This window comes from Thermobia domestica, chromosome 8 (assembly GCF_964235325.1).
Source record: "Thermobia domestica chromosome 8, izTheDome1.hap1.1, whole genome shotgun sequence".
NCBI lineage: Eukaryota > Metazoa > Arthropoda > Insecta > Zygentoma > Lepismatidae > Thermobia > Thermobia domestica.
Genome location: NC_137461.1, coordinates 93,302,844 through 93,507,384, shown reverse-complemented (window position 1 = coordinate 93,507,384; position 204,541 = coordinate 93,302,844). Strand labels below are relative to the sequence as shown.

Genomic DNA, 204,541 nt, shown 5'->3' with positions numbered 1-204,541 from the left:
TCACGAAGAGAAGTTATAAAGTTCACAAATGATTCAAATAAATCATGTACTATTGAGAAATCTATGTTGACACTTCGTAATTTCACAGTGACACTCTGGAATCTCTGTAGTATATCATTCCAAAATGTGATCATGAAAGCTGTTTCCAGTCTGTTTACTTGATTCAAGAGAGATAAGGATCATCGCTTACATGAGTAAGGTTCTGAATTACACTATCCCAGTTTTCATATATACATGTACAAGTCTCCTCTCGTGCTGACCAACGTGTCTGTGATAAAAAGTTTTAGTGTTTTCGTTCCTGGATACATGAAAGAAGCAAGTAAGTTCCAGCGTTTTGTTGAGATGGAAAAAAAAATGTAAATATTTTGAAGCAGAGTGAGAAAAGAACATGCTTCCCTACAACAGCTTGCTGCACTGCTTCCGACCAAATTCAAAGAATGAGCTGCGCAGGCACATAATACGCTTTAGAATTTATTCCTTTAATTCGAGCCTGTAAACCTGTATATGCCCCCGACATATTGCTGGCATTGTCGTACAACTGACCTCTGCAATTAGTAAGGTCAGTAGAATGTCTGGTTAAAATATCTATTACAGCTTCGGCTAGATTTTCAGACTTGTGGCCTAGATTTGACAGAAACGAAAGAAACCTTTCAACAGATTTACCCTCTTCATTCACATATCTTAACACAAAAGCTAACTGATCAGTATGCGAAATATCTGGAGTTGAGTCAACTATTATGGATAAATATTTGCTTTGTTTTATGTTATTAATAATTTCTTTTCTCCTCTGTCAGCAAGGAGTTCAATAACTTCGTCACAAATTGTAGAAGACAAGTAGCCTTTATGACTTTTCACCGGATTTCCATACCATTCAATGTGTTCCGCAAGAAATGGATCAAACTCGGCAATAAGTCCTAAAGACATCGTGTATTGCCTGTTGTGCAGAGAATCGAAATTTTCTTCGTGACCAAGTAAGGGAAGCCTGCGACTTGTCAACTACTTTACGACAGAAAAAGCTCTTCTTAAGACACTGACCCAGTACGTATGTTCTGTCGGAATAAGTGATTGAAAATGGTACTCCAAGGTCCCAACAGATTTCTATCTTGTTAAGAGTGCAAACTCGCAGTTTTTGTGTTCTTCAGAATTTTCGTGTGATGCTAGAATATTTGAAATGTTTTTCCAGTCTGAAATGCCGTAAGTTGCGATCTTGGCCTTGCCTTTGAACAACCTACATGATGCACAATAAACGGCGCCAGTGCTACACTAATATACCAAATATGTAATTCCGCAAAATCGATTCGCCATTTAGAAGTTTACGAAGAATAAAAAGCACTGTTATTTAAAAATCTTGTCTTACCTGCTATGAACCTTCGCGATTTAGAAAAATCGTGTTCAGTATTCTGATTAATTCCACGTCTTAGAAGAATGTCAATTGTAGACTCATTCAGTCACCACTCGGCAGGATCGTCACTAACGAAATCTGCACTCTCACTGTCACAATCACTAACTCCTACGAACTAAGGAGAACCTAAGTGCACTTTCTTCCTCCATTAAACCCACAATATTGTCAACATTTTTCGTTTCACAGAGTACACCCGATGTAACCACTTCCACTTCAGTTACTGAACTGCTTTCGGAAATCACTTGTTCCTTTCGCCTAAAAAATGTATGAACTGTACTAAGCTTTTTCTGTAAGGTTGCTTCTTTTTCACGCTTTTCGTTTGCAAGTTTACGATAAGTCGCCCCACTTATTTTGTTCGCTTCATGCTGCAGGATAAAACAAAAATCGCAAACGCACTAGCAACCTGCTGAATGCACTAGAAAATACAGTAAGACGAAAACTACTAACATCGAACTAGATGTCCGCGTAATTATTTATTGCAAAGCACAAATACTCGTCTGCGTATAAGAGATTAATAACAGGTTCAAAAACAACCACTTTTGCGGCCCATGCGAAAGAAGCACTAACTCACTTAACAGCAGTCTCAAAAATGACCGACTGTATTTTCTTTCGCTCTCTCTCTCTTTTTTAATCTGTTTGTTAAAGACTGACATTGTACGGGCAATGCGACTATGCGATGGTCAAATTCAGTCTTCTTTGTCGCCTGGCCATTGGTTTCGAAAGGATGGTGAGAGATTGACGGCTTATTTACAAAAACAAACCAGCAAGGTTGGGTAGGCGGCTTGCATTATTGTCATTGTACGCGATATAAGTCACAGCAAGGATTAAAGAAAAAAAAGTGATTGACGCCTCAATCCGAATCTGAAGGAGGCAAAGCAGACGAAACATTTCTCGATAACACATAAATACGATACACCAAGGTTTCTTTCTGGAAGCGAATGTGTTGCAAGCCATTAATTTGAAACTTTGGTTTCAAAGGTCTAAATTGTTACTGTGCACTTAAGACTTTTTCTTTTAATATTCTGGACAAATGATTTGCCGTCTCCAAGTGTTGCCCCCTAGGTACGTGCCTAGTTGGCCTATTTGGTAATCCGCCACTGGTGATAGCGAATATCACAAACTAAAACGCGTTGTGTTTTGTGTTGCGAAATGAGGCTCGGATGGGGACCTCATAGTCAATTTCTTTCCAAATTAAAATTTATCTATGATTTTCAATATTTAATTGTAAAATATTTGGTAATAGTATACAACAGTGCCTCATGATCTGTACGCGTGGATACTTCCTACTGTAGCACTACGTATAAAAATGATTTTATTACATTTAGAAGTAGTAAGAAGCATCCACGTGCACGTGACATGCGATATGTGTTTCAAATCCTCCACATATACTCATACACTACGTACAAGGGCACATTATTATTCTTCGCATACCATAAAACACAACGAAACGCAACGCAAACCGACGTACATTTTATTTTATATTACTCAGTAATTAAATGAAAGTCGCATTTTTACCTCATTTTCAAGTTCCTATATCCTCAATGAATAATCCTTAAAAGACTGCACTTCGTGAGTCCTTGCTAAATGATGAGGCACTCTCGTATACTATATCCAAATATTTTAATAGGTGTTTTGAAATCGCTAGTACATAAATGAACTTTTCTAGCGGCATAGTACGAATATGATGTAGAAGAGAAATGTACTGAAATGAGCTTGCTATGAGAACTGTCAATTACGCTTGCGGACATAGTTGCGTCAATTTTCTAGCGATGGAAGAGCCATCTGTTGTTGCTGGTTCTTGCTGTGGGTGTCAGGAAGTTACGTGCTGGTGGGTACTTAGTGAATCTCACGGGTGTTATTTATGTTTTTGTGTTTATTTTTTGAAGTGAATTATCAGTTATCAAAGTGTACTGCCCCAAAGTAACAAGGAATAACCAGACTTATTTGTTGTATACGTAGAGATAAGTTAATTTCCGTATTTTAAATACAAAACAATATCGTAGTGTTAAAGTGTATGACGAATCTTTAAAGGTAAGAACTGGGCGTATATGGTTTAATTGATAATTGCTCTAGTGAAGAAAATGTAAATTTAAGCAAAATAATAATAAGTTGGTGAATACTATTAAGTATATAAATGATGTTTTATATGTTATCGAATAACTGACTGGCCAGAAAGTAGGTTGCTTACTTTCATTCCGGTATAGTTTTAGTACTACGGGCGGTCCTCGTAAGTTTATGGACACTACATTTTGCAAAATATGCAGAAAAAATGTAACACTTTATATAGAAAAACAGTGCAGGTTAAGTTTAAGTAGACGACATTTTGCAAATTTTAGAGATAAAATTGAACACTACGTAGAAAGGCATTTTTACAAGGAACAAATTTTGTATGCAATTGAATTTAAATAGTAAGTAATCCAGCTGTATTTAATGTTTACAAATGTAGGGTTAATAGTGTAAAATCTTACAGGTGCTGTAGAAACTCGTATCACTGTGAAAACCTATATAAAGGTACACACTAGTCTGACATGTTTTACTTATCTATCTTGCCGCATATATTCTAGGATCCGTAACAAGTTGTCCGAAGGAGGAAGGATCTAGTAGTATGAGGAACAATGTGTTTTCACTACATTCGTTTACGTGCATACGCACTGTCGCTAATGTTCGTCGTTCATACGTATGCGTTACCGCGTGGACACACCAGCTTCGTCCTGCACTGACTCTGTTTGATACAATCCATGGTTTTTAGTGGACGTCTAGAACATCTTCATGTTTTTAGCATTGTATTTTTGGCTTAAGTTTAGAGTTGCCCCTCCAGTCTGAAGGTACCCTTGGACTTTGCAACATACAAAAAACAGTGCTTAAAGTATTAAATATTGTTACATTTCACTTAACTTCAGTACTCCGTGGGCTTCACAAAAATTTAAAAAGTTTTCTTCATTATTTTTACGCATTCATTACACCTGTTCGCCATATTTTACAACTACCATGCTGCTGAAACCTTCCGCGAATGCTTCCGCATCCGGCAAATAGTACCAACTTCCACATATCTTTTCTCGTATTAAACATAACTCTCCTGCCGAACTTACATCCCTAAACATCAAATAAAAACTTCAAATTATCATTTCTTACCTCATTTCTCCTGTAAATTTTCCTGATTTTTATAACAAGCGGAGGGGTAACTCTAAACTTAACCCGTATTTTTCATAGCATTATTACTAGTAGCTCCCTTGTACTTCATTTATGCTAAGCATAATATGGTTATGCCTCCCACCGCAAATATTTTGGAGGACAGTAAGGTGAAAATTGGAGAGTTTTCAATAATCTTTCCTTCGAGTGATATACCTAAATATAGTTTGCACGAGAAAAGTATGTTTTAGGCCTATAAGGAGTAACTTTCTGTTGCCGGTTAATTTAAAAAGTAATAAAGTATTAAGTGACATCTAAACATACCTGAAGTCTTCCAGTTAGCTATCATCCATTTCTCTTGTAATATAACAAACAAAGTTGGGATAGAACTCAGTAAAGTATTGCGGAAATCATAACAAATGCGGAACAAAGTGGAATGATTTCGGCGGTAAAGTTGCGATGTTATAAGGTCCGTAGAAATTGAAGAAAATTCGAGTGCGCTGAATGCTGTAGGTGGTGTTATATGTAAAGTTGTTCAAAATCGTGACTAGGAAGAACAGTTAATAACAGAAGAGAAATACAGAATTTTGATGTACATTAAGAGTACGGATCAGTTGTATTATTATGAATTATTACTACTGTATTATTATTTTTGTTTATGTAGGCGAAGAACATGTAAGTGATCTCCGAACCTACATACCATAAGATAATGTACGTTAATTGTGTGCAATTCTAATGCAAAGCTAGGTTAGTGATCTCGTGTTTTCGCATGAGTCTTGCTTCGTGCTCATAGCACTGACAATAGCGCGCGTGTCCCTACGGACGCACCCCATGCTATCACATTGATCCTTCATCTTTGCCGTGCTCGGTACCGAATAGATGCAAGACCTGCTTCTCGGCTGATGTATCCGTGAATTTCGTACTTGTCTGTTTTGCGAGCGTACCGACCTCTGGTGTGGTCTCTCTCACTTTCATCTGTACAAAGTGAGATATTGTCATGTGGCTCACTGCGAATATTTTGCGGAAGCATAAGGAGGTAATTTGTGAAACAGATATTAACTTTTAACGAAACAATTATTTCTTGTTTTTTTTTTTTGTTTTTTTTTCCTTCAATACAAGAGTCTTAGTTTGTGCGCATACCCACCGTCAATAAGGCCGGCTATACACTATAGGATAGATCCTAGGAAATGTCTTACGATTTGTCCTTGAGTCAAAATCTCAACGTGTATGGCATCAGATCGCATATCATTTCCTGTGTTCTGAACGACCCTATGAGATTTCTCTTGTTCAGAGCAGACACTATTTCGGAAAGAAAAATTCATAAGATTTCGATTAAAGCGATGTCAGGTGAGAGAAGGTAAAAACAAAAAAATTGTATATGCACTCACTTAAATAATGTTTCGCAGAAGGGGTCCAGAAGTACGTAAAAAGTACTTAATTTACAGCAGAACGGAAGTAGCAAGTACTTTGACCTAACATAACCTAACCGAATCTAATCTAAATTAAACTAAACTACCTTAAACTAGACTAATTTTAATAGAAATAAACGAAATTTTATGATCTTTTTAAAAAATTATACTGGACCCCTGTACTAATATAATCTAACATAACCGCAACTAACGTAAACTAAACTAAGGTGAACAGATACTATCGAAGCTCTAACATTTCTTAGAAAAAATAGCTAGACCCATTCTGCTAAACATTGTCCCTTACTTTCTTTTATCGTAAATCACGTATAATGATTTTACACTAGTAGCTCTACACTTGTAAACATAACATAGTGGTGTAATACTTTGCCTTTAATTCTGTTGCTTGCAGGTGTTTTTTTTTTTTTTTTTTTTTTTTATTATTATTTATTTTAATTCATAAATATGTCTTTTCATGCATAGTATTGAATTTTGTCAGTAAATATTCTAAAATGTGGTGCGCCAAAAGTACATCAGCACCCTTCTGAATTTTTTTTTTTTTTTTGAGTTATCCAATTTAATTAATAATCTAGCGCCTGGTATCAGTATAATGTACTTAGCATAGGAATTCATAAATTTTTTACTTTTATGAAATAGAACTATTTCATAATATTGGAAAACGCCATTCGGTCAGACAAAAGTAGTGCAAGATGCGATCTTGTCAATTGCATTTTGAATTCTATTCTAACCGGAACGAATCCCCGAGTTACCGCTAATGTATGCGGCTCACGCCAAAAACTACTGATTCTTCAAAGTATTGCATCCAACGAATGCAATTCTAACTGAATTATAATTGGAAACTTTTGAATAAGATGTGTGTATAACTAATTTTCTTTCAGTTCACCCAATTATTTAAATACGAAACTTAAATTACAACACTTGTAACAATTAGAAACCCTAATAAATAATCTTTCGCTTGCTGGTAGATCTTAACTGTCATTGCATCGACAGTAGTGACGCTATGCGACGCAAGTACTTTTGAACGAGTTTGCTGCTGTTCCGATACCAGTCTGTGTACGCTTGAAAAGACGTATAACGAGATGTATAAGTAAGCTAATTTATTATGTATACAAACATCAAATGATCTGTTTTTTAAGTATGTTTATCAAAGTATAGAGTCAAGTGGACTAAATTTAGAATCCGTTATGTACATGCAAAGAAAGTGTAAGTGCACAGAGACAATATAGAGCTTAATCTTGAAATTTTATTAATATAGTGATATTGTAAATGATTCAGAAAATAGCATAGGGCATGATTTACATCTGCAAAAATGTAATCTGAGAGTACTTTATTGCATAAATGAAAATGTAACGATGTAAAATATAATTTGTCATTTTTTTTTATTGAATGAACCTGTTTTTCTTCAAATGCAATGCTTTTCACTAGTATATTTGTAGGAGCAAACATTTGATTGTTTTTCACTTATATGTGTGTTCTTCGATTGCCTTTCTCACAGCGTATTTGACCACACTTTTCGCGTATCTTCAAAATTTTTTGTCAGAATTTTTTCACTTGTGTGAGAAAGAGGTGGAAGGGTTCATTGCCATCCTATCCACGAATTACCCTCTGGTTTTAACCGTATGTAACACCTGATTTCGGGGCATCGGTACCTCAGTGGTATGCGTTCAACTCTGGTGCGTGAAAGGTCCCTGGTTTAATCCCAATCTCGCCATGTGAATTTTGTTGTGGACAAATACCGTGTGTGTGGGGTTTCTCTAGGTTCTCCCGTTCCGTCCCACATCTTTCATAGTACCATTATCATCCGTCGCTCTGAGCCTCGGTGCATATTCGTAGGTCATTAAATTTATATTCATATAATAAGATTTATTGGCTCCTTGAGTGTTCTGTTTTTGCTTTTTTGTTTGGTCTTTTCGTTTGTTTGTTTATATACTTAATAGCATTTTAATACTTCTGTTACGCTTTCAACTTTTTCAGTTTGCATTGGGTAGGCCTATCTATGAAACGATAGTGCTGTGTAATCCTAAATGGGAGAATACTTACAGTTCAAATAATTTATGAAAACATGTTCAGTATTGCCTTAAATTTGAATCTAATGATTGGGTTTTACATTGTCTGAATATATGCATTTTTTTTTTTTTGGTTTATCCTTTGTAAACCGTGTTTTTCATTATATTGGAAATATGTTGGGATTCTTAAAAATTTATGGAATTCCGATAGTATTCGCAGAAGAGTATAATACAGTCATTTCCACCTGGCCCTCATATGACTTAGAATCACACTTTATGATAGAAGGGCCAAAGATAAAAGGTGAAGTAAATGAGGAAGAATGAGCAAGGGATAAAACTAACGTTAGCAGTGTGTGAGCAGTCATGGATCCACGAGTAAACGTACCTCCAAAACCATCGAATATGCTGTCAACGCTAATATTTAATGGTACTATGCGTTTTTTTTTTTTTTTTTTTTTTTTGTTATCATAAGTTATTGCATTTTTCGTTTTCAGGAAGTAATGCATTGTGGAGGCGATGGCTTCCTGTCGAGATGAGGACGTGGAGTTGGACGATGAATCAGACACAAGCAGCGTTCTCCACAATGGCTCCGTCATTTCTACAGTTCCCGATAGATACGGATTCCTCGGAGGAGCTCAGTATACGCCGGAAGAGTAAGTTTTTCATTTCCCTTTGGATATTAACATATGAAAGCTATTATTTTGTGAAAAAGTTAGATATGAAGTTAGTACATTGAAGCAAAACACTATACACACACGAACACAAAAGCTTATCAACTTAATACAGACATGTTACATGTTTGGGTTCGACAACGGTCAGGTGGCGACCGCAGTTCTGAGCTGTTAGTGGTCGTGTGTTAGGGTGAAATCTGTACTACGCGCGGGAGAGTAGAACGGCAATATACAGCGAGCTGAGCAGACGGCAATAGCGTGAAAGGGGCGCCATTTTTGGTTTTCAAAGACGGTAAATTGTTGGCAGTTGATTATCTGTTGCGAAAATGGGAAGTGTGTTGCGAGGGACAGTGTCCAAGGCGATGACGATCTACAAAATTCGCGGCAAAACCACATCTTCAAAGAGGAACAATGGTCAAAAGAAAACAATCAGTAAAGCTCTCACTGAGCATTAAACCGGATTGTCACTCTAAACCGTCATGCGACTGCTGTCCAAGTAAAACCTTCCACAGCCTCTGTCGACAATCACGGTCAGCCGCGTGTTACATGACATGGATATAGGGTATCGGATTTCACGGGCTAAACCACTGATAAGAGACCACACTTGAGCGCTACGCCAATGGCGCTGCCAAGAAGCAATATGTGCCGCAGATGACTGAGAACATATGATATGATCAGATGAGTAATCATTCATCTGGTTTTAAACCACTTCCTGTGTTTGTGTGGCAGACGCCCAAAGGAGCGTAAGATCCACAATGTCTTCGCCCAACAGTGAAACATGGCGTCACCTTTTATGATGTTGTTGGCTGCAATGTCATGGTTTTCAGTGGATCCTGTGCTGACGTTTACCGGTCGCGTCAGTGGCCGTGTTACAGTTGTGTCCGGGCAATGATGTTGTATTCCAGGATGATAATGCACTCACTCACAGAATTAGATTTATATTGGTGTGGTTTGAGAAACATTGGGATGAAGTTGAATACCTCCCCTGGCTCGCCCAGTCTCTGGACCAGAATATATTGGAACATCTGTGGTCTGTTTTGGAGAAATGATTCCAACGCTGATTTACGCCTCCAACCTCTTTTATGGAACTGAATAGTGTAATATTCCACTTGGTACCATTCAAGACCTTTATGACTTAATTTGACATCGCAGTAAGTTGCACTTTTATTAAATTGATAAGTCTTTGTATATATACAGCCGGTTGTTTCAGATGAAACGTGCAGTGCTTATAAATCAGAAGTTATAAAGATAAATGCGTGAAACAGAAAGTAGACCCTTGGGATGTAGGCCCTTATTTATATCTGGGTCTATTTCTGATCTAAAAGCACTGAATTTTTATCTGAAACACTCGATACATAGAAGCTCAGAAAATCTTTAAATCTGGCTAAGAATTTGGTTAAACCGAAAATAATTAAAAATATCTTCGACAAATATAGTGAGGAAAAGATTTAAATTATGGAAACATTTTAATAAGTTTATTCTATTTTAATATTGTAACTGTATTTTCCCGGTTTTGCTGCCCTAAAAATAAACAATGAATGGTTATTTTGTTCCAGTTTTCCCATTCCTTATAAACCGTATGTCAATAGAATAGTTTGATACTCGGATCCTTTTTTCCCTTCATTCCTATCTGTAGTGTATGTCTTTGTCAAAAGACATAATTCCCAAGGCTTAAAGTAGGCACCTGAGTGACAAGTTTGATTTCTGGTGAAAGCCAAATTTTCCTAGATTTCAGTTCAGATGGAGACTTGGTTTCGTCACAACAATTGATGTGCGATTGTGAAAAGCTGGCTCTGAAGTTAGACAGACCATGTGTTGCTTTGGAGGCACTGTTGCGCAAGAGACAGCATCTCTGCCCTACCGACAAACGGCGAACATTTAACGAATACTCTCTTCTCTATATTAATATATATATAAGAGAAAGTGTGTAATCAGATTTTCGCATAGAAAAGTCACCTAAATCCACCAATTTTGTACTCTAATCGCATATGGAGCCATTTTATTTAATTTTCAACTCGATGGACGATTGATGGAGAGAGGCAAAATTTATAGTACGTATATGTACAGTGAACCATAGTGCTTGTGAGGTAAGGCAACCCAAACTTTTTGCAATGTTTCGGGTTCATATATTTCAAATCTAAATTCTTTTGCATTAAACTTATTCTTCCCGTGCGAAGAACGGACACTTCTGGTAGTACCTCTCTACAGGATGATTCGTAACATAAGATTTTTAAATGAAAAAGTAAACATACACTACTAGCAACAGCGCAGTTAATGATATTGGTTGCCTAGGAACAGCGTGAAGGAATGCTGCAGTGATTAATGGAAAGCCATTTCTTCGTTTTGTTTATAGAGCAACGTTAGCTTTCCTTAACGGCAAAACATTGTTATAAAATAAATAAAAAACAAACTTAGACGATCGAACGTTTGCTTGTAGCTTAAAAACACGAATGAAGAAGATGACGTTTATCTATTATAGATAAATAAAAAAGGAGAATGTTAAAAGGAAACGCTCAACAACCAAAATAGTGTAATAAGCTTTCATTAAGAGATAAGTTGTCAGAAGGCTATCGATATCGAAGTATTAAGAAAACTGTTCCTTATATATCGAGGTCTAGGACCTTGACATGAATCTATGACGTAATTACATGATAACAATTCACTACAGTGTGGAAACTTCTTAAAATCAAATGTTTTTTAAGACTTCGTAAGAGGTATTTATAATTTATGCATTAATAATCTGTTTTGTTCTTATGCAATACTACCAGTCTACAACTTACAAAATAAACCATGACTCACACTCAATAAGGAAAATCAAATTTCGAACGGATAAGATGATTTACCAACATTACGAGGTTCCGGATAAGGACTTAGATTTCCCCTGTGGGTGGCGTACAGTATAACCCAGTTATGGTGCGCACAGCACTTCCTCTTAGGGTATTAATTTGATTTCTACAATACGATATAAGGTGCTACACCAGACATAAATATTATTGTTATTTGTTTATTTAAAATATTTATTTTTTCGAATTTAATATCAGAGAAGGAGTAGCGCATCGTTGATTGAAATTTTCCTCGGTTTTTGAATGTTCTTAAAGTTCATTCTAGATGAGCTGATAATCAGTCAAAACAAACTCGCTTTCTCCCACCTTGTTGCTAATCTTAACAGTGAAGGAGACTTTTTTTTTTTTTTTTTTTTTTAAGATACAATATCGTGTAAAATCTAGAGTTTTATCCCAGTTCACGAGCACATGAAGTTGAGATGGCATTGCTTATCCTTTTAGACACTATCAAGCCCTGCTAGAACAATTATACTATTTAAAAGTTTTGTCTTTGAAAAATATATTATTATTTATGTACTAGATGCTTGACTCAATAGTATGTTTAAAATTGAATTTCTAGAAATAATAGCCATTTATTATAAAGTTGATTTTTTACGATTCTTTTATTTAAGAGCCAGAAGAGGTGAGGCATAACATTCTGTTGAAATTTTTCTTTTCTGTTCATTATAAGAACAAGGGGCACGGTAACATGGTGGTAGAGCTCTTATTTTTGGTGAGCGAGGTTTCTGGTTCGATCCCCGTGTAAGTAAGTTTGTGGTGGACAACATCTTGTCCTTGGGTTGTCTCAGGGTACCCCGTTTTTTCCACATTCTCATTCCATTAAATATTCCATCTTCATTCACATGCCTTATTCATTTGTCTTCCTTAACCTAAGGGCCTTAATCACGGGACGTCAAACTGAAAGATTTCAGTGTAAGGACATCTGTTTATAAGAGAATCGGACGAGACACATGTTGTTTCTCTTCATCATTTTAAGTTCTGCCGTTATCATTATAGCGCTCTGATATTCCCATACATCTTGTAGTATGTGCTCTTCTATTGCATATTTACATGGAATTATTGTATAAATATAGTACCCATTCACTTCCCAACCCTAATATCGCTTACAATTCCAGCATTATTTCAGTGGCCTCATGTAGTATGGTCTCTAACACTCTGACCTTTGCTGCGAGTGGTCCTGGGTTCAATTCCCGGTAAGAACCTCGGTCGAGAAAGTGTAGAAGTTTGTTCAGGTTAGCCATCCTGAGTGAGGTTTCCCTGAGATTTCATCATTCATACCAGGCATATGCCGGCATTGTACCTAACATAATGGTCCCAGGACGCTTCTTCTTCCCCATTCCTTTCTTTTCACCAATTTTCCAGGTAGTATGATCGCCGCGAGACGTCATCCTTCGTACGTGATGGGCTAACATAGCCAGAGATGTTGAAAGCCCAGAAATCTAATTCCTAATCCAGATCATTTCACAACCCTGATGACTAAGAAATCGACAACTGTTCATTTAAATTTATCTATGCAGTAAAACTCCTCTAAGTTGGGCGTTTGCGGTTCCCAGCAAGTATGTTCAAGGTCTCGAAGGGTGAGAATTTTCAATGGTAGAAAATCATGTACTTAACACTGTCGTATTTTGTATTCACACACACACACACACACGTATATATATTGATACAGTGTTTTAAAATAGTGTTAGTGTTTTATTCTATACTGTACATCTAAATAGCGTATACTGTAAATATATTTACATGTATTGCGGTGCATAGGAACAGGATCTCATGGAAGCATCACAAGAAAATAACGGTCTCTTCTTCACTGTTCATTTTTCTGAGGGAGTAATTTAACGTCCCACGTTTATATGCCGAGGCTAGGGGAGACGACGATAATGATGATAATGGAATGAAGAGAGGAAACCTAAGAATCCCGAGAAGACCCACTTGGCCCGAGCTGGGATCGAACAGAAACGCTTCGCATTCTTTACCATGCAGTAATAGAGAAGTAGCAATTCAATTTACGCTCGATATTCACACACACACATATAGACTCAAACCAAATGCTAAGAACTGATAGAAATTACACTATACCCACTTGAAATTAGTTTGCGGGGCCGCGGTGGCTCAATGGTAGAGCATTCAGCTCTAGTGCATGGGGTCCCTGATTCGATCCCACCACAATGCGAAGTGGGTATTGTGGTGAACAAACACCATGTGCGTGAGTTTTCCCGAGGTTCTCCCGTTCCTTCCACTTTATTCATTCCACCATTGCATTCATTTCTCATAGTCACTGTCTGCTTTAACCAAGCCGTCATAATCGTGGAACGTAAAACTGAAAGATTTCATTTTTCATTTTTGAAATTAGTTTGCCTTCTGTAGGAACTTCCAGAAAATCAACGACACTAATTAAAAATCAGTAAAGACAGTTTGCTGTTTTCGACTTGTTCTGCGTTCTCACTTTCAACTGCTTTTCTAATATCGAACTAAGTTTCAACTAGTTCCGGTACACGATTAGAGAAAACATATTGTTCAGATTCTTCTAAACATTCCACAGCTTTTTCATGGGTGACTAGTTTTTGTGTAACGACTTCAGGATTGTTCTCTTCAGGTTCTTCTTCGTCTTAAGAGAAATATTCATTTGAAGTTGACAGCATCTTTTTTACTAAATCGTTTGCTGTATTAGTTCATGTTTCTGCAGCGATTATAATTTTTTCACATCGCTTTTACTTTTTCCACTGCTTTCCATCTCGACAAGGAAAAAAAGGGGGAAAGAAAGCTGTCCACACTTTTTAGATATGGGCGTCCAGTGTCCAAGATAACGAGGTTCAGGCATTTAAATAAATAAATAAATAAGGAGTTTCTCCGGTTTCGAGGAAAGAATCCAAATAGAAGGATGTCCAAATTGAAAGGCAATACTCTATTATACTGAAAGATCGCTCGTATCTCACTAATACAGATAAATGTAATAAAGTGTTTTAAAAGACACAGAGCTATTATGAAAGCTATAATTAATTCTTTAGATATATATATGTACACTCTTATTTTTAAAAAATGGCCGCCAACCTTTCTTTGAAAAGCGCTGCACTCTTACCGGTAAAATTAAAAGAAAGAAATGTGAATTTGCTTCGAGCAATTGAAATCATTATTTAGAACTTAAGTATTAGAATTTACTAAGTGCGGTTGCTATAATGTGCCTTCTAAAGGAAAATGGATGGCCAGCATTTTTTGAACAAACATTCTATACCTCCGGAGCTTCCTCGTGGCTAAGCGGTTAGCGTTCGCTCCTTCGGCGTGGAAGACTCGAGTTCGATTCACGACGGAAGCTCATGTGTTTCGGATCCCACGGTAAGCTTGAGGTCCACGTCTCATGTAGCCTCGCTGCTGAAAGCGGTACTTAAAATAAAATAAAATCCATACATCTGCAAGCGGAGATTGGTGGTGGATAGAGGAACGCCGAAATTAACTTTTGTCAGATTACGTACGTGAGCGTGGTGGAGAGAAAATTAAAAAAAAAAAAAAAAAATCTCCGGGTTTATCTGGAATGAACCATAGTTACATCAATATCCTATATATTGTAAATTCTGGCCCTAAAAGTTCTTACTTTATCAGAACGAAAGAAGTTGACACTTATATAATGTATTAGTCATATTTAACAACAATTCGAAACTTTCCTCTCCCCTAAAAAGTTTTGACAACTTTCTCTTATGAAAAATATTTAGGAACTATTCATCAACAATGATTGAACAAGAATAAGTTTTTTTTTATTATTATTTTTACTATTTACAGCTTCCTCGTTAAAAATTTTAATATTCTATATTCTCTAGTATTAAACGTGACGTTCGCTGTTTTCATTTTATAAGAAGGCACTTCACTAAAAGATTAAATTGTGTATAGAAGGCACTTTTTTCTTCTAGCGTTTGGGGCGTTTATTGATCTTAACAAACTAGCTTCTCTCATTCTATACTTGATAGTTGTAGCAAGTCCTAATTAGGAAATAAAACATCTGATTTCGGGGTACAGAGAGATTTGTTTCTTGCTAACAGCGTAATAGCTTTAAATTTTAATTGTGTACACGAGGAAAATGTGATTTTTTAAACTTTTTAAATGTATTTTTTTTTTCTTGCATGTTTTTAATACTAAAGCGAAGACGTTTAATCTGAGAGCTGTCCATACTTCGTAGAATTTAGCGTTAAAGTTGTATAAGTTTCGGATATGATTGAAATCAGTCCCAGCTTTTGGACATTTCTTTTTGCCAATATTGGTTGTATCCTAAAAATGGTTTTTATTTTCAGGAAACAGATCATTCCTGCCAGTGTTATTCTGCGGCGAGAGCAGAAATGGCTGCATATGTTGGCAAACTGGGAAAAATTCATGACAAAAAAGTACAAAAAGGTAAGCTTTTAATCCTAAACGTTTGTAATTTTAATATTACAAGGAAGTAAAAGAAGGAAACAAGGAAGTAATTAGTGATCGATTGTATGGAGTTTTTTTTTTTTTTCAAACATAAAATTGTTCTGACCGCGTGTGAACTAGAAGGTGAGTACAATTTTATTTTGAAACATATAAACATTGTTTGAGTAAAGAAACTACAGTTAAACTTTAATACTGTCCAGTTAAATAAGAAAACTAATACTAAGATGAATTTCGTTCGTGTAGGTTGATGAATAACGGGAAGCATAAATACTAACACCATCGTATGGCATTATAACAAAACTATTTTACTCTAACATGTTCATCTAACAAGTTTATGTATATATATTTTTAACAACTTGTAATGGATATTTCACGTATAAAGGGTAAGGAGAAAAAAGAAAAAGAAGGAACGTCACAAAACTGGATTTTCGAGAAAACGGCGTTTCAATATTGAAAACCACGTAAAAAGAATAGGGTTAGTTAAATCTTTCGCTCCTTTTTACATGAAAATTTCTACATCTACGCATGCGTGGCATATACAGTCAAATAGTACCAAGAGTCACCAACAGATAGGACAAAGTATCCGATAAAGCACATACATGGACATTCCCTGTTTTTTCCCCTTACCCTTCATATGATTTTTAATTTTGTAATTAAGAAAAAAAAAACAACAACTTTGAACTAAGTTTTCGTCTGACTGTTCCCCCCCCCCCTTTCCTCCTGAAAGAACCACATAACAACTCAAAATATAAAGTTGATTTTTTGTACGACAGGATAAGCAGCGGAAGTATAGTGAATTACTAACTGGAAGATTATCAGGTTGTTATTACTGTACTTTACAAACGTCGTCCGTATGAGTGATTAGGTACATTTTATTATACTAAAAATGACAATCTTCCTTCGACAAGAAGTGTCTCATAAGATGGTAACTATTTTATAAGCTAATATTATTTGTATTTTACTCTTTGCTAATGATATTTCAGGTGCGTGAGCGATGTCGGAAGGGTATACCTCCGTCGGTCCGTCCGCGTGCATGGCAATATTTGTGTGGTGGAAAACTGCTTCTGGAGCAACACAAGCATTTCTACCTTCAACTTGTCTCGGAGGAAGGCGACCCACGGTATGTTGAGGACATCAAAAAGGACCTCCATAGGCAGTTCCCGTTCCACGAGATGTTTATAGCACAGGGAGGACACGGGTAAGTAGTCTTAATTTATTAAAAATTTTAGTTTCACATGACCTTTATTAATTTATTTATTAAGTTTTCATCATATGTCCTTGAATATGGGGTTTCCAAAGAAATCATCCATGGACCATGTGTATCATTAGTTACTTGTCGAAATTTTAAATTTCAGTAAAATGATACGCTGTCTTGTGTGTTTAAGAATACTAACTGCGATGGTTTGAGGTTATGTACTTATTGAATGTTTGATTAATGTTTATATATATTTTAATTTGTACGTTATACAGGTAGTCGTGATGATGTGATACAAACTCGACAGCACCGGAAATCGGACCCAAGCTGGTATAAGCGCTGTTGTAGTATAAACTAAAATGTGGAATTTTGTTGTCTTTGAATATGATAAAAGGCTGATAATTCAGTCATTTGGGGTGTATGTGTTATATTTACACGATAGCAAATGAAAGGGTACACTAGCCACGGTAATACATGTGGCTCATGTGGTCAGCAAATTTTTTCATAGAAAATGTAAAAACAATGTTACGGCATATGAGGCTGTGTTTAAATTAATTAGGAAAAATACAATGACCTAGTGATTCAGACGACACTGTGTAGATCTATACAAATTATGAAGAAAACAGTAGGTAAAAGAGTTACTTATCATTTTACTGTCCATCAGCCGTATCCACTATGCCGGGGTGCAAGTCCTGAAGCAGTACACATTTTAGTACCAAGAATCGTCTACAAGCTGTTGTTTTGTTATTGGTACCCGAGTCTTTGTGGAATTTCGCTTTATCTGTTTTGACGTCTTCATTGTTGGTGCACAACCCCCCTGTGGAACTTCGTGTTTTGTTTGTAGACGATAAACTGGAAAAAGAGAACTACTGTACGCCACTTATAAAACTCTCAAGCCTCGCTGCTGCCAGCTGTCAGAAAGCCCAAGAGAATATCAGAGAGTATAGAGGATTTTATATCATACTAATACCTCTGAAGTTACGAGTTCAGTGATATACAAAGAGTAAAAAGATGCCCGACTGCACCGAAAATCGGGCCCGAGTCGCCGACTTTCCTTGTCGATGGGTTAGCCACTACAGTACGCAGTCTGCTTCCTGAGCGGTCATACATTCGATGGCCAGCTGCTGAGACCACATGGACTGTGCCACAACTCCTATTGTGCTTCGATAACCCAGTGCCTACATTATAAAAACACATCTGATGGTTGAATTATAAATGATAATTGGAGGAAATAACCGATTTTATATCACACCAATTCCTCTTTAGATGTGAAATCAGTGATACATGAAGAGTGAAAGAATCGGCATGCTGGAGACACGGATTCGGTTACGATTTTTCGAAACCGGTTATATGTATTAATTTGAGAAATATGAATAACTCGATATCAGTACTTTTTTTAAAATTTTATTTTATTTGTTGGAAATTCAATCCAGTATAACATGGATTTAAATATAGAAAGCTGTTAACCAATTGGAGCTTATCATTTACTTTTTAAAGGAACATCAACATGTGGTGTTTCTTACAATAGGTGTTTCTTGTTTTCATACTTTAAGATTGTATGTAAGAGTAAGGGTATAATCTCACTATTAAAGTGGAATCGGAATAAATGTGAGCTCCTTGCAAGGTTTGAACATGAGATCACACCCACTTAATATGATCTCTAGTCATTACACTGCGAATGAGTAGCATTCTAAACACTATGTTCTACTGAGCGCATTGTAGCAGGTCGTGCGCCTGATTTTTAAAGAAAAAGAATAGATTTTGAAATTGTATTCCACAGTATTTATTTGTTATATATTTTTGAAATATTATTGCATGGTGTACATCAGTTACATTGTCAGTATATCTTTTGTGTTTCAGCCAGAAGGATCTGTTTCACGTGCTGAAGGCGTATTCCATTTTAAATTCGACGGTGGGTTACTGCCAAGCACAGGCTCCTCTCGCTGCTTTCTTGCTCATGCATATGCCAGCGGAACAGGCGTTTTGGTGCCTTGTCTCAGTCTGTGATAAGTATTTGGCCGGATACTACAGCCAAGGAATGGTAAGCTTCATTATTATTTTATTCTATTGAAATATTTCTTTTTAGTGCTGGATCGATCGATTTTTTTGTATTCCTGATTCGAAAAATTGTATATTTGCTATAGCATATAAGACTGGATTATACAGTAAGATTAGTTATATTTCATACATGCATGTGTTTATTATCTATAGAGATTAGTTTTCTTACCAGTATAAACAATATATTTAAAGATTCCACCGTCCTTCATATAAAAACAGAGCTTCCAGCAGGCAAAAAATAAATTTGCTAAGCTCCTTATTTCATTGCACATAATCTAATGTTTAACGTATTTCTTTTGATGTGTTTATATGAATTTTCCTCATCTCATTTTCGTATTCTATACCATTTCGTAAGATTTAATAGATTCTGCTAATGGTTTCTAACCTTCTTTGACTAACCACGGTTTACTGAGCGTTTACGATGCCGTTACACGTGTGTAGCTTTTTATTAATATTAATATAAATTACATTGGTGTAAGAGCTATAAATTTTTATAAAGTAGTGACTCCTTATAGTATTGCGCAGTATTGCTGCTGCTGGAGGCGTTGACTGAGACAGCCTGTCTCAAAATTGATTTTAAATAAATTATAAAATGTTTCATGTTTTTAAAATTATAAAATTTCGCGACACCAGTTGAGAAACTTAGCTATGTATCTCGTGGACTTGGGATGGAGTGTGATTATGTTTTCCTTTGGATTTGTCGTTTATGCGTATAATAAATAAATAAAATAAAAATAAAAAAGTGTTGATTTGAAATGTGTTGATTTAGACAATTTGTGGCACGTGTCTATTGGCTTAAGCAATAGAAGATCAAGCAGATGTAGACAATGTTCTTTTATCGGCTAAAAAATTTGTAGCATTACTGACTTGAAAACAGCCGTTCAGGTTGTTACTTCTACTAACACTTCAAAACTTTGAGACCTAATTGCAGGCCCTGAACTGAATGAAGATCCCTGTTGCCGAAGACAGTACATTGCCTACAGATCTACTTCTATTTGGCGGGAAACTACACTTTGTTAAAGAAAACCATCTCTTGTACTAAGATTGCACTAACATCTTTTATGCGACATTAACTAAATAGCGGCCTTAGTCGCTGATCACATGTTAAGATTGTAGTTTATGAGAAGACCGGATGTTATCGTGATCATTTTATTTTGTTAGTGCGTTATGTTTCCTTCTGTAATAAATATACAATTTTATTTTCAGGAAACGTTACAAGTAGATGGAGAAATCTTATTCGGACTTCTGAAAAAGGTTGCTCCAAATGTTCATAAGCATCTGGTTAGTAATTTACATATTGAATATTAGTTTAAAGTTAATAACTGTCTGAAAGGAAGAAAAGAAAATGAATCTTTTACATTGAATATATTTCATATAAAAATTCTACTCAAGGAAAGGAAATAATTTTATAAATTGTGTATATTAAGAATTTACCGTAAAGTTAGTAGATTTTTGAATCTATTAGTGAGATACTGAAGTAATTTCAAAGATAATATAGTAAATTAAAAGTATGTGTATTGGATATTTCTGTATATCTGTTGTTGGATATAACAATTCATTTCATATAGAAGCAGTATACTCAGCATAAACTTCCTTTTTAGTAAATTTTCAGCCTTATTTTTGATCCTTAGCTACATTCTTTAACAAGGTTATTTCATAGGAAAGGTGAGGCAGTATTAGTTTGGAGAACAAACCCAGAAGAAATTAGGAAAAAGAAGCCATATGAGACGAAATTATTGAAATAAAGGTTTTAAATTCGGAATGTACGTAACAGTACTGTAGTATAATAGTGAAAGATCACCATCTCATTATTGGGAAAAGAAAATCAAAGAAATAATAAAGAAATTGTGAAGCATTGTTATTAAAAACCCTTTAGTAACGTAACACGGAGAAAGTGTACTGTTGTGAATTTTTTTGAATAGTACGAGATACACACCAAAAGTACGTGCCGTTTTAATTTCCAAGTGCAAGGAAATAAAGGGAACTAACCGTTGTCTGTTTCTCAACAAACTTGCTCTTTATTGATACACAGTTACCATCGCTCCGTCCATTTGTAGCTTGTGGTATAGTCATCTTTCGGGGTATGTTTCAAATACTGAAAAATAGCATTTCCAGGGATGATCTGGGAAAATAGCTTTAACGAAGAAAATCCTTGAGATTGGAGAACTACCAGAAGTCATTCAGGGCTAAATCTAGTAAGTAGGGTGGGTGTGTCAGAAGTTCAATACCATGGTTAGCCAAGAATGAAGTCACAACATGGTATGGTGGTGTCCATGTTGAGGATGAAATTGCCATTCGCGGTCGTTTATCAGTTTTGGGAAAACTTCTGTATTCAAAATGCACGAATAAGTGTAAAGTAATTGTATGATCTTTCGGAACAAGGATGGGACAATATCACTCCCTACAAATCTCAGAAAATAGCGTGCAGCACTGTCTTATTGAATGCGACTGAATGGAATTTTTTTTTTTTTTTTTTTGCGAGTGGTGAATCTGTATTTCCACTGCATTGGTTGCGTTTTTGTTTCTGGATTGAATAATAGAATCTGCGATTCATCAATTGTCAGAACACTTGATCAGATACTTAACTCTTTTTGATCGCCATTAAGCATTCGTGGAACCCATCGAGAAGAAACTTTCCTCAGGCCCAGTTCGTTCTTAATGATTCCTTCTGCGTTTCCCAGTTTCTTGTTATTTTTTATTTTCTTTACCAACTTTAATTTCTTCACATCTAAATAGGGGGCACGCTTCATTAAATTTTTCTAGTTCATGCCGGAACACTTTTCTCTGTATGATATTTGTGAACAAATACTCTGTACGTGTATTTTCTATGAATACTTCTTTTGTTTTGTTTATAATTCAAAACGTCTTTCATCATCGCTGATTGCTTTTAGCGGTGCGTCCTTTTTATAAAATGTCCTGAAATAAATATTAGGATTGAGCTCCTTCGTGGCTGTGTTGTTAGCATTCGCACATTCGGTGTGGGTGACCCAGTGAGAGATCATGTGGTTCGGATCCCACGTGAAGCTGTAAGTATACGTCTCATAAAGCGATGATGGTGAAAGGGGCGCTAAATTTCAATCCAACGAACAAGCAAATTTGAAGATGTTTTCGATGGTCTTTATATATGTCCATTCAAAAAGTCCATAGGATGACACAGAGATGGCGTTACTAGACATTTTTCCATATGATTTTTATTTAGTACTAACCTTCAAACGATACGTGTATACATTTGACAGCAATCTGACTATTGATTCGTGAGTTACAGCTTTTTGTGTGAAGCAACTTGTGTTAGTGCAAAAACAATGGAAAAGTGAATTTCATGTTTTAATAAAGCATTGCTTTTTGATGAAAAAAACTACAGTGGAAACCAAACAATAGCTTGATAAACATTATCCGAACTCTGCTCCATCGAGACAAATGGTAGAGGAGTGGATTGCTGAATTTAAACGTGGTCGTACCAGCACAAATGATGCAGAGCGTAGTGGACGCCCAAATGAGGCTGCTATTCCAGAAAACATTAAAAAAAAAAAAAAAAAAAAAAAAAAAAAAGTTATGAACGATCGCAATTTGAAGGTGCGCGAGCTAGCTGATATTGTAAAGATATCAGATGTAGTGTTTTTACCATTTCACACGAACATTTGGGTATGCGAAAGCTCTATGCAAAGTGGGTGCCGCGAGAGCTCACAGTCGACGAAAGACAACAACGAATCGATGCTTCAGAGGAGTGTTTGGCGCTGTTAAACCGCAATAAAAGGTAATTCTATCGTCGATATGTGACAATGGATGAAACATGGCTTCACTATTACACACCAGAATCCAAAAGATAGTCAGCTGAGTGGACAGCAGTCGATGAACCGAATCCAAAGCGAGCAAAGACGCAACAGTCGGCCAGTAAGGTGATGGCGTCTGTATTTTGGGATGCGAACGGAATAATATTCATCGACTATCTCCAAAAAAGAACCACCATCAACAGCGACTATTACTGTGCACTTTTGGATCGATTGAAGGCTGAAATCGCAAAGAAACGGCCACATTTGCAAAAGAAAAAAGTGTTGTTTCACCAAGACAATGCACCGTGTCACAGATCGATGAAAACGATGGCAAAATTGAGTGAATTGGGCTTCGAATTTCTTACCCATCCACCATATTCTCCAGATTTAGCCCCCAGCGACTTTTTCCTGTTTTCAGATCTCAAGAGAATGCTTGCTGGAAAGAAATTTAAGTCCAATGATGAAGTCATCTCTGAAACTGAGGCCTATTTTGACGAGAAAGAGAAATCGTACTATAAAAGTTGTATCGAAAAGGGAAAATCGCTATATTCGTTGTATCGCCCTCGAAGGCAACTATGTTGAATAATGAAATCGAGTTTTGTCAAAATTTTGTTTTTTTTTTCTTACTTATCCTACGGATTTATTGAATGACCTGTTAAAATAACACTCATTTTATAGCTGCGAAGTATTTTAGTTGTCTAATGTGAAGATCTTTATTAAATGTTACATTATTGCCCACGTACTTGGCAGAAATCAATTTCTAATCTTCACTGTATTTTGATCATTTTCAGAAAAAGCAGAAAATTGAACCAATATTGTACATGACAGAATGGTTTTTGTGTGTCTTCACTCGCACATTACCTTGGTCAACGATTCTCAGGATCTGGGACATGTTCCTGTGTGAGGGTAAGTTGATTAGTATGCAGTTATCGTTATTATACGTTCGGAAAACCAATATACTAATACACACATAACTCACTGGCATTGATTAGTTAAGATTCGTGTAAAACGAAGTAGTTGTTCTGAGTTGTCTTAAACGAAGAATTCACAAAATGCATTGCATCTGCAAGATTTATCGTTATGTATATCTTGTATCATGAAGTTAAATTACTTCTCGTATCTTCAGCACACCTTGTTTAGATTTGAAGGATAAAAAATTAATAGAATACAGAATTCCTAAACAACAGCGCCTTCGCTTGTCAAACTTAGTTTATATCAGTTTCATTGAAGAACTGTGTATGTGTCACTCATTTCTTTAAGTGAAATGAGTTGAAAGTTGTAAATTGGTCGCATTCTTCTTTCAAAAGCTTTTATATTGTCATTTATGGATAGAACTACTTTGTGTCGTGTGGTTTTTGCTTAGAAGCCTCTGTATGAACATACTCATCTCTTTAACTGGTTGCATATATGTTGAATGGGTATTTGAGATAAAGACTGTAATGGTAAATAGCTTAATTTAATTTTTCTTTCGCTTCTTACGTTTGTGTATGGAGAAGAATTAAGTTGCTGTATTTTTTATACTTATAACTTCATGGCTTAAGAAAACCGAATGTTTATCGTCATGGAAAGGAAACGCTTTCCCTAAAGTAATCTTGTCAAACTAATGTAGTCAAAAAATGGTTATTGCCTACTTCCATAAGTCCTTCTTGATTCTTGTCTCACCTTCTTCTTAGCTTACGCAAACTTCTTTCCGTATTTCTCGTGCGAGCCGCGTGTTCTTCCTCTGGTAGATGTCTCAGTTAAGTTATCGACAATATATTCTCTGACGAATAGTACTATGGAGTTCTGCGCTATGTAACCTCCTTCGTTCATTTATTTCTTCGTGTGATTTCAAGTTGTTCTTATGTAAAAGTCTCAGCCCACGTTCATCCCTGATAATGTGCACCCAGCTTTTCACATCCATACACTACAATGCAAAATTGTGCCCCTTATCACTTGTAATTTCGCGATGAAACAAGGTTTTCCACGAAACAGCTTTATTAGTTGTCCGAATTCAATGTACGAAATATCTCCATATTTTACAATTTAATTATACTGTCAACTATGTTAATAGGGGCTATGTTGTAGTTGGCATTAACTAATGAACAAATTCCTCTTTTTACTTCTTGGTTAAGCGCCAACAAACTTTCTAACTTACACTGCAATTGATACTACTTGTTCTTTTTGACAGCTCGCTGCGAGCACGTGGTGCTCAATGCTGTGTTGCTAGCTTTTTTTTGCGTCGGGTATTGAAACACGAAATTATTCACTGCAAGTAAATGTCAGTTTTGTAAATTTAATTTATACAAAATAGAACTAAAAAGAATAATCTCAATAAACAGCAGGTCCACTACTCAAGTTGGCATTTGACTATAAAAATGTGCATTTCTTTATATTAAAATTGTCAGCGTGCGGAGAGGGTGCAATGTTTACTATTGCAGAGCGAGAGAAATGAGCCACTGTAATTGGCTGAACATACTGTTGTCATAGAAACAGTTTTTGCCTGATCGTTATGACCACGTGCAGGAAGAAAGAAAAAAACAGGAAAGCAACTGTCAAAAAGGACAAGTTGTATCAAATGAAGTGTAGAGATACACGCAATTACTAAAATTTAGAAAGAAACTACCTTCTTTTTAAGGAACGCATTATAAGCAGCTGGAAGGATTGGCGTTCTTCAATCTTTTGTTTTCCCTGCTACCTAATGTAATCAATTATATTGAGTCTAAAATACTACAAGTGAAAGAACTAAAACATACGATATGTAAGCGATGCGATCCTAGTTTATAAAATCGAACAATACAGTTGCATTTTTTAAAAAATAATATAAATTCGGAAATAAAATTTGCTGTTGAATTAGGAAATGAAGAAAACTTAAAATATTTAGATTTTAGTGTACATAGTAAGTACCACAAGTTTGTTACCAGAGCATGTGGGAAACCTGTAGTTTTTACATCTACAAAAAGTCATTGCAGTTAAGTTTAACGAATCAAATATTTAAATCATTTCCTTCATTCGAGTATATAGTTTGAAAGAAGATATCAAAAATGAATTTAATTACGTAGTAAATTAGGCATAGAAAATTGGTATAGCATTAACACGTTAAAAAAAGTAGCAAATATTTGTTTTGCAGTCTTTAAAAAAAAGATAAAAACGAATTCAAACATAGAAGGGAAATCGATTGTTATTGCTTTTTTCCCGAGAGCTGCTTCGTAGCTAAGCGCTTAGCATACGCCTCTGTGATGTGGGAGACCTGGGTTCGACCTGGCTGGAGTTCATGTGGTTCGGATTCCACATTACTCAGTAGGTCCCGTCTCATATAGCCTTGCTCCTGAAAGGGACGTTAAACTCAAAATCAATTTATTATTCCTTTGTTCCCGATGTTATCACAAAAATTAATTTTTTTGTTTTTTAAAATTATGATTACAGACCGAGTTTTAAAGCTTCGGTTAATACTGGAAAACCTTTTAACTGATTATAAAGGCGGTTCCGTAAACCAAAGAATGCATTCAAGAGTATGTGAAGTTTCCATTCAGGAGTGTATGAATATGGTAGCTTTTACATTGACGTGACGGAAAAGCGACATCAAACAACAATTGTAGAGCATTTGAGATTCAGAAGGGAAGAATCTTCAATTTCAGGCTTGTCTAAACAGTTATTCCAGCAAAAAGACAATATAAACCGCAAAGAAATTTTACATAAATTATCGTCATATATTGAAAGAAACACTTCAGGAGTCTTTTTCTATTAAAACCAAAAATCCAGATTTGAAGACAGACAGATAATATTTAAATAAACGTTGGGAAACAATAATAACATTTTATTAATAAACAGTAAGAATTCTCGATGCTCATTTTAGCACAATAATTGGTACTTACAACTTACTTTCAATTTTAACATTTGGTAGTTACAATAGTTTACGTCGTGGAAACACTGATAAACGTTGAGTACAGAAAAGGCAAATCATGGTGTAAATAACGGAAGTATTTTGAGTACAAATTTTTGCGAAGATCAGTAAAGTCACATGGTAAGAGCAATTCTCTTTTCTTATTAATTAATCTTTATTATCTAAATTTCTCAAGCTGTCCTTTCTATTTGCTCTGACAAAGCTCCGTGGCTAAGTGGTTAGCGTACGCGCCTTTGGCGCGGGGGACCCGGGTTCGATTCCCGGCGGGAGCTCATGTGGTTCGGATTCCACGTTAATCAGTAGGTCCACGTCTCATATAGCCTCGCTGCTGAACGGAACGTAAAACTCAAAATCAATCAATCAATGCTTTGACAAAGGTGACAGATCTAAGAAGTAACTTAATGTTCCTTTGTTTCAGGTGTGAAGGTAGTTTTTAAAGTAGCTTTGGTGCTCTTGAAGTTCGGTTTGGGGAAAGCTGATACTTTGAAGAAGTGTCCTACAATGTACGAAACGCTGGAAGTTCTTCGTAATTTACCACAACATATAATGGAAGAAGAATTTATTGTATATCAGGTATTTATAATTCCTTAGCAACGTATATTCAATTAACACTAGAATGTATAACAAAATTTAATAGTAATAATAGATAGTAGAGTAGGTAGAACTTTTGAAATGAAGGTAATATCTTTTAATTGGAACCTGGAATTATTTTTAGTTATTTTCAGATTGCTGTAAGAAAATAGCAGTTAGTTGTTTTCAGGCCAGTACCATAGTTCTTTTTTTCTGTCTCTGTTCTTTCGTTACGTATTAGAAAGCCAAATTCCAATTATAATGTAAAGGTATAATAAAAATTAGAACTGATATATGTGGAATTAGAGTAGAAAGGGTGTACCCCTTCATAAAAAAAAAGGTTAATTTATTGATTTTTAATATAGACTTGAAATGTCATTTTAATCTGTGTAAATTGAAACATTTTGGTAGTGATGGTGGTGGCAGTTGTTTTGACCTTTAACATTCTTTCGGTGCTACGGTCTTGCGATAGTCTTCAACTGAAGGTCCAGTAGTATGAATATTTCTATGTTATACTGTAAATAACATGTAGTTGGAAGTGGACAGAAATGCCAAAAATAAACCTTTCTTACAGACTTAATCAGAATTTTCAGCAGTTGATTTTCCCAAGAACTTCGGATAGTACAAAGTTTTCAGAAGCATATGAAGGATTGACAGAAACCCAGCTGTGGGAACGTTAAGTGTTATGTATTCATCTGGAAATAGGTTTGAAGTATTATTCTAGCAAAAGTAATTATGAACAATTTCGCATTTGAAAATAACGTGACCATTGTCTTCAAATCAAGGTACTGCAACAACAAATACTACACTCATCACTTCGGCCTTTTTAATGTAGATCTATGGTCAACCAACACTCGAATAGTTCTTAACTATGAACAGGTGCCTAATTGAATTACTCTAGTCCTCCTCCAACCATTCAATCAACGTTCTGGACCTGGACATCAGACGCGAGAGTAAGCGTCTTGAGACTGGTATACACATCAAACCCACCTACATTATGCAATACCTGGATTTCAGGTGCTTCCATCCTCATGCGCTTTGGCCATTTGGGGAACCCGTGTCTGTTCCAGTACATGATCCCTCAACAACTATTTCAAGCACCTCGCAACTAGTGGTGGGCACAAAAACAGGTTTCTAGATTTTTAGAAATAACGAAACCGATGTTGAAAACTTTAAAAAAATTCAAAATCCTTTCCGTTTTCTTGCCTTTTTTTTGTTTGTTTGTTTGTTTTGTTTCTTCGTTAACTTGTTTGGAAGTGAGTATAACAAGAACAGATACTGGCTTTGGTGAAAATCACACTCGCTTCAGTAAAAACCCAGAGAAAACGGAAAACTTTTCCGGAATGGAAAACGGTTCACTAAAAAACCGAACCGACTTTGGAGAAAACCGAAATGTCGGTTATTCTGCAGACCAGTTTTGTCCGTTCCTACCCACAATCGTATGAGCAAACAATTCAGTTGTGTTTCAAACCTCACCGAAAATAAAGAAAAAACGCACTACAAAACCCTTTGGTCCGAATTTCCTTACTTAATACTATTCCAGCCTTCATTGCTTACAGAAACTAGTGAACATTGCTTATCTTATACTCAGCCTCACCTGAAATCAAAAGCACTTTTCCAACGTGCCCCGAAATCATTTACTAAAGGCTCTCGAACCTCCACATTTCCATTACGAGAACTGGTCTCCTGAAAGACCCCATACCAGAAAACACCCGCTGGATTTTTTTTGTTTGTTTGTTTAACAAGCGAAGTCGCGAATATACACACCTTGTTGCACGTCGCAGACTGAACTCCTTTCGAAAATCCAGGGAGAGGGAAATGCCTCCTCTTACCCCTACTGCGGGTGCTCATGCTCAGTACTTCTACGAAAGAAATATCGGTAAGCCGACATGTAAAACCTGTCCTATATTCAGTACCAGTTTAATCTTCAAACAATTCATTACAAAGCTAACGTTTATTTGCCACCATTCCGCTAATTTTAATTCTTCCAATCAAATTTACATACTTGAATACACTCATTGTACTTCTTTCTATATTGGCGAAACCCTTAACTCCTTTTCAATTCTCGTCAAGAATCACAGATACTCTTACAGCGCTCAGATTACTCATTTACCTGTTCCTGCACGCAATCTATCATAGCAGTACAATTGACTGTGCCTTCTGCATAAATATCCAATGTTAGCTGCTATCCCAGAAATTTCGTTGTTTTTGTGTGCTGCTAATGTAGGAGCTTCAGTCAGCAGTTCTAAATATATTTCCATATGTTATCTGCGAAATTACAATATTTTACGTCTTACAGACAGATTTGCACATACAGATATTTATCAATAGTAGAAACACTTGGTGCTGGAATCCCTTCAGACGTCTGTCTGGGTTGGCAGCGATTAAGCGCTGATCGCAGCGTTGGCCTGTTTTGTAGTGGTATGTTAGGGGAAACTTTGTACTACATGAGAAACAGTATAGCAGCAATGTGCAGTGAGCTGACCGGATGGTAATAGTGCAAAATTGGTTACCCCTCTGATTTCCAAAGAAGAGGAATTGTTGGCGCTTGGTTATGTGGTGGGAGCATGACGAAAGTGGCAAGTGTGTTAGGTGTGTCGCGAGGGACAATGTCCAAGGTGATGTCGGCCCACAAAACAACACATCGGCAAAGAGGAGTAGCGGTCGGAAGAAACCCCTCAAGGTTCAGATTGTCACTCAGAACCGTCATGCGACATCTGTGCAAATGACGGAGGCACTTAAACAACTTCCCATAGCCTATGTTGACAATGATAATCCGCTGCGAGGTACATGACATGAACATACGGGGTCGAGTTGGACGGATTAAACCGCTGATAAACACTTTAGCACGACGCCAATGGTGCCGGTAACTTCCAACATGGACCGCTGATGACTAGAAATGTGTAATATGGACGGATGAGACATCGTTCACTTATTTCAAACCACGGTCCGTGTTTGTGTGGCGGACGCCTAAATAAGCGTATGATCCACTTTGTCTTCGCCTAACCATGAAATATGGCGGCTTTGTGATGCTGTGGCCCTGGTTTTCAGTGGGCCCTAACCGGACGCGTCACTGACCAGACCATGATTATGTCGCCATTTTAAGGGTCCATGTGCATCTTACGATCCAGACGTTGTTTCCAGGCAGTTGTGCTGTATTCCAGGATGATAATGAGCCGATTTGCATAGGTGGAGCGGTTGCAGTGTGGTTTGAGGAACTTTGGAATTAAGTTGAATTAAGTCTCCTGGCCCAACCAATTTCCGGACTTAACCCTTTCGGACCCAGGTGGCCAAAGGGGCACGGGTGTGTCATTTTTTAAATCCGCTCCTGTGTGGACACTAATTAAGATATCGGGATATTTTTTTTTGGTCAAATGTGGTTGAACCATAGTTTATCATATTAGTTTCTTTTTCTTCTGGGTGTCGAATTTCCTTCTCAAATTTCAGCCTAAAGTAAAAAGTGAGAATTTTCTTTTTCTTTTTTCCCTGTAGCTTCCTTCGTTGTAGAGAGATCTCTTAAGACTTGTCAGGTAGATACCTTAAGTGGATACCTAATTCTTGACGTCAATTGGACCTGCCCGCGCGCAGTGTTGCCAACTAGGGAAATGAAAATTTCCCCAAAATTTGGGCAATTCGAAATTTTTGTTTAGAAATCCGTACCCATACGTCCGAGCACAAGTCAACTTACGCCAGTCGAACATTGCTCCTTACTGAATGAAAGTGGGTACAGATCGTTATAATGGGTAATTAGGGGGCGCATAAAAAATTTGTATTTAGGTTCTAAACCTTGATTTTTCTAGTTTTTCTTTTCTGCTTATCGCAATTTTTTTGTAATTAGAAGCTTTGTTTCTTAAATATCGCCATGATGCTTGTGAGTGGTGTACCAATGTTTATTTTAAGATAGTTTGCGTCTGTCTGATAGCAGTCTTGCCAGCTACAGAAAATTTTAATTCCCGATTTTAGGGGTAAATTTTGGAAAAATTTCCGGTTTTGTCTCTATTATTTTCCTCTTGTTAGCTATGTTCGAACAAACTTACCCGATCTCAAAGCCTCCTCTTTGGCCTACACAACGCACCATAAAAAGTTTCACTTGGATTATTAGAAGAAGTACAGTTGAGGTTTACAGTAGACCTTGTTCTGTAAGTGGTAAGAAAATGGTGAATTTTTGTGGTAGAATGAGATATATTTTTTAAAATTTCAAGCTTAGTTTGTTTGATATCGCCATGATACTTATAGGATATATTTTTAGGGTACCAAGGTTTATTTTGAGATAGTTTGCGTGTCTGGTAGCAGTGTTGCCAGCTATAGAAAATTTTAATTCTCGATTTTAGGGGAGAATTTTGGAAGAATTCACTTTTTTGTCTCTATTATTTCCCTCTTGTTGGCTATATTCGAAAGAATGTACCACTTTCTGAAAGCCTCGTCCTTACCCCACACAACGCACCATAAAATGTTTCAGTAGGATAATTAGGCGAAGCACAGTTGAAGTTTATAATAAACCATGTTCTGTAAATGGTAAGAAAATGGTGAATTTTTGAGGTAGAATGAGATATTTTTTAAATTTCAAGTTTAGTTTAGTTTGATACCGTCATGATACGTGTAGTGGGGTACGAAGGTTTATTTTCAGATAGTTTTCGTCTGTCTGGTGGCAGTGTTTCCAGTCAGAAAAAAAAAATAATAATTTCCAATTGTAGGTGAAAAATTCAGAAAATTACCCTTTTTTTCACCCCTATTATTTCCCTCTTGCTGGCTACATTGGAACAAACGTACCACTATCTGAAAGGCTCCTCTTTGGCCTACACAACGTACCATAAAAAGTTTCAATAGGATAATTAGGAGAATTGTAGCCGCGTCATATCTGTTGATTTTTGATTCTGAGGCGTAAAAAAGTGTCAAAATTTCATGTGGATAATGACAGAGATTTTTTTCTTTCTCGCTCATATGGCAGCCAACGACTTTAGGTTTTCACTATACCTTATGAACACACCAAAGATTTTATTTTAGATAACTTGGACTCATGTGGCAACAGTGGTGCCAGCTACAAAAGATCTTGAAATTCAGTGAGGAATTTTCACCCCTACATTTCTCTCAGTAATTTCCCTCCCCTTGGCAACACTGCAATGTAACTTACACCAAAAAATAGCCACATTACTCTTCTAAAAAAAAAACAAGGCCTTAACCATATCAATCGGGTAAATAGTTTTTGAGAATAAGTCACTAACTGAAAATGTAGGAAAACGCTAAAAATGCTCTGGGTCCGAAAGGGTTATACATAATTGAACATCTGCGGTCCGTTTGGGAGACAAGAATCAGGCACAGATTTTCCCTCCATCCTAACTCACGGAACTGGGTGATGCCTGCACGCGGAATTGAATAATATTCCACTTGCTACAATTCGCGACCTCTCTGACTCGATTCCACGTTGCATGAAAGTTGTTCTGAGGTCGAAAGATGGTCCAACACCATATTAATCTGATAAGTTGCATTTTTCAGGTGTTTCTGTTATTTTAATAACCATTTGTAAACACTTCAGTTTGAAGAATTTAATTGTTAACTATCGATCATATAAAACTAGTTCAAAATTGGTATAGGTATACAAATGGCCGTGTGTGGTATGTATGTGTATGTGCAATATGATTACACGTTAACTGCTACAAAACTGTGCCGGAAGACTACAGTCAAAGAAAAATTATGAGAGCAGAAAGAACAGTGTTTTGTTTGATTACATGATAGGCGCCAAAGTATTTGGCGTGGAATGTTGCTTGCTGTGACAACCAAAATAAATAAAGGAAGTAATGTCTGATACAAAGTGATCAATGACAGTACAGAAATATGTGAAAACAAATGCATACGAGCTATTAATCACGTGCAAACAAGCAGGGCAGGATTAAGGGAGGCGCTTAGGGGGACTATAGCCACGGGCCTCCATTCTGATCAAAATCTCAGCTGGCTATCTAAAAAAATAATAATGAAGATACAATCATCATCATAAAACAAAATATGACCAAAAATATAAAACATATTCCCATAACTTTCCTACTGTACTTTCACAGAAATGTATTAGTTGAAGTCAGCAGGGGCCACATATTTTCTCTCCAGATGGGTTAATCCAGCCCTGCAAACAAGTTATTCGTACAAGTAAACATTGCTAATAGTTTTTCTCAACAAATACACTAAAATGTAAGAAAAAACAATTGAATAAAGAATTTTTTTTATCTCTGTGCTCGTTGTGGAAAATAAAATGAAATTATTAAATATCACACAAAATAATGTAAAAAATAATGAGCCACATTAAAATTCGTCACACACAACCGTCCTTCCTTCTGAAGTGAATGCTTTTTGTTCATGTTTGATCGTATGTCCATTTTTCTTCAGTTGAAAAAATCAAGGTAAACATTTTCTCTATGTATAATGTATTAAGGATGCATTCATTCTATTTGTTACATATTTTTCCTTCTTTTGGTTGGATGCAGCCATGCACGCGATGTGACGGATTAAGCGGTTTAGTTTTTCATTTACACTGAGGAAGTCGACAGTGGTTCGACGAAACTATTTGTAGATTTCGACACATTTTTAGAACGCGTAGAGGTAAGTATTTATAATGTGTATCCAGTAGCATCTTTAAGCCAAACCTGTGTATTTATTCGTAATCTAAAAAAGTAAATTTTTGTTTTCTTTTTTTAAATGTAGATCCATCGTCTGAATTTGACAGAGGATGATTTTGAATACGAGCATCAAAAGCAGATTGCTCGAAGAAGAGCGACACAAGAGAATGGACGGAAGGCGTCTAGGTAGTCCCGAGAAATCGTCGTTATCAAACACTGTGTAAAAGTAAAAGATATTTGTATCTAAGTATCAATGACTGATTTCCTGTCACTTGATATTTTCTCTTGTGTACAGATATAATGTATCCTTATCAATTTCTCCACAGCGTGCTACGATCCTTTGTGTGGTTTATAGCCGTCCTGTGGCCCCGGGAGTTGTTAAGCTCTCTGCGTTCTTCCAGATACCTACTATCGTGCTTGATAGTGAAGATGTCCTCTACATTCCTTGATTCTCAGTCGTTTCGTTTGCTTTAGTTTCGCTAAAGCTTTTAGTTGCGTTTTAGGCATGGAAGCATTAGACGTCTGGAAATATTACAGAAAAAAGTTGGTAAGCAGAAATTTAGAGGGTTAAAGGTAACTTTAATTCTTCGTATTCTAGAATTATAAACAATTCAGATCCTGTTAGTATTTTATAAAGAAAATAATCTGCATATTGAATATAATAGAATTTCAAGAACAGCGCCCATATAATTCCATTTTACGTGTAAAAAAGTCATGATCTTTGCATTGTTTTGCAAGAATATATTTACAAATGAAACGTAGGGTGGCTATTGTCTTAAAGGAAAAAAAAATCTCTACTTAAATCCCGTAGTCTGAGTTGAAGCTGGTTGTGTATCACTCATAAAAGAGATACTGGTTTTACCTATTTTATATTGAACCGTTTTGTTAAGAGTTCATAACGTCGATACTGAACACCTGCTGAAATACACTAATTAGCGTAGCAACGAAATAACAACATGGGACGAAGTTAACGAAGAACTCGCGCGGAAATTTCACAATACTACACACTCATGAAATGTTCTCTGTGCAATGTATGAGAGTAAATAAATATCATGGATAGGAGTTGATATTCTGTTTGATAGTGAAATAGACGTAGTTCACGCTCCAACTAAGGCTGCGATAGCGTTATCCTCTATCCTACCTATAATATAGTTGTGTCAGTGATAAAAACGCACAGTACAAACGCCAGCAATAGACGAAAAAGACAAACATTAATGTAAGATAACCAAGCTGGTTTCTAAACCATACATGACTGTAGTATATATAATAAGATAGGTCAAATGTAACTTCATAATTCTGATTACTAACTTTTTTCTGTATTTTCCAAGACGTAAGAATAGTCGTATAAATAAGTTGTATGTAAATCTCCGTTCGTAGTGTACAATTCGTAGGAAGCCAGAATCCTAAAGCGGCACTGTTTTTAAGATGCACTTTTTTGTTTTTGTTGGCAGCTTATATACAGTTTAGATCGTTTTACTTGTACGCTTTATTTTTCAGTAACGGAAGCGAAGTAGAATTTTTCCATTACAGTGCAGTGTTTCCCATCAGGATATTTTGTGTAAATGTCAAGAAAAGCATTATGATGTAGAAGTACCACATTCTCCTGAAACTCAAATTTCAGTTAAGTTGTTTACTTTTTTCGTGAAATATGTCATTGTGTTTTGTTTCTTCACAATTCTAGTACCAAACAAAAGGCTAAATGCACATTAACATTATATAAATAACACACTTGTTAAAAAGGCTAATTGTTTGATACAGCAGCAAAAAAATATTTGCAATGATTTAAATCACAATTCTTTGCAGCATTGTGGTGGTTTACTTTGTTACAATACTACAAAGGTGGATCAAAAAACAATGTGTTTTTTCTTTTGAGGGTGTGCACTGATATGTATATATGTTAACAGTGAAATTGAAAAATGTATACGTAATAGTAAGCCAATATTAGACCTAATCAATGAAAAATCTGTGGTAACACTTCAAATATTTAAAAGTGCGTTTTTTTTTGTGTGTGTGTGAATATATAGATACATTATTAAATGTTATCACAAACGCTGTAGAATCCAGTTTATTTAAATGAAACATATCCGGTATGATACCATATTGTTGGGAAACACTGCTTTTTTTAGATCGAGTATAGAGAAGTTATATATTTTTGTATTGTCTGAGTGGGTTCGATTTTGTGAAGGTTTGGTGGTGATTTTGATATGCGGAACATACGGTAGTTCGAAGTACAAAATAACTTGAGTGATAAGAAGTTTCTTTTTTTCCTCTCTAGGAAGCAATATAATACTGTATGCTATTTTCCTTTCTTAAGTGAAACGTAATACCAGTCTCTATCAAAGACGAGAGTTCGAAGTTCGATTTTGTTATATACATATTTGTAATATATAATATATAAACATGTGTGTGGAGGAGTGTATATGTGTGTGTATAAGGCTAAACACATATTCAGTTTGCTTAGAAAGCATTTTGTTTTTCAAAAGGTCTTTATCAAACAAAGAAAAGCAAAACAAGGCATCGTGGTATGTGTGCTAGTGAGTACTATGTATTTTTGATGTAAACTACCAGCAAATTGATGTAAGATGTTGAGTATGCAACAACAAATTGTTTGCCCGTTCGAAGGATCACATTTGTCTGAACTTTATGTAGAGTGCGGTTCACTTTATATATACACACATGCATTCCTTCACATGAGTAAAGTTTCCTTTTTGCCTTATATATGTATCATATTAGTGTAGAAACATGTGTAAAATATATTTATCGTGCTAAATCTAAACAGTGTTATTTGTTCTCTTTATTTGCAAATTGAGTCTTTCCAGCAATTATTTACGAACTATTTCAAGTGTTATTTCTTATTGTTATATACATATATATATATATTTAATATTCACTTATATATAAGTATTGCTGTATGTGCAACACATCTTAATGTAACAATATTAAATTTAACATAACGAATGCGTAATTAAAAGCGGATCTTAAGTGATACAGATAAATGCGTACATTTATTGTTAAAGGAGTAAATCGTGTATCTGAAATTTTTCAAATAGTAAACAGATTTAGTGAAAAACTTTCTTGTCTAAACGTAGAATTGACTTAAAACTACGAAAGAAAGATTGACGGATCCCATTGGTGAAATAATGAAAACTAGAAGCAGGTAACTAAAGTTTTGAAATAAATGGCATGGTTATTTCACTACGTTTGAAGCTCAACAGTTGTTTAGAAACTTAGCTAAACGATTTTCGTAGTAAAAACTATTTTATAAGTAAAGAAATATTTTATGCGTATATTTACATAGTTACTGACACGAATTTGTGTATGTGCACAACAAATGTTCGAAATAAAGCAAAATCTCGGTTCTGTCCGGGCCCTGTTCATGTTTTTAATAGAAATCTTTCCCGTTTCATTGCCATAATTTCGGTTGTTTGTATCCGTTATTCTGAATACTAACAAACCAGTTCGAACCAGAACGATATTTCAAGCCTTAGAATTTGTTTACAAGTACTGATCATTATGACCATCAGATGATAAAACTTTATGGAGCTTTTTTTCGTTAAAAAATTACAATAATTAAACAATAATCATTCTAGAAAGATGCATTGTGCCAAGATTGATGAAGCATCTGTTGAAATGCGTGTTATGAAAAAAATTACTATTGTTTCTTCTTTAATTCCTAGGTGTAAGCGTTAAATAAAATGAACAATGGCTAAAAAAACAATATCTATGTTAGATGTTAATACACGGAAAAATTGTAATTGTGTTACAATTTATATTTTTCACCTACGTTAATGTTAAGAGGGAAGAAATTAAAAAGACTGATTTTGATATTTGTCATCGCTCATAATATCCGTTGTGAATATGCCTCGAAACTTACTAAGACTGTTTAAAAAAAAAATTCAAAATGCAATTTTTATCATGTGAAATTTCTAAATTGAATTTTGACCGGAACAAAACTGTACAAAGCTTCTTTTCTTTCCAAGTGGAATTTACCAGTTGTTTTATTCGTACAGCTCAAATTATTTTGATTTAAAATGAAGAAAAACAATTAGAGCAATGTTATTGAAAGCACTAAATATTGTCACAGCTTTCAACTTTGGTATTTTGTGTGCTGTGAATACCTAAAATATCATTATCTTGATTACTTGTTTTAAGTAACGAAGTGTGAAAAAAATAATAGAAAAGATTGTTTTGGTTTTGCATTGAAGCTCTTAATATAATTAAAGATCTGTTCTCTCTTGAGGTGTACTCGCCTTAAGAAGTCCAGTTTCTTCGTTGGAAGAATTTGTTTGAGGAGAGACTTACGTATAAGTTTTTTGTACAATTGCTAGCAAAAGTAGGTATTCCAATATACAATTTTTCGCTGCCAGTAACTGGAGAATAAAAGTTTTTCTCCAGGTTACACTATATTAGTTAATTCATGTGAAGTTTTAGAGGAAGAATCTGTATATGGAAATTACTTTTGGTGGCGACTATTCCTATATAGAAAATTATCTGGAAGAAATATTATACATCATTAATAATTACAAAAGTTATTGTATTTTTTAAAGCCGAGCTTAAGTCACCTTCAGAACAGCTGCAAACTTCACATTTTTTTTTTAAAGTAATTTATCGTAACGTGTAGGTAATTGATTATAATTCAAAAAGTGTAAATGATACAATTCTCACAATTATACAATTGTATATAAATATAACAGTGAGGATTACAACAGTTTTAAATGTGATAATGAAAACATTATACTCCTTAAATTATATATTGACAGAATTCAATACTTTTAGGCATATTCTCAGAGGAATATATCATCTAAAAGATATGAAATTTCTGAACTTTACAGCATTGAAAAGTATTAACAATTTTATTGACGGCTATATGAACCAAATTGTAAATATCACATTTTGTTACATAGATTGTTTTTTAGAAGTAGTGAAGATAAAAATGGAAATAAAGGTAGTGCAGTTTTAAATATCTATCGTACTTAACGATTTATTTCCGGAGAAACAGAATTTGTATTTCTTAATTGATATCATCTAGTGTAAATTCAATTTATAGTGCTACAATTGGCAGTTTGACTTTCGGTGTGTGCGTGGAGAGTGTAAAGTAAAAATGTTAAAGCTTTTTTGCTTTAAGATTACAATGAATGCATGTCCGGACGCCAGCAAAAGTTCATACGCCTTCTTTACCTCTCCAACTCGTTCTTCATACTAATAACGAAATGTACCAATTTATGTACGATTTTCTTCGACTTAGAAAGATCCTAATCTACTATAGTCCGCGTCACTCGAATTGGCGTGTGGCATCAGCCAGTAAGCTCGCAGTGCGCTGTTACTAAATCTTCAGGGAGAAATCGAATCATTCATAATTGACTTTGTTAATATTTGTGGACAATTTTGAATGATTAAGATTCCTCCCTTAAGGTTTAGTAACAACGCACTGCGAGCTTATTGGCTAATGCCACACACCGATTCGGGTGACGCGGACTATATACGTTACTAAACACTATTCTCAAAATGGCCATATCCAAGCATTTCATAAGAGAACAAGTATGGGCCTATGTGTACTTTTACTGGTATCTGTATAATCTGAATGGTCAAAAATACTACGTCAGCCGATAATTTTAATTATCTGGAAGCCCTGTACTTAACAATTTTATGAACATTTGTTAGTTAACAGAAGTTTCAAGTACAGTGTTTTTCAAGAAATATGCAGGAAAAAGCGATAGACGTTTATCACCTAAAAAGTTATACAAAAGACATCCCAACATTGTGTCTTCACATTCAATTTCTGTCGATACACATTGATTAAGTATAGTTAGCACGTGTTTATAAAGTAAAATGCAGGTACAATTACAGTTGTAGATCCTAATTATGTGTTATTCAAATTCAGTACCTTTGTCTTGTTATTTCTTGAGTACGTGTTGTTTTGCACCTCTCTATTAAAGTTCATTTCGATCGTGGTTCGTTTCATAATAAAGTCTTATGAGGAAAGTTTTGGTTTAGATATATATTTTTTTACAGATGAGGATATCCAATATGTGCACATCTAGTCTGTATAAATTGCTGGGATGAAGAAAACTGATGTAAGTGCCGTTTGTGGGGAACACTGAAGTTCCCTTCTTAATATATATATATATAATGCTTTCGCATTATAAGTATATGAAACATTTTGGTTTACAGTGACAAAATTTAATTATATTGTTATATGCATATAGTTTGTAGTAATTAAGACTTATGACAGTTGTTACTGGCATATTCTCGTATCAAATATTATACGTATATCAGCATTTCTTTTTGCAAATATAAAATGTACATATATATAAACTTAATAGTGCCCTGAAAAGATTGACATTATAATATAATAATGTGTATATTCCAGCAAAATGTGTTGTTTTGTTTAGAATATGTTAGTTTTGTTGTAAAAAAACAAAAGGAGAAAAAAAAAAAACATTCCCCCTGAAAAGTGAACCTACCTACCAGTAAAATAAATAGTTATGGCATTTATTGAATATTTTCAGTTTAACTTTCAAGAATTAGTTCGTAAGAACAAGGTGTTTTTTGTTTTAAAACAGCAAATGTTAGGCAAGGTTCGTATAAAAATGTGATTTATATATATATATGCTGAAAAAAAATAGTGCAATAAAATTGTCCTAAAATATTGTATGCTGGTCCAAATACACAGTTTTCTTATTTCAGTACATCTTTTTTTGTTCAGTTCCTACATTATTGTTCTATAAGGCAAATAAAATTGATCATCAACAAAGCTTCTACTTAAGCAGCTGTTATCGCTGGTGTGAAAGGTCGCTTCTATTTATCCTTGCACTCAATAACCAATATACATTAACGTGTAAACCTCCCAATCATCTCCTTCCACCAAGATACATAACATGCTTTGCCAACTGTCACTCAAACTTGGGAGAATTGGAGTGAGAGTTGGTACGCAACGTGGTCGGTCGTGTTCGAGCTATCTGTGTGTAATAATTAACACTATAAGTCCTCTTTTTTACCTTTTGGACTTGGTGCGAGAGAGAGCTCACTGCTCCTGCAAATTATCAGAAGCACGTACCACAACCTACGTCCTCGCGGTACGAAGGATTGTCAGATTCAATGTTAAATGATTACACCGGTAACATATACATTTAAATGATCATATTTCAATCTGAAAATTATCTACATTTCATATTTCTATAACTGCTTTAGTTAAGTAATCTCGCATGCATATCAGAACACAATAAGAAATACATTGACATTTTACAACAGGAACTACTTATACGCCCGTGAAAATATTAAATAAACCCTGTTGTCCTAACTAAAATCATCATCTTTTCTTTACTTAAAGATCGATTAAACCAAAATATGTAAATTAAACTTTCGGCGCAAGTGGCTTATTCACAAAATAATGTGTGTAATGAATTTTACTTTTTGTTTTTCTTAACAGATTCGTAGTAGGCGTGCTAGCTATTTGAATGATCTTAGATTTTAACACAATTGAAGAAACATAGCTCTCGCGAGAGATAATCCACTGAATATTCCTGTCGCTGTCGCAGAACAAAATTGGCACTTTACTTACAGCTTCATCCAGGTAAAATTCCCTAGAATAACGTATCCTGTTGAGATGTAAAATGGTCCTCTGACGATTTGGTATTCTTCCAACAAAAATTCTTTGCACTCTAAGACCACTGACAAGTGTCTTCTACCTGATGACCAAGAGAGAGACTTTTCGTACAATCACAAATAACATATTTAAAACCACAAAATAATGTTCATCTTAATCTGTCGTTCGGCTAAACCACTTAACTTAATCGTCCACTATTCGTTTTTCGGGCTCTACACATCCTCTCCTTGTGGAGGTTTCAATGTTCGTTGCCCCAATCGCTTCGCCCGAGTTTCTTCCGTGACGGAGGTTTCGATGTTCGTCGTCCGACTGATTTGCACCTCTTCTGGTCACCGTGGGTCACGTGATTAGTAATCACTCACCCAATATAACAGTCCACTGTTGGTCAATGACCAAAAATGATCAAATCAAAAATTAGTTTAGATGTCACTTAGGTAATTGGGGTGACACTAATTTTCGTTCTCACGGTAACTGAAGTAGAAAAAGTCTCTCAGCAACTTTTCGAACAAAGAGTTATTGTTCTACGCACACACACATATAAAATTAAAGTTAATTTTGTCGTCTCCAAGTCGGGGTTAACGATAAGATGGATCTCACTGTTTCCAACTAGCGTCCTTTTCACCAAAATTAGTTGGGAAAACTTAATAAAAGAAACGTTTTAACTTTCTTGCTTCGATGAGCACTTTGCTATTGATAGCACAGCACCCATCAGTATCAATGACAATCTAGACCGTGAACGTTTCAATAACGGTTTGTCATAATCTTCGGTAGAAATTGTTCTGTTGCTTGAAGAATTACATTGTCAGTAAATCTCCTTCAACATAGAAACAAAATTACAATGTCCTTCTTCAACTATGTTTGTGCGTCTTTACTATGGAAATAAAATCTTGACGGGTTAACGTAGCATAATTCTAGGTGTCCTTCGTCCTACTTCAATGTTGCTTATTTGTACATTTGATGGTTGCTGGAAAAGTAACTGGCAAATTATGTCAGTGACCAGATACTCAAATCTTACCATGATATTCAATTCCGAATAGTGAATACTCGATTTCACTCCCACTAGTACTTTTTGTAATCAAAGAATATTTATTTGTTATTATTTTGAATGGCTAACAACTTTTGAAATGGATTTATTTGAACACTGAGCACCCAATATATCTTTTGCACTATTCATAAAGGAATACATGAACACCAAATGTGATGCTCATTCATGAGCAATACAAAAGAATTTGAACTGAAGATGATGACTAACCGTCATTGCCATTGTTACCGATGGATACATAAGTAAGTAAAAAAATTTTTAATATTAAATATAGATTCTGTTAATACAATAATGAAGTTTATCAAGAAACAAAACCTCGCCAATGAAGGCAATTTACCTTTCGGGAATAATGCAACCTTTGTCCACGAAGTTCGGTGAATGACGTCATTCTGCTCGCGGTCGTAAGACTGCGCCACAGTCGCATCGCGCGCCAGACAGCCAACGACATATCTGAACAAGTTTCCGAGCGAGGCGCTGCGAGTTGCTTATCGTGTGTTAACAGTACATTGTAGAGTGAAGGTGTAGTGCGCGCGGTGGAAACAAAAAATAGAGCAGCGAAAATATGCTGTTCTGTTTCAAACTTGGAACATCAGCGAATCAAGCGGGTACGCCCCAGACACCAAGCAAGTTGATTGAACCGTGTTTCACGATGATGCTGGGCCACTTACTGCCATTCTGATGCAGCAGTTCTTGGCCAACAGGGTTTTTGTTGTTCACTCAATTCCTCATCCTACTCCCCAGCCTTGTCTCCTCCGGACTGGTTCCTTAAATTGAAATCAGCCATGAATGACCAGAGGTTTTCTGACATCCAACGTATATTATGACCCAGCTGGGGGCCATCCCAAGACGAGTACGCCAGGAGTTCCCAGGACTTGTACTGCCGTTCCCAGAAGTGGATTACCATCAACGGGGATTACTTTGAAATACAACAATTGCTGGTTCAGGTAAAACAATCCGTTCGAAATATACACATTCACCGAACTTTCTGGATATAGGTTACACAAAAATTGTATTTTTTTTTTAATACCCGCGGTGATTGTGCCTTATGGGCTAAATATGATGATTATTAACAAAAGTAACTGAATGGTATCAAGTACATTCCCATGAGAAATTAAGGAAACATTTATTAAAAGTAATTTTTAAAATACAGTATTTAAATAAACAACAGAAAAATGAGGTTGCAGGTTGATGAATGTAAATTTGGAGTGAGTAGATTACAGATAAGAGGCTGTTCGTTATCTTACAAAATAGAAGCAATGATCAGATTCTACGTAGTTTAATAATACTGTAAAGGACAGTGTTTAAATTACACGAGTAAGTGATAAGTCTTGCAATATTTCCATAACCCAAACAGCAAGAGCGTGTACACGCCGTGATCGACCTTAAGTGCAAGTCAAACTGGGCCACGAGGTAGTGTGTCAAGCGGACTATTTAACTCGGAAGCCCCCACTCTGAGTATCTTCAGTCAGTTTTTAGTGGCAGTGACGACGAGTGTTTAACAACGTCTTATACAGGAACGTCTAGTGCATGAATCCGAACTCTTAACAGAACACTGCAGCAGCAAGCCACAACAGTTGTCATGCGAAATGAAGTGCAGTGAAACACTACAACCCGTTGATTTCAGACAACACTTGCAGGTTCTAAAAATGTCGAAGATCAACTCCAGGATTCAGAGGTTATGACATACGCCACTGAGAAAAAAATCACTAGCACACAACGATTGTCAAACAATTCAGCGTGTACTGGTCTACTGTAGTGCGTTATCTTAGTGAACTTGGGAAAACCATCAGGAGATGCCGCATTGTTTTACATGAGTTGTGATCTCAGCTCAGGCCCAGAGGAGAGTGTGTGTGGACCGATAACTGCTGCAAGATATTCGTGATGTGCATGCGACGAAACGTGGGTTTTCCTGAAAGCCGACTTTGTAGAAACAGTGCTTGAGCAAGGGTCAACTTCCAGAACCGGTTATCAAACGGCTGTTTCGAGCATAAAGTCATGCTTTTTGTGTGGTGGTACTGCTAGGTAGTAATCCACTTCGAGTTCGTTCCTAACGTTCGTTTGCTACTATCAATGTCGACCTCTATTACGAACAGATGGAGCAGATGTATGTTGTTTTACAAATATCCTCAACTCACAACTACGCCAAAAATATCCTACAGAGATGAAACGCAAAATCACCTTTGACTCGAAAAACAATAAACAAACAAACAAAAATTATGAACTTTATGGTATCAAACTGATCCACATCCAGCATATATTCCAGACCTTACTCTTACGGATTACTATTTGTTTCAATCCATGCCCAACTTCCTGAAATCACAATGCTTCACCAACCAGCAGAACTCGGAAACAGTGATTGATTTCTTTGCCTCTGAGGACAAGGTGTGTTACCTAGAGATGTACCGACACAACTTTTTCACCGATACCGATACTGAAGAGGTCGATACTGCCAATACCAATACTTTTGGACATACAGGGTGTCCGAGAAGTCCTTCCCTGATTAAAGAAATTGATAACTCAGGCTAGAAATAAGATAGAAATATGAAACTGGTGTTGAATTGTTTACAAACTATAAAAGTTTTGGTCACATCAGTACACTTCCACATGAGCACCCTTGGTAGCACGTAGCACATCTAGGCGATATTCAATTTCCATCCACACATTAGCCAACATCACTGGAGGGATCGATGCAACGACTGTGGTTATTCGTTGCTGCAGGGTTTCAAGATCTGGTACACGTGTTCGGTAGACCTCATCCTTGACATAACCCCATAAAAAGAAGTCTAATGGGGTTATGTCAGGAGAGCGTGGAGGCCAAGCTGTTGGACACGTGTACCAGATCTTGAAACCCTGCAGCAACGAATAACCACAGTCGTTGCATCGATCCCTCCAGTGATGTTGGCTAATGTGTGGATGGAAATTGAATATCGCCTAGATGTGCTACGTGCTACCAAGGGTGCTCATGTGGAAGTGTACTGATGTGACCAAAACTTTTATAGTTTGTAAACAATTCAACACCAGTTTCATATTTCTATCTTATTTCTAGCCTGAGTTATCAAGTTCTGTAATCAGGGAAGGACTTCTCGGACACCCTGTATTTCTTATATATTATCAGGAATTTTCAGAATGAAATGATCAACATTGTAATAGAGTATAGTAGATATAAGGCCAAAATTTGACATACAAAGACAAAAAGCAGAATTTCATATTAGGTTCCACACAAAAAAATATATTTCCTCTAAATTTAACCCAGCTCACATAAAATGAACTAAAAAGCAGCAAATACTTATATAGTGTAAACTTAATTCTAAGAGTCAGTGATTGATATTTAGAGTGATAATGTACTTTGATACATTGTATTTACTAGTCTCTATTACATATATACAGTGGCGGCGTAAGGGCGGGGCGAGCGGTGCCCTCGCCCCGGGCCCCACTTTATAGGGGCCCCCGACGGTAGGTAAAAATAATTACTAAGGAACCTTGTTAGCATGAGCCGTACAAGGGCCGTCAAGGTTTATAATCCACGCCTTCCCTAAATGTAAACGCATTAATTGTCAATCAATATTACACCAAATAACGGATGAAACAACAGAAATATCTGTCTCATAAAGCTAATCAGTGCTGAATTTCCGTATAAGCTAAACATACTATAAGCTTCGGGCCTCACTCTCTTTGGCACACGAAAGAAGTTTAAAGAAAAAACTGAATGTAGATTAAAAATAAATAAAATAAAAGTAACATTATCTTGGAGGCTCCCAAAGAAATTTAAAGAAAAAAGCTCTGAATGTAGGTGAAAAATAAAGTAAATGTTTCATACTCTTGGGGGCCCCCAAAGAATTTTAAAGGAAAACGCTGAATGTAGGCGAAAAAATAAAACAGATGTTTCACTTTCTTGGGCCCCAAGAAAATTTTAGAAAAAGTTGAATGTAGGTGAAAAATAAATAAAATAAAAGTTTTACTCTCTTGGGGCCCCAAAGAAATTTAAAGAAAAAATTATGTGGATTAAAATATGAATAAAATAAAAGTTTCACTCTGTTCAATAGCCTGAGAGAAATTTAAAGGTTTAAAAGGAAAAGCTGAGTGTAGATTAAAATATGATGAAAGTCAAAGTATATTGTGTTATTTACATTCTAAGGTCTTATGATGCAAGTAATGGGGCCTCGTCTACTAGCCTGTTTCCCAAACTATCACTGTTTATTTATTTATTTATTTATTCATTCATATATCAGTTCAAGAGAAGGGTAGAAAGAAGGGATGAACGTATATAATGCTTTATTAGGGTACTAGCATTCTGTTCCTAATGAAAAGCTCTTTGGTGCAGACGCTATAGTCGCTGATTCACTTGTTTTCCTTCTGTCTTTATTCTTTTGTCCTTTACAAGTCGAATTTTCAGTGAGCGAAACCAGGGAGTAATCTACACACCCCCAACACCCCCCTAACACCCCTCCAAATTTCTTTACACACACCCCTGGATGGAAAACGAATACTCCCCCAAATCCAATTGTATCAATCAGTATCATATAGGTTATTGATTACATCAAGTTAAAAAAGGTTTAGCGTTTTGGAAAGAAGGCAATATTCTTATTTATTTATTTCACTTCAAAATATGAAGCGACCTCGTTCTCATGTACGGCTTCGAGAACCACACGACCTCATTGTTTCGGGCGGGGGCGCTGATACCTACCCTCCTGGGCTCCACGGTCGTTTCCGAGAAAAGAGATTGATGGACAGATGAAAATGACTGAAATTGGCTACGTCTTGAGCGGTCATTCACCTACCTCCTCCTCAATAAGGAAAAATGTGACAATATAGTAATAAGCTTCTACTAGATTCAGTTGGTAAGCTACTCTGCAACAGGCTCGCAACCAGAGGGGGGCTAGGAAGGGCCTGACCCTTCCTAAATTTTTCATGTCCCCTCCAGACCTCAATACAAGATGCACAATTTAGATATTTGTCAGAGAGTTTTTAATGCCTTGGCCCCTCCTAACAAATTCATGGCTCCCCAAAGCTCTGTGGCTGGTTTCGAGCCTGCTCTGCAAGTGGTGTATCAACGGACGGACGTTAGAAGGGTGTTGTCAAAACGTTTTTAGAAATGAAGAGATCGGTCGAAGTAAGAATTATATATATTTTAGACTGAGTCTAGTGTTATGCAGGAACGCATTTGGCGCTAGCTTAATTTTTTGTAAAGTATATTTTTATTCACCTAAATTCACTGAGCGGAACAGGGCTCATAGAGAGTCACTTTTTTAACTAAAATTTACTTCTTTTCAAGTTGGTCACTAAAAGTTACTTTTTTCAAATTTGTCAGTAAAAGTTACTCTTTTGAGAGTTAAAGTGATTTTTTCGTGTGATTTACGTGTTGCATTGGCAGTTTTCTAAAAAAAAATATAAAAACAAATGGAAAAAGACAGAAACTTGTTACTCATTACTCTTCTGAAAGCTTCAGTACTTGCTGCCACATATGAAACAGTCAGCTTTATTCTTACTTCAGCTTTTATTCTTTCTATAGCAAAGTGGACGGTTGGTGGATGCTTAAGCTTTCAAGGTGAGATTGAGAACCCTTCTATGTCTATTCTTTCTTCTATCATAATAATATTTTAATTTTCTCTTGTAATAATTAACGCTCCATTCGACGTTGTGTGTGCGTGTTTGTGTGGTTTATCATGTTCGTCTTGTGTTATGCTTCTTGTATGAGAGTAGGTGATGAATTTGAATATTTCACCTGGGATGAAGAAATTCGGAAATAGACCAGAACTGGTTCCACTTACTCAAAAGCTTTTTACATCTGCTAAGTCTGTTTACCGTAACTACAAAGCATACTTTGAAAACCTAAGAAAGGATAAGAAAGGATAAGAAAGGAAAAGCTCAAAAAGAAGTAAAGAAGAAACAAAACAACAAAGAAAGAGAGAGGTGACGGAGAAATTGACAAAGGAAAAAAGGGGCATGATGAGATTTTGGTCACTTTTTCGTGTGCTTTTGGCCATTTTTGGTCACTTTTCAACTATTTACAAGAGACCAGACCACTATGAGCCCTGGGATTATTAAAATTAGGGTATATTAAAGAAGACAAAACAGAAAGATACAAAATATTTGTAAATTGAAAAACTGGATTTCTGGAAAACAACTTAATCAATGAATATTTTTTAATGAAAGATATTCAGAGTGAATAACATAGCCAGGAAGGGGCAGGAACGGAGATTAGAAGATCAAATAATATTACAACAATTAACATTAACAACAGGGTTAGAATATTAAAATAATGAAATTGGAACTATGTACAGTATTAATTACTAAACGAATGTGATTTCAGCATGGGACGAGGGAATTTTAATTAATATTTTGGAAAAAATCACCCACTAGAACTTGCTGGGGGTGAATAAATTGAAATAATAGCAGAATTTTGCAAAATAATTACAATAATTCGTATGTAATCAATTCACATGTAATTATTGGGTAAAATAGTGGAGGTTAATTCCTAATACAGTGAAACCTCTCTTAATTGGCATTTCTCATTAATGGACATCTTCATAAGACGACAAACTTTCTTATTCTTCCATGCCATAAATATGTACGTGTGGTGTTATGAGAGAGAACCCTTTCTTTTAGGGACACCTCTCATTTACGGACAAATAATCGGTTCCACCGACGTCCGTTTTGAGAGGTTTCACTGTATTACTTAGTTTAATAATAATAATAATAATAAATGCTCAAATGTTTGAACTTACTTTATTGAACCTACCACTGCGAAGAGCTTATATTATTATTATTATTATTATTATTATTATTATTATTATTATTAGTAGTAGTAGTAGTAGTAGTAGTAGTAGTATTGCAATAGTTGCGTAACAAAATATAATGTTTTCTTGTTTGAGTTTGTTTAAAAATTATATCACTATACTGAGAGCACCCCTCCTTTTATTTTGAACACCCCCCCAGGTAAAAATTTCTGGCGTACTTACTGAGCGAAACCCTTTTGCTTAGTTGGTTTCCCCATTTCTGCTCTTGTTTTTTGGCGTATGAATTTACATTTCAGCCTACAAATTTAGAGTGAAGAAAATGTTCAATAAGAAAACAAGTGTTCAAATAATCAAAATACTTTAGCATTATATTAAATTCAACTCCTGATTGTTCTCACATGGAACACTTGTCACAAATCATTCGATTTGTTGACATACAACGTGATTCTGTTCAAGTTCGGGAAGCATTTATTGATTTCATCTCTGTCGAAGGAAAGACTGCTGAGAGTATTTCTGCTGAAATACTGAAGAAACTTCAATGTGATAGGCTTGGTATTTAGATTCCAAAGGCCAGTCTTGAGATAATCAGGCAGCAATGGCCGGGCAATATTCTGGAGTTCAAACTTTCATACGGGATATGTCCTTTGGCCATTTTCGTTCCTTGTAACAATAATTAATTGAACCCTGTGGCTTACATGCTGCGCACGTTAACGTTCTGGCGGTGACTTTGTTGGGAGCAATGGAACGTTTGTTTGTATTCTTCTCTAGATCTATTCACTGATGGAATGTGCTGCAAAATCACGTAAAGATTGGTCTGAAAAGTGAAAATGACACTAGATGGAGTTCAAAAACAGAAGCTTTAAAGGCACTTTCTAGTGAATTGGATGAAGTAATTGATCCGTTGAAGATCTGCGTGACACTTCGATTAAAACGCTTGATACTAGAGAAGATGCTGGTCTTCTTCTTGCAAGCATCCAGTCATTTAACTTCATCGCTTTACTATATTTCTGGTCTGCAAATCTCTCATATATTGATCGGATCCAAAAATGCCTTCAATCTCAGGATATGAGTTTCAAACACTTATTCAGTTACAGAGCCTGGTTAACACCATTAATATCTGGAGACTTGAGCTGGACAAGGAAATCATATCCACAGCTGAAAGAAGTTGCAGGGCATGCAACATAACTGTGGGTACACACAGTAGAAGGAGATGCATGCCTGGAGAAGCAAAGAACCTGACTGCACAGGCCGATGTAAAGCGCTCTATCAATGAAATTCTAGATGAGATTAGACAACAAAATGATCATTTTACTCAGATGCATGACCTGAACGACAAATTTAGATTCCTGTTTTCTATGGCCAACTTTGTGTAGCAGCTAGATGATGAGAGCGAGGCTAAAAGCATGTTGCTCTGATTTGGCTTTGTTCTACCCGAATAACCTGGATGGCTTATTATTATTTCAGGATTGTAAGGATTTAATCCGTTCACTAAGGTGTGCTCAGAAAGCTAAAGAACAACTTGACTTTTCACCACAAGGTATCATGAAATATGTATCTTCAATGGGGCTTGAAATTTAGTAAAGTTTGGCAACCGCTCTTCAGATTTTGATAGCACTGTCCGTATCTGTCGCATCATGTGAAAGGTTTTTCACCAAAATGAAATTGATAAAATCATACTTGCGTTCCACAATGAGTCAGGAAAAATTTACAAATCTGGCCATTCTTTCTATCGAAAAGGAAATAGCATCCACTGGATTCTGATAATATAATTGAGACTTTCGCTGCTACCAAAGCAAGAAAGGTATCATTCTGAATGTTGGTGGAACATAGGCTAATATGATAGTGGATCTACTGTCGAAAGTAGTTTCATGTTTCAAGTAAAGGCAATAAAAATACAAAAGTACCAAAAGAAAATGAAATCTTTGTTTTACATCCCACGGTTATGCCGGTTAGGTTAAAGGGGACGGTGATGATGAGAAATGAATGAAAAGGTGGAATGAAGAAAGTGGAAGGAAACGGGAGAACACCGAGAAAACCCACCAACACGGTGTTTGTCCACCACAAAGTCCATACGGCGCGAGCTGGGATCAAACTTTGTGCAACCAGGGACCACAAGCATCGGAGGTGAACGCTCTACCACTGAGCCACCGCGCCCCGAAAAGTACCAAAAGAGTAATAAAAAACTGTCAAGATTTGTCAGTTGACTGGTGATAGGTGGTAATGAAAAGTAGGATGGTATAACCCGTAGTAGAATTCCGTGCTCACATATTTAATCTATAATATTCCCAATTATTCAATATATTCAGGATTTTTTGATAAAAATATTGTAATACTACGCATGTTAGTAAATGGTAATGGAAATAGTCATAAGTGACAGAATATAAACATGACTGAATTATTAAATACAAAATAATATAATCATAAAACAAGTGCGAAATCTGGTAACAATAGTAAAAAAGACAAGCAGGAGAGAAATATTCTAGTGCTTAACTATTCATTGATATTTCAGCAAAAGCAGCGGGACTAAATAGATCGTACATTATCACTGGAGAGAAACCGAAGGTTAAAGTGAATGGGGCTAATTGTAGGAAGAAACATCTAATCAAATAAAACCCATCTAACGCAAATTCAGACAGGTAAGAAACTATGAATAAACTTAACCATATGAGAAATCGCGCAGGAGAAACACCAAAGGCGAGAACCGAGCAAAAATATTCTAGAAAACATAGAGCTTACATTTAAAAATCGCATCGGCTATATTATTATTTGCAATTTTTGCAATATCAGCTCATTGTTACGTTTTGTACGTAAATTTGTCTCTAACTGTATTATTAGGAGCGATACTTCCACTGCTCCATCTAATTACAGTACGCGTTGATACTACGATAGTATAGGTGTAGAATAAATTCTGGATTCTTGATTGTTAACGTTTTGTTTGTTATTTCTGTTGGGGGTTGTAGTTTCCGTTACACTAGTAACCCTAATTCTTTTTCTATCGTGTCCTTTGTTTAAAAATGAATAAAAAAGAAAAAATATGCAATGATAATCGTGGTACAGTTTTATTTGTAGATACCAGCCTGAAGGCTGTTCTAAGCATTTAAAAAATAGACAGGAATGCTGTGATGTCAGCCCTATTTGTTTAATATATACCAGATTATAATGATCTAAACACACACACCAACGGGGAAGGAGCAAACAGAAAGAATGATTATGTAAATGAATGTCAAAAATAGAAGTGTATAAATCACGATTGTTTGAAAAGGGGCCCCAACCTACTTCACCGGCCCCGGGCCCCAGTTTGACTTACGCCGCCACTGCATATATATTATATATATATATATATATATATATATATATATATATATATATATATATATATATATATATATATATATATATATATATATATATATATAATGCAAACGAATATTATCGTTACAAATTGTTATTGTTTACAAAATTATGCGTGCTGAACCAGGTTTTGCTGTGTATACCATAAAAAAATAATAGAGTTATTTAAGCGAAGTCGAAAACGATAAAACTATTTATTAATTGTTTTTAACCAGTAAATAGAAAATAATGGCAAAGTGAGCGTCTTGTAGGTTTCTTCAGCATTTTCTTCTGAATCGAAACCTTTGTCCCGTTTGGGATTCAAATTACGGGTCTGCTATCCTGACCATGAGCGCCCGAAGGGGAAGGCAAGGTGGGACCCTCCCTGGCTCACGAAAATGTATACGTAATATAGCAAACCACGTATATATCAAATCCCAGACTAATATAGCAACCATGGAATGCCCCCTTCCCCTAGAAAATTTTCTTGCGGCACCGATGATCCTGACTGAGGACCTTTAGCTTTTCTTCACCACTATTTTGGCATCGAGGGACTAAAAATATAAGTTGAGTACGAGTAGTGCACATCAAACGCGTACACATGCATAAAGAAATCGATTGTACAATTGATAATAATTTAGATGGAACTTTAATTCTAAAAGAAACCGATGAAATATAAGTGTCACTGTTAATATTACACAAATTGAAAATAGTTTGGAAAATGTATCGGTAAATATCGGTGTCCATTTGCCGATATCACCGATACCGATATATCGGCACATCCCTAGTGTTATCGACGTGAAATCGAGGAGCTGGCAGAAAGGTGGCTACAAACAAACATACATCAGTTACCCCGCTTTCAATAAATACAGGTATGTTGTGCACCAGAATATTGTAAAACTTTTATAGATTGCTGTTCTCTAATTTCGGAGCCGCGGTGGTTCTGTGGTAGAGAGCTGACTTCTGGTGCGTCGGGTCACTTGTTCGATCTCAGCTCGCGCCAAGTGGGTTTTGTGGTGGAAGAACGCTGTGTGTGTGAACTTTCTCCGTGTTATCCTGTTTCTTCACACTATTTTATTCATTATCATAATCACCGCCTCCCTTAGCCTCAATGTATAATAGTGGCACGTTAAACATAAAAGTTCATTTCATTTTCTGAACCATAATTTTTAATTGATTAATTTAACACAATTTCGTTAATACCAGTAATTCCTTTTTTTTTTCCTTGACAGTCTGGATGTTCCACACACAAAAGAAAACATTGGAAAACTATCAGGTACACCAAAACTTTATTTTCATCAATACTAGTATATTTTATATTCTGGGCTATTACTAGTATATTCTGGTAAATCGTCTCTCATATGTCAAAAATCAAGATTTACTCCCTGTAGACTTCTTTCTTAAATAGCTACCTGACAAAGTATCATCACTTTATCTTGAGCAGTTTTTCTAGAATTCTTTTCAATGAAAATTATGGGCTCATATGGGACTAAAATACGAGGTGTACATAAAACAATATCGCAGTTTTAAAGCTATGTAATATTTCTTAACTAATTTACCATAATAATTCCAGGATGTCGATCGGTCACGAAAATCATGAAAGTCAAGGAAAAGTCACAAAATTGTATCACGATTTTTTTTATCTGTACAAATATAAGTACAGATTGAAAATGTTGTTCTATAAAACGTCAAAATTCACCACCAAAAATATCTGTTCAGCTTTAGACGCCACCAAATCTCAAGCAAAGCACGCTTCTATCACATGCAAGAAAATTCGACCAAATTCGCTCTTGAGAATGTTATGAAATTTTATGGTTTGGTAAAGAAAAGGTCACGAAAAAGCCACGAAATTTCATTTTGGAATTTAAACAGACATCCTGAATTCACATAATTGAGTTGATTTCGAGCTCCATTCAGCAGCGAGACTATATGAGACTTGGACCTATTGATTAACGTGGAATCGAACCCGGATCTCCCACGTCACAGACGCGGACGCTAACCGTTTACCCACAAATAATTCACATAAAATAAAAAATAACACTATGGTCAGTATGATGCCTGTAGTGGGTAGGTGGGTTCTTTCCATACTTAATAGAATACAGAAGGCTTTCTGTTCGGGAGTCATTATTTTTTGTTGTTATTGGCGCTTCAAGCGGAAAAAGATTAAGCTCACGGACACCACTAAAACCTCTCATCTTTGGTTTTTGATTCTGCCCGTGAATGAGCACTGTACACCTTCTCTAAGACACAAAAAATTAAAATCCCTATATTTTCATCTACACACTATATTTATTCTCTCTCAACTGCAATAGTCATAGTTTATGCCTCTGACTGTATGGAACAAATATTGAATTTTAAAATGATAATGATACTCTCAAGATATGAGTATTCAGAACTTCCAAGAATTAAAATTTGTAAATAATTCTGATACTTCAGTGAAAATTCAATCCACAGAATTCTCTTTCCGTAATTTACCAGCAGCAGAAAATAATATTCTAATTTCCGTATAACTCCTGCTGTTCAAGAGATTCAACGCTAAATAAACTAAAAGATCATCTGAATCTCCAACTCAAAGATTTGTTAAAATGTGTGTTACCATACTATAATTAAATATAGACCGTATCAGTACAAATTAATGTAAAGTGTTTCTTCGTTGGTATATAGTTAACATAGCCACATTTTAAGGCGGGGATCCGGATTAGATCCCCATTGGGAGCTCATGAAATTTGGGTTTCACGTTAAGCTGTAGGTTCAAGTCTGATATAGCCTTGATACTGAAAAGGCACATAGAAAAATAATATTATAAGGCTAATTTTCATGTCATATGAAAAATAATTTTGTATCATAAATCATTTATTTCTTGCAAGTAACATTTTTTCTATTTAAAATAACTGAATTAAAAGATCCACTGTTTGACAGTCGAAATATTGCTTTACAGATCCACTTTCTTTATAGTTTTCGTTTCTTCTTTTTAAACCTATCAAGTCAGTCTTATTTGATATACATGTATGCACCCAGTACTGCATATCATACAAATTTCAATATATTAAGTAACAAAACTCGTTAATTTCATTTTACATAATTCTCTGTCTTGAAATATTTTGCCGAACTTATCTAAAAATCAGGACGGAAATTTTAAAATTTGAAACAAGCTGTTCAAATAAAATAAGTCCTTACAATATAAAAATTATAATATCGACTTGGTCAATAAACTTATAGTCATGTTAATTCATGTGTGTACTACTATATATACGCAGCAGCCAGTAAAATATATATTTCATTCTATATTCTTTGTTAATTATTTCGGAACCAATGTACTAATTTCAATATAATTTCCTAGAGATAGAATGAATATAATTCTCCCTCAAGTCACTACAAACTGTGCTTAAATTGGCCCATTCGTTCCGAATTATTTATAAAATAGTACCTATAGGATGGGTATGAATCTTTTGTAGTGATTATATCTAACGTATTTTTATAACATAAATATTACATAGAAACATTAGATAAACTATGTATTAGTAATAAAATATACTTTCACAATGAACATACAAATGTATAGTGAGATTGAGTATTATATTTTAGCAATTGAAAACTTTGTTATAACACAGAGAACTTAGAGAAATATATATTTAACATACAGAATTCAGGTATTTTATAGAAATGTTATACAGATTTTGCAACAATGTAATAGTAAATGCAGAATAATGGGTATTGACGGGCAACCAGTTTGGTGCTTATGGACTTAAAAAAAAAAAAAAAAAAAAATCCTCAAAACAAGCTCCCAGAACAGTAAGACCTGATAACTACTGTATTTTAAAAAATAATAAATAAAAACTTCAACAGGCATTATAAAGCAAATTCATGTATTTTACAGATTGTACTGGGAATTTGATTACGTGACTATTGTGAGAGGCCTCCTCTCCCTAGACAGTAATTGGATAACAAGAACCATGTTGTTTTGAAGTGTTCTGCGTTGAAGACCCTAATGTAATGACTTTTCTAAGACGGTATAACGGTGGGATGACCAGCTGCTTTCCCCCCAATCGTAATTGACAAGTTTAAAATTACTGTTTGGAGTGATCACTACATTGCGAATGTTCGAATAGAAAAGTTTGTAATCAAGGAAATTCTGTATAATTAAATAATAAAATAAAATTAATATTGCTGTTTGGAGATGTCAAACAGTGAAGTATATTTGCGGAAAATATACTTACTCCAGGTTTCCTATTAATGTGAGGTCAGTATATGTTATTTCTCACATATAAATAGTAGTTAAAAGAGTTGCAATGGCTAGTAAGCAAACTTTTTTTTTTTTAATACTAGCTGAAATGCCCATTCTTTAAACGGGAGAACAAATGCATGGTAAAGAGTTCAACTCTTCCCCCGTTAGGATACGCATTTCAATGAAAGTGTAACAATCAAAACCCATTAGACACACTATTTTTGTCATGCAGTTTGAATCCCCTTAGAGTACTCTTTGATCAAAATGACATAATTAAACCGCAGCTTGTACTATGTTCCAAAATTCATTTCAAACAGGTCAGCCATTTTGCCATGATAACGAAAACTATTAATTTAACACTTATCTTGTCACTTTGGACATTTTATTTTTAACTTCACAGCATTAGAAGTGTCACTATTCATCTCAGACTCCGAAAACAATGGGTTCGATACTAATATCGGTCGTTTGCGATTATTTTTTACATGTCATTCCCCTTGCCACCTCCATTTCTAGGGGTGTCTTACCTCCACAGTATTTTTCTCCAGTTTGTAAGTCATATTGTATCAAGTTAGGTTAAAATCGTTCCACAGTTATGCTGGCACATACATATTGTACACCTATATATATAGAGAGAGATTGTTACTGATATTTTCTCCACTTAAAAGTATAGCTACAGCTTATTAATGCAAATGTTACTACCAGCAACCCTTTAAGAAATTAAATATGAATTTACAGCTGTCGAAATATGAAATTTAAATTCAATTTCTACATAAAAGATGATGTTAATAAAACCCCATTGTTTAACATTATCCAAACAACAAGATTCACTACACACTAATTGTCTGATGTGGGTATTTGACACAGACAAGAATGCGTAGAGATCAGCATCTTCCTATATGCGCTACTGAAATCCGTTTTCATTGTCTGCACGGTAGAAGAATCAATCAAGGAGATGACGATGCGATTGTTTTCGCAAGTGACGTTATGAATTGTTACTATAATCAGCATCCTACAATTTGCTTCACTTATTTGTAAGTAGACAATTCAGTGCGGAAACAGCCGATAGGAAATTAGTCCTACTGAATATCTGTCTACTATCGCCATCGGTAACTTAAATAAAAGCAACCATGTATTTATTTAATTTTAGTTTCGTGGATTACTGTATCTTTGAAAGCTTTGGACATTAATTTTCCTGCTTATTTCTTGTTTGTGCACATGACAAGTCCACCACTCCTTCATCACATGCCAGTCGACGGTTAGATTCAATTTTTCCCTGCAGCTGAAGTCAGATCCAAAGTTAGTTCCTTTGTCTCAAATAAGAGGCTCTACTATGTATTAGTCACAAGATTTCAAGTTTTTCGTCGAGTTTACTGTCTGCAGTATTTGAAATACGTATATCATTGTCCCTGTTTGTTTGGATTCAACTGGGTCTATTGAGTCACTTTAAAATGTTGGCTAGTACTACATTAGATGCTTTCGACACTCGGCCTCAATACTGGCACCCTACAGATGCGATAACGTGTTACATTATTTGCGTGATGACCGTTTTCTATAGTATTTGGTTCGCCATAGAAATATCGTGAAATGGGCTTTACATTCATTTGACTTGAATGTTTTGGGTATCTCAGACCCTGTTCATAAAATTCAAGATAAATGTTATCAATACAGAACAATAGAAAATAATTGTAACGAAACAGGATCAGACATTCAATCTAATATTCTTAGAAGCATGTTTTCAACAAGAAGACCTAAAATATATTTTGTGATTTTCCTTGTTTTGGAACTTTTCCACCAGCCTGTATATATTTAAAGCAAAGACTATGGTCTCATCGTTATTAAAAATAATCTAAAGAAGCCTAGCTCCCATATGAATGAACTATATTGAATAATAATTCCATTTCAATTTGGAATTATTGGACTGGTTTAAGTAAGCACTATAATTTGCTGTAATTTTATGAAGATGGGTTTAAACAGTTACATGTTTCATTAAAATGGATCTATTCCATTCAAAACTTACTGTCAGATTTTTATCTACATAATCTCTTTGAGCCAAATTTGTTTATTACGTGCGAGGATTATAACAAAAACAACGATGAGCTATGTGTTACCAAAAACAAATAATACAAATAATTTACAAATGCTAGTGGCAGAGTTGTTGGAGTAGTTGTGATTATGGAAATATTCCAATAATAGTGTAAGAAGTATAGCATCGGGGTGATAAATATTATAAAGAATCTGGGCCGTCAAGCAATACTGATGCAAGGAGCTTTTTGCACGCGAATTTAGAAAGGAATCAAGTAAACTTAAAAAGAGGGAGAAAAAATAAAATGAGTTAAGGAACAATTAATTCACTAAACTAAAAAATAAATGAATAAAATAATAAAAATGATGACGTATTATTATTCTATAACTAAATTTACATTTACTCCATCTTCACAACATTTCTACTATACCTATATATCTGAATTTTGCATTTCATAATTCAAATCTCTTTTATTTCTCTGGATCCTTTGCAATTATAGCCTAGCGGGCGACATAAGTTGAGGCCTGGAGTCTATTCATGTGTAGGTTGATCTAACAAAATAAAGAGCATTGTTCGGCAATTCCTCTACAAATACTTCCCTTACACTTACGTTTATATGTATACATGTATGCTTACATGTAAGCAGTTCTATATCAGTCTCACATGCTATCTGTGAACGTTCAATTCTGGTCGCCCAAATTTTGTGAGTCTTACTTTCAACAGATAATTGAAATAAGTATACTAATACCCTTTTCATCCAAGCCGATTACATCTAATTTGTTTCAAAGTACTGTTACATTCGTGATATGCATACATTACTAACTTGAAAATCCTTGCTCTGTGACTTATACCACGTGGAAATCAAGAACACTACGTTAACAAGAAATGCTCTCACATTTCCATCACTTTTCAATAATATTTTATATCTAAATTAGTAAACTTGCATGTGGTTATCCATACTTCTCTAAATAAAGCTTTTTATTCAGGCATAAAGCAATCGATATTGCCTCCATAAAGCAATCGATATTGCCATCAGACACAAATCACACCATGATATAATATTTGCTCAATATACTGTCTTTGCGTACTAGTTTTTACTCATATAATGTATTCGAAATCTTAAAGCAGCTATAAATATATATTTGTACGGAAAAGTATGTTTAAGGCATTTTCAAAAGACGCGCTTGATACTTTTGCTTTGTTCTACATTATATGTCATGTTTCATATTTTAAACAGAATTTATAGATAGCTTGACGCCACCACAGTCTGCTGATGCTATACTTAATCTTTTAAACTGGGGATTTCGCGAGAAGTCTTGAAAATTATCTAGATCTACGATCTAAACTTTTTACCTATATTAAACGCATTTTTGTGCGTGAAATCAGTCAAAAGTAATTCATTACTCATGGAAGGAATAAAAAAAATCACAAGATAGATTACGAAATCATTTCTTTTGTATTTCGTTACCATGGCAGTTTGGTGAAGTCTCATATGCGTCAACTTTCTTTTTTATTGCAACTAGAACAATATAAATACATCTGATGGGGCATAACACTCTAACAAAATTACATAGGTTCTTAAAACTATAATTCTCTTTTTTGATTATGTAGTTGAAGCATGGATTTTGTACAGTGATATTATTACCCTTAATAGCACTGTTAAGATAAGAATAATCTCATACGATCATAATGAAAAGTGGGTACACATAACCAACATTTTATTTATTTTTTTTGTCAAAACTTACGAATATACTGACCGATTAGAATACCATTTTCAGTACTACTACAAAAATATTCCTTCTATATCGAAGGAGTTGAGTTGATTTTAGTTTAGCGTCCCGTTCAGCAGCGAGGCTATATGAGACGTGGAATCCGAACCACATGAGCTCCCGCCGGGAATCGAACCCGGGTCTCCCACGCCAAAGGCGCGTACGCTAACCGCTTAGCCACGAGGAAGCTCTCTATGTCGAAGGAATTTCACTTACAATTAATCAATCGTTCCGAAGTTACTGAAAAAGGACGAATGATTTAGCAGCCCAGTGTTGTCATTCATATAATTTAACAGCCGGTTCTATGATTAGTATTAATATATGACTATATTGTTATGTTGGTGGACAAACATGTGAATGGGTTCTCCTGTTTTCTCCAACTTTTTTCATTTTACCAATTCTGATTATTATCATCATCATCACAGTCTCATTGTGTTACATCAAACTATATATATATATATATATATATATATATATAAATGTATTTGTACATTATTATTACTTATTCCAATGATATTAGTAACAGTAACTAAGACTGTCGCAGCATGGTTATACTGACACTTTACTCGCAAAACACACCAACTGTTGACATAGTCCTAGAATTAGAGAAAGAACCACAAGTGCAGTATATTTAGCATACTCGAGGATCCGTTTGTTTTCAACTCAAATAGATATTTTTTTTCTCGCCTGAGGTATGCCAAAACACAAAAACGTCAGGGGTCTCATTTCGTATTGGTTTGTGTCAGCACAACGCAAATTTTTCGTTTCTGACAGCGAACTAAACACACGTTACAGAAACAAAAATCATCTGCATATCTGCAGAATTACAGTTCAATTCATGAAAAGCTGTACAAGATTAAATTGTCATATCTTAATGGTCCCTTTAAAAACTGGTATATATATATACACAGGATAGTAGGTAACTCCACCGACAAACTTTGGGAGGCGATTCCTCATACGAAATGAAAGAAAAAAGTTCTAATAAAAATGGGCCGAAAAATGCCTCATTTCAGAGTTATGATCCATTGAAAATTCGAAAAATCATTTTTCAAAACTTCCTAACTTAGAAACTATAGGACCTATCCCAAGCGGTTTAAGGAATTACACAGGAACTAGTATGTTCTCTATCTAAATATCCAGGTTTTACCATCTTCCGCTATCGGTGAAAGAAACCGTGAAAAGGAAGTTGAAGTATAAGGATACTCCTTTAAGTACTAATGGTGCGTTCGTTTCGCTGGTACCGGTGAATTCTGAAACATGGGTATTTAGATAGAGCGTATACCAGTTTGTGTAATTCCTTAAACCGCTTGGGACAGGCTCTATAGTTTCTAAGCCAGGATGCTTTGAAACCTGATATTTCAAATTTTCGGTAGTTCAGAACTCTGAAAGGAGACGTTTTTCAACCCATGTTTATTAGAACTTTTTCCTTTCATTTCGTATAAGGAAGCCTCCAAAAGTTTGTCGGTGGAGTTTCCCACCATCCTGTATATATATATATATATATATATATATATATATATATATATATATATATATATATATACAAGATTCTCAAAAATAATACTAGAGAATTCTTTATTTTTTGTACGTACCGGATCTAGAGGTGGAGAGACTTTTTTAACAACCGGTTTTGGAAACTGAGAAATTTTAACAATGGTTTGGGCTAACGGGCTGAATGACACCACTGTGTGTATCCAATTTTGTTGATGAATGTTTATAGAACTTATTCGAATAAATTAATAATTGTTCAAACAACAAATGAAGAGATCATAAGGAAAAAAGTCCAACTGACAAAACTCAACTTTAATGTTGGAAAATACTTCATTAACGCTCATTTTGTTAAAAATTTGAATTTTTATCTAAGGACTCTCGACGTTTTTGAGATCTCTGGCAATAACCGAAAACTCTTAAGTGGTCATGGTGGCTCAGTGGCAGAGCGCTTACCTCTTGTGTGTGGGTTCCGTGGTTCAATCCCCGGTCAAATAAGTTTGTGGTGGACAACATTGTGTCTGTAGATATTCTTGGGGTACTCCCGTTTCCTCCCACACTCTAATTCTAGCATTTCTTCCATTATCATTCACTTTCCTTAATCATTGGCCTCCTTTAGCCTAAAGGGCATAATCAAGGGACGTTACACTGAAAAAATTTAACGTTCTATTATCAATTTGACTCATCAAATATATTCGAATAATGAGACAAAAATCATGGAAACAATTTTATTACCACTAATCTTCAATATTCGTTTGAAAGTTTTCAAATGTAAATCAACAAATAGGGCATTAGGAACAACAACAATAAAATATTACTATGTAACGTTTCACACAGTACACACAATATCTTAACTTGTACGTTTTTTTCTTTACAAATACAGACACTGTATGCTATAAATTAGCATATAAAAATAAGTACAGTATCTTATAAAACTAACGTTTTTTTGGTGAGTTGAAGCTGCCATAATAATATAACATTTTTTATGTATGTTGTATCTGAATTCATCTTCCATTTGAAGAAAATATTAAATCAAACAATAGCACTTAAACGGCAACTATCACATACATATATATACAGAAATATCAAGATATTTACAAGTAGAGGCGGCGACGACGCTAAGGAACCGCCCACAATCATCTGTGTCTGTTTTATTTCAAAATACACACGTATTCTGACTGGTTTACAGTGCAGATATGCGTTAACAATATATAACAACATGAACAAGTAAAAATTGGACATTATACTATATTCTCATATTGTCAAAAGAATGTTTAAAGCACTTAATATTCTGTCATCTAATCTTACTATATATATATATATATATATATTAACTAATTATTTTTCATTTATCCTAAGAACTGCTACCTTCATTTTTTTTTTTTTTTTTTTTTTTTTTTTTTTTTTTTTTTTTTTTAATGAAAGCATCTGTTCTAGTAGGTGTACTTAGTGGCGTACGCATGGAAGTTCGGGTTTAACCTCTCTTCCCTTCTATAAGACATTATATAAAAATAAAAGATTACCATATTAAGATATGAACACAAAAACCGAATGTGTCTTGACATCATATGATTTGGATGCTTGAATTCCAAATCCCTTCTCGGTGCATAGTTCTACGTACGCCCTCGTTGTACCGCAAATTGGCTTGGAGATTATCCACCCTTCACATTTAAATGGAAACTCGCTGCCCCTATTTACAATACGAAGAGCGTTCATTTTATTCTAAGCCTAAGGGAGCGCAACAATAGTGGACTGACGAAACTAGATGAAACTGTTGCATCATCTTTCCGTAGCATAAAAACAAAAATAGAAGGCCCTGGCACGGTTTCAGTAAAGTGCGGAACGATGATAGAGAGCGATGCCTACGAAAGCTGCACGACAATGGTCTTGTGCATAGACCCGCTGTTTGCAAAGCTGCTATTCAACAGTGCACATTCCACCCAGCTGCACTAGGCTTAGAATATAATGAACACCCCTCGTGATAACAATGTAACAATGTAAATAACACTAGCTGAGAGAAAGTCCCACGTAGTTTGTAGGCATTCTATTACATGCACTGACAAAGGAAGACTACCTGCCAAAGTTTAAATTTTATACAGAAAGAACATTTCTTAATTAAGTTCCTATCTATTACAGGGCTTGTCCTAAAAATAATTATTGTTATTATCGTACAATCACGAACTAATCACGGAAAAGGTAAAAAGGTATTGGAGGGAGATGAAAGAGAGAGAAAAAATGTCAAACATGTTGGTACAGTAATTGTCTATAAGATGAACATTATATTCAACAGCACATCATATACAAAAACATGTTAATTGCATAACAATATTTGAGCGTATATGTATTGAGATATAGTTTTCACATTCAGTTCGTAAAAAACAACAACAAAAGATGATCCTGACATTCAATTAATGTGGTGTTTAACAAGTATTAGGCACTAGATGGCAGTGCTTATTCCACATTTTCTATCGTTAATTGTATTAATCGTACACGAAGATTATTTTTCATGAAACTTAATTCTGTTTACATTTCTTAACGGAGCTTAGGAGTCGCTAAAAAATTCTAAAATTTGTTGGAGCTTGTACTACAGTGTGTTATACAGTTTGAAACCAAATGCCAGTTGTTTTCGAATTACATGTTCCCCAAACACTAGATTGAGAAGAGGGATTGGAAAATGAATACAATCATCACGTAACTCAACCTCGTGTAATTATGGCATATGTGAAACTGAAATGTAATATAAAGCCGCCAAAATGTCTGTGTTTTCTAAGTTGAATTGAATTATTACAAAATGTGGTATGGTATTTCGTCAATAGATATCGGAACTCCCATGATTGTAACATCTGTCGTATCATGTATGATAGTGAAACGAAATAGCTGGTGCACGCTTGACAATTAAGGGAAAGGATGTCCACTTCAAAGTGGTATTTGAAATTTCAAAATGTCGTTCAAATTCAACATCAGTGGAAGCGTGAGTTTCAAACACAATCTCCTACACGTTTGACAAGCACACGGCTTTATGACAAGTTCCTGACGCATGGTACCATTTATGATGTTCACGAAAAAAAAAAATTCGAAAGATTTCGTGCAGTTGCAAGTCCTGCTTCTTAGGCTCTGGTTTTAGAAAAGTTCGAAACCACTTTGAGCATTTTTAGGTGCAGGAAACTCGTATTGTGCTTTACTGCAATATGCATAAGACTTGTGACGTATATTTAAATTTAACAGTAACATTCGAAAAACATAAAAAAAACACGCTTAGCATTAGTAAACTGAAGACACTTCCGCTCCTTTCTGACGAAAATTAATCCGGGATTTTTTGAGTCACTTTACACAAATTTTGAACGGAGGTAATGGTTACAATATAAATGACATTCAAGCGATACAAATGGTTTTATAACCAATCACGTCTCAGAGGAATAGTAGTCAGAAAACTGTTCCATATACATAACACTACCAGACTGAATATTCCCGTTACTTCCTGACTAAACTAGACACATAAAGCTTGAACTATATCAAATACACTTGAATGTCATTCATTCTAGCTTTGGAACTTCTTGTATAAAATAACAGACAAATTCTGACCAAAGCATATATTAACTAATAAATAATAGCGTTACAGTTTCGGCAAATTAACTTATATATTAACTGATATAAGCATATATTAACTGATGAAGGCAAAGTTATTTTGCCGAAACTGTAACGCTATTATTTATTAGTTAATATATGCTTTGGTCAGAATTTGTCTGTTATTTTATACAAATACACTTTGCGCGGCGATAGTAATATCAAGGGTTCGCTCTCTCACCTAAATTTTGCATCCCGAATTTAATGTAAGAATTCGAAGAAACAGGGTAGAAAGTTTATCAATGTTTTGAGAACTGTGGGGTCTGGTGTGGCATGCTCCACATTCAGAAACAATATCTTTAAAAAATCTAATTTAACGTCTCACAGTTATGTCCTTTAGGTTAACACGTTTCTGCGTTACGAGTCACCGGTATCTCGTGCGATACTTACGCTTCTGTGCGGTGCCGTTTTATGCATTGTATTACCTGTGCGTTTGTGTATTTTCGTTTTTACAGATTTTTACGATTACTAGCATCCACGTGCTACATGAGTCACCGGTGACGCGTCCTCCTTTGGCGTCATGTAGCTTCATATTCTGTCAACAGATGGCTGAATTGTGAATTTGAAATACCATGTCGTCATCTGTGGAGAGAAGCTCAAAGTAAGATCTGTGCACGAATCACTGCTGACTCGTAACGCACCGACGGACAAACCTTCAACGAGACACACGGTGACTCGTATGGCACTGAGATCCAAACTCAGTTTTACACTACCGCAGTGAACGTGTTAAAGGAGAAAAACTCACGGACAGTATGTTCTTAACCACATATTCACATGACTTGGGAACGAATCGGGGACCTTCATTCCACATTCAGGTATTGGGCTGTTTATCATTTCTTCTACTAACTGCAAATTTTATACCCTCCTGTACATCAAAAGGGACACACGAAACTACTTGACAATTTCAACGACGACTGTGACGATATTACGTTGTTTGGAGTAGATATTTCTTACATTAAGATATTTATATTAGTTTATTTGTTGAACTTGGTCGTTCTTTTTCAGCACCACCATATATTAGACATGAACCTACATTTTAAAGTGGAAATTGAACCACCACAAGAGTTCGACGCCATCACCGGGAGTTGAACCCGGACCACGTATACTAGCCGCTGGACCAGAAGGGATGACTATAAAGACATGTATGTTAGTCTGCATGATATTAGGTAATATCTATGTAACAATTTAAGCTAAAGATTCGGCTAATTGATTTGTTATATAATCAATACTGTGTGTGTGTACAAGAACACGATCATAGTTCTCAGAAATATATGAAATATAAACATGGCCGTTCCATTTGTGATTACATTTGAGAAAATAATAACAATATACTTATTTCTCCCATATTTGAATGATTTCATGCAACTTGCTCGTACGGAAATCTGTAATCATCTATTTGTATTAGTTAAATAAAGAGTTCGTTATCCATTTTGGTGAAATTTCCTTTTGTCAATATTTTTCAATTTCTATGAACTAGTTAAAAAAATTAACAATTTAAATAGCTTATAAGCAATTCCTCTTGACAAATGTCACTTTATTTGCTTTCAAATATTATCTTTTTCAAAACCTTATGTGGGTCGGGATTATTATGATAAAAATTATAGTATTGTGTTGCTTATAACATCGATCAACTGATTTTTTTTTTGTTAGCCAAAAATATTACTATAAGAACTGCTATAAGTTAAAACATTCACGTTATGCTGTAGGTCCATATCTTATATAACCTCGGTGCTGAAAAAGGGTATAAAACTCCAAACCAAACAATCTTATCCTAGCATCTTTGGCTTCATGTGGTTTTTAAATATGTTCATGGAATTGGTCAGTGATAAAAAATAATATACGTCAAACACAAAAGACCAAGTAATATACAACTTTGAAATATATATATATTTCGTCTGCTTTAAAAAATCTTAAGTACTGTCAAGCAGTATCAGAAATCACTTATTTTCAAAACAAACATAATCCCTGAGAATTTGTGCAAGTTGATACAGGAAAAGTCAATAATTGAATGCCGAAATAAGAACTTGAGGGACTTTCTCTATGGTATATTGCTGTCAATATGAACACATTAAGGAAGAAAATAGTTTTAAAAAAATAGTTGTATAACAGTAACACAGAATAAGATACCACTAATGGTGAATAATTACTAGAAATACCAAGGAAATAAAAGGCTGAGATTGTATACGCGTATAAATTATATATTAAATAGTTAAGTGGTTATGCTTCAAAAGTTTGTAAACTGTTTTAAACAGTGAAAATAATTATAAACTCTTGTATTAACTATTTAACATTATCAATTTGATAGTATTGCTATTAATCTATTCTAGTCTTGAATTCTCTTTGGTATAAGATTCTCAGTTAAATCCAAGGTAAAGTAGAAACTGTACTAAAGCTCACAGCTTTGGTTTTAGGGCAATACCAAAGTTCTAACTTTCTAGCAAAGGAAATTTCTTTTCATACCCTCTGTTACAGTTAATTGTCAACAATTTATAAAACTGACTACAACAAATACTACAACATCTTAAACAAAGAATCATCCACCAGGTTTTATGCCCAACCAAAGGCGAATGCTGTGATCCATACCATAATGGACAAGCGAATCGATTGGATGCACAATAAACGGAATACAGCCCAACCCAATCCCTGTAGTGATCCACTTTCTCAATGTAGGCGGATAGTTGGTTGTTTTTTGCAGAAGGAAAAGAGACGCAGCACATACTCTATTAATTGTGAAACCTGGAATAACCACAGATGCCAGAGTCTGCCATATTAATGTATCTACAGCTGCCACCGTCACCTTTTGTCTCCGGGTTTCGGCGTCTGGAAATGGTTTCTGAAAGGAAAAATTGTACTAGCTAAGCATAGTTTGCAGTTACACACAGGGTTTATCTGTAGACAGTTTTAATCATCAAATTAAGATAGAGAATTAGTGTACCGTTTTTATCGGAAAATGATCGTTTAAGAAGTTACAGTTGTAGAAATCAATCATGACAAAAAACTATTGCTTAGCACTATCTATCTATAGTAACTTTACATTTTCAAAGAATTATAGTCAAAATTACTATCCTTGAATGTATGTCTACGGCGATCAAAATTTCTTAATTGACCATATTTCGGGCAAATTTCTCAAATGTCCTTCATCAGGATTGGAAGACAGACTTACGTCTTTTTATGCAATAAGTTGATCACACGCTATGATGTTATAAAAATAATTCTAACATTTCCACTGAAACAGCATCATAGCATGTGATTAATGCATGGGATTATTTAAGTCTGTTTTGCAATCCTGATAAAGGTCAACCAATGAAGCTGTCCGAAATATTGACTAACTGAGAAATTCAGTCGCCTCAGGAATACGTACAAGGTTAGTAATTTTGATTGTACTACGCTCCATTAGCAATGGACATTTCCTTTTTGACCAAAGGTTGTAATTTAAAGACATCATCGTGTAGAACTAGTCTTCAATACACTACATACCAAAAATCTGAGAAAAATATTTCTTCGTTACGGAGATACAAAGTTTCAAACAAAACAAAAATCAGCTGCTTGTCACAACAACACAAATAGGGGTTTTGGCGTGACGTCACAGGTTTGTATCGCTCAGTGAGTCGTATTGGAAGCTTCAGGGAATCTTTTCATATTGCAGTTTCTTACTGCAAACTACAAATAAATTTAGTAGAATAGTGAAAGGAGAAATCTCAAAATAAGTAATACACTTACTGTACATAAACGTAACGTGTTAATAAGACCTATTTCCCTAGCCTGAAATACATTAAAGGTCTTTTGTAATGTTCTATCATTACAAATGTTTTAGATACTTATACACTTAAGCGGGATTACTTTACTATTGTATTACACCAAAAACATTAGAAATCTAAGTACTATATCAGTTCAAATTAAGTCATGCGCAGATTGAGAATATCTAGGGACCATATTACAGCTTTTCTTTATTTTTAAGATTAGTCGTGAATCTCCATGCTATTACACGACGACAATAAATACGCACTTTCTGCGCCAAAAAGCTTTTAATCTCTTTTACAAAATCGTATCCTATTAGTCTTTCATTTTTTCTACCATTTACAGTCCATATTGGGAATTGGTCACCCCACACCATTGCTACAACTATTCTTATCTTAATGTTATAAAAATCGTATTATATAGCGCTTTACTTTTTACTATATTTCTACAAGGGAAATGATTTTGTGGTCAGCACGATGGTCTGAAGCTGAAGACAGCTGTAGCGAATAGAGGCAAACAAATAGTTAGGTTTTCGAAAGAGCATCATAATAAACAAGATAAGTGCTCGAAAAGTTTTCTTGTGTCCTAGGCGCCGGTTCTCAAACCTAGGGACCATAATAATAATAATACAGTTTCATACATGGGCCTACATAATTTTATTTTGGATTTAACTTATTTAGTAGCTGACTCGAATTTCCAATCGCCTTGACTACCTGGTGTCCAGGATTTTTCGAGTCTGAACAAGAGGAATATTGACAGAAATTCATTATGTATTACATATGTTGTTACTCTGAAACTTCTACTTTTTCTTTTCAATAACCCCACACGAAATATTGTACTAAGTATACAAACATAAGTTTATATCCTCTCTCCCCTTCAGCCAGGCCCATATCCACGAGGGGCACGGCGGGCTGGCCCCCCAAATTTTTACTGGTCCTTTAAAATTTTCACGGTATGCTTGCAAATAAACTATAATATGATGATGAACTATAATATGGTTGGATTGCCCCCCCCCCCCCTGCATTTTTGGGCTGGCTACGGGTCTGCCCTCAGCTCTGAGGTGATTAATGTTTGGTATATGGTGATACATTTGCAAAATATTATGTCGTGAAAGTATTGCGTTTTGTATTCCGAAGTCTACAAGTAAAAGAAAAAAAAAACATGAAAGCAAACGATTGAAAAGTTCAGCCTTCTGTTAAGTTTCGTCCGGTAGATTTTCTCTTATATTGTTTCACTCACTGGAACAGAATATGACATATCACAAACGTTCATTATCAACGAACACAGCGCTCACTTCTAGTGTGAGAGTTCGCTGGTTCGAACTCAGGCCATATGAGTTTGTGGTGGACACCCATCATGTCTGTGGTTTTCTTGCGATTCTGTTTCCTCCTACATGACCATTCCACTCATTCTTTTATAATCATTCACTCTCATTAATCACCCGTCTTCCTTTCCCTACAGGAAATATTCGTGGAACATAAAAGTAGAAATTTTATATTATTTTATTCAGTAATAAGCTAACGTAACTAGTTTGTTATCGTTACTGTTAGACCATATCTGTTTATTTATTGGTTTAAATGTTAACTCGTGTTCAAAACATTTCAGTCAATCTGTAAATGTTCACATATATAAACAAATTACGAGTATGTTCCATGGACTAAAGAAAATGACAGTAACCGCGAAGATATTATGGTGGAATAAAATTGCTAATGTGTAAAGTAGTTCGATAATAGCACTATTGAATTCTCAGAATGCTCATGAACATGACTATCATTTTAAGCTTGTGCGTCCCTGTGTTGAACTCAGTAAAGGATTTAGGTATTTTTAATTGGGGAAATGGTTTTTCATGTATTAATTTCCTTGAGCGCATAACTATCGAATCCATGACGAACTTGCATATAAAAAATTAACACTCTACTATCAAATAACTATGCTTTTTATATTGTTGATTTTTTCTTAAGAATGAATAAAATTCGCCTCGTAAATAATAAAGCAAATTAGTACACTACAACTTTGTCCTAAGAAATTCAAGTATACTCATATACTTGGTAATAAATAAATAGACAAATAGCTTTCTTTTCAGAGAAACCTTAAATTCTGCTACTTTTCTTATTCTTTGTGCTATTAGAAATGTCATTCACAATTGAAGAACATGCACGGTATCTTTCGCTAAGCCGTTTCTCTAGTGAGCGTCGCAGACCTTTTGCCCTGTACCGACCTGTGACGTACAAACATGGTGGTCATTATTTTAAGCGCACGAGTAGCAGACCGGAATTCAATTGCAAATTTCAACCAGTTAGAATCATCGCATGTGCGAAAGGAAATGTTCTCCGTAGTCAGCTAGCTCTGAAGTTATTTTAGAGCAATAAAAGAATCAGTGGAAATGTCCATTATATTTATAAAGAAATTGGTTTGGAATTCAGATACATGAGAAATCTAATTTCAGTTTCTCTTGTGATGAACGTAACTGACTTTGCGAAATATCTGGGTAAACAGGATTGCTGACACAACTTTCTTCGGCTGACACTTATGCAAAATGTCACTATATATTGGAGCTCGGCAAAGTTTTTTGTTGTCTGTTGCTTAAATACTCAAACAGAGCTAATAAAAGAACGCAAGTTTTCTTCAAAGTCATGTATAGCAGTAATATTATATTCTTGTGGTTTTCAAACACCTTTTACGTTAATTACGTTAATAACGTAATTACCGCAATTACGTTAATTACATTAACTGCAATTTGTATTTTGGCATGGTGGTGAAACTAATTACTATATATATATATATATATATATATATATATATATATATATATATATATATATATATATATATATATATATATCTTAAAATTACACAGGTCCATATATGCGAGCCCTACGAGGAATGAGGTTAAATAAACATAAATGCAAAAGTATGCCACTAAACGTGAAGCATATTGCTTTCGTGATTATTTACGCTCCTAAAGCCACCCTAACTGAAATTTAAAACCTCACCCCATCCCAGTTTCTGCAAAGAAAGCTCCTTTGAGGTTTATACTGTTAACATTCTCTCTGAGCGTTAACATTAATGCGGAAAACCTGTTCGATTACCGGTGAAAGTTCATATGGCTTGAAATTTGTTTACAATTAGATCCAAGTCCCATATGATCTCGGTGCTGAAAAAGAATGATAAAGATCATGCATCTAAAGGAAAATGTTTTAACGGAAGTTATTTCTAACAAACACAATGGTTATTATCGTTTCTACGTACGCCCTTCTACTGATACGAAACTACCATATAGGGTGCGATGTAATCAGGGACTTCTCATATTAAGAAAAGCATTCTATCAGACTGAGCCATCGTGCCCTCTACTTAGATTTCGAATTTCACTGAATATTATGCAAATATGAGAGGGATTCACAGGATAGTAATTTAAGTGGATTGACCTCTCGACGTTTCTCGTATATTTCGTAAATCATCCTGTACACGGGTAAACGTAAAATTTTATATGTAGTTCAGTTTTATTAACACCCCGGACAAAACATTATTAAGTGTGGACATTCTAGGGGCCTTATGGAAAGTGGCCTGCGTAGCAATATGCTTGTAGATACTCCAAATGTGAGTATTGTGTGTCATTTGTGACAGTTTGCGGCTGGTTAGGTGTGCATGCTGATGCTGTGTCATTTCATCACAGATTGAACCATGGACCGAAGAAGGGATGTGACAAAGGGAGCCACTGTCTTCGAGCGTGAACATAGGTATACCTTGAGGGAAATGGTTCAGTTAAGCTAGTTTTCTTTCTTAGTGTGACCGAAAATAGATATAACCGAACAATTTTCCAAATTCTAATTGTTGATATGATTTCGGATTTTTGTTTACTTTATCTTCGTTGCGCAATATTTGGCAGAATTTACTTTGTCAAGTTTAGTTTTAGTTTGTCTTGGATTTATTTATTTATTTTATTCTTTCTTTCTTTCTTTCTTTCCTAGTAGGGCTATTTCATACTTTTTAGTTTTCGGTGGTGATCAGTTCCGTTTCAACTGAGAGGTGAATATCTTATGCTGGTAGTCTGGTGTTCACAACTTCCTCCATGGAGGGTTACAGATAACAGACTGCAAGCTAAGATGTTGGAGTCTGAGTTGTTATGGATGATATCCTGGAAACTTCCTTGGGCTAAAATTTGAGTTCAGTTCTTCCAGGGACATATGGGTGCAAACTTATGCTGACTAAGATACACGTCTGTTCTAGCCCGGTGGACTGTGCAGAAATCAATCTGTAGTATCTCTGAGCAATTCATGGTCTAAAGGAAACGAACATCATAAGTCCATTATCCGGAAGTTTTACTTATTTATTTAACACATTTTTTTTCTTTTTTTAAAAATAGTTAAAGACTGTACGTTTTACGTTTCTCCAATCCTCGCACAAGTACTGGAAAACAGATGGACGCATCGACCTAACCATGATCCGGGTTTCCATTCAGTGTCATACTATAAACATCTCAAGAGAGACTGCGCTTGACTGAATAGTGATGTGAAGCATACGAGAACCAGTTCTGCTGGTGAGCTTCGGCGGACAATATTCCAAAGAAAATCGAAACCCTAATGATGCCTGAAACTCTTCGAGACATTATGGACAACTACGGTTTTTGATTTTTATTAGATTTATCGTTGTTGGATTCTGTTATTACCAAAAGGTCTCTTGGGTTCCCTAAGAGTATAAAGCATCCTCAGAAGACTCCTGTTCTTCCTCTTCCGAATAATGAACGTCACAGTCAATTTGGAGTCAGCTTGTGGATAAGTGAAGCAGTTTCGTCACTTCCGCTATCAAGCTACATGCAAGATTCCGAAAGGCAGATTTTTAATTCCAGAACAAAATGTTTGCTGGTAAATACACCATATACCAATGTGTTTTTCATTTTATTTCCTTGTAAATATGTTTAATTATTACCTTCTTTACCTTTATTCCGTTTGCTCTTTAAATCATTGTAATATTAATCAGTCAACACAAAATACAACCACTATTTAGGTTCCATTATGTAGTTCATGGCGTTGAAACCCTCCAGAAACGAATGATGCCGCAAGGACTGGCGGAAATATGCCATGACCAACTTATTAATAATGGGAACCTGCTGAAGTTGTAGCCAACTATAATACACTTATCGCAGTGTATGAATTATATTTTGAACTACGTGCTTGTCCGTGAGTCGGCAACACACAAGTCAAGTGTTTTACTGAAATAGGTCTATTCCCAGATTAGCTTTGGAAATTATGATTTATGTCCAGGTTTGGAATAGATTATGATCAATACAGATCATAATGTTATCTAGATTATCACTATTATCATGGCCAACAACAAAGAAAAGAAAGAAAGTAAATCGGGTTTTCTTCAGGGACCTAAATGAAAAATATTCCACCAAAATAGCTGACTTTTGATAACCAGGATCTCCCAACCAAAAGCAGATGATCGTTTGAAACTTTATCGCTTAAAGTATTACTGTCAATTACCGTCTTACCTTGCTCGTTTTCATAGATTTATCGTACGTATCTGCTGTCACGTAGGCCATTGCTACTCCATAGCTAAAACGTACCCAATTGACATGAACTTGAGCTCTAAACGCTTCCCCGACTTCATTGGCGTAGCCTGAAAAAAAGAAAATTATAATAACGTATCGTAACATAGAAAACACTTTGGAATTATTTTAAGGAATCTTAACCTCAAATATAATAATATCTTGTATAATCTTCTAACGGCTTTAGTCGAATCACTTCTGTTCAGTTCTCAAGGAAACACTTCGTTTGTTTGAAACATTTATACATTTGTTGCATACAACGAAAAACCACTATAATTCCCTCTGACGAGTTTATTATTGACAATAATCAACTTCTGTACCTATACTAGGAATTAGCAATAAGTGAAATGTGACATCAACTCATCCATCCTACAGGGGAGCACCGAAGGGGTGATATGTTTTGGGAGATTATGGCGTGTTGCTAAAATAAATCGGCATCTTTCTCTCCTCTACTGCACCATACATTTCCTACATTAGTTACTAAGAAACTGACAAATAAACTGTCAGTTTTCTTGATATGGTCTCACTACGCTCCTTCATATAGTCCAAGATTAAACTTCATTTTCCTTCGTAGCTAAGTAATCACTGTGCACAGATGATTTTCATTATTATTATTATTATTATTATTATTATTATTATTATTATTTTGGTGCAAATTAAGACGAGTCCTTCAAATTAAAAAAAGCATTTTTTTTCTTACTTTAAACGATTCTCTAAAGCGTTCTGGATTGTTATTACCCTGAGGCATGCCCACATAATTGCGTACAGATTGATAGTATATATATGCAAATTGATGTGCTATTCTATTATATGTAATTATTTCATCACGAAATTCACTCGAGGTCTTAGTAATTGCTTCTTACGGTACGAGTTGCATTCATGGATGCAGATCAGGGTTTGCCGAAGTGGGCCTAGCTGGAGCCTAGTTGGACCCACTTGGGTTTTTGAGCTTTTTCTTAGTATATTATTGTTAGAACTAAGATGATCCTATTGAAAGTAATTTTTGTCAGATTTTGGACTTTCCTTGGAGGAATTAGATGCTTTCACGTTAAACTATACAACAACATTCAACATAAGACCTTTATAAAGTTCTGAATGCACTAAATGAATAAACAAAACTTACCTTAGCTTGGGATAATTATAGAACAGATTAATGTATGTATGTTATAGCCTATTTGAAGTAAAATATGCAAGATTAGAAAATACATTCGGTGAATAGTGTGCTCGGCGAATCGGCGACGCTGAGGGACGTTATCCTACATATGTTTGACGGATGAAGTCAGAGTTTGCCCAAGTGGACCCAGCACGAAAAAATGCACTAGGTTTTTAAGCTTTTTGTTAGTATATTATTGGTACAACTAAGGTGATCACATTGTAAGTGATTTTTTTAAAATCAGATTTTGGACTTTCCTTGGGCGAATTAGATGCTTGCATGTTAAAGTATACAACAACATTCAACCTTAGACCTATATAAAGTTTTGAATGAATAAAATAGCTTACCTTAGCTTGAGAGAATTATAGATCAAATTAATATATGGATTGTGTTTATAGCCTACTTGAAGTAAAATATGCAATTTTATATTTAAGGAAATACTTTTTGTGAATAGTGTGCTCGCCAACTCGTCAAATCCCTCATACATTTGACGAGTTTAAGGCCATTGGTACCTGTACCAATAGTAAATATGTAAATACATTAGTAAAACTATCAGTATTATTTCATAAATTTGATGGTAACACAAATATTCTTCCAACAGTAGTTTAGTTCCGCCATTAGTTGCTACTCTTCAAATAAGAATTCTGTAAAATCAACACCAGCAATAGCGTAAAAATTCTTGTCAAATTTAAGAAGCTTAATGCTCGGAATTCCGAAAACTATGTAACGCTAATATTTCAAGTGCTGAATTTAAACTTCCGTACTAGTGGAAATGTCGATGTACAGTAAAGAAAATTGCATTTTCGAAGAAGAAGAAAAAAAAAAAGCCGTCGTGAAAGAAGTGCTCGGGAAATTCCCGCAATTGAACACACAAAGCATCAGAAGTGAATAGGCTACTTCAACAATAAAACTATTTAATTTCAGCTGGAAGATATTTAATTTCATTTAAGACATTTTGAAATATTTACTTTATAAAATACTAGCATATATTATCTGCTACGGTGGGTTGAAATGAAAATTTAAATGCACAACTCCGTATCTCACGCGTTTAGTACCCGTGAAAAATGCTGTTTTCGTTTTTAATGGCATCGATTTAAACAGCATCGGAAAGATCATTGATCATCTCGGCGACCCCGAAAACCATGGATTCGACACTAATATTGATCATTTTAGATCGTTTATATATATATATATATATATATATATATATATTAGTTGAATATACCCATGTTTCGCACGGGCGCTGTATTTGGAAGTTAACGCCTGTGGGAGTATCACCATTGATCTCAGCGACCGCGAAAACTATGGATTTGATACTAATATCGGTCATTTTGGGCTATTTTTTACATGTCTCGGTATCTCCCCCCCCCCCCCCCCCGCTGCTGACTCCCGGCCCGCATACAATTGTAACTGAATTTGCAAGTCATCGCTAATGGAAGTGTCACCATTGATTTCAACGACCGCGAAAACTATGGATTTGACACTAATATCGGTCATTTTGGATTACTTTTATATGTCTCGGTATCTCACTCCCCCCTCCCCCCGGAGACCCCCGGCCCGGAGCCGAATAGCGTGAATTTGAAAGTTAATGCGATCGGAGTTTCACAATTGATTTCAGCGACCGCGAAAACTATGAATTTGACACTAATATCGGTTATTTTCTACTACTTTTACATGTCCCAGTAAACGCCCCCTGGTTCGAATTTTGACAAAAACGTTTAACTCTGGTCTAGAGCCCGGACCAAGGTATTCGTGACTAATATTTGGTAACTCTCGGTCAATTTGTCTGGTTCCCAAGCCGGTTCCGGTAAACGCCCCCCCGGTTGGAAATTTGAAAAAAAAAACAAAAAAAAAAAAACGCTTCGTCTTGATCTGGGGACTGAACCAAGGAACCTCTGGCCAAATTTTCGTAACTCTCGGTCCACTCGTCTGGTCCCCAGGCCGCACACAGACAGACAAACACACAAACAAACTCATTATATATATATATTTCGACCATTTTTAAATCTTTCTTACTCCCCTCTCCCAAGTGGCAGGGCTGATTTTGGATTTAAACCGGATCGGAAATGTCACTGTTCATCTGAATGATCCCGAAAACTATGGATCAGACAGTAATATTGGTCATTTTCGATTATTATTATAGATAGCTCCCCGTACCCCTCCTCCACGCGGCACACGGCACCAGAATTGTCACTGTTAATCTCAGCTACTCCTAAAACTATGGATTCGACACTAATATTTGTCATTTTCGATCATTTTTAAATGTTTATCCCCTCCCTTACGTTGTACCCCCTCCCTAACTATTAGGGCTGAACTTGGATTGAAACAGCATTGAAAGTGTCACTGTTTCTCTTATCGATCCCGAAAACTATGGATTCAACACTAATATTGGTCATTTTTGATCATTTTTAAATTTATCTCCCCCTCTTCTGTGTTGCGACACACGGTATCAGAATTGTCACTGTTAACCATAGCTACTCCTAAAACTATGGATTCGACATTAATAATAGTAATTTTTGATCACTTTTAAATGTTTATCCCCCTCCCCTACGCTGTATCCTCCCTCCCCAACAATCAGGGCTGAACTTGGATTGAAACAGCATCGGAAGTGTCGCTGTTTCTCTCACCGATCCCGTAAACTGTGGATTCAACACTAATATCGGTCATTTTTGATCATTTTAAAATTTTTCTCCCCTACGTTACATCGTCAAAGTGAATAGCCTAAAGTAATCCCTGCTTGTAAACTCATGTATGTTTGAAAATTTGATTGAGATCGCTTGGGTGGTAAGTCACAAAGGCAGTCACTTTTATTTTATTTCTTTTTACATATATATCTCTCCCTGCCCCTCCCCTAGATTGGCTCGTCAAAGTGAAACGATAAAAAACACCCAAGGCCCGACCCTCATATATACTGAAAATTTCATCGATATTGGTTAGGCGATTCAAAAGTTATTAGTTTTTATTTATGCGTCCCCCTCCCCTAGGATCTACCGTTAAAGTGAAATTACAAAAATGTTTTCAGATCCGAACTTCATGTATCTTAAAAATTTGATTGAGATCGGTCGGATAGTTCAAGAGTTATTAAGTTACAAAAACAGTCGGTCGGATAGTTCAAGAGTTATTAAGTTACAAAAACAGTCACTTTCAGTCTTACATAAATTGCTTTTTATATATCTCCACCTCCTTCTTCCCTACGTTGTTCCGTCAAATTTAAATCATAGAAGCAATCCCAGTAATGAACCTCATCTATGTTGAAAATTTGATCAGGATCGGTCGAGTGTTCAGGAGTTATTAAGTTTTATTTATTTTCCCATACCCCTTCCTCCTCCCCCAAACCCTCCGCTCTACCATAAAAAAAAAAAGCCTAAAACCAGCCCAGCCCCGAACTACATCCATGTTACAAATTTGATCGAGATTGGTTGGGCAGTTCAGGAGATTTAGTCACAAACATAGCGATTTTCAATTTTATATATATATAGATTAATTGTCTCTGTTAAATTGTTTTAAATTCTTGTTGATTGTTTTAAATTCATTTTCGGAAAACAACCTCTTGCTAGTGCTAGGGAAATTTTCGTAACTGAACGCGCAAAGTATCGGAATTGAACTTCAACAATAAAACCATTTATTTTACGCTGGAAAATATTTCATATAAGACATTTTGAAACATTTATTTTACAACACATGAATTATATCTTTGTTTTAAATTAATATATTTGGTATTCACATTTGGCGAACGTTACTAAGGCTCCTGGAATGACTCGATCTACATTTGTTCGTTTGTCTGCCTGTACCACACACACATTACAGAGTACAACTTTCGGTCTTTTAAGTTTAAATATTCAGGGTACAAACACAAGACACACTAAATTTCCTGTATAGATTTTGCCGGCATACCAACGTAAAATTTCAAAATGGTAGGTTAAAAAAAAAAAATCCATGCTACAGGGTGCAATTTTCGGACACTTAAGTAGAAATTTTGAGGGTAGAAGCAAGAGACATTCTAAATTTGCTGCATAGATTTTCTCGGCGATCCAATGTAAAATTTCAAAATGGCGTTTTTTTTTTCCAAAACAGTAGTAAACAGAAAATTGCTGCAAGTTGTGACAATGACAATCCTGAAATACAGATCACATTTTAACACTTTTAGCCCAAAGACATTGAAATATTTCGAAGAAAACCAATTAAATCCGAAAAAAACAATTAAACGCGAAAATATCTGAAAAAACCCATATGCGCCCAGGTGGGTTGTTTTTTTTTTTTAAAATACCCAGGGTTTTTCAAACCCTGGTTTAAGACCATACGTGTATGTACTGCCAATGAATATGTAAATACATTAGTATTACTTCTTACTTTCGATGGTAAGACAAGTATTGTTCAGTAAAATTTGTTTTTCTAACAACAGCTTAATTTAATCATTTGTTGCTGCTCTTCAAATAAGCACTCTGTAGAATCAACACCACCAATAGCATAAAATTTCTTGTCAAATTTAAGAAGGTTAATGCTCGGAGTTCCGAAGACTACGTAATGCTTACTATTTCAAGTGCTGAATTCAAACTTCCGAACTAGTGGAAGTTTCGATGTACAGTAAAGAAAGCTGCATTTTGGGAAAATAATCTGTCGTGAAAGAAATGCTCGAAAAAATCCCGCAAATTGAACGCACTAAGCATCGGAAGTGTATCCTTCAACAATAAAACTATTTATTTTACGCTGAAAGATATGTAATTTCATTTAAAACATTTACTTTATAAAATATGAATTACATCATTGTTAATTGTTTTAAGTTAATTTTCGGGAAAGAACCGTCTTGCAACAAGTGTTCGGGAAATTCCCGTACGTAATTGAACGCACAAAGTATCGGAAGTGAACTTCAACAATAGAACCATTTATTTTATAAAACATGAATTATATCTTTGTTTTAAATTAATATATTGGTATTCATATTTGGCAAACGAAACTGAGGCTCCTGGGATAACTCGATATACATTTGTTCGTTTGTCTGCCTGTACCGCACACATACATTACAGGGTACAACTTTCGGTCTTTTAAGTTTAATTTTTCAGGGTACAAGCACGAGACACTCCAAATTTCCTGTATAAATTTTGGCGGAATACCAACGTAAAATTTCAAAAGGTGGGCAATTTTCGATATTTTAAGTTGAAAGTTTCAGAGTAGAAGCACGAGACACTGAATTATGTGTATATATTTTGGCGGCGATCCAACGCAAAAATTTCAAGATGGCGGCCATTTTTCAAAATAGTGAGTATTCATACTACAGAGTGCAATTTTAGAACTTTTAAGTTGAAATTTTGAGTGTAGAAACAGGAGAAATTTTAAATTTGATGTATAGATTTTCTCGGTGATCCAATGTAAAATTTCAAAATGACGGCCATTTTTTAAAATAACGGGTAAACATGTTACAGGGTGCAAGAGTCGAAATTTGCTGTATAGATTTTCTCGGCGATCCAATGTAAAATTTCAAAATGACGGCCATTTTTTAAAATAACGGGTAAACATGTTACAGGGTGCAAGAGTCGAAATTTGCTGTATAGATTTTCTCGGCGATCCAATGTAAAATTTCAAAATGACGGTAATTTTTTCAGAACAGCAGTGAATAGAAAATTGTTGTGACAATGACAATCTTGAAATATAAATCACATTTTAACACTTACTCCAAAGACATTGAAATATTAAAAAATAAATAAATAAATAAAAAGAAAAAAACATATGGTTCCAGGTGGGTTGAATTTTTTCAAACCCTGGTGCAGAATTCCTTTATGCATGTACATATGCGTTCAGGCGTATGCAATAAAAACGACTGTGCAAAACAGCAAAAACAAACTTGTGCTTAGTGCTCACTATATGTAGAAATTCTATACAACCGAGGTGAGTTGATGGAGTTTAACGTCCCGTTTAGCAGCGAGGCTATATGAGACGTGGACCTACTGATTAACGTGGACTCCGAACCACTTGAGCTCTCACCGGGAATCGAACCCGGGTATTCTATCCAACCGAGTCAGGGCAGGAGTGAAGAGGGCGAACCGCGTTGTAGCATGTCCGTAGCACTCAAGCGTGTCAGCGACAGAGTGTATTGCAGAAAACACTTAATATACACATAAAAATAGAATCAGATAAACTATAGTACTTTGATGGTTCCACACTTTGGCTAATGTTTAGCAGAAGGGGTCCAGCAATTGTTTCTAAAAAATGTTGCAATTTCGGTAATTTCTGTTCACATTAAGTTAGTTTAGTGAGTTTAGATTAGTTTATGTTACATTATATTCGTATTGGGATCCAGCATAATTTTCCTAAAAATGGTAGAATTTCACTTATTTCTATTAATATTTAGTTTAGGTTAGTGCATATTAGCTTAAGTGAGAATCAGTCAAGTTAGGTTAGATTTCTTTGTTATGTTAGGACAAAGTACTTGCATTATACATTTCTCCTGTAAATTATGTTTTTGAACCTTCTCTGCTAAACATAGCCCCACTTTTTACTCTATAGTTCTTAACATACTTTTTTAATAATACATCGTCAAGATATACTCCGCGGGTGAAAATTACTATGCTACATATTAGTCTTTGATGTGCACTCATACATTTTAACCTTAGTATAGCTCATGTAATGGTTTTAGACTTCTAAGCATAAAATATTGGTTTCTTATATTGAAAAATCCCTCCGCTAGTCAAACTGAATATCCTAGATAATCCTGATTCATGCACATTCACTGACATTAACCGTCAAATTACTATTTTCTTATGACGGTCTACTCATGAATACAATTTTTGTTTCCCTGATGCTTAAGTGTTGTATTTCTAAAATATCCTGTATTTCTTAAATTTCTGGGAGCTATCTGTGTAATTTAACCAAAATCACTATCCTGACTACCCCGGGATGCCTCAGAGCTCTCCTCCTGTCACATTAACTTCAAATAGCATATCAACGCTCAAACCACATGTGTCTTAACTCATCAAGCTCCGAATAACTTACAAAATAAAACCTTTATATACATAACTGGTAAAAATAACAATATAGTTTTAACGCATTGAGGGGGAAGGTTCTAGAACGCAGGTCTCCCCCTCCATATATGTTAGTAGCTAGATTGTTCTTTTTTTTCTGGTCATTTATTCCGAAGTTGATTGTCCGCCTGGTTTTCGAGTAAAAGCATGATAAAGGCTACGAAAATTTAAGAGTCATCAATTTTTAGGACTGCTTTAAAAGAGTATAATAGAATAGAGCAGGGTAGAGTATAGTAGAGTAAGGTAGGGATAAGTAGGTGAGGATAGGGTAGGGTTAACTTAGAATTAGGAAAGTTTGAACCTGTTTTGTTAGACGAAGTGGCAGCGTAATTTCTCGTTTCTGTACACTGTAGCAATGTTCAAAATACAAATACTCGCTACTTTCCCACAATCTAACCATACTGTAACCTTGCGCGAAGTAGTTCCTTCCGCTTAAGGAGCTATACTTCCCATTTAGGGAAGGACGAGAAACGCCATACTTTCAGGAATTATTCATTGACTATCTAGGATGTTAAAAAGTAGGTAATAGACTGAGTTCTTGCCCTTGTACTTAGGGTGTTTTTCTAGGAATATCTGTTTTTTATATCGTATGGGAATAATAATGTGCGCTTGTACTTAGTGTATGACTATGTGGGGAGGGACTTAAAAATATCGCATGTCCCGTACACGTGGATACTTCTTACCAGAGATGTTCACCCTCGCGAGGGTGGCCCTCTCGAGGGCATCCTCACCCTCAAGTTCCCTCGCCCACAGTGACGCGAGGGCGAAGGTGCGCGAGGGCGAGGACAAGCTTCGATGGCGAGGGTGAGGGTGCGCGAGGGCGAGGACAAGTTTTGGCCGCGAGGGCGAGGGTGCGCGAGGGCGAGGACAAGCTTCAACGGCGAGGGCGAGGACAAGTTTCGACAGCGAGGGTGAGGGCGCGCGAGGGGGTGGATAATTCCATTCGCGAGGGCGAGGGTGAACGAGGGCGAGGACAAGCTTCGATGGCGAGGGTGAGGGTGCGCGAGGGCGAGGAAAAGCTTCGACGAAGAGGGCGAGGGTGCGCAAGGGCGAGGACAAGTTTCGGCAGCGAGGGTGAGGATGCGCGAGGGCGAGGACAAGCTTCGATGGCGGGGGTGAGGGTGCGCGAGGGCGAGGAAAAGCTTCGACGAAGAGGGCGAGGGTGAACGAGGGTGAGGGCCAAGTGTTACTGCGGGAGTTAGGATGCACGATGACTAGAGATAACTTCCTTCAGGAGAACGAGGGCAAGCGAGGGAGGAGGACAAGCTTCCTTAAAAGCAACTGTTTTGGAGTTTGCTGTTTGACCTCTTTTGGAGAGAGGCAAAATTTAAAATATCATCTGCCATGTCCCCTAGATGAAAAGTTAGTGTCATAGCAAGGTTATACATTAATCGTATTTTTCCTTTCAATTAATTGCAGTAGACAATTTCTCGTGTGTAAGTACATAATTATTAAAAATAATAATGCAAATAAGAATAATATTTGATTTTATAATTATTAAAAATAATAATGCAAATAAGAATAATATTTGATTTTTCCCATGAAAGTTTCCGGGTAGAAATAGTGCTACATTAAGAAGTAAGTGTGCCTCATTGTTGCCCTCCCTGTGCTGGAGACCATAGTTGGCGTGGGTCAATGAAAACTTGACCCACGACCCACTGACCCACCACCCACCGTGACCCACTCTGACCCACCACCCACCATGATCCACTGTGACCCACCACCCACCGTGACCCACTGTGACCCACCACCCACGGTGACCCACTCTGACCCACCACCCACCATGAACCACTCTCATTAACTCTGACCTACTCTGATTCACCAAAATCCATCGTCATCAACTCTGAACACGATCCACGGCCTCTTCTGAACTGATTAAAGAGTTTACACTTGTAATAAAACAAGACTGTGAAATTGTCACTAATCGGAGTTTGAATTTCTAGTCAATCTTTCAAGCACCATTCTGTTACAATAACGGTGGGTCTGACCTTTACGATATAAAATGGTAAAGTGTTTGTTAGTGAGGAAATTGAAACAGTTCGAGGTGGGGGGAAATTAGTGTGTGCCTAAAATATACTTGTACTAAGAGAGTATTCTTGCAAGTGTTAAATTCTGAACGCATTCCACAAGAAACTTCTATTCGCAGGAAAATACCCCTGTACAATATGGAAAAAGTTACGGTTTCTCAGTTCACAGTATTTTTCTCACAAAAGACTTGAAAAATCAGTTGTTCATAGGGTATAAAGGTGCTCGGGTACCCTATGTGAGAGCATTTCCATAAAGCATGCTCATAATTGTAATTTGTGTAATCACTAAAACACCACGTTAAATTTAAGTTACAAATATGCATAATTGCAATTATTATCAATATTTATTCAAAGTAGTTTACCTAAAGCAAAGAAGAGACTTACTAAAAATTAGATACAAAGTTGAATAACACAAATAAGCCATTAGTAATACAAGTATACATTTTCCTTAACTCGTAATTTTCCACCTTAAAACAATTCTGAAATCGGATTTATTTCCTGTTGGTAACTTTTTCGCGGTAAATCATCCACAGTGGAATTATGTCCATCCTTCAGCCAAGAAATAACTAGCTCGTCTACTTTGAGCATGTCTAGCGGTGGGCCATTAACATTGATGAACAAGTTAGACAATGTTTGAGCACTTAGTCTATTTCTAATATCAGTCATCTGTAAATTCATAAGGGAAAATCCCCGTTCGCACTCTGTCGTGGAAATTGATAATACTTCTACCCGATTTCTGCAACTTCTCATCGACAATCTACTTGTTAGACTTAAGTCTGATAACGATTTTTCTCGGTCAGGTTTGAAATACTCAGCAAGAAGTATCATCTCTCTATCACCATACAACATCTTTTCCATATCGACCATGTCAGTTGGCAATGTCGACCCATGTTATAACTGAAACTTCATCTACCACGCCTTTGATAGGGAATCTTGTGAATACATTATCAATTAAAGCCTGATAAACCGATGATTTCTTATTTGTTTATAAATTTAATTTTTGTAATTACATACGAAGGTTTGATACCATTACCAAGTTCCCTCCCCCGTCTAGAAAGCGAAAGGGAACGAGGTTCCTGGAAAGTGTTCAGAGGTGAATGGGAATTTCTCTCCTTCTTCCACTTCAATTACCACACTGCTGTTTGCCATGTGCCAAATTACGATGAATTTCAATTAAATTATCATAGTATAATTATTTCCTTGTTGAATTATCAATACTTTTCAGTGGAAAAAAGGATGAAATTTCAAAGTTCCAAACCAAAGTCAGTAGACCAACGTAAAAGGAAAAAAGTGTAAAATTTTCCATACAATTATGCGTACAATCCAAACTTAAAATTTCCGTGTAATTAAGCTTACAGTACAAATTTTATGCCTATTTTTCTCACAACTTTATGGGTTGATTACCCTGTGCTGTAAGCGCTCCATATAGTAAACATAAGCTTCAGCAATTATTATACCAGAAAGCAATGGATATATGAAGCCAAGTACTGCATTTTTTGTTTCTGATTTTTTTTCTTAAATAACATCGATCGTTTTCGATCATTTTTACAAACCAACTCACTACCAATTTTCCGAATAGAAAGTGCCCCCCCCCCCCATATAAAAGAGAATTTTAAAAAATGCTAGGACACATTCTGTTTATTTTCAATAAAGAGTAAATACACTGAATTTCAGCTCCGTAAGTGTAACGGCTTGTGAGATAATCATTTTCCCCCCGCAAAAATTCGGATCCTCACTACCTCCTTAGAATATTATGCATTATAATAAAAGCAATATAACATCCCAATTTGGATTAAGGCCTAACTATATACCGAAGGTAATTTCATTTGACTTTGCAATTTGACCGTGATGATCAGGCACACATAGTTACATTCAATATTTTATATAATAATCTATATATTACAGTGATTGAAAAAAGTATTTTTTTCCAGTGGTTAGCTCTAAAAACTCACAGGTCTTGAAAGCCAAGTTGTAGTGTAAGTTCTATTGCTATTATTACTATTAAAAATATCAATATCCAAAAGTGCCCGAAGTTCTTTTTTCACTTGGTTAGGTATACTCACCTCAGGTAAGTAGACAGAAACAAGGGGAAAAGGAAAGGAAATGAAGTTCTTGAAAGTAAAACGGAGATAAATTTACCAGTCTTCAGAAGATACTGTCCACAATGCTGTGAGCAGAGAGGGTCGGTAGATCATACTAAGTCGGTGGGTCGCAGTGGGTCACGGTGGGTGGTGGCTCACAGTGGGTCATGTTGGGTGGTGGGTCGCAGTGGGTCACGGTGGGTCACATGCTATTGACCCACGACCCACTGACCCACTCTAAAAACTTGACCCACTTGACCCACCGACCCACTGACCCACTCCATCTCTGCTGGAGACTTTTTAGATAAGAAGTGTCTACTACACTGTCATGTTTAAAGAGTGTTGGTAGACAGACAGACAGTCACTCGCGTCATTCAGCAGTAAATGACAAGAGCGCTGATATCTGAACAAACACAATCAATGAGAGAACCATCAGAATGCAGTAGATCAGATGGAAAAAGACTTGATGGAATGACTTTGGTTCATAGATGGCCATTTTGCTCTGGACTCTCTCGGACTCGGGCTCATTTTTTTCAACTGGGCTCTCGCTCATTTATTCCTTTGGGAATCGTGCTCTGGCTCACTTCCCTCAGTTGGACTCGCGCTGACTTATTTCATTGGCGCTCCTGGTAGCGCTTAATTATTGAACCCGAGAACGGTTGAGCGCGAATGCCGAGCTAGCGAGTGTTGGGCTCGTGAGTTTGGATGCCCATGAAATGGGCTGATTAATAGCATATATCCTCCTCCAATGTCCACCACTGATGAAGTTACAATTAATCGGAATTTTTAACTTTTCATAGTTTTGTGACAGCCTAAACTATTATCTGAATCGATATTTGTTAAAATAATGTCAGTCACTATTGTATCGATTTTCATTGTTTCTGCTTTTATAATCTACGTGGGTAGAGCTATCATTTAGTTACAAAATAAATAATATATTTTTTCTTGTCCTTAAATAGAAATATCTGACACGTTAATACTGAAATTTTGTTAAAAGAGCTGCTTTAACAAAATAAATTTAATAAGTTCCACAAGACATAAGTTGTTTATACAGCCGAAATTTGAAACTGTTGACTGATTGCCATTTAGCGTCCTCTTTCGTCGGCGAGGCTATATGAGAAGTGGACCTATAGGTTTAACGCGGAATTCGATCCACTGTCGTTCAATGTTCTCCCACTCGGAATTGTCCCCAGGACCCCATGCACCAAAGATTCGCGTGCAAGCCAGTGAGATAGGGTTTGTATGTTGTGTTGTTCAATGATTTTTATTAGGAATAAAATACGTTACAGGATGTAAATATTATAGTGCAAGTATTGAACGATTGTGTGGTAAAAGGAGAAATGTAAATTTGGACAAATTAAAAAAAAGGGCCTGAAAAAAACTGTAGGATATATGAAACATATAAAACTTAGGAAAAGCCACTTCAGCAAAACGAGCAGGATTTTGTTGTGGGTAAACAGTTTAATCATATTATTATTAATTTCGCACAAATGTGCCACACATCATAGCATGGGCGGCGATTAAGGGGGCAAAGGGGGACAGTAACCCCCCCACTCTTTTGAAATGACCCATTAATGTCGCTATATAGTTTCATTTGGAAATATAAAGTTTTTGTATGTATTAAGGTTCATAGAATGAAAATGGTGCCATAAAATATTTGCCGTTCCGTGAGTACGTATTAGTTGTCTTCCCGTGCAGTTAAGAAAGCTACAGGAGTTGCGTTTTAATTGCCACGAAAAATGGCTCAAAAATTAACCTATCCGAGTGTACTTTCATATTCATTTCTTCTTACAAGGGCTCGATATGTTAGTCAGCCGCTTTGGAACTAATTGAGATAACATTTCGCAGAAAAAGAAGTCCTTCATAAGCAGTGTTTCTTTCAGAAACAATGTTCTGGAGGGGGGGGGGCACACTTAGTATCCCGGGGCGGCACTGCAGGTACTATTCTATTCATTATTATATTATAGACTATTATTTTGGTCTCCTTCGGGGGGAGGCTCTCAGAGCTTCGGGGGGCAATACCCCCCAAAAAACAAGTCTGGAAGAAACACTCTTCACAACTTATTCTGTAATTGCACAAAAATCGAGAGTTCCTGAAATGTCTTTTCTTCTTTCTAATAGTAAGGAATATTTGATTTGATTTTCTTAATATCCCTTCAGCAGTGAGACTATATGAGACGTGAACCTACCGATTAACGTAGAATACGAACCACATGAGCCCCCGCCAGGAATCGAACCCGGGTCTCCCACGTCAAAGTTGCGGCATTGTTTTGCAGTGTAATATATGAGTTCAGAGGTGTACATATACAATTTTGTATATACAATTAAATTTAGTGAATTCAACTTAATTCTAGGTTTTAGGATTATTTGGGATAACTGGAATGTGGAGTGATTCTAAGTATTGTTGAAATGAAATGAAATGAAATCTTTAAGTTTAACGTCCCACGTTTATGCCGGTTAGGGTAAAGGAGACGGTGATAATAAGAAATGAGTGAAATGGTGGAATGAATAAAGTGGGAGGAAACAGGAGAACCTCGAGAAAACCCACGAGCACGGCGTTTGTCCACCACAAAGTCCACACGGCGCGAGCTGGGATCGAACCAGGGACCCCAAGCACCGGAGGTGAATTACTGAACCACCGCGCCCCCTTAAATATTGTTGAGTTTTGATATATTCCAAGAAAGTGAAAACTGCACCTAATGGCAATAAACATGTTTCGGGAAGCTGCAAAAGTATTTCTTTAAATGTCGCAGCATATGCTTGTAGTATTTACTGTCTTTCTAAGAGTAATAACATATAATAGCATGCGTGGAACTAAAAAATATAAATTGTTCATTAATTCCCAGTTTCAATATAACTTTTACAAAACAAGCCTCATTTTTCATTACTATTCGATTAATATTATTCTTTCAGTTTATTTGTTTTGCAAATTTGTTATTAAATAGGCCCCTAATCTGATCATACAAATTTCCAGACAGATTTTTAAGATATTCATGAGCAAGGAATTAAACCTCTTCTTACACCTTCGTTGTTTAAGAGTACAAAGCGCTAGTATCTACTTTGCGTTGCTCTTGTAAATTTACTTAATAAAATATGAAACACGATATATGGTATTTTAACTGGAAAAGACAGTATCCTAATAGTTATACAACATTTCGTCAAGAAAAATGTTAGAAGCAACCAGGAAAACTAACATTGATTTACAAATATTTAGATCATGTCTTGCCCCCTACTTTTAACGTCCAACCGCCGGCACTGCATCATAGCCCAAATACTGAACATATTTACCTCTTCTGGGATGCTTGTCTATCAGCAGACAATTATCCTGGACATAACAGACATCAAACATTACGCATAAATATCTCTTGTTTGTAACTTTTTTTTTTTTTTTTTTTTTTTTTTTTTTTTTTTTTTTTTTTTTTTTTTAGAAGACAGCTTTACATCATGAGATCGAACCTTTGGAGTTATAATTAGACATTTAAGAAGACTTTACAGGTATTCAACATTCATGAAACTACAGAACTTGTAATCACAACTGCTAAAGCTACATGACCAAGCGGGGGATCAAACTTCGGTCTCCCGCACCAGTTAGCCACGAGGGAGGGAGTTAGGCTGTATTTTGTGTAATTTAATATATCCATATTTAAAAACGTTCTGCGTTTAGAAGGAAAAGAATGTAACTAACAGATGAACAGAATATTTTTTTCTCAAAGTGTAAAAAAATATAACTGTTGGGTGTCACACTATTCTTTGTTCGTGGAATTTTCCAATGACTCGTTTGAGTTCAGAGTTACTTGTTTGTGTCGCTTCCCATTTCAGGTAGAAATATCTTAATAGTAGCTAGCAGGGATTTGCAGAGGTTTATGCCTTTGTCGGAAATATTTTTAGCGATCTGATTCACATCTCTGCAATTCATTCTTCAATAGTGAGACTGAGACTACCAAATGTGTCACTTTGAGAATAATTCAATTCCTAGAATTTGCCAAGACCAAAGAATTCTGTGAATACAAGTGCTTCGTTTAAAAGTGCGTCCAAGCGTAAAATCATGTGATGCTTGTTTGAATACAGAAATTTCAACAATTAGATATTCATTTGATAAGAAAGCTCGTTCTTATTTTGTTGGATGGAAACAGATACGTTGATCATAAACCACAAAGCAATGAAGGAAAAGAAGGGTTATATTTAACTATGTGAAGCTGTCATACAGAACAGAGTAAACCCTCTAAGAGGTCTCGCGTTCAATTCTGACTATGATTTTTTTCCTAGTCCTACCAGTTTACCATTGTCTTAGGTACATCCGTCTTTTCAATTTCCATCTCATCCCGTTCTATTCTGACAAGTGCAGCCAATGAGTTATTAATTGGATGGCACCAACAGGGCATACAACGGCAAATTTTACAAACAGGCTGACAGATTGGGTTTACCTATTTAGAAATAGATCTTAATATTAAACCAGTTGAGAATGCTCGAATAGCATTGCCAGAACAAACTTGAATTAATTTTTTCGAAATTTATATGAAATTGTATATTAAATGTATTTGATTAAATTCAATAGATAATACAATATATATAATTATATTAATATAAATTATAATCATAATAAAGTAATTAGAAAAATATCATACAAATTGTAGGCAATTAATTAAATGAAAAATATGAAAAATATGTAGTTATTTAAATTATTTAAAAGTTTAAATTGAAATAACTAATGACGCAATAATTTTTCGATCAATAACTAGTATTGGTATTAAAGTGACGCTAAAAATGGCTCACTTCTTTTAAATATTTTTTGATGCTCCATCGAATGGAGGGCTCAAAATTGAAAAATTCGCAAATAACACACATCCCGTTCTATTCTGAGAAGTGCAGCCAATGAGTTATTAATTGGATGGCACCAACACGGCATATAACGGCAAATTTTACAAACAGGCTGACAGATTGGGTTTACCTATTTAGAAATAGATCTTAATATTAAACCAGTTGAGAATGCTCGAATAGCATTGCCAGAACAAACTTGAATTAATTTTTTCGAAATTTATATGAAATTGTATATTAAATGTATTTGATTAAATTCAATAGAAGTCGGTCCTGGATCCGCCCCTGACACAAACACATACACAGACAGAGAGAAAGACATATAAAATTCAATAACGAACTTTTTAAATGAATGAAAGGTAGACACCGTAAATTGATAACACTTAGTGCAATCAACTTCATCAAAGTCAGTTATTAGTTGATCAATAATTTTAATTGATCTTAAATTGGGATTATCTTATAAATCACTACTGTTAATGGTTTAATTGAATTGTCAATTTTGTAAATAAAATCTCATTCTAAGATAATTACGTTAAGTGTAGATCGCAACTATCCAGGCCAGCCCACAAACTGTTTTTAATTGAAATCCTATCCGTTTTCCAAGTACCCAGTTACAAAACTATTAAGTCAATACTGAAAACTAAAAACGAAAATATTTATTGCAATTAAACGATTAACACGATTGGTATTATTGGACGGGAGCACGTTGGCTCAGTGCTACAGCCAATCTCTGGTTTCAGGGGTCACTCGTTCGATCCCAAGCCAAGTGAGTTCGCGGAAGACGATAGCGTAAACTTGGGTTTTCTCGGGATTTTCCCGTTTCCTAACGTTTTCTCATTCCACCTATTCTTTCATCATCATTCACTTGCAATTCCAACAGTCTCCTTTAGCCATCGATGGCATAAGCGGTGGATGTTAAACTAAAGATTTATTTTATTTTATTTTATTTTATTTATTTTTTTTAAGATTGGAATCTTTGAAAGCCTTTTTAATATAGTGTAAGAATATGCAGCGCACAGTCTTGAAAAGGGAGACTATTTTGGGCGTCCAGTAGGCTTCTTTCTGTGATCTGTTACCCTTCATTATCGACGTTTTTATTATTATTATTTTTTTCGCTAAATAGGATATTAAAATAGAATGTTTTGGTTCTATATCGCAAGTTTTAAAGCTCCCTGACAACTGATATTTAGTCAGCAAAGCATAGGAAAACTTAGAAAGAAATAAAGAAGCAAAACTACCTGAAGTATTCGGCTATGGTTCATCTAATCATGGGGCTTGGGTGGTCGCGTTCCTCCCAGATTTTCGTCACACGTATGTAAGCAAACTAAGAAAATAAAAGCATATATTCAGGGGTGTAGTCGAGAGTATACAAAGGTGTATTGCTCAATCTTAGTCATTTGCGCATACTTTCTGCTTCAAGGCGTGTAGTACTATATTCAAAGCTAGCATATATAACCTGTGAAATTTTTAAGACTAGCGTATACTGTGTGAAAATTTTAAGACTATGGTGTACGCCGTGTGAAATTTTAGGACTTGAGCAGGAAGTTTTTGATAGTCTATTATTGCAACACAGCCCCTGCCCGCTGCAGCCCCTAGTTATTCGCCTCTACTTTCTAAACATTTTCTATATATTTTACATCCCTGGAGTTGGTGGCCCCGCATCGTGGAGGTTGTGGGGACATTATCTAAGCCTTTGGTCAAGTGACCTTACATTTGGACCTGTCAAGTAACCTTACATTTACATAGATTACTATTGAGATAAGTGGGTAAAACTGCATTCAGGTTTACACCTATAATTTCATGATTCTTAGTGTTCATCCTCCCGAAGGGGAACTTTCGAAGATGTCCTCAATTCTAACTATAGAGAAACGTTCTCACACAACAGAATAAACATAATTTCAAACCGTTCATGATCTATATTTAGAAAAAAAAATAGCACTCTACTAACGTAATTTGCTGTTTTGGAAAATATAAGTTTTACTTATGAATATCTGGGAATCAGTCGATCTGTCTGTATTCTGACGTATTAGAGTTAATGTCCCTTTATAATTCATCACCGATGCCGATGCTAAATGGTACGTGAATCTATAGTTTATGGTAGGATCCGAACCACCATAATGCGTTCAAACTTCACTCAAAGGAATCGAACCTGAGACCTGCTGCAAAGCAGACATGCTTGCTAGACACTATACTAACTTCCTTTGTATATTTCAATATCATTAACTTTCAGTAATCACCGGTAATCGACCTATAACCAGAGTCGAAGTCTAAGAGGGAATTATTGAAAATGTTTAATTATCCTAATTTTTATGTAAATATTTCACTTTAGAATATTAGCGTTTAAATACTCCTCTCCCCCATACAACCATTACACACGCTAATACTATGTAACAAGCAGTAACGACTACATATTATCAGGTGCAACATTTAATCAATCAACATATAACATATAAAGCTTATAAAATTTTAATTAGTCAGCTGGATTACGTCTTATGAAAAACGTTGAATAATTTCCACCTTATATGTTAGTTGTTTGACGTAACGTAAGCATGAAGGTAAGCTTAGATCTTTGTTCGAAATTCACATTGAAATGATATTCACAAAGAATCTCCAATGGCCTGAATCTCTTTCGTTCCAGGTTGGCTACAAGACTGCGATAATCGTAGGACGTAAAAATGAAGATTTTATTCCCCAGTCAGAATTTTTAAACTATCCTATTTCTTCAAGTCAATAATTGTCTGTTTTGCATTATTACTTTTCAACCACAGAGCAAAATAATTCAGTCACTCTACTCCTGTTTTAATGATGTATGGCAGCGTGTAACAAATTGTTGCGAGGTCCTGGGCAAGAAAAGTTTGTGATCGCCCTTTCAGTTTTTAATTGCTAATTATAATAAAATTTCTGGAAATCAATTAATCTACACATTTAATTATTTGTGCTAAAGGTTTGTTCTCTTACTTTCCCGTTCCACCATTTCTTTCATCATCATTCACTTGCAATTTCATCCATCTCCTTTAGCAGTTACATAACTCTGGGGCGCTAAACTAAAGATTTCATCTTTTCTTTCATTACTACAATCTTAAAGTTTTCACGTATTAAAGTTTGCACGACATTATTAATTGTTGAATTGGTGGATTTATAAAAGTCAGTGCTAAATCATTTTAGGCTCGATAATCTTTCCAAGGGCCCTGGAGGCGCTAAGCTCTGAGCGTGCCATTTAGGGAGGAACGGTGGTTCAGCGATAGAGAAATTACCTTTGTTAGAAGGGTCGCATGTTCGATTCCCGTCCAAGTAAGTTCGTGGTGGAGGACATCGTGTTCGTGGGTTTTCTGGGGATTCTCCAGTTTCCTACCACATTCTCATTCAACTATTTCTTTCATCATTCACTTCTGTCTCCTTTGCATTTAGCTTGCATAATCGTTGGATCTTAAACTAAAGATTTCATTTTTCATTTGCCTTTACGTATTTGTAGTGTAAGCAGGGATGAATTCAGGGGGTAGCCCGGGGGGAAATATCCCCCCGAAGAAAATGCAATCCCCCCCCCCGGAGAAACTCCCAAAATTTCAGTCACAAAATGTAGAAATTACTTCACCCAATTATTTGTTTTTCTTTTCGTGCACGTGCAGACGAAATCCGATCTCTCAATATACATATAAATGACGCAGACTTATTCTATATAAATATTAAACATGCAACATCTAAGGTAGAATACCAAATAGTCAATAAAACCTGTATTTCTTAACGCTATGACCGAGTTTGGCAGAACATGAAATTGTCAACTGTTGAAGAAATGTTTGTATTTTAGTAGGTACTATACTCTCCCCCTATATTATATATTAGTAGGTAGCACTAGCACAGATTGAGATAAGAAAAAAAAAAAGGGAAGATCTTTCGATCATTCTATGTGATCTCTGATATCAGTAGACTTCATTTCTTGAAAATGTACAGCTCTTGCATTATTTGAAATAGAGCGCCTAAATCCCATTTCTCACATCGGAAGTAACAGACGTAAATGTGTTTTACGATTGTTAAAGTAAACACACCTTTCTTTAAGTAAAAATAAGTCAGTTAAAGGGTGGGATTCAGAGGGTGTCATTTAGAGGGATATTATATATAGGGAAAAAATAACCAAAATAGCTACTGTAAATAGCAGTTAAAGTTTAGTCTAAAAATATATTTGCCAGTCTTTATTTAATGTTTTAGATAAAATTAAAAGATTTTTTAAAAATTATAATCTCACATTGAATAATTATCAGCAATTAGTCTCAATATTAGCTAAGATGTGCATGTGAATGGAATTGTTAAATATGCTGCTTTCTTGCAAAAAATACAGAAAAACAACCCTCCCCCCCGAGGAGTTCACATTCCCCTCCGGGTGAAAATGTCTGAATTCAACACTGAGTGTAAGGAATCTTTGAGACAATGATAGCTGCCAAAAATGAACCAAGACCAAAGTGATAAAGTGCACAAATTGGCTCTTAGGGTAGTTTCTTAAGACAAAGTTTCATATTAATGGCAATTATTGAAAAAAATTAAAAATTTTAACATTAAGGTAGGATAAATGTATCTCTATTAGTGGTGAATATTAACAATATTTGAGCATCGAAATTAACCTTACAAGCACATTAACACATTTCAGTTTATATTTTAAAATACCAATTAACTTAGAATCACATTCAAATCAATGAAGTCATTCGTGTTATAGGTTAGAGTGGGTATACATTTCCGAGTGATAATTCAACAATAGTGTTCTGAAGTATTTTATTTGTTTGCTGACGGAGTTTCAAAATTAAGCTCTTTAGATCTTTCCCTTTGAATTTGTTCAAATTCCTCAGTTACGCTACATACATCAGGGATTGCCAACTTGTCAAATTCTGACAGATAGTTCGCGGCAGTCACTCTACCGCCACTCATCAAACCTTCATTTCACCCTCACCCTCACCCTCATGAGAGCCGCCCTTGTGTGGCTGAATACTTATGCTTGCATCGTAGTTCAAGGAACATTTTGAAGTAAAGGCATTGGATACTGTTGATAAATGATGTAAACGTCACTATCGACCGAGATCTCCATTGTAACAGTTGTTCCATTTTAGGTATTCCACAGTAAGTTATACGATGATATCGTTAGTTTCCTTTCTTTAGGACGTATGTTAAGCAAGGGCGGATCCAGGACGGACTACTGGTGGGGGTGGTGGGTTGTAATACTGCTACTTAGAGCTACTTTTAAGAGCTCCAAACTCTGGGATGCGTTTTATTTGTATATATAAAATAAAGAAGTTTCCTCTTCTGGTGGGCAGCGATCGCCCCCCTGGATCCGCCACTGACGATAAGGAAATAATTCAAAAAATAGGTTGAATAATTGATGCTCTGATTCTCACGAAGGAGGCCCTCTCGAGGCCTCCTCACCCTCAATTACCCTCGCCCTCAATGATATGAGGGCGAGGGCGAGCGAGGATAATGGACAACTCCTACCGCGAGGGCGAGGACAAGCTTCGATGGCGAGGGTGAGGGTGTGCGAGGGCGAGGAAAAACTTCGACGAAAAGGGCGAGGGTGTGGAGAAGCTTCGACGGCGAGGGCGAGGGTGCGCGAGGGCGAGGACAAGTTTCGGCAGCGAGGGCGAGGGTGCGCGAGGACGAGGACAAGCTTCGATGGCGAGGGTGAGGGTGCGCGAGGGCGAGGACAAGTTTTGACAGCGAGGGTGAGGGCGCGCGAGGGCGATGGACAATTCCATTCGCGAGGGCGAGGGCCAACTGCTACTGCGAGGGCGAGGGTGAGTGAGGTCGAAATAAAATGAACATCTATGCTTCTTACTGTTGCACTACGTAGAAAAATGATTCTATTTGGTGTACAAGTAGTAATAGAACACAGAAGAAACGGAGATCACGCTGTATTCTCACTCCATGTTGGAGTGTGAATACAACATGATCTGGGTTTGTTGTGTGTTCTATTATCACTTATACATGATATAGAATCATTTCTGCAGGTAGTGTAACAGTAAGATGTATCCTCGTGCACTGGAGATGAGAAGTAGCTGTTCTTAACTATTACCCCAAATAGTTCCATGTTTATAACCGCTTGAAAATATAGTAAACACAACTTCCGCCTTCCTCACATATTATCTAGCACGCAAACGAGCTAATTATTCATTTATTCCCGGTAAATTTTTAAAATTTTGCTGGAAAAGGACGACCAACCTTAGAACTTAACCCCTTTTCTGTATGTTTAAAATTTAATTCACATGGTTTTGTTGAGCTAGCGTCAGCGAGTGAAGGCGCGTTAGAGTCCTGCAGGGCACTTTTTTTGGTCCATGTTCTGTTAAGGAGGTCCTAAACTCCACTGGACCCCCTTAAGCTAACTTGATCTAATCTAATCTAACCTAACCTAATATAACGTTATATTATGTAATCAAACGAAAATCAATAGAAAGAAGTGCGGTCAAAGACACTGGACCCCCTTAACGGAACACTGACCCTTTTTTTTATTAGAGCTAAATGGGAAGGGGGAACCGGTGTTCTAGAAACGTTTTTCTTAATCTCTCAAGAAAATACATAGGTGAGCTTCGTCAATCGGTACGTATAGCAGGACTTTCCTATTTCTAGTGCACGCACTATTATTACGAAAACATCAGGTTTATAAACGCTACGACATAAACTGATTTTATCTTAAATAAATTCACAGACACTTGTTACTAACCGAGCAATCGTACGGGCGTATCACGATATATATCGACTTCTTTCTTCTCTGTCATTATATAATTTTCAAATACACTTCAACTAGTTATGTTTTGGAAAGGACCTTTTTACTATTTTTATGAGTTACACTTGGCTGCCTAAATTTCAAGACTTGACTCAAGGAAAGAAGCTCTTTTCACACAGTTTCTACTTCCACTTCTGGGGGAGGAGACGCTCCCCCTTCTATGTTCCAGCAGCGACGCCTTGAACATGGGGTGTAGTAAGAAAGGTAAGTGCAAGGGTAAATGACGTAGAAAGTTAGCTTAGTTTAGGAAGTCATGTAGCGTAGGTAAAGATAATGGGGGCTGCTCTCAGTGATTACAGATCAAGCTGATTAAGCAGAATAAGCTGAAGGAGATGATAAATCACTGTGGAATTGTTGATGGATAGAATGGTGCACACCGGCATGGGACCATAACCAAGTAAAGAGTGCAAGGAAGAAAGAAACACTGGTCGGTAGTGCTGGGTGTATGTACAGGCATAGATTAGATGATTCAAGGTACCTAGATCTTCCTGGCAGTAGCAGAGTGGATTATCACGCAGTCCCTGACGATATTTTTGCACTGGAGTCTGTGCGGTGTTGAGTCGAAGTCGGGTGAACAACACATGATGAGCATGAGTCCATTTAGGGTGATAGATAAAAGAACGCGTGGTAGGATTAGGTTCTATTCGCCAGTAGTATTAACCTGGTCCACCTCGAGCCTGATGTTGATAGTTCCGCCATTCGGTCTGCTGTTGTTCTCCAAATGTTGGGATAAATGGTGTAGCCGGTAACTTCACCGTTACAGGCACTAATAACGCTCCTTGTTTACTTAATTGGTCGGCCTCTTCATTACCTGGTATCATTTTATGAGCTGGTACATGTATTAAAGTTACCTGTAGTCCTTTCTTTGTATTTGACATACCTGTTGGAGAATATTGACCAGAATCCAGTTGGAATGAGCTGGTTGGGCTGTGGGAAGAAGACGACGAAGAACACTCTGACTGTCACTACAAATACAGCTAACAGGCGGTTGGAGACATAACACACGTTGCAATGCGGCTCGAATAGCAAACGCTTCGGCCATGTTGATTGATGTGTGGCCAGGCAATGCCTGATGAAAGCGCCAATTGTAATGCCTGATGGAAGCGCCAATTGTAATGCGGTATGAATACGCCAATACCCACCTTCGATTGTCCAGCCTTGATCTGTTTAGAAGCATCCGTATAAATTAGTAAAGCGTCTGCATGGTGTTGGTTAATATAGTCTTCCCATAAATGCGATGTTAGAGAGCGGGGAGCATCATTCAACCAGTGGGGCGAAAGAGATGGAAATTCTACTTGCGTAGGAGTGATGTGCGTGGTGTATGAGGATTGGTAGGATGGGAGTTTAGGCGTGCGGTAGATAAAATTCAGCCAATGTTTTACACGAACATACGCAAAATAGGTCCAAGGCAGCTGTCGATGATAGGGTAGGGTTTTACTTCGGTTAGTAACATATAGGAGTTGTGTTTTGGGAATGATGGGTGACGTTGTAATTGCCATACGGTTCAAGATGGAAAGTTTAGCTACATGAAAAGCTTGGATATTGTATGGAATGATACCTGCTTTTTCCAGGAGTGCCCTGTTGGGTGAGTTTCGAGGTTGCCGAAGTATTGAACGGAGTCCTTGCACTTGTAATCGAATACACAGTTCACTGAGACTCCGAGGTAGTGGAGAAAGAGCTGGACAGCCATATAAAAGCCTTGGTTCCAAACACTGACGAAATATACATAACTCTGATCTAATATCCAATCCCCATCTCTTGGCACTGAGTCCACTGATAAGGTTAAGAACGGGCTGCACTTTGGTGTTAAGTGTCTCGAGATGTGCTTTCCGAAGGAGTCGAGAATCCAATGTCACTCCGAGGTAATGGAGATGAGGAACAGGCGAGAGTTGGGCATCTTGAAGTATTAGTAGCGGAGCGATTGTGCACCTTTTCCGGGTGAAGATAATGTACTGGTTCTTACGCCAGTTTACACTAAGGCCATGCATGATCTCTGCACCAGTGTTGTAGGTCGTCTATGGCTTGACGAAGTTGATTGGCACCATGGATCACTGTGGAGGTGCGAACATATAACAAGAAATCATCGGCGAACTGATTTACTCTGACCAACGCTCGAAGCTGCCTATGAAGCGAGATGGTGAATAGATTAAATAGAAGCGGGCAAAGAGGAGAACCCTGTGGCAGTCCCTGAGATACTATCCTCGGGTCTATAGCGGTGACCAACACGCACTGACACTTGACGGTGTATGAGCCAATTATGGATGAAGCGGAGGTATCCAGCTGGAATCTTAAGTGAAAAATCTGGAGCGTCGTGTGTGCTTGGAGATCGGCGGAACCCATCAAGGGTTGGGGGAAATATATCGTAATATTCTGCTCACCACATAAGACGTTGTAGGAGAATCTTCTCAAAATTTTAGAGATGCACGGCAACAATGTAATCGGTCGGTAGCTGCTAGGGTCCCCAGAGGGCACATTAGGTTTCGGAACTGGCACAACAAGGTGGTATTTCCAGGACTGCGGTACGTGTGAAGTTTGAAGTACACTGTTGTACAGTTGCAGCAGATAGTTGAAACCGTTGGCAGGAAGCAGTTGGAGGTGGTGAAACTTGATACCATCAACACCAGGTGAGGTAGAAGGAGAACTCTGAAGCACTAGTTGAAGCTCTGTAGCTGTAATCGGAAGTAAAGCAGGATCCTTTTCAGAAGGGGCCAGGCAGTGCTGCAGGGTTTGCCGAGCCGGTAATGAAGTGGCCGGAGTGACCATCGCATGAAACGAAGTAAGCCAGTCTTCATTAAGTACCGTTGGTGGAGGCCTCTGAATGTACCCTTTCATTCTGGATCGGATATAGTTCCATAAACGTCGAGGTGTGGTGGAGAGAGTTAGAGTTAGAGTACGGCAAATCTGTATCCAGTGAGCCTTTTTCTTGAAAGCTTGTGCTCTTCGAAAGTTGGCATGAGCTTCCTGATATCTAAGGTAACTTTCTCGGGATCGACTTCGCAGGTACTCCAGTTGACAACTCCGGCGATAGTTACAACTTCGCTGACATTCTATGTCCCACCATGGTGGATTGCTGAGAGGTGAGCGACGAGTGCGAGCTGTAGAAGTAGGCGGATGCGTAGGTGTGGCAGCTTTGCGAGCAGCGAGTACAATGGGTCCTGAAGATGAGTCACTGAACGTTCATCCACTGTAGTACACTCACGGAAGAGATCCTGGAAATGCTGATGAAAGATACTAGGTTGGGATGGGAGAGGGACTTTAGGAATAGAATGAGGGAGCATCCGGTCTGAATCGTATATGGGACGGGTGACCCGTGATGAGTGAAGAGTCAAAAGAATGGGGAAGTGGTCACTTCCGTAAGTATAGCGATGAACTCGCCAGGTATGCTGGATATACAACTCTGGACTAAGAATGGTGATGTCAGGAGCACTGGGTCTGGCCTGAAGAGATGGGAGCCTAGTAGGAGTACCGTCATTTGCTAATAGATAAGTACATTGGCGGAGAGCCGTAAGCAGGTCTGTACCAGCCGTGTTGGTAACTGCATTGCCCCACAGAGGGCTCTTCGTGTTAGGATCTCCGATGACAGTGGAGAGTGGGAATTGGTGAAACAAACGGTTCCAGTAAACGGTAGGAATAGGGTATTCCGGAGGTGAATAAACATTGATGAAATTTATATCTCCTAGACGTATACCTTGTAGTTCCGTATGGGGAGACGATGGAGGTGGTATCCCAGTGAGGAGAGTATATGGAAATCCACGTCGAATCACCAGAGCGATACCGCCGTATTGATCCAGTCGGTCTTCCTGTATTAGGCGATAACCTGGGATGCGTAGTCGAAAATGATGAAACGACCAAACCTCTTGGAGTAGGAGTATGGTTGGTTGATAAATATCACACAGTCGTTGTAAAGCCATTTGCTTGCCCTGTGCTTGATGAATGTTCCACTGTAACATGGTAATTACACTTGTTCCTGCCATCCTAGGATGTGTGAAATTGTGCTAAGCGCAGGTTCCAGGTCACTATCATTAAGAAGATTGGTACTCACTAGTTGTTGAAACAACACAGTTCGAATGGCTTTGTATTGATTTTTGAGAACAGTAGTTGAAGTGTCCTTAAGTGTGCAATCTGGTACAAACTTTTGTAACTGATTTGCTGATGATAGCAAATTTAAATACAAATTTTGCGTCCGATTAACCGAAACTGTTTCAGAATGAGGAATTAAATCAGTATTCTGTGGAGATAATTCTCCTGTAAACTTTGTCTTTTTTTACGTGCTTCTGGACCCCTTCTGGTAAACATAACCCTAAATAAAACCCATTCCAGAGGTTCATATTCATATTCATATTTATTTGCCTGTTCATAGCTTACAAATGAGGACAATCCTCAATTAAGCATTACAGTTGTCAGATATGGTTTACATTCTCTATATATTATCAGTAAGATAAGTTTCCACAGAGTAATAGCTTTTTTCTAACAATAATTCTAACAGAGTATTTCTGAATATCCGTTTTTCGTTAATGTCCTTATACTTTGTTGGTAATTTGTTATATAATTTTATACAATTCATATATACAGTTTTGCTAAAATTTGCGTAGTTCTGTTGGATAATATACATATTACAATTCTGCCTAGTATTGTATGAGTGAATCGTATTAGCTAATGTAAATAAATCCTTGTGTTCGATTACATACATAATTGTGCGATATATATATAAACTAGGTAATGTCAATAATTTATATCTTTTAAAAATATTTTTACATGAGGATCGTTCAGGCATACTAAACATTATTCTAATAATTTTTTTCTGTATCCGGAATGTACTAGCACTTATTCTCGAATTCCCCCAAAATATAACACCATAGTTTATTATTGAAAAAACTTTGCTATAATATAAGGACATGACAGCTTCCTTGCACAAACTACCTTGCAACCTACGGAATGCAAAGCAGAGTGAACTAAGTTTAGTATTAATGTATTCAACATGAGTATTCCATGTTAAATCTTCATTAACATATACTCCTAGAAATTTAATAGATGTTGTTTGACATAATTCTACAGTGTCTACAGTAATTTGTGCAAGTTCATTTCTTTGGCCCGGGAATCGAAATTTGACAATGTTAGTTTTTCCTAAATTCATAGTTAATTTATTTATGTTTAACCAACTAATAATTTTTGTTAGCGTCTTTGTAGTGAGCCTTTCTGCTTCATTTACTGAGTCTCCACTGACAAGAACATTTATGTCATCAGCATACAATGTTGACTTCACACAGCCTAGACTGTTAACCAAATCATTAATATATACAACAAACAAAAGAGGACCCAATATTGATCCTTGTGGTACTCCTTTTGTTACTTTCATTATAGATGATTTAAACATTTTTCTTCTGCCATTTACCTCTTTACAGATGCCAACAGTTTGACTACGTTCAGATAAATACGACTTTATCCAATTGTTTGCCACACCTCTGATGCCATAAGAATACAGTTTTTCTAGCAAAATACCATGGTCTATAGAATCGAACGCCTTAGATAAATCAACAAAAATACCAATTACATGCTTTCCTTTATTTATATCCAGTGCTACATCAGAGATGAAATTAAAGATTGCAGTGTTGGTTGACTTCTGGCTTTGAAACCCGTGTTGACTTGTGGATATTATATTATTTAAAAGAAAAAAGTTATTTAGTCGCGCTCTCATTGCTAACTCAAATATTTTAGAAAAGCACGATAAAACTGAAATAGGACGATAATTATTTAACTCCAATTTACTTCCCTTTTTATACACAGGTGTAACTCTAGCTAACTTAAGTCGAGTAGGAAAAATTCCTGTCAAAAATGAATGATTTATTATATGACAGAGTTGATGTGCAATAAGAAGAGAACTTTCCTTTACAATCGTGGATGGCACTTCATCCCAACCTGGAGAGCTGGAACTTTTTAAGTTTTTTATTATTTGTAAGATTTCCTCTGGTGTGGCTGGTTTCAGGAAAAGCGACTTAGGTATTCCGCTCTGTAGCTTCCAGTTATTTTCTTGATTAGCTATTTTGATTGGGTTAAATGTTTCTAAAGTTAAGAAATATCTATTAAAATGATTTGCAATCTTATCTGGGTTACATACTACTTGAGAGTTTATTTTTATTGCATCAATTCCTGTTGTTTTTACCTTATTCATCTTACCATTGATTAACTTCCACATAGCTTTACTTTTATTTCTCGCTGCTAAGATGTAATTTGTACTGTGTAAAAGTTTTGCCGTTTTTATGACTCTTTTGTATGTCTTTCTATAGTATTTTACATACTCAATAAATTCAGGTGTTACATCTTTACACGTTTTTAGTTTATTTGATAACTCAAATAGTTTGAGTTTAGAAGTCTTAATTCCTATAGTGACCCATGGTTTCCCCATCCCAACCTTACTGTAGTTCTTTCTGGGAAACGCAATATTGAAGTGAAAGAGAAATGTATCTAGAAAACAGTTAAATTTACCATCCGTATCACCAATTTCATATATTTTGTGCCAGGTTTCTTGTGCTAGCAAGTGTAGAAAGTAATTAATATTAGTTTTTGAGAAACATCTTTTTGTTATAACTTTTGATTGAGTAGGCACGAATATTTGAGATGTGTGTATTTGCCCTATTATTGCATCATGGTCAGAAAAGCCTGGCTTAAAGATATTCAAAGAGGTAACTGACTCTGTGTATTGTTTACTTATTATTATTTGATCTAACGCAGATTTCCCTCTAGTTGGTTCTCTGATGAGGGGCTGCAACCCAAACATATCTAATATATTTTGACATTTTGTTTTTTCTCTTGATTGAACCAGCCAGTCAATGTTAGTATCACCACAAATTATTACCGTACTATATTTCTTACACAGAGACTCAAGAGCAGTTTCAAGATTCCTAAAGAATACATTAATATTTCCTGCTGATGACCTATAGATGCAAATTATACACATGTTTTCAATTGAAATAGCAACTATTTCAAAATGCAATTCAACAATAAATTGACTTACATCTATTTCCTTAAAACGTAAATGGTCACCTACAAATATACATACCCCACCATGTTGCCTACTAGCGCGTGAATAGTTTGTAGCTAATTGATAGTTATTTAAGTGTACCATATTCATCTGATTAGCAGATAACCAATGTTCACTAAAGCACATGACATGCATACCTTTAAGATCCTCTTCAACTAATACATCAAAAAAATCAAGTTTACTAGCTAAACCTTGCACGTTCTGGTAATATACATTTATTACATCGCAGTCACTGCTACCTCTATTGGCTAAGTGGTTGGAATTTTTATTGGGACTTGCATTAAAAAACTATTATCATCATACTTTGTAGGAACCTTTCTTGTTCTATTTGATTTTCGCTGAGTTGTACTAGGTGGATCGTTTTGTTCTATACCATTTGTGGATACTTGCTGCGATCTGTTAACATCCGGTCCAGGTTCTTTCGTACCGTGATTTGTATTATGTGGGCCTTGTATTAACGATATACGATCAATTTCTTCACTTTCAGTAGCCAAAAGTACTCCTGGCTCCTTGTCATGGCTTACGTGTGAGTTTCCTGTCAATTTTAACACTTCACCCTCATCCCGATTTGCTCCGCAGTAAGTCGAACTGTGTCTCCTTTGTTCAGACCAAATTTGATCACCTTCACAATCGTTTCCATTTCCGACTATCACCATTGCTGATGTACTTCCACAATTGATAGGTATTAACGTACTATCAGCTCTGCACTGAGGTTTAAACTTATTTGACATAATGATATTGTACAGCGCGTTGCGTAAAAACAATTTCCCTAGACGATTTAAATGGAGGCCGTGATTAGTATGATAGTTTCGGGGCACACAACTTATATCAAGAAGCTGGACATTTTTGAAACTTTTACACAACACATCAATTTTTTTATTTGTTTCTTTTATTTCATTGTTTACACACGATGAGTCATTTAAATCATGGCGATACGGCAAGTTTACTACCACTACATTTGTGCCTGAAAGTTTCTGTAGAGCCATACCTAGTATGTTTAGTGCATTTTCAGCTTCATTACAAGCAACGTCATTTGCACCTCCTATTATTACAACTGTGTCATGTTCATTATAATTTTGATTGTGGATGTAAGGAAACACAACGTCTTTTATCTTAGCACCTGGTTTTACCGACCCAGAAACACCCATGTCACTTATTTTATAGTTTAGCCCAGTGGCAATATCGCGACCATGACTGTCACTAATAATAATAATTTTCCCTTGTACTTCTTGTTTTTTAGTGTTTGTAGTATTCGTGTGGACTTGATTCACAATTTTACATTGTACCGGTAAATTAGTATTTTCCCACGGATTTGTCCTCTTTGGTCTTAAACCAGTAGGGCTAATGCATGAATTTACACTTGCACTGCTTTTGACGTTGGTCGAAGAACGATTTGATTTGTTGCTACCCACTTGAAAAGCACTCCGAGATGATGTGATTACATAATTATTTCCTTCTGGTTCGTCTTCTAGGACTGCAAATCTGTTTTGCGTTGGTATTTCTCGTACACCACTATGTAGTCTGGATTTATTGATGCATTTTTTGTGAAAGTTAATATCCTTGTGTATAAGCGGGGGGACATTCTCTGATTCTTTTTGGTGCTTCATATATGTTTGTTGTTTGCTGTCACTTGTTTTGTCTTTGCCGGGTACTTGCATTTTTAACTGACGGGCATTTGTAGATTGCTGGACATTTGTTTTGTAACTACTTTGCTTTCTTGAGTCTGCTACCACCTCACTCCATAGCGGACTGCACTCCCTTGTACTCCTGAATACATCTCCACATTTTTCTCGATAATATTGCTTCGATGCACATTCGCATTTTTCGTTTGTTAGTAATGATATAATTTTACGTAGAGAATGTATTTCTTCAATTAGCTCACTTATTAGTTTATTTTCAGATGACTCACCCGAACACGGTTGATTGTCATTTGTTTTCCGGTTACAAATTGCTTCTATACAGTACCTACATTTTGTCTGTTGAATATCGTTATCTTTGTTGCTAATATCAGACAGTTTCATATTTGTACCTAAAACACTGCACTTCAACTCACAATCAGGTAAATTACTATTACTAAATTTACCGACTTCAGCCGAACTTTTACAGTTTTCAGGACATTCTCTTGCCCCAGCTACAACAGGCGCCGCCATATTACTAATTTTCGAGCTCTTAAGCGTAGCTCTAGGTAGCAGTATTACAACCCATCGCCCCCAAGGGCGCCGATGCCAGGGGGCGGGGGCCCGCTCCCAAAATAAATATGGGCCCCTGCATTGTATTTATGAATATACTATATTTGACATAATTTGAATGCAATTTCTCTTAAAAATCCTCATATATGCTTTCTGTACCTGAATGGGCCCCCGAAAATTTACAGAGATATCTGCGCTCTTGCCGCCCCCCCAGAAGTCCGTCCTGGATGCGCCACTGCACTTACCTCTATCGTTTGTACAGGACCTCCAAAAATTGTGTACGATGTTTTTTCACCACTATCAACTCATTTCTGTAAATTATCCTGTTTTTCACCAATTTTGGCTCTGGCTCTAAACAATTACCAACAAAAGTATACGCTAAATAACTGAGTCAGATATTTCTGAGGTGGCGTGGATTTTCCACTCACAAGAATTTTGAAGATTTTGTTTTATTAGTAGTATATTACTTTCAATTTTATTATAAACATGTTCTTTCTCAAACACTGGGAGGCAATTGCAACTTTTTCTTCCCAAATAACGCCTGTGATATAAAGATTTACAAAATATAAGTTAAAAAGTATTATTAAAAGTATAAAGAAAAATATTGAATTATAGTTTGTCTTGTATCAATTTTCATGAAACATTCGCATAATGTATGTGAAAAGAGATTCTTCCATTTACAGATTACAGACATCTTCATCGTCCTCCTTCGCCCTTCCCTCTTCGAACGAATCGGTTGTTTGGAGGACGTGAGCTGAAAAGCGTTGCAAAAATTAGGATGTTTTCTCGTGTGTTTAGGACGCAGACCGTATCTGCATTTAGTACTGGACTGAGGAATATATCTACAACATCTCAGGTACATAAAATGCTTTCAACCCCTGTAGTATCAGATATTTTTGCTTTAAAATTGGAGCAGACTTAGAGAAGTATTATCATATGCTGTATTTTTTATGAGCCATTTTCAGTAGAGATTTTATTTGATGGGTAAGTTTTTTTTATTTAAGATATCTTGCATTGGATGTATATATTAAAAATTATGTGCAGTTCTACTATACGGATCCATAGTGTAAGTAGTAGCAGGAGTAGGAGAATCACTAGTGGTAGGAACGTGTTCGAAGACCTGCAGGGTTCTGTTCTCGACAAAAAATGGGCAAATCAAGGACCCCCCAAATTTTCCCGTACATTTTACAGTCTGTGAATCCGTATAGTAAAACTGCACCAAAAATTATACTCGAAGCCTACTGTGAGAGCACAGTGCAAGTGAAATATTGAGATTGTTTACCTATGGACTTTTTAGATACGTTGACTGCAAAGAATTACACAGTGGAAAAAGACGTACCTTTGTGCCGTTTTAGATACGTTGACTGCTAAGAATTACACAGTGGAAAAAGACGTACCTTTGTGCCTTTCCCTTTTTAAAAATTGTGTATGGGAATTCAGATCAAAAACTAACTTGCTTTGCTGGGTATTACTAATTCACACAGGAATGTTGTCATAGGTATTTAAAGGAGAAAAAACACAACTATTGCTCGTACTCTTGTTTTGCCGCTTACTATGTTAGTGCGTTTGGCCCTTGTGCTGCAGAGTGGTCTAACATTTTAAGGCATAGGATAGGGTAGTTTAGTTTCTGTTAAGTTCAATATTCCTGAATCTACTCTGCGGCATATAATTACTGCGTTTAATTACTGTACTACCTACAGTTCAACTAGGCCAGTAACATTTTCATTATTGATGGCGGCTCTTCATATTCCTGGGGGGCGCGGTGGCTCAGTGGTAGAGCGTTCACCTCCGGTGCTTGGGGTCCCTGGTTCGATCCTAGCTCGCTCCGTGTGGACAAACACCGTGCTCGTGTGTTTTCTCGGGTTTCTCCCGTTTCCTCCCACTTTATTCCATCATTTCACTTATCTCATTATCACCGTCTCCTTTAGCCTATCCGGCATACGCGTAGGACGTTAAACTTAGATTTCATTTCTTCATATTCCTGCTCACTTGCTCTTTATAATAACTGACGTAATAGCTACATACAGGATCTTCGGAAACAAACTTGGAAAAGGTGGGAGAGGAGATAAACTTTACAATATACGCTCTAGCTGTGCATCAATAAGGAGGACCCCTTTAAGAGGGTATAGTAAAGTAGGGTACAGTAAAATAAGGTGCTATCCCAGTTTATGAGGGTATAAGTTTGTGAACTCTAAGAAAGAGATATATTACTTGATTTCGTAATAGGATTGTGTAAGTAGTCCGCATATCGGTATTGTATCTCATGTGTAATAAGGCAGAAATACGAAATGCGAAGTATTTTCTTTACAACGTAATGTGCCATAAGAAGGCATTATAAGTGAAGTACTATATGAAGGCAGGGGATTACTGTTGTATCGCTGGACCAATTTCAAAATCGAATAAAAAGTACCAAAATGTACTGCATTCGGTTATAGTTGGTTGGATTACCTTAAGTTACGTTAGATTACGTACACACGGGAAAGAAAGTATTTGACAGTTGACAAATTTTCGGTAATAGTATACATGAGGACCCCCTGATCTGCGATTCTTCTGTGTTCTATCATCACTTCTATATGAAATACCATAAATTTTCAACGTAGTGCAATAGTAAGAAGTATCCATGTGCACAAGACATGCGATATGCGTTAAATCCCCCCCCCCTTCCCACACACAGTCATAGATACTACAAGGGCACACACGCATATAAGTACAAGGGCACTACACATGCAGTTATAAAGTACAGGTACGTTCTTTTTTATTTTCATATCAGTCGATAAGTAAATAAAAGTCGCTTTGTTACTCCATTTGTAAGTTCGTACATACTTAATGAATAATCCCTAAAAGTATGAGCGTCCTGATCCTTCGGGAACTGATGCAGCTTCATGTATACTATATCCAAATTTTCTTTTGCCAATAACTCGGGAATAAATTAATTAATTTGGATCTTTTTGCTGCTATCCTTAGAATGGTTATAACTTGATAACTTGTCAATGTCCGTACTCTAATAGGTTAATTTGTTGTTGAGTTATTAGGACACGAAATCGTGTCAACTGAAGAATACTTGCTTTCGTGACTGTACATTAGGCGTGCAGTTTTACTATACGGATCCATAGTATAAGTAGTAGTAGTAGGAACGGGTTAGAAGCCCCGCAGGGTTTTGGGTTCTGTTCACAACATGAAAGGGGCAAATTAAAGACTTGCCCAAATTTTTCTGTACATTTTACAACCTATGGCACAGTTTTGACATACACGAGCCATTTCGACATAGTCTTTTCGCGCCACTATATCATAACAAGTGCTTCTCCGCGAAATAGTCCATCCACCATTACATAGAGTCCTGCTTACAATATAAAAAAAAAAAAACTAACAAATACAACCACTTTCTTAACCTTTACTACTCCCCTTACTTGACTTGCTCATTCTTCCTTACAAACTTAAATCAATTCTCCGATTGTCCCGTTGAATTTCCTTAAATTGGTCCGGCGATACAGCAGTTAACCCGAATGCAGTGTACAAAGTGATCATGGAAGTGTGGCAACTCATGTGTTTTTACGCCATATGAAGTGTTTTTGGGCTATCCTCGTATATACGTATACCCACCATCGCTAATACACCTGTCCCTCCGAATGCGCTGCCGTGCGAGTTTCCCTGCTGTGCTTCTTCCCCGAGTCGGTTGGATAGCATTTGTGTTTTCTAGTGGCTATCTAGCAAGTTAGGTTTGTTTTTAAGTTGGTTCGTATTTCATACACTACTTTTTATGCTATATGTTCACACGGTGTATTTATATTCAGCCGTCCTAAGTCAACCTGCACATATTAATGCAGCTTTTCCGTTAAAAAGCACTTTCCAGGTCTATAAGAGTACATTTCTTGCTAAGAGAACTTCATATTTCATTAATATGGAAGTATGACCCCATAAAGTGGGATGGCACGTAGAGTAGAATAGGGTTAGGGAAGTTTGGACCAATTCTGTATATTAAAACTAATGGAGTAGAATTTACCGTGTTTGCATGAGGGTACCAACTGAAGCGTGCATACAGTACACCTTTGGGGAATGGTTCTTTACAGGGAAGCATGGATAGTTATATTCCATGTCAAAGGGACCAAATCCATGGATAGTCCCAGCTGAAATTTTATGGGAAGGTTCTGTATTCTCTGTGATGGTTATGTGCCAAAGTTCAGTTGAATACCTCCTTTAGTTGCATTGGGAAGCCTTTCTAAGAGAGAAGCCACGCACCTTCCCTCCGCGAACAAAGGGTGCCCAGCATTTTTGAACGTTGTAGTAAACATGAAGACCTGGTCTTTTGCGCACTTGGATAGCTTTTAATACTGATTCAAAGTATGTTACTAATCAGCTGTTTAAGCACACCTCAGTATAGATAAAACTGTTCAAACTTGGCAAAAGTCTTTGTGCAACTCAGGGAGCACACATTGAACACACCATAACTACGTTGTGAATACACCAATTCAGTTCAAAGTGGAGGCAAGATTTCTATCTATGATATTAATGTGTGGCTTAAATTCAGTTGCCATTATCCATCTAGTTCCAAAGATATGCACTGCAAAGTTGGTCAAAATTTCGAAGGTGCAAATTTTTAAGTATCTTTGGTAGGTAATACCTCAACTATACCCTCTCCAATTATATTTATATATAAAGGCCATAGCGTGGGTTTGCAGTTTCGATTTTCCGGAGCCTTAGTATGCCGATAATTTGTCTGTACGATAGAAATGGGCTATAATTCTGGAACATGTCACATAAAAACATCTAGTGATTAGTTTGAGCCACAGATTTACTAATTTTATCATCATTCATTTGTAGCAAGTGCAGGAATTCTTTGGGGGCTAATATTGTTGCTGTTTCTTGTCCAAATCGATTGGTATATTAATAGATTCTGCAGCTGAAAATAATCACGAGCCTTATCCATCCCATAATCCAACATTTCCTTTTCAAGTTATGAGTGTAGCTACCTGAAAAACATCACAATTACTGATGGCTCATTCCAGATAACCTGATAGATCAAAAGTTTTCAACCCACCACGATCTCGCACGTGATTCAGTGATTCAATAAACATGAATTTTAGTGTAATTTTCCACCATCAACCTTCGCACGCGGAGGTATAGCATACATGTAAAATAGCTATATCGATAGAATTATGGCTCACAAAAACTCTACACATTTTAAAGCAATTTATTACATTTATCTATATTAGTGAGTTAAGTAACAAATCTTTTTAGTATAATAATAAATTTAAATGAACAGTTGTTTTTTCTTAGTAGGCAGAGTTGCAGGGTGACGACAAACCCAGAAGACTTAGAACTGTCAGGGAATTTGAGAAATCAGGGATTGTGCCAAGTCGATCGAATTTTGATTTTTTGAAGAATGAGATTTTAAAGACTTTAAAAAATGTAAATCGTGGACTATTTAAGATTTGTTGAGTACTTGTTTCTTATTTGGCAACTTCTAACTTAGGAACTTGTCGGTGTTTTCCACTAATGATTTATAATGAACTTATGTTCTGCATCTCTTCGCCACTTGTGAGAATTTTTTTTTTTTTTTTTTCGCTGTCCTGATACGGCGTAGATAAACTCATAATAAGAGATGTTTATTATGTCACGTTTAGCTGAGCTCGTAAGGACAACATATCCCAGCATGTAAAATCAACCTTATTCAACATTTAATAGCGATATTAAGGGGAAGAAGGTAATAGAGCAAAACCGTCCTTCGTTAACCTCGCTAACTTTCCACCTATATTAGGAAGTCTTAAGTTATGTAAAGAATCAGCTAGAGATGCATGAAAATCTGCTCGGTCATTTGTAATGCATCGGATTTGCTACTGTTGGTACATTGCCAACGCAGCACAATCGTCAAGGCAAGGAAACAGAATTTTAGTAAAACACATCAAGAATACGTACGCAGTGCGTTCCATAAGGTGACAATGAAATCAAATACAACTATGTGCTTTTACTTTATTACTGTATATACTGAAGCACACAAACAGTTGTCACCTTACCAATAAGTTAAGACAATTATGGCAGTACGATTGTAGTAGTTTAACATTCAATTATCTCTCCAAATTTATGCACATTAACTTCTAAGTTACGTAATAGCATTGTTGTTCTAGATATGACTCATTCACCGTTGCTCATAATTAACATTTATTCAGGATACGTCGTCATATTCTAATACATATTTAATTAATCCTTTAAATCGTAGAGTTTCATCATATATACAGGGTAGGCACAAAGTTGCTTTCCGCAAAACAAATATTTCTTCACAAATAGGAGAAAGCTACTTTGTGTTCAGCATATATATATATATGTCATATTTATACTATTTTTATACTGACTTCGTCGCGTAATAGCAGAAGGACGATCATTTAGTTATAGAATGCAGATTAATTATTTGACATGACAAACATAATAATGTATTAAACGAGTGCGCTATCGTAATTACAGGCATCTGATTTATTATTTATGACGTACTTAGCAAGATATTTTATTCTTCTTGATGTGAATGGTATTGTTCATAAACAGAGAGAAGATAATTCAGTTATGAAATCCGCAAGGATTCTGAATTATTAAAACTAGTACGATATATTCATGTTCTCTCCTTTTGTACAAGGAATATAAGCACAATTAGCTATATAGAATATATTATAAATACCGTAAGATGCTTCAGTAAGCAGAATTGAATTCGAACAATTGGTCGAAAGAGTAATTAATATGAAAATTATACAATGTCGGGACTTTTGGATCGTTAATGTCTAACAGTAAAACAATACTATCAGAAGAAAGAGAACAAATTGTCTTTAATTTCTCAGCCATTAGCGCCAGTGCATCAGTGGCGCAATATATTAAATTAACGATGTTAACTGAATAACTGCATAAATTCAATATTAACAATAACTAATAAACTTTTGTTATTGACGAAGAAAAACAATAAAGACGCATAAAAAAAAAAGAAGAGACAATTATACACTTTAATGGTAACCAAACGGGTCCATTCCAGTCGCCAACATTTATTACTTTCCTTCTGTGGTTTCACATTTATAATCTTATGAAATCACTCCAATAACTTTAGATTTATTAGAAATTGTAATCTCAGATATACACATGCCAAAGAAAGGTAACTAGAATTAAGTCGAGATCTTTACTGAAAAGAAGGGAGCTACAGTGCATTCCTTCAGTACGCACAGCTTAAATTACGATGACCGTAAAAGTGCGAAAGTTTGTCAGACGTCGAAGAAGGTTCATATGTTGAAGAACATTCAATCATTTTACTTCTTTTACTCCTAAAACATAGTAAACTCAATTATTCTTATGTATATACTCGTAATTCGTTGAAAAATTTCATCAAATATCTTCATAATAGCTTCATACAAGATCATCATCTGAATTGATTACATGTAGGAAACAGGTTAGCAGTTTGGCATACATAACAAAAGCTAGAAAACATTATGAAATTTGTTCCCCCTTTCCAAATTATATGTTATAGACTAAGTTATCAGGTTTTACACATTTGGCGAGTCGAAATGAGCTTGGTGATTTAACGAGCAACTTCAATTAGAGACACGGATCAAATCAGTTTACTTGTACATTTCCGTGGTGTTAGCAATCATAGCACAAATATTACTGGATTACGACAGTCGTCCCAAATATTTTCTAAATTCTACTGTAAGGACGAATAATGCTTAGTTAATATTTTCACTATTTTTTTTTTTATCAGGATATTACATATCCTAATCTTAAGGATCCTCTTCTATGACTTTTAGTACATCAAACTTTTTTTTTTTTTTTTATTATTATTAAGAAGAAAATCAGGGGCAAAGCATATTACTTTTCGCCAGCTTGAATATTCACATTAATTTTCAATAGATTATACTAAATGTGAATTCTGAGTAGTGTTTCCTAAATAACAGTATAAAAATGTTACGGAACAATAGTTTAAGACTGTATAGATGTGCTATTCGTGATACATCTGCAAATCAAACAAACAATTCTCTCTGGTACAGATATCCAGTCACAGGGTCAAGCAAAGGAACTATTAAATACTGTAAAAATAAATAAATAAAAGTATTTAGGGCCTTTACATAATAAAATATGATGTGAATTATCCACAAAATGCAGTTGGATCAACGATGCAAAAGCAAATTCATTTTCAACCCATGCATAATTCCAATAATGAAAAGAGGAAAATCGAAGTGCGGATTAAGTGGCTATGTCTTTAGTACTTTATGTAAGAAAAAAAAAAAAAAAAAAAAGATAGATTTGATTCTCTTATGTATGATAATTTCGTTCAGATATTGCGTGCTCAAATATGGAACCTATGATGCAAGTGGGTACGCGTTCGGGGACGAAAGAAATTCACAGATTCTTAGTAAAAGATTGCATTGCAATTAAGCAGAATTACAAGTGCAATGACACGTAGATTAATGCACACTGCTATTGAAAATGTCAAAGTATTCAAACTCATGTTCTCTGTCTGAGATTGCCGGGAAAATACAGCTTCAACGTGACAAAATAGCATACCCTTTAGTTAATGGGTTATCCACCAACCATATTTTAGAAGTGAACTATTCAGAGAGGTGTGATTATGTGGGTTTTGTTCAATCTCTTAATAAAATGTCTCAAAAGAAGCAGATGGACATGAACGTGCGATTCTGGAGTACCGTGAAAGTGTGCACACGTTATTTGATATCAACGTTCCTAGTGTATTTCGCAGTTTGTAATCGTTTTCAAAGAGGCACTTTGACCCTTGAAGTTAAAAAAAGATCATTCAAATTTCAATAGATGACCCCAATATAGAATAAATTTCTGCATATCTTCAATCAAAATTTTTCCAGATGATCCTGTAATACTTGATTTAGGAAGCTTTGTTTTACATACTATGCGTGGAGTATTTAAGGTTGCATTTGTGATAACGAACTGGAGAATCCTCGAATTTCTATTATTTTTGTATAACTTATTTAGTAATGTTTCAGCACGCCGTGCACACTTAGAAAATTTTTCAGTGAAGTTTTGTTGCAGGGTTTGCCCAAGTGGGCCCAGCCCGAAAAAACCCACCGGTTTTTTTCGGGTTGGACCCACCTGAAAAAACCCATCTTAAAACCCACCTGGGTTTTTGACTTTTTTGTTAGTGTATTATTGGTACAACTAAGGTGATTACATTGAAAGTTATTTTTATCAGATTTTAAACTTTCTTTGGGCGAATTATATACTTTCATGTTAAGCTAGACAACAATATTCAACATTAGACCTTTATAAAGCTCTAAATACACTGAATGAATGAATGAATAAATAAATAAATATATAAATAAAAAACCTCACCTTAGCTTGAGATAATTGTAGAACAAATTAATGTGCGGATTATGCTTATAGCCTATTTGAAGTAAAGTAAGCGATTGTATATTTTAGAAAATACTTTCCGTGAATAGTGTATTTCCTGACTCGGCGCCGCCGAGGGACGTTATCCATCATACGTTGACAGGTTTAAGGTCATAGGTGCCGGTACTAACAGTAAATATGTAAATACATTAGTAAAACTATTAGTATTATTTCTTACCTTTGATGGTAACAAAAGTATTCAGTAAAATTTGGTTTTCCAACAACAACAGTTAAGTTCAGTCATTTGTTGCTAGCCTTCAAATAAGCATTCTGTAGAATCAACACTAGCAATAACGTAAAAATTCTTGTCAAAATTAAGAAGCTTAATGCTCGGAGCTTCGAAGACTACGTAACGCTTACTATTTCAAGTGCTGCATTCAAACTTCAGTATTCATGGAAGTTTCGATGTACAGTAAAGCAAGCTGCATTTTCAGGGAAAACCCGTCGTAAAAGAAGTGTTCGGGAAATTCCCGCAATTGAACCCACAAAGCATCGAAGTGAATACTTCAACAATAAATCTATTTATTTTACACTGGAGCATATTTCATTTCATTTTAGACATTTTGAAACATTTACTTTATAAAATATGAATTATAGGCCTATCTTCGTTAATTGTTTTAAATTAATTTTCGAAAAAATACGGTCTTGCAACAAGTGCTCGGGTAATTCCCGTAATTGAATGCACAAAGCATCGAAAGACCATTTATTTTACGTTGAAAAATATTTAAGACATTTTGATGAATTATGTCTTTGTTTTAAATTAATATAGCTATTTGGTATTCATATTTGGCGAACGTCACTGAGGCTTCTAGGATGACTTGATCTACATTTGTTAGTTTGTCTGCCTTTACCACACAATGTTCAACTTTCGGTCTTTTAAATTTTCAGGATACACACCAGAGACACTCTAAATTTTCTGTTTAGATTTTGGCAGCATACCAACGTAAAATTACAAAATGGCGCGCTTTTTTTTTAAAGTAGCTGATATTCACTGGCGAAAATCCCGGTGGGATGATGGGGACATATCCCCTACAATCTTTGAATTGCCCCCTCAATAATCCGATTGGAAATGTGTCTTTTAGGAAGAAATGTGATGATTTATGTCCAACTGTCACAAAGGAAAGTGAGATGAAATTGATACCTCCCAGAATGAGCCTCAAATCTGACCGCCTCCCAATGTTGAAGACAACTCTGCTCCCCTACCCATGTTGTCCCGGAGTCCCACACAGGGGACATAAAATATGACGATATTATTATTGCTCTACAACTTTAAAATCAGACTGGCAACATTGAAAACTGTTTACAGGGAATGATCATATTTGGATCATCCCTTGTGAAGCGCCGGACCGCTGGTGGTGGTGTGATAGCTCGGTCTCCATACTACGTCAGGCGCAGTGGAACAGCAGTGTCCAGTGGCTGCACCAGACGGAGGTAGTGTAAAATGGGAGACCTCTCAGATTTTCAAAGAGGGCAATTTGTTGGTGCGCGGTTATGTAGAGTGAGTGTGACGGCAGTGGCTACTGTGTTAGGTGTGTCGCGTGGGACAGTGTCGAAGGTGATGACGGCCTACACAACACACGGGAAAACCACATCGGGGAAGCGGAACAGTGGGCGGAAGAAAATCATGAGTGACAGGTCACGCCGGGTATTATGCGCATTGTGACGCAGAACCGTCGTGCCGCTGCGGAGCAAGTGACGGAGGAACTCAATCAGCACCTCCCCCACTCTGTTTCGACAATCACAGTCCGCCGCGAATTACATGACATGAACTTACGGGGTCGTGTTGCACGGGCCAAACCGCTCATCAGGGACCATAACGCTTTTGCACGCCGCAAATGGTACCGCGACCATGCAACTTGGACCGTTGAGGACTGGAAACGTGCGATATGGTCGGATGAGTCATCCTTCATCCTATTCCTAACCACGGGCCGTGTTTATGTGTGGAGAACACCCAAAGAAGCTTATGATCTGCAGTGTCTCCGCCCAACTGTGAAACATGGCGGCGGCTCGGTGATGCTGTGGGCCGCCATATCATGGTTTACATTGGGTCCTGTGGTCACACTTAGCGGACGAATCACTGCCAACGATTATGTCGCAATTTTAGGAGACCACTTGCATCCTATGGTCCGGATGTTGTTCCCGGACAATGGCGCCATCTTCCAGGATGATAATGCACCCATTCACACAGCTGGCGTTGTTGCAGCGTGGTTTGAGGAACATCGGGATGAAGTTCAACACCTCCCCTGGCCCGCCCAATCCCCAGATCTCAACATAATTGAACATCTGTGGTCCGTCTTGGAAACACGACTCCGGCGACGATTTCCACCTCCATCCTTTTTCACAGAACTGGCCGATGCCCTGCACGAGGAATGGTGTAAAATTCCACTTGGTACCATTCACGACCTCTATGCCTCCATCCCACGTCGCATCAAGGCTGTTCTGAAGGCGAAAGGTGGCCCGACACCATATTAATCTTGTAAGTTGCAATTTCGTTCAGGTGTTTCCATTTTTCTGATCACCATATATATATATATATATATATATATATATATATATATATATACCGTCTTACCCGTTCCCCCAATGTTGAAGACAAATTTGCGCCGCTGCTGATATCCACGCTACAAAGCGCAATTTTAGGTCTTTCAAGTTGAAATTTTCAAAGTAGAAGCACGAGAGACTAAATTAGCTGTATATATTTTGGCGGCATAAAATTTCAAAATGGCGGCAATTTTTTCAAAATAGCAGTGAATAAAAAGTTGTTGCAAGTTGTGACAATGACACTCATGAAATGTAAATCATATTTTAACATTTTTACTCCAAAGAGATTGAAATATTTCGAAAAAACCCAATTAAACCCGAAAAAACCCGAAAATACCCGAAAAAACCCACATGGGCCCAGGTGGGTTGGGTTTTTTCAAAAATATCCGGGTTTTTTCAAACCCTGTTTTGTTGTGTTTGTTGGCTTGAAAATAATAGTGTCGCTCAGCTATCTATTGACATTTATCCGTATCTTCTTCTATAGTCAAGGAAGCAAGAAAGATAAATAGAGTTCTTAGCTCTTCGAGCTGTCAGATCGTGTCAAGAATGTTGGAAGAAGATAAAATACCTGTTCTTAAACTTACATTTTTCTAAATCCTTGCTTCAAAAGTAGATTCTTTTCTTAATAAATTTCAGATTGACACTCCTCTCTGACCAGTTTTGTACAAGATTTTATCTGATAAAATGTGATGCAAAAGCTTGTAAAACCATAAGCTTTTAGTTCTTCGACTTCAAATACGAATTGATGTGTAAAATGAAATTATTCTTCCTGTGAGAAACGTTGACATTCGTTTTGCTTAGGGCGATTGGATTTATAATAATAATAATAATAATAATAATAATCGGAACAATCAGTAGACTGGCATAATTTGACAATCCTCTAGCGAATCTACGTATAACCTTTGATTATTGACCCAAAGAGGGTTATAGAATATAGAAGCATGAAGTTTACTAAGGAACCATGTGTTCGAAAAATATGAAACTGAAAATTTTGTAATATTTTCAGACTCATGTAAAATTTATGCTGTGTACCTATAAGGCGCAAAGGAGATGTCTTAAGAGACGTTTCGTGTCCCGTCTTTATTTCTTTTCACGTCACCGGACGACTTCCTTGAAAAGGGACAATTTCCTTAAGAATGAGACGTCTGATCACTCTAGTTCTGCTACTCTTAGTGCCGTTAAAAAAATATCAAACAATAACGGCTCTGACTATTTCGAATTTTCGCCGAAATTCCAGAAAGTGTCTACGGAAATTTATTTGTAAACTTGTGGAGAAGTAACATTTAAAGTATAAATTGAGTAGTGCTCATTCGTGTTGCATCTTAATGTTTATGCACTGTCTGATGTTGGAATGAATCACGTGAAGCCTCTTTTAGCTAAACTAATTGAAAGGAATTGGTAAGATGGAAATAGGACAGATAGAGTTCTGAGTCAGTATTCTAGAACTGACGAGCGTTTGGGTAAATAATTTGGATATTTTAGAGCAGTACTATCAGAGATGAATTTAAAATGGTCTTAAATTTTCTCAAATGGAAATTCAAGCGAAAAAACGAATTTTCAATCAATGCGAAATGCATAGCAGATAATTTAACAAACTTTAGTAGCATGCAGACTTGTGTACGATTCAGTAGCTTCTTTCGGTGACCTTGGAAAACTATCCATAATCAAGTTCATGATTCGTATGCACGAAATGCTTGTATTCGTTTCGCTTAAGTAACAGATCAACAACGAGAGGAAGAAGAAAATAAGTAAGTTGAAGATAGGAAAGTAAAGATAATCATTCTGAACGAGCTTGAGGGTTTGAAGACTAAAATAATGGAAAATGTGCGCTATTGATGAGGAAATAAAATGCTTGAATAAATAAAATGAATTACATAATACTTTTTTACTCTAGAGATATGTCGTTAATATATCACAGTCAGTGCTGTGTGCATGCATCCACCCTTTCTTGAGTGTCTCATTGTGACATTTTCATACGTAACAAAATTTTCAATATGTGGCTGGATACAGATTTTTTATTAGGTAGCTCTTCTGTAATTTAATAATAAAATACGTAATTTTTGTTTCTATATTATGTTATTCTAAATGATTAGGAAAATATATATTACTTATGTTTTTTTTTTTTTTTCTTGGTCATGTTGTTTTACCATCAACATAGGGGAGTCAGTGTATGTATCAGGAAGAAATTGAAATAATGTTCTAGAAAACTGGGAAAAGTCAGAGCAGGGTTCCCACTCGTCCTGGAAATGTCCTTGAATTGATTTTGTCCTGGAAACATCCTGGAAATGTCCTTGAAAATGCATTTCTGTCCTTGAAATTTACAGCAATACTGAATGTCAAATTTTTCATAATTATATTGAAGATTTTAATCAATTGGTATTTTTGTTTGCTATTCCTGTTTTTGTGCTGAATAATAATTTGTCATCATCCTGCATGTGTGGGTGGTTGGTGAGCTTTCTTTTTCCCAACAGGGTGGTTGGCGAGGAGAACTTCTCTCTTCTTCTTTCATCCACTACTCTGTCAACCCATTCTTGGATGCTGTCTTCACTAGCACTGTCCTCCAGAAACTGTGTTTTGTACTAATATCAATCCTCCATAATCAGTCTATTTTCGCAAAGTACTTACTCTTCACCAAAATTTCATATGAACGCTATTTCTGACAGTCATATCTAGATGAAACTCAGTTCCTTGCTATGCCAAAGAAACTTCAAGTTTTCCTGAGTTATTTAAATTAGGATATCATTAGAAGGTAGTGAGTTCTCTAATATTTATTTGGACCCTGAGAGGCTGGATCGTTTTTACACAAAACTGTTGGATGGTTCGGAAGAATTTAAAGATTTCTTGTTAATCATAAAGAAGCTTCTGGTTTTCTTTCATGGACAGGCTACTGTCGAACGAGGCTACAGGGTATATAAAGATCTGCTTGTTGAAAATATGAAGGAGAAATCTTTGATCGGTTTGAGATTGGTGTATGATAACATTTCCATTAAGACCGTACTTCAGTCAACATCACGAAAGAAATGCTGCATCATGCCTTCCATGCAGAGCAAGAAGAAAAAGATAAGTGAAATGTACAGCAACTGCAGAGAAAGAAAAGAAAATTGATGGGAACAAGTGAAGCTTTGGAGACTGAAGTAAACCACCTTGCACATGAAGAAGAGCAGAAATCTTGCTTTACTTTAACAAAATCAAATGCTATCCGTAGAGCAGCTTCGCTAAAGAAGAAAGAGATTGTCTATAGATGAGAAAATCACCCAACTCCATACTCAGTTGAAAAACTTGTAATATAATTTCTTTCTTTTTTCTCTAATTATATGTTACACTGTCACGCAATGAAGGTGCCATGTGCGAAAAATAGATTTTTGTTGTTTGTAAATTTGTTCGGTACACAATTAAAATGTCATGTAGAAAGAATGAAAATACATGTGCTGGATGTGAATGGATCGGGTGGCTATAAGGGAAGTTGGGAGGCCACTTAAGAGGAAGCAGCACATTACACTCCGCTTTGTGTGTTTAATTATTGTGTATTAATACTGTACTTGCATTAATATTCACTGCATAAGCTACTGTACTTTTCATTTCTGTGTAGTGAGTTTTGAACCTACAGTTGCAATTCTGTTATACTTAACTGTGTCGAAGTCCTGGAAAATTGGTGATTGGTCCTGGAAACGTCCTGGAGATTTTTTTTGGGAAAGAGGGGGAACGCTGTCAGAGAATTCTGTCGTAATTTTTGTAGCCATCCTGGGGTTGTGAAATGTCGGGGTGCAGGTTATGACCGATTGGGAATTTAATGGGTACTTACTGTATTCATACAAAAATTCGTTTAATATTCATATGTAATCCAAGAACAAATAAAATCTACATGAGAAAAGTATCAGAGTGCTAATATGATAATGGCGAAACTTGGAATGATGATAAAAACACGTTTCTCGTCCTGCCCTCTTATAAGCAGATATTTGTACATAATAAAGAAGAGGGGAGAAAAAGAGAGAAGACAGAATTTCAACTGGAGTGGTTTGATACATAACCTTTTCCAGCTCTTAAGTAAAATAATCATGGAAATTAATTTTTATAACGGATGAGTTCGTATTTCTAGAAATTCAATCTAAAAAAATACAACTGAAGTCAGGCTAGTATATAAATAATTATCAATACTTCTTTTAAAAACAAAAATTAAAAATGGTAATTGTTGGTAGCGGGGGAGGGGGGTGTTCTCTTGAGTGGGGAGTTTGAAACTATTCTTGTATTAATAATCTGTTTTCTTTTCCGTAGAATAATGCAAAAGTGGCAGTGCTTGGAGCTAGTGGAGGTATAGGCCAGCCCTTAGCTTTACTTCTGAAGCAGTCTCCATTAGTAACTGAGCTCTCTCTATATGATGTTGTACACACTCCCGGAGTGGCAGCTGACCTCAGCCATATTGAGACAAGGGCCAAAGTTAAAGGATTCGTTGGACAAGAGCAACTTAGGGTACGTTGTCATTTATTATATACAGTAATCCGTAGACGACCTAGTGATTTCTGCATATCTTTACGTAACTTCAATTTTACGTAAGTCGAATTTGTAAATTTCTTAAGTGAAACTTTGTAAGAAACACTAATATTTATAATAATAATAATTATTATTATTATTCTGTATATGAATACATTTATACTTATGTACAGTGTGTCCGAGAACCCTCTCCGTACTCCTGGATTTGAGTATCACAGAGATCGATGTCATTGTAAGTTCAGTTTATTTAGTACATACTATAGCCGAGTATTTACATGTACTAACTATATATATTCAATGGATCAATGTTTGTACAGATACATGCATCTTAGGAGTTATCGTTAGAAAATCTTCCTTCACATTTTCGCTTAATTCTTCTCTGTCTTGTACGGACGATAAAACATATGTGACCTGATTATTCCCCACAATAAGATATCTGGCATTGTAAGCTCTGGACTTCGTGGGGTCATTTCAATGTGGATAGAAATATTGCAGAATCACGCCCATCCAGCGACCTGAAAATTGGTTATTAAGGAAAACACACACGCACCTTAAGAACAAGATGGACTGGAACTCCGTCCTAGCTTGAATGCATGAATGCCAGATAGTGCTATCCGTGGCCATGAAAGCACTGTTACCAACGCGGTCACGGAGACGACTTGGATGTACTGGATATTTGCACAGGAAACATGCAACATTATGATGGGGGACTGATAAGTTCTTGACCTGACCCAGAAGGATTTTAGCTGCAGGCTCAAAACTTTCGGGCTATTCAATGTTATTCACCCCCGAAAGTCAATATACTTGGAATATTGTTGGTCGAACATCTCTAATTCCTTTATATTATATATATAACCTCGTTTTCACTGCTAAATTTATATTCTTTCAGAACTTTTTTTTAGCCTAGGAAAAGATAATAATCAGAGCGCAAGTTCTGGCGAGTAAGGTGAATGGTCAATGCACTGACACCTTAGGTCATTCATGAAATCCATTGTTCTTTCAGGCTTGTGAACGAGAGCATTGTCGTGCAAAAACAACACACCTCTTTTCACCTTTCCCTGGTGTTTTCTTTAATATCATCCGTTAACTTAGCGAGAAGACTGCAGTAACAACCTGATGTTACGGTTTGTCCCTTTGAAAGGTAGCCTGATAACATAACACCATCCTTATACCAGAATATTGAGACAAGTACCTTGTCTACGGAGCTCCTTGCTTTGAATTTCTTTGATCTTGGGAGATTTTAAGTGGCGCCACTCATATGACTGCTGTTTGGTCTCAGGATTGAAATAGTGGAACCAATTTTCATCTTGGGTAACGAGCCGATTCAAAAAATCGTTCATAGAGTTCGCAAGATCAACTGAGAAGATGTCTCACATTTGCGATTCTCATCAACGTTCAAATATTTAGGCACTCATTTCGCGGAAAGCTTGTGCATGTCCAACTGTTCATGGATTATTGACGAGACACGTCTTTGTATATGCCAAAGATCTCAGTTATCGCTTGAATGAAATGCGTCGTTTTCTCAAAATCGGATCATGAAACTGATCCACTTTTTCTATAGTTGACACTAACACTGACACTGGCTCCCACACTTTTCACCATCTTCTGTTGTTAAAAGTGTTATCACTATTGTTAAAAATGGGGAAAGGGGAATCGTCTTACATTCAGGAATATACTGACATTTAATTTCGCACGTTAATATTGTCGTCTTATATTTCTTAGAAAAGCATGTTGTCAGGTTCTTGTTTATTTTTTAAAATACTCCACAATAAATAAATAAATAAAATGCTGTCAATTTAGGCTAGGCAGCTGCGTTCTTCTTTCTGTATTCCATGAACAGTAAGGAACTGGTCTTAGGCATGATATAGGAACACTTATGAAGCTAATTAATACTGATTTTTAGTGAAATCCTGAAAACTTTGTTTAGAGAGGTTTATTCATTTATATTGAGCCGAAGTCAATGTGCAACTGTACCGCCTATGCGTAACTCATCGCCGTAAGATTGCAACGAGACAAACAACAGTATTTTGTTAAACACGCAGTAGAGCAATGTGGTCGAGCGTAGTTTGGTGCTGCCGAAACTGAACTGATTCTGGGAGTAGTTCATTGTGACCCTTTCCGATGCTAAGTTCACGGCGTCGGGCACTATTGAAATGTATCAAGTATAGGTCGTGCAACTGCGAATCTTATACTGAAATATGCTCCAGAGAGTCCTGGGCTCACTACACCGACGTCAGCAGCTACAAACTGCCTGCCGTGAATAGGATTCCGCCGCTATTGCATGCAGTTCGGCGTATCCTTCCGACCTCCGAAAATCCCTCTACAAAGCGTGCGATGGTGAGCAAATGCTACATATCAAAGGCGACAATCAACCGCGCTATTCGCAGGAATTTATGGTTCATGGTCGTTCGCAAGAGCCATGTGCATGCCCTAAAACATATGTGGCTGAGTGACATACGAACTGCGAGAGGCTCTAGGAACGTCATCTCGCGGGTGATCGTGGAAATTTATTAACTTGATTAGGCGTGGATTTACCTCACAGACTGTGGTAAAATTCATGCCATTACATACAGACCTGTTGATGCCAAGGGGCAAAGCAAGTTCTTCCGCCAGTGCGCGTAGGATTTTTTAAAAGAGTTCTGGCTGTGGCCGGTTTCTTGTACAGGAACAAGCTACGTCTCCGAAAGGTAGAGCGAAATGTCAAAATCAATGCTGCATACTATCAGACTCATGTCCTGACTAAAATATACCAACATAAAATCCCAGCATGTGATGGACAAGACGTAAACCAGGTTGAATTGCACCAAGACAAAATATCCATCCACACGTTGAAAACACCAGTGGAATTCTATTACCTTATGGAACAGGAAACTGGAATTTCGGCGTTTTCCTTCTGACATTCGTGTTAAGAGTGCAGATGCCAACCCAATAGACTATCGTGTTTTAGGACTCCTTAAATGGCGCCTGTCCCATCGTCGAGTCCACACCGGCTCCGGCTTGTGGAGAGAGGGGGAAGAGATGCGTTCCCCATGGTCCAACTGGAACGCAGTCTCCTGCAGTGGAAACTGATGCCGGGCAATACTCAGTAAAGACATCGAACGCAGCCGGTACGGGAAACGCGGTATTTCCTAGGTATGTGACACATCTAAATTCGTCTCAATATAAATGAACTTCTCTGTAAAGCGTTAAAAATATTTACGTATCGAATATTTAAATGTGCTTTTGCCTCTGTTTTTAAGGATGCTGCGAAAGGTAATGTTCTTTTGCCTGTATGTTTAAGGATGCCGTGAAAGGTGTAGATGTTGTAATAATTCCCGCCGGAGTTCCAAGGAAACCAGGCATGACAAGAGATGACCTGTTTAACACAAACGCTGGAATTGTTCGAGATTTAGCCCAAGCGGTAGCTGAGGTTTCTCCAAAAGCATTTTTGGGAATTATAACAAATCCTGTAAGTATGGGTTAGAAACATTCAAATAGTAATAATATAAACTCGTCTATGTAGTGTTCTATTTCAGTGTTTGGTTAGTTATTTTGGTTAACTATTTCTGAACTGCCATCTTCATCAGAGCAATTAGCAGTGATTAAAAAATGTTGTTTGTTTCAGAAAATAAACTTGGAAAAAAGGATATACTGTACTACAGTATTATGACACAATATAGAAGTATTAACAACTCTAAATTACAAGTTTCCTGGAAGTCAGTTTTCTGTGTGCAATGCAAATTGAGTAATTGTTACGTTTTCTTTTCTGGAAAGTATTGCATTACATTTTTTTTTTCTGAAAAGTATTGACAAAATGTATTTATTTCACTCAATATTCTTAGTTTGTGTAATAGAAACGAGCTTTTTCATTTACTTTTTTTTTTTTTTTTTTTTTTTTTTTTTTTTTTAACTTTAGTTTGGAGCGACGATAGAAGAGAAATAAGTATAAAGATCATGACGTAGGAAATAGGTTCGACACTTCATACTTCATGAATACTCACTTCTTAAAATTTTAATTTTATTACTATTCTACTGAAATTGAATGATAATCTCATTAGAGTAATGACTTCTCTTATTGTCTGGTTGCAGGTAAACAGTTGCGTGCCCATTGCGTCAGAAGTTTTTCAGAAGGCAGGAGTATATGACCCCAATAGAATATTCGGAGTCTCAACATTAGACGTTGTGAGAGCCAATACATTTGTTGCAGAAGCTAAGGTAAAGGGAATTCTCATGAAGAGAATGTGGTTTTCGATGTACTTTATTTTGATAGAAACTATAAAGAATAGAAATAGATAATTGGAATGATTGCAAGGATAATGATGAATTGTCACTATTTAAAAACAACTCTATTGACTTAAACATTCAGTTGTCACATACTCTTACATATATACGTATACAGGGTGTCCATCGGTCACGAAAGTCACGAATGTCACGAAAAAGTCACGAAATCAGAAAATGGTCATGAAAGTCACGAAATTTAGCTTTTGGGTCACGATTTTTTTTTAACTCTTCAAAGTAAGCACAGATTGTAAAATTTTGTTCTATAAAACGTCAAAGTTAACCACCAAAAATGTCTATGATCAGCTTTAGACGCTACCAAATCGCAAGCAAAGTACGTTTCTATCGCATGGATGAAAATTCGGTCTAATTCGCACCCAAATTCGCTCTTGAAAATATTAGGAAATTTTATGATTTGGTAAAGAAAAGGTCACGAAATTTCATTTTTGGATTTTAGTAGACACCCTGCGTATACTTTCTTCTCTTCAGTATTTTATATGTACTCTCACATTACCTTCCTAGTGTTTGGTCTCTAATTATGTTGTATAGAGATTGTGTGCAGATAATTAAAAGAGGAAAAAAAAAAAGTTCCTTTTTAATTTTGTGTTCTTGGCTAAATTTTTGTATTTTCCCTAATTGCTCAAAATAAACTCTGTATTCAGATATCATATGTTCGGATGTTTGGATATTTTCACCACAAGGACAATCTTCACAGTTTTGTTTTTTATCTTTTTAACATTGTATTAGGATTCATTGGCAGCTAATTAATTGTCCATTCCTTTTCCTTGAATAAGCATACCATTCCCATTCTTTCTTCTGCATTAAGTTCAGTTACAGTGTTATCACAAATGAACTTCCCGACTACAAACCTAAAAAAGATTCGCTTAACAATACTGACTCGTAAAAGTGATATCAATGGAATCAGATTCTCTGAAAGTTCTGTTTTATATTTGGTTTAGAGCATCGCATCATGTGTGCTCAATGAGAGCTCCATTTGTAACGCGACACATATCTAGCCTGTAGTCCGTGTCATGCCAAACTCGTTGTAACATTTGACGTGTCATTACTGCATTGACCTCTATAATGCGAACACGAAGATCTGGATAGTAGTTGGTAAAGGTAGCCGACACATGCTGTTTGACAGGACCCCATAGACAAAAGTTACAGGGTTTAAAGTCTTGAAAACGTGTAGGCCAACGCAAATGTTTACTGTCATATCTAACAGCACATGACTAATCCATGTATTTGATAGTCGACTATTCAGTTCATGTTTGATGTAAACAGGAGGTTGCTCCATCGTGTTCATAAATGAAAGTGGGATATCTAGTTCCAGTGTGGAAGAAACCATGTACGTAACATTTGGAGGTACGAAGTCGCCGTGATTATGTCCTTGTCGAAGTAGAAAGAGCTATACACCTTTTCATGGCTGCTAGCACAAAAACCTGCATCTTGAGGAATCGCGTACATGTTTTACATAGGACTTTGCAGACCGCAGATCCTGCGTTTGTTCACTTTGCTTAGCAGATGGTAGGTGGTTCATTACTGAATACCAATAATTTCGTAAAACCATCAGTATCCATTTCGATTTGCGTGTCCTCGCTGGAGGACTCTCTCTTGGCTTTGTCGTTGTGTTTCAAGGTCTTCAACAGTGTAAACGGTAAGGGTGAAACTAGGGATAGTCAGAAAATTTCAAATCCGGATTAACTAGTTCTGAATCCAGTTACAGTCGGGTACCTGGCTTTTTTTTTTTCTCGATGTCAATTCATTGCATTACATGTTCTTCATAGGACTACAAATTAGCTAACTATATCAATAGTTAGCTAATAGGATCAATAGCAATAGGACCAATTAACATGATCACTGGTGGCAAATAGCTATTTGCCACCAGTGATCATGTTAATTTTAAGTGTAGTTTTGAAAATATATGTGCAGGGTGAGTTTCTAACTTGATTTGGCAAAATATCTGAGAAATAAACATCGGATGAAAAAAATGTTCGAAATAAAAGTTACTATTTTGGGGAAAATTCATCTGTGATTAAGCTCTCAATTAATGAATAGCCCCTATGTCTTTGCTTCCCCAAAACTTCTTTGCTTTTGTATCAAGATATCCCCAAAATTTTCCCCATACGAAGGAAGGTTCATCTCTGCATAAAGAGTTCTAGTTCCATATAAAAGTAGTTAGTTATATGCTTTGAATTTTTTCCTTTGCAAGCGGGCGGAGAAGGCTTTACGCTGTGTTTACTGATTAGTACACACGTTCAAGAAAAAGGTTGGAGTCTTGTTTTGTGACTTAAATATTCCTTCAAGATAAAATATCAAATTGATATATTTACGAGGGTAGTTCGGAAAAGTAACTGGCGTGGCACTAGTAGTAGTAGACATAGCACCAATGTTGTTACATCACTAGTAAGCTTCCAGCGGTGCTAGTGAAAGAAAAATATATGCTGCTGCCCTAGAAAATCCCGCCAAATGCAAAATATGCAGTGTGATAAGATCTCGTTGGGCAGAAAGTGTCAACTTCAGACATTCACGTATGTATAAAATTGCATGAGTATAAATTTTTTGTATCTGTGCGGGATTTTCAAACAGGTTACTTTCTCTATTACTCTCGTAATTTTGAAAAATATTGAGACATTCGGAGTTTAAGCAAAGAATATTTGCCAAGTAATTAAAATCCGATAGTATAAATTTATTTCCATAAAGTAGTGTGCGAATACCCTATACGTATATAGCATAGCCCCCTCTGTAATGAACAAAGATGATCGCTGGGGAAAAGAATGTTTAATCGTGCATATTGTCATTTCTTCTCAAATACATTTTTCTGTTGTAGAAATTCCTTTAATTCGTGTACTTCATAATCGGCGTAACTTTGAATTTTGTTTTAAAACTTTAATTTCAGGGTCTTGATCCAGCAGGAGTGAATGTTCCTGTAATCGGAGGTCACTCAGGAATAACTATCATACCTTTACTGTCTCAGGCTACACCTTCGGTCGAATTCCCGAAGGATCAACTTAAAGCTCTTACAGAAAGAATACAGGTAAGGCACAGTTTATTCTGCATAGCACTGTTATTTGTATTTCTTGAGTACACATCTCAGCATAATTTGACTGTTTGGGTGGTGTATTGTAGTCGGCCGTATGCAAGGTTTCCCGTGCTTTATTTTTGTAATTAATGTTAACTGACAAATGTATGGATTTGTGTTTTTTCAAGAAATCCGACTGTTGATTTACGTTAGTAATACGAAGTTATAGGTGGAACTATGTTTCTTCATTGTTCATATGTTATAGGTATGAATTTCCTTATTATCGCAATTTTTGCAGAATGAAAAATCACTGCAAAATTACGGAAAAATCGTGTTGTGCATACTGTATATATGTAATGAATACTCATAATTATGGAGTTGGTTTCTCGAAAGAAATATTAAGGTCCTATGTGTCAGTTAACTACTACTAAAGTTGCAAAAGTACTTCAATGGTTTGATTGTACATAAAATAGTTTTCATCCGCTAGTTCACTGGAATAAATCTGATCTAATCATATTAATAAACTTTTGTTTGCATTGCATTGAGGCGAACCAGAGATTTGAGAATGTTAATAATTTTGTCATACTGTGCGAGAAGATATCAGAAAGGTTCATGTAATAACGTGAAAGGAAACAACTTCGGATAGCTGACACCATGGCTGAATTAATCTTCTGTACGTACGTACTCATCATTTTTGATGGTAGTTCTGTCAGTGTCTTTCGCTTTGCGCAAGCTTTTTTTTTTTTTTCTTTCTTCAAAATACTTCATATTGGGCCAGAAACCACTATTTCACCACAGAAATGCTCATTTTTGGTGTAAGCAGTCTTTTGAATGCTTCTTTTTCGAAATGAGGAGAAAGTGACTTGGTGCCAGGGTTGAGAATATGGAGGGTCTGAGCAAAGGTTCTAATTCTAATTGATCTATCAAAATATGTAGACTGGTAGAATGAGGTATTGCATTGTGTGCCAACAGGGAAAAATTTTCGTAGCATTGCTTTTATTTCACCTTCAGTTCCTCACGTGATCTTGAGAGATTAACAATACAAGTTACTGTTACAGATGTTCCTTTGTCCAGTGGCTAGCAGCGCACCTTCAGTGTATGGGATTCATGGTTCGATTGCCTGTGGGAGAGCCTTGAAATTCGAACCCAGTACGATAGTTCAGATTCCACCTTAAACTGTTACACAGCCTCGGTGCTGGAGAGGGACGCTAAATTCCAATCAACAAATCAAGCATGAAAAATAAATGAATAAAATTAAGAAGACCTGACAACTAATACATTTTCTGACAGTAGCATTGACACTCCTCTAATGTATACATAAGTCCCAAGTTAAACGAAGACATTGGTTTCTGGTAGAGAGTTTGACTTTCCTCTTCCTATAGAGCGTTCGCCTCCGGTGCTTGGGGTCCCTTGTTCCATCCCAGCTCGTGCCGTGTGGACTTTGTGGTGGACAAACACCGTGCTCGTGGGTTTTCTCGGGGTTCTCTCGTTTCCTCCCACTTTCATCATTCCACCATTTCATTCATTTCTCATCATCACAGTCTCCTTTAGCCTAACCGGCATAACCGTGGGACGTAAAACTTAAAGATTTTATTTCATTGTTTTCCTCTTCCTAGCAAACCTAGTAGGGTAAAAGAAACACGTGAAAAATACGTGCTTTTGAATTATCACGCACCTTTCCTTCCTGTGTGAGAATAGTGGTTGTCAGTCATTGTCATTTAGCAACTGATCTTTTCCCTTTAATACATACATACATACATATGTAGGGCCTATATGATAAACAGATACTTGTCAATTTAATGGAAACTACCGAATTCAGTAGTGTAACTTGGTAGATATTGCACGTTTTTCCCAAAGTCAAGGTACTGTGCTTTCAGGAAATGGATGTCATTTCGAGTATCTATATGCTATTTATTAGGGACACGCCGAACATTGCATTTTGTGGTAAATGAAGAGGAAAGGCGAAAGAAGACATTGCTAGTTTCATGTCAGTTATCGAGCTCGTGCTCTCTTAAAAAAAAAAATGAACAACTCACGTATAATACTCATTGAAAGAGATTTGAGAATTATTTAAACTGTTGATAGATAGATAGATAGAGAGAGATTGATAGAGACTGTTGTAGTGTAGATTATTGAGTTTGTAATTGGTGTAAATTAAAAAGCTTTTTACTTTGAACGAGTTATTTATTAATGTTAAAAAGAAGACTTACTTGTAAGTCATGTTCTTCAGGAGACAACTTTAAGACAGTGTTATATAGTGTCCAAATTTACATTGATCTAAATTATTTTTAGATGTTTCTTAGTATTACAGATAGGTCCTAAATTGAACAGTCTGAACTATAGGATGATATCACAACTTGTTTGCTTTTTTAAATTTCTACTGAACAATTCGATCGGTTCTTTGATGTATCTACTTCAAACAAGGATACAAATCTTAAACTAAATTAAATAACTTTGCATTGTGTAGCTGCGATCAAAGTCACATCTCTATACTTCTCATCGAAGTTGTTGCGCTGGTACCGTGGATCACCATAGAAGTGCTATTAGTGTGTTTATGTGGGTGTAATAATGAAGGGGCACAAACAAAGCACTCTTCGGGTAGCATTTCAAATACATTATTAATTGATGGAATATTACAATATCTAAACAAACTGTCTGAATTTAGTAAAACATTCTATATGATTTTATTCTATCGTGCATTGATTCACCTAATTATAAATCTGGAATCGTCAATTCAAAATTGTTTGTATCGACGTATTACGTATTAGAATGCTGAGTGATTTGCAGTTCAAGAACACAGATTGAATGTTAGTACAAGATTGTTAATTGAATGTTTATTATTTGTAATCTTACGTAGAATTACAAACCAATAACATCATTATCCACAAATTAGGAAGAGAAGGAAATCTAACTATCGAATTACAAATTTATCCCAGCACTTCTATTCCACAGGATGGACAACCAGATAATTCAGTTTTATTATTATTATTATTATTTAAGAAGTTTTCTTTACATGCTGCCTCGAAACTGTGTACAGATTTTGGGACTTCTGGTTGTTTTAACACACGAGAATTTTTATTTATGGTAGAATTGACAGTGTTAGAATCATTTATTGTTCACAGGACGCTGGAACTGAAGTCGTGAAAGCAAAGGCTGGAGCTGGCTCAGCAACGCTATCGATGGCCTATGCAGGAGCAAGATTTGCAATCTCTCTTATCAGAGCTCTGAAGGGAGAACCGAACATCGTAGAGTGTTCTTATGTGCGGTCCAATGTTACAGAAGCCAAATACTTCGCCACACCTCTTCAGCTGGGGGTAAGTGTTCAATATATAATATTCTTTTAAAGTAGTTTTCATATGAAAGAAAATCTTATTTTATTCTAAGAGTTAACATATCATGTTAAGAAAATGCCAGAACAAACGTCGGGAGTCAATTCAGTACACCAATAAAACGAAATCAGACTAAACATATAATTAAAAATGTTTACCTAGAAACGGTAAATCTGAAAGAACTTCCTTAACGGAACTTTTAAAAGGCAGTAGATGAATATATTAAGTATTAAATATAAATATTAAAGATTATATTCGTGAATTAGTTCATGCTAAATTTCATTTAGTTATTTGTTTCATGGTTAAGAACGATGGGTCAATGAGAAATAGATGATCTAAATATGGCAGGAGTGATTACAAATAGTTCCCGGATTTTTCCGTTATTATTATTATTATTATTATTATTGCAAAGTCGAGACTTGGCTACATATTTTATATTTTATGAATTTTCTGATTGGATTTCAAGTCTTTTTGTTGAATAATCAACACACTCCACTTTAAAGGGTTTGGAGGAGGGAAATAATATCCTGTTGCGTAGATTCGCTAGGGGATTGTCAAATTATGCCAGTCTACTGATTGTTCCGTTTATTATTATTACTATTATTATTATTATTATTATTATTATTAAATAGTCATAAAATAGGCCATTGGTAAAGTAAGATTGATAAAATTACTCAAATCGTTGCATAATGGGAAGGAAGTTGTTCATTGATATGGTGAAGTAAATATTTGGTCTAGGAATTAATTCGTGCGGTTGGACAAGAGATGGCGCAACGAACGGAGCGTCCCACAGTTCCGTGTATCCACACATGTGTTGCAAACCCCTGTCATCGCGTATCGTTCGTAGTATAGGGCAGTGGATTAAAGCGTCAACAACACCAGTTTGTAGTTAAGTGAACATGGCGCAATTTGTGCCTGATAAAGTGTTTTTGCGGGGTGTCCTGCTGCATTACTTTAACATGCAGAAAAGTGCGACTGAAAGTCATCGTATTTTGGTGGAAGTGTATGGTGACCATGCTCTAGCTGAGCGAACGTGCCAGAAGTGGTTTGCACGGTTTAGAAGTGGTGATTTCGGCTTGGCAGACCAAGAGCGAGCTGGACAGCCAAAAAAATTTCAAGACGAAGAATTGACAGCATTGCTCGAGCAGGATTCGTGTCAAACGCAGGAACAACTTGCAGCAGCATTAGGCGTTGATCAAACAACAGTCTCCAAACGCTTGAAAGCCATGGGAATGATTCAAAAGATGTCACATTGGGTTCCACATGAATTGAAAGACAGAGACGTTGAAAGACGAAAAACCATTTGCGAATTGCTGCTTCAACGACAGAGCAGAAAGGGGTTTCTGCATCGAATTATTACGGGTGATGAGAAGTGGATCCATTACGAGAACCCTAAACGAAAAAAGGCCTGGGTGAAACCAGGTGAACCAGGTCCATCACAACCAAAACGAGATATTCACTGTGCAAAGGTTATGCTGTGCATATGGTGGGATATAAAAGGTGTGGTGTACTATGAGCTGCTGCAACCAGGTGAAACTATGAATGGAGAACGTTATCGACGACAATTAATGCGTTTGAAGCAAGCTCTGGCCAGAACACGGCCAGAATGGGAGAACAGACATGATAAACTTATTGTTCAACATGATAACGCTCGCCCACATGTCGCAAAACCGGTCAAAACCTATTTAGAAAATGTCGGATGGGAAGTTTTACCCCACCCGCCGTATTCACCAGACGTTGCTCCTTCGGACTACTACTTGTTCGATTGCATGAACAACGATTTGATTGGACAGCGGTTTACTTCTTCAGAAGATATCGAAACATGGATCTCTGACTGGATCGCTTCCAAGGATGAGGACTTCTTTCGCCACGGAATCCGTACATTGCCTGACAGATGGGCGAAAGTGGTGGCTAGCGATGGACAATATTTTTCTTAAGGTATTTATGTATTTTGTGTTTGTACTACAGCTTCAATGTGTGCGTACCAACCGCACGAATTAATTCCTAGACCAAATACCATTTTATTTTGTTTCAAGTGACTAATAAATAATCTAATCCTTAATCGTAAATTTATGTACGAATTGGAATAAAACATTTTGAACGCGAAGTAGTGCTTTGTGTTTTGCATGGTGAGTTAGAAATTTTGCTGTGCAAGTTCACTTGATATTGCTTTTTTTTATTTATTATTATTTATTTGGATATGAAATTGATCTCTTCGGTTGTCAGATCTAATCAATGCAGTTATTTATGTATCATTACTGGTTATGCATTTGCAATTAGGATTGTATTTATCAATTTATGGGTGTACGGATTTAATCTTCACGTAGGTAGGGCCATTTCTAAAACTGACGCGAAACAAGTTTCTTCTGGGTCAGTTCATCTGTATAGCAGTAGTCAGTTATATTGTACTATCAATAGAAAGTACAATATAACAGTAGTATTTATTCCTTTAAATAGATTACAGAAGGTTGAGATGCATACATTTCCAAACTTGAATTCGAAATTATCTTAAAAGCCATTGCGCCACCATGTGTTTACTTCAGTGAGAGCCACTTGAGCTTGACAATATCCTTGCACCGCAATTTCGATTGAGAAAACTTGTATGAAACGCAGGAAGGAGGATCTTGTCCCATTCCTTTTTACAGGATTTCCTCACGTCCTGAAGAATGTGATACGATGCGAAGGAAGTGCTTTGTTCAGGTCACAACCGCAGAAACCTATAAGTCTGGTATATCTACAAATGAATTAGCCTTGATGCTAGTAGATGTTTCTATTCGTTGCAGAAATCTATGCGTAGAATGAGATGTATGTGGTGATGCCTTGTCTTGTTGCAAAGACTTGATTTACAGTGTTCTGTACAGAAGAGCTAGATCTGTATAATTAGGTGTCAATATGTGTTGATGGTATACACAGTTGATTTTACAGTTCTGAGGTATCTGACAAATAGTAAATATTCCATTAGCAGTATCCCGCGATCACCATCAGTCCTTTGGAGAAACTTATCTTGCAATGATGGATGAATTCCGGACGGGATTTTTGGTTGGCCGAAGTGTAAGTTATGAATGAATTTTACCACAATCTGAGAGAGAAATTGGGGGCACGGTGGCTCAATAGTAGAGCGCTTACCTCTAGTGCATGGGGTCCCTTTTTTGATCCCCGGCCAAGTAAGTTTGTGGGGGACAACATCATGTCCATGGGTTTTCTCGGGGTACTCAAGTTTCCTCCCACGTTCTCATTCCATCAATTCTTCCATCATTCACTTGTTTCAATCATAGTTTCCCTTAATCTAAAAGAGCATAATCGTGGCACGTTAAACTGAAAGATTTAGTTTCTAAGAAAGAAATCCAACGTTGCTACGAATTTCCACTTGTCGCTGAATAAAGGGCACTTGTATAGACGTCTGCAATTCGTCTTTTTCTCATAATGATGGGATTCATTTAGTAATGTCCTCGGCAATTAAGTACCGTATGCATATTTAATTTGTCGCGCAGAGTAGGATTCACAGTTCTTTGAGTCACTTGTAGTTGTAATTGTGTGGTCATCTCACATTGTATAGGAGGGGGCGCGGTGGCTCAGTGGTAGAGCGTTCACCTCTGGTGCTTGGGGTCCCGGGTTCGATCCCAGCCCCCGCCAAGTGAATTTGTGGTGGACAAACACCGTGCTCGTGGGTTTTCTCGGGGTTCTCCCGTTTCCTCCCACTTTCTTCATTCCACCATTTCACTCATCTCTCATCATCACCGTCTCCTTTAGCCTAACCGGCATAACCGTGGGACGTAAAACTAAAAGATTTCATTTCATTTTCATTTTCACATTGTATAGGGAGATTTCCTTAAAAAAAGACATTGTGCTGACTTGTGATATACGTTGCACGATTGCTTCGGCACTCTTCAGTGGATAAATTAATAGCTGGAACCTGTTAACTTTATATTGCTTAATTTTGCTCTTGACACTAGTTGGTCATATGGTGCACCCATTTTCTTTGCTCTGTTCTTGAATCTTAGACCCAGAACACTTGATGTGGAAAAGTGGCACGATATATCCTTCCCAAAACCGGTTCACTTTAGGAGCCATGATGCAACACTTACGATAGCGAAACAGTGCTGTAAGCTCGTAGCTGTATATTGACTTTCAGACAGTCTAGTGCGAAAGATGCTGTGTGCATGAGTAGGGATACACGTGACTCAACATTTTATACCATCTTTGAAACAAGTCACGTCATCTAAATCAAGATCTTAATTGTTGATGCGAACTGTAGTTCATTTTCAACCCAGGTCATTTTATGCTCTCCTTGACAGTGTAAGGCATTATGTGGAGCGTGTTAAAATGTTTCATATACTTGCATGGGTTCAAAACTGCTAGTTCCTGTCACTTAAGTGCTTCAAGTTTTCGGAGGGATCGCGTTTATTCGGATAACCTTAAGCAGGATTCACGTTTGCTACTTTATATTTTTACAAATTGTGTATTACTGGGTCGCGTGATTTAACAGTGGCAATATCGCCTCTAACTTTATCGTCCTTCTCTCATCCGAAACACAGAATCGTTTACATTTAAATCAACATCAACGAAATAGTAAACAACTACAACATTCATTTGTTTGAACATATGAACAAATAGAGAAATGAAAGAACTGTTGACTTCCATTGATATCTCAAGTTTTGAGTTCTGGATGAGTCATTTTGTATTTGATTGGTACTTTTATGTGTTGGAAACTGCATTCTAACATTGCGCTCGTATGGCACTTAGTTTTTTCTTCACTCCCTGATTGATGAAACGTGTAGCGATAGGCTTATTGTGTACCTTTTTCAGTGCATGTGATTGATTTCACTTCAGAATTCATTTGTTCTAACCACGAACTGTATATCCACTAAAGATAAATACATACCGTTGCAATATTTGAACAAAAATTAAATTAGTCAGCAGGAATTAGCAAAATTCGAGTTTCTTTAATTACAGGCTGTTTCGCGTGTACGTAATCAAATTGTACTTACTAAATAGTTCCGAAAATTCATCGCACCAGGTGCGGCAGTGCTCGATGTGTCTCCCATGCTTTCGAACGATGACCCGGCAACTACAGTTTGAATTGCAGAAGATTCCATTGGAGAACTATTATAGGGATCTTGTTCCATTTCTTTTGTACAGCTCTCCAGAGTCCATTTGTAGTTTTCATATACTCTTGCCCAAAAACCACTTTAAGCCGTCCAAATCTGGACTTGCGTCTGGAAACTTCACAAGTATCTCGTTGAAAGGTTGGTCTGTATTCCAGTAACTTTATTATCGTGGTAGAATGTGAGGGACACATTTGAGGTATGTGTTGAAGTTTTGTCTGGATGGTGCGGACCATGTTGATCTCATGTTCGTACAGTTATGGTAGCTTTACTTGTAGACCAGCCTCAGAATCTCCTCCTTGTAGTACTAAAAGTTTATTTTGCAGTTCTTTTTGACCCTGCAAATCTTCAATTTGCCTCAGTGACAGTAGCCAGTAATCACCATAAACCCTTTCGGGAAAACTTCTGTGCATGTTCACATCCACTGGTGAAGCGCTTAGCGCCTTTCTTTGTACATATTGGCTCTTCCTTTCCGCAGTCGGAAGTGCACCCACGCCTCATCCAATGTAATGACGTACCACTATCTTGAGTTTAACAGATACCGCTCCTACTGCTTTACATTTGCGTTCCTATCGGTGGACATCGATAGTGTGATAACAGGTAGCCTTGAACACCTTTTCTTGATTCAGTCATTGACGCAAGGGGCAGTTGACAGTTCTAAAAACACATTTAGGCGATTCACCATCTGTCTTTGGGTCGGAAGATTCTCTTGCATGGTCCATTTTGCGAAGTTTCATGTGAATGCTGGTGATGACTGTGCACTTCCGTATACTCGTCCTTTTTGTTGAACAAACGCTGATGCCACTGAATCCGTATACCTGCCCATTACATTCTTGATTAAAGTAAGGCTAATGTTACAACCCTTCAAAAGCGACTCAGTTCGGGCGGAGTTTTCGACCCAGTAAAGAAAGAAAGAAAGAAAAAAAAAAACACTACCCTGACAGACGCGTTTACCAAGGTGGGGCGAGACAATTATACGCATGGGGAAGAGGAAACAAACGCAATGGCCTTCTTTATTGGAACTAGTTAATCTCAATATAAACGCAGCATAAGACGTTGCAACTATGAAAACTGGTTATGAACTGATCTTAAAAGCCAAGGAAATTGTTTTGCGAGATTTTTGTGACTATTTCGACTAATATAGTTCTTGTTTTCTTTTGTTTTGTAGCCAAGTGGAATTCAGAAAAATCTTGGACTTGGACAGTTGAGTGATTTCGAACAAGAATTATTGAAAGCTGCAATCCCAGAGTTAAAGAAGAACATTCAGAAAGGAGAAGACTTTGTTAACAAGTAAAAGAGCAAAAGATAAGACAATGTTGTATCCCGTTTTTGTGAAAGTTAGACGAGCATTGAGAAGAAATTTTCTAAAAGACTGTTGTTAATGATTCGTGGACAATTACAGTTTCAATCTTGTACAGAAATTAGGCATTTAATAAATTTGCTATTGCACCATTGTACAGTAGATTTAAGGAAATTAAATGTGATAATGGCCTCTTTATTTATTGCCTAGTTATTTGCAATTTAATATATGCTTGTAATACGAGAAAAAAAAAACACTGTTTTATACTTGGTTTTATTGACTTTCAGTGAATCTGAAGAATGAATGCCTTTAGCATAATTTTCTGCTGTAGTTGATATCTGTTGTTAGTTTTTTTTTTCTTTCTTTCTTTTCCCCTCGAAGGCTGATCGAAAACTAATTTCTCAGCAATATGTAGGCCGATTTGTTACTGTGGATGAAACGTAGGTTCACTACTCAGCCGCTCAAAGATAAAAAGGAAGTATCTACATTTTGCTTGTTTTGAAAAAAAAAAAAAAAAAAAATCATTAACGTTACTGTTAAAGACTTTGATTTCTTTTCTCTTACCCTTTTGATAGGCATAATAGGGCAAAAATGACGGAGCAGGACGTTTGGGCGCAAAGCAGTCCACGATGAGTTGCTACGGCGTGGTTGTTCGTTCTTAACTGGTCATTGAGAACTGTCATACAGATTCCATATTCTTATTGGAAGTAATGTTTTGCAGTCCACTTGTATCGTTCCATTACGTTAGATATATTATAAAGGACAAAAATTTGTTTTGGGGTGTAACAGACTTTCTACAGTAAATTTTATTTGGCCTAGTCTTCCTAAATCAATGTATAGCTAGTGCCTATAAGTACCTATTTTTTATGAAATCTGAAATAACTTTTTATTAATACAATAGAGTATCAACTGTCTGGCCTAATGGGCAGATAAAAAAAAAAAAAATCAATAAATACTTCCTGAATCACCCATATCATTAAAAATACCATTTTTATTCCAAAAACAGCTCTTATTCTTTTCCTCTTGGTACTTATTATATTGGTATAATTTATTATAGGAAATGAATTTAATAATGTCTGACTCAAAACATCAAGTGCACAGTACAGTATGAATATATAGTCACATCTTTAAAATTACTAAACATTAACGAAAAACGTATTTTTTTTACACACAAATTACATGTTTTTATTACATATGTCTTATTTTATTAAAAGGAAATATTCTTTTAGAACTGAGCTGCATAGTACGGAGACCGGACAATCAATAGTTTGGGCTACGGTTTCTTCCCATTTAGTTTCAGCTAGTAAAGATAAGTTGGGCATGATATGCAAAAACTTCACTGTGTTCAGGATGTTATTTTTAGTTTTTGCAAAATTATTTGCGGGAGTTTTTTCGAAATTTCCAGTGCTTAAACATTTGGGCTCTAGTTATACATTATAACTTATGCAGGTAGGTAAACCTATTTGTATAAAAGGTTTTGCGCCCAAACGACCGCGCCCAAATATCATGAACCCAAAAATGACATAACCAGGACATGCACAAGCTTAAAATAATACATGTAGTACAAAAACATTAAAATGGCGTGAAATGTAGTTACTTCCCTTTACCTTTGGGCGGTCGTACTATACGCCAAAAATTAACAGCAATCAAAGTGGGTCGAAGCTGGTGGCCCTGCACCAAAAAGGGCGCTCTGTTTCATCTGAGGGAAAGTTAGTCATTGTTTTTCTTGTAAAAGAAAGAAGAAAAAAAATTAGGAAAACGCACCTGTCCACAAAAGTGCTTAGCCGATGGGAAAACAGGGATTTGGAGCACGAATTATTGGAACATTCACTCTATTCACCACATTTGGCATCCTCTGGTTTCTACTTATTCCCACATGTTAATGAAATTTGTCTAGAAAATGTTTTGTGTCGAGTGAAGAGGTTAGTAGATGGGTATTGTAGAGTCCTTCCAGAATCGCGCTTCAAGGATAAAATCTACTCACTGTCAAAAACATTGGATAAAATGTATTGACCTAAAAGGTTACTATATAGAAAAGTAAGCATATGTGATCTACTAGAAAACAGTTTTTCGCTGCCAAGGCGAGAACGTTTCACCTTGCCCACGTATTAATTTCCTGTGAACAATTGATGTAACCCTTTACTACCAAATTTAACCCTCCCGCTAAAGGCGAGGATACCAGATATTTTCATGACCTTTTTCCGGTCACTATGTGCATTAACTTACTTAAAATTATGTAACTCTACTGCTTGTTAATATATTTTCTACAAAGAAAAAATCTACAATTTTATTAGCGTTAAACGAAAATAATAATAAATAAAAATCAAAGAGAAGACATACTCCAATCGATAGATCTCATAAAACTGAAGAAAGTAATTGAATCAGTCAAAATCCGTATCCATAGTTAAGAAAACTAATAAAAACTGATTCTTTTATAAACCTAAAATTGATGCTATACGGTGGCCGCTCAACTATTAGGATGAAGCTCATATTGAAATATAAGGTAACCAAAAAAAGTTCTTGCGGTTCTAAAGCAGTGATAAGCAAAGAGCTATACAGTGGACGGTACGTACCTTAAGACTTCGAAATACTCTACATCAGCATCCAACACCTTTTGCTAACATTCCTACAGCTACATAATACCCTGGTAATAAAATTCGGCAGTCGTGGATTCAAAAGTCCGTGAGTGCGTTTCGCAGGTCTCCATTAGTTACGAAGGATCTACAGAGGTGCTTATTGAGTGAATGAAACAAGTGGAAATTTTTTGGCGCAAGGTTCAGTGAATATGATGCATGGCACAGTGTCTTCCAGCCAAGTTGCTGAAGGGCATTCCGAGTCTTCTTTTGTCACATGTGGTTTGGCATTGTTATGCAAGAACAACATACATTTGCGATTCACCAATGTTGACTCGAGCTCCCTCATAGCTAAGCGGTTAGCGTACGCGCCTTTGGCGTGGGAGACCTGGGTTCGATTCCCGACGGGAGCTCATGTGGTTCGGATTCCACGTTAATCAGTAGGTCCACGTTTCATATAGCCTCGCTGCTGAAAGGAACGCTAAACTAAAATCACCTCACCTCAATGTTGACTCCTGCTGCAATGCACTTTGCAACTGCTGAGATTAGAATAGGAGTGATGATCTGACCAGGTGGGAGGAGCACGTAATGCGCCACTTGCCAACAATTCTAGCATACATACAGCATAACCTTTTTTGGATACAGATGTGGTCGCGAAGTGTAAGTAACAGGGTCATGGTGCAACAGCCAGTGTCTGGTACGCTTGGGAATGTCACAGAGGACCCAGTTTTCATCATCAGTGAGCAATCAATCAAAAATTGGTGTGTTCAAGTGGCGACTAAGTAAGGACAAACCGACTGTCACTTGTTCCTTGTTGGCTGCTGACAGTATGTGAGGTACCCACTTATTTAACTTGTATGACTTATCTGTTTAATGGAAATGCAGTCTGATAGTTTCAGCGGAAACTTGAACCCTTTCTTGCAAGTACGTCTCACGTTAGACCACGGTCCTCCTCGATGTGGCTGCTTTCGGGGCCTCGTCATCCAACGCATGTGGTTGTCCACTGCGAGGTTCATCCGAAAGGATCACATCTCCCGAACATAATTTCTGGAACCGATGCCAGGCAGTGTGTTCGTTCACGGCATTCTCTCCTAATTGCTGGCACTTAACGGCAGCTGACAGGACTATTTTAAAGTCGTACAACAAACACACACGAACTAGCTGCTTCGATACCTCCATTTCTCTCCGGCACTAGACGAGCAATGATTACTATACGTGTACAATATGCCTGTATTACTGTAGGTCGATGGTCAGACTAACTCCTATCGCTTAGCAGGCACGTGCGTAATTTCGTTTCCTCTTTGTGAGCGCATGATTAACTGGACGCTTAAAACAGCAATAATTGTTTTGGTTACCTTGTATATACTCTCATTAAGCTTTCCAGCATAATACTATCAAGAGAAAACTAAGTTAAAGCCAAAAATTACGGTTGACTCTTAAACTCGTTTATCTATAACATTGTCCAAGGTAAGACATGAGGGTAAATTTACTTGCGTAGCTTTGGAGGAAATGAAGTTAATAAAAGAAAAGCATTTTTAAGGTTCTAAAATCATTCGTTGCCAATAATATTAATAGTTTTTATTCTGTAGAAAGAAATTATTTACTTCTTTACAGTGTATATACAAATAAATGGTGACACACACATACACACGCATTACGTGTAAACTCCGCTAAAGACAAGTGAAGATAATCACGCGAAACTTAAGTTTATGATTGTAGGATCTATGCAAGTAGCTAAAGCGGTCAGTATTCCATGCATGGGGATGGACAGTTATCGATACCCGTGAAGATGTTAACGGATTCAACAAGATAGTTGCTCTAGCTGTAATTACCCCCCTCAAAAAAAAAAAAAAAAAAAAACTTTCATTCAAGAGTTATCGTGTGAAGTAATGTACGGATATACTATCATTGCAATGTTGCAAGGGGCGCTAGCATGATCACAATAAATGTAAAAGACACTATGAAAGAATATATTGCAATACTTTTTGTGTTATTTTGAATTTGAAAATAATCATATACATACTAAAAGGCTTTTGGAATCTATTTTTTTAAAGTTATAGCACCGTGAAATCAGGACGTACTTGGGGTCAACCTAGACAAAATAAGTGAATAATAAAAATGAAACGATAGTTGCCATGAAAAAAATGCTAAAGCTCCAGGAGCAAATAATCTCTTAGCGAAACATGGAAAGGTTTAGGCAATGAAGGAGTGCAGTTTTGTACTCGACTTTTTAATAGGATATTGAAAACGGGAAATATGCCAATTGAGTGGAGAAGTAGCTGCATTATACCACTTTTTTAAAAATGGAGATGATGTGAAGAATGTAGCAACTGCAGAGGAATAAAGCGAGTCATGCAGTGAAGCTCTGGGAGAGAATGACAGAAGCAAGATTGAGAGAAGAGACCAAAATTACAGAGAACCAATTTAGTTTCATGCCAGCACTTGGGATGTTAATGGAAATATACAGAGAATACCTGAAAGATCTTCATATGGTTTTCATCGACCTAGAAAAAGCATATGATAGGGTGCCACGGGCACTTATTTGGTGGACACTGCAGTAAGAAGTGTGTTCCGAACACACACATCTGTGTAATTCAAGATATGTTTAAGACAGGAGTGAAGAGCTCGTGCGAAATAACAGAAGAGTTCGCAGTTAAAGTGGGATTTCATTAGGGATGTAGTCTTAGCCCATATATTTTTGCAATTATGATGGACGAACTTACAAAAGATACCCAAGAGTTAGCAACTTGGAATATGATATTTGCACACTGTGCTAATTAGATAATTTATACTGGGGGGGGGTGGAGATAAATTAGGCCAACAGGACGCAGAGTCTGAAGGTACAATAATTGAAAATGAGACAATAATCCCTTTGTTTGACATGCACACACACAACTTTTCTGAATGTGTTTAAATGTTGTATTCACTCTTATGCTCGTACCTCTCTTAAGGTTTACTTCATAATTCGGCCCGGGTGATAGCCTTGATCACAAGAGTATGTTAATTTTTCCGCTCATATTGACATCTTCCACTTTGCGTTATTACACACAGCCTTGCGGAAGGAAATCTACTTCAGTATTATGAAAACTACTAAAACTATAAGTTAAACCGGACTTACTTTAAAAAAAAAAATCTACGTATTAGCCTATAATACGAGAAATGGATTGTTGCTGCTTCCGATTTCTGCCATCAAGGTCAAATCGAAGGCCAAATATTTAAAAACTCTCAATTCAAATTTCGAGCTTGTGCTTCTACTTCCCGCTAATGCTGCGCCCTCAATATATATATATATATATATATATATATATATATATATATATATATATATATATATATATATATAAATGTTCAAATATCGATTCCATGACGGAGCTCAGGAAATCAACACTTACAATTACTTTCCTGTTGATTACAGCTGAGTAGGTCGAACTCAGATTTTGAGTACAGTTCTAAAAGTTCATTTCCGTATACTGTAAAAGGCAGTAATGTCCCAACAATAATACTCCGTTTAAGTTCTATGAAGTCCACTTGTTCTATTTATTGGATATTATGAATATTATGCAAACTTGAAAACTAAAATGAAATATAACAAAAATTAAAACAAGGTGATAATTGATACAAATGTAGAGGATGAATATGACATATCAGACCACCAAGTATGGTAGAAGAAGCTATTTGTTTACTTCTCGGTCAACCGCTAAGAGCATTTATAAATCCATATGAGACTTTGTTATGTGCAATTATAAAGGTAACCATGAAAGTTCTGTCGCTTCTGTAAAGGTTTGTGTTCAATTAGTCCTCACGCCATGAGTTGAATGCGAATGGAGATAAGGCAAATGTCAGTTGTTGATGCGGTTATATCCAACATACCATCTGGTTGTGGAACTTCAGTTACACCATAAACTTGCGTAAGGACAGATTGGACATGGAACCTCCAAGAGCGCCATAAGGGCGTGTATGCTGTACGAGTTCAAATTGGGATCAGACTCCGCTGCAGCGGGGCGAAAGATATGTCAGGCCTTTGTTGAGTGTGTCGTGACTACGTGGACAGTGCAGTGGTGGTTTAACAACTTTAAGGACGGTAACGAAACACTCGAAGACACACTACGTGCCGGAAGAACAACACATGTACAAAATTAAGATTTTCAGGCAGCAATTGAGGTGAACCGTGGCCAGACATGTGAGGAACTGAGACTACAATTCAGTATGAGTGGAGAAACCATTCGCCAGAACCTCCATCACCTTGGGAAGCACTACAAGTTGGGTCAATGGGTCCCACATGATTTAACTCCGGGCCAGAAGGCGACGCGAGCAGATACCTAATTTGCTTGGCTGTCTCGTCTGTGTAAGGAGCCATTTCTGTACAGGATGTTGACATGTGATGAGAAGTGGGTCCTGTACGAAGCTCCATAGCGTCGTCATCATTGGTTAGCATCCCCTGAACAGCTTCCAAAGCAGCCGAAATCCCAGAAGGTCCTCCTGTGTTTGGTGGACTGCTCGCGGCATCGTACATCGGGAACTGCTACCAGCTGGTCAGAGCATCAATGAAACTGTGTACTGTCAGCAGTTGAGCCGTGTTGAAGAAAAACTCAAAATTTTCTGAATCGGAAATGTCTTCATGTCACAGGACAACGCTAAGCCCCACGTGGCTAGGATGACTCGGGACACCATTCTACGGCTTGGATGGGAAACACTATTGCATCTGCTATACTCTCCGGACATTGCACGGTCCGATTATCACCTGTTCCATTCCTTGGACAATCACATTCGAGGATGCCAGTTCAAATCACTAGTAGAGGTGCAAAATCTACTTGATACTTTCTTCGCTTCACGGGCTACCAAGTTCTACCGCTATGAAATCCATGGCCTTCCAGAACGTTGGCATAAGGTCGTCGACGCTAATGAGGACTATTTTTGATCTTCGAGGTATATACGTCTTAGATGACATATCGATTTTCGAAGGTAGTGGGTGAAAAAGCGACGGAAGTTTGTTGGTTACCTTTATATCAAATTCACGAACCGCGACGAATTGGATTCTATGAGGATACGGTTGCAAGTTATAACTGTAATCATAATAATTTAGTTCAACTATGCAACGATGAAAATTGTGGGGAAATTAGAAATGACCAAAACTAAATCGCTCATTTTCAAATACGGCTAGCAGATTAAACTTACAAGAAATAACAAAACTCAGTGAAACTTGGCGTTATACTTAGCATGGCTAAGGGGAAAGAAAGCATCCCCGCAGAGGCGGCCTTTGGGGGTGGCGACTGGGGCATCCGCCCCAGGCCCCGCGATAGGATATTCTCTTGTCACAGTCAGCTCAAATATGCGAGGCCTCTGCAACATTCTAATGTACCGTTGCTTAGAGTTAAGTGAATACTTTGGGCTATAATACGGTGTGGTTGATTTCTTCGGAAACCAGTTTTCATAAACCAGAACTTCTTACTCAATATTTTACTTTTAGAAGCCTTAAATTCCCGAAATCTACACCATTACTATGAAAGCGTTTTGCATGATATTTTTGGTTTTAAAGTACCGTAATAATTACGCCCTTGAGTTTCGGATTAACAATGGGTCAGCAAAGAAGGCGACGCTAATACCATGCACGTGACTCTAAATGGCCTTATCTCAACTTTTCTTTGTTGTCGAAATAGAGTGAGAAGTCATGTTGTTTCGTTGCTTTTGGGTCAGAAGAGTGGTCCTGTTGCTATGGACATTTTTGAGTCATCGCTTCCAAGAAATAGCTCCTGTTGCACTCCTTGTGTAGCTCCTCACTTTGACTTCGGAATTCGGACCGCGCAGTCGTAGTGAGATGTGGATTCGTAATATTATGATTAGTACGTGAGTGTCTTCCGATTATTCGTTTATTGGGCAAAGAATAAGTGACCATCATGAGTGGCAGAGACAGAGACAAATTCCGTAAATACGAAAGTGCGGCTGCGAAAGCCAAGAAACGGAAATATAAAGAAGATTTCATTCAGAAGCAAAAGGGATCTTTGGATAAGTTTGTTGTAGCGGTAAAATCAGCGGATCAACACCAAAAACTTGAGAACACGGACGATGATTTGTCTGTGACTGTGAGCGACCGGTGTGATGCGACAGACCAAGTTGTGATACCAAGTTTTGCGTCCGACGAAGAAAATAAACTAGCCGGCAACAAAACTGCTTCTACGCCCTGTTGTCCCACAAGTAACAATGAAAACTTGGTCCAATTCTCTGGGGACAACGTTATTGCAACAGACCCAGAAAGTGACCTCTCCTGTGAAAGCGCGACCATTCCTCTGCATACTTCTGACACTCTTCAAACGACGAGCACACTGTTCGAGGACATATACGATCCAGGTAATTGGAAACATATTAACAGTGAAGTGCGTGACATGTTAGTGGAGAAGGGTCCAATCAGGCTAAGTGACTGTGAATACCCAAAGGACGAAGGTAACAGACATTTTTCGAACAATTTCTTTACACGGAGGATGCCGAACGGAAAAACAGTGGATAGGCGATGGCTAAGTCATTCGAAGATCAGAGACAGAATATTTTGCTTTCCTTGTAAGTTGTTTGGCACGACAGCTACTAGCGGCCAGTTAGCAAACGAAGGCTGCTGCGACTGGAAGCATCTTGGCGATAAACCTCAGCACCACGAAGTTTCTGTAAATCACGTTAAGTGCATGACAGCGTGGTTGGAATCAGCTCGGAGAATGTCCAATGGTAACGCAATAGATAACATGATGCTAGAACGAATTAGAAAAGAAAAGTTGCATTGGCGCGCAGTGTTAACAAGAATTCTAGCGATTGTACTGTACCTTGCCGAAAACAACAGCGCATTTCGTGGGAGAACGGAGAAATTTTATGCGCCGAACAATGGTCAGTTTTTAGGCTTAGTTGAGATGCTGGCCAAATTCGATCCAACTATGCAAGAACATCTCCGCCAAATTAAGAACGACGAGGCTCACGACCATTACCTCGGGCATAGGATCCAAAACTAGCTTATCGACCTGATGGCGTCAGAAGTAAAGGGGAAAATTATTGATAAAGTGAAACTTGGTAAATATTTTGCCGTCATCCTTGACTGCACGCCTGATGTTGGCCACAAAGAGCAGATGTCCCTAATATTGCGTTTTGTGGACGTATCAGATCCGGAAGTGAAGGTGGTGGAACACTTCATCGAATTTCTGGATGTGGACAACGCAACAGGAAAGGGGTTGTCTGAAGCTCTTCTTGACACACTGGTGAACCTCGGTCTGGACATCGCCGATTGTCGTGGCCAGGGGTACGACAATGGTGCGAACATGAAGGGAAAACACCAATGAGTTCAAGCGCACATTCTTCGCATGAACAGTCGAGCATTTTACACTCCGTGTGGCTGCCATAATTTGAACCTTGTTTTTGGAGACATGGCTAAATGCAACTCCCAAGCAGTGACGTTTTTTTGTTTCATACAGAGAATATATAAACGCTTTGCTGCCTCGGCTGAAAGGTGGAAAATTTTGGAAGAAACCGTGCCTTTCATGACTACAAATTCACTTTCAGAAACGCGGTTGGAGTGCCGCCTGGAAAGTGTGAAAGTGCTGCGAAAGAAGTCAGAGAGGCACTGTTGACTGTCGTAGATATCGCCAATGATCCGCTAGTAAAAAGTAAAGCCGAATGTCTTGCAAATTATGAGCTCGAAAGCTTCGAGTTTATTCTGAGCTTAATCATATGGTATGACATTTTATCTGCTGTGAATGCTGTCAGCAAAACTTTGCAATCAGCTGACATGCAGCTCGATGTGGCAATACAGCAAATCAAAGGCCTTGTTACTTTCTTGAGAAAGTACCGGGAAACCGGATTCTCCGATGCTATGATCGCAGCAAAGGAAATTGCGTCCGAAATGAACGTAGCTCAGAAATTCAAGGAACGAAGAGTCAGATGCAAGAGAAAACAATTCGATTATGAGGGTAACGACGAAGAAACATCTTCGCCGGAGGAGTCCTTCAGAACAGGATATTTCTTATGGATAGTGGATCAAGCACTTACCTCAATGGAAAAATGATTCGAACAACTGGAAGAGTATGCTTCAATCTTTGGATTTCTATACAACTTGAAGGGTTTGCGGTCATTGAACGACGATTATTTGTTAAAGTGCTGCATGGATTTGGACAACATGTTACGCACAGAAGATTCACGCGATTTGAACGGAATTGACTTGTGCGCAGACTTGAAGATTTTTTGAGAAATGCTTCCTGATAACATCAATGCTGCCCAAGAGTGTCTTCAGTACGTTTGGCCCATTCGTCATTCATTTCCCAACATCGTTATTGCATACAGAATTATGTTGACAATTCCTGTGACAGTTTCCAGCGCGGAAAGAAGCTTTTCGAAGTTGAAACTTATCAAGAATGTCGCAAAGCAGATTGTGCGGTTTAGCTATTTTGTTCATCGAAAAGGAATTTGCCTCAACAATGGACTACGAGGACCTTATCAACGATTTTGCACAGCGAAAAGCCAGAAAAGTGGACTTCCGTCTGTGGCCGTCAAAGCAGCGGCTTCGTAAGTCAGTCATAGTTTTATTATGTGTTCTAGTTTGTTGATCTTGCATGCATGTAAAATGTTTCCGAATCATTAATGTCGTAAGTTATATCGACCCCCATGCCATAAGAACCCCTTACCCACTCAAAAATTTCACCTATGTTTCCTGGCTTCGGGAAGGGGGGGAGCTTCGCCTACCGAACCCCCCGCCCGGGGCCCCGCATACTACTAAGGCCGCCTCTGATCCCCGGTGGGGATACTTCAGGTGATTTCTTTGGGGAGAACAAAATTGATTGAGGGGAAACCCCCTCACCCCCCGGTAATTCGCACCCTGTATTTGCTTATGATATTGTGCTGGTGAGTAAGACTAAGACAGCTCTGGAAGAGAAATTAGGTGCCTGAAGAGGAACATTGGAGAGCAATGGGCTTAGAATTAGTAGAACTACGTAAGAGAAGATATTTACATTGTTCTTTCAGGAAAACTGTAATCGAGAATATAAGAATACAACTGGACGAAAAAGGAGGTGGTAATGACGAAGAAATTCTGCCGGAAAATGCAGGAATAGAAGATGATGTAAACAACAGAATTAGCAACGGTTGAATGAAATGGAGAGAAGCGGAAAGAGTGTTATATGACCGTGGGTACCAATATGCCTTAAAGGAAAAGTTGAAAAAAACAAGGAGCTGAATGGACGGCGAAATAGAGAGAAGAACAGAAGTTGCATTTTGCGGGGATAAAGATGATGCGGTGGATGTATGGAATGACGCGGAAGGACAAAATTAAGAATGAAGTAATTCGGAGAACAGTAAAGAGTAAAAGTAAGACCAGTAGTAGAAAAAACTGAAAGAAAATTAACTGAGATGGTTTGGGCATGTAAGAAGAACATCTTTGAAATACGTAGCTCACCGAGTAGATGCTATAGAAGTGAATGGGAAACGATTCCAAGGTCTGCTAAAGAAGAAGTGGGGAGATTGTGAAACGATATAGTGCAGTGTGGTGTCACAGCGGATATGACATAATATAAGGTAGAAACAGGTAGAGGACAGTGAGCAGAAAAGCCGACCTCACTAACTGGAAATAGGCTAAGAAGAAGAAGAAAATAGTCTTATTCGTACCATCATATATTTTAAGATATATTACCAATAAATCGACAAAAATTTCTTTTTATTATATGTTATATATTACCGTTATGCAAATGCACGCCCACTAGATTCGTTTTTGATGTATTATAAATAATCGCGAGTTGGATACATCACAGACAGAGCTGCCGATCAATCCACAATGTCTGAGCAAAAAGATCCTTGGTTATCACATAAAGTGAGAGATAGTAATTCTCAGAGCCTAAACAAAGTTATTTACAGTCAGCAGCAAAAATGTCTCCCCCTGGATGCTACAACTCCATTAGGTTGGGTCCAATATTTCCGCTACACGAACGCCTAGACAGATGCAACCCAATTTACATTTCAACCAGCATATGATAGTTGGTAAGCCTGTAGAGCACTGAAATAGGCTTTTGCTGTGGATTCGATATACGAAGGAATTTCTCCTTTGAAATTAATTTTTATTTGGAATGTTGTTCAATGAGTACTAGGCCTATATATCATTGATATTAGAATTCGTTGTGTGCATAATATACAAGGGTCGTTCAAGGTTGACCGGGACTTTTATTTTTTCAGAGGAAACAGATAGCACAAGAAGCACCTAACTATGTCACCTTTTCAAAGTATTCTCCGTGCGCGTCGAGGAACCGTTGCCATATTGTGGCAGCTCCCTGATTCCTTTGGGGCAGAAAGAACTTGGTTGTTGTCGTAGCCACTGGAGGACATCGTTCCGCAGTGCTTCATCTGCGAATTTCTTCCCTCCCAGATGGTCTTTAAGGGGTGCAAACAAATGACAATCACTGGAGGCTAAATCTGGACTGTAGGGGAATGGGGCAGAATTTCCCAGCGCATTTCGGCCATAGTTCTTGTTGTCACATTGGCTGTGTTAGGGCGGGCATTGCCATGGAGGAGATGACATTTTCAGACAACATCCCGGGTCTTTTCTTGCGAATATACTTTCGTACAGCACCACTCAACAATGTGAAGTAATACTGGGCGTTAATCATTTGCTCAACACGTGCGATTTCACTGGTGTAACTGCAATCGGGCGAATGTGTCTAATAGCTTCATTTGACACCAGCTCTCGTCCTTCGCGAAACTGTTCATCCATTCGTGCTCTCTTGTCCATGCCACTGTTTCTTCACCATACTGTGCTTGCAATTTTCTGAAAATCTCAAATAGTTCAACTTTCTCCTTCACAAGAAATTTGATTACACACCGCTGGTCCACAGCCACAGACACACTGCTTGCCGCCATGTTCGCTGCAACTGCTGCGCATGCGCCAAATACGTCATGCCGGGCGCTCGTTACTTGGGAAGGAATACATTACGTCATCCGCAAGTTTCATCATGATCCAGCTATTCATCGATATTTACATACGAAAATCCGGGTCAACCTTGAACGACCCTTGTATTATTTCACTAAGTTTGTATATGAGGGAAAAAAAAAACTGATCATCCTTGAGTTAGAAAATGGTTGAAATCAACTGAATATATCAGATCTGGAACAACTGAAGGAAATAAGTTTGTAAATTTTCGTCTCCATCATGGACCTACTCCAGTTCCAAGTCATTCGAACATCTCTTTCCTTATCTACAAAAGATAATCTTCCATATCACACAAAGTATGGATTAAAATTGAAATTGAAACATGTCATAAATTTCGGACTTGTGAGGATTCGAATCTGTGTCACTTTGGTAGAAAACCTTTGCGGTAATCATTTCGCTACACCGACCACTTACTTGGTGCTGCACAAAAACTGTTAACTAGTTGTAAACCGTTCATCTAAGACTAGTCCAGACACTAAGATCTGTATAAAGAGGCAATCATTAAGTGAGTTACTAATTTCTTCTTCAATTCAAACAGCTTAAGTAGAGCTTTCTTAATGAAGAATATGTCTCGAAATGTTCAAGTTGAGGTTGAGGCTTCAATGTTCGTTTCGCAGCCTAGGAAGAAGAAAAGATGTTATATGTTATTTATAATTATTTAAATTGCGTCAAGGCGTCCAAGAATATTAAGTTAAGAAATATTTTAAAGTAAAAGGTGCTTTTCTTCGTAACTAGTACTTTATCAACTTTACGTGAAGGACTGGTAGTGGTATCGTACGAAACTACAAGCGGCAGAACAGGATTCGAATTCCGTCGTATCAATTCATTTTAATCAAATTTGTTTAAGTAATTGTTATTGAGTAAACTTTTTATAATAATAATAATAATAATAATAATAATAATAATAATAATAATTATTATTATTATTATTATTATTATTATTATTATTATTATTATTATTATTATTAGCTATCATTCCAAGCACCCATCAGTTCACGGTTATATTTTATATAAGTTATTATGACGTAAAATAAAATGTGACTTGTGTGGAAACTACGTTTATATGTTGCAAAAGCTGTAACCCCCAATTATTCACCGCAAACTTAGTCGTCTCTGACGGACACAACTTTGTGGAAAGTAGGAGAGAAGCAGGTTTGATTGTCGTGAAAAAAAATCGTAATCGAGATTTGAACGGATTTACGTTTCACGGCTTCTACAGAGTTTCCATAAAGTCTGGGTACATGGGGAAAAAAACATTTTAGTCAATTTAATGTTAATGAATAATATTTTAAACATGATATTCGTGTAGGGGCCGTGGTGGCTCAATGGACAGTTCACCGTGAGTTCTCATGGTGTGTGGAGGTGTTTTTGAGCGCTCCGTGAAAGCATATACTGCGTTTCCTTTGTTTTTTCTTTATTTTTTTTGTCCTGTGCTTAGGACTGTAAAGTGGTGTTAATTACTGGAAATTGTGTCAAGTAGTGCTAAGCTATGAATACCATTCGACAACATACGTTAAAATTTGAGTTTGACAAGAATTTCAGACAATTACGACCGTCACCGGCTGAAATACACATATGGTTAAGTGAAAATTTTTCCGATCTGATGAACAAAGTGATTGCAATTCAATTACACAACGAAGATTTCTGTGTATATGTTAAACTGGATACGGCTCTGAATTTTGAACAAGCTTTACGTACTTTGCCAGACTCTGTTCCCTTCCGGCATTCGACTGGTATTTCCTCTGTGGTGAATATATTGGATGCTACTACTAACTATACTAAAGTCCGTATTTTTGAATTACCGTGTGAACTTAGTGATGATGTAGTACGTGATACCTTGCGTGAATATGGTGAAATTAAACAAATAGTACATGAAAAGTGGGGCACTCACTTAAAATACCCTGTGTTGAATGGTGTTCGCGCAGTTTATATAGAATTGGGGAAACATATACCCTCTAAACTCCACTTCATGGGTTATAAGGCTTCAATTGTGTATCCTGGACAGCTTCATACTTGTTTCCGCTGTTTGAGTACGGATCATCTAGTTTCCCAATGCAAGGTACCACCTCGTCAGTTACCTCGTCCTCAGTCCAAACAGGGCGACCTTCGTATGACAGCTTTATCCACTGGTAATCTCCCGAAAACCCCGCATTACTCGTTAAACTCACTGTCTCCTTCTTTACGGCCCAGTGTTTCCACGAGTGTTCGTGATGTGTCTCGAGCTCCCCCTCCTTTGGTGCATGATTCTACAGAATTTCCTACTTTATGTAAGGATGTCATAACAGAACCTGAAACAAGTACTACGGCTTTACAAGATTGTGTTGACCCGATTCAGTGCCCCTCGACCAACTCAGTGCTACAAACTGCCCCGCCCAATCTGGCAACGTCGCAGGATGATGTCCCATTGTCTACCTCTCATGTTCAGCTTACTAAGAAATCAGCCACAACTCTTGCAAATGCATCTGAATCTACTTTGCCCTTTACTAGTGCTCATGGAAATCAACTACGGCGATCGTTACGTAAAAAACGAAAAGTGCTCTCAAATAAAACAGACAGTGTTAGCCAAGCAATCCAAGATAGTGTGAGTGACCCAGAAACACATAGCGGCGGTGGTGACCTTGAGTCTGACATGGTTTGTAACAACTTCTCTGCCACACGCGAGTCTCGTGAACAGAGTGGTGAAACAGAGACTACTGCTTCGTAAGTTCTTGTGTATAGCTTCTCGTCAACACCGTTCACGTGCCTTCTGGTTCTTATGCCATATATTTTATTTCCTGCTTTCTCTGCAGTACAGTTCTCACGTGATGTTTACCGGATTGTTTCTATTTATGTTTTTATTTTTCTTTCTTTTCAAACTTCAGGAAGAGTGGTGGAGATTGTGTTTCAGTTGGATGCAATATTTCTCCCCTCCCTCCTCTGTAGTGAGGTGTATTTTTGCACAACTTATCCAGTTTTTGGTGTTATTTTTTCAGATTGCTTTCTTATTTTATGTATTTATTAACTTGATGGCAGGTTCTCCGTCTCCTACTAGACCTAACGTGCGTCGTCTATGTACAATTAATATTGCTGGCATTCACCATCCAGCGAAACAAAATAGTTTAAAAACTTTTGTTATGCAAAGTGGTTACGACATCATTCTTCTGCAAGAGGTCCGCTTTGAATGTTTTGACTTTCTGCCAATGTACAATGCAATTGTAAATATCGGACCCAACAATCGGGGTACTGCTATCTTAATCAAAAAGGGTATTGTCGTAGAACGCATTAAGCGACTTCCCTCTGGCCGTGGTATCAGTTTATTTTGTGATGGATTTAATATGGAACGTTTATGGTATTTCTGGAACAGTTAACAGGCGTTCTCGTGATCATTTTTATAACGAGGAAATTGTGCAAATTTTACCAGATAATTGTGATCCTATTATTCTGGCTGGTGACTTTAATGTACTGGAACGAAAAATAGACACCACTGGCATCTTCCATCCGAGTGTCACTTTTAACCGCCTTATCCAACAGTTGCGGCTCAGGGATGTGTGGTGGAATCATTGGACGGTGCCTAAATTTACTTTTAAGAATAGTCATATGATGTCCAGATTAGATAGGTGGTACATAACGTCTTCTCATTGTTCAAATATAATTGAAACGGACATATGTCCAGTTTCATTTAGCGACCATGCAGCAGTTTATTGTGTTCTTAAAATTCCGACAGGTGTCTCGCATACGCATGGTAGAAGTTACTGGAAATTAAATGCTCAACTTCTCCATCCAGCTACCATTAGGAATGATTTTCGTCAACGCTGGCAATTTTGGGTACGTCAACGACGTTACTTTTCAACTATTTCTGAATGGTGGTCTTCTTACGTTAAACCCCACATAAAACGTTTTTTCCAATGGTACGGAAGAGAAATTAAGCGCGAGACTCATCAGACATTAGAATATTACTACGCTGTATTAAACGATCTCTGGTCTCAACCCAGCAGCCCTCAAAATCTCAGTCATATTCATAGGGTTAAAGCGCAAATTACACGCATACAACTTCGGGCTCTTGAACGATATCAGACGGCTTCCACATCTGCTTCATTTTGTAAATCTGAACGCATTTCCTTTTACCACTATATTCAATCGCAGAAGCGACGTCAACAGAATTACATTGAAGCTATTACGATGGATGGTGCTGGCGAAGTTACGGATCTTAATGATCTTAAGACTCATGTGTATGAACATTTTTCTTCCTTATATCGAACTGGTTTCATCAATGCTACGGCACTAGAGACATATTTCTCGGAGACAATGCCCCAACTGTCTCCCGACGTACACCAACAATTAATGGCGGACATTACTCCGACGGAAGTCCGAGAAGCATTGAGCACATGTAAAGACCGCAAGAGTCCCGGTCCAGATGGACTAATTTATGAATTCTATGTCTCCTATTGGGATATTGTTGGAGCGGAGTTATGCCACCTTTTTAATGAGCTCTTAAGGAATCACAATTTCATTGATAATCAAGGTGTCATTGTTCTCATACCTAAAACGAACTGTCCGGTGACCATACAGAACTACCGTCCTATAACGTTACTCAATACTGACATGAAACTTTTCTCTAAAGTTTTAGCACGACGCTTGAAACTTGTTTGTCACGGGATTATTAGTGATTTCCAGGCAGCAATTCATCCCACCAAGAATGTGTTTTCTGCTCTTAGCAAGATTCGTGACATCTCTGAATATTTTAAATTTAAGCGCATACCTGCATGTTTATTATCTGTGGACTTCCAAAATGCTTTTGACTTTTTATCCCATGACTATCTCTACACTGTTCTACGAGCCTACAAGTTTCCTGATTCATTTATTGACTTGATTCGTGCACTGTACTCTTCAGCCACTTCCCGTGTGCAAATAAATGGCCATCTTACAGCTCCCTTTTCCATAAGTCGTGGAGTAAGACAAGGATGTGCTTTATCTGTATATTTATTTAGTTTGGCGCTTGAACCTCTGTTCTACCATCTTATGTCGATCCCCTCATCAGTGAATCATGATTTTCAAAATATCAATGTTCAAGCTTTCGCTGATGATGTGACACTACTTTTCACTACGAATGAACAGTTTGCGCATATTGAACAGTGTCTACAGACTTTCGTGCAGGTGAGTGGTGAAAAAATCAATGTGAATAAATCGACGTTATTGTTATATAATGCTTCCATGGTCACGTCACCCTTTTCTATTGACCACCAGTATCTGATAAATGACCACGTCAAAATACTTGGTATTACCTTTACAGTTCGAACTGACGTGATGACAGACATAATTTGGGGCCCTATTCTTCAGAACTTACGCCTACTTAGTGCAGACAATAAAGGTCGGAGCTTGAATTTGATCCAACGCACCTGGTTTGTTAATACTTACATTCTTTCTAAAGTGTGGTATGCAGCTCAGATCTTTCCTCTGCCTGAGTGTTACGCAAGGAAGATTGACTCTCTCATAGGATGGTTACTGTGGAGTGGATTTTATTTTCGACTCCCACGAAATGTTACCTATTGCTCATATTTTACAGGCGGATTACAAGTTACTAATGTGAGACAAAAATGCAAAGCTCTTTATATGCGTAATGGATTGAAGTTATTTCTTGATTCTGACTCACACACATCGCAATGGATATCGTGCTGGACGGTTTCATTAACTGAAAATAATCCGCCATACATTCGCTTTTTTCCTCATTGCCCTGCATATGTGCGGGAACTCATTTCCGCATGGGCATATGTTCCACCGTTACCCGAGGCTTGCACCATGTCCACTAAAATGTTGTATGGTACTTTACTCACCAGTGTTATGTGTCATGCTGTACCCCGAATTTGTCATAAGTTTCCCACCTATGACTGGCATGTGATCTGGCGAAATGTGCACACCAAAATGTTATCTTCGGACATTCGTAGTGTTTGGTTATCTTTTATTCATGACTTACACCCTACCAATGAACGACTTCATACTATTCATCGTTCTGAATCTCCTAATTGTGTGCACTGCGGTCGACTGGATACTCTTTTACATCGTGTGTCTGAGTGCACTGATACGACTCGCATCTGGAACTCTTTATGTGGATTACTTGCAGTGATCTGTCGTAAACCAGCCAACTATTTTGACCGCCGTATACTTGCCTTTCCGGACTACATGTGGTACCCCAATACAAAACTCAATGCCGTTAATTGGCTTATCGGGCATACTATCTATTATACTATGTCCTATACGCCGAAGTGTACAGTGGAGGAATATTATTCATACTTAAAATATGCTCATCAGACTTTTCCTAGGATCAATCTGCATGAAACAACTGTGTTTGCTAATTTCCTCAAAGTGATCTTGTAAGTTTCCATAGTATACTGGTCTCATGTAAGGTAACATCAGTGTTAGCAATGTACTAGTTATTACAGTTCAATAAATATATGAAAAAAAAAAATGGTAGAGCGTTCACCTTTGGTGCTTGGGGTCCCGGGTTCGAACCCTGCTCTCACCAAGTGAACTTTGTGGTGGACAAACACCGTGTGAGTGTTTTTTCTCGGGGTTCTCCCGTTTCCTCCCACTTTCTTCATTCCACCATTTCATTCATCTCTCATCATCACCGTCACCTTTAGCCTAACCGGCATAACCGTGGGACGTAAAACTCAAAATTTTCATTTCATTTTCATGATATTCGTGATTGTTCAATGCATAATTTGATGCGCTATGCAAGATTAAGGTGTACTCGATGGAATAGATTAGAATTACCGTCGATATCAGCATACTGACTGGTAATGCGTTCTGTCAGGTGGTTTAAATTTCTAATCTTCATCGGGTAAACTTTCTTTTTCAGCATACCCCAGAAAAAGAAATAAAGGGGGAAAAGGTCTGGCGAACGAGGGGACCACTCCACATGACCTCTTCTCCCAATCCAGTGAGGAAAATTGTCATTCAACCAATCTCTAACAGCTGTACCAAAATGGGCAGGGGCCCCATCCTACTGAAACCAGTCTGGAAATCCCTCACCCAAACCCTCAATTTGAGGCATCAATTTGTTTCTCAGCATGTTCAGATAAGTCTCACCCGTTACATGTTCATCAAAGAAGAAAGATCCTAGCACATGAGTTTTCCATAAACCACACCACACTATCACTTTCTGGTACCCTGCTGATTGGATGGACTCATCCAATGTGGATTGCCTTGAGACGAAATCGAAGATTTTGTCTATTCTTTCATCATTGACATAAAACACAGCTTCATCACTGAACAACACACAGTCTTTAGTAAAATTGATATTTTCATCCAATTTATGTGCAAACCATTTACACATCTACATGCGTCTATCGGTGTCATTTTCATTTAAGTTATGCAATATCTGCAACTTGTACTGATGAAACTTCTCCTCAGCCAGGATTTTGTAGATGGTTGAGCTTGGCACACCCAACTCCGTGGATGTCCGACGAAGCGATTTCTTGGGCTAGCATAAACCTTATCCAAGATAGCTTATTTCTTTTTATCTGAAGTCTTTGCTCGTCCGGAACGGGGTTTATCCAACAAATTGCCTGTTTTTTTTTTTTTTTAACTTGGTGATTAATTAGCCGACGGCAGTAAAACAAATAGGTTGACGATGAGGATGTCGCTTCTTTCGCAACTTTGCAACACGACCACTTAAGAGTACCAACTCGACTCGTTCTTCTTTAGACAGAGTAATCATTCAATCTGGAAAACAAAAACAAATCATTAGAATTCTCTATATATCCAGACTTTATGGTTACACTGTATATAACAAGAAAGTGATTTTGAATATACGTTCGTCCATCCCAATCTAACGTTCACTCACTTAGAAATCATATTGTTCAACGAATCTGCATCTAATTTTAAAGTTTAGGGTCGAATTTTTTCCCTACCTCCAAAAGAGGCGGATTTTACTGAGGGCTGAAAATGAACTTTTCTTATCTATAATATTACCAAATATATTCATATTTATTATATAGCAAATGGTAATTTCCAACCGAACTTCTTGAATATTTTTTCATCACAATGTTATTCTTTTTGAACTTTTTAAAAACAATATGAACATTCATGCCATGTTTTCTTCATAACCAATATAAAATACACGTAGTATTCATAAAGGCCTTCTATCTTTTTGAAGTTCCCCAAATGATAGAAACAACTTTTCAAATTTATGTACCTGTGTTTCTTCCATATGTTGTAGGTTCATTGGTTTCTGATCTGTAAATTCGTAATGTATTAAATAAACATTGCAATACTTTGAATACTTATGCTCTTTTAAACTTTTAATATATCTTGCTCTGGTACTTGATCTGTCGGTTCCTTTTGCAAAACTCTACTTAATAAATCATAAATATCTTGTGTTATAACTATTTTGTAAAGCTTTATTCAATAGAATTTTAGCTTAAATTTTGGTGTTGCATTATACCGTGGTTTTCTTACGCCACAGGCTTTTATTCTTCCACCTATATTGTCAGAGTTCTGTCCAATCTCATTTATCTTTAAGAAGTCTCTTAATGTAATTTTTAAAATAACTTCTAATACTCATCTCTATATATAAGTCAAGTACGTCAAGTCATCTCTATATTATGGGATATAGCGAGCCCATAATTCATCCATTTAAATTGTTTTTATCCTTTAAATTTGTATTATAAATGTTAATACATGATCTAACTATATCTTTGACATGAATTAATATTTTTCTTATATTAAAATTTTAATAATCTCATTGCGTAATTCTTCCATGATAATGCAGAAACTTTTATGGTAATTATCCATAAAAGCTATTAAATCTATAAATGATTATTCATTTTCAACATGTACCTTACAATATTAAAAGAATAATCTACATTTAAGAATTTTAAAAAATGTATTCAAAGATGACTACATATGACTGAATTAGTCTTGTATGTAATTATAAAATAGGTTTTTGATTCCAAGATATTGTATTAATGGGTTTGATGGAACACCGATAAAAATCGTATACATATTTAACACATCTTCCCAATATCCAATGCATCCCAATATTTTCAAATTTATCTAAGTTTACAACATCACATTCATTTCTCTAAGGTTTATTTGGCAATTCACCACTCAAACACTTCTGTAAAATTCTTTATCTTTAATTCTTTCGTTTTTATGTCGATGTTGGCTAAGGGTTTTAGTTTCTTGATTTTCTACTCTAACTTTTCCACTCGTTTTGCTTCCATTGCTAAGATGCGACTTATGCAACCTCTCATTCACTTCCCATGGGCAGATTGACTTAATGTTTTGCAGATTGATATATGTATGAACCCTACACATCTATTGGTTTGAAATTTTGCGGACGTTGAAGTATTGAACCCAATATGGCCGATCAAAATGTCAATGTGTCAACGACTCGTGTCTGAAAAACGAATTGTACTATGGAAGTACAGTATCACTAGACTTGTACGAAAAGCATTAAACGTTTCAAAATATCGCCATCTGAAAACCAATATAGCCGAACAAAATCCTGAACCAAACAGCTCGTACTACAAAAACGAAATTTGGTGTAAAGGTCCATTACCACTAGTAGACGAGGAAAATAATACAAATGGATCACAATTTCTACATCGTGTATCCAATATAGCCGCGAAATACGCATATAAAATACACACTGTAAACAGTTCAGGTGGTTACGCATGAAAATCACTTACAATTCACTGGAACAGATTTTGTAGGTGAAATGCCAGTAAGTTAAAAATGTTGCCAGTGCGTGTGTTATTTGTTTGAAGTGTTACACGCAAACATATACTGTTCATTTGGTAAGGTCTAGAACGCACTAGCCACAAACATTATAGAATACGCTTCTTAAAATTTGCAAACCATATCATTTATAACAAAAAATCGCCCTTGTCAACACCGGCACCGTGGCTACACAGGTAACATTGTGGTTTACGATCCAAGGGTCCTATGTTTGAATCCGGAGCAAATCAAAAACATTTTTCGTTACTCACATAATTATTAATTATTCTTTACATTGTTACAGCAAACTAAATTTGTTTTGGTCCATCTAGTGATACTGTACTTCCATAGTACAATTCGTTTTCCAGACACGAGACGTTGACACATAGACATTTTGATATGCCATATTGGGTTCAATACGTCAACGTCCGCGAAATTTCAAACCAATAGATGTGTAGTGTTCATACATATATCAATCTGCAAAACATTAAGTCAATCTACCCATGGGAAGTGGATGAGAGGTTGCTTGCAAAAGTCGATTGGCACGACCTTCGGGCGGCCATATTGGATTTATCCTTTGCTGTCGGCCCGGCATATTTCACCAGTATTCCGTCATGGCCCTCCTCTATCTAAATATATGTGCAGTGTCCGGATCCCCGATTCTTGGGAGAGAACATTTACTTGTCAGTTTGCAGATTATATGTTTCATCTGTACATCTGAATTGAGGCATATTGTAATTTTTCAAAACAAATGAAAAGAAAGCAAAGAAGAATAGGGTACTACTATTTTGCAATAGAAGAAAACAGTAACAACTGAAAAAAGTCAGATGAACTGCATATAAATTGATCAATTTATAATTTTGATTTTCTTGTTTTCAATCTGAATATCTCAGTGTGCTATAATATCAATTTCAATAGACTGCGTACATATGTTTCTATTTTATGGTTGGCTATGTTTTCAATCCGAATAATTCAGTGTACCAGACTAGTTTTCAGGAAGAGAAAGGTATGTACATATATTAAACATACTGTAGTAATTCCTCTAGTACTGTATATTGTTATAATTACTCTATATACATTATTTAAAAGTAGTTGTCGTGCCATTGCTTATTAAAATTTTACAAATAAGTAATACTAGAAATCCTATTCTAAAAATACATCAATCACACTTATTTTCTGTAAGTTGGCCACCTGTTTTAAGCTCTCCACTTTTGAATGAAACCGATGGTGGCTAACATAGATAGGTTTCACTGTATATATATTTTAAGGACCTTACATCAAGCTACAAAAAAGATAAAAAAAGAGGAGATAAAGGTACAAATTCATTAGATGAAGCTTGTAAAGATATACCCTCCATTCCAAAAGAAACCGAACTTTTGAAAACAAATAGTACCACTAGTGCCATCTGTTGTAATATTTTACCGGTAGATGGCGTAGTCCCTCATTGACAACTGGTATAAATGTCATGACATTTGAATGCACGGCAACAAAGTTATTGCGTTTCAACTGTCAGTGTGTTGTGTACATCGGTCGGAAAATGAGTTTCAAACAACGAACTGCAATTGAGTTTTGTGTTAAACTGGGTAAAACTTTTAGTGAAACGCACCAAATGCTACAAAATGCATATGGTGATGAGTGTCTATCCCGTACGCAAGTTTACGAGTGGTTCAGGCGATTCAAATCGGGTAGAGAGACGCTGGATGATGACGAAAGATCAGGCTGTCCCAGAACCGGATTATCGGAAGAAAACATCGAAAAAGTGCGTGAATTCATCAAACATAACAAAAAATCGTCGGTGAAAGTTATTGAAATGGAATTAGGCATTCCTCAAACAACCGCATACCGCATTTTGACCGAAGTTTTGGGCCTTAAGAAGGTTAATTCGCGGTTTGTACCACACGAACTCACCGAAGACCAAAAAGTTGATCGAATTGCGCATTGCAAAGACATCGTTAAAAGTGCTCGGCAGGATCGAAACTTCTTGAAATCGATTGTAACTGGTGACGAGACGTGGTGTTTTGAATATGAGCCCGAAACGAAGCGGCAAAGTGCTGATTGGAGAGCGCCGGATGAAGGAACACCCAAAAAAGTCGCTTGATGAAGTCAAAAGTTAAGGTGATGCTGATTTGTTTTTACGATTCAAAAGGAATTATCCACAAAGAATTTGTTCAGCCCGGCCAGACAGTCACTGGAGAGTTTTACTTGGGCGTCATGAAGCGTTTGCTGGCAAGAATTCGTCGTATTCGGCCCGAATATCGCGAAATCGGCAGTTGGACTCTTTTGGACGATAATGCACGTTCGCGACTTGTAACTGAAGTTTTGGTCAAAAATCACATTATTCGGTTGCATCATCCGCCCTATTCACCAGATCTCGCTCCGTACGATTTCTATCTGTTCCCGAAACTGCATTTGGCGATGAAAGGAAAGTGGCACCCATCGATTGATGCCATTGAGAAGGCGACGACCGCCGTCCTAAAGACCATTCCAATAAAGGACATGGAGAAGTCGTTTGACAACTTGTTGGAGCGTGCAAATATGTGTATCGACGCAGAAGGGGAATACATTGATTAATAAAAATGATTTGTTCCAAAATGTACATTGCTTTTTTGTTTTTTTTAAACGTTCGGTTTCTTTTGGAATGGAGGGTGTATATATATATATATATGTGTGTGTGTGTATCTCCTCTTTTTATCTTTCTTGTAACTTGATGTAAGGTCCTTAAAATCCTGGAAATATTTTTTAACAAAGAACCTGCACCTTTTGGATTGTTTTTGGAATAAATTGTGAGTTAAAAGTTGATCATGTCTATTATACCCACCTTCTCGTTGTAAAAATTGCAAGGGCGCCCATCAGGGGGGCAAGGTGTGGCGCTCGCCCCACCCCGAGAGGAAATTGTACTTCGGAATATCGAAAATCCAATAGAATTTTTAGAATAGTTACAGCAAACTTTGAAACTATATTTGAAATGTCGCTTTTTCTTGCCCCCCTTGGAAACCACAACATGGGCGCCCTTGTTACCAAATATTTCTTTCCATCAATAACAACCAATCTATCTTAATTTTCTAACATAATCTATTCACACGTCTTCTTTTAGAAAGTCTGTGTATTAATTAATTCTCTTACTAATCTTTTGCTCTCTTGGTAGTGGAATTCTTTTCTTTCTTTTTTTTTAAAAAAAAAATCATTTCAAATAGGGTTAATGTAGTCTCGTATTTATATTTGTAACTAGATTTAACTCTTTTAGTTGACGGATCATTTTTAATACATAGTATTTGTGAGTAATATTATATGCTTATAGTTCTCAACATCTTCTTTCGTCACAATTTTAAATTCGTTATTATTGTCATGCGTCATTTTGGTTGTTAATAACAACATTAAACCATCTGTAACTGTAAACAATTCATCATGAACAAATATATTATTACCCTCTATTCGTATTTGTTCATTCTCAATTTTATAATGGTCAACTTTTCCTTAAACATCTGGTAAACCAAATGTGTAATCACGTTTGTGTTTTATGTGATGTGAGCACTGAGCAATTCTTTTAAAAATAGTAAATTTCGGGAGGAGTTTTTCATTTTCAAGTAACTTTTGCTCAAATGATGTTCCTGATGGTGTTCTAGGATAATATAGATTATCTTTTACAACAGGAAGAAATTCTATTAGATGTTTTTTGTTCTGTTACTTCTTTAATCTCATGTCCTAAAGCGTGTCTTTAATCTCATATAGCATCAGTTACGGGTTGTTCTTGCTTTCTGTATTTGTTACAGATTTTGTTTTCTTTCTTTCAAATTTTAAAACCTTAATAACAAACTCTTAACTTGGTGTTCCTCTCAATTCCTTTCTCATCCATTTATTATATAGAAAAATTTGAACGTTAAATATTTCAATGTTCTATGTCGAGCATTGAACATGTTGAACGTTGGCGTTTAGATGTTCACCTTTAGACGTTTGGACATTACAGATTTGCACGTTTAACATTGGTGTTTGAATATTGACGTTCACATCTTGAACATTGACGTTTAAATGTTGGACATTGATGTGTCGGTGTTGAATGATTAATGGTGATATTTGGACGTTTAACGTTGATCATAAATTTTGTAGTTATAAACCGTAAAATTTTAAACCATATGTATTTTGGATGTTTAATTCTTAATCTTATTCCTATATTTTTCCCTATTTATCTTTCTTTTCATATCAATTGCTATAAAACCATAATCATCTTTCCAGAAAGTAGAGTACATCTATTTCAACTTATCATAAGTCGTATCTCCCCCAACTAACTCATTACATATGTTTAAGATTAGTATCATCTCAATGAAATATAATGAGAAATTAACGTTATCTTTTACTAATTGTGGGACCGCGGTGGTTCAGTGGTAGAATGTTCACATCTGATGCGTGAGATCTCTGGTTCGATTCCAGTTCGCGCCAAGTGGACTTTGTGGTGTACAAATACCGTGTGCGTGAGTTTTCTTAGAATTCTCCAGTTTCCTTTCACTTTATTCATTCCACCATAGCATTCATTTCTGATCACCGTCTTCTTTAGCCTAGCCGGCATAATCATGGGACGTTAAACTAAAAGTTTTCATTTCATTTATTTTTTTTCACTAATTGTTTTGATTTTTATGAATATTTTTGGGCAACATAAAACAATTTATATGTTTGTATTACTCTTGTAAATAAATTCTAATCTAATTTTCTTGTTTTCTAACACAGCAAAAAAAAAAAAAAAAAAAAAAAAAATCAAACAGCAACAGCATTAATCAATTGGAATAGTAGAACCATTACTGGATAGAAATTTTGCTATTTCACCCTTAAATTTTACTCTGCTTCCTCAAATCGTTTTTGTAATTGTTGATATTCAGGTTGATTCATGCTTTTGGAATATATATATATATATATATATATATATATATATATATATATATATATATATATATATATATATATATATAACAGTTCCCTTTAATTCAGTAGAAAATTAAATAAAAGAAAAGTTTTGCTACATCTAGATGGACCTATAATAAAATATCGTATATCATTAGGTAATAATTCTCCATTCCTCTTTTTGTACGGTGGTACTAATATTACACCATCTTTTAGAGAAGTTCTGCGGACGTTGCACGGCGGTATACATTTATGACCAATGTTTCCTCTGGTTCTTTTTGTAGCTAAACAGATGCATCGCAATGTCAGTTTTACAACACTGTTTTGGGATGGCACCATTCTTATAGTATTGTTGTCAGTGAAATCACCTGCGCCATTGTTTGCAGGAAATATTCCGTTGTTTTATTAGTGTAGGAGATGATCTTTGTGCTCCACTTCTCTGTCTGAAACTTAGTTAGAAGACGTTTTCTTCATTTTGCAACTTCGTTTCATATTTAGTGTTTCTGCGACGTTTTTTTTTTTTTTTTTATGTGTGGTATGTTTGTTACCACTGTGCTGTTACTTTGAAGTCTGTGGTGATATATTTTCATTACCACCGTGCAAGTTCTCTGACCATTCTGTAAAGATCTCAAGACTGAAAGATAGAGATATAGAGAGAATTTTGTGTGATATTCCATCTGATTCCACATCAAAAACAGAAGTGGACACAAGTGATGATGCAGATTATAAAACACAACCACAACCATCATCATCAGCATGTGAATCATAAGAAGTGAGTGACAATTCAGATGGAGAAAACGTGGCTACGACATCAACTACAGATAATATCCGAATACCTTTGGTGGTCTACAACCCACCCCCGATCCCTTTCTCCGCTAAATCAGGACCAACTTACTGCATTACAGACATCAACAACTCTACTCAAATCGACATATTCAAACAAGGATTTCCAGACAAACTAGTTGATTTTATTGTTTTCCAAACTAATCTATGCTACACAGAGGCCGTAAAGTAATTAGCTCCCACTACTGACGAAGAAATTCGAGTCTTTCTAATCATAAATTTGTTGATGGGAATAAAGAAGTAGCCGTCTTACAGAGTATTGGTCCAGTGCGCCGGAACTTCATGATCATTATATTGCTTCTCTAATTACTGTAAATCTTTTCGGTTAGTTGCTAAACATTTACATGTCAACGACAACAGTTTACAGCCGAAGAAAAGAGATAAATATTACGATATTTTGTATAAGTTGCTTCCAATGATCATACTTTTGTCAGATACATTTTAGAAATGTCATCATCCAAAATAGTATCAAGCCATTGATGAATCAATGATTAAATTTAAGGGTCGTATCAGAATGAAACAGTATATGAAAGATAAACCCATAAAACGTGGCCCCAAAGTGTGAATACTCTGTGACAGTTATGCGTGCAACTTAAAATTTGAGATCTACACAGGAAAAGTGGGGGACAGTGTGAAACAAGGGCTTGGAAAAATGTGCTTAGTCTGTCTTCTGTACTCATCGATCAAGGTCATCATGTTTATTTCGACAATTGTTTTACCAGGTACTCCTATGAGCAAAATAAATGACGCGTCTCTTTATTTTGAAGTTTTTTGAAAATATCTCCGTTTTCTTTATATGTTCGAAATTTCGGAAGGTTTCCCTAGTAGGAAACGTTAATAACAAACCCGTTTTTAATATTTGTGTTAGATATTAGCTTAAAATAAATAAATTAGAAGCAAAAAACATTAAATCGACCGAAATTACGAGAATTACCAACTCTGCTAAAGTGGGAAATTTTCAAGAACGCGAGGGAATTCTGCAGTTCAACACAAAGCAGCGACATCTATGTCATTGAGAGAAACGTGGATTAGATCTACAAACGAATCTTTTAACGAAACATTTCTAATATGTCTTATTACGTGCATTATCTCCAAACTCCAAATATATGAATCTATGCCAACTAACGTATAGATAGAGCAAATAGTTGAAATTACCTATGGAAAAGGACGAATTTGTAGCACAATCGTAATGAAAAATCATTTTTACTGTAGAAAAGGTTCAGTTTACGTAAGAAAACAAATAGCTCAGTTAGTTAAAACAAGAAGTCTGTATACCGCAGGTAGCTGGTTCGAATCTTCATAGGAGTGCAACTGTAATTTTCATTAGTATTGTTATTTCATTTATTGTTTTTTTTTTATGTGAGAAAGAATCAAATTGTAACATATGTGTAAAACTCATGATGATACCAAAAAAGAAAAAATGTCGTTGTCTCACTTGTATTAGTGTCCCTAATTTTTGTTTGCAAACAGTTTCGTAATTATTTTCCCTGTGCTCACTGCTCACAATATGCTCGCTGGTGTATAACGAATGTTTTCCAATAAACGTTAATTCTAACTTGTAGAATTTAATAAAGTTTCACAATGTTTGTCACTAGATAGTCTTCTATCTACTTTTTTGGACACCTTGATAACAGATTTCCCTATTAAATGTTTAATTTTTCCTAGATCTTTAATTACGGAAAAGTTTTACAATGTATTTGTTTTAAATTGAAATTGTTTTGAATTTACCACATGAGTGCTACGTGGCAAGAAATGGATAACGCCAACCAATCAAAACCGCGTATTTCGTTCATACTTCCAGGAGCATTACTCTCCCGAGCTAGTCCTGTACCTCCTCAGACGCGTTTCCATGATTCACATCACCAACCAAGGCGTACGACAGCTCGACGCTGCGCTCAGTGTAGCACCAAAAGGGAGCAGGTTTGTACGAAGTGGATGTGCTCAGCGTGTGAGGTGCCATTATGTATGAGTACCGGTAAGTCTAAAACATGTTTTCAACAGTTCCATGGATTCGAGTAAGAAGGAAACTCGACGAGCATTTTTCAAATAAAATCGCACTTTTTCGCAAGTTTTCAAGTTGAACAATGTCTTGTAGTCTTGTTTGCAAGTGCAACACTGTATAAATGTATGCTATACAAGTAAAGTGTAAAAGTTATTGTATGTGTTTCTTTGTGCAAATGTTTTCAGAGAGACATTTGTTTCTAGTAGGCTAGGTTAGATTAGATTAAGAATTCGTTTTGTTGCATGCTGGTATTAAATATATATCACCTCACAGCTAAAAAAATAGAGGCAAGAATTTTAGTAAGTCTAAATTCGATCTTAGGTAAAACTTGTGCTTCAAAGAGTTAACTGATTTTTCTTTAATCATTTCTTTTAAATCACAATTAATAAGTTTTTGAAGTCAACTCATTTATTATGGAGAAAATGTTTTCAGAGTTTCTTTAAGTTTTCAACAGTATCTTTAATATACTCTTCGTTCATGTCTCCATTTAATGTTATTATCATTTATGATTGGTCTTTAGAGGTGTTAAAACAATTAACAATAGCTTTATATTCATCTTCTTGCTAATGTTTAATTAAGACGATAAACCAGTTATTGTATCACTTCCTCTGATTAGAAACCTTGCCATAATTGAATAAACAGTGGCAAATATAAAAGCATTACGAAAAACAATTGTTGCAGATAATAGAAAGGCAACCAAGAAAGCTCTGTCACATTTTTTGTGGAAGTCTGTGTTCCATTGGCCCTCACACTGTGAGTTAAATGCAAATGGAGATAAGGCGAAGGTCAGTGTTGGTATAGGTATATCCAACATACTACTTGGTTGTGGCAGTTCAGTTACACCGTGAACTTCCATAAGGACATAGTAAACATGGGACTTCCACAGAGTGTTATATGCTGTACGAGTTCAAAGTGGGATCAAGCGCTGCTGCAGAGGAGCGGAAGATATGCCAGGCCCTTGGTGAGGATGTTGTAACTACTTGGACAGCGCAGCGGTGGTTTAACAAGCTTAAAGACAGTTACGAAACATTTGAAGACGCACCACGTGCCAGAAGACTAACACACACAGAAAATGAAGATCTTCAGGCAGCAATTGAAGCGAACAGTGGCCAGACATGTGAGGAACTAGGACTACAATTCAGTGTGAGTGGAGAAACCATTCGGCAGCACCTCCATCAACTTGGAAAGCACTACAAGTTGGGTCGATGGGTCCCACATGATTTGACTGCGGGTCAGAAGGCAACGCGAGCAGACACCTGTGTTTCTTTGCTGTCTCGTCTGAGGAAAGAACCATTTCTGGACAGGGTATTGACATATGATGAGAAGTGGGTCCTGTACAAAGCTCCACTGCGCCGTCATCATTGGTTAGCATCCCATGAACCGATTCCAAAACAACCGAAACCAGCACTTGTAACGTACCTACTACCCGATATAAGTTCAGACTTCGGTATCGTTCCTGGGAAAGGGAGTGTTTAAAACTCCCTCCATATTTTATAATTAATAATAAAGGCAGGTATGGGTCTATCAAAAGGAATATATATTCTAACTGGGTTAACCAATCCCCATAAACTATCGCAAATACGAAAACTTCCGTTCTCTTGTAGAGACTGCAAAGTGAATTGATTATTATACATAAATATATCTATAAATCTAAAAACACAGTGGATTCTAATTGAGGAAAAAGAAAAACTATATCCATGTGATTTAATAACAAATTTATATGATTAAATATCAAAATTGAGTAGATCCAACAATAACTTTGACGTTATCTTGTTCAAATAGGACCTTACAAAAAGCCTGAAGGGCTGGTTACTACATCTCACTTTAAAAAAAAATATATATGCAAATTGGTCCCAACTATCTTACAAATTAAATATTTTAAACAATAGCGATATAATATGTAAATTATACAACTTACCAATACTGCAGATTAAATAAGTACGTAATATATGAAAACTGAGCCAACTTACTTGCTTTACACTTAACACCAAAGATTTTAATTTAAATATCACATCTTTTAATTTTTCCACACATAACTATAACTTTTAAGAAACGTATACCATATGGAACTAGGATGAACTACACATGAGTTGAATACACAAATAAACAACCATACACTTAACTTTTATGCTTATATTGTGTTTTATAAATTTGACTTCCATTCCATATCACAAACTTAGACCCGAAGGTAACCATGAATTAGTACAGTAATTCGACGTAATCTATTATCAAGGTCTGATGTTCCCAGTTTGAAATATAACTTCATTATGACGCTCGCCTGTTATACACCAAATCATGTACAGGATAGTTCATCATAACGCCGCTAATGGCGCTACTAGTTTTCCACTAATCGTAACAGTAATTTTTTTTTTTTTTTTTTTTGGATAACATGTAAGCCATTACACACTGCACCAGAAGAAGGTCCTCCCATGTGTTTGGTGAACTGCTTGCGGTATCGTTCATTGGGAACTGCTACCAGCTGGTCAGAACATCAATACAACTGTGTACTGTCAGCAGTTGAGCCGTGTTTAAGATAAACTCAAAACTCTGGAGCCAGCACTTCTGAATCGCAAAAAGGGTCCTCCTGTTACAGGAGAACGCTAAGCCCCACGTGACTAGGATGACCCTGCACACCATTCTACGCCTTGGATGGAAAACACTATTGTTTCCGCCATAATCCCCGGACATTGCCCCGTTCGTTTATCACCTACTTCATTCTTTTGGCAATCACCTTATAGGACGACAGTTCAAATCCTAGTAGAGGTGCAAAATGTACTTGATATCTTCTTCGCTTCACGGCCCGCCAAGTTCTACCGTGATGGAATCCATGGCCTTCCTAAACGTTGGCATATGGTTGCCAATGTTGATGGAGACTATTTTTGATCTTCCAGGTATGTCTTAGGTAACATATCGATGTTCGAAGGCGGTGGGTGAAAAAGCGACAGAACTTTCTTGGTCACCTTTATAATAACGATAATGGGATTAAGCTATAATAAGCTTATTCAACAAGTCGTGTTTTCTTTTTACTCTTTCAATTATTCTAATTTTCGTACGATGTATTTTATTAATGTTATTACTTTTTCTCTTGGAATATCTTTAGACAAGTCAAACTCATTTATTTGTTATATAATAAATGAACAGACTGGTGATACTTTGAATTAGATAATAACAATAACGATTTAAATATAGGTTTGATAGATTTTTATAGTTCATATTAGAGAGGAAGTAAATTTAAATATGGTCAGGGGCTGTAACTTGTGGCTGGCAAGGGGCAACTGCCTCCCCAGGGAAGCTTCCTGCCGTTCAAGGGGGGGGGGGCACTTTAAGACTAAATTTTCTTACTCCATCTACGATACAAACATGAAATTATAAATGAAGCTTTAAACAGGTTCACAACATTACACAAAGAAAACAACACACAAAAGGTAAATAAAACAAAAATGAGTCGTTTGCCCATTTCAGTAAAAACTATTCTACTATTTGGGGCCCTAGAAATAATATTTATTCGTATGGCTTTGAGATTTGTCAATGCTGTCCCCTTAATAGTCATGTATGGAACGGGTCCAGGGGCATAACTAACGGCTCCGCAGACCTTCCCGTGCTGGAAGGCCCACAGACTCCGGGGGGCAATAAAGAGTAGGGAAAGATGGAAAGAGGGAGCCCACGAATTAGAAAAACAACTTTTTGTAGGGGGCCCCAATACGGGTATTAATGCTGCCCCGACAGAAAAAAATCTAAGTTACGGCGCTGAACATGGTGAAGAATAAATTGTTGTTCCAGAAGGGCAATATGGTTAAAAAATCTTAACCATTATGTAAAATTCCAATCTACAAATATAACACTCGGAAAATCGATTGAAAAATTAAGTAAAAATAAAAACAAATGGTGAAGATATAGCAATGGGATATATAGGTACATTTGTGAGTTTTGAGCATGGAAAAATATTAGAAAAGAATGAATTACACGTCGGTGATAAACTTCCAAAATTTCACTCTTGACATAATCAATATTTATTGTAATGTAGCTGATGAAAAGTTTGTTAAAAATGATGAATGGGCACACAAGGAAACATGAGTCAAAGAAACATTTACAAGACATGTAGAGTTCAAGCATAGAGTTGTATACAAACTTCTGTATTTTTATCCTGTATGTTTCCCTTAGCAAGAGACAACATTAATGAAAGAGATAAAAATAACATAAGAGGATGATAATTTGATTGATTTTAGTGGAAGAACAACAAGAATACCCCTATAAAAAATTTTCATTAATAAAGGATAGTATTGAAAATTATGAGTCAAAATGTTACAACAAATAGAAGAATATTTAATAATTTGAATGAACTTAACGGACATTGAGTTTAATTTTGATGTGGAAAAATGGATTTATTCACTCTCACAGAGCAGATTGTTATATGAAATTCGAAGTTGTAGGTGCTCAAGATGGATACATATTTCGTGTAAATCATATGGTGAAACTTGTAGATAATTTCTTTCTATTCTTGTTCTTACAAGTAGAAATGAGAAAACCTGGCGTTATTATAGATAAGATTAAATTACCTTGAATAACTTCAATCGTAATTAGAACTTCAAAAATACATATACCAGAAGCATCATACATAAAACAAACCGGTTTTAAAACATATAACAGACTTCGATTAAGAAAGAAACCTAATACTTGTTTCTTGAAGCGATTATATAGAAATAATGTGGAAAGGAGGAGTGAGAATTACAGTTACAAATGCTAATAATATTAATGATGGGCAGGGAGAGCAGCAGGTGCAAATAAACCTCATAATGGAAAAACTGGAATAAAGAATATGAACAGTAGAAATATTTATGGAAATTTTTATACACCTTCAATAATAAAAAGAAGTACTTGCATTTATCATGGATTTTGTTCCTTATTCCCTTATCATTTCTGTTCTATAAACTAGCAGATTTCTCTATGGCAGAGAAAGGTCGTCCTTCATTTTTTTTTTTTTTTTTTTTTTTTTTTTTTAGCAAATCTTGTTTGCAAATACAACGTTGTACACATTGCACTTACTTCCCGTAACAAGTTTGTAAGTCGAAATTTAGTAACCAATAACTCGGGAACTAAAAGTCTCCACTTGACCAAAATTTTAACTATTGATAGTTTTTAACAACTTTAATAAGCATGTGAAATACCGATATGTATATACAAGACTAGCAGCGTTCACCCCGCTTCGCTGCGGTCACCCCGGAACGCAATAAACTTTGTTACTTAGATAATTTTTACTTTTTCGCTTTCAAGTGATATGATAAAAACCATAGAAGATTGCAGTAAATCTTAACATTATATCGCCTGTCATTTATGTTAACCCGCCCCGCTTCGCTGCGGTCATCCCGGTGCTGGCATATTGTAAAAGTGTCTGTAAAAATAAGCAAATCAATTAAAAAATTTTAAACAGAAGATTCAAGCTATTTTCCGCTGTATATCGCCTGTCATTTATGTTAACCCGCCGAGTGACACGGTCATGCGGGTTGCATATAAATACGTTTATTTTTACCTATGATGAACTAATAACAAAGGATTTGTACGTTATGGACACTTGAATGGTCAATTATCTCAAGACACTGGTAATTAAAAATTAAAGTGATATGATAAAAACCATCTAGGGTCCAAATCCTAATAACCCCCCAAAAATGAAAGAAATTGGTTCAGCCGTATTAGCGTGATGAGCGGACAAATTTTTGTACGTTCTCTTTTATATATATAGATTTGATTCTTGAGTTATGCGCTATCAAACTTGGGGACTAAGAAAGTTCATACCCCAACTTCTGTGTCAAATTACTTCAGGATCAAAGCTCTGTAGAATTTAATGTTTAATATGCATAGTAAGCTCATGAGGTTCTACCACCATGCCGAATTTGGTCACGATCTTATGAGTTCCATCAGTTGCAATTCAGTCAAATTTCTTGATTTCACTCAGCTCAAACCCAACTTTGATGGTCCATAACTTGGAAACTAAATATCTTAAAGGCCTGTATACCATAATATTTCATACTGTATCAGAATGTGCACAAATCTGATCAATATTTACCACCATATCAAGTTTAGTAAAGATGGTATGGGTTTTATCGATCGTGATTTAGGGAAATTTCTTCATTTTATAAAATCCAATCCCAAATTTGATGGTCAATATCTCGAGAACGAATGATCTGTGTATCATAACGTTTCATGAAAGTATTAAGCTACTTGAGTTTTATTATTCCAAATTTGGTCAAGATCGAATTAGCATATGATCGAATTAATAGCATACCAAATAAGTTTTACAATGACGTTTCACTAACTTGTAAGCCGAACTCCAACTTTGATGGCTAATAATAGATCTGCACACTATAATACAGAATTTCATATGTGTACTAAGGATTCTCTTCATGTTCTACCACCATTCCAAATTTAATTAAGATCTGATCAATTCCATTAATCGTGTTTCAGTGAATTTTCTTGATCTTTATACCATAATGTTTCATATCATGGACGAATGTATACAAAGCTCGTCAACCTTTGTCACCATTCCAAGTTTGGTAAAGATAGGATAAGCGGATCGATCGTAATTTAGTGAAATACCTTCATATCATTAAGTGCAATCCTAAATTTGGTTTTCAATAACTCGAGAACCAATGATTTGTCTACCCTAACTTTCATGTATGTACGTACTAAAATATACGAGGTCTAAAGTCATAGCAAATTTCGTCATGATCAAGTTAGTATTATCGATAGAATATCGCATATAGTGACATTTTACTAAGTCTTACTCCAAATTCGATGGCCAATAACTCAGGAAACAAATACCTGTACACCAAAATATTTCATGTGTGCACGAAGCTCGTGAAGTTATATCGCTATTGCAATTTTGACGTAAAACAAAAAGAGAACTAATTTTCGATTTTCGTTTTCATATTTGTTAACAGCATCACAAAATCAGTAAGAATTTGGTGATTTTATTCAATTTACGTTTTCATTGTTGAAAGTGTAATATTTGGTAGTTGTAATTACAAATTCTAGCAGATACATAATGTAAGCAGTGTTGTAAACTTCAGCAATATTTATCATACCCCCGCAACTGTTTGAGATATCGAATTCCTATAAATTGCGTTACGATCTTTACGACTATTGAAAACCATCTACACGACTAAATGAAATGTTTAAGTAGTTTTTCAAAATAATTCCTTTTCAACAAAGTCAATTTTTTCATGCTTTGTGACTTTGTTTCTATTCATGAAAAATAAATCATTCATAATCATAGTATTCGGCACTAAGATACTTTGGATTGCATGAACCCACCCGTCTTACTCGCTTTATTGCTGTTGTAAAAGCTTACAAAGTAGGGTAGTAAAACATACTGAAACCGGAATGGATATTAAATACTGAGTAATTCATACCGAAAACTGAATTACCGAACTATACCGAAACAAGAAAATATCGATCAATATCTTAATGATTTTTTTAATTCTCTCAATTGTTAAAGTATAAATCTTTTTGCTTTATTTAAAATGAAATTACGTATTCCCAACATACAACTGGTGTTGCAAAGAACTTAAAACTAACACTTAAATTCAAAACTTGAATTTTCTCTGCTGTATTACAATTTTTTTTTTCAAATTATGGAAAGAGATTTTATATGTATTTTCCAGTGAAGAAAGGACAAGATTTTCAATACCTATTACAATATTTTAGAAACTGATTTAATTGTTCTTTTGTCTTTAGTCACGCTAGTAATACCTATTTTATCGTCATTGTTGCCCATGTTAATTCATTGTTCTTGTCTTGTTTTGGTATTTTTCGTTTTTCAGTACTGTTCAGTTTTTCGATTTTCAGGTAACTTATGATATTTCTTGGTTGTTGAGTGTATTGCTTTTTTGACACCAAGCCTATATAGAACGTAAACCTACAGTTTAACGCGATCTTGATGCAGATTGAAGGAATGGACAGAGTTAACATACATGCAATGTATACACGACTCCAAAAGTGCATTACCACCTGCAATTCTCCTTTTCCTGCAATAGCAGGCAACCCAAAAAGCTCGGCGGTTGGGTTGGTTCCGAATTCGAAAGGCGCTGGACCAAACCTCAATTTTGTAATAAATATATCAATGTGGCAAACTGCAAATAAGGGAATAAAACAAATTGTTAAAAATGACAATAATATTATCGTGACGGAAATGGATGACATCAAAAGTTACAAAATGATCTTACTTAAGCAGTTCAAACAAGATGAATGGCAAAAAACATACATCAGAGGAAAGCATTTCTCTCCTCACCTCCCACAAAAAGAATCTCATAAAAAAGAAAAAGTTACATAAAGTTACGTAAGTTTTAATATAAAAGCCCCACTCTATATTGTGAAAGTTGACACCAGAAACGCAAGAACAAATAAACCAAAGTCAATGAAATTGTGCACAGATATTATAGACGTAAAAGGAGGGAATACGAGTTTCGTATTTTCCTGGAAAAAACGGCTGGGTGGGGCACGGACCCCTCCAAACCTTTGATCACGAAATATCATAATGCTAGTAACAGTATGTCAGAAGTGTGTAAAAGACATGAAGAATTGTAACGGAACTTTTTGTATTGAAAATACGCAAAAACTAAAGGAATACGGGCTTTTTAAATTTTCTGCGGAAAAACGGATTTAGGGGCAAAAGGTCCCACCCAAAATTTTGAAACTTAACGCCCGAAAGGCAACAAGAAGTGAACTGAAGTGAACGAAATTAAGCGCAGATGTTGCAAACGTAACATGAGGATACGAGTTTTGTATTTTCCTCGAAAAAACGGTTGGGTGGGGCGCGGACCCCTCCAAACCTTTGATCACGGAAAATCAAATGTGCTGGTAACAGCATGTCAGATGTGTGTGTAAAGGACATGAAGAATTTAATCAAACTGCGTGTATGGACAATACGCAAAAAATAAAAGAAAACATTTATTTAAATTTTCTGTGAAAAAGCGGTTTTAAGGGGAAAAAGCTCAAACCCAAAATTTTGAAAGTTGATGCCCCAAATGCAGAAGGAAGTGAACCGAAGTGAATGAAATTTTGCACAGATATTGTGGACAAAACGGGGAATCCGCGTTTCTTATTTTCCTGGAAAGAACGGTTGAGTGGGGCACCGATCCCTCCAAATATTTGATCACGAAAAATGAAAGGTGCTAGTAACAGTATGTCAGTCAGATGTGTGTAAAGAACATGAAATATTGAAACGAAACTTCTTGTATGGATAATACACAAAAAATAAAGGAACACAGGATTTTCTATGTTCTTTGCAAAAACGGTTTTAGGGGACAACCTCAAAATTTTGAAATTTGACGCCCGAAAGGTAAGAAGAAGTGAACCGAAGTGTAAGAAATTTTTCACAGGTATTGTAGATATAAAATGTGGGAATACGGGTTTAGTATTTTTCTGGAAGAAACGATTTGGTGGGGCACTAATTCCTTCAAACCTTTGATCACGAAATATCAAAAGTGCTAGTAACCGTAAAGGACATGAAGAATTGCAACGAAACTTTATGTATGGACAAAAAAAATTGAATATTGTTTTTTTTTATTTCCCGCGGAAAAACGGTTTTAGAGGGAAAAAGCTCCCATCCAAAATATTTGAAGTTGACGCCCGAAAGGCAGAAGAAAAAATGAAATATTTGAGTTTTACGTCCCACGGTTATGCCGGTTAGACTAAAGGAGACGGTGATGATGAGTAATGAAAGAAATGGTGGAATGAAGAAAGTGGGAGGAAACGGAGAACCCCGAGGAAACACACGCACACGGTGTTTGTTAACCACAAGGTTCACTTGGCGGGGGCTGGGATCGAACCCGGGACACCAAGCACCAGAGGTGAACTCTACCACTGAGCCACCACGGCCACTGAAAGGCAGAAGTAAACCGAAGTGAATAAAAATTTTCACATGTTGCACACGTAAAATGAGGATACGAGTTTCGTATTTCCTTGGAAAAAACGGCCGCGTGAGGCATGGACCCCTCCAAACATTTGACCACGAAAAATAAAAAGTTCTAGTAGCAATATGTCAAATGTGTGTAAAGGACATGAAGAATTGCAACGAAACTTTGTGTATGAATAATACACAAAAAATAAAAGAATACGTTTTTTAATGTTCTGCAGGAAAACGGTTTTAGGGGGCAAAAGAACCCACCCGAAAAGTTTGAAATTTGACGCCGGAAAATCAAGAAGAAACGAACCAAAGTGAATGAAATTTTGCACACGTATTGTGAAAACAAAATGTGGGAATACTAGTTCCGTATTTCCTGAAAAAAAAAAAACTGTTAGGTGGGGCAAGGACCCCTCCAAACATTTGCTCAGGAAATATCAAAAGTGCTAGTAACAGTATATCAGATTTGTGTAAAGGACATGAAGAATTCCAATGAAACTTTATGTACGGGCAATACGCAAAAAAATGTAGAAGGGTTTTTTCTGCGGCAAAACGGTTTTAGGGGCAAAAGCTCTCACACAAAATTATGAAGGATGGCGCCCGAAAGGCAAAAAGAAGTGAACCGAAGTGAATCAAATTGTGCACGGACATTGTAGACATAAAATGAGGGAATATGAGTTTGCTATTTTCCTGGAGAAAAGGGTGGGTGGGGCACGGCCCCTCCCTAACGTTTGATCAAAAAAAAAATCAAAAGTGCTAGTATGTCAGATGTGTGTCAAGGACATGAAGAATTGCAACACAACTTTGTGTATGGCAAAAAGTAAACGAATACAGGTTTTTCTAAGTTCTGCGGAAAAACGGTTTTAGGGGCGAAAGCTCACACCTTAAAGTTTGAAAGTTGAGCTCGAAAGGCAAAAAGAAATGAACCGAAGTGAATGAATTTCTACACAGATATTGTAGACGTAAAATGAGGAAATACGGTTTCCTACTTTCCTGGAAAAAAGGGTTGGGTGCTGCATGGACACCTCAAAACCTGTGATCACGAAATATTAAAAGTGCTTCCAACAGTATGTCAGATGTGTGCAAACAACATGAAGAATTCCAACATAACTTTGTGTATTAACAATACGCAAAAAAATGTTCTGCGGAAAAACGATTTCAGAGGCAAAAGCCACCACCCGAAATTTTGAAAGTTGACGTCCGAAAGGCAAGAAGAAGTGAGCCGAAGTGAATGAAATTGTGCACAGATATTGCAGACGTGAAATTTGAATACGAGTTTTGTACTTTCCTGGAAAAAACAGTAGGGTGGTGCACAGATCCATCCAAACCTTTAATCAAAAAATCAAAAGTAATAGTAACAGTATGTCAGATGTGTGTAAAGGAAATGAAGAATTGCAACATAACTTTTTGTATGGACAAAAAATAAAGGAATATGTTTTTTTATGTTCTGCGGGAAAACGGTTTTTGGGGGGCAAAACCTCCCAAACAAAATTGTGAATGTTGACTCCCGAAAGGCAAAAAGAAGCGAACCGAAGGGAGTGAAATTGTTCACAGATATTGTAGACATAAAGTGAGTGAATACGGGTTTCGTATTTTCCTGGAGAAATCGGTTGGGTGGGGCACCTACCCCTCCAAACCTTTGATCACAAAAAATTAAAAATGCTAGTAACAATATGTCAGATGTGTGTAAAAGACATGAAGAATTGCAACAAAACTTTTTGTATGGACAAAAATTAAGAAATATGTTTTTTCTTTTTTGCGGAAAGACGGTTTTAGGGGCAAAAGAACCCAAAACCAAAATTTTGAAAGTTGACCCGCGAAAGGTAAGAAGAAGTGAACTGAAGTGAATGAAATTTGGACAGATATTGTAGACACAAAATTAGGGAATATGGTTTTCGTATTTTCCTGGAAAAACGGTTAGGTGGGGCACGGACCCCTCCAAACCCTTCATCACGAAATATCAAAATATCTAGTAACAGTATATTAGATGTGTGTAACGGACATGATGAATTGCATCAAACTGCGTGTGTGGACAATACGCAAAAAATAAACGAATACATTTTTAAATTTTGGTTAAAAACGGTTTTGGTTGGCAAAAGCTCCCGTCTACAATTTTGGAATTTGACCCCAAAAGACAAGAAGAAGTGGACCGAAGTAAATGAAATTTTTCACAGGTATTGTAGATATAAAATGTGGGAATACGGGTTTAGGATTTTTCTAGAAGAAACGATTTGGTGGGGCACTAATTCCTTCAAACCTTTGATCACGAAATATCAAAAGTGCTAGTAACCGTAAAGGACATGAAGAATTGCAACGAAACTTTATGTATGGACAAAAAAATAAATGAATATTGTTTTTTTATTTCCCGTGGAAAAACGGTTTTAGAGGGAAAAAGCTCCCATCCAAAATTTTTGAAGTTGACGCCCGAAAGGCAGAAGAAAAAAATGAAATATTTGAGTTTTACGTCCCACGGTTATGCCGGTTAGACTAAAGGAGACGGTGATGATGAGTAATGAAAGAAATGGTGGAATGAAGAAAGTGGGAGGAAACGGAGAACCCCGTGAAAACACACGCACACGGTGTTTGTTCACCACAAGGTTCACCTGGCGGGGGCTAGGATCGAGCCCGGAACACCAAGCACCAGAGGTGAACTCTACCACTGAGCCACCACGGCCACTGAAAGGCAGAAGTAAACCGAAGTGAATAAAAATTTTCACATATATTGCATACGTAAAATGAGGATACGAGTTTCGTATTTCCTTGGAAAAAACGGCCGCATGGGGCACGGACCCCTCCAAACATTTGACCACGAAAAATAAAAAGTTCTAGTAGCAATATGTCAAATGTGTGTAAAGGACATGAAGAATTGCAACGAAACTTTGTGTATGAACAATACACAAAAAATAAAAGAATACGTTTTTTAATGTTCTGCAGGAAAACGGTTTTAGGGGGCAAAAGAACCCACCCGAAAAGTTTGAAATTTGACGCCCGAAAATCAAGAAGAAACGAACCGAAGTGAATGAAATTTTGCACACGTATTGTGAAAATAAAATGTGGGAATACTAGTTCCGTATTTCCTGAAAAAAAAAACTGTTAGGTGGGGCAAGGACCCCTCCAAACATTTGCTCAGGAAATATCAAAAGTGCTAGTAACAGTATATCAGATTTGTGTAAAGGACATGAAGAATTCCAATGAAACTTTATGTACGGGCAATACGCAAAAAAATGTAGAAGGGTTTTTTCTGCGGCAAAACGGTTTTAGGGGCAAAAGCTCTCACACAAAATTATGAAGGATGGCGCCCGGAAGGCAAAAAGAAGTGAACCGAAGTGAATCAAATTGTGCACGGACATTGTAGACATAAAATGAGGGAATATGAGTTTGCTATTTTCCTGGAGAAAAGGGGTGGGTGGGGCACGGCCCCTCCCTAACGTTTGATCAAAAAAAAAATCAAAAGTGCTAGTATGTCAGATGTGTGTCAAGGACATGAAGAATTGCAACACAACTTTGTGTATGGCAAAAAGTAAACGAATACAGGTTTTTCTAAGTTCTGCGGAAAAACGGTTTTAGGGGCAAAAGCTCACACCTTAAAGTTTGAAAGTTGAGCTCGAAAGGCAAAAAGAAATGAACCGAAGTGAATGAATTTCTACACAGATATTGTAGACGTAAAATGAGGAAATACGGTTCCTACTTTCCTGGAAAAAAGGGTTGGGTGCTGCATGGACACCTCAAAACCTGTGATCACGAAATATTAAAAGTGCTTCCAACAGTATGTCAGATGTGTGCAAACAACATGAAGAATTCCAACATAACTTTGTGTATTAACAATACGCAAAAAAATGTTCTGCGGAAAAACGATTTCAGAGGCAAAAGCCACCACCCGAAATTTTGAAAGTTGACGTCCGAAAGGCAAGAAGAAGTGAGCCGAAGTGAATGAAATTGTGCACAGATATTGCAGACGTGAAATTTGAATACGAGTTTTGTACTTTCCTGGAAAAAACAGTAGGGTGGTGCACAGATCCATCCAAACCTTTAATCAAAAAATCAAAAGTAATAGTAACAGTATGTCAGATGTGTGTAAAGGGAATGAAGAATTGCAACATAACTTTTTGTATGGAGCAAAAAATAAAGGAATATGTTTTTTTATGTTCTGCGGGAAAACGGTTTTTGGGGGGCAAAACCTCCCAAACAAAATTGTGAATGTTGACTCCCGAAATGCAAACAAGAAGCGAACCGAAGGGAGTGAAATTGTTCACAAACATTGTAGACATAAAGTGAGTGAATACGGGTTTCGTATTTTCCTGGAGAAATCGGTTGGGTGGGGCACCTACCCCTCCAAACCTTTGATCACAAAAAATTAAAAATGCTAGTAACAATATGTCAGATGTGTGTAAAAGACATGAAGAATTGCAACAAAACTTTTTGTATGGACAAAAATTAAGAAATATGTTTTTTCTTTTTTGCGGAAAGACGGTTTTAGGGGCAAAAGAACCAAAACCAAAATTTTGAAAGTTGAACCCGCGAAAGGTAAGAAGAAGTGAACTGAAGTGAATGAAATTTGGACAGATATTGTAGACACAAAATTAGGGAATATGGTTTTCGTATTTTCCTGAAAAACGGTTAGGTGGGGCACGGACCCCTCCAAACCCTTCATCACGAAATATCAAAATATCTAGTAACAGTATATTAGATGTGTGTAACGGACATGATGAATTGCATCAAACTGCGTGTGTGGACAATACGCAAAAAATAAACGAATACATTTTTAAATTTTGGTTAAAAACGGTTTTGGTTGGCAAAAGCTCCCGTCTACAATTTTGGAATTTGACCCCAAAAGACAAGAAGAAGTGGACCGAAGTAAATGAAATTTTTCACAGGTATTGTAGATATAAAATGTGGGAATACGGGTTTAGGATTTTTCTGGAAGAAACGATTTGGTGGGGCACTAATTCCTTCAAACCTTTGATCACGAAATATCAAAAGTGCTAGTAACCGTAAAGGACATGAAGAATTGCAACGAAACTTTATGTATGGACAAAAAAATAAATGAATACAAGGTCTGTATGATAAGTAATGAGACTCGCCGCGCCGCGGCGCGCGTGTCGCTGGAGCGGGTTTGTCGGTGATGGAGGATGTAGGGGGGGGTCCGAGCAAAGCAACGCACCGCGCGTCAGTTGGCTCCGAGCCTTAGTGGAGCGCGGACAAGCCTTGGACAAAGCCCTTGTGAACATTCTTGTCACGGCGGAAAATCAACAAACATGGAGGGTTCCATCGAACAGCGTTATGCGATCAAATTTTGCGTTCGCCTGGGGAAAACGGCTACTCAGACGCTTTCTCTCATCACGGAGGCCTACAAAGAGGAAGCCCTATCCAAAGCCCAGGTGTTTCGTTGGCACAGTGCGTTCCGGAACGGCCGGAAAGCGTTGAGGATCTGGAGAGGGCTGGACGCCCGACAACAGTGACTACGGACGAAACTGTGGCAAAAGTGAGGATCTCCTGAACTCAGACCGTCGATTATCGTTGAGATTGATTGCTGATGAACTCGATATGAACCACACAACAGTGCACAAGATTGTGACGGAACAATTGGGAATGAGAAAAATCTGTGCGAAACTGGTGCCGCGAGTGTTGACTGACGAACAAAAGCAACGACGTGTTGATTGTTGTCAGGAACTGTTGAACCTCATGAACAGTGACCCTAACTTTGAAGATGACGTCATAACAGGTGACGAGTCGTGGTGTTCCAGTACGACCCTGAAACGAAACGTCAAAGCGCGGAGTGGCACACTCCTGCGTCCCCGCGCCCCAGAAGGCCAGAATGTCGAAGTCAAAGGTGAAAACAATGTTGATTGTTTTTTTTGACAATGTGGGGTGGTCCACAAGGAGTTTGTACCCCAAGGACAAGCCGTCAACCGCCGCCTTCTACAAACAAGTCCTTGAGAGACTGCACAGGAGCGTCAAGCGGAAAAGACCGGCGATCGCTAGCCGGTGGAAGTTGCATCACGACAATGCCCCCTGCCCACAACCGCCTTCTTAGTGACCTCCTTTTTGACCCGATTGGGTGGAAGTCCTTCCCACACCACCCTACAGCCCAGATGTGAGCCCGCCGACTTCTTCTCTTCCCGAAGCTGAAGCCACGCTTGAAAGGAACCCGTTTGCAGACGTCACAAGCCATCCAAGCAGCCGTGACCACATTGTCTAAAGGACATGCCGGCTGCTGACTTCCGGGGCGTTTGCAGCGTGGAAACATCGATTGCAGAAGTGCATCGACGCAAGAGGAGAGTACTTCGAAAGCTTTTAAGTCCCTGTACAGATCAGATCAATAAAACAATGTTTCCAGACCTGGTCTCATTACTTATCATACAAACCCTGTATTGTTTTTTTATTTCCCGTGGAAAAACGGTTTTAGAGGGAAAAAGCTCCCATTCAAAATTTTTGAAGTTGACGCCCGAAAGGCAGAAGAAAAAAATGAAATATTTGAGTTTTACGTCCCACGGTTATGCCGGTTAAACTAAAGGAGACGGTGATGATGAGTAATGAAAGAAATGGTGGAATGAAGAAAGTGGGAGGAAACGGAGAACCCCGTGAAAACACACGCACACGGTGTTTGTTCACCACAAGGTTCACCTGGCGGGGGCTAGGATCGAACCCGGAACACCAAGCACCAGAGGTGAACTCTACCACTGAGCCACCACGGCCACTGAAAGGCAGAAGTAAACCGAAGTGAATAAAAATTTTCACATATATTGCATACGTAAAATGAGGATACGAGTTTCGTATTTCCTTGGAAAAAACGGCCGCATGGGGCACGGACCCCTCCAAACATTTGACCACGAAAAATAAAAAGTTCTAGTAGCAATATGTCAAATGTGTGTAAAGGACATGAAGAATTGCAACGAAACTTTGTGTATGAACAATACACAAAAAATAAAAGAATACGTTTTTTAATGTTCTGCAGGAAAACGGTTTTAGGGGGCAAAAGAACCCACCCGAAAAGTTTGAAATTTGACGCCCGAAAATCAAGAAGAAACGAACCGAAGTGAATGAAATTTTGCACACGTATTGTGAAAATAAAATGTGGGAATACTAGTTCCGTATTTCCTGAAAAAAAAAACTGTTAGGTGGGGTAAGGACCCCTCCAAACATTTGCTCAGGAAATATCAAAAGTGCTAGTAACAGTATATCAGATTTGTGTAAAGGACATGAAGAATTCCAATGAAACTTTATGTACGGGCAATACGCAAAAAATGTAGAAGGGTTTTTTCTGCGGCAAAACGGTTTTAGGGACAAAAGCTCTCACACAAAATTATGAAGGATGGCGCCCGAAAGGCAAAAAGAAGCGAACCGAAGTGAATCAAATTGTGCACGGACATTGTAGACATAAAATGAGGGAATATGAGTTTGCTATTTTCCTGGAGAAAAGGGGTGGGTGGGGCACGGCCCCTCCCTAACGTTTGATCACAAAAAAATCAAAAGTGCTAGTATGTCAGATGTGTGTCAAGGACATGAAGAATTGCAACACAACTTTGTGTATGGCAAAAAGTAAACGAATACAGGTTTTTCTAAGTTCTGCGGAAAAACGGTTTTAGGGGCAAAAGCTCACACCCTAAAGTTTGAAAGTTGAGCTCGAAAGGCAAAAAGAAGTGAACCGAAGTGAGTGCAAATGTGCACATATATTGTAGGCATAAAATGAGGATACGGGTTTCATATTTTCCTGCAGAAAATGGTCGTGTGGGGCACGGACCCCTCCAAACCTTTGATACAAAAAATTAAAATGCTAATAACAGTATGTAGAAAGTGTATAAAGGACATGAAGAATTGCAATGAAATTTTTGTATTCATAATACGCCAGAAATAAAGCAATACGGGTTCTTTTATGTTCTGCTGAAAAATGGTATTAGGTGGCAAATGCTCCCACACAAAATTTTGAAAATTGACGCCCGAAAGGCAAAAAGAAATGAACCGAAGTGAATGAATTTCTACACAGATATTGTAGACGTAAAATGAGGAAATACGGTTTCCTACTTTCCTGGAAAAAAAGGGTTGGGTGCTGCATGGACACCTCAAAACCTGTGATCACGAAATATTAAAAGTGCTTCCAACAGTATGTCAGATGTGTGCAAACAACATGAAGAATTCCAACATAACTTTGTGTATTAACAATACGCAAAAAAAATGTTCTGCGGAAAAACGATTTCAGAGGCAAAAGCCACCACCCGAAATTTTGAAAGTTGACGTCCGAAAGGCAAGAAGAAGTGAGCCGAAGTGAATGAAATTGTGCACAGATATTGCAGACGTGAAATTTGAATACGAGTTTTGTACTTTCCTGGAAAAAACAGTAGGGTGGTGCACAGACCCATCCAAACCTTTTATCAAAAAATCAAAAGTAATAGTAACAGTATGTCAGATGTGTGTAAAGGGAATGAAGAATTGCAACATAACTTTTTGTATGGACACAAAATAAAGGAATATGTTTTTTTATGTTCTGCGGGAAAACGGTTTTTGGGGGGCAAAACTTCCCAAACAAAATTGTGAATGTTGACTCCCGAAAGGCAAAAAGAAGCGAACCGAAGGGAGTGAAATTGTTCACAGATATTGTAGACATTAAGTGAGTGAATACGGGTTTCGTATTTTCCTGGAGAAATCGGTAGGGTGGGGCACCTACCCCTCCAAACCTTTGATCACAAAAAAATTAAAAATGCTAGTAACAATGTGTCAGATGTGTGTAAAAGACATGAAGAATTGCAACAAAACTTTTTGTATGGACAAAAAATGAAGAAATATGTTTTTTCTTTTTTGCGGAAAGACGGTTTTAGAGGCAAAAGAACCCAAAACCAAAATTTTGAAAGTTGACCCGCGAAAGGTAAGAAGAAGTGAACTGAAGTGAATGAAATTTGGACAGATATTGTAGACACAAAATTAGGGAATATGGTTTTCGTATTTTCCTGGAAAAACGGTTAGGTGGGGCACGGACCCCTCCAAACCCTTCATCACGAAATATCAAAATATCTAGTAACAGTATATTAGATGTGTGTAACGGACATGATGAATTGCATCAAACTGCGTGTGTGGACAATACGCAAAAAATAAACGAATACATTTTTAAATTTTGGTTAAAAACGGTTTTGGTTGGCAAAAGCTCCCGTCTACAATTTTGGAATTTGACCCCAAAAGACAAGAAGAAGTGGACCGAAGTGAATGAAATGTGCACTAATATTGTAGAGGTAAGGTGAGGGAATACGTGTTTCGTATTTTCTTGAAAGAAAAAAAAAACTTGTGAGTGAACCGAGGCGTTGAGTTGCGGGAGAAGTGGACCGAAGCGAAAGCAATTGTATTTAGATATTGGATATGTAAAATATGGCCTTCCGTGTTTCACAAGTGTCGTGCCTCCATCCGATTTCTTCAAATTTGGCAGATCAAGTAACAGCAAACACAAACAGTATAGCGTATTTTATAGTATTTCAGGAGGCACCTTTAATCCTTGCAATGTTTTTTTCAGCATAAAGAAAAACACATATCCATTTATTTCCAGTTTGCCATTGATATGCCAAATTTGAAGCAAGACGGATAGGAACACTTGAGAAACACGAGAGCCCTTATTTTACATATAATATCTACACACAATTTGATTTGCTTAGGTCCACTCCTTTCTGAGCTATTACGGTAATATTTTCTTTTTTTCGGATGGGACCTAGGCCCCAACACTGTTTTTCCGCAAAAATTAAAACATGTTTCATATACTGTTTTGCAAATAGTCCCTTTACGAAGTTTCGTTGCAATTCTCCATATTCTTTAGGAACTTTTGCGTATGCTTATTTGCACTTTTGATATTCCGTAATCAACGGTTAGAAGGTCCGTGCCTCACTCAATCGCTTTTCCCGAAAATACGAAACCGAATTATCTCATTTTTCGTGTACAATATCCGCGCACAATTTCATTTAATTCGTTGCACTTCTTCTTGCATTTTGGGCCTCAAATTTCAAAATTTGGGGTGGGGGCTTTTGCCCCCTAAAACCGTTTTCTTTCGCAGAAAATAAAAGAGAAACCGTATTCGTTTATTTTTTGCGTATTGTCTCTACACAATGTGTCGTTCCAATTCGTCATGTCCTTCAAACACTTCTGTTATTAGCAGTTTTGATATTTCACGATCAAAGATCTGGAGGTGTGTGTGTCCCACCTAAACGGTTTTCTTTTTTTCTGGAAAATAAGAAAAACGTATTCCCTCATTTTATGTCTACAATATCTGTGCACAATTTCATTCACTTCTGTTCACTTCCTCTGGCCTTCGAGCCTTAACTTTCAAAATTTTGGGTGATAGCTTTTGCCCCCTGAAACCGTTTTTCAGCACAAAATAAAAAAAAAAACGTGTTCCTTTATTTTTTGGTATGTTGATCATACACAAAGTTTCGTTGCAATTCTTTGTGTCCTTTACACACATTTGTCATATTGTTATTATCACTTTCAATATTTCGTGATGAAAGTTTTGGAGGGGTCCGATCCCCACCTACCCGTTTTTTCCAGGAAAATACGAAACACGTGTTCCCTCATTTTATGTCTGCAATATGTGTGTAAAATTTTGTTTACTTCGGTTTCCTTGGTTTTTGCCTTTGGGACGTCAACTTTCAAAATTGTGGGTGGGGTCTTTTGCCCCTTTAAACCGTTTTTCCGCAGAAAATAAGAAACACGTATTCGTTTATTTCATGTGTAGTATCTACCTTCCAAATTTTATCAAAACCGGAGTGTTACATTTCAGAAGTGTTGCTTGTTAATAATAATATTTCTTTAAAATTGTATGAACAAATAGAGGGAATTAAAGCGAGAAATTGGGATGAATTGGAACTTACGGCTCCTACCAACATTGAAAGAAATGACAGCACAAGTATTTGGATGCAAGGTAGACATGAAATTTAAAACAGAGATTTAACTATATTTCTGTCATGATTTTAATGCACACTGCGAAGTTTTAAAATGCTAATTAAGTCAGGATTTCACATCCAAATTAAGTTGGAACATAGTAATTCTTGTTAGTAAACCCGAGTCGCAATGCAAATTTAAGATTAGCCAATACTTTAGATAGCATGGGAAAAGGTGAAGACTGTAACCTAAGTGTGCGGCCAAGTGGGTTGCGAGGCGATTTAATAAATTGGATGTCTTCTACTCGGCAGAGTCCACCTCAACCGTTTCATTTTGTTTTAAAACGAAACATTTTTGTCATGAGTTACATTTAGGGATGCGCACGAATCCTGTCGTGACAGGATTTTCCTGACAAAATTCGAGTCGAGACACGGCACTTCCAATAGAGAAATATACATTTTTCGAGTCGAGACATCACTTTTACAGCACATTTTCGAGACGAGACAGCCACAAATATTGTCTCGTGCGCATCCCTAGTTACATTAGCACACACTACATGAGTGACAATTTATATTATGATATAATATACTATGAGCTTTAATAGAAAATGTGTAGACACTAGATAATTATTTTACATAGTAAGATTTCAATAGATTCAGTGCTTGATAGTGCCGTGTATGAAGTTATGAAATATGAATTGGTTTCAACAGGTGCGGATCCAAAAGGAATTTTATGGGGTCTACAGACCCCCCCCCATGACGCTTAGGTACACACTGGATAGAGTGGGTTTCAATCCTACTTTATTTATACTGGGTAAAATTGGAAACTATGGTTTAGTCCATCCCTTGATCATATCCTGGTTCTGCGGTGTGAATATCTGGTCAGAACTTGCTGTTCTAGAAGCCTCAAGTTCATACGCGATAAAATAGTATTTCTGCATTATGCATCTTTTTAAACTATTTTCAATATTTGTATGTATCTTCAGATAAACCCTCCTCGAAAAGTTTGATTTATTGGATACTGTATTTCTGACAATGCTTCCATTATCAAATAGTGTATGTAGTTTTATTTAACATAGAATTGCATACGCCAAAACAGTAGAAAACATTCTCATTGTTATAACTTTTCTTGAGTTGATTTTGAGCTTAACACCCCTTTCAGCAGCGAAGCTATATGAAACGTGGACTTACTAATTAACGTCGAATCCGAATCACATGAACTCCCACCGGGAATCGAACCTGGGTCTTCCATGTGTTAACTTTACTTGAACTTGGAATCGAGAGCTCTCAAGCGGATTTGAGAAAAAATGAAAAAATGAAATGAAATCGTTGAGTTTTACGTCCCGCGGATATGTCGGTTAGGCTAAAGGAGACGGTGATGATGAGTGATGAATGAAATGGTGGAATGAAGAAAGTGGGAGGAAACGGGAGAACCCCGAAAAACCCACGCACACGGTGTTTGTCCACCACAAAGTTCAATGGGCGGGGCTGGGATCGAACCCGGGACCCCAAGCACCAGAGGTGAACGCTCTACCACTGAGCCACCGCGGCCCCTCAAGCGGATTTAAGACGGTTGACTTGCCACCTCTGAGTTTTTCAATGAATGTATTTCTTAGTAATTATTTTAATTTTACTTTTGAAAAGGTGTAAGAATTTTGCTTTTTTTAAAAAAAAATCCTTGAATTATACGTAGTCAGTGTTGAATACAGGTTTCATTTTTGTATGTGGCAATAGTAACTTTCATCGTCCCCTCTCTTCTACCTCTAGACACAGAAATATTGTTTTTAATAACCTCCAAATTACGACTTTTATCAATAAAGAGTAGCTGTCCTACTAACTCTTGTATCGATTTCCTGCTAAGCAAAGATAAAGTGAATCTGAAAAGATAGGGGAACGGTAGGTAGCGGCATGACGTCACGCCGTCCCCCATGCCTATCTTTGCCCATTGTAATTTCTTAGGAACTGAGGGGACGCCGTACACATTTTTTGGAGGTGCGGGACGGCGTCCCCTGCATTCCCAAGCACTTTTACCTCTGCTGCTAAGTATTAATTGCTGTAAGGACTAACGAAAACTATAATGTGGTACTACTACTACTACTACTACTACTACTACTACTACTACTACTACTACTACTACTACTACTAATAATAATAATAATAATAATAATAATAATAAAGGATCTGAATGATAAATATATTTTTTTTAACTTTCTAATACAATCCCTGTGGGCTTTCGCGAATCTGGATGTATTGTTTTTATGAGGAATAAAGAGGCTTCAAGCAACAACGATTTGTATAAAAGTCTTATTAGGTGTTTCACACCTAAGGAACTCACAACTGACCATGTGTCTGTTTTTTTTTTTTTAGCACAATGTTACAAGGCACCGAAGCCTGCGGGCATTCAAGACTTTCGTTCTGTCGTTGGCACGTGTCGAATCAGCTTGCTTGCTGTACGATGTTTTGCCTTCAGGCGATCGACTAGATACCTAGCTAGAATAGTGAAGAAAGAAATAAACAAAACGATATGCTTGTTTCATGGAGATATGCTTGCTTCTTGGCATTAAGTGTTTGAAAACCAAAACTGTTCTGAGTATCCATTTTGTTATTTCCATAATAAGTATAAAGGGAAATGTTAATTCTCATATATAGGGGGGGGGGTAAAACTTAGGGGGAACGCGATGGGAACGTTATATATATATAATAACATAGCATATTTGTTTCCAAAATTTTATAAAATCTACTTATTTTGTAGAGTTCAAAATTCGGCCAAATGTTTATTAGTATTAATATTGCATGATAACTTTTACTTTTTCTTGCTAAGGTAATATTAGAGCGCGCTAATTAAAAAAATAACTTTCTTCCATTTAAAAGTTGTTTAAGATATTGGCCGCATTTTGCAACAGTGCAGAACAGCAGATAGGAAGCTAGCCAGGTAGATTTCTTTTTTTCTCTGCCCTCGCTAGGTCACGTGCGTGAACTTAGAGTTGTCCGCGGAGAAAAAGAAACCGATGGAATACACATTGACAGCAGATAAGAGCAAAGTGTGTTTTGTCTCTCTTCATAGATCGTAAAGATTTCCTTGATTCTACGTAAACATCTCCGCGAATAATTACCTGTACATGAATATTGCAGCTAACAAGGTACGACAGTTTCAGAAAATCTGTCTATGATGGTTTCAAGTGAGGGAAGTCTATTCATCTTATAAAATGAGTTTCGAACTGTAGAGCGTAGAGCAAACTCGCTTATTTGTTGCATCAACTGACAAAAGTTTACACACAGATCAAAGAGAAGTCTTAGGAAAAACGGACGACATACTAAATGTTGGTACTTACTGTCTGTTAGGTATATTTATATCAAAATTTTCTAATAAATCTAGAAATGAGTAAAAATAAAGAACGGTCCGTACGATTCTTTTACTATATATATTTTATTTACATATCTGCGTTTTGAATGACATCGAGAACCTTTTTTAAAAATCAAACTTGAGACTACAGGGGCCTACGTTGCAAAACTACTAGCCTGTAATGTTAGTGAAACTTCTCAAAATCAAATATTTTACACTTGTATATACTGTAAAAAAGCGGCAAATTAAAATTGTCAGCAATAGTACTTAGAAATGAATTTTACTATTATTCTAGTATTTCTGCGTCATGATATTTGATGGATTCTCAAAAAACATTACAAGACGAGTAGTTTTGAGAAATAGACCGTTGCTGTGTTAGACACACACACAACTGGCGAGTAAATTTAAATGCATTAATTAATTAATATTTATTTTAGAAAACGAAATGTCAAATGGAGCCGAAAGGCCATTTTATACCGAAACATTAATAACAAAGGCAAAGAATGTAAAAATCAGGCAGAGCATATGTGGGGAGTACATCATCCTGGGGGCCGCTGTGGCTCAGTGGTAGAGCGTTCACCTCTGGTGCTTGGGGTCCCGGGTTCGATGCCAGCCCCCGCCAAGTGAACTTTGTGGTGGACAAACACCGTGTGCGTGGGTTTTCTCGGGGTTCTCCCGTTTCCTCCCACTTTCTTCATTCCACAATTTCATTCATTACTCATCATCACCGTCTCCTTTAGCCTAATCGGCATAACCGTGGGATGTAAAACTCAAAGATTTCATTTACATCATCCTTGTGATATTCGCCTGGTGGGACAGAAGAAAATTGTGGGTGAACTTTAATAATAATAAAAAATTGTTTCTTGATATCCATTATTGATTTTGCTCTATGGATCTATGGATTTGATTTTAGTTTGATTTCAGCTTCGAGTACCGTTCAGCAGGGAGGCTATATGAGACATGGACCTACAGCGAGGGAATACGAACCCAGCGGAAATCGAAGCCGGGTTTCCCGCACGAAAGACGCGTATGCTATCCACATAGGCCTGAGGGAGCTCTATGGAGCTATAGGGATCAATATTGAAACTGGAAGAGTAAAATTGTTTTACCATTTCCGGTTTCAGTAGAGAGAAATAGGTGAAGATGGTATTTTTCTTGAGATGCTCAATCGATTTTCGAAAACTGTCGCTATCTACTACCAATTTATTTTTATGGCGATCAATGTTAAAAACGAAAACGGCTTATTCCTACGTTTTCTGATTTCAATGCAGGATTAACGGAAGAAAGAAAGCTTATTCTTAAGACATTGTTTGAATTCCCGAACACTTCTCGACCTCTCTGACAGTTTTTACTCTATGAAACTGAATATTGAAACCGGAAATAGTAGTAAATTTCTACCACTTCCGGTTTTAATAATGAGATAGGGTATAGGTGGTAAATTTTCTTGACGTTTGATCGATTTCCGAAATCCTCTCGTCCTTAGTTATTTCCGTATTTGATTTATGGCCATTAATGTTGAAACTGGTTGTAGTCGACTTTTACCACTTACGGTTTAAATATAAGGTTGTTGGAGGAGACGGACACGGAACCTATTCTTGGGGTGCTAAATGGATTCCAGAAAACTGCTTCTCGATATATCTTATCGTCTTTTCTCTATGAAAATCAATATTGAAACTGGAAGTAGTAGTAAATTTCTACCAGTTCCGGTTTAGATAGAAAGATAGGGGTAGAAATGGCACATTTTTGAGGGACATTGAATCAATTCCCTAAACTTGCTTGTCGCTAGCTATTATGACCCGCAAGTAGTCGATCTCTATCACTTCCGATTTATATAGAAGATTGACGGAGGAGATGGAACCTATTCTTATGACGCTAAATCTATTCCGGAAAATCCTTCTCAATATTTTTTTTACCGCTTTTGGTCTGATACCTGTCAACAGGCAGAGCCGTTCTATTAGACTTCCAATACTTATGCATAACATAGTTTGGAAGTATAATAAACACAGAAAGAAGAAATATTATTTATTAAATCTATTTTCGTGCAGATTAAAAATATGGGAATTTCAAGAATTCTTTTTGCATCAGTTATTATGCCCTGAATAATAACGGGGACCATAGTGGCTCAGTGGTAGAGTGCTCACCTCTGGTGTATGAGGTTCCAGGTTCGATTTCAGCTCGCGCCAAGTAAGCTTTGTGGTGGACAAACGCCATGTGTGGGGTTTTCTTGGGGTACTCACGTTTCTATCACTTTCTTCATTACAGCATTTCGTGTTCATTCTCATCATCAGAGTCTCCTTTAGTGTATCCGGTATAAGAGTGGGATGTAAATCTAAAAGACTTCATTTCATTTCTAAATAATAACCTAATGCATTCTACAGCGTTCTATTCTTGGCTAATAACCAATAATAGCGTACAGATTGATGATATGCTTGGAAATTGATATGCCATAAAATCGACTATTTATGCAAAAAATGCACCAACATCTCCCAGCTAGTCACTACAAGCAAGAATGATATCTGCTTCGTTCAGATAATGTTCCTCATGAGACGAGACGAGAAGTAAGATTTTCTCGTCTCGTCTCCTAAGTTTAATAGGTCTAGTCTAGTCTCGATCACTGAAAACATTTTTCGCTCTTGTCTCGAAATTTTATTGCTGAGTTTTGTTAATTTATGTTTAAAAAATTTATGTCTTATTTTTTCTTAATTTCAATTAGGAGTTTTCACAACCGTTCCGCGTCACGATTGTTCCACGAATAGTGTGATATAAGAACATTTAAACCACATTTATTATTGGAGTAAATTGGGTAATGGCTAGGATATTTTAAACGTAGATAAATGCTCTTCATATTGCTTTTATATCATCATTTGTGTTGTACGTATGATGCGAAAACGTAATAATGAAATTATTTCTGTGGGTATTAGCCCGATAGCCCCTAAATACGCCACTGGTCAAAAGATTTTTTCATAATATTTAGTCATTAAATACAAATTCACTTCATAATTTTACTAAATACGTATGTTCATTGCATTGTTCATATAGAACAATATCATGGTGATGGAACAAACTTTCTACTGCTGTATCTCAGTTACATGAGCTACAAGTTATCCGCCTACATAAATAAGTTCTTCGTTTTTCAGTTGACGGGTTTTATCCGTAAATTTTCCAAAACAAGTGGCCACCTAATTCTTGTTCTGTCTCTCTATTTAATTAAATTATTTGGTGAGCGTGAAATGTAAAGATCTATTTTCGACGCAAGTGTTAATAAGCCGGGAAGTAACTACTTATCTATCTTTCTTTTCCTCTTTTAAAAATTAATAAAATCACTTATGTTCTGTCTTGTAGTTTATTTATGATAATTATTATTATTTTCAAAGTGTACAGTGAATATTTTAAATATATATTTTAAACCTTCTATACAGAAGAAATCGCCACTGCAAGGTTTGGTCCCGCGAGAGTTTAGATGGCTAAGTTTTATCCCTCGATGATCTAGCCAGGCTAGATTTCGTCTGGCAAGATTTTCTTTATGTGAGATTTTCGCCAGGCGAGATTCTGGGCCGTGAGATATTGCTTGCGATGTTTCATTCGCAAATCATCAACAAATTTGAGTGGATAAACGGACCAATATAGCTTTCTGTGGATATACTTTTATTGATTTCATGCAATTTGTGATCATTCCTCTGCGACAAGGCCATTACTTTTCATGTGTCTGCCAAATGTGATTGAGAGTTTAAGATTCCTCAGCGGAAAATAATAATTCCAGTTTGCGACCAACCGATAATTGGTTCTTTATGTAAATCAGCAGAGTAGAAGTGATACACATTACAGGTATTATTCTCTAAAATTATGAAGTGTTATGAACTACATAGGGAAAACAAGAATAAACGTCTCTTTGTTCAAAAGTGACGCAATTGTAGATTCCTAAGAAGTAAAGTAACGGTGGTCAGAAAACTGAGTCAAAATACTATAACACACACACACACAAACACACACACACACACACACACACACACACACACATATATATATATATATATATATATATATATATATATATATATATATATATATATATATACTGTTGCATAATTCGTGTAATTTTCTACAGCACTGGGAGAGGATGAAATTTTCACACCATTAATATAAAATTTGGCACTCTTATTGAGAAATATCTGAATTTTTCGAATTTTTAGGGGAAATAGGAGAAAATTGCTGTTAAGCCCCCCTTTTGGGAGTGTTATCACAGAAGTTCATTTTCCTTATGGGAGATTCAATGTTAAATTTTGGAAGCAGTTTTTTTCGTAAAGATCTTGGGGCAAATGAGTTGTATTTGTTACGAAATGCAAAAACACTCATTCACAAAGCTAGTAAAGCCGTCTCAAACATTATTTTGGGAAGCCCCCCTTTCGGGGGACAAGGGGCGTAAAAAGATGGTGGGTGATGTGTTATCAAAATCCCAAAATTTATTTTCGGAGTGCCAGTAAACGTCAGATTAATCACGAATGTTACAGAATCAATGCTCCTTACATGTAAGAGTGACTGATAATGGGGCTACAGCCCCCTTTCAAAAGTAAGAAAATCACCATAAATATCCTTAGTAGGGACATACGAGAAGAAGTTATTTTTTGTTAATTAATGTGAAATTTGGCGTCATTGTAGCAAAAGGGTATGCATTTTTGAAATCTGGAATGCTATTTTGGTAACGCACCGCCTTAGGGGGCACAGGGGACGAAGCATTAGATGATGTATCTTTATAAAAATTCAAAATTTTGTTCCGGAAATGCCAGTGAGCGTCAGATTTTTCACAAATGTCACAGAAGTAATATTCTAATGCTCCTTGCATGTGCCAGTAACTTATGTGGGGCTATAACCCTCTTTCAAAATAAAAAAAAATCACCATTTATATCCCTAGTAGAGACATACGAGAAGAATGATTTTTCTCAATTAATGTGAAACTCGGCGTCGGGTTAGCAAAGAGTTATGTATTTATCAAATCTGTAATATTTGTTTTGGTAATGTACCGCCTTAGGGGGCACAGGAGGTGAAGCATAAGTTGTTGGAACTTTTTAAAGTTTCAAATTTTATTTTGGAAAATCCAATGTGTGTCAGATTGATTACAAATAATACAAAATTAATATTCCGATGCTCCTTGCATGTGCCAATGACTGATATTAGACTACAGCCACCCTTCCAAAAATCACATAATTTACGGTAAATATCCTTAATAGGAACTACGGGAAGGAGGTAAATATGCTTTACAATTAATGTGCAATTTGTCATTATTGTAGAAAAATGTTTTAATTTCTTTTTAAATTTCGAATCTAGTGTTAATGAATATCGTTTGTCAGTGTAACAGATTGAGGATATAGCTTCGTTTTTTTTTGGCATCACTGGAATATAATCAAAGAGTTTTGCGTTTTTAAAAACTAAATTGTTCTCTTCTTATAGCATAAAATCATACATAACGTTACCAGCATATTTTTTGCACACTTAAGCAAACCAGCTCGAAATAGAACACAAAATGACAATGGAAAATGCCGCAGGTACCACGAACGAAAAGAGAAGTAATATTTTAAAAATTAAAATATTGTTTTCTTTATTCATAGAAAAAGCGTATCTTTTCCCTACTTCTTCCACAATAACTTTATGATCCCACTTTCCACGTACTAGCCTACTCGTATACTGCACATGTAAGCACGTCAGGAAATCGTATACTATGGAAACATGGTTATAGTAAAAACGAATGTCTCGCGAGGGATAAGGATTAGGTTGAGTCAGGGTATACCTTAAATCCAAGAAAACATATTATCCCTTTCTAAAAACAATACTTTTCTTTGGCTCAGTTGTCATTAACTAAATTGCTTAAATATTTCATTAATCTAAGTGTAAGACAGATAAAATGAACTTACTTTATTCGGCATGTCCTCGTAGACGAGCAAGACATGCATGAATGAATTAATGCGATTTACTAGAGCCCCTGTGAACACCTTTTCCAACATATCTGGATGACTATGCTCTGGACAATTCTTTGTTTTATGTTGCCCAATAAGGAGGAATGGACGTAATAAAATTCCAGACACATGTGCCATCATAGATACAAGCGAAAGAGTGTTATTGTATTTTCTAACTAAAAATGCAAATTTACCTATGTCACACTCCCATTAGGCAAAAGAAATTCCGAGTCCACGCCCCTAAAAGAAATTCACATATGAGTATTATCTTATTGTCACAAACATTTATTTTCTAAAAAATAATGCCAAATTTTACATTGCAAAAAAAAAAAAAAAAATGCTTCTGCCAGTAAGTCTTTGCGTAAGAATAATCATATTGAATTTATGATGCTTTTCAAAGATAGCTGTAGTAACATATTAGTCACTGGCACATAAAAGCACTACGGAGTATTAATTCTGCGCATCTTGCAACTAGTTTGACACTCATGACCACTCCCAAAATAAAATTTGGAATTTCTATCAGCCCCCTCCCTATGATCCCCAAAAGTACCAAATTACCCTCCGTGCCCTGTGCCTCCTATTCCCAAAATAATATCCCAGATTTTTACTAGCACAACGCCTAATTTCACATTAATTGACAAAATATAGCTTCTTCCGTATGTTCCTGCAAAGGATATTTATTATAAATTTTTAATGTAATTGTTGAAACGGAGGCTGTAGCTCAATATCAGTCACTGGCACATGCAAAGAGCATCGGAATATTAATTTGGCATTATTTACGATCAATCTGACACACGCTGGATTTTCCAAAATAAAATTTGAAACTTTAAAAAGATCCAATAGCTTATGCTTTATTCCTGTGCCCCCTAAGCCGGTACATTACCAAAATAATATTCCAGATTTGGTAAACGCATAACTTTTTGCTAATTCGACGCCGAGTTGCACATTAATTGAGAAAAAAACATTCTTCCCGTATGTCAATACTAAGGATATTTATGATTATTCTTTTTATTTTTGAAAGGGGCTATAGCCCCATATAAGTCACTGGCACATGCAAGGAGCATTAGAATATTAATTATGTGACATTTGTGAATAATCTGACGCTCACTGACATTTCCGGAACAAAATTTTGAATTTTTATAAAGATCAATTATCAGATGCTTCGCCCCCTGTGCCCAATAAGGTGGTGGTTACCAAAATAACATTCCAGATATGAAAAATGCACACTTTTTTGCTACAACGACGCCAAATTTCACATTAATTGAGAAAAATCATTCTTCTCGTATCTCTACTAGGGATATAAATGGTGATATTTTTATTTTTGAAAGGGGGCTATAGCCCCACATAAGTTACTGGCACATGCAAGGAACATTAGAATATTAATTCTGTGACATTTGTGAAAAATCTGACGCTCACTGGCATTTCCGGAACAAAATTTTGAATTTTTATAAAGATACATCATCTAATGCTTCGTCCCCTGTGCCCCCTAAGGCGGTGCGTTACCAAAATAGCATTCCAGATTTCAAAAATGCATACCCTTTTGCTACAATGACGCCAAATTTCACATTAATTAACAAAAAATAACTTCTTCTCGTATGTCCCTACTAAGGATATTTATGGTGATTTTCTTACTTTTGAAAGGGGGCTGTAGCCCCATTATCAGTCACTCTTACATGTAAGGAGCATTGATTCTGTAACATTCGTGATTAATCTGACGTTTACTGGCACTCCGAAAATAAATTTTGGGATTTTGATAACACATCACCCACCATCTTTTTACGCCCCTTGCCCCCCGAAAGGGGGGCTTCCCAAAATAATGTTTGAGACGGCTTTACTAGCTTTGTGAATGAGTGTTTTTGCATTTCGTAACAAATACAACTCATTTGCCCCAAGATCTTTACGAAAAAAACTGCTTCCAAAATTTAACATTGAATCTCCCATAAGGAAAATGAACTTCTGTGATAAC

At 36.7% G+C, this 204,541-nt stretch overlaps 4 protein-coding genes across 5 annotated transcripts; 3 read left to right on the top strand and 1 right to left on the bottom strand.

Moving 5' to 3' along the window:
• Positions 1-3,079: 3,079 nt before the first annotated feature.
• On the top strand, positions 3,080-40,643 carry wkd (TBC1 domain family member whacked). Of its 2 annotated transcripts, none has more exons than XM_081768758.1 (9): positions 3,080-3,230; positions 8,459-8,617; positions 15,756-15,855; positions 16,860-17,074; positions 18,932-19,112; positions 20,336-20,410; positions 23,691-23,805; positions 27,201-27,355; positions 34,043-40,643. In XM_081768758.1, the coding sequence occupies exons 2-9, from the start codon at positions 8,481-8,483 to the stop codon at positions 34,145-34,147; spliced, it is 1,083 nt and encodes a 360-aa protein (XP_081624884.1). In that variant the 5' UTR covers positions 3,080-3,230; positions 8,459-8,480; the 3' UTR covers positions 34,148-40,643. The 2 variants fall into 2 exon arrangements, with proteins under 2 accessions (XP_081624884.1, XP_081624885.1); XM_081768759.1 differs by lacking the exon at positions 3,080-3,230 and adding an exon at positions 3,237-3,433.
• Positions 40,644-62,891: 22,248 nt separating this feature from the next.
• On the bottom strand, positions 62,892-99,051 carry LOC145693077 (mitochondrial fission process protein 1). Its single transcript, XM_081768757.1, has 3 exons — positions 98,874-99,051; positions 75,031-75,158; positions 62,892-68,634 (listed from the first exon to the last, which is right to left on the bottom strand). The coding sequence occupies exons 1-3, from the start codon at positions 98,926-98,928 to the stop codon at positions 68,335-68,337; spliced, it is 483 nt and encodes a 160-aa protein (XP_081624883.1). The 5' UTR covers positions 98,929-99,051; the 3' UTR covers positions 62,892-68,334.
• Positions 99,052-108,861: 9,810 nt separating this feature from the next.
• Positions 108,862-141,788, top strand: Mdh2 (malate dehydrogenase 2). The gene is made up of 7 exons (XM_081768756.1): positions 108,862-109,020; positions 124,362-124,556; positions 127,858-128,025; positions 128,646-128,771; positions 131,734-131,871; positions 134,979-135,170; positions 141,459-141,788. Exons 1-7 carry the CDS (start codon positions 108,943-108,945, stop codon positions 141,582-141,584), a joined length of 1,023 nt encoding a protein of 340 aa, XP_081624882.1. The 5' UTR covers positions 108,862-108,942; the 3' UTR covers positions 141,585-141,788.
• Positions 141,789-151,164: 9,376 nt separating this feature from the next.
• LOC145692220 (uncharacterized) lies at positions 151,165-152,198 on the top strand. Its single transcript, XM_081767516.1, has 2 exons — positions 151,165-151,436; positions 151,697-152,198. The coding sequence occupies exons 1-2, from the start codon at positions 151,165-151,167 to the stop codon at positions 152,196-152,198; spliced, it is 774 nt and encodes a 257-aa protein (XP_081623642.1).
• Positions 152,199-204,541: the final 52,343 nt, after the last annotated feature.

What these genes read in the sequence shown, in the direction of transcription:
- wkd (XM_081768758.1), top strand. Translation starts at nt 8,481, where the DNA reads ATGGCTTCCTGTCGAGATGAGGACGTGGAGTTGGACGATGAATCAGAC. An exon ending in TGACAAAAAAGTACAAAAAG is followed by an intron (nt 15,856 to 16,859) that starts GTAAGCTTTTAA and finishes ATGATATTTCAG; the next exon opens with GTGCGTGAGCGATGTCGGAA. An exon ending in CAAATGTTCATAAGCATCTG is followed by an intron (nt 20,411 to 23,690) that starts GTTAGTAATTTA and finishes GATCATTTTCAG; the next exon opens with AAAAAGCAGAAAATTGAACC.
- Mdh2 (XM_081768756.1), top strand. Translation starts at nt 108,943, where the DNA reads ATGTTTTCTCGTGTGTTTAGGACGCAGACCGTATCTGCATTTAGTACT. An exon ending in TGGGAATTATAACAAATCCT is followed by an intron (nt 128,026 to 128,645) that starts GTAAGTATGGGT and finishes GTCTGGTTGCAG; the next exon opens with GTAAACAGTTGCGTGCCCAT. An exon ending in CATTTGTTGCAGAAGCTAAG is followed by an intron (nt 128,772 to 131,733) that starts GTAAAGGGAATT and finishes CTTTAATTTCAG; the next exon opens with GGTCTTGATCCAGCAGGAGT.
- LOC145692220 (XM_081767516.1), top strand. Translation starts at nt 151,165, where the DNA reads ATGGCGTCAGAAGTAAAGGGGAAAATTATTGATAAAGTGAAACTTGGT. An exon ending in GCCGATTGTCGTGGCCAGGG is followed by an intron (nt 151,437 to 151,696) that starts GTACGACAATGG and finishes ATTCACTTTCAG; the next exon opens with AAACGCGGTTGGAGTGCCGC.
- LOC145693077 (XM_081768757.1), bottom strand. Translation starts at nt 98,928, where the DNA reads ATGACAGAGAAGAAAGAAGTCGATATATATCGTGATACGCCCGTACGA. An exon ending in TACGCCCGTACGATTGCTCG is followed by an intron (nt 75,159 to 98,873) that starts GTTAGTAACAAG and finishes TCTTTTTTTCAG; the next exon opens with GCTACGCCAATGAAGTCGGG. An exon ending in AATCTATGAAAACGAGCAAG is followed by an intron (nt 68,635 to 75,030) that starts GTAAGACGGTAA and finishes TTTTCCTTTCAG; the next exon opens with AAACCATTTCCAGACGCCGA.